The 288,358-nt window shown below is 35.1% G+C and overlaps 1 protein-coding gene and 1 long non-coding RNA gene across 4 annotated transcripts; one reads left to right on the top strand and one right to left on the bottom strand.

Moving 5' to 3' along the window:
* Positions 1-70,146: 70,146 nt before the first annotated feature.
* Positions 70,147-202,281, bottom strand: USP (UDP-sugar pyrophosphorylase). 3 transcript variants are annotated; one of them, XM_089828790.1, is made up of 19 exons: positions 201,971-202,281; positions 200,974-201,224; positions 195,277-195,462; positions 194,740-194,844; positions 194,217-194,333; positions 193,538-193,678; positions 193,147-193,246; positions 185,534-185,661; positions 185,364-185,435; positions 185,065-185,129; positions 184,729-184,789; positions 184,508-184,625; positions 155,393-155,517; positions 131,538-131,614; positions 125,004-125,109; positions 105,369-105,428; positions 103,805-103,885; positions 70,728-70,967; positions 70,147-70,565 (listed from the first exon to the last, which is right to left on the bottom strand). In XM_089828790.1, exons 3-19 carry the CDS (start codon positions 195,397-195,399, stop codon positions 70,386-70,388), a joined length of 1,899 nt encoding a protein of 632 aa, XP_089684916.1. In that variant the 5' UTR covers positions 195,400-195,462; positions 200,974-201,224; positions 201,971-202,281; the 3' UTR covers positions 70,147-70,385. The 3 variants fall into 3 exon arrangements, with proteins under 3 accessions (XP_089684916.1, XP_089684915.1, XP_089684914.1); XM_089828789.1 differs by having other exon boundaries at positions 195,277-195,452; XM_089828788.1 differs by having other exon boundaries at positions 195,277-195,469; positions 201,971-202,236.
* Positions 202,282-202,598: 317 nt separating this feature from the next.
* Positions 202,599-223,304, top strand: LOC149554749 (uncharacterized). Its single transcript, XR_016364414.1, has 3 exons — positions 202,599-202,832; positions 222,995-223,081; positions 223,169-223,304. It is a non-coding gene; the product is annotated as an uncharacterized LOC149554749 (long non-coding RNA).
* The last annotated feature ends 65,054 nt before the right edge of the window (positions 223,305-288,358 follow it).

The following is a 288,358-nucleotide window of genomic DNA, read 5'->3' as shown; positions in this document are numbered from 1 at the left end:
GTATTTATGTATGTATGTATGTATGTATGGGGTATATGCACTAAGTTGTGGTGCCAAAAAGGTGACAAGGAGTTTTTTTTTTCCTATTTTAAATAGCGCGTACGCGCTATAGCGCACACGCGCTATGGCTTGGGCAACCCAAGCCATAGTTTGTGCACACTATAGTGCGTACATGCTATAGCACGTACATGCTATTTTTTTTTTAAAAGTATATATAATGGGCTGCAGACCCGTAGCCCATCATTTTCATCAGTATTTTCTTCTACTCCTACAGCGAGCAGCACGTACGCGAGTTGAAGACTTAACATTTTTACCACTATTTGCCAAAATGCCTCCTCATCAACAAAATCCAAGACCACAAGCACACCCACGATGACGTTGTAAGTGATATAAACCTAACTTTGCATTGTTTGATATATTTTTCATATTGTTTTGTAAATTTTTTATATTGTTTTTTAGGGTTTTTACAAATTTCATTTAGATTTGTTTATTTATTTGGATTTCAATTGATTTTTTATCAGGAAATGTTCATAATCAACCAAAAAATCCACAACAACATCAAAACCCTCAAGAACCTCAAAACCAAAACCCTCCTCAAGAAGAACAACAAATTCCACAACTCGAACCAATTGTAAGACCTCCACCAGGCACACAAGAAAATATAATAAATGAAATAGTGAGAGGCAAAATTGAATTAGAAAGACTCATTCCTCGGTTGAAATAATCCAGACAAACCAATCCAATGAGGGCTCAATTGGCATCATCCCTCGAATCCATTAACACCCAGATAGCCTCATTAGTGGTCAGTTAGATATTTGGCGGGTTAAGAGGGATGAACAAAAAAGATTTTATGCGAATAAATTGTCATATGAAGATGTTTAAAAAAAAGAAATACCAAAAGGTAGTATATGTGCATTATTTAGAAAACCCGATGAGCAAAATACTGTTAGAGATGGTACTAAACGATTCCCCATCCATTGGTGCATACACGATGCTATTAGAAATAATTTTTTGGATAGATGGTAGATGGTTTTTTATGCCCCTCCTTGCAACAATCACAAGGTCCCCATGTATTTTTTGAAGAAATTATATTGTGAGTTTGTCCTTGGGGAGATCCCCAATTATTTTGATATATTAGACTCCTAGGGTAGAGGTGGGGGGTCATCATTTGAGAGGTTGGGAGCACGTCGTGACCCTAATGCAGTCAGGGCACCTATGGTCAAGCCATAGCGCGAGCATGTGACTATTCCTTCAATTGTGAAGGAAAATGTAGAGGCCAACACTCGAGGGACCATTAATGCTTTGACGCAGACCCTCATCCATTCCACGAGCCTATTAGTTGAGGGGGAGCCTTTTGTGCATCATGGTCACATATACACATCATGCAGATCCCTATGCACATTTGGCACTCATGCTGGAGATGGTGCAGATGATGGGCTTGTCAACTATCAGTTCCTAAATGACACATTTTGCATTGACACACAGGTAAATTACAATTATAATTTACTACTTTGATCATATTTCATATGGATAGTGAATGATTAATTAATTAGCATCTATTGACATTGTTCAAAATTCAAGGTCAGAGTGTTTTTGGGCCTAGCAGCGATCCTCCAGGCCCATTTTTTGTCCCTTCCATTAGTCCTGAGGTATGTATTGATTTAATCATTTTTATTAATACATATATTTATTATGTAATCATAGTAAGGATTGACAAAAAAAAATTATGCATGTGCATTAGTTCTCCACGGGACCCTCAACATTTACCACACACTCGGAGCATAGAGATCATGCAAGCTTCATACAGGTACAGTTGTTTCATGTTAATGTAATTCATTTGATTATATTTATTTTATGTTTCATGTTAGATGTAACATGTATTGTATGACATGCAGCTCATGATGTCATACACACCTCCTCATCTGCGATAGTCTATTGATAGTGGAGTGGCTGCAACTATGGCTAGCTCACAGCCACTGATAGAGGTATGAAAGAATTTTCTTCATTTTAGTTGTTGTTTATAATAGTTAATCTCAATATTTCTAATGTTAACCTTTTTTTATATATTACTATAGCTTTTATGGTTTTTACACAAGCAGTATGTATGTTAGGCCTACTGATACTCTTTTAATTATGGATCGAAACCTTGTTTTTGTTTTATTAAGTGGTAAGGGGGAGTTTTTTTTTAATGGTTATCTGCTAATAGTAGGTGAGTTTGTTGTTAAAGGGTCAGCCCCCTAGTTTTGGCTACTTTTAATTCAAAAACTAGGAGTGAAGGTAGAAGTGGCAGTGAAAGAATTAGATAAAGAAGAACTAGGAGCACATATTGAAGTTAGAAGTAAGAAGAAGTAGGAAAATCAAATAAAGGTATGAGGACTAAGAGTAGGAGATAATGAAATTAAAAGTAAAGATAGGAATAGAAGATTAGTTGTATTCCAAGTTGATTGCAACTAGGAGTAGGACCTACAAGATGGAAGTTATATGTTTTCTATAAATAATAGTCAAGTTTAAAGATATAATTGGTGATTAGATATACTCACCTTGGTCTAGTAGAGTCATAAGTACAGGAGAATTTGTATTTTAAATTAATATTATTCATAGGCCAAAGTCAAATGTTGAACTTGATAATAGAACTAGGTATATCCTTATGATTCAAAGAAACTATAGTTTTTGGAATCAACACCATCAACTCTCCTTCACTATTTCTTTGGGATGAATGGAACTAGCATAACAAAATTCTACATTCTCTCATTCTCCTCCTCCTCCTCCTCTCATACAAAATAAACTTGGATAAGATAACTTACTAGACTTTTGGATTCATGGCCCTTCTCTCTTCTTTTCATACTCTTATAGCTATGCTAGTGGGATAAATCATTGAGTATTTTCTTATCTTTTATTTTTTCTCTTTCTTTTCTCAAGTGACCACTTGAACTTTTTCTATAGCTTTTACAACACGATGCTTGAGATTGAGACATTTTCTTGAGTGAGGTCTCTTCAACTAGTTGACTTGGAATCTTAGTAAGATTTAGGATTTTGTTGTTCTTTTATGTATCCTTGCAAATGAATGTAATAGTTAATATTCTTGGTTTGGGAGCTTTTGTCCTTCAGCTTGGTGATATTTAATCTCCTTGTAGTTTTCCCAAAATCTTTACCTCTTTCTCTTTTTTTCTTCTACTTTATTGTGTGCATGAGGTGGACACATGCTTCCCATAAAGTGGGGACTACATGTATCATTTGAAAAAGTAAGAGCACTTATATGGTATTATTTTTAGCCCCATTTTAATATACATTATGGGTTCCTACATTGATTTCACACTCTCCTTTAAACACTCATTGGACCTTCAAATTATTATTTAAGTCCTATAATTGATTCATTTTCTTTAGAAACTCAAGGTTACCCTTAGCTATAAGTGTGCTTCTCTATTTCAACTTCAATAAAATAATTCCTTTCATTTATTGGACCTTATTTTACCATTCATGACATGTATTTTCTCTCTAAACCCAAAAATAAGTTGTTAGATCAAATTTCACATGCTCTAAATATCTTGGACCCACAATCAAAACTTGGGTTGGAATTGGTGGGTATAAGATGACTTTGGTGATATTTACTTGGGTACAATATTTTTGTTGGTTATATGTGTATTTATAAGTGATTATATTTATTGAATTGTTGTAGGGTCTTGTCATGCCTGACCGTCCACAAGCATTTGAGGTGAACTTACAGAGTGACTATTTTTTGGTGGTAAGAAAATAATTGATTTTGTGTGTACATATATTTGATTTCAACGTATAATAAATATTGATTCATATCTAGTTTCTTTGTATCGGTTGGAGCTGGAGAAGAGCCTCAACAAGAGGCTGAGTGAGCATGTTAGGAGGGCCCCATCATCTCCACTATCTCCCTCCACATGATGAAAAAGGACATCGAGAGACTTGTTTCCTTCCCCTTGTGGGAAGGAAAAGATGTAGTTGATCTAGACATGTATATATATAGGCATCAGTGGACATATTCGATACACATTTGATGTATATGACATTCTATATTTGATGTATGACATTTATTCGATGTATGACATTATTTGACTTATGACATTATTGGTTAATATATGATATGTTTTTTCATGTTTGTTCATGTATGACATTAAATTAGATATGTTCGTGTATGACATTAAATTAGATATGTGCATGTATGAAATTAAATTCAATACCTAATCTATTCAAAAATTTGATAGAATATTGATTAACAATAAACTTTGTCATTGTTTAAGCATAAGTTAAGCATTTGCAATATGTCATCGTCATATAATTTATGATCTTGTTCATGTTTAAAGTTTTCCTTCTCTATCATTTGTTTATCAAGTTTAATTCAATACCTAATTAGTTTGAATTTTTGATACAATATTGATTGGCAATAGACTTTATTAGGAAATATTCGTGGACCTCCTGGCAATTGGTCACCTAAATGAGAACCTTGAGATTTATTAGGAACTCCATTAAAGAAATCAATAGTTTGAAATTACTCTATCCAAAAAAATAGTGGTCTAAAAATATTAGAGAGATAGACTTAATATTTACCAAGTGGCCATCCAATGCCAAGTGTTGTGGATGTATCTCCATTCAAAGTTCAATCACATGTTAAATAATAGACATTTTAGGAGTAAGAATAAGTTATCTAACCTTATTAACATTCTTTTGTATGAGTTCCAAGTAAGGTATCAAGAGTGCTTGAAATTCAAGACTTTGTCTTCTCATCTTTTCCATGTCTTTACTTAAATCAACCTGGATTAACTAAGATACCTCAATTAACTTAAAAACACTATTCTTTAAATCCTCATCAATATTTTTCAAATTTCTTTAAAATATAATGTGTCAAATGTAGTACATCACATAACTATTGGAGTAGGTGGATTATCTCCTCAAGAATATTTTCTAGCTCGGTTGTAATACCACCAAGTTCAACTTGTTGAGTAGTAATGGACTCATTTAGTTTCTCCATAATCTTCTTCTCTATTCTTTTCTCTTCTAATTGTATCAAATTTTCATTAACATCAACATCAGGTGCATTTACTTATTTTACAAGTAAACTTAATTGATCAATCATTGGAGGTTTGTCATTGGCTGGTGCATCTAGAACAATTTGTAATAAGATGTCCTTCACATCTTATAATACTTGTTTGTACTTCACTTCCTATATTTATCTTTTGCATCTTTCCCCTTCACAATTCTCCATAATTTATCATAGCATCAGAATCCAATTTTGTATGATCATAGATTGAAAGTATGATAGCTTCATCTAATATTACCTTATCTCTTCTACTCTTTTTCATATTTTTCTTGTCTTGTAATGTGATTGATCTTGTACTTGGTGATATAATTGGTTGCACTAAAGCCATCTCCTCCTTAGATTTCTTATTTTTCTCATCAATTAAAGGTTTTTCTTACTTTACCCACTTTTTGTTGTGCAAATATTAGGCTGTTTAGCTAGTGTCCCTATAACAACATTTGAAACAACAATTTTGTTTAGTTTTGGCTATGTGTATACAATAGTGTTCATTATTATTTAAGGGAATAGTGATAGTTACTAATCCATGTAACCCCAATAATGTTTCCTTTTATTCATTATAGTCCTATAATAGTTGATAATTTCTATAAGGATTTAACTAATTCTAACTTGATTGTGCATAAGGTACCTATTAGTAAGTCATATTTTGCGAATAAGGACTCTAAGAAGAATTTTGATCCTTTGCAAAGCTATTCTCCACATCAAACTCCCATGCCTAATTCAATTCAAGTGTCTACTTGTAAGAGACAACAAAGAAAACCTAATGTTTAAAAGATTAAGGAGAAAATTGACCTTAGTATTCAAGCTACTCTGGAAAAAAATTTGATAGATAGCAAAAGGAAACGGAGTGCAAAAGGCACTCCTTAGAAGAATGAGGGACCTTTCGTGAAGTGTCAAACAAAAGATGTGCTCTCTAATCTAACTTGATGTGGGTGGTGCTGATGTAATTTTGCTTCAAAAAACAAAATTGTCTCAATAATCATATTCTTCTATAATCGCAAAGTTAACTAAGTGGAACTCATTTCATGTTCATGTTGCAGGTGCTTCGGGTGGTTCATGTATTCTTTGGAACCATAAATCTTGCACTGCTATATATTTAGTCTTTTCCTAACTAGTGGCAAGTAGTTATTACTAATTTTGGTATGTCATTCACAGTGCTCAATATATATGGCCCTACTTCTACATGTGATGATAAGATAGAACTTTTGGATTCCTATTCTTAGGTTATTTCCAACATTCAAGATGATAAATTTATTGTGACTGGGGATTTCAATGGCATTCTATCTCAGGATGAGAAAATTGAAGGTATATTCCCCCTCTTCATAAAATGATAAATTTTCTAATTTTGTGAATAATAACACCCTCATTGATATTCCTCCTTCTAAAGGGGCATTTACATGGACCAATAAGGGACAAGAATTTCACCAAATTACTAGAGACTTGATAGGTTTCTTATTTCTCATGATTGATTCCTTTCAAATATTAATATTAATTTAGAAATCCTCACTTTGGTTGCTTCAGATCATTTTTCCATTTCTCTATGTATTGAATCTAAGGGGAGTCCCAGTGGTAGTAAACCATTTTTTAAGTTTAAGGATATGTGGTTTAGGCACTTGGATTTCTTGTCACTACTCAACCAATGTTGCCCGCCCCTTTTTTCAAGGAATCTAGAATGTATCAGCTTCACATGAAGCTTAGATAGGGTTTACCCAGCTACCTAGAGCTAACAAAGTAGACAGTTCGATCCCACGATGAAAGCTGAGAGAGATTTGGCAGTTGGTAACTTTGTACTAGCCAACACTATAAGTTTTAGCATCACCTGAGATGGCATTGTAAAATGAAAATGGAATGTGATCTCCAAAAAGTGAGAGAGGTTATTGTAGGTCTCTACAACATGGTCCTATAGGAACTAGAATTACATCCATATCTCACATGAGCTCCGAGATATGCCCCGTCAAATATCGCAGCCCTATGGTATTTAGTGACCCTTGGGGACATTTTGGTTCGGCGTGCCCGAGAATGTTCAAGCGCTGAAGGGGATAGGACAAGGTTGAGTATAAGGTTTACCTGGCCACTCAGAGCTAACAAAATAGAGAGTTTGATCCCACGACGAAAGGTGAGAGAGATTTCACAGTTGGCAACTTTGTACTAGCCAACACTGCAAGTTTTAGCATCACCCGAGATGGCATTGTAAAATGAAAATGAAATGTGATCTCCAAAAAGAAAGAGAGGTTATTGTAGGTCTCTGCACCATGGTCCTGTAGGAACTAGAATCACATCCATACCTCACACGAGCTCTAAGATAAGCCCTGTCAAAGATCGCAGCCCTATGGGATTTAGTGAGCCTTGGGGACATTTTGGTTCGGCATGCCCGAGAATGTTCGAGCACTAAAGGGGATAGGATGAGGTTGAGGATAGGGTTTACCTAGCCACTTGGAGCTAACGGAATAAATAGTTTGATCCCACGATGAAAGGTGATAGAGATTTGGCAGTTGGCAACTTTGTACTAGCCAACATTGCAAGTTTCAGCATCACCCGAGATGGCATTGTAAAATGAAAATAGAATGTGATCTCCAAAAAGTGAGAGAATTTATTGTAGGTCTCTACAACATGGTCCTGTAGGAACTAGAATCGCATCCATACCTCACACGAGCTCTGAGATATGCCCCGTCAAAGATCGCAGCCCTATGGGATTTAGTGACCCTTGGGGACATTTTGGTTTGGCATGCCCGAGAATGTTTGAGCACTGAAGGGGGTAGGATGAGGTTGAGGATAGGGTTTACCCGACCACCCCAAGCTAACAGAGTAGATAGTTTGATCCCACGACGAAAGGTGAGACAGATTTGGCAGTTGGCAACTTTGTACTAGCCAACACTGCAAGTTTCAGTATCACTCAAGATGGCATTGTAAAATGAAAACAGAATGTGATCTCCAAAAAGTGAGAGAGGTTATTCTAGGTCTCTACAACATGGTCCTATAGGAACTAGAATCGCATCCATACCTTGCATGAGCTCCAAGATATGCCCCGTCAAAGATTGTAGCCCTCTAGCATTTAGTGACCCTTGGAGACATTCTGATTTAGCGTGCCCGAGAACGTTTGAGTGCTGAAGCAAATAGGGCAAGGTTGAGGATAGGGTTTACCTAGCCACTTGAAGCTAACAGAGTAGGCAATTCAATCCCACGATGAAAGGTGAGAGAGATTTGGCAGTTGGCAACTTTGTACTAGCCAACACTACAAGTTTTAGCATCACCCGAGATGGCGTTGTAAAATGAAAATGGAATGTGATCTCCAAAAAGTGAGAGAGGTTATTCTAGGTCTCTACAACACGGTCCTGTAGGAACTAGAATCACATCCATACCTTGCACGAGCTCCAAGATATGCCTCATCAAAGATCGCAGCCCTCTAGCATTTAGTGACCCTTGGGGACATTTTGGTTCAGCGTGCCCGAGAACGTTTGAGCACTGAAGCAGATAGGATGAGGTTGAGGATATGGTTTACCTATCCACTTAGAGCTAACAAAGCAGACAGGTCAATCCCACGACCTTTTTTCCACTAAGTTGCAAATTTGAGCAACTTTTAAAACTTTCAACAATGCAACTTTGCACAAAAAGTGCAATTTTTACATTTTTCACTTGATTCCAATTCTATGACTTAGAAAAGGTTCGATAACAGTAAAACCTCAAAGGAATATAGGAATATAGATAGTTTTATGGTTATTTCCTAAAAGTTGCTAAATTGTTGCAAAAGTTGCTAATGCAACTTTGCAATTTTTGCATTGACAACATTTGGGTGAATTATGCATTTTGGCTTGGAGGGTATGGAAACTAAAAGGTGTTGATGGGAACATTCTAGATAGGGTAGAAAAAACCTATTAAAGCCTAAAAACATCTTAGAGTTGACTGTTTGTAGGATTTTCCCATCAAGAACTAGAAGGGTCACTTGGCACATTGTTACAAATTTGTTCATTTTGGGTTGTTACTTGGCTCCATCACCCTATCCTCTACATCAGGATTGATCCTAGGTTAGGGGTGGATATAAAAGACCTATAAAGGTATTAAATAATTTAATAAGGCTATCGAAGCCTCTAAAAGATGTAAAAGGCACTAAAAGTGTAATATTTTGTAATATAAGCCAAAATGGGCTTAATCAAGTCATGTAAAGGATCCAAAGGGAGGTTTCATTTGGTTTTGAGAGTCTAAATGAGTTTAAAACCTCATTCCCATGTGTGGGAGACAAGTTTGGGTAGTCGAAATTGATTTCTCCAAAGGTGGATTTAGTGTTTTCTCTAAACAAGAGTTTCATTTTACATTGGAAGTCATCTAATATAACCAAAGTGAAGGTGTTTGAACCATTTTGGGCTTCTAGAGATGTTGCAAAGTAATATTTCTAGAAATCCCTAGGGTAACGGGGCTAGAAAGGAGGGTATGCAAACTCGCCTAGGGCTAGACTTCTATGCTCCTTTCTAACACTTATTTGCTGATTTCATTGCCTAGCCAGGTATGCAAACTCGCCTAGGGACTCTTGGGAAAAAAAAAACCTCTGCAAAACAAGACCAAAATACATATTTACATTTTTTATAAAATCTATTACTTGATTCCAAAAGGCCATCATTGTTCCACCATTGGAATTCAAGTTATAGAGGTTTCTTTGCTGATTGCTTTGTACAGACCAGCGAACTGGCAACTTTAAAAAGATTTTTCAAACTAGTAAAGAAACTGATCAAAAAAACTCCTAATATTTACCAAAGCATCTAAATTCCATACACTATTAAACCACATGAAAATAGCAACCCTATAAATCCATTAAAGGTGTGGATGAAGGGTGAAATCATAAAATTGTCATCAAAATGCTTAGTTTGCTCTTCATTCCAATGCCAAAATTTGTACAAAAGCATGTGCCAACCCTCAAAATGACTTGGATTGGTATTAAATACCTCTTACCCACATGAATCAATAGATCTCATAGGTTTCCAACTGATTCTTGAAGCCCTTATAAAGTTTTAGCACTTTTTGTTAATGTTGTCAAGCAACTTTGCAAACTTGCAAAGTTGCCAAGTGCAACTTTTGCACTATTGTGCATTTAATGGCTCCATGACCTCAAACATGGTTAAATGTGGTAGAAAGAAGGATGATAAGGTTTTTGAAGATATTTCAATGTGGTAGAATAAAGAAAATAACTGATTTCCATATCTATCATGGCAAGATAGATAGTGAAGAGGTTTTGTGGTTGATAGATTCCCAAGAGAACTATTATAATTATGGAGATATAAGTGAAGTAAAATAAGGTAAAGCTATACAAAACATAGCTAAGAGGGACAACATTGACATGGTGGAGTAGTGTGATGGAAAAGAGGTTTTGTAAGGGTGGAACAAACATGACCAAATGGTGAAGGATGTGCCTCTTCCATCAAATAATACAATCCAAAAATAGAGGATAAGGAATAACTTCAAAGAAAAGGAGATGGGTTTGATGACCTACATAGAGTAATTTCACAAGTTGAGCATAAGAGGTGGATTAGAGCATAAAGATGAAAATGTTGCAAGGTATCTTAATGGGCTCATATAAAACTTGCAAAATGGGATTACCTTGATTTTTCCTAAGACGCTTAGAGATAGTTTCCAATTGGCTATAAGTGCATAAGATATGGTCAATAGGAAGAAAGAGAGACAAGAAGGTGGTAGAGGAAATGCAAACAGAGGAAGGGGAAGAAAAACCAATAATATGGGAAGAAATGATAGTTTAGTTTCATATGAAATGGTGAACAATTTATATTTGGAATGGTCACCACACAATAGGCCGTATAGAGCATCACATGTAAGTAGTGATTATTTTCTTAAAAGATAGATGACTATGAGTATCACATGTATAGAGCATCTCCATTAAAATATGTTTGCTGGTGTAAACCTGTGAGGAATAGTTGGTCCCAATTCAATTGTGTGTCAATATTAGGAATGTGACCAATTAATGTGACAACCTCATCATATGTCACCATAGTCGAAGTATTGACAGCCCATAGGAACTCAACCTTTGAACATCCCATCTGTAAATGACCTCATAAAGAAAGTTCAATAAACTCGCATGAAATAGTGAAACAAAAGTTGCATACTTGTGAAGATGATCAGATTGTAGGTGATCAATATGTCTCAAATCTATATTCATTTCTTTTACTATGCATATAAATGGTTTGTTATATAAAAGACTTATATCCACCAGATAAATAATCATTTTCTTACTATGTTATCCTTATCCTTGGCTAATCTCTGGTAGACCATTTCTTAACCATCCTCCTTCGATCTATAGGTCACTGTATTAATCTAGTTCATCTTGTCTCTAGCTCGAATTAATAAGAATTGGCAATCTCAAGGATTGTCAAAAGAGGAATGGGTCCAAGTGTAAAATAGGATTTAGAAGTGAGTTTAATTAAAATATAATAAATAGTGTATTAAAAAAAGGAGAATGGTATGTTCTTCGCAATCTACTCCCTTATACATTCTATCAATGTTTCACATTGAACCTGATAGAGAACATCACAATACATAACTAGCAACATAGAACATACCTCCTAGCCACCTCAAGAACATAAAATTTCAAAAACCAAATTGCACAAGTTTAAATTCAAAGCCTCAAAGGTCAAGAGCACAACAAATAAAAAATAAATAAATAAATACAAACAAAACCCACATTTGATGGAATCGCAGAAAATCTGGTGGCTAGATAATTACAAGCTAATTCAAGCTAATCCTTCATCACCATTAAGGTTGAAAATAACATACCCAATTGAAAACCAATTTACATATACAAAGTGACTAACATTACTCACAAAGAGGGAGTAGAAGCTACACACTACCTTGCGTCCAAGGTGCGCTAAAGAACATAACCAAACTCTTGGAGATCATATAATCCTAAGTTTACATAATTTGGTAGTAACACGTTTCATTAACTTATGAAACATTTACCAAGTTCCATGATTTTTCTTTCCAAAAATGACATGCTAGATACGCTTTCCAACAATATAATTAAGATCCATCACACACTGCAAGTTTTAGCATCACCCGAGATGGCATTGTAGAATGAAAAAAAAATGTGATCTCCAAAAAGTGAGAGAGGTTATTGTAGGTCTCTACAACATAGTCCTATAGGAATTGGAATCTCATCCATATTTCGCACGAGCTCTGAGATATGCCCCATCAAAGATTGCAGCCCTGTGGCATTTAGTGACCCTTAGGGACATTCTAGTACAGCATGCCTGAGAATGTTCGAGCACTAAAGGGGACAAGACAAGGTTGGGGATAGGGTTTACCCGGCCACCCAAAGCTAATGGAGCAGATAGTTTGATCCCACGATAAAAGATAAGAGAGATTTGGCAATTGGCAACTTTGTACTGGCCAACACTGCAAGTTTCAACATCACCTAAGATGGCATTGTAGAATGAAAATGGAATGTGATCTCCAAAAAGTGAGAGAGGTTATTGTAGTTCTTTGCAACATAGTCCTATAGGAATTGGAATCTCATCCATATCTCACACGAGCTTCAAGATATGCCCTATCAAAGATTGTAGCCCTATGGCATTTAGTGACCCTTTGGGACATTTTGGTTTAGCGTGCCTGAGAACGTTCGAGCACTAAAGGGGACAAGACGAGTTTGGGGATAGGGTTTACCTGGCCACCTAGAGCTAATGGAGTGGACAATTTGATCCCACGATGAAAGATGAAAGAGATTTGGCAGTTGGCAACTTTGTACTAGCCAACACTGCAAGTTTCAGCATCACTTGAGATGGCATTGTAGAATGAAAACAGAATGCGATCTCCAAAAAGTGAGCGAGGTTATTGTAGGTCTCTGCAACATGGTCCTATAAGAACTAGAACCTCGTCCATATCTCGCATGAGCTCCGATATATGCCATGTCAAAGATATTTGAACTCACAGTGTTTAATGAGAATATAGTTGAGGGTTGCTTTACTTTTCTATGTTAAGTTTGGCTTTCAATTTTGGAGGAATGAATCAACCTTGATGATAGAGGTAAATGCTGAATAATATTTATTTAATCACATTGTTTGAAAAAACTTTAATGACCTTTAAATAAAATTGAAAGAAATGGAATTGATCTCCCTTACTCATGTAGATGAATAAAATTAGAATTTAAAAAAGAGAGGGACATCCACCATAAAACCATGCAATCATGCACTTCTTGATGGGAGTATCATAAGTTCATTGTTAGATGGATATGCCAAATGTGGAAGAATTAAAAGGAAAATATGTTGATTGATTGAATATAAAACCAAACATGTGGAATATTTAAAAATATATCATGTGGCTATTAATAAAATCAAACTAATAGAATCAAACTCTACAAACATGGGTATTCAAACTATGAACAAAAAAAACATCATTATTGAGGTTTAGCATGTTGGGCAAGATAGGGTCTTATTGAAGCTAACAAGAAGCATCATTATATATAGTGTTTTATAGGCATAAAATTAAAGTGGCATAAAACTATTCACATGTAAAAACATCTAGAACATGTGATAAAATCATACATTCAAACCATTCATGTAGCCATAGTCACAAATTTCAACAAAGAATTCAACCAACATAAAGGTGCTAAACTTTGTAAGCTATGGATAACTATTGATTTTTAAATATAAAAACATTTGTATGGGTCTAAGGTAATATACATTATGAAATTTCTTGATTTTCCAAAATATTATATCTTAAAATTCACAATCATCAAATCTTAGCATCCAATCAACTAATCCAATAATACAAGCATCAAACCAATGTGATAACAAAAAATCAAAGTTGATTCCATAAGGTCTAACAATATCATATAATTCATTTATCAATAATTTGAAACATCATAAGCATATGTCTAATAATTTCATACATGAAATATATGTAAAAAATGACATACATAGAAAAAAGTATACAAAACATATGCCCAATAATGCCATATAGGTGTAAAATGTACATCATTAGATATATACTCTTTCCAACTAGGGGAACAAAATAAATCCCTAATTGTCTTTAATTGCCAACAAGTGGGAGATGGTGTATATAACGAGGTCTTCCTAACATGCTCACTAGTCCATTAGTCTAGAATCTTTTGCAACTTGACATGTTACTATCAAAATTATATGTGAATAAATAACTATTTTATATTATATATATATATATATATATATATATATATATATATATATATATATATATATATATATATATATATTTACACATAAAACTTAATATTTTCTTACAGCTAGCTGATAATTCCTCTGTATATACACCTCAGGGATACACTGATGGTCAGGAGTAATAAGACCCTACAAAAACCATCAAAGTTATCACTCGATTGTGCCTATGAATTTTATATTTAATTTCAGTACTAATGAAATTTTAATGTAAACTCTTTCATACCTTAGTCATTGGCTTAGAACTAGTGAGTGCAATAAGGACTCGTTGATCAATACAATGATGAAGATGTAAAGGAATCTCTGATGTCAATAGCTGAAAATGATAATACATGAGACTCAAATGTAGTTATGAAGAATACACATTTTATTTTGTCTCCATATCAAATAAAATATTTAGGTACCTCTGTGAATGTAGTATGACATCCTTCATTTTATTACTTATTATTTATTACACATGTATGTAAATCTGTTAAGCATCAAATTCAATAACTTTGTGTGCAAAATAATGTACTATATGTTAGAGTAATAAATTCATTTTATTATTAATTAAATTGTATTGATATAGTTTACTTATAATTCCTTTCGATTTATAACTAATTGAAATTATTTCCCCAATTTTCCATCTAGTAACTAGGAAATTGGATTTGTTGTCTCTTTCTCTTAAAGAACTAGATCTACTAGTTCCTTTGGTCTAGAAGTCTTCCATTGAGATTGGGGTTTTGAAAGGTTCAAGGGTTGAGGAACTTTTTATAGAATATCTTGAAGAAGGAGAGGTCATGTATAATGGTTTTGAGGAAGGCTAGAGTTCCATCCAGATGGTGTTGCAAAATGGCCAAGCAGAGGAGGTAGAAGAATAAATAGAATAAATGCATGAGAAGGAGGGTCATGAGGGCAATAGAAAATTTGGGGAGGGAAGCAATTAGGAGAATGGGTCAAATATGCTTCTCAACTAGAAGGAGAGTATTGCATTGGACACTGTTACTAGTTCGCCTCATAGCAAGATCACCAATATTGGTGATGACCTTGTTAAGAAGATCGTGCTACCAATCAAAATTTTACCTACAAGACTTCATCCCTTGGTAGTGGTAATGGTGGTAATTTTGGTTGAATGTGTTTGAAATAGAAAAAGAAATGAAGGGTGTTTTGCATGAAACTATTCACTCATCATAGGTTGTATGGATTCAAACCCACAACCAAGCTTTTATACCATTACACAAATTACAAATTATAAGACTATGCCTTTCATGATAGTCACATTTTCATATTGGCAAATGAAGAATGACTTTTGGAACAAACATAATAAATACTTCCAAATACAAATGAAGCCAATGTATTGTATTATAAGCTCGAATGGTAAAGACCAAGCCCAAACATTTATTAAGGTGTAGCATTTATAATTGTCAGGTTCATGTGAAGAAGTCATCGTTCATATTCTCATTGTTGTGTAATTTGATGATAAGAAGAATACAATGATATAGAGGTTGATAGAGACTTAAAAATTTACAAAATACAATCAATGAGAATTTTACATTGAGGGGGAAGTAATAATCAATGTTTCATTCTCATTGTTTGATAGACTCTTATATAAAGAGGGAGTAGACAAATGATATGGTTTAGTCTTCTTCCGAAAATCTTAGTCATATTGGTTCAGAAGGATTCATGATACAACTACTATACTTAGCGTGACCAATTGATGCTAAAAACCTTAGTATTGATGCCATAAACCTTAGTATTGACATAATTTAACCTCTACAATTCCAAGCATAAGATGATTAGCATACAATGGTACTTGAACAAAGAACGCTAATAACTATTGAGGATGTGAATTGATAATACCATTTCGTAGATGATTTTGGCATCTCGCCCTTTATCACTTGTGTGTCAACTTTATTAGCCCTCTTCTTTGGTGACCTACAAATGAAGAATTAGCACAGTAAAAAATCTAAGATAAGATTAAAAAAATGGGTCCTATTAAAGAATCTAATATAAATTCAAATAATGTATCTAGATTCTAAACAAATCAAAACTAAATCTCATCACTTACACATCATAGTTCAATATGGTCCACCTTAGTCATGTGATAGTCTTGGGGAAGAGGTTGTAACATTGTATTTGGATCCAATTGATCACTTTTTCTCTCTCTCTCCCAATTAAATCTAATGAGCCAACTGGATCTGCTCGACATTTTAATGTCTCAAGTATTGCCTCATGGTTTGACTCATGAACTTTCCAAAGAATCTTATTATGTGGTTTTCCACCATATTTTATCAAGTGGACATTTGATGTGACAACAAGGTTTGAATAATGAAGAATCTTCTTCTTTGTTTGTCAATCCTCAAATAACCACAAGTTAGGATTCTTCATAGGATATCGTCTAAGCCATGTGCCTGTTACAATCACCTCACCGACATGGTACTCTAAACCTTCACCATCTATAACTGAGTGATCCAATTTTTGTTTGGCTTCAACACAACGACACAAACAATAATCCATCCCTTCTTCATTGTCTTTAGGTGCAATAACAGCAAAAACATGGCTTGTAGTGACAAATGTACAAAATGCGGTCAATAATTAAAAAAATACTTGGGTAAAAGTTATAAAGTTACATATTGAAATTACAAAGATATATATATATATATATATTACTAGGTTGCACTAGATCTGACAAGTGGTCAAAGTCAATAGATGAATCCATCTCTACCATTTCCAGTGCTTGTGGGGGATGATAGGTGTCAATTAGGTCCAAAACCCGTATATCCCATTTTTCCACCCATTCAGTTGACTCATAGTCATCCCAATTTTCCTCTGCACATGATGGACAATAGCATGCCATTTTAATGTGTGGATACTCCATGAACCTGCATCAGAGCTTCTAAAAGAGTGTAACTCACTAGATCTTGTTAGTGTGCAACAATCTTGATATGGTGCAATGTTAGTATTATCTATCAACCAAAAAAATATACTAACTGTAGACTCACCTTCCTTACCTGGACCCATTGTAGTGTTACACCATTGGATGATGGATTTTGCATCTATCAATATTGCTCCATATTTGTACTTTAGTTCTTCACAAGCCAAGGCTCTTTTAATGCATGCACCTACACCATTGTGCTCTCACTTACCATGACCAGCCTCTGTGAAATTCCACATATATTGAACACTACACAACCTGTGCATCCTGCTCAACCAATAGAACATCCGTGCATTCTTGAATTGAGATGCACAATTGTCTGACCAAATAATGTGTTGATGATATGATATGCCCCTATTAGCCAAATCTCCATAAAATATTTGAAAACAACCATGTACAAACTCCGTAGAATGTGATCGATCATCGCTGATGTAAAAATGGTACTCCCTCAAAATATTCTTTTCATCCTCTATACTTGTAAGTGAATGCATGAATGTTATGTGAACAAATATGGAAACCTGTTGAGATGTATAATACTTTGCTTGCCCCTCATTTTTTGGTTGTAGTGTGTAGTTCTCTGCAAAATCTAGAACTGAAACAATGGTATCCAATGAAAATGTATCCTTGCACAACTTGAATTGCAAATCCAACCATCGAGCTCTGTGGGTATGCCTTGCATACTCGTAAATAATCTTTTCATGAAAAATCTTCATGAACTCATACACTGGAATCTTTTCAATAACTAGATCACATCTTTTACCATGTTTCCCATCTTTTAGAGCATATGTCACTATCTTGAATTTTCCATAATCTACTATTTCATTTCCAATTGCATGTGTACTATCCATATGTTGACAAGTTGATAAAAGTTGCAAAGAACCACAAAATAAGCACGTACCATCTAATCATGATGTCTTGTAAAATTGTTGGCCATTCCCTATTTCACATAAAATGTTGGATATGAATTCCCTTGAAGATCTTGTTGGCTCTTTTATGTCACAATCTTGCAAAACAAATTGAGAATGCAAAACTACGCATATGTGCCTAAAAACATCAAAATGGTTAGAAAATTCAATATGTATCTTACAACAACAAGTTGTGCGTGTGTGATTTATTTTCACATAAAAAGTTTTACCCATCTCAAAAAATCTTTGACTTATTAAAATTTGAGGATACATACCAATAAATTTTGCAAAAAAATGTGTCTAAGTTGAGTCCAAAAAATGTTTCACATGTGGCTCGCAATTTCGGCTACCAATCCTCCTTCTTACAACATCTCTTTGATTAGGAGAAACATGTGTGTTATTTTTCCAAAAAAATTTGATCAATGATTTCAAAGCTTCACTAATTTCTTTATCCTTTCACGGTAGTCTACTACTAAATGTCCATAACTCATTTTTTGTTGGATCTTCTAATCTCTCATGCCTTAGCATGGCTCTCCTTAAGGTACCTCTACCAATTTTTAATGTTTTGCTTGTCTTTCTCATGAGTCAAGCTTTCTTCATTTGGCTACTTACTATTGTCGATGTGAGTACTCGTTTTGTGATATTACTATCTTTGGTGCGTGATTTAGAACCCACTTTGTCATAAGCACTCATTAGATTCTTTACAATATTTCTTTCATTTGAATCATCCATCGTTCTTAGCCCAAGGATCTTCATGATAGGCCTAAATTTCAAATTCCTCATCATTTCAACAAATAATTGGCATTGACCTGTAATATTTAATTCTTCAAAAAATAATCTCCACATATAATTAAGTTTTCTTTGACAAGTACGCTTGCTAATCTTGTCAGGCATTGATTTCAAAATGTTAGTATCAATATCAATCAAATATTTTGGTTTTCTAAAATGAATTCTAGAAGTTGTTCTAATCTCTTCAATTCTCTCAACATTTTCAACATCAATGTAAGGTTGAGTGTATTCCATACCTTAAACCGAAGATGATGTGCCTTGGCAATAAGATGTAAAAGATGGAATATCACCTACTTGATGTGTTGATGTTGTGCTTTCAACATGACATGATGGAGTGTGTATATCGTCGAATCTATAAATCAGTGTCTCTTCAACATGAGAGGATGATATGACTTCAACATTGGAAGATGGTGTAGTGGATGATATGAATCCAACATTCGAAGATGGTGTAGTGGACAATATGACTCCAATATTGGAGGATGGTGTAGCTTCACAATTCAATTTTCTTCTTGAGCGTAACAATCTCATTCGTTCTCTTTGTCTTTCTAATTCTTCCTCCTAGTTTCTTTGTACTGGTGGTTCTTGATCCTCTTTGAAAGTCAATTCTTCATCATTGCTTTGCAATTTTCTTTGTTCACGTAGTAATTTCATTTTATCTCTTTTAATTGTCAAATCTTTCTTCCTATCTACATTTGTTTGAATCTTTTGGTTTCTTCCTTGGCATGATGATGGTATCTACATGTCAAATTATTCAAACATCTGAATTACTTAAAATGTGTAAATTACAAATTATTCAATTACATATAAAAATTATAATTATTTGAATGAATACACAATATATATCAAACGACTTGTCAAATTTCTAACCATTTTGAAATAACATTTCATTCAAACATACAATTTTCAATGAATTCACTATATATTACATAACATATCAAATTATAATCAAATTTGTATCTATATATCGACAAACAATATTTAAAATGGATTGCACTAACCTTTTCTATTAAAGGAATATTCAAAAATTCTTCAAATCACGTATCCAATGATTGAATTTGGTGTTTGCTAGCTTCCAAAAGTGTTGAAATAGTGTTTTCTATGTTGAAACCTATGTTTTCTGTCAGAATAATAGAGAGCAAACAGACCAAAAGTTAAAAATGGATGAAATGGGACCCAAGGTTGGTTTTTTACCATTTTTTGGTGATTTGAGATAGTGCGTATGCACTATAGCACATACGCACTATCTCAAAAGACATCACTCCCCATCCTCCCTACTCTCTCTCCCATCCCCTCCCTCTCTCCCAACCTTTACTCTCTCTCACTCTCCCTCTCCCACCACCTACTCTCTCTACCTCTCTCACCCCCTCTCCTCTCCCATCCCTAGCTCTTTAGATCTCTCACACACACTCTTATCCCCCCTATCTCTCTCCCTCTCCCTCTCCTACCAGCTAATTTCTCTCCCCCATCCCCTACTGTCTCTCTCTTCTCTCCCATCCCCTACTTTGTCTCTCTTACACACATTCCCATTCCCCCTCTCTCTCCCTCTCCCACCACCTACTTTCTCTCCCCATCATCGTACTCTCTCTACCACCCCTTACTCTCTCACACACTCACACTACTACTACCTACTATCTCTCTCTCTCAAGTTCTCTCTCTCCCTCTCTACTCTCTCTCTCTCCCATCTTGTACAAGCTCTCTCTGCCTCTCCCACTCTCTCTCCCATTGCCTAATTTCTCTCCCCCATCCCCTACTCTCTCTCTTGTCTCCCATCCCCTACTCTCTCACACTCTCACACTCTCCCCCATCCCCTACTCTCTCTCTCCTCTCCCATCCCCTACTCTCTCACACTCTCACTCTCTCCCATCCCCTACTCTATCTCTCTTACACATACACCCCCATCCCCCCTCTCTCTTTCCCTCTCCCACCACCTACTTTCTCTCCCCCATTGTTGTACTCTCTCTCTGCCACCCCCTACTCTCACACTCTCACACTCTCTCCAGTCCCCTGCTCTATCTCTCTTACATACACACTCCCATCCCCCCTCTCTCTTTTCCTCTCCCACTACCTACTTTCTCTTCACTATCCTTGTACTCTCTCTCTGCCACCCCCCTACTTTCACACTTTCACACTCTCTCCCATCCCCTACTCTCTCACTTTCATAGATACACACACTCTTATCCCCCCACTCTTCTTCTTCTCTCCCATCCCCCCTATTTTTCTCCCTCTCCCTCTCCCTCTCCCACTCCCTCTCCTACCGCTTACTATCTATCTCTCTCAAGTTCTCTTTCTTCCTCTCTACTCTCTCTCTCGCTCTCTCTCTCTCTCTCTCTCTCTCTCTCTCTCTCTCTCTCTCTCTCTCACTCTCTCTCCCATCCCCTACTACTTTCTCTCAAAATCTCACACTCTCTCCCATCCTTTACTCTATCTCTCTTATAAATAAATACACATTCCCATTCCCCCCCCCCCCCCTCTCTCTCTCTCAATCCTTGTCCCACTGCCTACTCTCTCCCGTCCCCTACTCTATCTCTCTTAAATGCTTCCATTCCACCTCTCTCTCCCTCCCACTCCCTCTCCCATCACCTACTCTCTCTCTCTCTCTCTCTCTCTCTCTCTCTCTCTCCCATCCCTCTACCATTGCCTACTCTCTCTATCTCTCTCTCCCCTCTCTCATTCTTGACTCTCTCTCTTTCACACACACACACCCATCCCCCCTCTCTCCTCTTCCATCCCCTACTTTTTCTCTCACTTGCTCTCCCTCTCCCACTGCCTACTCTCTCTCACACTCTCACTCTCTCCCTCTCCACTCTCTCTCTCTCTGCTACCCTCTAGTCTCTCTTAAATTTTCACACTCTCTCCTATCCCCTACTATCTCTCTCTCTCTCTCTCTCTCTCTCTCTCTCTCTCTCTCTCTCTCTCTCTCTCTCTCTCTCTCTCTCTCTCTCTCTCTCTCACACATTTCTATTCCCCCCTCTCCCACTCCCTCTCCCATTGCCTACTCTCTCTTCCATCCCCTACTCTCTCTTGAGCTACTTTGTCTTCCCCCTCTCCCATTCCATAATCTCTCTCTTTCACACACATGCACTCCCATCCTCCTCTCTCTCAAGTTCTTCCTCTCGCACTTCATCTCCCATCGCCTACTCTCTCTCTCCCCCATCCCCTACTCTTAATCTCTCTCTCCCAACCTGTACTCTCTCTCTCACTTCCTTTCAAAACACATCACTCCCCATCCTCCCTACTCTCTATCCTCCCTACTCTCTCTCCCATCCCCTCCCTCTCTCTCTTCCTACTCTCTCCCATACTTTACTCTCTCTCACTCTCCCTCTCCCACCACCTACTCTCTCTACCTCTCTCACCCCCTCTCCTCTCCCATCCCCGGCTCTTTAGATCTCTCTCACACACTCTTATCCCCCCTATCTCTCTCCCTCTCCCTCTCCTACCACCTAATTTCTCTCCCCCATCCCCTACTCTCTCCCTTCTCTCCCATCCCCTACTTTGTCTCTCTTACACACATTCCCATTCCCCCTCCCTCTCCCTCTCTCACCGCCTACTTTCTCTCCCCCATCATTGTACTCTCTCTACCACCCCCTACTCTCTCTCACACTCACATTACTACTACCTACTATCTCTCTCTCCCTCTCTACTATCTCTCTCTCTCTCTCTCTCCCATCTTGTACAAGCTATCTCTGCCTCTCCCACTCTCTCTCCCACCGCCTACTTTCTCTCTCCCATCCCCTTTTCTCTCTCTCATATCCCATCCCCTATTCTCTCACACTCTCACACTCTCCCCCATCCCCTACTCTCTCTCCTCTCCCATCCCCTACTCTATCTCTCTTACAGATACACCCCCATACCCCCTCTCTCTTTCCCTCTCCCACTACCTACTTTCTCTCCCCCATCATCGTACTCTCTCTCTCTGTGCCACCCCCTACTCTCACACTCTCTCCCATCCCCTGCTCTGTCTCTCTTACACACACACTCCCATCCCCCCTCTCTCTTTTCCTCTCCCACCACCTACTTTCTCTCCCCCATCATTGTACTCTCTCTACCACCCCCTACTTTCACACTTTCATAGTCTCTCCCATCCCCTACTCTCTCATTTTCATAGATACACACACTCTTATCCCTACAACTCTTCTTCTTCTCTCCCATCCCCTACTCTCTACATCTATCACACACACTCCCATCCCCCCTATTTCTCTCCCTCTCCTACTACCTACTATCTATCTCTCTCAAGTTCTCTCTCTTCCTCTCTCTCTCTCTCTCTCTCTCTCTCTCTCTCTCTCTCTCTCTCTCTCTCTCTCTCTCTCTCTCTCTCTCTCTCTCTCTCCCCATCCCTTACTCTCACTCTCTCTCCCATCCCCTACTACTTTCTCTCAAACTCTCACACTCTCTCCCATCCTTTACTCTATCTCTCTTATAAATAAATACACATTCCCATTCCCCCCCTCTCTCTCTCTTGCAGTCCTTGTCCCACTGCCTACTCTCTCCCATCCCCTACTCTATCTCTCTTAAATGCTTCCATTCCACCTCTCTCTCCCTCCCACTCCCTCTCCCACTGCCTACTCTCTCTCTCTCTCTCTCTCTCTCTCTCTCTCTCTCTCTCTCTCTCTCTCTCTCTCTCTCTCTCTCTCACACACACACACACACACACACTCTCTCTCTCTCTCTCTCTCCCTCTCTCTCCCATCCCTCTACCATTTCCTACTCTCTCTATCTCTATCTCCCCTCTCTCATTCTTGACTCTCTCTCTTTCACACACACACACCCATCCCCCCTCTCCTCTTCCATCCCCTACTTTTTCTCTCACTTGCTCTCCCTCTCCCACTGCCTACTCTCTCTCTCACTCTCACTCTCTCCCTCTCCACTCTCTCTCTCTCTCTCTGCTACCCTCTAGTCTCTCTTAAATTTTCACACTCTCTCCTATCCCCTACTCTCTCTCTCTCTCTCTCTCTCACACACACACACACACACATTTCTATTCCCCCCTCTCTCCCCCTCTCCCACTCCCTCTCCCACTCCCTCTCCCATCGCCTACTCTCTCTTCCATCCCCTACTCTCTCTTGAGCTACTTTGTCTTCCCCCTCTCCCATTCCATACTCTCTCTCTTTCACACACATGCACTCCCATCCTCCTCTCTCTCAAGTTCTTCTTCTCCCACTCCGTCTCCCATCGCCTACTCTCTCTCTCCCCCATCCCCTACTCTTAATCTCTCTCTCCCAACCTGTACTCTCTCTCACACTTCCTCTCTCTCCCATCCCCTACTTTAAATCTCTTTCCCCCATCCTACACTCTCTCTTTTCCACCCCTACTCTCTCTCACACTTCCTCTCTTTACCACCCCTACTCTCTCTCTCATCCTATACTCTCTTTTCCACCCCTACTCTTTCTCACTTTCTCTCTCCCATCCTGTACTCTCTCCCCTCTCCTATCCCCTACTTTCTCTCTATCTCTTTCATGCACACACATAGCCATTACCCTATCCCCCCCACATGTAGTTCTCTTTTGCAACTTAGATCTTAATAGTGCATGTGCACTATAGTGCGTGTGCACCATAGCACGCGCGCTATCTAGAACTAAGGTTTAAATAGCGTGTGCGCACTATAGGGCACATGTGCTACTTAAACCTTAATTAAACCCAAGACTAAGGCTTGGTTTTGCCTTGGAGATCCAACCCAAAGGTTTGGATTTGATGAACAGGCCTAAGACGTGTTTTCCAGCAAACATACAAAAAATAATTATTTTTTCTTTTGTGCTCCCCTTCAAGATTTCTCATGGTTGGGTATCGATAAGATCAGGTTACATAGCATTATAGGTCTCTGTGTTAGCTAGCTAACCATATAATTTATTTTTAATTTGAACTATTTCAAGCCTTTCATCTATAATTTATTTTGAATGCATGTTCATTTTTTGTCAAAAACCACCACATACTAATTGGGCTATAGATTTTAGCTCGTTCATCAAATTTTGTAATAACTTAATTTTTTAGAAACTAGACTCCATTATACACACTTTGAAAAAAAAAAATTGATTTTAGATTAGTTCTCAATTATTTCTAGGGGGAGCACACAGATATTTCACGTTTTTGGGATGTGTCTAGTTAAAAAATTTATTTTAAAAAAAAATACACATTATAAAATTACCTTAAAAATCTGGGATAAACTACATAGTGTTAAGTAACTTTTGACTAGAGCAATTAAAGAATTTCAAAAAAAAAGTTAAAATTTTAGGGGGGGCACACTTTGTACTGTGTTATGTTTTTTTGGAATAAACAGTACCACTTTTTGTGGCCCCCTTTTTTGAGGACCTAAAACTAAACCATTTTGAAAAAAAATTAGTGGTTTAGAAACTAGATTCAAAGGACTACAACTTTTGTTTTTGTCATATCTAAAAATTTTGAGCGTAACTATCTTCAAATTCTTGTTGAAGTTCAAAATTTGCAGATTTCAGGAAAAAGGTGTCCACTTATACCCCCCTTTTGGCACCACAATTTTGTGCACTTACCCTATGCATTCATGCATGTATGTATATATGTATGTGCCCTTATGATTGCTGCATTTCATATATTAAAAAATTCTCCCTAAGAAATAATAGTTCAAGTGAAATAAACACATGAAAAATGAGAGAGAAAAAGAGGAATCTACTTACCAATAGGTGTTTCCATTGCATCTATGGCCATGCTACCTATTGAGTGAGTTTTATTATTTTTTTATTGTGCCAAGGTCTCTCTATTTATATACATATATAGATACATACATATACACATATATACAGATACATATGTATGTATGTATATACATACATACATACATATATAGAGATCACAAGGGCACGACAACAAGATTCAAAGATCACATGGGCATGATATTTAGTTAGTTTCAATCAAAACTATCATCAAAAGTAGTTTCAATCGAAACTAGATGATTGCTTTCTATCAAAAGTTTTGGGCAAAAAATATGCCTTTCGCGATTTTGGAGGAATTTCTTTCTCCAAAAAAGTGTAACCCACTATTGTGGGTTCACCCAATATTGGATTCATTTTATGCAAGAGGTAATGAGGACATTCCTGGATGTACTTGTGTGATGAATTTCTTGTGAGAAATGAAGATGGACTTCCCTTGAGAGTAGCAAGTGGCAATGAGAACATTTTAGGTACTTTAAAGATTAATCATTTCACAAATATTTTAGATGTTAATGGGGAATTTAGATGTTTGGGGGGGGATGAGCTTCCACCTTCACGTGCTTGGCCCTAATTAGTAGATAATATTAAACTATTCTTGAAACCAAGTGAAGTTCAACAATAATTTATGATTTATGACAACTAATTGTGTGAATCTCTTGGTTTAGGCAATGTAGAAGAATAGCATAGTTCAATATGCAATGTCAATTCATGTGCATACGACATTAGGTAGAGCTGAAAAATACAACAATTTTTCATTTTCATTAGAGGTCTTTAATTAGGTATTTTAAGTTATAGACCATCACAAACATTGTTGATGATGATGATCTATAATTATGAAAACTTAATAGACCTATTAAATAAATGTAATCATGTTGTGTTTTATCAGCTCTGCCTATTGTCCATGCATTTGAACACAACTACACGTGAATTATCAATTCAAAGTGGTAGAATCTTATTTTATATGTGATGGAAAAATGATATGCACCAAAAGATGGGAAAATGATGTCACTTTTGTAGGTCTAGAACCTTTTTTTACTTTAAATATTGATCCTTTCTTAAATATTTTAGATGTTAATGGGGCATTTAGATGTTAGGAGGTTGGGGCCAAATGAGCTTCCACCTTCACATGGTTGGCCCTGATTAGTAAAGAATATTAAACTATTCAAAACCAAGTGAAATTCAATATTAACCTATGATTGCATCATAGCTATTTAATGTTTGCTGCCAATTTTTTTTATTAATATAGCACAACATTGCAATTGCGACGACTGGTCATTGATCCCACCGCATTATTGCCACATGCCCATCCCAATTGTGATGGATAGTTCTAATAGCTTGTCATGGGGCCCATAGCATTTATTTTGCATAGACATCACAATTGTGATGGTGTCTTTAACAGATTTTTGTCACAATTGTTACATGAAAATGAACAGTTTGCCAAAATGATAGCCCAATTTACAACACCTGTGGCCATCGCAATTGTGATGGTAACCCTTTTCATTGTAACCTACAACAACAAAAGTCTGATGCCTATATGACGAGATCTAATTTTGACTGATATTAGTTGAGTGATAGGTTTCCATTGTGAGTGTGATGGTTTGTTATTGCAATTTAGGCCCAAATGTAGTAATGTGTTTCACAATAATGTCCCAAGTAATATTAAGTAATAATTGAAGAAATTAGCTACTTAATTTTATTATAACTTATTTATATAGATATCATCAAGAAAATAAACTAGAAGTTATCAAGAAGAATTCCTCCTTAGCTAAGAGGGAGTATTGATGCTATTGTAGCTATGTCATATTCTTTTAAGCCAACATAGATAATATAAAGGTTATGATAATATAATTATTAAATTAACTATAACTATATAATATGAGATTGAAAGTATAATTTTCATATTAATAATAATTATATTATATAATAATATAATAATGATATTATGTAATGATTAATATATTATGTTATAGAATTATAATTATACCTAATGAAAGGTGGTGTCCCTTGGTAATGGGATACCACTATCATACACATAGGAGGGTCATGTTAGAAATAATTAGAATAACTAAGAGGCGGGTCAATTAGTTACTCAAGGTCCATAAGTATCATTTGAACAATTAAACATAAAACACTTGTTCTTCTTTTTATCCTATTATTGCTTGGTCTCTATTATATTGATAAAATTATTGTCCCAAACATAGCATACTTTGTTGAATATAAACTATAAAACATATAAAACATTCAACACATGTTTAACACTAGCATTTTACATGGAAATCCAATTTGGGAAACCACCAACAACATGTCACCAATTTTTCACTCTTTCAAACTAAGCTCAATTAGGAGCCAACCCTATTAAAGGTTCACAATATACACTATTAAATGTGACCCAGTTAGAGGATTTAATCATCCTATTAGGAGTGGCCTTGTAAGAGGAATTTGATCATTTCATTTAGAAGGTTACCTTGTTAAAGTATTTACATAGACTGTTAAGTCCTTCAAATTATTGTTAGGCCAACCTACGTCAAAAGGATTTCAATACAAACTATTTACAATGATTAGAAAGAAAATAATAAGGTTTTGATTTGTATGATTACAACTCACTTTGCAAGTTTAGATCACTATTTAATTCATGTGTTCACTCAATGATAAGCTCTCCACTATCATCTTTGTTCTTGATTAAATTGGCAACCCTTCAAGAAATCAATATTCTCCTTCCAGAAAAACTCAAGCCATCTACTCAAATTTTACTTATCAATATTAATAGCATATGCACAAGTAATCTCCTTTAGCTTCACATTTACACTTGTGCATCTTTGATTAACCTTCTTATTTTGTATGTGCCTCCCACTCACCTCTTCTCCTCTTGTTTGATTTTGGTTATGTATCTCTTTAAATAGAAAATTTTTGCATTTTCATTTTCCATAATCACTATAGATCTTAAGGTTTATGATCAAGTTCAACACAATTCATTATATCTTTCCACCTTCTTGATCATCCTCTAGAAACTTCTCTGGAATTTGTCTATTAGGTCTTTACCTAATCGTCACCTTTAATTTAATAATCCAACTCATCAATATTATCTTCAACATGGTTTACATCTCCCAAGGAATCAATTGAGTAGGCTAGGAATTTCAATTTCCTCAAATTCATTCTCATCACTATTACTCAAAAATCACTACATTCTGACACTTAGTCATCACTTAAGCACACAGTCATTGTAAAACTTCTAGCTTGACATCAACTATCTTGCTTGGTCGACACTGATTCCCAGTCAACACTAGATTTTCTTGGCACATAGTGTGGCTCGGTTAACACTAGCATTAGTGAATATTCCTTAACCTTTTACTTTATTGCTCAACTTAGTTTAACTTTCTTGATATAAATAATCACTATATATTATCAAAGTCTAACTAATTAAATATCCATTCTAACTTCCTTTTCATAACTCAACCTTTCCTCTGGGTGTTATTTTTATCAGCAATTTCTCAAATCCTCTTCATCAATCAAATAGATATGATATTTAGATTCGATAGAAATATGTCTTATCAGTAGATTTGACATCAATGTCAAAATAAAAATTCTTCCAATTGTAAGTTTCCAACAATCTCCCTCTTTGGCATTGATGGCAACATCTCAATAATATCTTAATGTTTCAATATATCTAACTTGGTTACCATACAATCCAAAATATTTCACTCTGATTCTCATTACTATTCTCTCACTCTAAAATAATAGATCTCCTTCTTGGATATGTCTCTCCTTCTGTTTATAGATCTTCTGCTTTGACAACTATATATCTCTTCTTCTATGTATATTCTCCCTCTTTGGTATATCTCTTCCTCTTTGACAACAATGTCAAAGACACTTAGCTCTGTGAGCTTCAAATACATATGTATTATGTAGATTTTGCATGTCTAGCTCATTTGTCATTTTTCCATGACTGATATGTTATCTTGTACTTGACTATGTACCTTAGGCATTTCTCAAAGTACAGTTGTGTTGCATCAATGTGTAAATTATTTTGATTAGCACATTTAATGCAATGCACCTCATCTCCTTAAGTAGCTTTGTTTACAGGAATCACCCTTAGTTTACCTCTAAGTATTCATAAGCATCTTTAGGTAAGGGTTTAGTGAACATGTCAACAATTTGTTCTTTGGTGTGCACATATTCTAACTTCACTTCTTTATCTTAAACTAGTTCCCTCAAGTAGTGATACTTGATAGAAATATGCTTTTCCTTAGTGTACATCACTAGATTCTTTAAAATGTTAATAGCACTTTTGTTATCACAATAGTTAACTACTAGATCTATGATTTTTTTTTCATAACTTTTAGTAATTTCTTTATCAACACGATTGAATAGTTCACTACAACTACTACATACTCAACTTTAGTTGTTGGTTGGGAAATACAATTATTTTTCTTTCTTTTCCATGAAACCAATCTCTTTCGTAGAAAGAATGCAACTCCTCTAGTGTTTTTTCTATCATCAATATTTACTGCCCAATTTAAGTTAGTGAATACGTTCAGTTCAAATTTATCACTTCTCTTGTAGTGGAATCCTTAGTCTTTTGTACCTTTCAAAAATCTCATTATCCTTTTCATAGCCATCATGTGAATCTACTTAGGACCTATTGAAAATCTAGCAACTACACCAACTACTAATTCAATAGTAGGTCCGATGTGAACAACATATTACAATTTTCCAATTATGGATCTATATAATATCTGGTTCACACTAGCAGATTCATCATTCTTAGATAGCTTATGTCATGTAGACATAGGTGTGCTCAGTAGTCTTGAATATTCCATTCTAAAATTATTTAGTATCTCTTTGATCTATTTGGATTTTTTAATAAACATACCAAACTTCATTTGACATACTTGTAATCCAAAAAAGAATTTGATTTCACAAAACATAGACATTTCAAATTCCTAATACATTTCATCAGCAAATGATTCACATAATGCTTCTCTTCCTCCAAATATAATGTCATCAACAAATATTTCAGATATCAACACTTCATTGTTATTACCATTCTTAAAATATAGATTATTTTTATCATTTGTCCTTTCAAACTCAATCTTCACCAAATAATTATGCAATCTTTCATAGCATGCTCTTGGGGTTGGTTTCAATGCATAAATGGATTTGTTTAGTTTACATACCATATTCTTCTTTTCTAGATCTAAAAATCCTTCAAGTTGTTCAATGTATACTTATTCCTAAAGTATACCATTCAAAAAATGCATATTTAACATCCATTTGATATATCTTGAAATCCTTGTAGGCTAAATATGCAAGCAGAGTTCTGAATCCTTCAAGTCTTACCATAGGAGAAAAAGTTTATCCATAATCAACTCCTTCTTCATGAGCATATCCTTTGCATACCAGTCTTTCTTTATTTCTTATTACTTCACCATTTTCATTGAGTTTTTTTTCTAAAAACTCTCTTTGTTCCAATGACAATTTTTCTTTAGGTCTTGGTACTAGAGTCCAAGTATAGTTCTTCTCAATCTATTCAATTTCCTTGTTCATTGCATGAATCCAATCTTCATTGTCTAAAGCATCTTTATTGTTTTGGGATTGAATTCACAAAGTAAGCATGTGTCATCTTTGAGTCTTTTTCTTCTCATAACACTTGATTCAACATCACCAATTATTTATTTCAGTTTATGATGTCTTCTTAAAAACTTTGATAGCACATGTGGTTTCCTTTTCTATTCTTCTACAGGTTCATCTTGGAAAATAATCTCAAGATCATTTTCTCTTTCTTGTTAAAGTTTTGGTTTATGTTCTGCATGCTTGGCATTCTTTATCTAATGATTGGCATTGTCTATCTATGACTTGGCATCTTAAGTGTGTTGCTCATCAATTTATTGCACTCTATTATTTCCTGTCTATTAGGAAATTGTAGCTTGATTAGCTTGTTCATTTGAAGTTCTGGGAGCACCATCATCCATATAGATTAATGTAGTATAGCCTTCAGGTTCTTCTTTTCAGGTAGTTTCACTTCTTTCTACAAACTCATCAATTTTCACATTTGCACTTTCCACAACTTTGTTAGTATTAGATTTCAAATACTTGTAAGATTTACTCTTGGTGGAATATCCTAAGAGTATACCTTCATCATTCTTTCCATCAAGTTTTCCATTCCTGATATCTTTAAGTATATAGCATCTACTTCCAAATATTTTTAAATATTTTGCATTAGGATCATATCCATACCATAATTCAAAAGGTGTAGCATTTGTACATTTCGTGACTTGTACTTTATCCAAGGTGTAGATAGTAGTACTAACAGCTTCTCTCCAATACTTCTTCAAGACACTCTTTTTGTATTTCATTAAAATAACTAAGAGGGGGGTGAATTAGTAATCCAAATTCAAAATGTACAAATAAAACTTTCCAATGCTTAGTAGACCCATATCCATAAAACCTTGTCATGCATGCATCCATTAGATCATATAATACTTAAACTATGTAGGTTATTGTCCTAGGTCAAAACAACTTTGCAAAAATGTAAACATGAAACATCATAAAAACATTCACACAATTTGACACAAGGATTTTACATGGAAACCTAATTTGGAAAAAAACACCAGTAACATGCTACTAATTCTCACTCTTCTGAAGCAAAGCCCCATGAAAGGCCAACCCTATTAAAGGTTAAAATACACACTGTTAAATGTGACTTGGTTCAAGGATTTCAATCACCCTATTAGGAGTGAGCCATGTTAGAGGAATATAGACCATTCCATTAGAATGTCACCCAAATAAAGGATTTACAAATGACTATTAGGTCAACCTTAATCCAAAGGATTTACCCTAGAGACTGATACAATAGTTAGAAAAAAATAGTAAGGCTTGATCTAATAAAAAATTACAACTCACTTGTAGATTATAGATATTTGTTTTTGTCCTCCATCCTATTTTACATCTATACACTTCAACTCTTATATCTTGTTCACCCTTCAAGTATTCATACTCCTAAGCCTTCTTTCTTTGCATGCCAACTATAGTCATCTCTATTCGGTCACTAAATGAAGCAATACACTAGACTCCGTGTCTTCATTAGGTTCTTGCACATGACAACCTTTTCTTATAACTAGCTATCTCTATAAATAGAGAATTTAGAATTTTTTTTCTTAACCACAATCATATATTTTAGGGCTAGGTAAGATACAATGAATCTACCCACTTTTCCATTTGATTACTCTAGAAACTTCTACAATCTTCCTTGTATTCGCCTCAAAATATTTTACCTTGAATTGTATGCCACAATCTCATCATAGTTATCCTCCATATGCTTCACATAATTTACGAAAACAAAATAGTCAGCTTAGATTCATCAAATCTTTGATTTAACATTGTTTATTGTTACTTGACATCTATATTGTTTTGTCACTCGGCCAACACTAGTTCACATGGAAAACACTAAATTTTATAGATGCTTGGCACTAACTAAACTTTACTCAGCATATATTCAAAATCACTTGACCTTTACTATTTTCCACCTTTGCTCGGCACCTCTTAATTTTCACTCAGCTTTTACTAATTTCTTCTCAGCTTGCATTGACTACTTAGCAAAGCTTGGCTGACACTTTTTTAATTGGTCTTCTTCTAGTCTTAACTTGAGTAATCTTTCATTTTAGACTTAATATAATATAGTATCAATGTCTTACTCTGTCCTAGTGCTTCTTTTTCATACCAAATAACTCAATCTTTCTCTAGGTTCTATTGATATCTCCTCCTTTCAAATCCTCTTCATCAATCAACTAAATGATAGCTTTCAGACCAAAAAGAAATTCTCTCACCAGAAAGTAGTATTTTTGACATCATTAACAAAATAATGATTTTTTCATTATAGATTCTTCACTTCAAAACAATCTTATATCAAAACTCTTTTCCATCATCAATGTTCTTGCATAGTCCATTATTGATATGTTTCTCCTTTCAACTATCCCATTCTGAGGAGGGATCCTTGATGTTGACATCTATCTTTTAATTCTTCTATCATTGTAGAATGTATTGAAATCATTTGAAATTAACTTACCACCTCTGTTAGATCTCAAGAACTTTAGACTCTTTCCTATTTATTTTTCAACTCTAACTAAATACCACTTGAATAACTAAAAAGCATCAGATTTAGCTTTAAGGAACACCACAGTCATCATTCCAAAGTAATCATCAATAAATAGAATGAAAAAATTAACTCCACAATTGCTTTGAACATCAATAGGTCAATGTAGGTTAGTATGAACCAATTCTAAAATATCACTAGAAGTATATGTTTTTCTCTTAAAACTAGACATGGTCATTTTTCCCAATTGACATTGTTTACACATAGTATTTTTAGGCTTCTTCAGTCTAGGAAACCCTATTACTTTCTTCTTCTTACTTATATTCACCAAATTTTCAAAGTTCACGTGACATAGCCTCTTGTGTCACAAACCAAACATATTCTTATTGTGCAAACAAACATAACTCATTAGATAGATCTAGATAGAAAAAGTTACCACTTGTTTGATCACCACTTTCAATCATCTTATCATCACCATCATGTATCTTGGTCTTTCCATTATGGAATTCAACTCTGTAACCTAATTTGTTAAGTTTTGAAATACTCAATAGATTATAATTAAGTCCTTCGACCTAGTAGACATTGTCACATTTTATCTTGTTAGTCAGGTGAATAGTACCTTTACCTTTTACAATACATGGAATATCATTACCAAATTTGACACACTCACCTTTGTATGGACCAATATCCTCAAATTTATCTTTATCACCAGTCATATGATTCGAACATCCACTATCAATTATCCATCTGTCACTTTTGTTTACATAAGAGATCAATGTAGTTTTCTCATCTTCATTACAATCTTCTTTCATAGAAACATAAACAACTTCATCATCATTACTTTTAGATTCATTGTTAGTTTCTTGTTAAATAATATAAATATATTTTTTACCTTTTTCATCCTTATTTCTCTTGTACTCTTGGTCATCTCTTCCTCCTTTGTACTTTATTTCCTTTCTTTCATCCTTATCCTCTCTATCAGGATACCTAGCAACAATATGACCAACCTTGTTGCATGAAAAATAGATAATATGTATTTTACCTTTGTATTTACCTTTTCCTCTTCCAAATAATTTTGTAAAGCTTCAAGTTCATCAATCTCATCATCAGAATTGTCATTGACACTCTTCACATGTTTTCCTTTTCTTCTGCCAAGAACCAATTATGACTTAAAAGAAGATTCAATAGTAGTAGGTGTATAGTTATCAAAGTTAGACATCTCAAAAGAAATTAGTCTACCAATTACACCTTCCAAGGTCAAAGTGTTACCTAGTTTACATCTCATTTCTTGAATTGCAAACACTCTAATGGCATATATAGGGAGTTGAGTCCTTAATACCTTTCATATCATAGTTTTATCTTTGATTTCTCCATTTGCACCATGAATAGGATAGCCAACTTCTTTAACTCTTTTCCATTATTACACTATATTCTCACATTCCATCATTCTCGTGCCATCAAATTACCTCTCAGGCTCTTTGTTTTGGCTCTCAATACATTGTCATGACCTCCATATATAGTTTTCAATTTGTCTTACATCTTCTTTGCACTATCACAAACTTTTAAGTCATCAAACTTGACATATCTTAGGGTTGAGGAAATTTTCACCATTGCTTGATTATGTTCTAACTTCTACTTCATTTATTCAGCTATCAAAGGAGTAGTTTTTACCTTGACAAACTCATTGTCCACAAAGTTGATAGTGGCAATCACTATTACTGGATATATGCAACCTCATCAAGGCTTTCCATTCAAGAAATTTTTCCTTGCTCAACTTTACTACATCTTTTTTGTGAGTCATGATCGTTGGCTTTAATTACCTTCAAACTTTTCTCTATAAGCACTAAGCTCTAATACCAATTGTTAGAAATGTTTAGAATAAATGAGAGGGAGTGAATCAGTTATTCAAGGTCCATAAGTACCATTTGAACAATTAAACATAAAATACTTGTTGTTATGCTTATCCTATTTTTTCTTGGTCTCTATTGTACTGATAAAATTATTGTCTCAAACATAACATACTTTTCTAAATATAAACTATAAAATATACAACAAATGTTTAACACTATGATTTTACATGGAAATCCAATTTGGAAAAAGCCACAAGCAACATGTCACCAATTTTTTACTCTTTTGAAGTGACCTATGTTAGGAGCCAAACCTATTAAAAGTTTACAATACACATTCTTAAAAATAACCTAGTTAGAGGACGTAATCACCCTATTAGGAGTGGGCTTGTCAAAGGACTTTTATCATTTCATTTAGAATGTAACCTTGTTAAAGGAGTTACATAGATGATTAAGTCCTTCAAATGACTATTAAATCAATGTCTTTTAAAAGAATTTCAATACAAACTATTTACAATGATTAGAAAGAAAATAGTAGGGTTTTGATTTTCATGATTACAACTTACTTTACAAGTTCACATCATTGTTTGATTCATGTGTTGATTCCCTAATAAGATCTCCACTATCATCTTTATTCTTGATTTGCTTGGCAACTCTTTAAGAAATCAATCTACTCCTTCCAAAAAAACTTAAGCCATCTTCTTAGATTTTAGTTATCAATATCATAAGCATATTCACAAAGAATTTTCTTTAGCTTTGCATTCACACTTGTGTGTCTCTAATCAACCTTCTTCTGTATGTGCCTCACACTCACCTTTTATGCTCTTTTTTGAGTTTGGCTTTGTATCTCTTTAAAAAGATAATTGTTTCTTTGTCATTTTCCACTATCACCATAGATCTTAGTGTTTATGATCATGCTCAACACGATTCATTGTATCTATCTACCTTCTTGATCATCCTCTTAAAAATTCTCTAGAATCTATCTATTAGGTCTTTACTTAATCCTTGCCTTGAATTTAATGATCCAACTCACCAATCTTATCTTCAACACAATTTACATCTATCAAGAAGTCAACTTAGTTGGCTAGGAATTATGATTTCCTCCAAATTCATTCTCAACATTGTTACTCGGTAATCACTTAAGCACTCGATACTATAAAACTTTTGCCTCAATATCAACTCTCTTTCTTGGTTGATATTGATTCTTGGTCAACACTAGATTTTCTTAGCACATATCGTGGCTCGGTTGACACTTGCATCAATCAAAATTTCTTAACCATTAACTTTATTGCTTGACTTAGCTTAACTTTGTTGATATAAACAATCACAATGTATTATCAAAGTCTAACTAATCAAATGTCCATTGTAGCTTCCTTTTCATAACTCAAACTTTTGTCTAAGTACTATTTTTATGAGCAATTTCTCAAATCCTCTTCATCAATTAAATAGATATGACATTTAGATTAGATAGAAACATGTCTTATCAATAGATTTGACATCAATGAAAAGACAACAATTGTTCCAATTATAAGTTTCCAACAATCTCCATCTTTGGCATTGATGGCAACATCTCAATAATCTCTTAATATCTCAATATATCTAACATGGTTACCATACAATCCAAAATATTTCACTTTGATTCTTGTTACTATTTTCTCCCTCTGAAATAATAGATCTCCTTCTTGCATATATCTCTCCTTTTGTGTATAGTCTCCTCTTTGGTATATCTCTCCAACTTTAACAACAATGCCAAAGACACTTAGCTTTCTGAGCTTCAAATACATCTGTATTATGTAGATTTTGCATGGCTGGCTCATTTTTGTCATTTTTCCATGATTGATTTGTTTTGTTGTACTTGACTATCTACCTTAGGCATTTCCAAAAGTCTCTTTGTGTTGCATCAATGTGTAAGTTATTATGATAGGACATTTGATGAAATACACCTTGTCTCCTTAAGTAGATTTGTTTAGGGGAATCACCCCTAGTTTACCTCTAAGATATTCATAAGCATCTATGTGTAGGGCTTTAGTGAACATGTCAGCAATTTTTTCATTGGTGTGCACATATCCTAATTTCACTTCTTCATCTTGAACTAGTGTCCTTAAGTAGTGATACTTGATATCAATATGTTGTGTCTTAGTGTTCATCACTAGATTATTTGAAATGTTAATAGTACTTGTGTTATTAAAATAGGTAACTACTAGATCTATAATTTCTTCTTTCATACCTTTCAATAATTTCCTTATCCACAATGTTTGAACAATTCACTTCAACTGCCACATACTCATCTTTAGCTGTTGATTGGGAAATATAGTTATGTTTTTTGCTTGTCCATGACACCAATCTCTTTGCAATATCAGGTTTGATGTGAATAACATATAGCAATTTTCCAATAATGGATCTATATAATGTCTAGTTCACATCAACAAAAAATAAGAAATGCCTAGGTATGTATTATAATCATCACAAACACATAAGAAATCTATTCAAACCAAATATATGTGTAATACATACCTAGAAATTTGGTGCTTAATTTCTAACTTGTACAAGAGAAAAGTTTTTCCATAATCAACTCCTTGTTCAGAATATCCTTTGCATACCAATCTTGATTTATTTCTTGTTACTTCACCATTTTCATTGAGTTTTTTCTAAAAACCCACTTTGTTCAAAATGACATTTTTGTCCTTAAGTCTTAATACTAGAATCCACAAAGTATTGTTCTTCTCAATTTATTCAATTTCCTCATTCATTTCTTGAATCCAATCTACATTCTCTAAAGCATATTTTACTATTTTGGGCTCAAATTCACAAAGTAAGCATGGGTCATCTTTGAGTCTTTTTTCTTTTCATAACACTTGATTCAACACAACCAATGATTTATTCAAGTTTGTGATGTCTTCTTACAAACTTTTCTAGCACAAGTGGTTTCCTTCTTTTTTCTTCTACAGGTTCATCTTCGAAAATAATCTTAAGCTCATTTTCTCTTTCTTGTTCAAGTTTTGGCTCATGTTTTGCATGTTCAACATTTTCTATCTAATGATTGACATTGTCTGTCTGTAACTCGACATCTTCAATTTTTTGTTGGCACCTGTTGGCCAAAGGTGTCCTCCTTTCAAGGATTAAATTTAAAATATTCAAACCCACCCAATAGTCACAAGATTCAATTTCATGTTATAGTCTTGAGGCCATGATAGAATGATATGGTCCCAATCTTATGATAACCCATGTATCAAAGGATCATCAAGCAAATCAATTAGTGATAAGATGCTACTAGGCTCTTATTGGTCAAGTGGTCAGGTTGTCATGGCATTCAAAATAGTCAAGGGATCATAAGACAAAGAAGGGTCTTTCCTAATGTTACAATAGTAGATGACCATGAGATCATAGGTGCCACAAGGATGTGTTGTGATGCCATGACGGTCAACGATTGCAGGATCATAGGGTTGACTTCCTAGGTTGTCAAGGCTACGAAGGGGAAAGGTTGGTCGTATGATCCTAGAGTCATAAGGATGCAAGCACAAGCAAGGATGCCTCCCAAGGTCATGACAAAAGATAGTTAAACCATTATCATAGGATCATAGGGGTTATTACCATGACTACCGATATCACAATGGACTACGATTGTAAGATCATAAAGGTCAAAAAAATTGTAGCTGTGACATTGCAAAGGGAGAATAATGGTATCACAACCTTACACCAATAGTGTTATCATGTTGTCTTTATATCAAGAGATCATATGTCTTGTTGTTGTCAAAGGATCATAAAGAGAATGAAGGATGGGCTTGATGCTACAAGTTATAGGTGATCGTAAGCTCATAGAAGTCAATGTTATGAACAAAAGGTGACATAAAGGGTTTTGACCATAATTGACACTCATAGGATCAAGAGTTTCAATGTTGACCAAAAATATTTAGGGAGTTTTCACTTTCCAAGCTGGAAAAAGAGGAGTTCTTGACCAATCAGGTAGTAGGAAAGGTATCGAGGGATAGTTTAATATGGTTGACTTGTGCTTTTCTATCTAATTTAGCAAGTCGATGATAGAGGAAGTAGCTCCCTAATGATAGATCTGATCTTTTTGATCTCTTGCAACCACTTTCATCATTATCCAAGCCTGATAAATGCAAAAGAACACTCCATCACCACCTGTTGATCCATATACTCAATCAGAATATTAATGGTCATCATTCCTATTATCTCAATGATTTTTTGGTGGATAAGTGATTTTCTTGTGTTTGGATTTGTGCTATGATTAGATTTTTTCTAGTTTTTGTAGTAATTATTCTTTGCAAATTTAAATATAGTTGTTGAGTTTTATCTTAGGGTGGAAGCTATCTAAGTTATGCTTACACTATAAAAGCTGATTTTACAATCTTTCTTAGGGTCAGATCTTATCTATTTCTCTAGTATTGCCCTGGCATACTACTGTAAATTCCCTCTTTTGCCTCTGAATTATATGATATCCTACCTTATCTCTTTCAACCACTGATGTACTATGCAAGCTTTGTCTACTTCTCTTCAATGTACTGTGGATATCTATAACCTACATTTCTATATCTCTTTTGACCTATTAATGATAAGAAGTGAAGCTCTTTTTCCTTATGTCACTCATTTGGTTGTCTGATCTATATATGGCTAATGGATTAAAGAAAGTCTAAATCCATATATCTTTGGATTGTTATGATAATTGTACTATGCATATATGGATAGAGATTGGTCTGAACACCCTATTTTGGTGCATCACCCCCTTAGAATAGATTAGGTAGTTACTTTCATGTTTCCCTTCTCCCTTTTCTTTTCAAATATAGTTTAAGTGCATCTTGATAGTAGAGGAAGTCGGCCTTCTCTAGAGACTAAACCTCATAGTTCAAGTCCCACAGCTTGGAGGTTGTTTCCATGTTTTAAAGGTTGTCCTTAGGTAAAAACTTTGGACCAGGCTACAAACTTTTGTGACAAAAAATTTGGCATGCCCAATGGAACTCTCATATTAAACATTTTAAGTTCACTTGCATCAAAGAAAGACTTCACGTTCCAATACCAGGAGCTTTCCTTTTCTAATCCTAGAAGAAAGGCTAGGATATCTCTATCACCAATTAGGAGTGCAATAGTAACACATACCCCTGTGAGATCCATCTCCACTCCTCCTATTGTTAGATCTTAGCCTAGAATACCATATGCTCATATCAATAGATCACTTTCTTACATGGCTAGAGCTCATGCTTTCACCACCTTTAATGGTGGAAGTCCCCTCCTATTAGCCCTAACTCATGACATACCAATATCAGCTCTTAAAAATATACCTAAGTTTACTAGTGAAACCTCCATTTCTTCTATCAAGCAGATTCAAGAGGTGTCTAATGTCTACAATATTCATGGCATCACCAAAGATGATGTAGCAATCAAGCTTGTAGCCTCATCCTTAAAAGGGAAAGTGCTATAATGGTATAGAAGTTTGCCTTATAACTCTATTGCTGATTGGGATGGGTTAGGAGCAGCCCTATGCAAACATTTTGAGGACAAAAGTGATCACCTGTCACTTTTAGAATAGCTAACAACTATCAAGATGGCACCCCACGAATGTATGACTGATTTTAATTATAGATTTCAGAAGACATGGGAAAGAATATCTACTGCAGTGAAGCCCTTCCCTGGTAATGCATTCTAGTATTATCTCAAAGCCTTCAATAGTGATATTTCTACCACTCTACAATCTATGGGAGGGGACACTCTACCAAATTCTTATGAGGTTTCCATAAGAGAAGAAAATATATTGATACAAGGAGGGAAGTTAGCTCCAAGACCCACAATGCCTTTCTTCCCTAACATGCCCAGTCATCAGCCTAATGTAGCCCTATTAATACTTCCTCTACAAGTCAACCTCTTGTTGTAATTCTAATATCCTCCACATCCTCTAATGAAGTTGATAGGATTGAGGCTATGATGCAAATACTAATGTAGATTGTGGATAGGAGGATGCAGGATCAAGAAAAGAAGATGGAGGAAAACAGTGCAGTAGTGCAAAAAATGGGTAATGAGTTGGTGACTATGAAGAGGTAGTAAGCTCAAAATAATAGACCTCTCCAACTCTAGAGTAGGTCCCCAAACCAGAGTTGTGTCTCTTACAATTAGAATAGACATATTGATAGTTCCCATGCTACAAATACCAACATAAATGGGGGTTACAATCAGAATAGACCTATCGATAACCACCCCCCCCCCCCCCCCCCCAATGCTACAAATACCAACCTAAATAGGTCTTTAGTCCCTCGGAACAATCTTGCCCAAGATCAAGATTTGTCCTTTCTTGTAACTACTCCTATGGATATTGCATGTGTCAAAAGGTAGAATCTTACTTGGCATTAACTATACGAAAGAGAGCAATTGCCCATCAGCACAATGCTAATCAACCTACTGATACATTTTAGCGAGATGGTTGTTCTTTCATGGACCATTTGGTGGAAGAGAATTGTAATGTAAACCATGATTCCTATGCTTACAATACTAGGAGCAAGAGAAGAGTTGTTGAAGATATTACTCCTCCTCCTGATCAGTCTTAAATAGTTGTCTAGAAACACAGTGCTAGTCAACCTGTTAATGCTCCTTGGCAGAAAAGACAAAATGATAGTAGAGGAGATGTGAATGACCCTCAAGTTGTTCCATCTCAACCTTCTACATCTAGGGTCTCTACTAAGGAATCTAATGCATCTTTTAGTGTGGTAGATCAAATGAGGAAAACCAATGTAAACATTTCTATGTGGGGTGTTGTGGCTACCATACCATCACAGGAGAGGTTGTTGCAGCAAGAGTTGGAAAGCATTTAACTCAAAGATCAGCTACCTAGAGAGGAGAGTGTGACAAGTTTGGTACAACCATGAAAAGAAGGAGAAACAAGTAAGAAAACTAGACCTCCTCCATTTTATGTTTCTCTAAATATAGGAGATAAGCTAGTCCACAACTGCATGATTGATTCAGGGGCTAGTAGTTCAGTAATGCCCAAATGTATTGTTGATATCCTAGGAATGAAATGTGAGCCCATTATTAAGGATGTATTGCAGCTAGATGGTAGCACTATCAAGATAATGGGAATCCTTAGGAATATTAAAATTGCCCTACATGCATTCCTTAGTTGTACTATAATCCAACATATATCGATTGTTCAGGTCAAACCCCACTTTTTCTATTTGTCTTTGTAGGGATTTTACTACCCAAATTACATAACCTCTGATTGGTCATACATGTTTTTTAGAACAAGGTATGGAACCAAAGCTTTAATTAGAGTAGAACCATTAGCCCTACATAATACCAAGCCTACACTCCTAATCTCACCAATATGAACTACACCATCCTAGAGATAGATGAGAATGGCACAACAAATGAGCCTACCACTTCTCTAGCAGAGATACCTAATTTCCTCGTAGATGAATGGGCTAATGCATACTAGTTTGATCCTATGTTAGAAACCTTCAAAATAGTCCTTGGCTCTTATTGTATGTTAGAAAAGGATACTCTTATTCCAAACCTAATAAAAATCAAAGAAGATATTAGTGGGACATAGAGCATGTACTTTGATGGATCTATGAATAGAAATGGATCAGGGGTTGGTGTGTTGTTGGTTTCTCCTGCACTAGAAATATACTACTTCTCTTTCAGGCTTTAATTCAATTGTACCAATAATTTTTTTGAGTATGAGGCATTAATTAAAGGTCTCCTACTTGCTCAAAAAAGAGGAATTTAAATCTTAAGTGTATCTGGAGATAGCAAGCTAGTGGTTAGTCAAGTGAGGAATCAAAATATCACCAAGAATGGTTTTCTAAAGTATTATAAACATAGAGTATGGGATTTTCTTGAAAACTTCAATGCATTTAATATTCAAAGCATCCCTAAGAGAGAGAATAGACATGTTGATAGACTTGCAGTAGTGGGTGTGACTTATGATGTCCCAAAGAGTCTTGAAGACAAGAAGAGATAGAAGATTAAAGTGGTGGTTAGACCTATTGTCCCTGATAATAATATCAATTGACAGGTCTTTGAATCTGAAGCACAAATTGTGAGTTTCTTGCAAAATGAGGCAAAATTCTCAAAAATAAATTAGTCAAGATTGCATGACCAATATGGTGATCAAATCATCAACCTTAGCTCTAATAAGTTTCCTAAGGGTCTCATTACCTTAGAGATTATCTTCAATCCTAATGACCAAGTGAGGGATAAAGGCATGAACCTTGTTACAAACAAAGATGATCATATGCCAGTTGTTGTTGCTAATGGAAGGACACTAAACATGGGGAAGGTATGTTCTAAAACCAAACAAGAAAATTTTTTTCATCTATGTCAAGAACTTAATGATGTATTTTCTTGGACATATGGTGACTTAAAGGCTTTTGACCCCAAACTATTTCAACATACCATAGATTTAGTTGATAATGTCAAACCTATTAGGAAAAAGTAAAAGCTAGTAAATCTCAAGATTGAGCCATTAATGAGAAAAGAGCTATCCAAATTGATTGAGGCCAATATCATTTTCCCTATTAAGCATTCCTCTTGGGTGGCAAACCTTATCCCTATTAGGAAGAAGAGTGGAGAAATTAGACTATGTGTAGATTTTAGGGATCTTAACTAAGCCTCGCTTAAGGATCATCACCAGTTTCCTTCCATGGAATAGATATCATCTAAGATTAGTGATTTAGAGAGATTCTCTTTCTTGGATTGATTATTAGGTTATAACCAAGTGTTAGTTAAAGAGGTTGACAAATATAAGACTTCTTTCACCACCAAGTGGGGTACCTATGCCTATAGTAAAATGCCTTTTGGAATAACAAATGTAGGTGTCACATTCCAAAAGGTGATGGAGATGGCCTTCAAAAACATGATTGAAAGGTTTATATTGGTCTACCTTGATGATATCTCTATGTATTCAAAGAATGTAGCAGATCATTTTAGTCATCTCAAACAAGTATTTATAAGATGTAGAGAGTATGGAGTTTCTTTGAATCTAAGAAAGTGTGTCTTAGCCACTAATCAAGGGAAATTATTAAGACACACTATATCTAAGGATGGTCTAGCCATTGATCTAGAAAGAATAAAGGCAATACTTGCTCTTTCCCTTCCTAGTCACAAGAAAGTTCTGCAAAGTTTTCTTGGTAGAATAAATTTTGTGAGGAGATTTATTCCTAATTTAGCTACCATGCTGAAACCTCTTACAACTATTCTTAAAAATAATATATTCTTTGTGTGACCAAGTATGGGAAATCAAGTTTTGAAGGGACCAAAGTAGCCATAGCCTCAACCCCTACTCTCATCAATCTGAATTTTGATAAGGATTTCATTCTTTACACCTTAGGAGGTGAGTCAAGTATTCATGCTATTTTGACTCAATTAAATGATAAGAATTAAGAACAACCTATTTCTTTCTTTACTGAATAACTAAAGGAATATGAAGATAAATATAGTTATGTAGAGAAGCAGGCCCTTGCAGTCATAAGAGCTTCGAAGAAATTTAGGCACCTTCTATCTCACAACAAGATGCATTTGCTAGTGCCCCATGCCAGTATAAAAGATTTACTTTTAAACAAGGATATTAGTGAGAAAATATCAAATTGGATCACTAAGGTGATGGAGTGTGATGTGGACATTCATATTGCAAAGTTGGTAAGAGGAAAAGGATTGTGCAAACAAATGATTTCATCTCAAGAATCAAATGAGGAAGTTGCTATAGTATTGATAGAATAGCAAGAGGCAAGAGATGACAATGCAAGGTGTTGGATAGATGACATGATGACCTTCTTATCAAAAAATAGATATCCTCAAGGATTGGATAGGGTAAAAAGAAGATAGTTTAGATTGCATTCCATTCCTTATAACATAGTCAATGGTATTCTATTTAGGAAAGACTTCAATGGAGCTTTGTTAAGATGTATTTTTATCGATCAAGCAGAGAGAATGATTAAGGAGCTTCCTAATGGTGGCCACTTCTTAGCAAGAACCATTGTAGCCAAGATCATGAGACCCAATTACTACTGGACATCCTTGTTCCATGATTTCTGTAGACATGTAAGGAAGTGTGAAAAGAGTGCCTTCTTCTCAGGTAAACAGAGACTTGCAGCCCTTCCACTTCATCCCATATAAGTCAATCAGCCCATTGCTTAATAGGGATTATATTTCATAGGTCCTATTAATCCACCTTCTAGCTCTAGTCATAGATGGATTTTGGCTACAATAGATTACATTACAAGGTGGACAAAGGTAGTAGCCTTGAAAGATTCTACAGAAGATTTAGTAGTGGAATTCCTTAATGGAATTGTTACCATATTTGGTGTTCCTTCCACCATAATATCAAATAATGTTAAGTCATTTATAGGAGCTTAGACATGTGCATGGTTAGTAGTAGATCATAGTATATAATTGAGCACATGTTCTAATTACTACCCTTAAGGTAATGGTTTGGTTGAGTCCTCCAACAAAAATTTGATTATAATCATTAAGAGGACTATTGAAGATAATCAAATGTGTTGGTAGTAGAAATTGAAGAAAGCCCTATGGGCTAACTGAATAACACCTAAAAGGTCTATTGGGAACTCTCCTTTTTATGTTGGTATATGGTAGAGAAGTAAGGCTTCCTATCTCATTAGAGTTTCATGCTCTTTAGTTGGCTCATTAGTTGGAACTAATTGAAAATGATGTTATGTCTATAAGAATGGAAGAACTTATGGAGCTAGAAGAGAAGAGACATCAAGCAATACAGACCTTGGAAGCACATTAACAACGAGTGAAAAAAATCTTTGATAAGAAAGCTAAGGCCAAAAATTTCAACGAAGGTGATCTTGTTCTCAAATGGGATGCAGACATAGAAAAAATAGGGATACACTCAAAATTTGATGCCTTATGGAGTGGTCCCTATGTGATTATCAGTTGTAAACAAGCCAATGCTTTCTAGTTAAGTAGACCTGACAATGAAATTCTGCGTATTCCAATAAATAGAATATATCTTAAACCATTTTTCTAAGAAAAGATGATGTTTCTTATACATAGTTAGATTAGTTGCTTTCTATTTGTTCCTGTTTTCCTTCCTATTTTCCAAGAAGTGTCGAGTATATATTTTTTGCAGAGAGTTTTGGTTCCAAGTTTTGTAGGGTTGTAGAGGTAGAAGGACATGTTTTATGGCTCAAAATGCCACAAAAGTGATGTATTTTATGAGTTTTCATGGTTTCAAAGACTCCATAGCCTAATGGATCTTTTAATGGTCACTGGTCATATGCCAAGCAAGCTTGTGTCCTCATCGAGTCATCATAAATGTTGGCCAAAGGTGCCCTCCTACCAAGGATTGAATTAAAAATATTTAAACCCACCCAACAGTCACAAGATTCAATTTCATGTTATAGTCTTGAAGCCATGATAGAATGATATGGTCTCAATCTTATGATAACCCATGTATCGGAGGATCGTCAGGCAAATCAAGTAGCGATAAGATGCTACGAGGCTCCTATTGGTTGAGTGGTCAGGTTGTCATGAAATCATAAATAGTTAAGGGATCATAAGCCAAAGAATGGTCTTGCCTGATGCTATGACAGTAGATGACTAAGAGATCATAGGTGTCGCAAGGATGCATTTCAACACCATGAGGGTCAACAATCATAGGATCGCATGGTTGAATTCCTAGGTTTTCAAGGCTATGAAGGGGAAAGGTTGGTTGTATGAACTTAGAGTCATAAGGTCACAAGCACAAGCAAGGATGCCTCCTAAGGTCATGACAAAAGATAGTTAAACCGTGATCGTAGGATCATAGGGGTTATTGTCATGGTTGTCAATATCACAATGGATTGTGATCATAAGATTGTGATGGTTAAAACAATCATAGTCATGACATCGCAAAGGGAGAATAATGGTACCACAACCTTATGCCAGAAGTGTTATCATGTCATTGTTATGTCAACTAGAGATTGTAGGTCTTGTTGTTGTCAAAGGATCATAAAGAGAATGAAGGATGGACTCAATGGTATGAGTTATAGGCTATCATAAGATCATAGAAGTCAAGGTTATGAACAAAAGGTGACATGAAGGGTTTTGACCATAGTTAACACTCGTAGGATCATGAGTTTCAGTGTTGACCAAAAATATATTGGGATTTTTCACTTACAAGGTTGGAAAAAGAGGATTTCTCGACCAATCAAGTAGTGGGAAAGGTACAAAGTGATAGATGAATATGGTTAACCTGTGCTTTTCTATCTGATTTAGCAATTTGATGACAAAGGAAGTAGCTCCTTGATGATAGATCTAATCTTTTTGATCTCTTGCAACCACTTTCATCATTCCCTGGGCCTAACAAATGCAATAGAACACTCCATCACTACCTATTGATCCATCTACTCAGTCAAAAGATTAATGGTCATTGTTCCTATCCTCTTAGTGATTATTTGGTAGATAAGTGATCTTCTCACATTTGGATTTACACTGTGATTAGATCTTTTCCAGTTTCTACAGAAATTATTCTTTGCAAATTTGAATGTAGTTGTTGAGTTTTAGCTTAGGGTGGAAGCTATCTAAGTTATGCTTACACTATAAAAGTTGATTTTGTAATCTTTCTTAGGTTCAAATCTTCTCTGTTTCTTTGGTATTGCCCTAGCATACTACTGTAAATTCCCTTTTTTGCCTCTAAATTATATGACATCATGCCTTATCTCCTTCATTCACTAATGTACTATGCAAGCTTTGTCTACCTCTCCTTGATGTACTATGGATATCTATAACCTACCTTTATGTATCTCTTTTGACCTATGAATGATAAGAAGTGAAGATCTTTTTCCTTGTGTCACTCATTTGGTTGTTTGATCTGTATATGGCTAATGGATTAAAGCAAGTCTAAATTTGTATAACTTTGGATTGTTATGATAATTGTACTATGCATGTATGGGTAGATATTGATCTGAACACCCTATTTTGGTGCATCACCTTCTTAGAATAGATTAGGTAGTTACTTTCAGGTTTTCTTTCTCCCTTTTCTCTTCAAGTGTAGTTTAAGTGTATCCTAATAGCAGAGGAAGTCAGCCTTCTCTGGAGACTCAACCTCACAGTTCAAGTCCTATAGTTTGGAGGTTGTTTCCATGTTTCACAAGGTTGTCCTTAGGTACAAAATTTGGACCAGGGTGTAAACTTTTGTGACAAAAAAACCCATGCTTTGTTGCTCCACAATCTATTTCACTACATCATTTCCTGTCTGTTGGGAAACTGAAGCTTGATTATCTTATTCATTTGGAGTTTTGGGAGCACCATCATCCATATAGATCAATGTATTTTATTCTTCACATTCTTCTTTGCAAGCAGTGTCACTTCTTTCTATGAACTCATCAATTTTCACATTTGCATTTTCCAAAACTCGGTTAGTGTTAGAGTTCAAACACTTGTAAGCTTTACTCTTGGTGGAATATTCTAAGAATATACATTTATCACTCTTTGCATCAAGTTTCCGATTCCTATTATCATTAAGTATGTAGCATCTACTTCCAAATATTTTGAAACATTTCACATTAGAAGCATATCCTTGCCATAGTTCAAAAGGTGTAGCATTTGTACCTTCCTTGACTTGTACTTTATTCAAGGTATAGACAATAGTACTAACAACTTCTCTCCAATACTTCTTCGAGACACTCTTCTCCATCATCAATGTTCTTGCACAATCCATTATTAATATGTTTCTCCTTTCACCTATCCCAATCTAAGGAGGGGTCCTTGATGCTAACATCTATTTTTTAATTCCTCTATCATTGCCGAATGTATTGAACTCATTTGAAATGAATTCATTGCCTCTGTTGGATCTCAAGAACTTCAAACTCTTCCCTGTTTCTTTTTCAACTCTTGCTAAATACCACTTGAATAATTGAAAATGATCACGATTAGCTTTAAGGAGCATCACAGTTAGCATCCAAGACTAATCATCAACAAATAGAATGAAATGATTATCTCCATAATAGCTTCCACATAGGTTAGTATGAACCAATTTCAAAATATCACTAGAAGTATTTTTTTCTCTTAAAACTAGACTTGGTCATTTTTTCCAATTGACATTGTGTACACATAGCATTGTTAGGCTTCTTCAGTTTAGGCAACCCTCTTGCTTTCTTCATCTTACTTATATTCAACAAAGTGTTAAATTTCACATGACATAGCCTCTTTTTGTGCAAACAAACATGTCTCATTAGATAGATCTAGATAGAACAAGTTACTTCTTGTTTTATCACTACTTCCAGTCACCTTACGATTAGCATCATGTATCTTATCCTTTTCATTATGGAATTCAACTTTGTAACCTGATTTGATCAGTTGTGAAACACTTAACAAATTATAATTAAGTCCTTCAACCCAGTAGATGTTATCACATTTTATCTTGTCAATCAAGTGAATAGTACATTTACCTTCTATAATACATGGAATATCATTACCAAATTTGACACATCCACCTCTGTATGGACCAATATCCTCATATTTATCATTATCACCATTTATATGATTTGAGCATCCACCATCAATTATTCATCTATCACTTTTTCTTACATAAGAGACCGATGTTGTTTTATCATCTTCATCATAATCTTCTTTCATAGCAACATAAACAACTAAATCATCATTACTTTCATATTCATTGTTAGTTTCTTCTTCAACAATATGACAAGATTTGTTACCTTTTTCATCCTTGTTTCTCTTGTACTCTTTGTCATCTCTTCTTCCTTTGTACTTTATTTCCTTTCTTTCATCCTTATCCTCTCTGCCAAGAAACCTAAAATCAATATACCCAACCTTTTTGGATGGAAAATAGATAATAGGTAGTTTACTGTGAGGCCTCACCCAATCTGTCATAGTACCAATGAGATAATTGTATTACGGTGATTTTCAATCCCATGTATTGATACACTTCTAAGACTGTAGGGTTATGTTATCTGCATTTTGATGATCCGCAATTACTTCTACATATTATGACATAATTGATGCATTTAATGATTCTATTCATGTTTTAAGCTATTGACATTTCTTTAATAGAAATTGAATGGTAGAAATGCTTGTAATGTAAGAATGTAATGTCTAAGTGGAAATTAGAGTTAAAAAATAAATAAATTTTGTTATGCATTGAAACCTAACCCGCATACCTAGGGATTCAATAGTCGTGAAATTTAGTATCTTGTTGCAATGATAAAAAAATAAAAAAATAAAAAGAGACTATGAAGTTATTTAGAATATTAAAGTGACCATGTTATGTTGATAAGTAAAGTTTGATGTTATAGTATTTTGAGCATTTTACATGGAAATTATAAGAAAAAGTAATTTAATTAAAAGAATGAGGTATGGAACTCAAATGTCGAAATGTGATATGTAAGTTTTGATATTTTAATATTTTGAAGGTTATATTTGAAATAATTGAGAAAGGGAAAGTTAATTTGAGATGATGAAATATATGCAAGTCTAATGTTGAATGAGATAATGTTTATTTCACTTATGTACTTATTATTTACATGATTTTCTTGGACTACTGATGCTTGAGTTTAGTGTGCAGGAATTTGACCATGGGTTTGAAGGGGAATTAAGGCTCAAACTACTACAAATATGACAAAGCCAAGGTTGAATCAGTGGAAAAGATTCAAACCTCATTGTAATGTGTTTTATTTTGTATATGTAAATTTATATGTGTGTAATAGCTTAGTTCATGCATTATTGGAGTTGAGTCACTTTTAATGTAATGTGTTGTTTTGTGTGTGTCATTTGACACTTGTGTTGTCCATGTAGAGATGCCATGTCATTCAAGGTTTGGCAAGAAGTAACCTAACCTAAACCTAACCCTAATGTTGTACCCAAGTTAACCTCACATAGAGAAAAATGCCATGAGGAGTCTCAATCAAAGGAAATTCGAATTTGGACTTGGATAGGGTTTTTAGGGGTCATTAGGTGGTCCCCAAGTGTCTTTTAGGTGAAAATAAGTTACCCATATGATAGTACATCATGTCAAGGACCTATTTTTGATCATGTGAGTTCCTAGATAGCCTAGGGAGCCCCTTTACCCATGCATTCTTCCATCAATTCAAATTTGGAGTTGTCATATCCATGTTCCCACTTAGTCAAAAATAGAAAATTTGGAGGAGACAAGTTTGTAAGAAGTAGTGGCTTAGTGTTTTTGCTAAAATAAGTTATTGAGAAGGCTTTATTAGAGGGTCTTGACCAAACTAGTGGGGTGTCTACCCACTCTCTAATTTTAGAGACTGTTAGGTTTTGGAGGGATATTAAGGGAGCTCTACTACAACTATCCTTACCATAGCTTGGACCAAGGTTGGTGTCTCAAAACTTGATTCTTTCTCATTTCTTGCTTTTAGCATGGTTAAACAAATTTGAAAGTGTGAGAGTTCATTAATAGAGTATGCATTTGCATTGTAAATCTTGTGATATGGATTTTTGGGTATTGTGTGAAAGTGTGGTGTTCTTGTTGCATTATGAGCATTGATTATGTATTGTGACAATGTGAGAATGTGTGATGTTCTTGTAAATTTCTTGGTTCACCTTCTTGTTTTTGTTTTTTTTGGAATGGAAAGAGAATGTGTTTTGTGCTTTTGGAGATCCTTTCTTGGTTTTGTTTTGTTGTTCTTCATTTGTTTTGTTGTTGTTCTTGTTTGAATGTGAGTGTTGATTGTGATTATGGGTGTGAAGGCTTCACTCACCCTTGGGAGGGCAGAGAAGCCTTGGGTGAAGGGCATAAGTTGGGCTTGAAATTTACCTTTGTATTTATCTTTTTCTCTTCCAAATCATTTTGCAATAAGGGCTTCAAGTTCATCAATCTCATCACTAGAACTATTAATGTCATTCTTCACATATTTTCCTTTACTTTTGCTAAGAACCAATTGTGACTTAAAGGTAGATTCAATAGTATTAGGTGTGTAGTTATCAAAGTTAGACATCTCAAAAGTAGTTAGTCTACCAATTACATCTTCCAAGGTCAACATGTTACCTAGTGTCCATATCAGTTCTTGAATTGCAAGCACTCTAATGGAAAAGATAGGGAGTAGAGTCCTTAATACCTTTCTTATCACAGTTTCATCTTTGATTTCTCCATCTTCATCATGAATGGCATTGAAAACTTCTTTGACTCTTGTGTAGTATTGCACTATATTCTCACCTTCCGTCATTCTCATGTCATCAAATTTACCTCTCAGGATCTTTAATTTGGCTATGAAAACATTGACATCGCCTCCATAAATAGTTTTCAATTTGTCCCACATTTTCTTTGCACTATCACAATCTTTTAAGTCATCAAACTTAGCATAGATTAGGGTTGATACAATCACCCACATTGTTTGATTGTATTCTTACTTCTACTTTAGTTGTTCAGCTATCAGAGGAGTAGTTTTTACCTTCACATACTCATTATCCATAAAGTTGATAGCGACATCATTGATACTATATATATGCAACCTTGTCAAGGTTTCCCATTTAGGAAATTTTTCCATGTTCATCTTTGGTACATCTCTTTTGTCAGTCATAATATTTGGCTTTAAGTACCTTCAAAATTTTCTCTGTAAGCACTGAGCTCTTACACCAATTGTTAGAAATCTTTAGAATAATTGAGAGGGGGGTGAATCAGTTACTCAAGGTCATAAGTACCATTTGAACAATTAAACATAAAACACTTGTTGTTTATCTTATCTTGCTTTTTCTCGGTCTCTACCATACTGATAAAATTACTGTCTCAAACATTACATACTTTTCTAAATATAAACTAGAAAATATATAAAACATTCAAAAAAATGTTTGAAAATAGGATTTTACATGGAAACCCAATTTGGGAAAAACCACCAGCAACATGTCACCAATTTTTCACTCTTCTGAAGTGAGATCTTTTAGAAGCCAAATCAATTAAAGGTATATAATATATAGATGATTTAATCACCCTGTTAGGAGTGGGCTTGTCAGAGGACTTTGATCATTCCATTTAAAATATCACATTGTTAAAGGACTTACATAGATTGTTAATTCCTTTAGATGACTATTAGGTCAACCTCTGTTAAAAGGATTTCAATAAAAACTATTTACAATGATTAGAAAGAAAACAATAGGGTTAAAATCTGTATTCTTACAACTTACTTTGCAAGTTCAGATCACTGCTCAGTTCATTTTTTGATTGTCTAATAAGCTCTCCATTATGATCTGTGTTCTTGATTCACTTAGCAACCCTTCAAGAAATCAATCTTCTTCTTCCAACAAAACTTAAGCCATCTTCTTAGATTTCACTTATCAATATCAACATAATATGCACAAGCGGTCTCCTTTAGCTTCACATTCACACTTGTGCATCTCTAATCAACCTTATTCATTACATGCCTCACACTCACCTCTTCTCCTCTTGTTTGAGTTCAGCTTTGTATCTTGTTAAATAGGTAATTATTTCTTTGTCATTTTCCATGATCACCATAGATCTTAGGGTTACAATCAAGTTCAATATAATTCATTATATCTATCCACCTTGATCATCCTTTAGAAACTTCTCTGGAATCTGTCTATTTTTCTTTACCTAGTCCTCACCTTCAATTTAATGATCCAACTCATCAATCTTATCTTCAACATGGTTTACATCTCCCAATAAACCTACTGAGTTGGCTGGGAATTACAATTTTCTCAAATTCATTATAAACATTATTACTCAGTAATCAATAAGTTGTGACACTCAATCATCACTTAAGCACTCGGTTGTTCCAAAATATCTGGCTCGACATCAACTGTCTTGTTTGGTCAATATTGATGCTTAGTTAACACTAGATTTTATCTACACATACTATGGCTCAATTGACACTAGCATCACTTGGAATTCTTTAAACCTTTTACTTTATTGCTCGACTTATCTTAACTTTCTTGATGTAAACAATCACTATGTATTATCAAAGTCTAACTAATCAAATGTTCATTATAGCTTCCTCTTCATAACTCAACCTTTCTTCTAAGTGCTATTGTTATGAGAAATTTCTCAAATCCTCTTCATTAATCAAATAGATATGACACTTAGATTAGATAGCAATATGTCTCATTAGGAGATTTGACATCAATCACAAAACAACAATTGTTCCAATTGTAAGTTTACAACAATCTCCCTCTTTGGTATTGTTGGAAAATCTCAATAATAGATTAATATCTCAATGTATCTAACTTGGTTACCATACTATCCAAAAATTTCACTCTGATTCTCTTTACTATTTTCTCCTTCTAAAATAATAGATCTCCTTCTTGGATATATCTCTCCTATTTATAGATATTCTTCTCTAGTTATTGTATATCTTTCCTTCTATGTATATTATGTCTCTTATATCTCTCCCTATTTGACAACAATGACAAAGACACTTAGCTTTATAAGCTTCAAATACATATGTATTATGTAGATTTTGCATGTCTAGCTCATTTTTGTCATTTGTCCATGACTGATCTATTATGTTGTTCTTGACTATCTACCTTAGGCATTTCCCAAAGTAGAGTTGTGTTACATCAATGTGTAAGTTATTCCAATTAGCACATTTGATGCAATGCACCTTTTCTCCTAAAGTATCTTTTTTAAGGGGAATCACCCCTATTTTACCTCTAAGATATTCACAAGCATCTTTGGGTAAGGCTTTAGTGAATATGTTAGCAATTTGTTCTTTGGTGTGCACATAAACTTCACTTCTTTGTCTTGAACTAGTTCCCTTAAGTAGTGATACTTGATAGCAATATGTTGTGTCTTAGTGTGCATCATTGGATTCTTTGAAATGATAATAGCACTTGTGTTATCACAATAGATAACTACTGGATATGTAATTTCTTCTTTCATACCTTCAATAATTACTTTATTCACATAATGTTTTAATAGTTCATTGCAACTACCACATACTTGGTTTTAGCTATTGATTGGGAAATACAATTTTGTTTCTTGCTTGTCCATGACACCAATCTCTTTCCTAGAAAGAATGCACCTCCACTAGTGTTTTTTCTGTCATCAATATTTTCTGCCCAATCTAAGTCAATGAATGCCTTCAGTTCAAATTTATCACTTCTCCTATAGTACATTCCATAGTCTTTTGTACCTTTCAAACATTACATTATCCTTTTCACAATGATCATGTGAATCTCCTTAGGATTTCCTAAAAATTTAATAACTATCCCAAGTGCTAATGCAATATCAAGTCTACAATGAACAACATATTACAATTTTTCAATTATGGATCTGTATAATATTTGGTTCATATTAGCATATTCATCATTCTTAGATAGCTTATCCCCTGTAGACATAGGTGTTCTCACTGGTCTAAAATCTTCCATTCCAAAAGTCTTTTCTATCTCTTTGATGTACTTGGATTGTGTAATGAAAATACCAAACTTCATTTGACATACTTCTAATCCAACAATGAATTTAATTTCAGCAAACATAGACATTTAAAATGCCTTCTTCATTTCATCAGAAAATGATTTTCATAATGCTTCTCTTCTTCCAAATATAATACCATCAACAAATATTTCAAATAGCTTTTACCATTCTTCAAATATTGATGCAGGAGCATCATAAGCTTGTTGGAAATCCTGTAGGGTGGTGTGCTTTGACCTTGGAGTTAAAGGATTCAGTCAAAGAAAGAAGTGTAACTTGATCATTATTTGGTATAGTTTTGGTCGAGGAGCTCAATCATTGTAAAGGGCTCGGTCATTGAAGGAGTTTGGCAGATACCAATCATCGGCATTCACTATGCTCGACATGTACTAGGAACTCAACAATACTTGTGGTTTGAATGATTCTTAGTTTGGTTTCTCTAACACTCAATTTGGTCTTGGTTCCTATAGGTGTCGATTTGTCAATGAGCCAAGTTTTGACATTTAATTTATGTATGGGTATTTAATTTTTGTTGTAGTAGATATATTTAATGTTAAGATTTAATTTAATTTGTAATAAACTAGGCCAACTTGTGGCTTAATTAGGTATAAGTAGGGGGTCTTGTGAAATCTTTAGGCATTCATCATTTATTTAGAGGAGTGAATCAGATGGTCATCCAACTTGGAGAAGAGGATGAAGTGTAGGAGCGAGTTTTGAAAAGGCTAGTAGTTGTGGCTTGGAAAACTAGGAGATTGCTTGGTGGGCTTGCAAGCACAAGTTGAGATTTCCTTGGAGGTTTCTACCAGGGTGTGGATTTGGACTAACTCAAATTAGTGTTTGGATTTGATTTTGAGGGATCTTGCAAAACTGTTATTGTAATTGTTGTTTTATTTGGCCCTAACCAAGAAGGCCTTATAGCCCAACACATTACATGTAAACAATTCTTTTATGAATAAAGAGTTGTGATTTGGTATCAGATCTTGCATTTTTTTTGTGTTTCTATTGTGTGGTTGTTTTCTAGAGGCTAAGACATCTCTAGGGATTCTCCTTCCTTGCACTCTGTCAGATGGTATCAAAATGAAGGTGTTCCTGAGTGTGTAGACAAATCATCAAATTTGAGGTAGTTTGCACCAAGACTTGGGTGAAGGCTTGAAGACAAGGTTGATCTAGTGGAGTTGATTGATCTTTTGGATTGGTGGATCTATTTCTTTGGGTTTGCAAAAATCTTGGGAGATGCCTCCAAGAAGGTTGGGTCCTAGGGAAATTTATAATCATAGTGATAGTGTAGAAGAGAGGATCTTAGAGAAGGTTAAAACAGATTTTAGATCTGAAATGGATTAGGTTAAAGCCAATTTTAAATATGAGATAGCATTGATTTGAGATATGTGTTTGTGGAAAGAAATGTCTCGATATGTATTACACATATATTTGATTTGAATAGACTTCTTATTGTTAAGTTTTATGGATCTCTAATAGATAGAACAATTACAATGAAATGGAACTCTTACTTGTACTATAGAAGAGCAGAGTATGTCTTCAAATAATGATGATCTCTTACTGATCTAGTTTAGTATCTCATGTTTTTGATTCGCTAAGAATATCAATTGTATGTTGAATGTGATCTGAATGTTGTATGCTATTGCAGGTTAGATTTAAGTAAGATATACTAAAAATAATAACAACTTGTATTACTTGCAGATCATTGGATCTTGTGATGTCATGGATTGATTACATTCCTCGGCGATCTCTCTTTAAGTATGTAGATGGAGAGTCATGCCTCTTTGGTGGCATGACTAACTACCCATTAGTTAAGACAAACTAAATATAATTAATGAGCCTGATAAAATATTCATTAATATGCCGATACAAATAGTGATTTCCTTACTACTTTAATATGTTGGCAATCATACTATCAATAGCTAATGGGTTGCAAACATATATTGATCCAAACACACACACACGTGTGTGTGTGTGTGTGTGTGTGTGTGTGTGTTTAATAAGTAACAATTTGTCTGAAAACATAAACACTAATTAGTATATCAAATAATCATCATTTACTTCTACTGATGCTACAAAATTAACACTCCCTCTTTAGCAAGGGAGAAGTAAAACACCTTTAGAATTTTAGTATAGAATACCTGATCGCTTTATTCGATCTTCACATAATGAACAGCTATAAATTAGATAATAAAAATCACTGAGTTATGAACACTTATCATAATGTATATTATAATTTCTAATTGTCTAAAACAATATCTAGAGTAACCACAATGAAAATGTTACCTATGATCTTTAATTGCTTGAAGCAATGTCTAGAGATGTCCATAGTAATAACATAAGATTTCATGATCTCTAATTGCCTGAAGCAATGTCTAGAGATGTCCATGAAAATTTGTTACTCATGATCTCTAATTACTTGAGGCAATGTCTAGAGATGTCCATGATAATAACATGAGTTTGTTATCTATGATCTCATATTGCCCGAAGCAATGTCTAGAGATGTCCATGATAAAAAGCCTATTATTTACAATATCGTCACCTTGTAAATAATTACCTTCTGAATAAATATGTCCATTAAAGATCGTCACCTTTCATTACATATGATGCTACTAACAAACAATAGAATCATAAACTCACATGAATTTAAGATTTAATTTAATATTCAATATTACAAATTAATCATAACAAGTTTTTCTCTAAAGTATTTCAACTTCACTTTAGTAAGAGGCTTGGTAAAGATATCAGTTGCTTGCTCAATATACTCTAATTGGATGATTCCTCAATTCACCATATCTCGAATATAATGAAAAGTAATTTCAATATGTTTGGAGTGATTGTGGAATACCAGATTGGTTGAAAGTTTGATGCAACTTTGATTATCACAATGAATCATAGTGGGCTTCAAAGGTCTTTTAAACAAATCTGCTAACAACTTCTGTAGCCATACCGCTTCTCTAGCACCCAAGGAGGATGCGATGTATTATGCTTCAATGGAACTTAATGCCACTAAAGTTTGTTTTCTGTTGGACCAAGAAACCATGCTAGATCCTAGACTCAAGCAATATCCAGAAGTACTTTTATGTTCAATAGGACTGCCTACCCAATTAGAATTTGAATATCCATGAAGTTCAATGTTGACTTTATCATATTTGATTCCCATTCCAATATTACCCTTTAAGTATCTCAAAATGTATTTAGCTACATGTAGATGAATCTTCTTTGGTGCACACATGAACTAACTCAAGGTGTGAGTAGTATAGTATATGTCAGGATGAGTATTAACCAAATACATTAAAGATCCAATAATCTGCCTGTAGTGAGTAGAATTTGTAGGTTCTAATTTGATCATATCATTTTTCAACTTGTGTAGATTTACTTCCATAGGAGTATCTTCCACTTTACATTCCAAATTTTGTTAAGATGTCAACTGTATATTTTCCTTGATTCAGAATAATGCAGTTATCCTGTTGCCAGACTTCTAATCCAAGAAAGTAGTGAAGTAGACCTAAGTCTTTCATTTCAAACTCTGTTGTGAGCTCTTGGTTGCATTTCTTTATGAGATGTTCCTCACCTATTATCAACAAATCATCAATATATAACACAAGGATAATCATATCATCACCATCTATTTTGAAATATCAGTTGGGATCAGCTTCATTTTATGAATATCCTAACTTCAGTAGATAGTTTTCTATCATTTCATACCAAGCTCTGGGAGCCTATTTAAGACCATAAAGTGATTTCTTTAACTTACAAACATGATTTTTGCTGTCATGAGTACTAAATCCTTTTGGTTTCTCGATATAGACTTCTTCTTCAATCTTGTCATTAAGGAATGTTGTTTTGAAATTCATTTGATGTAGCTTCCATCTCTTGGATGCTACAATAGCCAAGATGGTTCTGACTAAAGTATATCTAGCAAATGGAGAAAATGTTTCTTCATAATCGATGCCTTCTTTCTGTGAGAATCCTCGAGCTACAAACTTGGCTTTGTATTTTTCAATGTTGCCATCAGATGCATATTTAATTTTAAATAGCCATTTGGAAGAAACAACTTATTTATTCTTAGTTCTTGGTACAACATCCCATACATCATTTTTTAATATAGAGTTATATTCTTCAATCATTGCTTCTTTCCAAGAATGATTTGAAAGTGTTTCTTTAACACTAGAAGGTTTTGTTTTTATAAGTTCAATTAACAATGCAACATAACACGATTGATTTCTTGTTCTTTTGCTCTCTTGCATTACCTCATTAGGTTCAACATGATTTTCTTTTATCATTTTCCTAGCCCAAAGTGGCCTCTTTTTATTATTGATATTTTCATAAACTTCATGATTAGACATAGTGGAAGAGGAAGGTTCATAATCATTCTCCCTCTCAATTTCTATTCATTGATTTTCATCTTCTTTAAGAATAGACTCAGTAACATATTCATCATTGTTTCTAGAAATTTTAAAGGCAGTATCTTCTTCAAATTTCACATCTTTCCTAATCTCAATTGTTCTTTGACCTAGAATAAAGATCTTGTATCCTTCTTTTGTTTCTCTATATCTAATAAATATTCCCTTCTTCCCAAAAGGTTCTAGTTTTGTTCTCTTCTTTTTAGGTATGTGAATATAAACTAGACATCCAAATATTCTTAAATGACTTAGATCAAGTTTAATGCCAGTGAATACTTCTTCTAGACTGGTGTTCTCTAAAACTGAGTGTGGACATCTATTTTAAATGTAGACTGGAGTGTTAGATGCTTCGACCCAAAAGGAAGTATGAGGGTTTTTATTGTGCATCATTGCTCTAGCTAATTCAACAATTGATATATTTTTACGTTCCACAATTCCATTATGTTGAGGATTATAAGGTACAGAAAACTCTCTCTTAATCCCAATAGCAATGTAGAAATTATTAAAAATGTCAGAGATATATTCACCTCCATTGTCTGATATTATAGTTTTTTATTTTATATCCAAGTTCTTCTAAAGTAATCATCAATAAAAATTATATAGAAGAAGCATCCATTAAGAGAAGGTACAAACATAGGACCACAAAGATCAGTGTGGATCAGTTCAAAGATGGATTTATATTTGTGAACACTTTTAGGAAATGATTGTTTAGAATTTTTACCTAAAGCACATCCTTCGCAAATACTTAAATGATCAGTTTTTAGGCTAGGTAAACCTTTTACAATTTTTCCTATGGATGATAATGCCCGGTAGTGAAGGTGACCTAGCCTCCTAAGCCAAATTTCAATGAAATTTGAAGTTTCATGACTAAGAACTAGGTTTAAGTTTTGATTATTACAAAGTTTATAAAGACTTCCATCTCTAAATCCTATGGAAATGGCTTTCTTAATATTAGAGGTCTTGGGCCAAGATAGAACTTTGTCATCTTGCAATGTGATTCTGAAACCTTGATTAGCAAGACCAGAAATAGATACTAGATTTACCTTTATTCTTGGTACATATAAAACATTTTTGAGTTGTGTAATTCCTGAGTTTAGTTGAATTGAATAGGAACCAATTCCTTTAATAGGATGAGTAAAGTTATCTCCAATGGTAACTTCTTCTTAGGCTTGTTCAAAGAAGGTTTCAAATTTGTCTTTAAAACCAATGATGTGTCAAGATGCTCTACTGTCAATGATCCAAGTATTGTTCTTAGAGTTTAATTCACTTGAAAGGGCTAAGTAAAAAGCATAGTTTTCTCTTTCTTCTTTCTCTTCACCCTCTTCTTTGATTTCTACTAAGGCTACTTGAATTCTTTTTAGGACAGAATTTGTGGGGGCGGCCAATTTTGTCATATTTAAAACATCTAACTTTAGACCAATCACGTTGCTTGTAAGATTTGCTAGATTCATTTTTGTTATATTTGAATTTTCTCTTCTTATTTGTTTTTACATGAAGTGTTTGGATTTCTCCCTCTTGATTTGTGCTTAGTCCTCTTGAGACTAATCTAGATTCTTCTTGAGTGCATTCATTTTTTAATATATCAAATTTTGGAAGTTCGGGTCAAGAGTTTAATCCTCGAATAAATGTTTCCCATAATAGTGGAAGACCTCTCAGTGCTATCATGCTAAGTTCTTTGTCATCAACTCAACTATCCATTGTTGCAAGTTGATCTTTTAGTTCAAAAATTCTTTTTAAAAATGAGGTGATAGATTCTCCATTTTTCATCTTTATGTATAGTAGATCTTGTTTTGAGTTAATAGTCTACTAGTATTGTTGATTTTGAATGCATCTCGAATTGTGGAGAACATTTCAAATGCAGTCTTGAGACTAGATATGGATGGTAGGATATGATCTTTTACTTTCTCTGGCCCATTTTCAGGTATAGTCATGTTTGATTCAATATATTCTTCTAATTCTATTTCCCTTAATATTATCATTACTCTAATCTTCCATGAAGAGAAATTAGATGCACCCTCAAGCCTATCTTCTAGTCTCACATGATTCACCATTTTAATGATTTAAAGTTTCAGCCCCTTTTTCTTAAAAATCTGAGATTTTATTTTTGCATAATGGTTTTTCTTATCAGAATGGCTCTGATACTATGTTAAGTTTTATGGATCTCTGATAGATAAAACAATTACAATAAAATGGAACTCTTACTTGTACTATAGAAGAGCAAAGTATGTCTTCAAACAATGATGATCTCTTACTAATTTGGTTCAGTATCTCCCTTTTATGATTCGCTGAGAATGTCAACTGTCTATTAAATGTGATCTGAATGTTGTAAGCTACTGTAGGTTAGATTTAAGTAAGATATACTAGAAATAATAACAAAGTATTACTTGCAGATCGTTGGATCCTGTGATGCCATGGATTGATTACATTACTCAACAATTTGCTCTCTTTAAGTATGTAGACAGAGAGTCATGACCCCTATAGAGTCATGATTGTACGTGGTCAAAGGCCATGTAGAGTCATGCCTCTTCAGTGGCATGACTAACTGCCCATTAGTTAAGACAAACCAAAATGAGCCCAATTTCAATACAAGTAATGAGCACGATAACATATTCATTAATATGTCGATACAAATAGCAATTGTCTTATTGCTTTAATATGTAGTTGATCATATTGCCGATAGCCAATGTGTTGCAAACATATATTAATCCAAACACACACACACACACACACGTGTGTGTGTGTGTGTGTGTGTGTGTGTGTGTGTGTGTGTGTGTGTGTTTAATAAGTAACAATGACAATTTGTCTGAAAACATAAATGTTGATTAGTTTATCAAATAATCATCATTTACTTCTACTAATGCTAAAACATTAACACTTATGCATTTGTGATGATTTCCAAATTTTAATATATATACGTACGTACATACACACACACACACACACACACACACACACACACACACACACACACACACACACACACACACACACACACACATATACATATACATATACATATATACATATACATAAACATGTGTTTGTGTGTGTATAATTCATTGAATCGTATCTTACTCTCAATTGCATCCCTGCTAACTTGTATCATTGTTGAACATTGTCGTTACCAATAAGACAAATATCTCTTTGATATTTTTGTGATATTTGAAGACAATGTGGCTACTTCTCTTCAATGGTATGGTTGACATGGTTGATTACTGGTTGCAACCCCTCATCATAAAAAATACAATATATTGATATAGTTTGATATAAATTATATCATTGTCTTTTCTGTATATTTGTTCATTATACTGTGACGTCTAGGATGTCTTTTCTTATAACCTTCCTATGTTACGCTAGTGCTTATAATTAACACTGATTCAATACAACTGCTATATAGGCTAAATATTTCAACCAGCCCATACATAATTGTTTTATATCTACTGCATTTTATGTAGGGTAATCACCATTCAAATACTCAAAGTTGTTCACTATGTCATGGTCAACTATTGGTCTCATATAAAAATCTTTCCACCTATAGATGACACTTATTTCCAACAATTGTAAGGAAATACACACACATACATATACATACGCACACGTATATCTGTGTATATATGTGTATATGTATATCTGTGTATATATATGTGTGTGTATATATGTATATATATGTGTGTATATGTGTACATTCTTACACATACATATATAAACATACACATATATATGTGTGTGCATGTGTGTGTGTTCTATTGGATGTCGATAAAAGATTGTTGAAAGTTGTTTTTATTTTACATTATCTAGTCTCGTCAATTTATGAATGACAACATAAGTGTGTTGAACTCATTGACTATATGGAGCCCAAAGCATGCTGCTATATTTGGATTTTAATTTTTTGGTGAGATCGGTATGTTTGTAACATGATGAATTACATGCAATGTTCTTTTACCACATTTAATGGGACACATATGTACTACAAAATCTTCAATTGTCTACTAAGTTGTAAAGTGATACGTAAACTCTTTTCAAATTATTTTCAATATTCTTCTGCTAAAACGTTTTACTGATTTAGTGATTTAAGCAAACAATAATGGACCGAACAGCCTCTTAAGCCAACACTGGTCGACCCAATAGATGAAAATTTTGTAGTATATTGTATAACTTAAAAATATGATTTTCCTTCAAACTCAACAAAATTAGACAAAAATTAATATACATTATCTTTCCCTCTCTCCCATATTGTGTGTATTCACTACTTGTTGAACCCATAATAGAACACTAGTCTACCTAGAGTTATCTTAAGATTGCATGGATGGTCCATCAAATAACTAATTAAGCCGATAAGCTTCACTCCTTTTGAATCATTCACTGGAATGTTCGAATTTTTCGACCGTCTTACGTCGGGTTACGTCGGGCAACAAGAAAAATGGGCCGGAAAATTTGTGGAAGTTTTCCCCGAGTTGTTTGTTATGTGTGGTCTCCAATCTGACAATCTCCTTCTACGGATCTGCAGCATTTGGCATGACAATAGTCTCCTAGGCCCAAGCAGCACTGTTGAAGCATATTTAGCAGTGGAAAATTGCGCTGATTGAAACTAAAGCAACATTGTTCATCTTAATCCTCCTCTCTCATCAATTCATTAATGGGAAATTATAGTAAAAAGGTCGATTCCAAGGCACCCACTGCTATTCCTTTCAAGCTTATGAACACGAAATAAGGCTTGGTATTGAGAACGAATACTATCATTGATAGAAATATGAAATGAATAGTGGGTGTCTTTTGATCTTGTCACTGCATTATTATTCCTGTCTACTGATTGCTAGAAGATGAATATGGAAATACATACAAATTTGCTTGGGAAGACCAGATGGCTATTGTGAGGAGTATTAAGACTGTACATACCTGCAACAGAATTGATACGCAATGTCAATCGAACCTCCAGCCTTTCTTAGTTAACTCCAATCGTTTCCTATGATGGGCAAGTCAATATATACACACATAGAGAAAGAATGCATTCAATCCGTCAATTCTAACACAAGTACTGACTAATCTCTATTTATGCAATTCTCCTCACAGTATATGTTGAAACCGACCAATTACATGATTATCTCTGTAGTTCTCATCCAACAGAGAGGTTGGCAGTTCGAACTCTGCAAATAACATCTCGATGAAAATATACATCGTACTTGCATCATGCATTTGAAAAAACACTATCCTAAACCACCATTCCTGCTAACCATATTTATCTACCAAAGTGAAAAGCTAACCATATTTATCTTCCAAAGTCAACAGAAAACACTGTAAACTATCTTGATAATTTTTCAAAAAGTAATGCTATTCATCTTTTCTTATAAAGATTAGTAGAAATTATTTTTATTAGCTTGAAGGCAACTGATAAATATTCTATCTTCAATGGTGACTAGGAAATCATATGATAAAAACACAGTTCCATTAGAGTAGTATCAACTCTCTAATTTATAGATGCAATGTCAATTACTAACACTATTGTTACATTCTTAAGATATTTAGTTCAGAAACATTTTAATTTTGTCCACCTGAGGTGATGAGAAAAACATTCACAAATTTGTCCCTTTTTTTGTCTCTTTTTTTTATTTAATGCTCTAAGATGGTTCACAAATTTGTCCATTTTCCATTTATGCTCTAAAATGGTCTATAGCTCGCCTTTATGTTCTTACATAACACTTCCTTACAAGATATTATAATTCTTTTATGTGATGATTTATAGGTTTCTCTATATGGTAGATGTCATTTTTGTAGGATTTGAGCAAAAATACATAACAAATTCATGAAGCCCAAAAAAACTTACATGCAAAAAACCTGTCATGGAGAAGAAAAAGAGAAGAAGAGGAAAGGGTTTGATCTGTAAAGCTCAGACGAAGAAAAAAATTATTCAACGGATTCAATAATTTACAAAGAGATCAATCCTTATAAAGGAGATTGAAACCCAAAAAAGGGTAACCTAAAGCTTAAAAAAGCTAGGTTGCACATTATAATTAAAAAAATATTAATTATATGCACCTACTAGATAGCTTAAGAAAACTAGAGTAATAGGAAACTTATTTAATTAAATTAAAGTGATTTAATTAATAAGTGAAAACAACTAATTACTCGAACACCCCCCCTTAAGCGAAGCTCGGGAGGTAAGCTAACCTAGCACAGTTATGAAAGCAAAAAAATGGGTCCCAGCAACAAGGCCTGATCAGGTACCCAATACAAGAAAATCTCTATGAAATGGAGAAATAGAGAAAACCACATCGGAAAAACCCTACTCCAAAAAGAGATAGCAAAAAATGTTCCAGAAGATAGGAAAAAAGAGAGATCATGAAGAGAACCACTAAAGCATGAAAAGCCATAAAACTCTGTCAAAAAGTGTTGATCTGTAGAACCTCCACGGAAATAGAAGGTACGAACCGAGCGTGTCTATATAGTAGATGATCCATCTCACTGAAATGCATATATAACCCCCCCTTAATGCAAATAAGGTGAGGGGACAGACAACTGAAAAGGTGAGCCAAAAATCTCCTACAACACAAGAACCAAACACATCAAGAGTGAGGTACAGACACCTATAAAGGCACGTGTCACTGACACTGCATGAGGCAAAAGAGAAAGAGGGCACAAAATGGCAAACAACTATCCCCCCCCATGGCACTTTATAAAATAGTGTGAGTACAACGAATCACAATGATGAAAAGGATCCTGAAACGCAAAAGTGGCACTTTATCTCAATACGTTTGCATAAAGATGCTTACAATGAATATCAACAATGATCATAAAAAGTATAAGACTGATACCACAGAAGGTACAACCCAAAACAAAACATCTGAAGCAACAAAATTGATCCTTGGACCTAAAACAACTAGGATATCCACCAGAATGCAAAAATGTATAAGACTGAATAAAAAGTTCCTGGAGTAGAATCTAGAACAACAACCAGAATTACTAAAAAGAGTGCAGAAATAGCTTTCCAACGATATAAAGAAATCCAAAATCGGAGATCGGATGCTCAAGATACGCCTCCCGCAGTGCAAAATAGAACATTTGACTTTGACTGTCAAAACAGGGAACCAAACTGCATCAAAACCCAAAAACACCTATACCAGCATCTCCGTCTCGGAACCAACTTTCTGACACATTTTTCGAATCGAAAAAATACATCTATATGCTCAAGTTACGGAGAAAAAACCAACAAGCCCTCTGAAATGCATGAAAATTTATTTTTTTTAAATAAAAAACAAATTAAAAAACCTCCACCGCCAGTGGAGTGGTGGCCTGGCGGTGGGAGGGTGGTGGGCCGCCGCGGGGTAGCGCTGCAGCGGTGGCCGCCGATAGAGCCGCTAGCGGACTGTTAGCGATTTCTGCCAGCGGTGACCGCTACGGTTAACGGCTAGTGGTTCTACTACGGTTAATTAATTGCCACTAGCAAAAACAAACCGCCTACGCAATTTTTTGCATTTTTTAATTTTTTTCCGTGCAGAGGCCATACGGCCCTGTACGACAAAAAAATTGCCTCCCAGATCAACGTTGTCGAAATCGAACAAATTTTATATGGAAATGGGAGTTTTGACATCTTCTGAATCCATCCGTAAGGTCTATTTGGCCTCAACCTACTCCGAAAATTAGTGACCCCCCTGTTTTCTCAGAAAAAATTCAAAAAAACACTAGATCTGATCCGCCAAACCCTTGTTCTCCCTTTTTCTTAAAACATCGAACAAGCTACAACAGATCTGGCTCTGATACCATGTAGAATTTGAGCAAAAATGCATAACAAATCCATGAAGCCCAAAAAAACTTGCATGCAAAAAACCTGTCATGGAGAAGAAAAACACAAGAAGAGGCAAGAGTTTGATCTGAAAAGCTTAGACAAAGAAAAATATTATGCAACAGATTCAATAATTTACAAAAAGATCAATCCTTATAAAAGAGATCGAAACCCAAAAAAGAGTAACCTAAAGCCTAAAAAAGCTAGGTTGCACATTATAATTAATAAAATATTAATTATATGCACCTACTAGATAACTTAAGCAAACTAGAGTAATAGGCAACTTATTTAATTAAATCAAAGTGATTTAATTAATAAGTAAAAACAACTAATTACTCTAACAATTTTTATCATGTCCATTTTTTATTTAATGCTCTAAAATGGTGTATAGCTTGCCTTTATGCTCTTACATAACACTTCCTTGCAAGATAATATAATTCTTTTATGTGATGATTTATAGGTTTCTCTATGGTAGATGTCATTTTTATCAGCCTATAATGGTTTTTTCTTTTATATTATAAATAGTTATTTGTTTTTGCTCCTATGGTTTGATGAATTAGACATCGGACCTAATAGTCCCAAATTAATCAAATAATAGGTAGATCAACTGAGTGTTTTAGGCAAATGCCTCTAAATGAAATTTCAATAGTATGTGTTCTACTTAGCTCTTATATAAATTTTATTTGCATTTTATTTTCATAATTGAAAAATTGTTTCGAAAAGGACTTGCCTTTATGCTCTTACATAACACTTCTTTGCAAGATATAATTCTTTTATGTGATGATTTATAGGTTTCTCTATGGTAGATGTGACTTTTGTCAACCTATAATGGTTTTTTCCTTTATATGATAAATAGCTATTTATTTTTGCTTCTATGGTTTGATGGGATAGACATCGGGCCTAATAGTTCCAAATTAATCAAATAATAGGTAGATCGGCTTGGTGTTTTGGGAAAGCATCTCAAAATGAAATTTCAATAGTATTTGTGTTCTACTTGGCTTTTATATAAATTTTATTTGCATTTTATTTTCATAAGTGAAAAATAGAAAAATAGTTTTGAAAAGGAAGATTTGATTAAGTGAAAATATCTAATTTAGTTAATTATGATAACTAATAGTAGATTGTAATAAAAACTTATATGAAATTACTTAATTCTAAGAGTATGTAATTAATCAACAAAGTAAATATTAGGTTTACAAAGTAAATATTAGGTTTACGGGAAGTAGAATTTAGAGTATTTTTTGTCTAGTATTAAGTTGCTCAAATTAAATTTAAACGACATCTCATTTTTTTACGTTGGCCTATTATGTCTAGCAAATTATACAATATTCTCATAGGGGAAGTAGAATGGATAACATAGGGCACCACCAATTGTATGTCAAATAAAAATGAATAAAGAAAAAGAAATTATTAACTAATTATAAATAGGAAGAAAAAAAATGAAATACTTAAAAACAATATTAATAAAGATATTTTGATGATTTCATTATAAAATAAAATTATTATTTTTAAAGATTTTTTTAAGGAATATTATCTTACCAATATTTTACTATACACATAACATTTTTGATTATACATTCTATATCAACAATAAGATCTTACATATAAAACTATCGACACGCTCCTTGCACCCTCCAAAGGTGCAAATGCTAGTTTTTATGTACCTACCCCATAATGAATTTGTGATAGCGAAACTTAGAGAGACATTATAATATCACATTTCAAATTACAAAGCTGCTGTGGACAAATTGGCATATTCATTTTCTTAGCGTTTCAACTCAAGAGATCGCCTAAATGTAACCAAGAGTTGTATGCACTCCTACAAACAAATCTACAAAACGAAACTTCAAGACCCTAAATCATTAGCTATTTTTTGTTGAACATAGTTCAACCAATCTTGACGGGCTGCTCACCCTACTCGATTTAAGCACTCCTTTGGCTGTTGAAGATCTAAAAGGATTATATTTAACTTAAACGCCTTACCAGTTCTGCCACAGCCACTTAAAATTTGATTGTTTCAGATCTTCTCTCTATTAGCTAATATTTTGACCTTACTTTGGATAGGGTGCTGTTCTAATTTAATGATGAAATGTTCGTATATAGTCCAACATGTAAAAATAAACTAGCAGGAGTCAGAGGAAACGAAAATTAAGACCACCAATGACATCAATATTGTATTCTTTGAAGCAATACTCAGATAGGCGAATATCATTCTCATTTACCGTGGATTTTAATTCAAGGATATCACTGAACACATTCCGTGGCTTGGGATGTCGACAGACTTAATGCAGACCAAAAATGGGAGTGAACATTTGAAAATGAGAACCAGTTTGTATAATAAATTGACTGGAAGAATACACTTTTCTGATATGATAAGCGTCTCCAATTCAGTTAATATTGCTAAAATCAACACAATATTTTCCAGATTGATCATACTTCAAGATTGTCTGGTCAATCTTTTTGATAGCAAAGCCTCTGATCCGAATTTCCTCTGGCAACGAATCATCTTTGTAGTTAACAGGTACAAGTATCCATCCATCATTCTTCACACGAGCTGACAGCTTGACCTGAAACAGAATACATACTTAAATTAGGTGTTCTGTGACGATCTTCTGTATTTGACATGGCGAAATTAACATTGCCTGAAAAAACATCTGATAATTTACTATTTTTTAGTATTTAAGAGGATGATAAAATGATATGACAAAATGATCAAGTAACATGCTTACCTCAGAATTGTCAACACTATATACTAGCAGCGCTCCATCAAGGAGGAGGCTTTCAATGTAGATATTATCACCATTTATAACAAAGGTTGATTTCTGCGAAATTTGACTATTGCCAGACAGTTTCTGCTTCACTTCTGAAAAAGTCGTAGCCCACCTTGGACTCCATACAATCCGTGGCCACACTTCAACTTCTTGCCCATTGAAAACTCTAATCTCAGGGTCTTCTACTTTAACACCTGCCTGAAATTCATATATGCCAAGTCCAAATGTTAAATAAGATAGCATCCTCCATTTAAACAACCTTTGAGACAAAAACTGTTCATTCAGTTTAAGAGTCTGGTCAACCACTTCCATATATTTTTATTGAGAATTATTTATGATGAAATTATTGTCATTGATGTCAACGATCTTCAGGAAGATCAAAACATTAAAATGAATTATTACCATTAAATCAGAGTTACATAAGCCAGATGAAATAAATTAACACCTAAAGCTTTCAAAGTTCAAATTAAAGATTTAAACTCATTAAAGAAATGGAGAGTTCATTACCTATATGGTGCAGGGGCACAAAGTAATAATCAGGCACATTAAATAGTTTTGAATTCTAATTTAAAAATTGTGTAAATTTGAAAGTTTTCAATAAAAGTCCATTTTCTATGTGGTGGCAATGCCATAGTGACATCCCATATAAGCCAACCAGACATTAGCCACTTAGGACTAGGCTTTAGTTTTTTTATGCTTTGAGCGTTTTAATTTGAGTCTTATTTTCCAAAAGTGTGTCTACAAACAAAATCTAAAAGTTTCTAATTAATTATTAGGTAGGGAAAATATATCAAAATAACACGAGCAATCTTTAGAAACAGCTGGTATTCGAATGTGACTATAGGAAGGAATTTGATGGGCTCTTCGGAGTTACAAAACAATGATTCTTCAAAAAAAAAACTATGATTCTTCAAAAAAAAAGGTATTCTTCTTGGAAACAGTTGGAGAAGAGAATAGATCTAAGTTTTCTTGGTCTTTTCTGCAACTTCTTGAGTTTTCAGTATTCATACAACATTTCTTGGTGGTTTTTGTGTAGGGTTTTGCGTACATGTTTTATGTTATGCATTGAATTTCATTTGAGATTCATTTGAGTTCCAAATCTCTGTAGCTTAGATATATTTTCATATCATCTTTAGCAAGTTGGAACTCTCAGTTGTTGTGAGAATGGTCTTCATGAAGGATTTTTGAAGATCCTCCAATGGTCTCTGTCGGCCAATGGAAGATCATTAATAATTTTATGTTTTCTTATAGTGATGTATTATTTGTCTTGTTGCAGGAGAACCAAACGGACATGCAAAATTAATTGGGTGACATCTCCATGTGTCTAACCATTTTTATTTAACAATTTTCTGCATTTCATGAAATGTAGTTCCATTAATATCAATTTGAAATGGAATGGTTATGGCGTGTGTGACAAATTTGATGAATCAGCAAATCTATAAATGATACGTTGCAGATTTGTTTCTCAAAGAAATAGTTAGAATACATGGGTTACCTTTGAGCATTATTTCTGATAGAGATGTCAAGTTCGTAGGCCACTTTTGGAGAACTTTATGGAGGAAACTCAGTACGAATTTATCTTTTTCATCTGCATACTATCCTCAAACATGGTCAAACAGAGGTTGTCATTAGGTCCCTTGGCAACTTGTTGAGATGTCTTACAAAGCAACATGGAGAGAAGTGGGACAGCATACTAGCACAAGCTGAGTTTTCTTACAATGACAGTTAATAGGAGCACAAGAAAGTCTCCATTTCAGATTGTATATAGTATACATCCCAAGGGAGTTCTTGAATTTGGAGAGCTTCCGATTTCAGCCCCAATTAGTGCTGATGGAGAGAGTTCTGCTGAAGCTATCAAAGTGGTACAAGACCAAGTCAAGAAGCTGCTAGGGAAAGCAAATCAGAAATACAAACAACTTGCTGATCAGAAAAGAAGAGAGTTACAATTCAAGGTTGGTGATTTAGTGTGGGCTTAATTGAGAAAGGAAAGATTACCTCAGTCCAAACACACCAAGCTATTACCAAAGAAGGTAGGACCTTCCCAAGTATTGGCTAAGTATAGGCAGAATGCATACAAGATAAAACTACCTTCAGATTTTGGTATCTCTCCAATTTTTCACGCATGTGATCTTACTCCTTAAAAAGGAGCAACAACCTTAGATCAGTCCTTGCAGAAAAAACTAGCAAGAGACTTCTATGACTTGCCCAAACCAAAATTACCTCAAATTAAGCACATCTTGGATACCAAAATAAAAAACGAGCAGACTGTATACCAGTATTTGATCAAGTGGAAAGATAAGCCAACATCAGAGGACATTTGGATGGATGAAAAACAGATTAAGAAGTATGGTGCTTCATTCGAGCTCATCTCAAGTGGACTTGAGATCATACCAATTGGGGAGTATGGTGCAGGAGCACAAAGTAATTATCAAGCAGATTAAATAGTTTTAAATTTTAAGTTTAAATTTGTGTGTGAGAGTTTCAAAGTTTTCAATAGAAGTCCATTTTCTAAGTGATGGCACTACAATGGTGACATCCCATATAAGCCAACCAGACATTAGCCACTTAGGACTTGGGCTTTATTTTTTTTATGATTTGCATGTTATAATTTGAGTTTTATTTTCCCAAAGTGTGTGTGCGAAAAAAATCTAAAAGTTTCTAATTAATTATAAGGTAGGGAAAAGATGTCAAAATAACATGAGCAATCTTTAGAAACAACTGGTATTCGAATGTAACTGCAGGAAGGAATTTGATGGCTTCTTGGAAGTTACAGAACTATGATTATTCAAAAAACAAGAAGGGATTCATCTTGGGAACAATTGAAGAAGAGAATAGATCTATGTTTTCTTGGTTTTTTCTGCAACTTCTTGAGTTTTCAGTATTCATATAGCATTTCTTGGTTGTTTTTGTGTAGGGTTTTGCATGCATGTTTTCTATTATGCTTTGAATTTCATTTGAGATTCATTGAGTTCCAAATCTTTGTAGCTTAGATTCATTTTTATTTCACCTTTAGCAGTCCAGAACTCTCAGTTGTTGTGAGAGTGGTCTTCATGGAGGGTTTTTGAAGATCCTCCCATGGTCTCTGTCGGCCATTGGAGGATCTTTAATAATTTTAAGTTTTCTTCTAGTACTGTATTATTTCTTTTGTTGCAGGAGAACCAAATGGACATGCAGAATTAAACGGGTGACATCTCTATATGTCTACCCATTTTTATTTAACAATTTTCTACATTTCATGATATGTGGTGCCATTAATAACAATTTGGAATGGAATGGTTATGGTGTGTGAGAAATTTGATGCCCTAGCTGATTCAACTTGAGCTTTCTGTGTATGGCACATTTCTTGCCAAGTAAATATACAAATGATGCCTCTCATATTGCAGATTTGTTTCTCAAAGAAATAGTTGGAATACATGAATTACCTTTGAGCATTGTTTCTGATAGAGATGTCAAGTTCGCAGGCTACTTTTGGAGAACTTTATGGAGCAAACTCGATCCAAATTTATCTTTTTCGTCTACATACCGTCCTCAAACAGATGATCAAACAGACATTGTCGATAGGTCCCTTGGCAACTTGTGAAGATATCTTACAAAGAAACATGGAGAGAAGTGGGACAGCATACTAGCACAAGCTAATTTTTCGTACAATGACACAGTTAATAGGCACACAAGAAAGTCTCCATTTCAGATTGTATATGGTATTAATCCCAGGGGAGTTCTTGAACTTAGAGAACTTCCGAATTCAGCCCCAATTTAGTGCTGATGGAGAGAGTTTTGCTGAAGCTATCAAAGAAGTACAGGACCAAGTCAAAAAGCAGCTAGAGAAAGCAAATCAGAAATACAAACAACTTGCTGATCAGAAAAGAAGAGAGTTACAATTCAAGGTTGGTGATTTAGTATGGCTTTACTTGAGAAAGGAAAGATTACCTCAGTCCAAACACACCAAACTTATAAGAAAGAAGGTAGGGCCTTGCCATGTATTGGCTAAGTATGGGCAGAATGCATACAAGATATAACTACCTTCAAATTTTGGTATCTCTCCAGTTTTTGACGTATGTGATCTTACTCCTTACAAATCGACAGCAACCTCCATTCAGTCCTTACAGGAAAAATAAGTAGCCACAGACTTGCATGACTTGCCCAAACCAAAATGACCTCAAATTGAGTGCATCTTGGATACCAAAATAAAAAAGATGGCGAGACAATATACCCAGTATTTGATCAAATGGAAAGATAAGCCAGCATCAGAGGCATTTGTAAAGATGAAAATCAGTAAAGAAGCATGGTGCTTCATTGGAGCAGCTCATCTCAAGTGGAGTTGAGATCAAAACTATTAGAGAGTATGGTGCAGTAGCACATAGTAATTATTAGGCTGATGTTAGTTAGCATTTTGACCCCCAACTTTAAACTTGAAAACCCCATCCTCTTGATGGCCTTTTCCTTGTTTCTCTTGAATTCTCCTCTAGTTTATATTGAAAATGCTTTGTAAAATTATATCTTTGAGAGACCCAGGTTTAGACTAAAGCTCGGATCAGCTCACCAGTTTTGTAACAGTCGTGAACTAGTATGAACTGGTTCCGAACTACTTTGTACCATTTGAACTGGTTTAGAAGTTCAAAAGTTCAATCTGTATTTCAAACAGGTTCACATGGTTCGAGGTTCAGATTTTGAGTTCATGTTCAGAGTTCAAGGTTTGGCACAGTTCTGCAATTTGAATTCAGAGATTCAAAATGCAGATTCATATGTAGATTCATTGTTTCAGAAGAATGCAGATTTGGGTGGTATGTAGCTCAAAAAGATGAAACAAGTTTTGGTTCAGAATCCGAGTTCATCGAGGGGCCTACCAAGAGCTCAACTTTAATGTTCAAAATGGTATAGCTCAAAGTTGAAGATTCATGAAATCAGGGCCCCAAACATGGGTGACCTATGTTTTAGATCGATCACAAAAACATATCCAAAATAAGAGACCCATTATGTTTTTATAATGGAAAGCATTCTTGGGACTAACATCTTTTACAAATATTAATTGTCTCAGATATCATTCTTCTCTAAATATCGAAGGATATGATATATTTCTATGTTCCACGGAGTTTCCGGGACGGGGACGTTTTAGGGGACGGGGACGTGTTTCCGGTACGGGTACGGGTCGAAGCCAAAATTTAGGGGACGGCGATTAAAAACATAGTGGATTTTTTTTAATATAGAGACAAAATTCAAATATGTATATCATAACATTGATAAACCATTCACCATAGACATTTTAGAAGATAAATACATGGAATATTATCAAATGGCAAATACTAAGCGCTTCCATTATAACAATATCACATACATATATAGCAAAAATTAAAATGCCTGAAGGCTTCAAGTATCATGCTGAAATCAGAATGAAATAAAGAAAAGTCCAACTAAAATAGTTAGTAAATAGTAAATACCGAACGCAGTCTTGCCTCACTAAACACAATCTTTGCTCATTGCTGCTACTGCTCTTATGTTTTCTTCCTTCCTCTTAGCAAGTATGTTAAATCGAAAAATGAGTAGAAGAGTTAGTGTTTTAATGGACCAAATATGGGTTGCATATTGTTATTGTGTCTTTAAGATGACTAGGGGCCACACGAACAACAAAAATTAGGAAAAAATATTTTTTTGGGGATGCTTTGCCTTTACCAGATTGACTGGAAAAAAGGGGACGGCCAGCAGTTTCGGGGACGGATAGGGGACGGCAAAACTGTCCCCGATACTGCTGGCCGTCCCCAAGTTTCCTGCCCAAAAAAATTGGCCGTTTCGGGGACGTTTCTGAATTTTTCAAAAAAGGGACGTCACAGGGTACGGCCAAAATCCGTACCCGCGTCCCCGTTTCGTACCCGGTACGGGTACTAGGGTACAGAGGCAGGGGACGCGTCCCCGTGGAGCATAGATATATTTCAAAGAGGGGGACCCGAGTGAAATGGTTGATAGGTGGTCAGAATTCCCCTTGCTCAATGGAGGTACAAATCACATATACAAATGATTAGAAAAAATCCCGACAACAGTGGATCCCTGTTTGAATGAATTCCATGAAACACTTTGATTGTGCAGCTATGAAATCCCATGGTCATTATAATGAAATCATTGAATCCCTCAATAAGAAATATTGAGCCTCGTGTGACACTTAGTGTACCTATATTTCACAACATTGAAGCATTTCTAAATCTCCAATTGCAAAAACAATGATTGATGACCTAAAGCATTGTCTCCTAACAAAGTGAATAGAGTTTGCAGCAACAAAAGAATAGTAATGATGGATGTGGCTAATGAGCTTAGGCTCACAGTTTGATGACCTTTTAGTTCAATTTGAGATGACAGTTTCATCAGATCCATTGCTAATAGCGCACGAATATCACTAATTACATTTGAAACACTTGTTGGAATCAAGTGGCACGGATATGGGAATCGCAGGTTGAAGTGGTTTTCATAATAATGGTGAAGCATGGGAGCCACCGCCGGTATGGTGAGGATATTGATAAGTCTTCACCTCCAAATCGAATGCATGAAACTCAACACCATCCTATGTTTAAGCCCACAAACGTTAATAGGAACCCATGTTGGTTCACAAACTAAATGAATTCAGATATACAGACATATTGCGTTTCGGAAATCTCCAATCCACAAGTTTTGGCGACGCCCTCATTGCCGAAAGGCACTCTTTCTTAGTTGGAACCTCAAAACCCATTAACACAAGAGGCGCCCCTACACTCAAACAAATCGAGTCTTTTTATACTTGGGATGCATTTGCAAACTGCTTGATGGACTGTAGGTGCCTGCATTGTGATTGGGAGTCGAAGTTGAAGAGGATTTGCATCCTCAAAGCCATTGCCCACCGTATAAGACTAACCCGTGACATATTCAGTATGGGATTGAGACTTCAATACGAGTGTCAAGTATTACCCGAGAATGAGTGGTTCCTCCTATTTCCTCGACCATGGTGAACATGTAAATGCATGCCAACTATTCGGCAAAATCTCAACATGTTCATGACAGATAAAAGCTTGTGTCAGAGAAAGCATGTAATCAATTTGTCAGAATGTCTCCAAAAGAGAGCCCAAGTATACTTGATAATTGTTGATGTATGCAGTTGATGTGTTTGATGTTTGTCAGAATGCCACGTCAGTAATGCTAGGTAACTCCAAGTCAGATCATGTTCATACTTAATTACCACACGCCATTAAAAATGGAGTTTATTGAATTGCGCACATATGGAGTCTATGCTTTGTTCCACGCCCAGGCTTGAACATATACATTCATAGTATGATAGATGTGTCAAGGCCACAATATAGAAAGTGACTGTTAATCATTTTTTGAATGCTTTCTTTTCATATATATTGCACATTCCTAAACAAAGATGATGGTGTTCAAGTGTGATGCAAAGAATACATGTAGACAAGAGGACAATGAAGATTGAACAAAGATTGGTCGGGTTTAGCCACATTCAAATGGTAATACAGAAAATGAAGATGCATACTAATCGTTTGATGGAATGCAGCTGGATAAAAGTTGCACTGTTGTCAAAGAAGGAACCCGAGTCATCACACAAATAAAACATCTGAAGATGCCACCTGTCAACATATATGTATTATAGAGATCTCGCATTCACAATTTTATAAACAATTAATAAAGTTTATAATGTTGGAAAAGTATGGGCAAGGAGATATTTCAGTTTCTCATTCCTTAACATCGGTTGCCATAACCGTTTAACGGTTTTGAAATCTTATATGATGTGCAGAAGCTAATGAAAGGGGGATTCTTCTTTTTCTGAATGAAGCAAACGGTGTGATGCACATGAGGGGAATGTAGAATGTATAGGATTGGCAGTTTTTGATGGAGATCATACTGTTAACTTTAATTTAGTTTTAGTTTCTATGCAAATGTTTTCACTTTCCAATATTATACAGGAGCAGGATTGTTTTTGGATGAAAAAGATCTTTTACATATATATATATATACATACATACATACATACATACATACATACATACGAAGATTGTATGCTTGGGATTATTTTCTGTCAGTTTAGGATTGAATTGACATTGAATTTTTGGGTCAATTTCTGATGTTGGATGCTTGTATTATGCATATATTAGATAATCTACCTATCTCATAGCTCTTTTGAATGGTGATCGATAGGAAAGCTGTGAATTCCCTTTGTTTACCAAACAGTTGATTTACTTTGTTGTAATTTATTTGATTGTCCCCCTATCTAAGAATAGTGAGGGAAGCCTTCACTTTCTAGTTAAAAGCATCTTTTAATTTCATTCATTGTATATTCAATTGGGGAGCTGTACCTTGCAAAATTCAAAGGACGCTTGCATAATTCCATTGCAACGCAATCCAACTGTTGGTTCTATTTTGTCTTCAGGTTTGGGGCGTATTTGAGTCATCTTGCAAGCTTTTTGTGTGAAGACGAATCTGTTTACCAACAGCTGATTAAATAGTTTTAAATTTTAAGTTTAAATTTGTGTGTGAATGAGTTTCAAACTTTTCAATAAAAGTCCATTTTCTATGTGGTGGCAATGCTATGGTGATATCCCATATAAGCCAACCAGACATTAGCCACTTAGGACTTAGGAATTAGTTATTTTTATACTTTGAGTGTTTTAATTTAAATTTTATTTTCCCAAAGTGTGTATGAAAATATCTAAAAGTTTCTAATTAATTATTAGGTAGGGAAAAGATGCCAAAACAACATGAGCAATATTTAGAAACATTTGGTATTCAAATGTAATTGTAGGCAGGAATTTGATGGCTTCTTGGAAGTTACAGAACTATGATTCTTCAAAAAAAAAACAAAGGGATTTGAATATCTTTGAAATAGTTGGAGAAGACAATAGATCTAAATTTTCTTGGTTTTTTCTACAGCTTCTAGAATTTTTGCTATTCATACAACATTTCTTGGTTGTTTTTATGTAGGGTTTTGTGTGCATGTTTTCTATTATGCTTTGAATTTCATTTGAGATTCATTGAGTTCCAAGTCTCTATAGCTTAGATTCTTTTTCATTTCCTCTTTAGCAGGCCAGAACTCTCGGTTGTTGTGAGAGTGGTCTTCATGAAGGGTTTCTGAAGATCCTCCAATGGTCTTTGTTGGCCATTGGGGGATCATTAATAATTTTATGTTTTCTTCTAATGTTGTATTATTTCTTTTGTTGCAAGAGAGCCAAATGGACATGGAGAATTAATTGAGTGACATCTCTATGTGTCTACCCATTTTTATTTAACATTTTTTTGCATTGCATGATATGTGGTTCCATTAATATCAGTTTGGAATGGAATGGTTATGGTGTCTAAAAAATTTGATGCCCTTGTTTGTTAAACTGTGAATTTTCTGAGTGTATTTTGACAGAAAATGGGGTGTTATTATGGGAGTCATATCTCAAAAGAAATCAGTCATAGAAGGATAAGACTATGAATGGACAAGAGCCCTGAACTATCCCTATGAACTCATGGAGGAGTGTCGCTAATGCAAGAAACGACAAAATCTGATAGATTTAACAAATCTGGAATGACCACTGATAGAACTAGCCATCCTTTCCAAACCCTTTACTCTAACACCCCCCCTTAGGATGAGCAACAATGCAGAAAAAAGAAAGAAAACTACAATGCTTAAAGAAAACTTGGGTCCCATCCACAAGGCCTAATGAAGTACCCAATCACAACCGAATCTCTACAAAACAAAGAAACAAAGAAAATCACGTGGGAAAAACCCTACTCCAAAAAGAGATAGAAGAAGCACGATGGGTTCCGGCTACTAGGCCATGTTAGGTACCCATGTACAAATGAAATGCAATCTCTCTGAAAACGGAGAATGAGGGAAAATCTCATGGGAAAAACCCTCCCCCAAAAAAGAGAGATGAAAAAACAAGATGCATGGATGGATGGAGTAATTAAGACCCCCGCCCCCCCCCCCCCCCCCAATTACAACATACATCATGTATATACAATAGAGAAGTATGAGAAGGACAAAACCCCATAAGAGGAAAATGTCCCCTCCATAAGAGAGACGAAGAAGAAAGTAGACAAGGTAGTCCCCCCCCCCAAAATGTAGAATGACAATCAATGATAGCTGCTCCAATATAAATGTAGAAGCTGATCCATGATTGCTGAATAATGTTCCTCCCTTTAGGAAGAAACAATATCATAGGTACATATGAGATGCTTCCCCAATGTGTAAAAAAAATCCTGAAGATGAATGGTGTCTCTGAAAACTGCACAACTGTCCTTGCGTTGATACTAATGGTCACTCCTTCCAACACTGCTAAAAAGAACAAGTTCAGATCTAGCAAGGATGGATGTAGAACATAACCAAAAGAACCAACTGTCTCCTCGAATGATCAAGAGACCTACTGCAACTACTGTACATAAGGATCCACAATCATATCAACCTTGTAAGACTGATCATGTAGAGAATGGACAAGAGGGTCAAAGTGTTCCCTTGCAACAATTGAAGAAGGATCTTCTTCATCAAAGAGAAGATGTATATCATCAATGATGTTTCCCGAATCTTCTATGTAGGACTCCACAAAAAAACCTGAAATGTCTATTATGTAGTCATCCCCTAATTCTAGAACTGGAAGACAAGGTGTACCCAACTATATTGAATTACATGGACCTATCACTATAGCAATGTATGCATGTGGAATTTGCTAATGCTTTGGCATTGTTCTTTGTCTGTCAAAAGGATCCCCCACATTTGAACCTATTGAATCACTATCACTGTTGTCACTATCAGTTTCCACAATGTATGAAGTATGGAGAGCATTAGAGGATAAGCTACATGAACTTTTCTCAAAGTGAACATTCCTCTCTATGAATATCTCATGAGTCTCAGGATCCATAAGTCTATATGCCTTAACACTTTCTGCATATCCAATGAAAGTGCAAGGCCTTGGTAGTGGTGCCTTGTATTCCCTTGAAGACATGTGTGCCCATGCTAGACAACCAAAAATTCTTAAGTGTTTCACAACTGGTTCTCTTCTGCACCATGCCTCAAAAGGAGTCATTCCATCTAACACATTATGAGGAGACCTATTAAGGATGTAATTGGCACTAGTTATAGTTTCAACTTAGCTTGAATCATGCAACTTTCCATTGACTTAAGAGTTCTAATCCTCATTGTTGCAACATTTGTCTTTTGTGCACTAAATGCTATAGGATTCTGAAGATCAATACCCTAAAGTTCACAAAAGTCTCTAAGTCTTGAGTTCACATATCTACTTTCATTATCCATACGAAGAACCTTGATGGCTTTACTTGATTGCTTCTCAACATAACTCTTGAAGGCTAGAAACTTATCAAACACTTCATTCTTATGATCAAAAAGTAGACCCATGTGTAGCGTGAAAAGTCATCAATGAAAGTGAGGAGATAGCAACCCTTGCTAACTGATATCACTAAAAAAGGGCCTGCTAGAACTGTATGAACCAACTCAAGAACAACTGATGCTCTCCAAGACTTCCCTTTCTGAAACTTCTCTTCTAGATGCATATCCATTGAACAAGTTAACATTCACCCTTAGAAAAGTTGATTGTAAGTAAACCTTTGACCACATTTTTTGAGCTAAGTTGATGAAGATAGCGAAAGGCAAGATGTCCATACTGCTCATGCCATAATTTACTTTGTGATTGTGAATGTGTCAACAAGGCATGTGAAGGAGACTTAGGCACAAGTGGGAGAAAGAATAAAGCCTTGTTTCATGAATAACTTTACCCACTGCAACCAATGAATCATCCTTAATATTTCGCTCCATTATTGAACCAGGAAGGAACTCAACTTTATTGCCACCTCCATAGTAAGTGATTTGGGAAATTGAAAGGAGATTAGTGCTAAGGTTAGGAACATAAAGAACATCTTTGAACTCTCCATTTTCCATCTCAACTTGTCCTTTCCCTTCAACTTCCACTTGTGTATCATTCCCTACAAAGATGTGAGGTACCTTAGACTGCTTCAATGAAGAAAAGTATCCTTTTGAAGAACCCACATGATGTGAGGCACCCGAGTCAAGAATCCATTCCCCTAAAGAACTTGAACTTGCCATAAATACTTGTCTTTTTCCCTGTGAAATGGATGGATTTGAATCCTTGGAAGCATTTGGCAAATTGATTTTATTCTTCCTAAGTAAGTTTTTCAACTCATCTATTCTCTCAGTCATGCAATGATGCTCATCATGATTTGGTTTCTTGCAATATGCACAAAGTAGTTTATCCTTGTTGTTTCCCTTCTTGTTGGAAGAAGAATTGCCTTGTTGTGAGGAGGAAGATTGTTGTGTGTCTGATTGTGATTTTGGCTTCCACTGCTTTTTCTTACTGTTGATAAAACATTTTCCGCCTTGATTTGATTGGTTCTCATTACTAGCCACCAATGTCGTAGACTTGGATGACTTGAGAATTCTCATATCTATCAACTTGGATTGTTCCAATATCAACATTTCTACAAATGCATCAAATGAAGGCTTAGTGAAGGCACTTCCCATGGTCAACCTGTGAGTATTGTAACTCGAAACAAAAGATGCATACTCTGAAGGTAGCCTCTTCAAGATGTGATGAATCAATCTATCATCCTTCATGTGATTACCACATCCTTAAGTAGTGCTCTCAATTCATTGGCTTTGTTGACATAGTCTTGAATTGTGTCAATATTCTTAGGATCCAATAGAAGTAGATCATCCTCAATTTGGAATCTCTTTTCCTCATCCACCTTACCATACAAACCTTCAAGTTTCTCCCAAGCACCCTTGGTATCCTTAAAGTTGGAAATGTGAAAGAAGAGATCTCTATGAACACAACTGCTAATAATTCCTAAAACTTGGTTGTCTTTAACTTGCCAATCAATTTGTGCAATGGCATTAGTGGGTTTTACAATTGTACCATATAGATTTAAACCTTTTTCCATTAGTCTACTCCATACAATATCTTTCCATGGAGTATAATTGTGTGAAGATAAAAGTGGAGTTTTAGGTGAACCCATGATGCAAAGAATTAAAGAAAGCAAAAGAGAGAAAGAGAGACACAAGAACACAAAACACACCCCCCTTATTCACTCAATCAAAGAACCCTCCCGAAAATGATGTTTTTGGCACTTTATATGTAGTGCGCTTACAATAGGCCACTTGTCAAAAAGGACAATAGTGGACTTTTGATTTTTCTATTTACAACCTCCTTCTAGAGTTCAAATCTGGTACTTAGCAATGTAGCTCAGATGTACAACAATTTTGAAGTTTTATTAAAGTAATACAATGCAAAAAAGGACCTATTTCTGAAAGTCGTATTTTGGTCCACACAAGCTTATAATCTAATTGCAAATCTGAAAAGTAGACAAAAAATTAAGTACTTTCAAAAAAAATAGAACCTGAAAATGTGTCGAGATGAGCCCGAACTAAGCCTTTGAAGTTGCAAAAATTGGGATTTGCGATTTGTAGAAAAATTTAAAAACAGAGATCTCAAACATCCTACACCGATGTGTAGATCATGAAATTCTACACCAAAACAAAAAAAATTACTCGGAAAAAGGAGTCCGTATGAGGGAGATATCTCTGTTTGAAAATCACCTCTGCAATTATTTTTCCTAAATCGCCTCCATCGCACCTCCTAAAATCAATTGACTCTAGATTTCACCTCAGATGTCTGTTTGATGAAACAAAAGTCGATTTGGGGGCTTTTTGACCTTTTGAATATGATGCCAATATTTGATTTGCACCAGCAAGCTCCAATCTTGTCCTGCAAAAAAAACTCTCCTTCTGGCCTAAAAGGTCAATTTTTCGTAGAATTTTGAAAATAAAATGCAAATCCAAAAAGAAAAAATGCAGAGACACAAAAATATTCAGATCTGAAAAATTAATTGCATAGATCTAAGGAGATCATACTAATTTCGTAAATTGGGCCTTTAGGTTCCGGTTTGCAAAAAAAAATTCTCTCAAATTTGACTATGGCCTAGGGTAGGCAAATTTAGAGTCAAAATTCACTGAATCGATGCTCTAGACGCAATGGTGAGGTCTACTTTGGCTCCAGACACTCTCAATAGCTACAGATACTCTGGACCTAAATCGTGGCCCTCTGAGACATGAAGCAAAAATGGTCGCCAATGGCTATATGAAGAAAAGCTCCCTCAACTCTAATACTATGTAAGAATTTGTTTTAGGGCAAAATCACACCAAGAGCAAGAAGCTCAAGCACTAACACAATATGGACCAATAAAGTATGATCAGAATAACAATATGAAATTGATTTGATGTACATACACACTAAGAGTGCCTAAATATAAAGGCCTCTAGAATGACTAAGAGTTAGCAAAGTGATAAGCCTCACAACTAAGCACATGTCCACCAAGAGTGGATTATTCTCCATTGAGCACAGAAGTTAGTGCGATGATGAGAGGATAAGCTTACATCGGTGTGTCACGTAAAAAAATGTTGTAGACACCATGTGCTTATTTAGAGTGCGAACAACTATGTTGTCTACATGACAACTCAATTGAATATGCAAACTCCTGTGTTGTAGACACCATGTGCTAAATTAGAATTGCTAACTTTTGTGTTGTCAACAAGACAACTAATATGAGTATGCATACTCCTAGGTGTCTAATCTGATAAATAATAAAATAATGCATTAACCTAAGTGAACTTAAGTAAAGTGTAATAATAATTAATTATTTACACTAACATGTTAGTGTAAATAATTAATTATTATTACACTTTACTTAAGTTCATGTTAGTGTAAATAATTAATTATTATTACACTTTACTTAAGTTCACTTAGGTTAATGCATTATTTTATTATTTATCAAATTAGACACCTAAGAGTATGTGTATTCATATATTTTGGCTACAACATAGGAGTTTGCATAATCAACTGAGTTGTCATTTAGACAACATAGTTGTTCATACTCTAATTAAGCACATGGTGTCTACAACATCTTTTTACATGACACATCTATGTAAGTTTATCCTCTCATCATCGCACTAACTTCTGTGCTCAATGGAGGATAATCCACTCTTAATGGACATGTGCTTAGTTGTGAGGCTTATCACTTTGTTAACTCCTAGTTAGTCTAGAGGCCTTTATATACAAGCACTCCTAATGTGTATACACATTAATTCAAATTCATATTTTTTTTCTGATCATACTTTATTGGTCCATATTGTGCTAGTGTTTGAGCTTCTTGATCTTGGGTGATTTTTTCCTAAGGCAAATTCTTACATGGTATCAGAGCTGAGGGAGCTTCTCTTCACATAGCCATTGAAGACCATTTTTACTTCGCCTTTCGGAGGACCCTGATTCGGATTCGAAAAATCTGCAGTCATTGGAAACATCTAGAGCCAAAGCGAACCTCACCATTGCGTTTGGAGCATCAATTTGGTGAATTTTGACTATAAATTTGCCTACTTTAGGCCATAGTCAAATCTAAGGCAAAAAAATTTTGCAAACTGAAACCCGAAGGTCTGATCTGCGAAATTAGTATGCTCTCTTTAGATCTGTGCAATTAATTTTTCAAATCTGAATAATTTTGTCTTTGCATTTTTGCTTTTCGGATTTGCATTTTATTTCCAAAATTTTGCGAAAAAATTGGCCTTTTAGGCCAATAGAAGAGATCTTTTTTGCAAAACAAGATTGGAGTTTGCTGGTGCAAATCAGATATTGGTATCATATTTAGAAGGTCAAAAAAACCCAAATCGACTTTTGTTTCATCAACATCGGGCATCTGAGGTGAAATCTAGAGTCAATTAATTTTTGGAGGTGCGACAGCAGAAATTCAGGAAAAATAATTGCAGAGGTGATTTTCAAACAGCGATATCTCCCTCATACGGACTCCTTTTTCGAGCAATTTTTTTTGTTTTGGGGTAGAATTTCATGATCTACACATTGGTTCAGAATGTTTGAGATCTCTATTCTTGAATTCTTTTGCAAATCACAAATCCCAATTTTTGCAAATTCAAAGGCTTAGTTCGGACTCATCTAGACACATATTCAGGTTCCGGCTTTTTTTGTAGGTACATTTTTTTTGTCTACTTTCTAGATCTGCAATCAGATTATAGGCTTGTGTGGAAAAAAATATCACTTTCAGAAATACGTCCTTTTTTGCATTGTATTGCTTTGATTAAACTTCAAAATTGTTGAATATATGAGCTACATTGCTAAGTACCAAATTTAAACTCCAAAAGCAGGTTGTAAACAGCCGAATCAGAAGCCCACTTTTGTTCATTTTGACAAGTGGCCTATTGCAAGCGCACTACATATAAAGTGCCAAAAGCGTCATTTTTGGGGTGGTGTTTTGATTGAGTGAATAGGGGGGGTGTGTCTTGTGTTCTTATGTCTCTCTTTCTCTCTTGTGCTCTTTTAGTTTTTTGCATCATGGGTTCACCTAAAACTCCACTTTTAATTTCACACAATTATACTACATGGAAAGATATTGTATTAAGTAGACTAATGGAAAAAGTTTTAAATCTATATGTTGATGGTACAATTGTAAAACCCACTGGTGCTGCTGCACAAGTTGATTTGCAAGTTAAAGACAACCAGGCTTTAGGAATTATTAGGAGTTGTGATCATAAAGGTCTCTTCTTCCACATTTCCAGCTTTAAGGATGATCTACTTCTATTGGATCCTAAGATATTTGACACAATTCAAGACTATGTCAACAAAGCCAATGAATTAAGAGCACTACTTAAGGATTGTGGTAATCCCATGAAGGATGATAGATTGATTCATCACATCTTGAAGAGGCTACCTTCAAAGTATGCATCTTTTGTTTTGAGTTACAACACTCACAGGTTGACCATAGGAAGTGCCTTCACTAAGTCTTCATTTCATGCATTTACAGAAATGTTGATGTTGGAACAATCCAAGTTGATAAATATGGGAATTCTCAAGTCATCCAAGTCTACAGCATTGGTGGCTAGTAATGAGAACCAAACAAATCAAGGCAGAAAAAATTTTACCAACAACAAGAAAAAGCAGTAGAAGCCAAAATCATAATCAGAGACACAACAATCTTCCTCCTCACAACAAGGCAATTCTTCTTCCAACAAGAAGGGAAACAACAACAAGAAGGATAAACTATTTTGTGCATATTGCAAGAAACCAAATCATGATGAGCATCATTGCATGACTAAGAGAATAGATGAGTTGGAAAACTTACTTAAGCAGAACAAAATCAATGTGCCAAATGCTTCCAAGGATTCAAATCCATCCACTTCAAAGGGAAAAGGGCAAGCACTTATGGAAAGTTCAAGTTCTTCAGAGAAATGGATTATTAACTCAAGTGCCTCACATCGTATGAGTTCTTCAAAAGGACACTTTTCTTCATTGAAGCAGTCTAAGGTACCTCACGTCTTTGTAAGGAATGATACACAAGTGGAAGTTGAAAGGAAACGACAAGTTGAGATGGAAAATGGAGAGTTCAAAGATGTTCTCTATGTTCCTAACGTTAGCACTATTCTCCTTTCAATTCACCAAATCACTCACTATGGAGGTGGCAATAAAGTTGAGTTCCTTCTTAATTCAGTAATGATACGAAATCTTAAGGATGATTCATTGGTTGCAGTGGGTAAAGTTAATCATGAAACAAGGTTTTATTCTTTCTCCCACTTTGTGCCTAAGTCTCCTTCACATGCCTTGTTGACACATTCACAATCACAAAGTAAATTATGGCATGAGCAGTATGGACATCTTGCCTTTCGCTATCTTCATCAACTTAGCTCAAAAAATGTGGTCAAAGGTTTACTTACAATCAACTTTTCTAAGGGTGAATGTTAACTTGTTCAATGGATATGCATCTAGAAGAGAAGTTTCAGAAAGGGAAGTCTTGGAGAGCATCAGTTGTTCTTGAGTTGGTTCATACAGTTCTAGCAGGCCCTTTTTTAGTGATATCAGTTAGCAAGGGTTGCTATCTCCTCACTTTCATTGATGACTTTTCACGCTACACATGGATCTACTTTTTTATCATAAGAATGAAGTGTTTGATAAGTTTCTAGCCTTCAAGAGTTATGTTGAGAAGCAATCAAGTAAAGCCATCAAGGTTCTTCGTATGGATAATGAAAGTAGATATGTTTAACACTTTAGAGCTTTTGGTTGTCCAGCATGGGTACACATATCTTCGAGGGAATGCAAGGCACCACCACCAAGGCCTTGTACTTTCATTGGATATGAAGACAGTGTTAAAGCATATAGACTTATGGATCTTGAGACTCCTGAGATATTCATAGAGAGGAATGTTCACTTTGAGGAAAGTTCACCTAGCTTATCCTCTAATCCTCTCCATACTTCATATATTATAGAAACTGATAATGACAACAATGATAGTGATTCAGTAGGTTCATTCGTTGGGGATCCTATTGGCAGATGCAAGACGAGGTCACAACATCAAAAAATTCCACATGCATACATTGCTACAGTGATAGGTCCATGTAATTTAGTACAGTTAGGTACACCTTGTCTTCCGGTTCCAGCATCAAGGGATGAATACATCACAGATTTTTCAGGCTTGTTTGTTGAGTCCTACATAACAGATCTAGGAGATATTATTGATGATATACATCTTCTCTTTGATGAAGAAGATCCTTGTTCAATTGTTGCGAGGGAACACTCTGACCCTCTTTGTCCATTCTCTACATGATCAATCTTACAAGGTTGATATGATTGAGGATCTTTATGTACAGCAGTTACAGGAGGTCTCTTTATCATTTGAGGAAACAGTTGGTTCTTTGGGATATGTTCTACATCCATCCTTGCTAGATCTGAACTTGTTCTTTTCAGCAGAGTTGTTCAATACAATAATTAGTTGTGCTTCTAGAAAATTAAATTAATTAAATATAAAGTCACCTTTAGATTTATTTATTTGTTGACATTAATTTAATTTATTTCTCTTTATTTCTCAACTTAGCAATCGGAGAATGAAAAGCTAAGAACTCCATTGAGAGTCAAAAAGATGGGGAACATTACATGAATGCTATAACATGTAGTACCCCGAATGTACCTCAAGATATGTTTGGAAACTTGCCAATGACTCTCATGTGGATCATGTGAGAATCTAGAGATAAGTCCAACCACAAAGGAAATATCAGGACATGTGTGTCAAGTACAACAAACTACCCCAGCTGTTAGTGTAAAGTGGAATCCACTGTAGGAGTAGTGCAAGTGGTAGATAAAACAACACCTAACTAAAAAGGTGTGGGAGCAGGCTTGCAATCAAGCATGCTCAATCTCTGAAGCATATCAAGAGCATACTTCTGCTAGAGTATGGCTATCCCATCCGAAGACTGAACAACCTGTAGGCCCAAAAAATAATGTAGAAGTCCAAGGTCTATCATCTCAATTTGATCTCTCGAAGCTCACTACACACTCTTAATCATGGAGAATGAGGTACTTGTAATGATGAGATTATCGACATAAAGCACAAGTATCACTAAGTCAATCCCATGACATTGAATGTATACTCTAGGATTGGAATGACACCGAGTGAACTGTAAAGCAAGCAAGAAGGAATCCATCTTCTCATACCAAGCCCAAGGGGCTTGTTTGAGACCATATAAAGACCTCTGAATCCTACATACCAAAGAAAAGTCTTGCACAAAACTCCATGCAAAAAGGCACTCTTCACGTCCATCTAAAAATATATCCATCCCTGAGAAGTTGTAAGAGAGAGTACAAGGTGAATAGAATTCATCTTGGCAACAGGAGAAAAGATCTTGAAGTAATCAATACCCTCAACCTATGAAAAACCCTTCACAACAAGATATGCCTTGTACTTATCAATAGAACCATCTGCAACATACTAGGTATGATACATCCACCAGCACCAAACCAACTTTCTTCCTTTCCGAAGAGGACAAAGATCCCATGTGTGGTTCTTCATCATAGAAGAGTACTCCTCATCCATAACCCTATTCCACTCTAGGTGTCCTATCGTCTGTGAAAAAATATGTGGATCATCTGAAATGGCATGACTCAATAGTCCAGTACCAGAGGTTTGAGCATGAGTGCGACGAGAATCTAAAGGATCACCTACCATAGGTCCTGCTACACCAATAGTATCACAAGCCCACTTGGGAACTTGCTGAACAACTGGTGGAGGTGGTGAAGGGGGATCAACATCAAAGATTTTCCTCAAAGGATACATAATCCTATGGAGCAGAAGAGGAAGTACTAGGTAGTAAGTGAGAAGCAGGTGATGGATGCTCCATTTGAGGATAACGCTCATCAAACTGGACATCTCACCGAAACAAGACATCTCTAGAATCAGGATCAAACAACATGTACACCTTCACATCCTCATAGTAGCCAACAAAGATGAGTGGTTGGCTCTTCCTCTCCATGGCTTTGCGCTGAGCATCAGGAATAAATGCCCAAGTGTCACTACCAAAAATGCGGAATGCAGAAGCATTGAGCTTGACATGAGTCCAAGCCTCCTCAAGAGTCAGATGTTGCAATTCCTTGTAAGGCATCCGATTTTGAATATAGTTGGCACAATTGATAGCCTCAACCCAAAATGAAGAACTCATAGCTTGAGACTGTATCATACAATTGGCCATCTCCCGTAATGTCCTATTCTATCTCTCCACAACCCCATTCTATTGAGGGGTATGGGGAATTGTGAATTGATGTTGTAAACCATGCTCAATGCAAAATCTTTGAAAGACTAATTCACATATTCCCTGCCATTGTCAGTGCGTATACGCCTGACAGAAAGACCAGACTACTTCTCCACAAATGTCTTAACGATTTGAAATGAATCAAAAACATTAGAGTTGTACTTCAAAAAGTACACCCATGTGCGTCTAAAGAACTCATCTATGAAGTAAGCACATATCGAGCACCTAAAAAGGATGGAGTGGAGAATGACATAAAATCACTGTGTATCAACTCCAATGGAGCCTTAGCATGTGTGGATCTAAATGTCATGAACGGATCTCTATGATGTTTGCCAAGTGCAAAACCTTGACAAACACCGTCAGTAGAAGAGATTTAAGGTAGCCCAATCGCTAGCTCCTGTGTACTCATCTGTTGTAGATATTTGTAGTTGACATGGCCAGAACGCTCACACCAAAGCTTGCTCATTGTGTCTGCATGAGCAATAAGAGAAACACCTGTAGAATCAAAGCTCTCAAAGCCATCAAACTGGTATAAGTGAGACTAAAGATCAACACTCCCAATAGCAACAACCAAGTCAGGATCATGGAGGTCTCGAATAACCACATCATGTGGTGAGAACTCAACTGTCTTACCAGAGCCAGAATGACAAATCTATAAGACAAATAGGAGGTTCGTAGAAATGGCTAGAACGAAGAGAACATCCTATAGTAAACATCCCGCGAAAGAGATAAAGCCTGAACCTAAAACTAAAAGTTGTGCAGAGTCACCAACTACAATCTGTATAGTAACACTCTAAGCAAGTGAGTTAACCAAATCAGGTGAGTGTGTCATATGGTGGGAAGCACCTGAATCAAGAATCCAAGAAGCTGATGAAGACAATGCTTGTACAAAAAGAGTGTGTCCTTTCCCTGAAGGAGGTGGTGGCTTCAGAGAAGCAATACTATGATGTTGCATGGCTTCCTTAAAAGCCTCAAGACATTTCCAACACCTAGAAATTGAATGTCCTTTCTTGCCACAAAAACTAAGGAAATCCTCTAAACTTCTTAGTCTTGGAGGAAGACTCACTAGACTTAGAAGATTTACCCTTCGGAGTCAATTTCCAAGCATCTGATTTACGAGTAGGCTTGGAGGAACTCTCACTGCCTGTTGAATCTAGCTTGGGCTTCGGTTTTGGCTTCGGCTTCCCTATAGATGTTTGAGCAACCAATGCCTAGATCTTTGATCCTATGGGAGTATCCAACAATGTAAGCTTGGACCACTCTCTAATAAATTGACCACAGAAAACCTCAAAAGTGGGCATGGTGAATCTAGGACCCAAAGCATCCATAGTGGAATGGAAGGTAGAAGAGAAAAGCTGAAAGTTTTCTTGAAGCTTTAACAGAATCAAATAGATGCACTCCTTATCTGTCTTCACTTTCCCACACCCATGTAACAAAGTTCTCTGTTGTTTGAACCTCATCAGAAGGTCCTCAATAGAGGGAAAAGCATCTAGTACAAGTGAAGTAAGCTCTACCTCAATTTCAAGTGCTCTGAACTTCTTGATGGTACCAAACAAGTCCTTGAACTTGTCCCACATTTATTGAATGGTGCACTCATCAAGATGAAACTGTAAGCTGTCTGAAACACTCAAAGAAATCAGACCCATGGCTTCGACCATCTTATTCATGTGCTACAAAGTCTGATATTGACTCTGGAAAATTGGCTGCACTATCTAAACAAGACCACAAACCCTTTGATCGAAGAAGTCGTTGCATAGCAGATGTCCATGTGTGATAGTTATGTGGGTTTAGAAGAACTAGACAAGAAGCGGTCTTGGGCATTGTTTTAAGAAAGTGTTTGAATTTTTCTGATATACTGATATTGTAACAAAAAATAATTGAAAAAACAACCCCCACAATGCAAAAAACCAAACCCTAGCTGCTAGAAGGAATGCGTATACAAGAAAAGAGCAAAAAAAATTTCAATTCAGTATCACAAATCCCTAGAAAAAATACTAGTGAGATAACAGAAAACCTAGAAAGTGCTCGAGAAGAGCTTTCTGATGCTTTTTTCAAATCGGAAAACGGAGCTAAAACGAGCAAGTTATGCCCCCAGAAGGTAGAAAGCATCATCTGACTTTGAGCGAAAAAAACAAGTACTAAATTGGAAAAAAATTCAAAAAATACTTTCACCATCATGTGTGTATCGGAATCAGCTTTCCAATGATATTTCATTTTCCAAAAAACGATACTATATGCTCAAGTTAGAGCCAAAATACTAACAAGGCCTCTAGAAGTGCAAAAAAAAATTTGAAACCCCCCAAAGAAATTGAAGGGGCTTAAAATTTTAGCCCCCAACCCCCAACATGACCGCAGGCTAGCCAGAACGGAGCTTTTCGGTGGCCCATGGGCAAAGCGGAGCTTGGGCTTAGTGGTGGTGGCGCAACTTGACAAAGGTCGAGCTGAGGTGGTTGGAGAGCAGTGGAGCCATTGGTGAACCGCCGACGATGTATGGTTAAATCACAAGTGGTGTAAACAGAACCCCGCACAATTAGTTAACAATAGCAGTGGGTGTTTAACCGCCGCACGGTTTCAATAACCACGACAGTTATAAAACCATTTTTTAAATTTATTTTCATTTTTAAAATCGTAATCGCCTTCTTGGATTGTGTGCCAAGGCCTTACAGCCCTGGTATGCAAAAAAAAAATTGCCTCACAAGTCAACATTGTCCAAATTTGACGAATTTTATATGAAAATAAGGGTTTTCACGTCCTCTAAATCCAACCATGAGGTCTGTTTGGCCTCAAAGTGCTCCGAAATTTAGAGACCCCCTCGCAAAAAAAAAACTTGAAAATAGCCAAATATGTTCTACCAAACCCTCATTCCTCTTTTTCTCCAAATAAGAACAAGCTATAGCAAATCCGGCTTTGATACCATGAAGGATTTGAGCAATACAAATCCACAAAATCCGAAGAACACATGCATGCAAGAACCTATCGCAAAAAAAAAAAGACAAAGAGAAGGCAAGGGTTTGGCTCTGAAAATATGGAAGAATATATTATCAGATTGAAAGAATTAATAAAATTTACAATTGATCAATCCTTATAGAAGGAGATCGTAAAACCTAAAATGGAAACCCTAAGAGGTAAATGACATTTAATAATTACTATTTAATTATTAAATGGAAATGCATGTGTATACAGTGAAATCTTAAGAAGGGAGTAAAGGCAATTTAATAAATTAAATTAAATTAAATTAACCCTTTACTCTAACAAACCCCTTTGCATTAGTTTCCCATGGACTATAGTTAATTTCATTAGGGATGTTAATCATCAGTTTAGAGCCACCTTATACAATAATTTTATTGCAACCTATTTGTTTAGCAATCTCGAGACTTTTTCATGCTATCATTGCCTTAGCATAATTATTAGATCTGATCCCTAGAAATTTTGTTGTGCAAACTACTTTACCTCTAAAGTATCTAAGAATCACTCGAGACACAAGGACCCATCAAAGTTACATTTAATCTAGTCCTGAGGAGAGGGGCACCATTGAGTGTTCAATTTTTTCTATTCTTTTCCTATTCTAATCAATAACCATCAACTTCAAATTGAGGGCCCACTTTTGTTTGATCCTAACTTTCAGAAGTGAGGGCATATTCTTGAAGTTTCCAAAGGAAGCAGAGTTTATATTTTCAGCAGCTTGTTGTTTAAACTATCAAAGACTTCTCTTGAAGATTTAGGCAAATCCTGAAAGAATATGGTTTGTTTCTTTCCAAATCCCCAAGCAACCATAGGAGGGATCTACTTCCAAAGTTCTATCACCTCGTGCTTGAATGGGCAAATAGACTAGACAAATATAAAGGAGGACAACAATTCTTGAGCCACCCTAATAAAGAAGAGAAAACATTGGCCCAAATCTCAGAAAAATAAGTGCAATGTAAGAAAAGGTGATCAATGTTTCCGCTTTCATTATAGTACAAATTACACCTATTAGAGAATCGAAATCCCTTTTTTGAAATCCATTTTTAGACAAATTATCAAGTAAATAAGTTGACTTAACTGAGAAAATGCCAGATGAGGAGGGTCTCCACACAAATTTGTCCTCTAAAATAGGATTTAACACTGAGCAATCCCCCTAGAAAAAGAAAAGCTTAGCCAATCTAATATCCCACTCTGGAAGCCACCTAGTGCTCCTAAGGAAATTGTTAACAATTTTGTCCTTTATATTAACCCAAGAAGGAGGACCCCTATTCCAATCAATGTAATTTTTTACTTTCTCACATAGAACAGAGATACACAACTTTTCCATATTGCAGAGGTTAGAAAGTGGCTTATCTCCTTCACAAACCTCATTCTGAAAGAGAGTGTTGTTGTCATTTCCAACAATATTACCCTCTCCCTTTCTCATCAACTTTCTGCAGCTCAAAAGTATTATTCCAAAAAATAGACACATTTGGAAGCCCATGATTGAATAAGAAGCTATGGGGTCATTCCCTCTTAAGTACTTAGCTTTCAGAATACTGATCCAGGTCTTGGATCCCTGAAGGAGCTGTCATCCGATTTTAGCAAGCCAGGATAAATTGAAATTCTTTAGCTCCCTAATTCCAAGCCCACCACCAAACTTAGGAAGGCAAACTTTCTCTTAGCTAACTAGGGATATCATTTCTTTCTCTTCAGCTCTTGTCCAAAGAATTTCCTATATCTAGTTGACTACCGAAGTACGCATTTTGAACAAGGATAGGCAATACATCGAAATATTTTGAAGTGACGCTTTAAGGAGATGGATTTTTCTAGCTGGACTCAACAACTTCCCCCACCAACCTGCCAACTTTTGGAATCTTTCAATTATTCCATGCCAAAAGGTATTATTAGGGGGATTTGAAGATTTGGGGGAAACTAACATAGGTACCAGGGAGGGACTCCATCTAACTTCGATAATATCCACAACTTTTGTCAATAAGCTAGGGTCAGTATTGCAGAAATTTATTTATTTTTTTGAATAGCTGATGAACTAACCTGAAGTTCCTACATAGTCATCTAGGATCTTCTTCTAATACTTCACTTTTATTATTTTGAAACAAAACCAAAGAAAATGGGGTCATCAAAAAACTGTTGATGAGAACCAGCTTGGAGGGTAGAACCAGCAGTAACAACTTTAATTAACCCGTGCTTACAAAATTTAGCCACCTTCCTACCAAGAGCTTCCACAATGAGAATAAAGAAAGGGGACAAAGGATCCCTTTGCCTCAAAACTCTTCCACAAGAGAAGTTTTGTTTTGGAGATCCATTTGCTGGAACTGAAACCAAAGGAGTAGCATAACAAGCTTCAAATATTCTCAAAAATCCTCCTTTGAGACTAAATTTTCTATGTATCTCAAACAAGAGACTCCAAGAAACCCTGTCATAAGCCTTTGAACTATTAATTTTGAGCGTTATACCAACCTTTTTACTAGGGTGCATAGAGTGTATTATTTCATGGGTAGTGGTCACAACATCCATTATATGTCTTCCCTGAACAAATCCTTTTTAAGTTGGAGAAACCAATTTGTCCAAAACTATTTTGAGTTTGAAGACCATCAGCTTAGAGGAATTTTGTAAATAGCATTACGGAGGCTAATAGAATGAAAATCACTCATAGAGCTGGAACCTCTCTTCTTGGGAATCAAAGCAATTAAAATAGCATTTAATTGATTTAAAATTTTACATGATATGAAGAAGTCTCTAGGCATGTTAAAGATGTCCATAGCAATAATATCTCAATGATCCTAGAAGAAGAGGAGAGAAATGCCATCTCGGCCAAGAGATTTAAAAGGACCAAAGGAGAACACTGCCTTTTTAACTTCCTCTAAGGTAGTCGATTTCAGCATATTTATCAAATCCTCTTCAGTAATAAGGCTAGGAACAACCTCCCGTTCCTTGTCAATTCTTTCTTTATCCCTTTGAATATTTTGATTAAGGTTTGAAAAATAGGAGACAACTTATGCAATACCTTCTTCCTGTTCCATAACTAAGTCATCTTTTGTTACCAACTTCCTTACCATACTCAGTGACCTGTGTGTCATTGCAGTTTGATGAAAGAATTTAGTGTTTTTATGCCTCTCTATCAACCATTAAACTCTTGACTTTTGCTTCTAGAAGACCTCCTCTTTAATTATTTTGAACCCTTGAGGTGTTATCTCTCTCTCCCTATCATTGGTATTATCATCCCCCCTACCCCCTTCCATTTAAGATTAAAGGTCTTTTAATTCCAAGGCAAGAGATTTTTTTTTCCAAAAACATCTTTCCAAAAGAGACCCTATTCTAGCCCTTTACTCTCTCTTTGACAATTTTTACTTTTTGGCTAACAACAAACATAGGGATCTCGTGGAAGGGCGTATTCCACCAGTCAGCAATAAGCATCCTGAAATCCATGTAAAAAGACCAGATTATCTAAAAGCTGAAGGGTAAGGACCTCCTATTCCATAACATAGGTATTATCATCCCACCTACGCCCTTCCATTAATGATTGAATGTCCTTTGATTCCAAGGCGAGAGATTTCTTTTCCTGAAATATGTTTCCAATAGAGACCTTGTTCCAACCTCGTACTCTCTCTATGACAGTTTTCAGCTTTTTAGTAACAACAAACATAGGGTTTCCATGGATGGGTGTGTTCCACCAATCGACAATAGACATTTTGAAATCCGAGTGAAAAGACCACATTATCTCACATCTAAAGGGGAAGGTACCCCTCCTATTTCCCATTTCCAAATTCAGAAGCACTGCATTGTGGGCTGGACTTCTTGGTAAAGCATTTAGTGAGAGATGAGGAAGAATATTCTAGTTCTTATCTTACTCCAAGTGAATTTAGCCAAGAAGAAGTTGACTAGATTAACCATACTTTATGAGTAGTCATCTTGTCCACCAAGTTTTCTGGAGGGGTAAAGAGGGAAGTTCAAATCCTCCCCAATAATCTAGTGTTCTGGGGGCTGACTCAAAATAATACCAACAAGCTCGGTCCAGAAGTAAAGTCTTCCCAAACAAGAGTTTGGAGTGTAGATATTGATGAGGTTCCACTTTTTAAACAAAGAGATCTCCATTTATGACACAATACTATTCATACTTCTAGACATCAAAAAGCCATTCAGCTTCTTGGGATTCCAAAGGATAGCTAGTCCTTCACAATCCCCATCTGTATCAAAGGTCATAAAATTACAAGAGACCTAACATTTCTAACAAAGTTTACAAAAAATTCAGCCTTCATCTTGGTTTCTTGAATCAGCAGAATATCTACGTTTCTCTCTATAATATATTATTTAATGAGATGTTGTTTCATAGGACTATCTAAACCACTAATATTTCCAGGTAGAATCTTCATATTTACGACATAACGGATGGGCAAGGCCCCTAGTGAATGATTCATTTATTTTTGTTCTTAACCCTAGAAGCATTATCCAAGGTTATTTTCTTTCTATTTGCAAAATATCTAGTAACTTCTTTAATCCTGGAGTCCTTTCGAGTTGGTCCTCCCACTTTGTCTCAAATCCCACATCTGATTTTTTCGACTTTGTTTTCCTTTCACTTGGAGCCAATCAAAGCCAATAGCATCATCTTTACTAGGAGAGTCAAAGCCTAGCAAGGCCAAAGAATCCTTCAAGATTTGGTTGTCATCTAACCTATCTACTATCTTCAAGATTCTCTTTTGTACCATTGGGGATTGGAGGAGTTCCCCTTCTTTCATATCTCTAAGAAAGCAATGGGACCATTGGAAGGATCATTTCAAAATGAAGCTAGAGACATTGTTGATCAAGCCATAGTGAGATGTGTATATGCAAATGGATTATGATTTAATGTTGTTCGCTCACCATATTTGCAATACATGTTGAGAGCAATTAATGAAGTTCCAAAAGGGTTCAAGGGCTCTAGTTATGAGAAGGTAAGCACTACTTTACTTGATGATGAGGTGCCCCATGTACAAATTGCCATGCCCATCAAGGATTTATGGACCAAAACAAGTGTCACAATAGTATCGTATGGATGGAAAGATACTAGGAACTATTCTTTGATGAATCTTATTGCAGTGTCTACAAGAGGTGCAAGTTCTTAAGAGTTGTGGATTGTGAAGGTCAGGTAAAGGATGGTCCTTTCATTGCAAACATTCTCATCCAAGCCATTGTGCAAGTTGGCCCTCGTAATGTTGTTCAAGTAGCAACCGACAATGCAAAGAATTGTAGGGCTGTCGACTTATTGGTTGAGGAGTGGTACGAACAAAGTTTTTGGACACCTTGTGACATGCACTCACTCAACCTAATGCTGCAAAAAAATGGCACTAAGGTTGAGTGGATTAAGAAAATGTATGAAGAGGCACAAGATATCCAAATATTTGTCACAAACCACCATATGACACAAGCCATATTTAGACAATTCTTGAAATTGGAGCTCTTGAAGGTAAGTTCAATTGTTTAAAATTTAAACATATTTAGAAATTTAGTTGCATTAGTTTAGTAAACTTTTTATGTTTTTAAATTTAAATAGATTACTTATTTTAAATTTGCCTACACACACATATAGATAGATACCTACATATATAATAGATAGATATCTAGATTATCTAGAATTGTGTCAATTCACCAAGGAAATTATACTTGAAAAGCATTTGGCAAAGTTTCTTTGCCTTTACCACTCCCCAAGTCAAGGTGAAAGCAAGAAACATTGTTTGCATATCAACATTAACATTGTGCTTTGTTGATGCATTAGTTTAATGAAGAGAAATATTTCATTAAAAATATCTATCTATACTTGTGCAAATATTTCATATATTTATATATAGTGATATTATTGTTAGATAATATATTAAATGAAATATATATATATATATATAAACTCAACTAAATCATATGAAATATTACACAAGAGAGATTGATTTAAATTATCAACAAAGTTGATCAGCTGCTTGAGCGGATGTTTAATGATTAATCACATCTTGGTCGATGGTGATTGTTTTAGTTTATTAAGCAGACACCATGAATCACGTGCCTAAAGGGACGTGACTCCACAATGGAATCACTACCCATCAGGAACGTAACTCCCACCTATCATACTTAATGTGTGTTTATTCTGCGATTCAAATCAACATCGAACACAAATATAATCATGTCTCCTACTTGATGAAATCAAAAGTTGACTGCATACATTAATCATTGCCAACAGTATTGTATTGAAATATAACAATATATTATTCAAGCCTATTTATTATTCCTACAAAGGTGTAAGACACTTATTTTAAGTGATTGTTCTTATCAACTTTGATTGCAAAGAAATATATTGAATGAATTGCATTCTCCAAAGTCTAATATTTCAGTATTGGTCATCACTGCCTCCACATCGGTTCGGTCAAATATACTACAATCGGAGCTTATACATCATGTTCAACCTTATATAAAGGACAAAGTGGGTGGGCTCATAATTCCATGGTTTAAGGATTTAATCACAATCAATATATGCATTAATTGCATATATATGTATATATATAATATTAAAGGATTTAAGAACCCTATTATAAATTCAATGAAGTAAATTAAATAAATCTGATCACTGAGTTTAACATGCTTGTGATATGAATAGAGAAATTCTCTACCCAATACCTCCTCCACTATATGCAAAATCAGAGGGTGTTTAATTGAGAGCACCTTGTTGAGATGTTTGTTTGAGACATCTACAAAAAGGAAACCATTGTTTTAATGGATTCCACAACAATTAGGGTGTCCATTTTCTCTTGTCGTATTTGCAACCCGTTATTCTACTACAATGACTCATCCTTGGTCAATCCTAAGTATAACTAGCCATGAACCACCTATCTTCGTACTTAGCACTAAATTCCATATTGGTTTACACACTTCTTTTATAGCAATTTAACAAGTTATTCGGCTATTGTATCCATCAATCCTTTTCACGATGACATCAATTATCTTGGGTTTCACATTTCTTCTAGTATGTTATCAAATTAAAGCCTCTTTCTCCATATGTCCCTATCTTGGATTTCAGTCATATAAACATTATGGCTCCTTTTTGTTGTGACCTCATTCCCTTGTGCATTACAATGTGTCGATTGTTTGTATGATCAGCTTCATTTTTCAACTATGTCCTTGGCTTTACTTGTGCATAGTGATAAAACATTCCCACTTTTTTCCATTGTTTTTGCCTTGCGATATGCCTACCTGTTTCCTTCTCTGAATATGTGGGAGATTTGAAATCTTTGAGCTTTTGTATTAACTCCCTTATCAATTTGAGCCACTATGCTAGCTTTTTGCTTTGAGTCATCTTCTTTCTTATTGCATTAATGATGTTTAGTGAATCTCCTAAATGTATCTTCCTAGCACTAATGTTGAAACCCATTTGTAACCTAGCCAAAAACCCTGAATTCAACATTATTATTTATTGTTTCACTTATGAATTCTATTTTCTTTGCTATTGTGTTCCCCTACTAATTTCTAGCAATGCATCCAATTCCACTTGATCAAGGGTTGTCTTTGGAGGCCCTGTCAAAATTTATTTCGACCCATTTTGTTTCAAGTGGAGTCCACATAGTATTTTTTCCTACTTTGGTCATTTCCCTTTTCAGTCCGTCATCCTTGGGATATTGATTCTGTTGAAGGCCTTATGCATTGGGTCATCCCAACTATAAAGGTATGGTTTTCCTTTATCTTTGTTATGTCTACATTGCTTACTAGTTCTATCACTCCTATGGATATTCATTTTCCTCGGCCTATCTTTTCCTTTCGAATTCGTTTTTGTTTCACAATCCAAGTCTATACCCATGCCTTTGACAAAATGTTGCTATTACATATGAGTTTCCTTGGTCATTTCCGTTTTTCCACCACTGCTTCTTTGATCTTATAGCCTACACTAACATTTTAGCTTCTTGTGTTTAAGCCATACCATCTGACAATGTCCTCCCCTTTTGTAGGAAAAACTCATCTTTCTTTCAGATTTTTTATTAATGTGTTTATTTGATCTTTCGATGCATTAATTCCAACAAGGGGACTCCATTCCCATGTATTTGTGTCACTCTCATCGATTTTTCTTCCAAAGTTAGATACTTTCACTCCCCATATTCTAAGTATTTCCTCTCTGATATCTTACAGGCTTGGTGTGTCGCCTAATGTTTTCTCCCCTCCCCAAGAATCTATCTAAAAGGCCTCTTTATTTTCATTCCTTTTTTTGCATGTGATGTGGTGGGAAATGATGTCTTTGCACTCTAAAATTTAGATCCAAATGGATGGTACTTTGGGTGGGTTGGCCATTGTTATGATCCATGTGTCTTCATTACCACCTAGGTACTCCTAGTGAAGTATCGAGACCATATTTTGGTACCCATTTAAGTATATATTCCATACTAGCTGCAGCCTCATGGTCAAGTTCATTATGTTTGACTACATTAGTCCAGTAACCCTAGCCTCCTTGGGGAAGAAGGTATTATCCCATGTAATCAACAAAAAAAAAAATTGTCCCTCATTCGACTCCAAAAGAAACATCTCATTTTTGGGTTTACATAGTCTTATTTTGATTTGGGGAGTTTCATACAAGTCATGTGAAGTATATGAGGGTTCTCGAAAGGATTGCTTTGATCATCATCAACTTTCCTGCAGAGCTGAGCCATCTCCCTTTCTAGGATTTCATTTTATTTTTACATCTGTTTATTAGGTTTTCTCAATAGCTTTCTTTGTCCATTCCTACAAAAAGTGGTACTCAAAAAATCCAAGGGAGGGTTGCAATCCTAATGGTGGAAAAAACACTCTACTAGATGAAAATCAGAGATAGAGGGTTTAGAACACCCCAGACGCCGCCTATCCTAATGGTGGAAAAAACACTCTACTAGATGAAAATCAGAGATAGAAGGTTTAGAACACCCTAGATGCTGCCTTTGAAGAAGATGTGCAGAAAAAGATGGGTCAAAAATGTCCAAAAAAGTCGCTAGACGGATTTTAGAAAACATCCCTGCAAACAAATTTTTGAACACACCCAGGAAAAGGATGTTGAATATCTTGACTCTAAAATTTCATGAAAAAATTAAAGATTTTCAAAACCTATTTCCAAAAAATAACTCAGAAAATTTCAATAATGAAATTATTATTTTTAATAGCTCTGATACCATATCATGGTGAAAGAATGAATGTTTAATTAAACAGAGATCATAAATGATCTATATATATAACTATACACAAGAATGTTTCTATACAAACAAAGAGAGAAATAGAAACATTTGAAGAGAGAAAGAGAAAGTTTCAAAATTGAACAGAGAGGAGAATATGTAAACGTAGAAGTGGAGTGGCCATTAGAAATAGAAGTAAGTCTATGGAAGAGAGAGAAACAACAATAGAGCGATTTAAGATATATAGCAGTTCCTTTTATAAGCAATTTTTCCTTTCCTAAAAACAAAGTTTTCTGCAGTCCCACGCATACCTTCCTAAGCATTTTGCAATGTGCTCTATAAATGGCCATCTCTCCACTTGTCCCACTATGATAAGGATTACCCTTTGGTACCTGCCTCAGAAACCATATAAATTCAGTATTACAATTTATCAGAAGATTCCATATATGAAACATACAATATTAACAGTTTTACAAATATATGAATTATATTCAGTATTACAATTTATCAGAAGATTCCATATATGAAACATACAATATTTAACAGTTTTACAAATATATAAATTATATTCAGTCTTAACCCCATGCAAATATCATCCTAATATTCTCAAGCATGTTTCAAAGGATTGAGGTGGAAAATTGGACAAAAGTACACAGATGAATATTAATCATTGTTGATTGGGCCCACTACGCTATATCAGAAGCACAAAAATTTTCAAATTAGTAAAAATACTAGTATTATTTGAGTCTTCAGCTTCGAGAAAGACATAATTAAGATGTCCACAAGTGTTTGACGGAGAAATAAATGCAACTGGTGTCTAGAAGTGATCAGCACATGCAAGTGGAAATCTTCAAGTGCGTATTGTTACAAAAGAGTATTAGGGAAATGTTAACCCTAGGATCTATAAAAATTAGCATACTGAAAAACAACATACACTAAAACAATCAAACATAACTAGCTGGATGGATTAGTGGTAAATCAGGAGGAAGTAAACACAAACTATATTATCAAAGTAGAAATGCAAAGAGAAACGCAAAGTAATAATACCATAAGGAAAAAGGACCAGATGAACATAAAAGCTAGAGTCAAAGGCTGGAAACCAACACGGTAATACCCTACCTTCTGTATATATTGCATGCATGTCATAAGGTATTTTACTATTTTGAGAGATGCAATCCAAAGTGCATAAATAGACCTGGAAGGCAGAAGTGGATCCTGGAACTGGCCATCACATCACCACTGTGTTCACAGTTAAATATTTCAGAGTTCAACATAAAACTCTGAAATTAGACCCCGTTTATAGAAAATAGATCTAACATTCCCGAGTAGATTCTTAAATATTTCTCATATTAAGACTAGGGAAGTCTATGCTTGTGTACTGAATTGTCTCCATTATATACTCCTGTCCAACTCATTTCCTTTCCCTTGTATGACTTTGACTTCATCCATTTGATCCATTTGCTACACACAACTACAGCCTGCAAGGCACCTCCCTATTTACCATATTCTTAAACATGTAACTAGCAGCACATGTTTCCCTAACTTGAAAGTTGAACAAAACCCCTTTTTGCAAGAAATATTATCAATAGAAAAGACATGGTGATTGTGGATAACCAATTGTGTATTACTGGAAACAAAATTCAATTCTACAATACAAAGGCATCAAATTCTTGGGTGCACTATATGGGAATTCAAAAGTAGATGCCAGCTGGAGAATGTCTAAACATTCCAGGCTATGTATCTGCTGGAAGATTTTTACAATAGTGCAGGCAGTCATCTCAGAACAAATAAGATGATTTCAACATGTGATTGAGGTAGTAAGAAATACAGGAAAAATTTTCACAAGTCTCAAGAAAATTTTAAAAAAATATTAACCTTAGCAGCATCTTCTGGATTGTTTTTCACTGGTGCGTAAGCAAGCCATGTGTCCATCACCTGCATATGCAAAAATTAAACATTTAAAATGCTTTTAGGCGTATAAAATTGTGTACAGTGAAAAAATCAAATGTTAAAAGAAAAAATTCTAAAATTAGAGATATATTTTAAATTCAATATATCTAGATCTTATACAAATATGGTACAGGACACAACATATTCAACTAAGAAATTATTCCTTTTATTAGATATACTCGGTTTCTTAATAAAATATAGAAAATTCTAAGAGCTTATTTAGCTTATGTCAAGGTCATGAAAGAATTGATAGTCTGGCAGTTTCTCAAATAGACTTTCCTATGGATCCCTCCAAAGGTGGTGCCTCATTTATGAGAGGCCAAATATTAGAAACATAATAAACTACAAAATATTAGAAAGCTTGAAAGTCTTACAAATATGTTACCAAAAATGAGAATTGGAAGTTGCAATGGGAAGGGTGACATTCCAAGAAATGGAATATTTAGAGGTTGTGTATAAGCAATGAATATTATATACAATGTACATATAACTTTTCAAAAAAAATCTTTTATTTTATAAATGTATTTCACAAATCAACATTCATACAAATAATAATTTGTAAAACCAAAAACATAAAAAGAAAATATAATGCTACAAGAGGACGTGTCCCACTATTTTTGGCATGTGTCCCCTATTTTTGGCCTCTAGGAAACATCTCAGAAATTTGTCCCTTGTCGCCCACCTATCCGCATCCCTAAAATTGGGTAGAGCATCCCTAGTCTTTAAAAACCCATGGAACATCGAAAAACAATATATTAAAATGTAAGCAAGTTTTTAGAACTCATAAAAACAAAATTGTATGTTTTACCTTTTGTAATGAAATAGCTTCCACAAAATGAATATAATAGAAAACATGTTGAGAATACTTGATAATCAAATGCCACTTCAAGGGAGCATACCTAATCCACATCAAGAAGGATGCATGTTGATGCTTGTCTTATGCCCCACCAAACAATAGAACAAAATACCAAAATATATTATCCCCTCTTGAACAAAGTATCATGTATGCTAAGATTGCTAGAAGATTGTACTATGACTCCAAAGTTCCTTCAATATCAAGTCTTGACTGTGGATAAGCTTAGTGGTTGATGTGATTTGTTGATGATCACAAGGAGCCTTACATGTTTATTCAGATTCATTTCAAGTCATACTGGATGTGGGAGCTATCTTAAGGTTTTGCAATGAAAACTCTGTTGAGGCTATGGGCACCTAACTGGCAAGGAGGCAATATGCAAGATGCTTTTGAAGTCAAGAGGAACCTATAACTTGTCATAACTAATCCTAGGGTTTTTGAGTGATCTTGTTGAGCTGGAATGAACTCATTTACACACACTTAGGCTATTACAAAGTAAAAGTGTTTAGATCAAATATATTATTCATCTCCCCTTTTGAGCTTGTTTTCTCTCTTTCTAATAACATAAGATTGAGTAACCAGAGATTCTAAGTTCAGATTAAGTTTTTATCCTTGAAATGTTTATAACATTTCTCCCGTGGAGTCGCCAGATGTTGTGACTTAATTGTCACCCTCACCCATTTCTATGGGACCCCACCTTGATACAGCCATATAACCCATGAAGAGGAAAACAAAGAAACATTTTCCTTATGCAACCACCATAGATTCTTGAAATCATGCAAAGCAAAAAATCAGTACAGTTGTTAGAAGCACCACCAATTAGAGCGAAGCACAAGTCAACCCACCTCAAGATATAGTCAACCAATATAATCCATGACCAGATTAAAACTATGCTCTCCACATCTCTTGGAGCACAAAAATAACTTATTGGAGGAATGTGTCCAAAGGATGGTAATCCTTGGCTTGTCCATATTTGCGCTCTCCATAGTTTGCAGAACGAACTTCCAACCCCACTGCGGATTTTGTCCACCAATGCCAATTCCGTGACACCCTAGAATCTACACTCTCCATGGTTTGTGGAGCACATTTGCACCTATGTGAGGGAAAACTTCCAAAATAAAAATTAAAAAATCCTCTGCCCACTCCAAAGCAGTCTCACCATGAAAGATGGGGCACATTTTCACCTTCATCGCGGAATTTATCCAAGGGAAGGAAAGTTTGTAGTGTTTTCAATATTGCACTCTCAAAAGTCAATGGAGTGCATTTCTTCTATGGTGGCAAATTTCATTCACTGAGGAAATAATCCATGACTCCATCACAACCACAGTGTCTGCACTTCTTGGAGTAGGATTTTAAGCCCATTATGGATTTTTTCTGGCACGAGGGAAATATTTCACATGCCTAAAATTTTGTTTTTCTTCCATGCCTAAAGGATAATCATGGACCTCTACTTCAAATCCCCACCAAGTCTCCTTTACTGGGTTCAATTTTGTTTACCTTGTTGTGGAATGTTTCTCATGGATGAATTCCATGCCTCTTGCCAAGGCGCATTCATTGCAAGTTGTGGAATGCACTTTCCTCCGGTTACAGATTTTTAAATTTTGTTTTCTATCCAAAGGAAGGGCCAAATGAATAAAATTCATGACTCAACCAAATATCATCTTCCATCATTCACGGAGCCCACTTTTGCTTATGCTACAAATTTTGTGCCCCAATGACAAATTCCTTAACACCTAAAAATTCCTCCCAAACTATTAGATGCTAAAGGATGAGAAAAGTTTTGGAAATTTTGAAAATCCATGAAAACTTGGAAAACATTAAAATCCAAGACATCTTGAAAATTCCGACAGGTGAGAAATTTGGAATCCAAATGAGAAAAGTTTTGGAAATTTTGAAAATCCGTGAAAACTTGGAAAACATGAAAATCCAAGACATCCTGAAAATTCCGACGGGCAAGAAATTTGGAATCCAAATGAGAAAAGTGTTGGAAAAAGTTAAAATTCAGAAATTTGGGAAAATTGAAAAATTCTCAAGGATGAAAATCCAAATTCATGTGAAAAATCCCAAAAGTGTGAAGCCTAATTTTTTTTTTAATTTAGAAAAAATACCAATTTTGAAAATTTTGAAAAGAAATCAATTCAAATCAGAAAAAGCTAAAGGCTGGAAAACTTTTCATGAATGTAAAATTTGGATTTAAAAAGGCGATTTTCTTTCAAGGAGATTTTTTGGATTTACATAAAGAATTAAATATTAATTTTCATTAATATTTAATTTAATTATTTTTCAAAAATAATCCAAAAAATAAAGAACTGGAAGAAATTGAAAGAAAATTCGATTTTTTGGATTAAAACATGGAAATTAATTAAATATTAATTTTTTAATTGATATTTAATTAATTAATTTCAAAAAAAATCAAAATGGAATAAATGAAGATTTGGCTTCATCCTGGAGCTAAAAACATTAAAATGGCAACTTTATGAAAAGCGAGGAAAAAGCAACAAGTGGCACAAAAAATGAAAACCTTGGTGGTTAGGTAAAGCAACTGCCTAATTTTAGCATCCAACTTTAATGGCATCTTTTTCAGAGAGAACTTATAAAAGAAACCATGTCATTCTTTCTCTCACACCTAGAAAGTTGAAGAGTGAATTGAGAAAAGGGAGCAAAATCTTGAGAGGTTGGAAGGAAGATTTTTGGAGAAATTTGTGAGATCATTGAGGAATTTTCTTAGAATTCATGCCAAAGGATTTTGAATTTTATCAAAAAAGAAAAAATTTCAGTGAGTTCTAGAAAATTGCATGTTTCTTGAGAAAATCTAGGAAAGTGAATTCTGAGGAGAAGAATTTGGAAATCTTAATGAAGTTCCAAAATCTATATCTTCTGGACAAATTGTATCAACTTTTTCTGCTTTTTTTCCATATTCTTACGTATGGGCATTTTCTATTTTGTAGGAAGGAGGAATGGCAAAACCCAGTGGAACTGGAGAAATGCACGGACAATTGATAAAAAATGAAAGGAGAGGATTCTACCCCGAATCCAAAATCATGTCAAAGTGGGCGGAAATTGGGGATACTGGCCTTGGCAGCCTTGATTTGAAAGAGTTTAATTAGAGAATGTTTGGATACAACGACCATCATCCAAGGCAACTAGCTACAAGAATTGTGAGAAGTGGAATTGTTGCTACAGTTGGTTTCTCTCCTTCCGTACAGCATCTAGAGTTGATCGTGGAATGCACCAAACACTACAGTCCTAGGGACAGAACCATCAGAGATTCTGAATGAAATATTCTGGCAAAGTTTTCTCCGATATCCATTTCTGAAGCGTTTGGGATTCCTTCTCACCCAAGAATGGTCACGAAAACACAGAAGCAAACACTTAGAATCTACACCTCTAGAGTCCATTTCTGTGAAGAAATAATCAATAAAAGATGATTGAAAAAGAATAGATCACATCATTCCAAGATTCCTAAGGAAATAGTATGGCTCGACTTGCAAGGGGAGTATAGTGACATGATCACGATGTTGAGTCGCATATTTGGCATGCCTCATTCTTATAGATTTGAATCTTGGATGTGGTATTTTGTTGAGCAGGTGACAAAGGAAGGTGACAAAATAGATTGGGCTAGGCTCATAAGTGACAATCTAAATGAGCAGTTGATGAATCTAGAACATACAAGGAAATTTTATATGAGCTCTTATTTCATCTACATGCTAGCAAGGAGGATGAATTATGATGGACTACGATGCAAAGAACCGTTTGGAAGCGGAACCCAACAACTCAAAGTTCATGAATGCTACCTGCTATTGCATTTATATTCAACGGATGATTACGTAAGGGCTAATGATACCTTTGCCATGTGCATAGTGAGAACACTACAAAAGAGGCTACATATGAGATTGTTAGTTGGTGCGATGAAGTTGGTCAAAGATTACGGCCCCTGGTTCATTCGTTGACCAAGTTGTTCGAGTCTGGTTCCAATTTGGGCCAACCTTGCTAGTTAATTTGTATTTTGCGTTTAATATTTGTTGATAACCGACTTGTGGCTTGTTCTAGCATTTAATAGGAGAGTTTATTTTGGTTATATGCAATAGGCCGACTTGTGGCCGTGCATGTATTTAAAGAGGTCTTTGGTAGAGTCTTAGAGAGAGATTGGAGGAACGTAGAAGCATAACAAAAGCAGAAGCAAGCTAAGACGTGAAGTTTGATTTTGATTGTAATGTGGTCATAACCCAGAAGACCTTACAGCTGAGCATGTTTTTGATTATCTGACTGAATATATGAAGGCATTTTGTTCCTCTATCCCCTGAGTTATTTGTATTTGTGTTGTGTTTTTCGTTGTGTCTACTCTGCGCAGGCGGTTTGAATAGTTGAGTGTGCCTTTGGCCCTGGTTATCTCATCACACCCTGCGTCAGGTGGTATCAAAGCAAAGGTTCATCCTTGTGGAGATTGGACATGTAGAACCCTAAGTTGAACTTGGGTTGTAGGTTTGCAGATCTACGAATTTGGGTTATAGGGTTGTAGATCTACGAATTTGACCTATAACTTGCAGAGGGTTACGATCTTGCAAGAACCTGATTGTAAAGATGGTTTGAGGTAGAGGAAATGTTGATAATGCCATATTGGATACACTGAGACAAATTGCAACCAGATTATGTAATGTCCCCTCTTTAGTTCGACATGACATTGATCATGGATTTTGCCTATTCCAGACTCTCGTAGGCAAATGGTGTGGAGAGAGAGTCAATTCTGCGGATCAAATGGTCATATCTTGCTCTTGAAGAAGTGTTAAGAGGTTATATTTTATTATTATGTGTTATTGGGGCCTACATGTTATAATTTTAAGTTGAGTTGCACTTTTTATTTTATAAAATTACTTTATTATAAAAAGTGCATTATAATGAGATTTTATAAAGGATGTTTCTAGAAGTTCTAGAAAAAGTGCATTATAATGAGATTTTATAAAGGATGTTTCTAGAAGTTCTAGCAACTTCTTAGAAAAGTGAATAAATAGAGGGCTGGGCCTCTCATTTTGGACATGCTTGGATTTGAGATTTCTTCTACTTCTTCCATTGTGGAGCAAATTTGTAGTCTCTTGGGTCTGCAAATTATTATTTGATCTTTGGGAACAAATCACTCCCTTGGATTGGCGACTTTGAGGGTGTGAAATATCACCTGAATTGTTGCATTTGAGGAGTTGGTAATTCAGCCATCTCATTTGAACTTCATTGAGATTCAGTTATAAGGGTTTACTTTGGTTGGAATAAGGGTTTCAGTTGTGCCCTAGCATTTGTGGATTGATTAACAGGGTTTGAAGACACAGTTGTGCATTATTTTCAGACTGCCAGTCCAGGGTTTGGACCCACGTTTTTGCTCATAACTCCTAATTGGCTTGACGGATGAATTTCATATTTTAGGGGGTTATTCAGCAACCCTAGGTGCCCAGATTTATTGCTTTTGGAGTGACAAAAAACGCTGCAGTATTTTTATCTAGCAGCCGTACCCGGCCGTACCTGTACAGCCCTGTCAGTTGGGCAGCAGCAACAATTTTGTGAGTCGGTTTGGGGCAGATTGTGAGGTCTTCATGTGGCATTAATTCAGCATTCATATCCGGCAAAATTGGAGCTATTTCAGGTGCACAAACTGAAGTTTTGATTGCCAAAATATTGCATGTTATGGATTAGAACAGTCAGCACTGTCATTGCATAAATAGTTATTTCCAGTCATTAATAACTGTTGTAAAAGTTTCGTCATTTGCATTCCAAATCTGAACTGAGTTATTGTTCATGTCATAACATTGCATTGTCAAGAGCTTGATGTATTAGAAGTGCATAGTTGTGACAGTCTCTCATTGTAATCAGTTCTATTTGCTGTCATAAAATCAGAATTGCATTGGACTTCATATTTGAGTTTCATATTGTCATCTATCTCTTAGATTGGTAGTGTTATAATCTGGAAATTGTTGTTCATACAATATTGGCATCATATATTGAGGTTTCGTTGTACAACAATTAGTAATATTGCAGCCTTATTCGGTTACATGCCAACTGTTTGACAAAATTCCTAAGTCCAGTTTGAGGGTTTCAGTGGCCTTTATAGTAAGGGTCATTACAGATTAGATGTTGTAGAGAAAGCCCAAAGAAGAGCAGTGCATCTTGATGATGTGAGTGATGATGAAGCAGCAACACCAAACCCTAATTCAGATGCTGAAGAAGATCAAGATGAGGCAAGGTTATTGAGAGTGTTGTCTGGGGCACATTCAAAGCCCATTGTTAAAGTTGTTCCTTATGATGGGAAATTGGATACCAATGTTGTGTTGGATTGGATCTTTGAAATGGAGAAGTTCTTTGAGTATGAAAACACTCCTGATAATAGGATGGTGAAGATTGTAGTTACAAGGTTGAAAAGACATGCCTCACTATGGTGGGAGCATTTGCAAACTGATAGAGAAAGGAGAGGAAAGGAGAAGATTAGGACTTGGGCAAAGATGGTGAACAAGGTAAAGAACAAGTTCCTTCCTGCTACTTACTAAGTTAGTTTGTTGAGAAAGATGCGAAGTTTGAGGCAAAGAGACATGATTGAGAAAGAGTATACTAAGGAATTCTATAGATTGGACAGCAGATCTGGACATGTGGATGATGATGTTGAGAAAAATTGCAAGGTACATAAATGGATTGAGATCTAGAATTCTAGATAAGTTTTGTGAAATTGGAAAGTGTGGAGGAAGCATATCAATATGCCTTGAAAGCTGAGGAGATCTTCACAAAGAAGTATCAACAAAGACAAAGAGGTAGAGGTGGTAGATTCTAGAGAGGCAAAGGAATATCTTATGGAGAAGGTGGCAGATATGACAATTATGTGCAAGATAAGGGCAAAACTGAATGGAAGAATGATGATAAAGGAAATACCGAGTGGAAAGGTGGTGATTCTTACAGAGGAGGTACTAGTTCTTGCCGAGCAAGAGGTAAGTCTTATTTTAGAGGTGGTTTTCGTGGTAATTGTTTTAGATGTGATAAAGAGGGACATAGAGCTTTTGAATGTAGATCTTCTAAAGGTGGGCAAGGTAACAAAAATGTTGTGGTTCAAGGAGACATCGAGGGTTCACCGACTGGACCTGAGGCATGAGAAAATCTGATCGTAAGAAGAACCTTATGTAATAAGGGAAGTGATGAAGAACCTATCCTAAGGAGAAGTCTTTTCAAGACCAGATGTAAGATAGCTGGAAAATACTGCAAGCTGATCATTGATAGTGGAAATTCTACAAATTTGGCATCAGAAGAATAGGTTAAAAAGTTGCAGATGCAGAGGTTGGAGCATCCTAGACCTTATCATGTTTCATGGATCAAAAATGAGCATAAGATATTGGTAAGTGAGCAATGCATTGTGAAGTTCAAGATTGGACATTACTTTGATGAAGTTCTGTGTTATATTATGCCTATGGATTGTTGTCATATTTTGTTGCATAGACCTTGGCAATATGATAGATATGCTATACATAATGGAAGATTGAATCAATATATTCTTTGGGTGAATGGGAAAGAGCAAATATTGCTACCATTGATTGAAAATCCAAATGAGGTTAAATGTACTACTATGAGAAATTTGCACGGTTAATGAAAAGTAATTTGAAAAGGAAATGAAGAAGAATCAAGTTTGTTTTGCTATAATCCCTAGGAGACCGAGTTGTGCCAATAGTAGTTGAGCATCAGAAAACAGTGTTAGACAGTGGAGACCGAGTAACAACAAAAACTGGTAGTATTGATCGAGTGCCGGTAGAGATTACAAAATTGCTGACAGAGTATAAAGATATTGTTGTAGAGGATATGCCTAATCATTTACCTCCAATGAGAAGAATAAGTCATTGTATGGATCTGATTCCTAAAGCTAGTTTGCCAAATAAAGCACCATATAGATTGACACCTATTGAAAATGAAGAACTTAACAAACAAGTGCATGAATTGTTGCAGAAAGTTTTGATCAGAGTAAGTTTGAGTCCATGTGTTGTACCTATTTTATTAGCACCTAAGAAGAATGGAGAATGGAGAATGTGTACTGATTCCAGAGCTTTTAACAAGATCACAATGAAATATAGGTTTCCTATGCCGAGGATGGATGACATAATGGATTGTTTGAGTGGAGCAAAGTATTTTATCAATATTCATTTGAAGAGTGACTATCATCAGATCAAAATTAGTAACGGTGATGAATGGAAGACTGCTTTTAAGACAAACGATGGTTTGTATGAGTGGTTGGTTGTTACATCCCAATTTTTGACCTAATTTAAAATATAACCATTGAGGTTCACATGAAGTCAGTTGACAGTTAATTTGGTTATAATCCTATGAAATGGTAAGATGGTTAGTCGTTATAAATTCAAATTTACGATAACAAGCTAGTTGATCATTTGTCACCAATTTATGGAATTGAGAAGATGGTTAACCATTATGATTAATTATGATTAAATAATTTATTATGATAATATAATTTAACTAAGGAGAACTTCCTTGCAGGAAACACATCGAAGGGGTGGAAGCATTGTCAAAAAAGAATTAAGCACAGAAGCATCACCATCACTCGGTAGATGGGTAGAGAACCTAGCGACTTGAAACAAGATACATCTGTGGGACCCACATGAGCTATTTAAATAAATAAATTGAGAAACATAAAATAATTAAGTTAACATATAATTCATACCTTTAGAGATTGTTTATTAATTTTTATCTTATCATTATAATAAACACTTACATACGAACACAAATATTAAAAAAAATGGCACCAATAAATTATAATAATATAATCTAATGATGTCACCTCACCAATAGACTTATGTGAACGTATATAAGAACGTATAATAATAATAAAATAAAGTTTATAACTCTTCAACTCCTTAATTCTTTTCCCTCTTTATTTCTCTTCTTTTCAAATCGAATTAATGTTTGAATTCGAATGGACATCTTGAGAAACCGATGGAAGCCGAGGAGTCATGGCTCGCCTTTAAATGAAGCCATGAACCGACTAAGGAAAATCATTCTTTCCTCACTTTTCAATTATCTGATCCATTTCATATTAAGCTGAGCTTAGATGTTCTCAGCGAAACATTTCCCAGTCTTTGTTTTCTCAATCCCGAATTCCTTATTTCATCTTTATTTTACCAGCGACTGAAGTTTGAGATCTAGTATCAATTAGCGGGTGGGCTAGTAGCCAGCAAGAGTTCCGGTCAGGGCAAGAGGAGCCACATCTTAATCACAGGTCACAAATTTTAAACAATCACATGTCATATTTTACCTTTTCTTTTCTAAGTTTTAAATCCGACTGTAGTTGGCTGCTCATTCCAAGGTCGAAAGAGATACAGTAAAAGCATTTGTAATTTCATAGTTCAATTTCCACTGAATATAATGTCTATTGACAGTCGGAATAAAATGATAGGCTGAGATTAAAACAAATATGCTTTCAAGAGTATAACTCCCTTCTAAAATGATTTACTTGCTTTACAGTCCCAATTTATTCCTTCTTCCATGAATATAAGACTGACTACAATCGGCTTTTACAATGCTACGTATATGAACTGTAAACATGTGTAATCGATTTATGCTTTCCTTACTGGAGTAAAGGTCTGACTACAACCACTCATATATTAATAGGACTGTGAATGAAACATTTCATGTAATTGAATATCATAAGTCTACCTTCATTAGGTAGTAAACCGAATGCATCCACCATATTTATACCTTGTTCATGGTCATATTTAAACCCTTATTCCTACATACAAATAAATATAAAATGCTTCTTGTTGAGAATATGTTTGTTTGAATATGTCTTGTTCTTCAAAAATGAAATAAGTTTTATATCTTATCCTTTGTAAGATACGACTTTTCAAATTAAAAGTCATGTCCCATATCAGTATTCTCTAAGTTATATCGGCACCTCTTCAGTCATATTGTTTTAATAAATTTAATTTACTTTAGATTAGTGATGATTTGAATAAGGTATTCATCAGTTTGTAATTCCATATATCTTTGCGGGCCTTTTATTATAACTTCCTTATTTGTCCTTGAAGCAGTGTGTCAAGCTGCTCTCAATGCCATATACTCTATTAATTATGTAGTGGCATGCACAAGTATAGTTTGTTGCATTGTCCTCATGGCTTCATGTATTAAATCCTTGCTTGATATTATAAATTATTACACTTTTGTGTTATCTCTAGCAAGGCTCCATTCATGAGTCTACTTCATTCATCCAATGACTCCTCTGTCCCCAACGCACACAGACATCAAGACGAGACTTATTACACTCGGTGTCAATGTCTTCCACAAGCAATGCAAATTTCTATCCGAGTGTATGGGTTAGCTATCCACCATTAACTTAAAGATTCCAGTTGCTCTTTTTGTCTCTCATCGAATTTATCTTTCTAATAAATTACACCTGTGTTCCTCATAGGTAGCTTTGATATGGAAATGAATCAGCAGCAGTGACAGTAATATAATTTCAATCCTTATTTCATATGATGTCACCTTTATTCATTGTGACTCAGAGCATAAGTATTTTGCTGATGATGATACTAATATCTGACCACCGTCACCATACTATGTATTCTTGGAAGAACTAAAAAATATGTGGACCCATGTCAGATGATATTCCTGTTAAACATTAGCACAACTACTATATATGAATTTATGATGTTGAGGGTTGGCTATGACTTCGTCTTTATTCATTGATGCTTGCTTACTTGTCTATACTTACGGCTTGATTACTTTGAAGACTGGCAGAGCTCCTCACAAGTGGGATAGTCGTCAACCTTCAAAGTTGTGCAATAAAGAAATTGCATCATCAACGAGTGTTTTCAGATGAACTGCAGACTTAATGTGATGATTGAATGAGCATTGATTATGAATTATCTTCAGCGGCAATATTTGTATGAGATCATAATATACACCACAAAGCCTTGACATGGTAAAGTTATATTGTCATTCCTCAATAGACGACAAATATAATTTATTTTCCTTCATCTATGATAGGTAACCTATCTGACTGAGAAGGAGAGTTATTTTTAGATTTAGAAAAGCTTTCTGAAGATTGATCCTGTTGTATATGTGATTTGATTTCCTTGGTGTCTAGGCCATTAGCAAAATAGAACTCAATTTCATCTCTGTTATATGAATTTTTTTATTTACATCTTCTTGAACTGTTGTCACCTCATGTGGTGCCAGTAAGCTTTGCTAAAATACATTTCTTAGCATCTTTCCTGCCTCTCAAGTTCTCCTGATCATGACTTTTTATGTTTCAAACCATATTGTTTGAATATGAGTAGTAGGGAAAATCTGAAGATGTTCTTTTTGCCATGGTGCCTAGAACTCTAAAATTTGCCAAAATTTTAGAGTTCCATCAAATTGGTCACCCAAGATCACACCATGGTTCATTCCTATGTAGAGAGTTCATTGAGCATCTCATTACCTGGTTTGACCATAAGGACACAGAACTCTACTATAGGGAGTTGGCGTATCTTAGACAAACTGGACATGCAGAGGTGTATGTTAATAAATTCCAGCGTATTGCAGTTATGGTACCTGATATGCCTCAAAGGCATAGCATGATGTTATTTATTGAGGGACTACAGGATAGGCTTAAGGGATTGGTACATGCTTTCAAGTCGGCCACTCTTAAGGACGCCACTGATGTGACATTGGGATTGGACACCACCGCTACTTCTTATCAAATATATAAGAAACAATTCAAGGATTCTCGGCCTCCACAAAAGGCCAACACTTCCTAGGGTAGAGGTGGACCATCACCTCGACCTCCTAGGATGGACCAGGAGACTAGGAATGATTTGAGAAGGAGAAAGCTATGCTTCTTCTGTAAGGAGCCATGGGAGCCCAAACACTGTTGCCTTGGTAAAGGCAAAGTTCATTTGATTGAGGTGACATCTGAGATGAGAGATGAGGAGATTCTTGACACTATTACTAAGGATACTCCAAAGGAGATTGAGCAGGAGCATCCGCAATTGGAGTTCGAAACTTGTAAGCCCTTGGCATCAGTTAAAGTGACTATGGCCAGCGGGTTATGAGCTTGGTAGAAATAGGTGCCATGCACAATTTTATTGATCAAAAATTAGCAGATAGGCATGGCTTGTAGTATGAGGTGTTTTCTGGTTTTGGGGTGAAAGTTGTAGATGGCAGAGTATTGGATAGTACTAGAAGGATTCCTGAGCTTAGCATTCAGATGGGAGATTATACCTTGACAGATGATTTCTAAATACTTCCATTGGAGGATTATGATGTGGTTTTGGACATCCATTGGTTGTAGGGTATTGGACGACACATTATTGACCACCGTCATATGCAATTAGAGTTCCTTTCTGGACGGAAGAAGACTATCTTGAGGGCAGCATCAGCTGGTGGACCTAGGGAGGTGTCTTCTCGCAAGACGGAGACTATCATAAGACATGATGACATGATTTGCGCTCCACATTGTTATGTGATGCCCAAGACACCTACACCTCAGGATGGCAAGACATTTCATGTTGATATACAATCAGTGATGGATCGACATAGTCGAGTGTTTCGTGATATACCCCTGGGTGTACCTCCTAATAGAGGAAGTAAGCATGGGATAGAGATGGAGGATGGAGCTAAGCTAGTAATCACCACTCCATATCATCATCCTAGAGCATACAAGGATGAGATTGAGAAGACCATTCATGAGTTGTTAGACATGGGGTTCATTCACCCTAGCTCTAGTCCTTTTGCTTCTTCTGTGGTACTAGTTAAGAAGAAGGACGAGACTCTGTGAACGTGTATAGATTATAGGGCCTTGAACAAGAAGATGATCAAAAATAGATATTCCATCCACACATTGATGAGTTGTTGGATGAGCTTCATGGAGCTATCTACTTCTCTAAGATTGATCTTTTCATTCAGGCTATCATCAAATACGTGTGCGGGATGAGGACGTACATAAGAGTGCATTCTGTTGTCGCTATGGGCATTATCAGTTCTTGGTGATGCCTTTTGGTCTCACAAATGTACCAACCACTTTCCAGTCCTATATGAACCATATCTTCAACAAGCTGTTGATGAAATCAGCTCTAGTGTTGTCCGATGATATCTTGATTTATAGTTGTACTTGGGAGGATCATCTCAGACACCTAGAGGGGGTACTTAGCATCATGGAGAGCCAGTTTCTATTTGCTAAGCTGTCCAAATGTGAGTTTGGACTTAGTGAAATTTTATATTTGGGCCATGTGACAATTTAAGCAATTCGAAATTTGCCCTATTCTAGGAACATTACTGAGTTATGTGGATTCCTTGGTTTATGTGCATATTATTGAAGGTTCATGAGGGGATTCTCTCAGTTAGCAACACTCTTGACAGATCTCACGAAGAAGGGAGCCTTCAAATGGACAGAGCAAGCACAGGGAGTTTGACAAACTCAAGGAGGTTATGAGCACATGTCCGGTTTTAGCACTCCCTAATTTCTCGCAGCCTTTTGTACTTGAGTTTGATGCTTCATGTAAGGATATAGGGGTTGTTATAATGCAAAATAGACATCCCATTGCCTACGAGAGTAGGAAGCTACGTAATAATGAGAGGTTGTATTCGACTTATGATAGGAAATGTTGGCTATTATTCATGCATCATTCATGCTATTATTTGTGGTAAGAACTGACCACAATAGTCTAAAATATTTCCTTGATCAAAAAGAGCTCAATGATCGTCAATGAAAGTGGGTAAGCAAGATTCAAGCCTATGATTTTGACAGAATTTATTAAGGGGAAGAAGAATACTATTGTTGATGCACTTTTTAGGAAACAATCACTTGCTGCCCTATGTTCATTGAGTGAGATTTCAGCAGATTGGAAGGCTCAACTTTTAGTTGACTATTCCAAAAATCAGCATGCTTGTGAGATCATGGATGGATTGGTACAAGATAATAAATATAGTGTAATTGACGATGTCATCTACTACAAAAGTAGAGTCTAACTTGTTCCTGAATCACAATTAAAGGGGCAGATTTTGCATGCCCTCTATGATACTCCTAAAGCAGGGTACCTCGGTTATGGTAAGACATATAGGGCAGTACAGGTGAGAATCTCTTGGAAGGGTCTCAAGGATGATGTCTTACACCATGTTCATGACTGCATGACTTGCCAATAGAACAAGACAAAGCATACTTTCCCTGCTGGTTTGTTGTAGCCCTTGCCTACACTGGAACAGAAGTGGATGGGACTTTCTATGGACTTCATTATAGGTCTTCCTCGAGTGCAAGGGGAGGATTGTATTTACGTTGTGATAGACAAGTTGACTAAATATGCCCACTTCTTTCCGATTGCAGTTGATTTCACAACATCCTAGGTTGATAAGCTATTCTTTAGGAAGGTGTTCAGACTCTATATTCTCCCCAAGACCATAGTGAGTGACAAGGACAGCAGATTCTTGAGATCCTTTTGGCAGGAACTTTTTAGGTTCGCGGGCACAGAGTTGACACCTAGTACCAGCTACCACCCTCAAACAAATGAGCAGCCGGAGATAGTCAAGTGGATTGAAGGGTATCAGCACAACTATGTGTCGAGGCAGCAGAAGGCATGGGTTCGTTGGTTGTATCTAAGCAAGTATTGTTATAATACAATGCACCATATGTCCATTGATATGTCTCCTTTCAAAGCTCTTTATGGCTACGATGCATCATCTTCTGTTGATCTGGCTTTGAGTGATAGCAAAGTTCCTTTGGCACAGGATTGGTTATAGGAGAACCAATTTATCATGAGTTCTCGCAGGGAGAACCTACAACATGCTCAAAATCAGTAGAAGATATACGTTGATCGGCATAGGACCGAGAGGGTATTTGAGGTGGATGACATGGTTTTCCGATGCTTACAACCCTACCGACAAAGAACCCTTAAGGGGGGGGAGCTGAGAAGCTCAAGCCTCATATTTACGGACATTATAGAGTGCTCAGGCGAGTTGGAAAGGTTGCTTATGAGGTTGAGTTACTACCTGATAGTAGGATTCCTAATGTGTTCCACGTATAATGCCTGAAGAAGGCACTGGGCAGCATATTATAGCATCACCCAATAGACCTCCCTTGGATGAGGAATGTACGTTGACTTTGGTTCTTGAGGAGATTCTTGAGATGAGGGAACAATGGTTGAGAAGCAGGGTGAGTCAGGAGTATCTGGTATGGTGGAGAGATCAACCCATAGAGGATACCACTTGGGAGGGTGAATCCATTTTGCAACACCCAGCATTGCAATAGCTTGTAGGCAAGCATTTTCGAGAAATGAGGATTGTCGTGTCCCCTCTTTAGTCTAACTAGCAAAGTTATGTGAGTTAGCCTATCATGGGGGTCTCATAGGCTAGCAGTTGTGGATAGAAACTCATACAAGATATTCAGTGATCGGGCTTGACTTTACAGGCAGTTGTGTGCGCCTTCTTGATTTTAGGGAGTATCCCTACATTTTAGGAAGATGTGGCAATTTTCAAATGTGAGGTTCCACGGGACCATTCCATGGTTTCAACTCAAGATGACAAGGTGTGTTCCCTAGTTTCTAGCAGCACCCTTAGATTATAGGGAAGGGACTGCCAGTTGACACATCTCGTTCGGTATCAATCATAAACAGGTGACATGTTCAGTTTCACGTTTATTTGGTTCGTTTGAGCTTTCAGAGGCAAAATGGGGAGTATTTTAATATATTTAAATATTTCCTAAGTTAGCATTTAAATCATTTATAATAAGGCTATGTATATAGCCATTTCGGAGAAATAAGGGGAATATGACTTCGTTTGGTCAGATGTGCCCTTGTGTTATAGCTCGTTGGAAAGGTCTTGAATTATTATAAACTATTTTCACTATCCAGACACTTTTTGGCACTTTGAGTTATGACATTTTAATAAAGTAATGTTATTCCTATAGTTTGCACGCCTTTATTTGGGAAAATGTTATTTTATTATAAAGTGCAAAGTGTAATTCTCATTTAGGGTTCAATTTGCACTTGGGAGGAGATATAAGGAGATGAAGACCTAATTGTCGAGTATCTTTTGACATTTGAAACTTGTGAAATTGGAATTGCTCTAGTCGAGTAATTCAGAGGCTTGGAACGAAAACCCTATGTTTGGAGTGTTGGGACACAAACCTCAACAAGGATTTGGTGATTCAGTATTTGAGTTGGAAGGTACTATTCGGTATGGCAAGGATCGACATTCTTCATAGCACCATTTATCAGAAGAAAACATCACATTCAACTAGGCGGCCAGCCTATTCCAGCTTGGGCGTTTCTTCCAGAGGCAGCTCGGGCTTGTATTGCGGGCATCATTCCTTATTAGCAGCCATGTTTTGCAGTTTGGAGATTGTGCAGGGGTTTGTGACAGCAAGCTCTCCATCTTTGTGATTGTAAAACCCTGTTATAGCTGGCGTCAGGTTCATTGTAGACAGCAGCAAATCCATTTGATATATTTATTTCTTTGACTGCAAAAACCTAAATATTGTGCTTGGTACAATTTGAATCATTTCTAGGTTGTTAAGTGTTTTCAATATATGAATGATGCTCATTATTCTTAGTTCAAAGTTACTTGTTATTTGTCATTTACTTGCATCTATATCTTCAAACACACCTAAAAACTTGAAAACGAGAAAAAAACCAAAAAGAAATCAAAATTCTAAAAAGTCTATTCAGAGGTACAAAATTCTGGTCCAAGTCTCAAATTTTGAAACAAACATCAATTTCCAAGGTCTCTGGGATTGGGGATCTTTCAGATGCATATTATACAGTCTAGCAAAAAATACTAATTTCAAATGCACTTTCCATTTCTCAAAATTGCATGTTCATATTGTACACACCCTTTGCCGTAATTCTGGTTTGTCAAATGGAGTTGAGCAATATACTCTAAGTCTGTAAATGCTCCCCTAGTTGCTGCCAGTTTAATTTTCTGTCCTATTCTGCAACAATTGATTTTGATGCCAAAAATTCTAACTATATAGGGTTATTCTTTGGGCCTTAAAAAACCTCAGTTTGGTAGGGGAAAGAAATCTTACAAGGAAATCATCAAGAAAAAAAAATGAAAAACAGATTAACTATTGTTACATACAAGGAGTTCACTCTTCCTACCTGGGCCTACCAATGACCTTTTTAAATCATCAGAAGCAATTTGTGAATGATGCAACTTTTATGGATGAAGACACAAGAACAAACATTGTGCAGGCTTTTGAATATTCAAGAAGAGCCCTTATTAATGGCATTTAAGGAGAAAAGGCTGCTAAAATAAGTGACCACTAACCTTTTCAGGGCCCAACCTTCACTATAGTTCTAAGAAGACATCTCTTTACGGTGTCATCCTAGTTCTGACAATGATGGACCCAAGGAAATCAACTACTTGGCTAAAGAGAACAAAATTTACCCCATATGATTGGTAGGTGGAGTGTTCATTCAATTAGAAGCAACATCTTAGTAATTCATGTGAACATGTAGCCATTTAAACTTGGAGTCATCATTACTTTGGTAAACATGCTGATAGTGCAGAAAGCAGAGGCTAAAGAATAAATAATGTAGAGCAGGAAGAAATAATGACATTTATGGAAGGCGAAAGATTCTGACAATGGCCTGCATAATGGGCCAAGGCTAAAGGAGATACTTGAGAATGAAATTAGAAGAAAAGAACCCTATGAGAAGATCTATGAATAACCCAAATTCTATCCCTAAACTACATTAGAGGACAAGAGCTGCCAAGAAGTAAAGATCTATAAACAGAATGCTAGATTTTGATACTGTTTTGCCTGAATTTTTCATACTTCCCGAGCAGTGAGTATTTATGATAGGGAGAGGCACTTGTAGCAAATATATAAGGATCCAAAATAAGCAGAAACAGGCATGCTGACAGCCACATTTTGGCTATAGGCTTATCAATTTTCTCTTGAGACGGCAAGAGGCGGGAGTAGCTTTGCGACATAGTGGTATCTAAGGCCCATGTAATTTGGGTTGGCAAGTTCTGTGCAGTGAGATATAATGTACTTCAATAGCCACTTTTCTATTTGCTGAACAGCCAAACATGAAACTAATTGTTATATAGATTTGTAGTTAGGTAGTGCTCATTTCAGTAGCTAGATTGCATGATAATATAGGAATATAAGTCCTATTGCATCTTAGTAAATTGAATTGTTATATGTTCAAAAAACTTAACTTGATATAGTATTAAGAACTTGAATACTTCTAGTATCATTTGTCACTGCATTTTCCAAGTAAAATTATTATTTTTTAGGAAATTGCAGTTTCTATATACTTCTATATAAAGGTTAAAATGATAAAGATTCTTTTTAGGTCACTGCCAAAGCAGGACAACAATTCAGTGTATCAGAACTCCCTAATTCAAGAGTTACAGAAGGGAATTGTTTCTTCACATATATCTCAAGGTTAGGGATCCTTTTTCTCTATTTACAGTATCACTAAAGGTTCCATATATACAAAAATTATTTACATCTGAACATTAACTAAAATATTTTTTCTTCTTGCTTTCTACCCGATTGAACACATTATATAATTCAACCAATCTAATCCCCTCTTTTCCAAGCCTAGCAAAAGAAAATACAATGATCTAAAGTGAAATGAAACAATAAATAAATAAGGTTCATGTCATCGATCATGGAGACAAAATAATGTTTGCAACAAATATGTATGAAAATAAAATAAAAACCACATATTCAAAATGCAAACTAACAAACTCACAGTGAAGCCAACTCGAGCAGAAGGAGATAAAGTTCTTGGATAGTCTTGCATCATACACTCTAACCGAGTTGACGACTTAAATGATGTCTTACTAGAATCTTTGTACCTGAAATAAGATTTGCAGAATCTTTAGACTTCTATATTAGTGAAATATAAAGTACAATGTTGTCCATTAATTACGCTTGTTTATTTATTTATGTAACTTTAATATCAATCATCTAACTCATTTCCAGATAGATTAGTATTATGCTCCATCTATTACCAACGCGTTTTCGTCCTAACTATAAAAACTAGAATAAACCACAAGGGGCATCCAGGATAACAATGCTAAGGATATGTTTCAAAGACATTCTTCAACAAATTCATGGCTACTCGAGTTTTTCACAGACCCATCCAACCCTACAGACATAAAGAAATAACAGCGAAGGAAAACAAAAAATATTTCCTTATTGGGTTTTTATCAAAGGTGGATAGTGGATCTAGTTTTTTCCAAAACTTTTTCAACATTTTTCCTTGGTACTCTTGTGAACACACTGTAAAGAGGTTTGCAAGTTTGCAGGTTTAATAAAGAGATAAGTTATCTAAGGATACTTTATATCTGCCTTTAGGCAACTAAGAAAATTTGATTCGTGAACAAGGGTATTTCCATCAATTTCACTTCTCAAACAGATAAGCTACCTCCCTCACACTGATATATAATAGAAAGCACACAACCTTGTGAAAATATCTCCTAATGCTCAAATCTCTAAAATAAACTTCCTCTTCAAGGCATGTCAATATTTGCTGTCTGTTACGAAAGATAGTGCAGAGGAGTATAGATGCTCATGCAATTGATGTGAGGACATCAATCAAGAGCCTTATGAATATTGAAGGGGCCATTTTTCATAATAGAGGTCATCGAAGTTAAGGGTGTAAATAGATGATCAACTTGTGAAAATATCTCCTAATGCTCAAATGTCTAAAATAAACTGCCTCTTCAAGGCATGTCAATATTTGCTGTCTGTTATGAAAGATAGTGCAGAGGAGTATAGATGCCCATGCAATTGATGTGAGGACATCAATCAAGAGCCTTATGAATATTAAAGGGGCCATTTTTCATAATAGAGGTCATCGAAGTTAAGGGTGTAAATAGATGATCAAAATGAACAATCATTTGGCTCTCCAAAGAAAGCAAAGGAAGGCATAGGAGCAAAGAAAATAAGAACAGATTGAAGACCTGGTGTTTGTGCAGCTACATAACAAATCATTACAAAGCCTCCATTTATGAAAGATGCATGCATGATAGAAAAACAGGCTATGCAGTATTGGAAGGGAGAAATGTTCACTGGTAGCAGGAATCTCCACAAATAAGATGCAATGTACTATTAAAAGTGTAGGATCTACCACTAAATCAAGAGCCTATTTAAAAGACACATGTGGCTGATCCAATGAACATCAATTACTGCATAGTAGATCTATGTATTGAGCATATGTTTGATGACATGGAAAGAGAAGAAAGGCAGTGAAAGTTGATCATGGGCCTCCTGCTTATACACAAGCCCAAATTACCATAACATGTGTATTTTAATGTTTAACGCCTTAGAGCATATTGTTGAGATTGACTATGTTGGGTGGATATTTTGCAACCGACAGTTTTGGGTAAAAATCTAGTCGCAAAATAGGATGACCAGCCACAGCGTGTGAGACAGAGTCTCTCCTACTTTAAAGGGAAGGCTCTCCCTTTTCACCGTTCCTTGTATCAACTCAAGGTAAGCAAGAAGTCGAGAGATCTCATAAACAGGGTGTTACTAATATCCTTTCTTCTTAACTTTCAAGAAAGGATCCACTTACTCGTAAAACGAATAATGGGCAAGGTAAATCTCTAACTACACTTCTATCAAGTGCTGGAAACAGTGATACCAATAAATCTTCACTAACTCAAAGGCTAGCTAAAAATGTACCGGTTTAGCTCTAAGTCCGGTCATACTTCTATATGAAAAAACTTTACAATTAGGGCACAAAGACTCCTAAAAGCAAGAATATTACTATTTTATGAATTAAGAAGAAAATATAAGCTACAAACAAAGCTTTTAGCTATACACTTTCACAATTGCTCCTAGTCAAAGCTCTGGCTTCAATTGTTTCTTAACTCTTTTCTATTTAATTCACTAGAACAATTACCAATAACACAAGACAATATGAATCAAAGATAACTTGGGTAAATCATAGACAAAGCTTACAATTCACTCAAATTACAATCTCACTTAATCAAAGTTAAGTCTCGAATGCTCCTTTGTATTCACTTTCTCTCAAAATAGTGCTTACACAAACAAAGTTATGCTGGCACAATTTCTCCAGAGTTCTCTTGCATAAAGATAATGATAATTTTACAATGAGGGGGGCACTCTTTTATATAGGCAAAGAAGTTGAGAAAAAGGTGGAGGAAAAAGTGGGAGCAACTCAACCAACTTTGACCAAGTCTAACTGCAGAAACTAAAGGGTTACATGCAACCGCACGTGCAACTCGCATTACATTTTTTCAAGTACATGTAACTCACATTACATGTAATTACACATCTTCATGTAATACATCCTCTCCAACTACAAACATGAAAGAAGACAGAAAAGAAGGAAACAATTCTATGGATTGTTTTGAAGGGCCTTGTACTTGATGATGCTATCCCGGATGATAACAAGATTGGGTGTTTTTATACTTTGTACCGCTACATTCACTTTGATAACCATGGTGTTGCATCTTTTGATAACCTCTAACTGTGATGAATTGTCCGTTGTCATGTGGAAACTTGATGTGATCCAACTTTTCTCGCTCAAGTTGTCATGACTTCTCCTTTGTAGATCAACACAAACTGAAGTCTTTGACACTTTGAAAACCTTCTTGACGATGTCTAAATGCACACTCGAAACAACTTTCCATCATCACCTTTAACTTCTTTTCTTTTTTTTTTTAAGTAAAGTGCTTGGTGCATGGGAATGCGTGCAAATGAAGATTGCTAGTTTTCAAAAAGTGACTTGTGCTTTCAAGATGTCATTGCACGGAAAATGGATTATATGAAAATGCAACATGTAACAAGGGATAAAAGATGAGATGGAAAGCATGGAAAGATGCGAAAACATGGGAAAGCATGTATTTGCTCATGGAGGTGCGAATGCATATAGAGAGGCAAAAATGAACTTTATAGATGCCTTTGAGGGAAAGTAAGGTCAAAGTACATGGGAAAACATACACATGACATCTTTTTGACTTTTCAAAAAGTGACTTTTAATCAAAATTGGACCTTTTGAGATGCAACTACACGTAAGACATTTCATGTAATCGTGTCGTGCGAATGGAAGTGAAAGGTGAGATGGGTGAAAATGGAAGTGAAAAATAGGATTACATGCATATGTGGATGGTGAATGAGATGAAAAACATGTAATCGCATTTGTCGGATGAGATGTGAAGTGTTGTGGCATGGAAAATGGAAGTGGAATGTCATGATGCTTTCACATGAAATGGAAAGTGGAGTGAAGTGAAACATGCTCAAGTTCTTGGGAAAGAACTTGCAATTTCTTCCAAAATGGAGAAAAAACCGAAATGCAAACAAGCAAGACACAAAAACAAGCACATGCCTTTGGCAAAAGACTCAAACATGTCAAGATGCAATGCACTTCAACATGTAATTTCGAATTTGGAGTTTGGGGAAATTCCAAAAGTGCGAAAATGAGAGTTTTCATCATTTTTAAAGGCAAAATGCACTTTTCATGGCATATATATGGACAAATGGCAATCATCAAGTAATAATATGCATGGAAATAGCAAGATAAGCATGAATTGATGAGCAAGTTAGAAAGAGTCCACTTACATGAAGATTAAGTGCCAAAAATGAAGGAGAAAGAGCCAAAATAGCAAGTTTTATAGACTTATGACCAATTCTCCCTTAAATCCGGATTTTCAAACAACCTTTTGACTTTTTCCGTACATGCATGTAATAGACATTCAATGGTCGAATTTGACATGAAAGTGCCAAATAAATGGTCTCCAAAGACAATATCATGTATTTAAAACTCAAAAACAATCCCTCTTGATCAAAGGTATGGGCTAGAAATGCATTTTTTTGAGTTTTTTGAACAAAAACATGACTTTTTTATGCAAAAATCTAGGTCATTTTTGCAAAAAAGTGGCCAAAAAATGCATGTTTTTGAGTCATTTTTGACTTGTGAATGCAAAAAGACTTTCCCCAAATGGATATACATGGATCCAAATGCAAAAAAGTTACTTTAAAACACATAAAAGTGGATTAAAACTCCAATTTTCCAGGCATTTTAAGCAAAAACGTGATTCATAAAAGACTTGAAATGAATTTGTTTTTAGCTTCTAAAGTTGAAAATGTGCATCACAATGCAATGTGAACAACTAATAAGGCCAAAACAACTTGTCTCCAAGCAAAAACGTTTTCAAAATTTGAAGATTTATGGAGTTTTTTGCAAAAACGTGCTTAGCTTGAGAGATCCAAAAATGTTTTTTGGCTCATTAAATTCATTTTTTATGGAAGCAAAATGATCACTAATCCAAAACGCCTTGAATGCAAGAGATTTCATTCAAATCCATGGAAAAAATCTTGAGTTATAGCCAAAATCGGATTCTTTGGGAGCAAGAACACATTTTCTTCTCAAAATAGGCCATTTTCATGACCATTACATATTTTAAAACATGTATTCATGCAAAATCGGACCTTTTGGAGTCTATTGCATTTTTTAAAATGTCTTTATGCATAATCTCGCTTTTTGAAGTGCATTGCATATTTTAAAATGTGTTGATAGGCAAAACCGGACCTTTTGGGGTCACTTACATGTTTTAAAACATGACTCACCTTTTTGATGCATAAGCACAAAAACTCTACTTTTCGTGTCATTGGATCAAAAAGGTCCACTTTTACAAGCTTTTAATGTAATAGCATGAAAAGTATCTTCAAAGTGAGTTTTTATATGGAATAACATGAAAAGTTTCCACTTTTCATAGTTTTTTACATGCATTTGCACATAAGAAGTCCACTTTGAGGCATTTAAGTTATGTATTTCACTTAATTTTATAAAAATGTCATCAATATGGGTCAAAAATAACATTTATGCATCATATTAATCAATATAATACTAAACATTATATTAAAGTGACATTTATATAAGTATTTGATTTAAAAATCAAAAATTTAAAAAGTAACTATATAGTTCTATAATCACTTTAAGTGAAAAATTAAAAAGCAACTCAACTTAAAATTATAACATAAAGTGCACTAGTCACTTTAAGTTATAAATTTAAATGAAAAGTAACTTCAAAACATAACAAAAAGTGAGTAAATGTTATATTTTTGAAAAAATGAATGTCAAAATGAAAATATAACATCATTTTTTTAATTCATGCTATTGCACCTAAAATGTCCACTTTTGAGGCACTAAAACGGGCAGAACTTTTGATTGACAACTCTGATTGACCTCTAGGTTAGCCCGAATCGAAGGGGAAATCGAAAGGCATGACATGAGCAAAACTAAAAGACTAAAAACAAGCAAACACAAACTCAAAAGCAAAGAACGGATTGTGAAGACTTCAAAAATCAAGCAAAGGCTGCTCGACAGAAAACAAAACAAAAAAGACTTGATGAAGGCCTTCAGTAAAAGGATTCATTATATCAATTGATACTGATTGGTTGATTAATACTAACCAATTAAATAACAAACTAAACTCAGAGAAAAGCGAAACTAAGCTTGAAAAAGTTTCGTATTGTTACCTACATTTTATGGTGACAAAATGCAAGACAACAGACTGAAATGTTTTGAAGGGTTATTATTGCAACTTACAAAATTCTGGGTTATTTGCTTGCAACTGCTAATTGTCACAGCATTCACTGGCATACTGATGACAAAAGCTTATTGCTTCTAATATAATTTGTACATCCATGAAACAAAAATGGAAAAATTTTAATAATTTGATTCTGTGTGGCATAGAATCACAATACCCAATTTACATTCATATCATAAGCATTTTTCAAACACCTATAAATCTTCATAAATTCTAACAGTATTTCTGGAATCTTAAGAAGGGTTTGAATCCCCCACAAAATGCTAGGTAAGTTCCAAGTATAAGTAATAATCAAGATTTTAATCCAAAGACAGTGAATTTCATATATTCCATGCTCAGCAGTGTGCTCCACTATTAAAGGATAATCCTACCATTCTATACCCCATCGAACATAATGATGTTTATAGACTCTAGACTTTTTCTTGCATTGTTACAGTTTTACTTAATAAGCATCAGGCAGGTACCATAAATGCAATCTACTACCATATTTTGGCTTGTCCCATAGGAAACACACAGTGAGTAGCCAGTCCAAAGCACTAACTCGGCCATTTCTCTAAAACAAAACAAAAAATCATTAAGAAGAAACAAAAAATGTTCCTCACATCTATCAAATAAACAAGCAAAAAACGTTCTTCACATCCATCAAATAACATAAAACCTTGTGAAAATCACAATGTTGAAGAACAGATTGAGAACATTACTTTGGGTTCACAAATTCTGTAATAGCTCCTTTTGTTTTGGATAGCTCTTCTATATATGGCCCAAGCTTTAGTATTAGCTGCATTAGAGAAATTACACCATCCAAAAAATGAGAAATGGATGCTAACTTCTAAGCTTTCAGATAAGCAATAGAAAGCTTAAAACATCCTTCCAATCATAACAAAGTACGCATTTGTCAGAAAAAACATTATATATTTCAGAAAATTAAAAGTTGGATCTTGATGTCCTTTAAATAAACATGATTTGATTGCATAAGTAACAATTACATACACATTTGTCTAGATGGATGTTAGACACCACACTTAAGAGGTTCTATGAATGAATGCTATCAAGATTCAGAAAACAACTATTATTTTTAAGAGATGTTTACCTCAAGCACAGTGATCATCATTCAGATCAAGTAAGAAAACTAGGGGGAATGATGGGCACTAAAGCTGAAACTAGGCCAAAACTGACATAGCCTTTTTTCTATCATATCTATAACATGTGAAAATTCAAGCAAACAAGACTCCTTATATATATATTAAATTGCTGGAGCCAACTTTACACAACAATCAAAATGCCTGAAATAACAACAAAAGATTAATCTGTATTTTTTTTATTTTAATATATATGCTGAAAGAAACATTGCTGACAAAAAATATAATACATCCTTTTGAAATTAATAAAAAGAGCCAGAAAAAACCTGAAAAAAATGCAAATTTAACATTTTCAGTTTTCTGTTCAGTTCTTTACCCAGAAAATACACTTAACATTTTCAGTTTTCTGTTCAGTTCTTTACCCAGAAAATACAAGTTGCATGGAATATAATAAGAAAATATAAGCAGACAAATGAGACAAAAATCAAAGCACGTCAACTTAAAATTCTTAACCTTGCATTTAGCTTATAGATCACATCAATCCCATTTTAAATTAAGTTTAATTGATTTCTAAAATACAGTCAAGGAGGAACCTACCTCATTCTACCGCAAAGTGTTTTCAGAGAATGAGACTCAGAAGACATCATTTAAGATACGGACAGAATTCCATCCACTGGATATATGTATGTAAAAAGATACATGTAACAATGTGGGAATATATAGGGAAATATATATGGATGTATATAGAGGGATATGAAAGGACATATCTGCAACATAAAAGGGATAAATATATATGATGTAAATGGAGATAAGAGGATGAAATGAATATACTTGACTCATATTAATAATAAGAATATATCAGAATTCTATATGTGATGTATTACATTACATGCTTTTATGTTCAGTTAACTAATTAGTACTCCATCCAGATCAAATCTTTGCTCCCTTTGTATAACTGAGTCTGAGGTATAAGTACACAACAGAGAAAGTACTTGGGTTTTAAAACTTCAGTCCATGCTCCCCATTTTTCTTGCTAACATTGGTTATGTTGCTAGGATACTGGTTAGGTTGTATAATGGGCAACAGGGATACACTCAAATCTTTAAAGTTTAAACTAAATATGAAAAAGCAAGGACAGAAATTTTCTGACAATCTGTGGTGCTGTCTCTTAGGTATTTTCCTTGTGAGATGGAATTAGGTAACAAGAGGACGGCGGATAATGGAAAAGGCAGGAATTCCAAAAAGAATACTTGAAAAGAAATTGCTGATAAAAGAAGTTACCAATTAAGTACTATGCAAAAAGATAAATGAGTAATGCTATTGCAAATCAAAAACACCCATGGCCAAAGGAGATCAGAAGAATTCACAAGAGTTTAGAAAAAAATGAATCAACAAAATTAGCATACATGGCAAGCCCAAATGGAGAAGAAAGGAAACAGGCAACATGTTGAAAGAAAGGAAAGGTGCCACCAAAAAAAAGGAAAATGCAGAGAAGATAAGGATAGAGCAAGCCAATGAGGGTGTTGCTGAGCATTTAAACATAGAAGAAGAATGTACGACCCCAATAAAACCAAATTCAAGGTGGAAAAAGTCAAGACAAGTGTTAACCAATTTGGAGAAGAACCTACACGATTACAAAAGATCTAAATTGTTGTTAATAGGAGATTGTAGAAGCAGCTCTCCAAAATTCCAAATGTCAGCAGATCTGTCAAACCCAACAGTTAAGTTGGATGATAAATTTCTAGAATTTCTCAAAGTTCTAAAAAAGGGTCTTGTCCTTCCGAGAAAATACTTGGAGAGATTAGTTAATAGAAGCAAAAAGAAACTGACAAAAGAAGAAATATAAATCGAAAAGAAGAGCAGATATAATTTAGAAGAAGAAATATGCTCATTGACCAATGAAATGTTATGGAGAGTGGCAACCCTCAGACCAAGACTCGTCCCCCGTGAGGTAGATAAGATAAGATAAGATAAATTTAGTAATGTCCAACAAAAGACCACCCAAGGGTCTATGGGACTGAAAAGCATACAAGAAGAGAGAGACAGCAAGCTACAAGAGCACCAACGGTGTCTAGGAAAGAGCAAACAAGAAATAAAACACGCTAGGAGCAAACAAGAAGAAATAAGATAAATTTATTAATGTCCAACAAAAGACCACCCAAGAGTCTATGGGACTGGAAAGCGTACAAGAAGAGAGAGACAACCAGCTACAAGAGCACCAACGGTGTCTAGGAAAGAGCAAGGAGCAAACAACAAGGAAAGGACTAAGGGTCCTTTCTCGGCTGAAAGAAATCAATCATCGAAGGGTATGGACTAATGTGTGAACAAGGGCCCCTAGCCACCGTCGAGAGTTGTTGTGGGGGTGTCACTAACAAATATAACCATTGCGAGGCCTCACAGATCTAAAGTGATTGGTGGTGAAGGTACAAGATGGCTGCTTCGTCCCACAAGTCAGAGACGAGGGAGAGAAGAAAGTGGTGATGAGTTGAACCAGGGCCTCTCTCTGGGGGAATAAGGGCTGCAAAGTGTGGTCACAAAATTGCAATCTCTCTAAGATATAGTGCTAGGTACCTCTAGTCCGTGTAGCTGAAAGAGGCTGCAAGGGAACTGCACTTGCTGAATAAGCAATAGAATCTCCCTCGAATCTCATAGTCTATGGGGCAATAAAAACTGAAATGGATCTCTGTCTCAACTGTGTTGTTTCTCTAAGATCGTTTTCTGCAAATGTATTATAATGGCCATTGTTATTGATGATTTTCAAATGCAGATTTGGATTTCATATGAATATGAGAAGAGGAAACATGTCTCTTCAAGAGACATGTCCCTATAGTTAATCATCTTTAGTTAACTCACCTTTATGCATATATGTAATATTAATATATTAACCATATACTATTATATTATATTATTATATAATAATATATAATGTATAATATATATTATATTGCATATATAATATATATTATTCTTATCAATAATATAAGACATAAAACAATGTTCATATAAATCATGAATACAAATACTCAATGTAATGAGTATATCACTTTGACTGATGCTATACTTCAACACTCCCTCTTAGCAAGGGAGAAGTGATAAAAACATTTTATGAGATATCAGTATCAAGGATATCTATACACAACATATTATCTGACTTTAACACTCTGAAATAGTGACTTGTCAAATAATTATAATCACAATGTTATGAACACTATCATAACATTTATTATGATCTCTAATTATCCAAAACAATATCTAGAGTAATCATAATGCTTTCATTATCAATGACTTCCGGTGTATCCAAAACAAAAAACTGTCATAATAATAGGCATATCATTTGCAAGATCGTCATCTTACAAAGATTACCTTCTGTCTGTTCGTTATCATGGTGTCTGGCAAAACTCCAGCCCAAAGAACCATGATAACAAGTCTACCATTTATAAGATCATCATCTTATAATGGTTACCTTCTGTTTATATGTGTCAATGAAAGATCGTCATCTTATAATGGTTACCTTCTATTTATATATGTCAATGAAAGATCATCACCTTTCACTACATTTCATATGTGAAATAGTAACCACCATGAACCCAGTCATAGGGTGGTACAAAAGATTCACCTCATATTTCTCTCTCATAAAGGAGAGCGCATTATAAAGCATTTCTCTAAGAACTTCTCATGGAGAAGATATCATCCACAAAGGATTGTATCTCAAAATTTCTCCCTCTGAAAATCGATCCTAGGAAGTCAAGTCCTCTAGTTACTTCCTCAAAAACTCTCATGATATACGTAAGAGTAGGCCTACCGACATCATGCAGTCACCCACATGTATTTCTTGACTCCCTTTGAGTATAAATCTTCTAAGCTCCTGCATTGCCTTTAAAGAAGTGTCATACTCCCTCTTAATGTAGAAGAATCTCATAATCTCAAACATCATAGATGAGAGCCTTATTTAATCCATCTTGATCATCAAAGTCTTTGGAGTTACTATCATTAGGTTGAGTCTGCCCAATATTTGGTAGCATGTGTAAAGTACCAACTTTGTTTTTTTGTTTGAACATCCTCAGACATAAAGGAAAAGATCACGGCAGATAACATTTATAGTATGTATAGAATTACAAATAAGAGAGAGACTACAAATTAGATAAATGCAAAAGATAAGAATACCTATCTGCACATGAAGGTCATGGAATATCTCCTTTTCTAAAGATGCTTCAAGTGAGAATGAAACATTGCCTATTACACCACCCCCCCCCCCCCAATGTAAAATTCCCACTCTTATATCATTGAACACTTTTACATCACATCAAATTTGACAACTTCTTTCTAAGTCCCAACTTGCTCTTTTCATCCATTGAAGCTCCAAACATTCATTAAGCTTAATAGTAGAAACTAACACAAACCCGTCCACAATACACCAATATCTTGATTGAGTATGATTGTGCCACATAAATGACTCTACAACTCATATGTCAAATTTCATTTATCAAAGAGAGACTCGTAGCTGGTTTAATTAAAGTCACAACTTGCTTATGATATTCACATAGTTGCATGAATTACAGTCGTCTTGACTATTATAATTTATCGATCACTGAAGATACCATCACGACATTGGTTTACTCCCTCTGAATCAATATGATCGATATCACAGACGGTTGACAAAACCATATTCTCTATATGCTCCCTCTGACAGATGTGTCAAAATCCCTCTAAATCTCAATCTCCATCTTCCTGTAGTAACATTCTCAAAGGAAAAGATCAAGGCACATAGCTCGAAATAAGAGAATACTCAAGGATAATAAATAATTCTACAAAATTATATAAAATCATCCCAATACAATATAGATAAATGTGTACACTCTGAACATTAAGCATATCTTCCATTCATACACACACACACACACACTATGATCTATATTTTAACATACCAGTAAAAATATTGATTAGGATGTTAGTAAATTTATCTCATATCTATTACTAACAACATAAATTATTATAACTCTTTATTTTATATTTTCAATAATAAAATCAAGATAACATAATACTTAATTTTTATTCATAACAAATTGTTTAGGAAATATATTTTACTTTATATACATATATAATGACCATATATTTTCAGTTATACTATCTCATATAATATAACTACGAAATAATTATTAATAATGACAAATTAACGTACCACTCTTAATGCCCTATAAGAATAATAATAATATGAAGGAACTTAATATAAGTTATGTACTTACTTCAAAGGGATCGGTATCTTTTCCACCCTCGAATCCTTGTGCCCTACATAAGTCAAATTATTAACAAGTACACAAATACACTTTGTACCTCTCGAATGCCAGCCTTCAGTGATAAGTATCTTCCCATCATGATTACCCATTATCATTATCGGTAAGTGGTGATTTATCCATCACTCTCCTATCTTGTTCACATTAATTCATCAATTTCCAATTAAGGGAATCATGGTTCCTATTCTCAACCCCAATACTGAAATTTAAGTGTCTCCTTTATTGCCTGTAATTCGTATAGAGCACTGCTCGTATTCTTTCCTAGTATTGCAATAGTAATTCATGGGCAGGGTGATGGAACCCAGGATTTTGTTATTCTATTCATATGAACAAATGTTGTGGAGAGGTTTCTTTCTTTTATTTTGATGAGGAAGTGATATGTAGAAGAAGCACGCTATGATATTTGGTCACCCACTTAAATAGGCATTACTTAATACAGTTTGCAGCAGGGGCACCTATGTTTTTAGTCTGAGAGGTTTTAAGTATATTGCTCATATATTTTTTCAAGGGAAATATTCAGTTTGTACCAGACATGGAAAGGATAGATACAAGATAAAGAGGGAGGACACTGCAATCTAGAATGTGCACTTCTATCAGTTGACAAAGAAAGAACACTTACAGATTGTGTGATCAGCCACACCAGGATTTGACAGAGCTCCTCCTTGCAGCATGACGAATATGGTCAACTTCTTGATACTTTGGGGCTAATATCACACTGAGGTTCAATTTCCTTGAAATACCTGCAGAAAGAATAATCATGAAAAGGCTTCTTCTCAGCTTTCAAATCTGTTGTTGCAAAGGCTGGGTCAAATCTGGATCACCTTGAAAGGATGTAAACACACTCTAAAATGAAATAAGTCTCATCCAAGAGCCTGTAGAAGTTATAAATCATCAATCAATTAATACACTGGATTATTCATGATTAAGAGAGTATGCTGATGATGGGATTGACTAGATTTTAAGTGTTCAGAGGGATAGGCTGGCAGGGCCTTGTATTGTTGATAAAGTTCGTCTTGGAAGAATATATGGCATGTGTAGAGTTCTCTATGGCCAGAGGAAGCATGCTGTTTTGAGCATATTCACATATTATTTTTGTCTTTGATAGCAATGGATGGAAATATATTAGAGGCTGTGTTCATTTCAATCTGGAGTGTGGTATGCCATTCTGGGTAAATCCGATTTGGAAATTCAGCATTTGATGAGATTACTTCCATGTAGTCATTAACCAATAGTAACTTTAGAAACATTTCTGAGGACTTCTTACAAATTTTTTAGAGCCTGGGTAGGAAGGTGGAGCAAATGGTGAGATTCAAATCATAGATTTTTCAGTAGATGATAAAGTGAAGATAACCAGCAAAGTTTGAGAACGTCTGAGTTAAGTTGCATAAGAAATGCCTGTACAAGTCATAAAGATTAGGCATTATAGTCTTTGCTTTTAATATTTTATGTGGGAGATGGATATTGCATCTGCTTATCCAAGAAGATCACCAATAGATTATCGGGCAGTAAGCAGAGAGTCATTCATTATAGCTTGAATTTTATTTCAGATGAAAAAACTATTGGAAGCATGTATTTTTCAAGAAACATTCTATCAATTTTTTTGATCTTTTGGCATATTCTCATTTCGCAACTAAGGGTGAAGTTGAGTTCAGAAGTGTTCTCTACATCCCTGACTCGAGTGAGCTTCTTCTTTATGTCTCAAGAGAGATCCTTCAAGAAAGCCCTTGCTATTTTTGGGAAGTCGTCAACAGCAGATTTACACGAGTTTGATGATGGAGTGCGATGGGAAAGATAAATTGTGTGGGTCAAACTTCCAATAAGGAGTACACCATATGTTGACGGCAGAGACTTAAAATCGGAGAGGGGCGCCAAAATGTGTTTTCAGAACCGCACAATGATTATAAATGGTGAATGACTGCAAGGTCACAAACTTAAGTATTGGCAGCATCAGATATATCTGCAATAGAAACCCACCCGAATCTGAAAACATATGGTTGAGGGGAGATCTTCATCGAATACTGAGGAAATTTGATTAATATTTTGCATGCTTACTGATGTGTTGTTTGCTTGCAGGTCTGTGCATTGTGTAGCAGCAGGCTTTCATGGAAGCGTCTTTACTGTTCACCATATTTCCATGATGAAATTATCAGATTTTTGAATAAGAACTTGGGAGAAAAGTGGATATATCAGAAATAAACTCGTGGTTTCCGACTGGGTCAGCAGCGTGCACGCGAATGAAAAAGGAGGCCATTTAGCGTATGAAGTTTCACGCTGGAAATAAGAGATTTCACAAGACTGTACATGTTTGAAAAACCCGCGGGACAGGAACTTAGAGCCTGAGGTTTTATTAAATATTCCCATTTATGCAAGATTTGTGCAACGAGATCGCAGGCAGAAGTCTTTACACGCGGAAGAGCAGATAAACACTGTCGGGAATAAGAGAAGAAGCATTGTGAGTCGCGAATGGAAGGATGGAGTCTTTTGCATTCGATTTTGTATAACCAAGAATGCATCACCGATAACTAGAATGCTCAAACGATGTACATTTAGGATGCAAGTCTCTGCCCGCTGAAGAAACATTAAAAGAGTGATTAAGCTAGCGGATATTTTCAGCTTACTTAAAGTTATATTAAAGTTTTTTTAACAATGGGTTAGTTTTTATTATGAAAGGGTGCGGTGTTTGGAAGAACAACCGACACCCCTTACTTGTTTATAAATATGTGTAATGTAAAAGCAAAAGGGAGAAGATTTTTATCATTTTAGGTGACATTGAGACTACTGCATTTCCAAATCTGTAATACTTCCTATCATACTGTTGATATCTTTTTGTTTGGAAGAGGAGTTGGAGATTTGAACAAAGCAAGAGGGGAGTTCGATTTTTCAGTATTGTTTCTAGAAATTGTATGGATTCAGTTGTGTTGAATTAAGCATCAAGATTTTGAGTGCCTTCATCATGGTTTGTCCAACAATAAATCAGTAAGAAATTTTTATTTGTCTTAGAGTTGAATTATACATAACTCGTCCTTTATAGTTGAGTTGTTTATTTGTTTGTAATTTATTGATTTGATAAGTATATTAAGTTGTTCGCTACTATTCGGATTTGATCAATACAAATAGTATAGAATATCATATTGTTCTCATTATTTGTATCTATTATGCCCATGTGACGGTTAAATTATAATAGACAATCTGAATGTGTTAAGTTGTGACAATTAGTAGCGTCAAATTAACTAAGTTACTAATAAATATCTTATCAACAATATTGTAAAGTTGTATGTAAGGAATGTATTTTCGACTCTATCGCCCAAATAGAATTCAGCACTGATCATAAAATTGCTCATAAGTTTGAACCCAATGCTGGCATTTTTCTAGTCTTTTTCTTTTGGCAATCTAATTTTATTTAATAATTTGTCTACTTCTATTTCAGTAACATATAACATCTTAAATAAAGTAATTGGAGTTTGAAGATAAATAATCCAGCACATTTCCTTGATACTTGCCAATTGAGGAATTTGTTTTCTTTAATCCACTATAATACATCTTGCATCCGAGTTTTGGATTTGGGTAAACAGGCCTTGGTCAAGCGAAACCTAAAGCGCAAAGGATTTGATCCTGTCATGTTGGCCAAAATCAATTAGATACCCAGCATCGAGCAGGCAAGGCTCGTAGGTTTCTAACATGTGATTTTGATAACCAACACAAGGGACAACATAATACGTATCTTGTAGTAAGGAAACAACTTGCATATCGTGTAATCTAAATATGGTGAAGAAAATTTGCGGAAAATTGAACACCAGTGCAAGAATTTCCCTAGCCAAAGCTATTTGTCTCCAAGGAGATGATAAATGCTCCTTCACAAGCTTTGCGTCATTCTCATCTCCTTTGCTTCATCCTTTCCATCGTTGATCAAGTCTATCACTGCCTAACCGAGATCTTGTTCACAAAAAGCATGGTTTGCACAAAAAGTAAGTTGAGCCACTCGATCGAACTTCCATCACAAGTTCCAAAACCAAATCATTGACTCCAAGCATTGAGCTCGAGAAGAATTCATTTATCGAGTCGGATCCCTCATGGTGGTTGAGTTCTTAGAATTCAACTCTGACTTCATCACCACGTCATGGACATTGGCTACTCTCTGAATTTTGAGTCCAAGCTCTTTGCACCTTCCCTTGAGTGGAACAAAAGGTTCCACTAATAATATCTGCCCTTCTCGATTTGTGATTTCTCCTTAAGCCATTTATCCATCATGGTGGTGCCTGACATTTTTCTAACAGTTATTGGACGATGGCACTTTACGTTTGCACTCCCCATTCTATTCTTAATTGTTTGGTCTTTGTTTTAAAATAACCACACATGTTTTGATCCGTCCAACTTCTATAGGATATGCTTCTATATACGTCTATCTTAATTGAGCATATAATATTTGATATTTGATCATATCAAGATATGTAGGTTTCATGTTTGTTGTATATACTTGCTATTCTTAGACAAGCATGTATACAATCATTTTCCATCTCTCATCTATCCTATATTCATCTCACTCCTATCTACTCTTGTCTTTTTCTTTTTCACGTTTGCAGCCTACTCTGATACCATGTTTTTCTACGATAGTTTTCTACAAATGTATAATCATAGCCATTGTTATTGACGATTTCCAAATGCAGATTTGGATCTCATATAAATATGAGAAGAGGAGACATGTCTCTTCAAAAGACATGTCCCTATAGTTAATCATCTTTAGTTAACTCATCTTTAAGCATATATGTAATATTAATATATTAACCATATATTATTATAATATATTATCATATAATAATATATAATGTAAGATATATAATATATTATATTACATATATAATATTATATATATATATATATATATATATATATATATATATATATATATATATATATATATATATATATAATTCTTATCAATAATATAAGACATAAAACAATGTTCATAATCATGAATACAAATACTCAATGTAATGAATATATTACTTCGACTGATGCTATACTTCAACAAACCGCAGCCAAGGTACACAGATGACAAGTTTAGTCCTCTAACAATGTGATGATGTCTACATCTGAAGCCAGTGGGAGCCAACATTGAAGGACTCAAGGGAGATGTGTAAGGCATGGCACCAAGGCCGAGACAAGTAGCTAGGGCGTACAATAATATCGTCCTGAATATGAAGGAAGACCTCAATATAAAAGGCCATCTTCAGACGTAACCCCTCAGTAGAGTTACTCCATGTCGTAGAGATGTACATTCAATAAATGTCAAGTCTAATATGCCCATTCAACTCCTATTGTGAGGAGAGGAGGTGAGCGGGAGCATCAAACAAGAACTCGAAAGGGAGGGAGGTGGTCAACATCGATCCCAATCGAGCTCAGCCAGGAAGCAGCCTATGCAAACCAGCAACAAGCACAAGAGGAAAAATCTAAATTTGCAACAGTGACTGAGGAACAATAAGCCAAGTATGAGTATCAATGCATGTTGCCCACGAAGTCCACAAAGCCACAAAGACAATGAATAACTAAATCAGATCAAGAATGGCAACCAACCTGAAGGGATGAGCCCTGAACTCGGCTAGAATAATGTTGTGAGGGGTGAACCGATGACCTCTGATAATACGTCGAAGTAGCATAGTTTGGACATGCTCAGTGGAGGCCCAATCTGAGTCAAGAAGAGAGGCCCCCCAAACCACATAACCATAAAGAACCATCAGTCTAACCAAAGAGTCCAAGAGGGACAGCTTGGATGAAGTGTCCTAGAAGTGATGCTTGAAGAACTGTCTCTCAAGCATAGCAAGGAGCCCATCCCCTTACTGACTCTAGGTTGGATGGTAGGCCTCAAACTAAATCGGGGTCCAAAGAACTTGACCTCGAGGTACACATAGGATGAGCTAATCTCAATCTCTCGACCCTGGAAGTAGCAGATGTGCAGTCTTCAAACAGTTGAAGACCATAACCTGAGTCTTGCTCAGGTTCAAGGAAAGTTGTTGAAGGTCACAAAAGAAAGCAAAGCGACTCTCAAGAGAAGAGGCCAAAAGTATCACATCATTGGAAAACAAGAGAATGGAAATCAAGAATTGATGTAAGAAATAACCATCAACAAGGAGCGAGGAGTCTCTAAGGAAGGTCTCAAGCTCATCAATATAAATGCCAAATAAGGTGGGGGAAAGAGGGAAGCCCTGTTTCATCCCAATAGTGCTCTGAATAGGAGCTCACCAGTTATGCTCTCGTATAATCTCATAATAATTGTCAATAAGATCTTTGAAATCACGATATCAAAAGCCTTATGAAAGTCCACGAAACAACAGTACACTTTCGTAGAGTAGTGACCAGCCTAACCTCAAAATGTGGTCCATGGTTTGGTAATCCGCTCTTAAACCAGCCTGACCTCTGGCTTTGCAAACTCTCCTGTCAAGCTCACTAAAAAAAATTATGCTTAGTAGGACTTGTAATGAAAAATAATTATTGTAAATTATTAAATAAACCATTGATTTTCCTATGACTTTTAAGAATTTCATTGAATAGAGCATCTCTTTGTCTGGTTTTTTCTTGTAAAATCTGTAATTGGGAAAAATCTCTAAATGAAATATTTTGACCCCGATTGTATATCAGCAAATCCTCCACCACAACACTGATCAGCCCCTGTCCCGCCACCATCATCCAATTGAGGCCCTTTGTCCATCTGCCCCCACATCCCTCCATTAGGAAACTTCATAGAACTATGAATATAATTTTATACAATGTTATCCAACTACATGATATTATGCTTGCATTTGAAGATGCAAAAAATTATAAATATATTTATGAAGTTGTAAATAATTACCATACAGTTCCATCCTAAAACTTTGAACTCTAATATTAATTAAGTGTTAGCATCATAACAGCTTCACACATTTCCTCGTACTCATAAATGATGAATGTCAATTGCCCACATTTTTCAGGCCCTCTTCAATATAAATATGAACCTCATTTACCTCCATGAAGGAAACTTGCATCTTCATTTTAATTAAAATACCTAGAATATATAGAAATAACCCCTAATAGGAACAAATTTAATGCATAGTGACCAAGATATGAAGGTCATGAAAACAACCTACAGAGGTGGGAACCACGTCATCATTTGGAAATGGAAAACAAGTATTACAACAAAGACACAACTTTAAACATTTAAATATGTCAAAAGATGTGGATAGCATAATGGAGTCCTTGTACCTTATCTTGATTTTTCTACCAATTAAATTTATGTTGTCTACCTAAGAGACAATAATGCTTACAATTGAAGAGTCCAAGGATGTGTGCCTTTATTTTTTATTGTTTAATATCATCTCACTTTATCAATTCCCAAGTACCCTAGAATAAGAAGATCAAAGTTACCAACATTTCTATTATTGGAAACTCGCAAGTAACATAAAATTTAAAACCTTCCCACAACATTATATGTGTGAGCTTGAAATTATCATATTTGATATTGAATTATAACTCTTCTAATCTTTGATAATGATATGGCTAATGAGTCCACCCTTGCATCTGAAACTATCTAGTTGTAGACACCAAAAATTGACCACTTGTGAGTTTCAATTAATTATTATTTTTTCTTCTATTAATAAAATGGTTCTTCAATCGTTCAATTAATTATTTTATTTCTTCCAAAACTTCATCTTTTGATCACTTAACCATTCCCCTTATGTTAATCAAATAATTAATATTATTTAATTAACTAATCTTTATTGGTTAATTAAGTTCAATTTCTTAAGTCCTATAGTTTAAATAATTACCATTAATTATTTAAATTAACTAATTAATTCCTATCAAGTAAATTCATTTCATTGTAATTTCAAGTTAATTTCATCATTCTCAAATTTTGAAATTTTAAATTCAATTTAAATCTAAAATCTTCAAAAAAAACTAAAAAATCATATTTATGAGATAATCAAAAATTCTAACATCTCTTGAAAATCAAAAATTATTTCAAAATGCAAAAATCAATTATTTTCTCAAAATCGCATTTTGGAAACTAATAGCTTCTCAAAATCAAAAATCATTTCTTTTCTCAAAATTGCATTTTGGAAACTAATATCTTTTGAAAATAAAATCTCTACAAATCTTATCTCATCTTTTATTTCCTAAATGAGCTCTCTAGTTTTGAGTTTGAGTTGGAAATAAATTTTCATTTTGAGAAGATGACCCAAAGTCTTCTAGTCTCTACTTATCTAATCCGTATATCCTGTTTTTATCAAACCAAACTTGATCATCCATTGATTTCTAAAGAGCTAATAAACCCCTTCAAACCCAAATGAAGAACCCTAAATTTTGTTTTAGATTCATTTAAGTAGGTTTTTCTCAAGAAATCAAGTATAATATCTTAGTTTTTGCGAATCTTTGGGTCGAAGTGTTGTCGAGTCCAACACTGGGCACCACATGAATCCACTTTCATAGTGTAGAGAAGCAACAAGAGAAGAGGATAATATACTTGGAACGGTTCGGTTTAGTTTCATTCTTATATTTTAATTACAACGCTTTCATTTTGTTGTTGTTTTGTAGAGACTTTTGTTAGTGGTTTCTTCAATTGATTTCATTGCTACTAATCTCTCTTTAGTCTTGCAAATTATTTCTCCTACGTTTGGTGTACCTAAACTGTCATAAGAACAATCTTTGTAATTTCCATCAAATGAACCAACTAGTAATGAGACCTCCCATGGGCTATCCATAATAGATTTCCAAGTTAATCCCCTTCCAGATACAATTCCCTTCTACAACTGAGCAATCCTAGATCCATTGCCTCCATATGCTCTATCCTGAGACAAACCTACTCCAGAGAGTCTCATTCAAAGTCCTCCTTCATACCAAAACATCGACCCCTTCCAAGAATGCATACTTATCCAAATTCATACCCTATGTCAAGAGGGTGATGCAAAGCATGAAAAAATGAGTCCAAACAAAATCAAAATCAAGATCCCAAGAATGATCAATCTCATACAACTATTGACCAAAAACTCATCTTTCTAGTGTATCATAAAGATTTCACTATCCTTGTCCATCCTATCCATGGTGATCCTCTTCCATATCAAGCGCAAAATGTCCTTCCAAGACTCATTGACCATCTTATTCTTAAGCAAGATCATATCACCCCTTCCATTACTCCTTAAACAATGGAATCCAATGATCCCCTTCAAAGTCAAGATCAAAGTATCCCTTCACCTCATGTCCATCACAAGATCCCTATCATCCCTCCAAATCCTCCCCATTAACCTACCATTCCTTCATCTCCATGCTCTAATTCTCCACCTTCTCCACAAGATCTCATCCTACCAAATGATCTTGTTATTGCTCCTATTCTATTGCAAGATCCTACAATCCTTTCTAGTCCCCTGCATGATCCACTTCCATCTAGTTTGGTCCACTCCATGATCCAATTGTCCTCCAAAAGATCCCATCACCCCTGCAAAAGCTAATAACGATCCCCCTACATATAAAATTGGTTCATCCAGTTTCATTTGGGCAAGCATATTTTATTATCCTATTATACCTTACATACCTCCTCTACCTCAAAATATACTTGCATCTTGCTATCAAAGTAACAAGTATCATATTGGAACCTCGTTATGTTATAAAGAACCCTAAAAATCATGGCCTTGGCTACATGTCTCACACTACCACTTATAGATCCGACATTCCTCCATCTAATCCCAAGCATATATTAAAAACTTCAAACCTTCCATCCATCTTAAGTTCTTATATCCCTCCATCACCTATACATATAACTTCTCTATCACCATCCACCTATCCTACCCAAATCAAGATCAACAAAGGCACACATCCTTGAAAAAATTTCCACCACAGGTCTATTTGAACCCTCCATATCATTCCTCGCCACCCATAAACCCCAATACCTTGAGAAGCGACTTGGATGTCAAGCATAAAATTTGAAAGTCCAAAAATCCATGCCCAATCTAACTAGCATGTAGATACAAAGAAACAACAATATCCAAAAGGCCACAGGCCATCAAACTATTTGTCTTCAATTTTGGCTTCACAAAATTGGGGCTATCCTACAGATTTTCTTATGGATTTGTAGGTGCACCCTCTTAGTTTTGATGTATTGATGAAGTATCATAAAGACAATTTGTTATCCCTGAGTTATACTATGTGTTGCTCTATCGATGTGTTCTTTTGAAGGTTTCCATCTAGTTGAATCCCAAATTGTTTGCTAGTAAGAGTTTTTCTTCTCTGACTCCAAACACTCAATTTTTGGCAAACTTTTGTGTTTATTTTATTGTAAATAATTTTTTGTCTTATTTTTGCCTTAGAAGAATAGCCCTTGGAATTCCACTCATTTCAAGCTAACTTAGGTCGAAATCAAAGTTGCCTAGCTCAAGTTATAAAGGAAAAAGTGGGGTTTTTTAGGACAATTGCATAATATCGATTTAAAAACCTCATAAAAGTGGGCATTTTATTGGTAAAAGCATAATATAAAATTATATTTAATATTTAAAGTGAATTTTGTGATCCATTGTCAAATTTCAACTCATTCTAAGTTGATTTGACCATAGCTTTTAATGTTTTACGAAATTAGCCTATTTCAAGTCTATTTTTCATGTTACTTTATTGAGAACTATAGTTAAATATTAAATTTAATTACATAAGACATCGTAAATGCATTTAAGTGGTGTTTTTATTATTCATTGCATATATCAACATGCAAATTACTATATGAAAATCCACTACCGAATAAATTATAAGTCTCAACATCATTAAAGTGCACTTTTCTCGTGCAATAACACATTTTAATGAGTGTAATGGGTTTTTAATATTTTTTTGCATATTTAATGCTTATTACATCAATTCAAGTGGAGATTTTGAACCCATTTACACATGTTGTTCCACACAAGTTCTTTTAAAATGTTTCTTTGCCTTTAAGTGGAGTTTTTCTAATCTATTACATATGCATTTTTGCAATTGCCACATAAATGAAATTTTTAAATCAATTTGCATGTTTTATAACATGTAAATGCATGTCTAAAGTGAGTTTCACTTAACTTAGGCATAAGTGGCGATTTTGAACCCAATTGCATGTGTATGTGATAAAGGAAAACCTATTTCCACAAAGCTTAATCAAAAGTGGCAATTTTGGGCCCCATTACAAGTGTTTTAAAATATATTTTTGAATCTTAAAAGTGAGCCAAGGCAAAGTGGCAAATTTTAACCCACTTGCATATCATCCTAACATGTAAATTGCTCTTAAAAACATGTTTTTAATGACTTAAATCCTCACTGAAGCCAAAGTAGTGATTTTGGGCTCAATTACATGTAAATGCCTCCCAAAAGTGCATTTTGCACGAAGTTATTAACCAAAAGCTCATGGTGGTGATTTTTCCAGCCATTGCATATGTTTTTAAAACATGTAAATACAACCAAAAAGTACATTTTACTTCAAAATATGATACTTTTTTATCAAACGCCTCAAACTAGTGATCTTTAAGCCCAAAAACATGTTTTAGGCTCTCAAAACTTTACTTTTTTAGTGTTTTTCTCCAAAAACAGATTTTGCAGCCTTCAAATGCTCATATCCTGAGCATTTCTTAGTCATTTTTGATGATCTATATGTTGTTTTATCACCCAAAGAATACATTGAGCTACTCAAAAAGGGAGTTTTTTTAGTGTTTTATTCATTTCTCAACCCATCTAGGGCATTTTTTACTCGAAAACGCCTTAGTTTTAAGCAAATTGCACCATTAAAACAGCAAGTTTTGGATCAAGGTAAGTTTCAAAGTGTTTCCTATCCTTCCTATCTTACATTCAAGTCTTTTAAATCACTTGATGTGCTTTGGACACCATTTTCCAAATTTTTTGCATGTTGCACATTGCTTGGTCAAAACAGTTGCTAAAATGATGCCATTTTTTGCTATAACTTTCTATACTTGGTGCGCTATGAATTTTGACTCATTGCGTACAAGGATTGAGTCAAGATTCAAAGTCTATTTAACATTTCATCTTGCAATCTTTCTAAATCTAAGAAATCTCTATGATTGCATGTTCAGATTTTTCACAAGTTTTTAAAAAAGACCTTCTCTTGCCTCTTGATAAAAGGGTATGATTCCTTGTTTTTTTTTAAGGTTTTTGTTGTATATATTTGTTATGTTGTGTATGCAAGTCTCATCATTTCCATTTTTAGATTTGCATTTGTTTTGTATATATCAAGTTGCTTCTTCTATTCTTCTATCTACTTCTCTAAGTTGCATATGCAAAGTCTCACTTATTTGCATATGCAATCGGGGGTAAAATCTCGTTGTAAAGAAAATAAGGCTCTTTATTCCCCCTAGTGTGAATGCAAGTATAAATCCTACCATCATGCATTTCATAAACCTCCATATGGCTTCCCTATGGTTGAAAGTATTTCAAACATACTTCGCAGATAAAAATCATGAATTGCATTTATATAAGCATGTTATGCCTCTCATATGTTACCCAATTGATACTCGTTCATCCTTCATTTGCATAACTTAAAGCTTTCTGTTAGCATGTGCTTATGACCACTAAAAATCCATTTTTGGGTGTTTCCACCATATAAGCACATATATTGAGCTTAAACGCATTTACCCATTCACTGTCCCAAAAGTTTCCAGTCGTATTACATATGCGATGCTCCCAAAACAACTCATTTCTAAGTTTTTCCCTCATTTAAAAAGCTGGTTTTATGCATGCAAAGAAGAAAGGACAAGAAACAAGCATGATCACATGATAGAGCCTACAAGGAGGTGAAAGAATGATTACAAGCATAGAGTGCTTTCAAGCTAAAAAAAGGGTCAGTGAGCACTCAACGAAATAATCAAGGATGCATATTCATATCCCAACTCAAGATGCTTCCACCAAATCTGAGCACAACAATCGTAAAATATTAGGCATCTTGTAGCAGCATGAAGACCAATAAAGTTTGATTTAGTAGAATTTGTGTCTTATAAGGCACCTAGAATATTTTCATCATGTATTTGTAATTTGTAAATGGCATATTAAATGTGATGGAAAAACAGGATGTAATTGCATGTGATGGTATCACATGCAATGTTATAACATGTAATCAAGTTGCAATCACATTAGACATGCAACTTTGAATAAGTCAAATTAGTTAGTTAGGGGTTTGTTTGAGAATAAGTCAAGGTGATTCAGAATTCCCTTTTTTCCTCTACCTTTGTGTCTCCTATTTTCCTATATAAAGGAGGGAGCTCATTGTAAATAATCATCTTTTGGAAAGGCAAGAAAATTCTGCTAATTTGTATCGTGCACTCTAAGACTTTGTGCTTGGATATAATTCAGATTACTTTCAATAAAAAGGCAACTTGCTTTCAAACTTTGTGGTGTTTCAAGGTGTTATGTGATGACATATTTTGGATATTGATTGTGAGTTTTGAAGCTTTAATCAAGAGGAATTTGAATTTAATCATGCAAGCTTTGAGTTGCCTATTGCATTCAGAGCCAATTTGAATGTTTGAAGACATTGTGCTACAAGAGGACAAATTATAATAGTTAGTAGTGGTTGGAATTACTTAGAGCTGAAGACTTTGGGCTTCAGTTGTAAGTGTTTTTATTAAATTTGAGAGTATATAGTAAGAGACTTTGTGCCTTACTGTTTATTCTACTTAAATCCTTTTTTGAGACAAATGCAAGAGACTTTGGGTTCCTGTTTCTGTTTCACAAAATATAAAAAGTAAATCACTGCCCCTAGTGTTGTCCTTACGTCAATTCCAAGGTCACCGGTATTATCATAGCAATAAGGCACTTTTTGTTAAGTTGGTCAGTTTTATTTGTATGCAAATCATTCTTAAAAAAAGAGGAATTGAGCAAAAGAACAATCTTTTTTGTAATTTCAATTAAATTCCTGTTGAAGCCACCTACAGTAAGAAGGGAGCCTCCCCTATTGCTGAGAGGAGAGAGAAGTCTCTTGAAATGTTGCCTAAAGTCACAATTTTGTAAGTCATTATCAATGATGTACAAAAAATTTAGCCAACATGATCAAAAAGAAATATCAAACACAATGTGGATTCCTAAATCCCTCGTTAAAGCAATGTGTTCTAAAGAATCACAAAGTAAAGAAAAGTCAAGAACTATGTGGATTCCCAAGTCTCTCATAAAAGACTTTCATACTAATGAAAAATCAAAATTGCCATTCAAGCTTCCCAATGCTTCCTCAAATAATATATTCAAACTCCTCTCATCCACTTCGAAACATGTTTTGAGTCCCTATATCACAAAATCAAATTTCATATTCTCTTCATCAAAATCTAAAGCTTCCAAATCTACTTTTGCTCAATTACTTGACCACCCTTCAAGGTGTGTGCCAATGTTGACCTTGTCATGCTTTTCATATAATCCCTACATGTCTTCCAATAACCCTTCTGTTATTTGACTCCTATGTTCTATCCTTCCATACCCCTTATCTAATCCTTTGCATAAAATTTTATCCCACTTCATCCAACCATCCATTTGGTGTCCCTTTGTCATTACCCAACCAACGTCTTTGAGCATACCACCAAAAGCTAAGGTCCATCATTTCATATCTTTCAAGAGCACTATCCAAGGGAAAGGATGCTTGAGTCCTTCATCCATGTCATGTCATACATCCATTATATTCCTATAAAGTCAAAAAAGGGGGAATAAGAATAAATTGAAATAATTTATCTAATAGTTTGAGCTTGGCAAACAAGCACTTTAAGCAAGTATCATAATGAAAACCTAGCAAATAGGCATCATGTGTAAGTTGTGACCTTGAATTCCATACGTGTGATTAGGTTTCATATGTATTTTCCTATCGAATCATATCCCTTTCGTTTCCTCCATTATCCTATGACCCTCATATCACTTATCAATATCCATATTTCCTTTTTCCCTTCTTTCACTTTGACAAGGCTAGGGATCTCTCTAGAAGCGTCACATGTCCTATCTACTTCATGTTTTCCACGTCCCTTTGGTATTTCCTTTATCTTGTCCACATCCCTTTGGTCCATATTGTCTATCTTATCTTACCCCACATCCATATTTCTTCCCCTTGTCCACTCTTGATCTTGCTTTCCCTATTCATGTCCAATCATTATCATATCTAAATCCCTCTCTTGACCTTAATAGAAAATAAGGACATAAAATTCCAAATATGTTTTCAACATCCTCTTGACATGTTCATTCATGTAACCCACATGCATGTCAATGGATCATATCATTACCCTGTCTTATCATGCCCAAGCCTAAGCTTGGAAAAACCATATTATCTTAATGTCTAGATCGTCCTTGGCATCCAAACAACTTCAAGACATATTACACAACCTTTGGCCTTCATCCATCTATCCGTCCATCCATGAATCCGTAATTTTCTTTCCTTTCTAGACACTAGGGGCAATTCAATACATCTTGCACAAGCATATAGTAATGACCTTGAAATATTCCATAAAAAGAGCATAAAGTCATGAAAAAATGATCAAAAAAATCTTATAGATCCCAAAATAATCCTAAATTTTGAAAAAATGTAAAAGATTCATCTAAGGCGACCATATTTGGAGTGCCTATGATAAGAACCTTCATACACCTAACAAGTATGTGATATGCAGCACATACCTCAACTCAAGAACTCTTGGATGGACCAAAAACATCATAAAATGTCCTGAAGAAACCAATCAAAACATATTAAAACCCTCGTAATCAAATTATCTTTGTCACGACAAGAAGAAAGTGATGACAAATATCAAACTCATATCAAAACAATGAACTTCATAAATCGGCAATGTACTCGTACGATCTGCTTTATCAATAATCCAATCAATCAATTGATTGTCTTATACAGTGATGGATACTCTCAAAACCAGACAAATCAGTCATTATACAGGTAGTCATTTCTGAAACCAAACACATCCACATCCAAATCAAACAACATCAGTCCAATCAACGATTAGTATGGTTGTTAACAAAGTTAGTTATTTCAATCTATCTTCAATTTATCTTTCGCAATTGTGTTTCTATGCTTCTCAAGGATACCATGAAGTGGTGAGAGTGGTCTATGAGGATTCATAGGGCAAGCATAGGAAAAATTTTAAGTTATTAGCTTAGTATTATTTTTATTAATGTTAATCCTATGTTAATGTCAAAAACAAAACTGAAAAGTGAAAACTAGAAAGTAAAACTTAAACATTAGTGTCCTATTTGTTAGGAAGTTATAATATATTAGTTAAATTGTTAGGAGGTTAGTATAACTTACTATTATAAAATTATTAGGAAGTTAATATAAGTGAAAACTTCCTATTATTTTGGTCATTCCCCTGAAGTCCCCTAAAGATATTCCAGTTCCTTAATTTTCGCAGACATAATGCCTATTAATTATTGTATTTTGCTCTTTTCTGGAGCATATTGGAAAATGCAAGTTTTACTGTCATCTTATTGCACAGATTATTTTCTTCTATGTTTGCAGAGATCAATGAATTTTTAACTGCAAATTTTAATCTTCAAATACTGGTTAGATTGCCTCTTTCCATATCAGTTTGCATCAGAGCATTCTCTGAACCTTGGGTTTGAGTTTACAATTCAAAATCTAGATTGTTTAAGAAAAAGAAAAAAAATCAGTCTAGAAGCTCTCACCAAAAAGGAACATATTTGTGAAGATTGTGCACTCATTTGAAAAGAATTTTCATTCAGAAGCAATTAGAGGTGATTGCTTGCAAAAGTAAGCACTATTTTTTTCAATATTTTGCACATTTTCTTTGGAAATCCGTGTTGTTCTTTTATTCACATCTTTTTATATAGAAAAAAAATTGTGAATGGCTTACAAGGATAGAAGCTTCTTCTAGAGAGCTTTCCAGAACATTTTATGGCTCTTAATTTCGTTATGTTTTGAGAAAGTTATGGCCATTTAAAATCATTTCTTAGAAAAAATAAAGAATTGATAATCTTTATTTAATAAAATTTATGCAAAGTGCTCCCAAATGTTTAGAACAAAAAATATATTGTGTAGCTCAAGTTTGTTGGGAGAGTACCAGTTTTTAGGTTGTTATTCACTTAGAATATTCATTTTAAAATTTGTCACTTTGTGTATAATCGCATTACAAACCACCTTTAAAATTGGTTTCATTCCAACTCTCATAAGGTCCCTCAATTCAATTATGTTTCTTCAAGTTTGATATAGAGTTGGTCCAAAGTGTTTGTTTATGTTTATTATTGGGAGGTGTAAAGCACTTCACTGGCTCTAACTCACATAATAAGGCTGCCAATTTGGCCAAGCGAGTTGTTGAACTTACAAACCACCTTTAAAATTGGTTTCATTCCAACTCTCATAAGGTCCCTCAATTCAATTATGTTTCTTCAAGTTTGATATAGAGTTGGTCCAAAGTGTTTGTTTATGTTTATTATTGGGAGGTGTAAAGCACTTCACTGGCTCTAACTCAAATAATATGGCTGCCAATTTGGCCAAGCAAGTTGGTGTATAAATGCATTAACTGATAAAGTCAATGATATCACAATACAACAGCAACGATATATGATGGATCAAGTGATCAAGATGTTCTCTACACATGGATTGTTCATACGGAAACATGGTATGCTACTAATCACAAATAAATACGATCTAAAACATTTGAAAGAATGGTACCATGAAATGAATAGCTAAAGATGTTGATACTTGCTAACAATGCATCAAAATCAGTATTTCCATATTAACAGATGTTAGCGGTTATGATAACAAGATTTATCCATCTTTCTTTGGCGGAATGAGTATTTGACTGCCCCAAAATTAATTTGGAAAACAAGAAGTAACCATCATAATCTATCAACATTTTCCATATCAGTTGCAATATAAAAAAGAATAAAATCATAATTTTTGACATCAATAAACTAGTATCAAAAAACATTTATCAAGCAATAATTTAAAACCAGATTGTAATAAATCTAGAAATCTATCAATTATTGTCAATTGATAATGTGGTCTGCATCACTAATAACATTGATCAGTTAGATGCTGGCAAGTTGAAAACCCTAGGCTCTCACTACATCCTAAGAACCATGCATTCACATAATGCTAAAGATTAAAAAACAATTATTTTGCTGCATAATGGAAAATGCTAGATAAAATACAATGTAATTTGTATATGAAAAGGCTGCATATCAATAGAATGAAAGCAGATTTTCAAGTCTTACCTGATTGATATTTCCAGGGAAAGGTGAGTATCCTGTGTCATCATTAGCATCACCATCTACATGTCCAGTGGCTCGAAGCAAAGGATCTAATTGATTGTACTCCACATTTATCACCATTCTCCTACCTGATAGACATTATTTAGATCGCAAAATCAATTTCACAAAGCAATAATCGAGCAAAGGTCTACAAATAAATTCTCATTTAGCTCACTTGAGATTTTAGAGCAACGATGAATATGACATTATGGATAAATATATATTATATATTCATCTAGAAAGTATATCGATTGCCAATCATTTCTCAAATCTAAAACATCAAAATGTTCCTTCCACAAGAGTGTTTTTGACAAAAATATGTAATGTCTGCAATAAACAAATGACTAGATGTTCAAAAGATCAGAGTTATTAAAAATATCTGGGTTTTGGCATGGAAAAAATAACTGAACTAAAAACATTTAATAAAGGTATTGGCCAATTAACTAAGTCATGAGACGAGAAACATTATGAATATCTAAGAAAGACAACTCTATCCACTAAGCATATCCAATCTTACAAAGACATTAGGAAGCCATTAAATTTCGGGGCTTGAATGAGGACTGCTTACAAGCATGAAGCATGACGAAAACCCAGCTATCCAATAGAAATTGACACTTTTCTACTCTAAGTTTCAAACAATTGTGGTATCTATAAATGTAAAAGCTGGTGCATGGCCCATAGTATCCATTTGGCATTAACTCTCGGTCACCTTATAGGGGAAACATGGAAAATCTTAATATCCAAAGAGTGAGGAAAGTGAAAAGGCTATGTAAAAGGAAGAAAACAATGTAGAAAGAAAATTGGAACTGTAAAAGAACAAGCATAATTCTATGAAAGCAGCTGAGGCACCCATCCCCTAGATTGTGAGAGCTTTGTAGTCAAGGTTGGTTTGTACATCCAAGAGATCAATAGTTGAAATAAAAATCTACTTACATGGCCCAGCCTAGCTTGCGGTAGAACAGATGCACTATTAAGTCAACAGCTCAAGGCTACTCTTGAATGATAGCAAAGGGGAAGAAGGAAAAACAATAAACAAATGGTATGGGAGAAATCTCTACATGAAGGTGTTGATCTAAAACTATGGAATATCTATTTAAGGGTCAAGGCCAAGAGGATTACTAGTGCTTCTAAACCTAATTTGTTTGGATGAAAATGACTAATGCAAAGTGGTTCATATCACTGCAGATTGAGGCAAGTGAGAATTATATTGGTCAGGATTGTAGCCAAATGTAGGAAATATCTTAGAATTGTAACATATTGTTGGACACAACGGATGCTGATGAAAGTAAAGGGAGTTTGCAAAGTGTATGTGAAAGAGTTAGATCAGTTGTTATATTGTCATTGATGTCAAGCTATTTGACAATACTGTTTCATGTAAGTTGCAATCATCTGAAGGATGTGATGTTGGATAACGAAGTGGAAGACAAAGTATGAAGATGAGAATGAAGAAGTGATGTTGAGTATGTGAACCTAATTGGGCAACTGAAGAATCGGTCTATGAGAGTATAATGTCGGTTTGATTGTTTAACATGATTTCATGAAGTGTTAATATCATGTATAAATAAGTTACTTTGGTCGGTAAGAGAAGGAATGATGTTGGCAAGTGAAACGAGAAGATACACCAAGCTAAATATAGTGGTTAGTAAATGAAGAAGAAAGGTGAAATAAGTAAGGACAGTATTCACCGAGCAAGACAAGTATTAACCGAGCAAAGCTAGTATTAACTGGGGACAGTATTAACAAAGTATGGAGAAGGTTGGCAAAAGATGAACACCGTTTCGTAAATGAAGATCAGTTTGAAAAAGATTGATAAAGGGATGACATAAAGTGAAGATCGAGACTATTCTAGATTATACCAAGATGAGGACGAAGTTTGTTAGCAAGATCAACAACTGGAATAATTCCAGAACAATCTGATGATGAAGATTTGAGAAGTGTTTAAAGATCCAAGAAAAAATTAAAGTTCCAAGGAGGAGATACATTTGGCAAGATCTGAAATATGGTGCAGATTCAATGAACCTGAGATCATGTGGATGAGAGGATTTCATGGGGACCCTAATTCATGAGATAAAGCAGCAAAAAATCTTTCTATTTAAGGAAGAGACAAGGATGGAAATGCTGCTGGTCCAGAGAAGAGAAAAGCAGAAGCAAAGTTGTTAAAGGAGATCCTACCAAGAAAATCAAAGGTGCTAGTTGGAAGTGTGTAGAAGAGTTGATGTCAGGGCCAGTCAGTTAGCAGAGATACTGAGCAGAATGGAGATCTGAACAAGCAAAGTGAGTTGCATTTTTATCAGATCATTTGACTGTTACTCTCACGATTGTAACAAAAAATCTCTTAACCAAGTGGACTAAACAGCCTTTTTATTTGTAAATCCTTATTGTAAGGCGACATTCCATTGAATGTTTGTAAGTCCTTACACAGGCCAATTATTGAAGGATGATAAGGTCTAGATGATATTTGGTGAAAATCCCCTAACAAGATCACACCTTGTAGTGTGTTTGTAACCTTTAACAAGATTGGCTCTTGATAAGTAGGAGATAATTTCCATAGCAAGTCAAATTGTGATATTGCTATCAGGATTTAACTGTGTGATTTTGAGTCAAACTCATTGACCCATGTTTCATGAGTAGTGATTCAACATGAATCCATCTCTCATGAAAATAAATGGAACACTTAGCACTCATTGGATCTAGGTGATGTTCACAGGGGTGGAGCAGCGGGACTTCCTGGGAGGTCACCCATCCCAGTACTACTCCAACCTGAGCATGCTTAACTACGGAGTTTCCTCCATGGTTGAACCCAAAACTTGGAACCCCATTTGCAAAACCTTCACCAAGTGTTGTGCCTTATGAACCATTCATTAGAAAGCCCCTTAAGCTCATCAATTGATAAGTAGGAGATAATTTCCAAAACAAGTCAAATTGTGATATTGCTATTAGGATTTAACTGTGTGATTTTGAGTCAAACTCATTAACCCATGTTTCATGAGTAGCGATTCAACATGAATCCATCTCTCATGAGAATAAATGGAACACTTAGCACTCATTGGATCTAGGTGATGCTCATAGGGGTGAAGCACCGAGACTTCCCAAGAGGTCAACCATCCCAGTGCTACTCCAGCCTGAGCACGCTTAACTACTGAGTGTCCTCCACAGTTAAACCGATAGCTTGCAACCCCATTTGCAAAACCTTCACCAAGTGTTGTGCCTTATGAACCATTCATTAGAAAGCTCCTTAAGCTCATCAATTGATAAGTAGGAGATAATTTCCACAGCAAGTCAAATTGTGATATTGCTATCAAGATTTAACTATGTGATTTTGAGTCAAACTCATTGATGCATGTTTCATGAGTAGTGATTCAACATAAGGTAGGCTCTTAACTGAGCTCACTTCAGAATAGTGAAAATATTTAAAGTGACTAGTCCCAAGTGGTTTTTTCCCTGATCGGGTTTCCACGTTTAAAATCATGGTTTCAAAGTGTTTATAGATGTTTTGCATGTTATTTGTTTTTACATGTTGAAACTATTACCATTGTTGTAAGTCAGTTAATGTTGTTGATATTCAGCACTGCAAGTGAAATCTATTTGTTGCATAAGAAAGATTAAGTTTTCTATGATTACCGAGTTGGTTTACCAAGTATAAGTTGTTATAAGTGTGGTGAATTGCTTGAAAGTGCCTAAGGATAATTGATCCCGCCCCTCTCCTCCAGTTATCTAACACATACCATGGGCCTCATGAACCCTGATACACTTACAAACTACATAGGTCAGCACCATGTGACGTGTTTATGAATGGGTTACATGATACAATTAGACTCTTAAAATATGGAACCTCAAGCATAAGTGCCCCAATAGACTCCTGGTCTCATTTATAACAAAGATATGTGTGATTGGTCTTTCATCATGCCACATTCATCTTCCTTCATCACTCCACTTCTTTTTCCATCCATTTTTGATGATATGAGATGAGTGAGTTGATCCTCAATTTAATCCCTTCTTTTTTTTGGCCATGTAGGCTAGGAAATCAGCATCAAACGTACTACATGAAACCATCAACCAACCACAAAAAGCCATATTCATGTCAAATAGAATCTAATCTAACCAATAAAGGCATTAAAATGAAATGCTAAACATAACGAACAAATTCAAAATACAATGATGACAATAGTACAAGGCAAATTGAAGAATTATGGTTCGAAAGAAATGAGGGCTTTGATCACAACTCGTAGATTTTTCAGATTCATTAGATGAATCAAATGACATGAGAGGATAGGTTAAGTGAGGATAAATGGGAAAGTTGCACTTGGAAGTGGAGGAAATATAACTTAGTAAAAGTTACGGGGTAAGAGAATTAGCAAGTGGCAGTTAGAAGTGGAGAGGAAATAGGAAGGAGATGAGTTTAGAAGTCGGGAGATTTCGGAATGCAGATTAGATAAGTAGAGACAATTAAAAAATATGATTTATTAATTACTCCATGTATCAATTAATTAGTCGATTAAATAAAATAAATTTATTTAATGGAGAAGGTGATAGAAGAGAATAAATAAATTAATATATTTACTTATTCAAGAAGAAATGTTAGGATGGGGAACCCAAATAATTGTATAATTACTTGACCCTAGGAATAGTTTTAGACAAACTAATGCCAAGAGAGAATAATTAAATAATTAACAATATTATTCAATTAGACAGGTGAAAAGAGTGACCTAGGTCAAATTGATAGGAGGTGATCAAAACAGAATATCTAAGCACTTATCAATTAAATAATTAAAATTATTTAGTTATGAAAAGGACACAATGTCAACAAATGATAAAAGATCAAATGACTGACAAAAAGTGTAGCCCCAAGTGGTTACTGATTTTTAGTGTCTATAAGCTACACACAAAGGAATTTAGTCATAACCCACCTGAAACTAGGGCAAAATAAATAATAATTGCAACTTGGCAACTTTGTAAGTGCAAGACCGGCCCAGATAAGTACTCAACACTGGAAGGACCAACCAGATTAAGGGTTGAGCAAGGATTAATTAGTGACCAAATAAGGGAGGCTGACAACTTATCATAGAACATTATTGTATTTCTCAAAGTAGGCACCACTATAACTTTAAATCCTGAATCCCTTACAAAGTCGTCTCAACATTCAATGATCACACAGAGACATTATGTCAAACAGTTGAAAGGAAACTATATTTATGTGTATTTCAACAAGAATTTTCACAATGCATAGAATTAGTATTCACTAGATAACAAAAGGAATAATATTCCCTACTGTTATGTCTCAGATATTATTTCAGCAAGGACATACTTTCAAACCATTGTACAAGAACATCAATCTATAGTCAGATCTGATAAGGAATCGTATATAACATTTATAATGCTCAAATCAGGAATAAAAATGACTTATTACCTCAATCTGCTAGTAAGAACTTTGTTGTAGGTTATTTCCATTCATTAACATTGATTATAACTGCTATAGTTGCAAACCCTTATAACCCAAGAAGAATGACATTAGTAGCTGCTGTAACTTCTAGGATATGCCTATAGCAGTGACTGCAGTCTTCAATGTGCTTAAAATTGCCCAAGCATGGTGTCATCATTGGAACCCCAGAAATATAATGTAACACCCCTTTATGGGATTGCCCTAAATCTTGTCTTTCAGTCTGATGTTACAATTTAGAAAGATTTGACTTTCTGCTGATTCCCACGTTGGATGCTGACTGCCACTCTTTGGATGAATGTTTATGCGCACTGGATCAAATTATATGTTTGATTTTGGAATGATTCCTTGATTGCTTTAAACGATTTTTCCTTTATGCATTACTTATGAAAGGGTCACCACCTTTCATAGAATTGAGTCGCTGATTCTCATTATTGCTCTTCAAGATAAAATATTATTCACCAAATTGATCTCCCCGGATATCATCCTCAAATGAAACATTCTCCCCTGTATATCCACCAATGTGGGTTAGAGTTGCACCTATTCATCATGACTTCCCTTTGCAAAGATCACGACCTTCTACTATTACCACCATTCGGATGTGTCACAAACCCTTGATAATTTATGCCCTTTGAAAAAGTCACAACCCTTCATAATTGTCCCTCTTTGAAAGAGTCACGAACCTTTACAAATGACCACCTTTTCTAATAGTCACGACCATTTATAAATTTGCCCGCCCTTATCACTTTTCTAATTATCACTTCCTTATTTTCTTCTCATTTCCTTTTTCTCTTCTTTTAATTCTTCCTTGCTGCACACCTTCCCTTTTCTCTTCCTTCCTCTCCCCTTTCAAATGACAAGTTATTTTCTCCAATTCTATATCTCATGTTTTAAGGAATTACAACTTTTCATTTTACGCCTTGTTGTGAAGTTTTCACACCATCGCCCCAAAACTTTGGGAACCCCCTTTTTTTGATCGCCTTGGCAATAAATAATTTTTGAAGTTGTCCAAAAATTTCTGGTCTTAGAAAATTTTACTTCTTGGACGCCTTCGAGTCAAGAGGGAGAAGATTATATTGATTTTTCACCCAGTTTTAAGCTTGATTTTCTAGAACAACTAATTTTATCCTAAGGCCGAACAAGTTTCAAAGAACAACGCTTGGCAAGATAAAATTGTAAATTTTGTACTTATACGATTTTTTTTTGAAAAATTGGATATAATTGTATAAACTTAAGTAATTTTCAAAAAATGAAATTTTTGTTAGATTTGGGTTTTTTGGAAAATCTTGAATTTTTTCGATGAAAAAAAAATAAATTTTGTGATGGTGAAATCAAATTGCAAAATTGATTTTGGATTCTAGAGAAATGATTTATTTCTATTAAAAAATTAAAATTGCATAGCAAAATCGATTTAGATTAAATTGCAAAAATTAGCATTAAATGGATTAAATCTGCCTTGAAGCTTTTAAAATATTTAAAGAAATTAGTAATTTAAAATTGAAAAATCAATTTTGGCTAGCCAAAATCCGATTTTTAATATATATTAATTACTAAATCCTCATTAAATGGAAACATTTAGCATCTCCAAGGCTTTATTTACTTTATCTTTGCAATCTTGGTCTAACCAGCAATTTTTAGCTTATCACTTAATCCGGGCCAGAATTGTGCATTAATTAATTTTTTTTTTCCCTCCTAGATGCAAGTCGGCCAGCTAGAGAAGGCAAGTGAATTGGGTATAAGAGAGATCTCCTTTCCCTTACCTCCTCATTCATTCCATCCTCCTCTTCCATGCTTGGGCAAATTTTGAGGAAGGCAACGATTTTTCTTAAGGCGATTTTTTCCAGATTTTGGCATTCTTACAAAGGTGGATTTTCATTGTTGGCAATGTGATTTTTTTCTACGAAGGCTGCATTTCTACCCTAGGCAACTTCTTGTGGCAAATCAGAATTTCTTGCCCAAATCCGAATTTTGTGGGAGCTGAAATTTGTGAAAGACAAAATTCTGATTTTCAAGAGGGGCTGCGATTTTCTCCTAGAGATTGGATGATTTTGTTGGTGAAGAAAACAAGTGATAAAGTCTGTTTTTTTGGCACATGCATGGGAAATTTCAAGATGACAGAATTCTGATTTCTTCAGTTAGGGCATCAATATTGGCAAGGGGCTTGAATTTCATAGGTCTGATCCAAAATTCAAAAGAAGACCTGACCATTGGTAAAGGTAAATTCAATTCATTTAGAGTTGAGAGTGGTCCTTAAACGGATTTCGCTCTTTTGTTCTTGTCTAGTTTTGTTTCCTTGGTTCTTCTTGCATTCATCATCCACCACTTCATCATCCCATCATAGGTTGAAGATTGGAGATTGATAAGTGTAGAATCCATGATAGGACATTGGAAGAGGCAGAAATAAGCTAGACCACCCTAGGAATGAAGTTGGGAGATATAAGTGTAGTCCATCCTAAAGCACAAAGAGGCAGAAATAAGTGTTAGTCCCATCCTAAGTTGAAGATTGGAGATTGATAAGTGTAGTAATAGGACTTGATGAAGCAAAAATAAGTGTAGAATTCATCGATAGAAGGAAGGTTGGAGATCAATAAGGGTGGTCCATATTACTTATTAGAACGAAGGGGCAGAAATAAGTGTTTAGAATGGTAGATGTTAGTGCAAGTAAGAACCCTAAGGGAACAAATACTAAGAAAAACAAAGAGGATATGATGCCCAAAACAACTTTCTTCTCAAAAATGAGCCAAATAACTGATACCAATGTCAGTATAGTAAATATGATACAGATAAAGGACAGACTAAAGGAAGGACAATCCCCCATGGTAAAGAAGATATACAAAAGTGGAATTGTACATGCAGCAGCTTTTCCTCCTACCTTGCCTTGTCCAAAATTGGTTACAGAGTGCGTATTCAGGTTTGATCTAATTAGTAAATCCATCATCTTTGATGAAGGGAAAAGGGTGTTGGCCAACATTAGCAGATAGGCGATCGAAGAAGCATTTAACATTCTCCAGTACAAGAGCATGACAGTGGTGATGACGGATCAGGCAGCCAAATCATTTCAGTATAACCAAGAAGCTTATTTCACATATCTAAAACAGGATTGGCTACACGAGGGAAAGAGAGGAGTCACCAGATCATCGAGGCTCACCATAGCAGACTTCAAATCAGAATATGGAGATCTCATTGTGCTTCTCAACCAGATCATGGGCCTAGCTCAAGGTATGCAATTCGAAAACTAGATGTACTTCTTTATTGATGAAATTGAAAAAGAAAAAATAAGATTTGATTGCGCTAGGATCATAAGCGAGAATCTAGAGTTGCAACTTAGAACCATACAAAACCAATGGGATCCTATCTATTTTACCTAATTGCTAGATTGTATAAAAGTTCAGGACTTAAGGCCTTAGAAGAAGTTGGCAATGGGCCAGGGCAATATTTGGTGCATGAATTCTATTCGCAGCTTCATTTGCACAACAACAAAGATTACAAAATGTTTTGTGACGCCTTTGCCATGAAGACAGTAAGGGTATTACAAGGGACACCTGCTAAGAGACTTTCATTGGAAGCAGAAGCAAAGATAAAGAAGTATGGGAGTTGGTTCATCCAATTTCCACAATTTACATACATTAGAGTAGCAGGAAGTACAATTTGTCCCTAGAGGCTTCCAAGATACCCAACCGACAAGGTAGTTTTGATGGAATTGGCTAGGCAACTTGAGCATTATGATAGAACAATGAGAAACGAAGGTAAGCCAGGGATTACCTTCTCATTCAAAATTGGCAATGATAGCTGCCCCAATTGTGTCGTCTTTGCAACTGCGGAGAAGGAATTGGAATGGTATCATCTAGGATGGTACAGAGTCTTATCAAGGTATCTCATGGAAATGCATTTAAACATGTTCCCACTATAGAGGACTTTTGGGCCAATGCCAAGGATGACTTTCATGTGAGAAAGCTAGCTTTCTCAAGATTGTCGGTGAACATGATGAGAGATATCAAATGGAGAGGCCTTGATATTCCCGATCAACTGGAAGATGATGGAAATGTATTGAGAGAAGATTATGATACAATAGAAGGAACAAAGTTGAATCCACTAGATTGGGATGATCATCAGGATCCTTCCTTGGAGGCAATTACAAGAGCAGCTGATTTGCATACCTAGTCATGGTACAATGAAAAGTTAAGGAAGCTGCAAAGTCAAAGGATTCCCCTTACTTATAAGAAGATGAAGCCAAAAGAAGGTCCAGTGGAATCAATCGAACAGAAGGGTAAAGGAAGCAGCCGGCAACAAGAAACAGTTAGGAGCAAGAAGAGAGCTTTGGAGGATGAAAAAAGAAAAGAACATCAGGAACCTCCAACAAAGAGACAACACGTAGCACCGTCAAGGGAAAGTATAATTGAGGCTAGAGGCCAAGAAGATAACACAAGTGAACAAAGGACCGCGGTAGAGGTGAGCTCTGATTCAGAGTCAAGTGGTTACAGTAATAGCACCGAGTACTCTCCTCTCTCAGAAAATCAACGTGGAGATGACATGGCAGTTACTAGTGAAGAAGGAGGTGGGCCGATTGATATTGAGACAATAAGTCAGGCACCCAAGGCCGTTGGTGATGCTTTGTTAGTCAAACCAAATCCAGATTTGGGGAGATGCACCGCACCACTGTGGTTAAGGCAAATTCTTATGCCAAGAGGCAAGGTAGTAACTGCCCGAACAGTTGAAGACATCCAAGGACTAATAGAAAAGGGTGATAATGAGAACCAAAAAAAAATGGCAAAAACAGTGGCAAAGGTAATCAGGAGCAATAGTGATGGTCACCGAAAGGTTCAAATTGCTATACCAACAGTCAACAAGGCATTGTTTGAGATTGTGGCCCAAGAATATGAGATAGTGGAGCATAATTTGGAAAGAAACACAGATGACATGGAATGTGAAGAGATCCAAGAGGGTATAGCTTCAATCAGAGAAAGGTTGAGGAAGGCAAATGAAAGGATCATAAAGTTGGAGGCCTAGAACAAATATTGGAGAGATTGCCAACCTATCCAACAGTTGCACCAAGCAGCCCTTCCTCAAGACAGTGGGAGCAACCTAGAAGAGATATCAACTCAGCCACATGAAGTTAGGGATTGGATCCATGATACAATCCATGATGGGTGAAATTTCTTGCCTTCCTTTGTCTCGACATTCCGATCATTAGTGACCATTAGAAACAAGTTCAGAGTATTTGAAGAGGAGTGGAAGGATTTCCTTCCGGTCAAGGATTTAGCTATTCCCAAGCTACAGGAATTCATTGGGCTCCCGGAGACATATTTGGAAAGAGTCAGGTTGGTTGATGAAAGAGGATTGAGTACAATTGAGTCTTGGTTTGTTGCCTTGACTACTAGATTGAGAACACTCGAGGAGATACAGAATGCAGTTGCACAGCACAGCTCAAGCGTCGACACTTCCATTTCAACCATGATGAGCAACGTTGAGGTGGCACTTGATTTTGAAGACATCAGAGAAGAGGACATTGATGAGACAAGACTTGGATCAAGATTGGATGAGTTAGGAAAGGTTGCTATCAATAAGAAACATTTGGGCACCCTTTCCTCCCTCAATGCCTTTATTGGATATGCAAAAAAGTATGAGAAGGACCATGAGAAGACACTACAAGCAACAAGCAGCATGATGAAATCCGCTAAGCTCAAGATAAAGCATACACCTTGCCCTCCCTTGGAGAAAGTCAACGAAAGGCTAGGTAGGTTCATTGCCTTAGCTAAAAAAATGAAAGAAAAGGGGAGATTTATATTAGAAGATCATTTGATGTAAGCCCAAGTGGTAATTTCTCTTTCTTCTAGGGTAGGACAAGTGTCTAACTCTGATTGGCCACTATTTTGGTGCCTTCTCATTGGTTGCTATTTTTCCACTTTTTTCATTGGTCCATTGGCGAGGTGGCATCTTCTCATTGGCCGATGGGGTGGCAACCCTAATTAAGGTTTCTAGGATTCAATCTAGATCATCGATTTTGCCTCTTTATCTCTACCGTTGATTGTACATTTTGACCTCTATATAAGGCCATTTGCTCTCATTTGTAATGGTCGGAGAAAATTGTTGCATAAGATAATGCCAAAATTGCCTCTCTTTATCATTGTTGTGACTTGCATGGTGATTAAGAACATTTGGTATTGTTGCATGGTTTCTACTTCCACTAGTTAGAATAAGATTACCTTTAAAGTTGCTAAAATAGATTTCATTTCAAATTGCTAAGTAAGATTAAGAGTAGATGGATAGTTGCATGGTAGCATTAGTGGATGTTTGATAGGGATCAATAATTAGGCCACTAGCATCCTAGCGGCTTGTTGGGAAGCCTTGTGTGGTAAACTAGTTCATTTTCCTTTGAATCATTGCATCTATGGAGGTGGAGCCACTGGTTAACTTTCATTAGATTCGATCCCCATCCATTTGCTAATCTTTCCATTCATAGGAGTAGGAGTAGAATAGCAAGTAGTTAGGAGTTGGAGTTTTGAAGAGGAAAGTTAGAAAGGCATAAGTCATAAGAACATTCACCCTCCATCACCATCACCTTCTCCATCAACATCATCTGGCATTCACCCTCCATCACCATCACCATCATTCCACGAAAAACCAAGTTATCTTCGAATAAATAACATAAGCCCACCTACATGATTACTAGCAAATCACATCAATAACTGAGTTAGTATCCATAGGTGTAAGGAACATCGGAGTTATTCTCATGTCTTCATGAGTATTAACTTTTCAACAAAGGAATTGAGGATTTGATATCCCATATCAAGTGTTCAATTGCTATATGTTATGTAGTGGTACAAAATTAACATCAACACGCCTTTTGAACCTTCATTAACTTATCTAAATTACGTTACATTTTAATTTTATTCTTGTATCTTTTTAATTTGTATTTTATTTTTTATTCTTCTGTATTTTTATTTTATTACTATTATTATTTATTTTTAAATCCTATTTCAAAAAGGGGACATCATAAACTGCCCCTCCCAAATTTGCTTGTCCTCAAGCAATGATTGAATGAACATGGAATCCAATCCATAATCCACCTTCAATTGTGAAACTCTAATGTTATAGATATAGACCTAGTTGTAGGGCGGAATCCTCTAACCCATTTTGCAAAAGGCCCATTCAACCCTACGAAACCTCTCCTACAATTTCTACAAGAGTTGATAAAGATAAGAAAAAATATTTCAGGGGTAGTAGGGGATGGGAGTGTCATTAGTACCACAAAAAATTTAATGGCAGCTATACTAGAGTCCATTGCCACCTGTTGTGGATAGGTGGTCAAGGGGTAAAAGCTTACAAGAAAATAACAAAAGCCCAAAAATGTAAGGCAACTAGATTGCATAATGAGGGGGAGGCAACTAGATTGCTGATTTATTTAATTTGCATGCATGAGAGGTGGCTAAATTGTCCATTGCTAAATTTCTTTATGCTCATGTCATACTATTTCATGTCTCACATTCATCATATTATAAACAAATGTGTAAAGATATCTATGTTTTTGGTCACTCATTTGTTCCACCCTAGAGAAATTAAAATTGTGCACCACCCTTCTTGTTAAAGAGTACTCCAAAGCAAGTATTTTGATGGAGGATGTGCATTGTGAGGCATTACATGGTTGAAGGATAGATGCTCCTTCATCATTGATGGGTACAACAATATCATGTTGAATATTAACCCAGAATTCAGATAAACAGCAATAGTGAATAACTAGAAAAGATGCAAGAGACACGCATAAATATCCTAGGAAAACCCAAGCCACGCATAGCAAAAGATCATTTTATTGATAATGAAATTCAAGTGTGGAATGTCTTTCACTTGAAGCGATATATGTATAACATAAAGAGAGACTCTTCATATTCTAACTAAAGGTCTCTTTAATTTCCCAAAACATAATTATTTATTTTCAAATACAACTCTTTGTATTTCCATGCCTCAATGCATGTTGAATGACACATGTCTATATATTTATTATTACAATTTAATCATAAGTGTTCTCTTCAGCTATAGGTGATCATATCGATAATAACATCCATATTTCTAGAGATAAAGATCTCTATCTCAGCTACAATCTCCAACACTCCCTCTAAGCCAGAGGGGGGTCTTTAGCTGAACAATCACACAAGGCTGAACTAAAATGTCAATGATAAAATCCAATCACATAGATCCTATAAAATTCATGGAATCACTCAACATGAAAACCCTACAAGATACACAACCAGCTTTATCATGATGTTGTCGTGGAATCTCTCAAAATGACACCTAGAGAACAATTTACTCATTGTTAATAATCATGGAATCGCTCAAGATGAAAAACTTGCAAGAAACACAATCAACTTCCATCACGGACTCACTCAACATGATGCTGTCATGGAATCTGTCAACATGACAAACCTTCAAAAATCATAATCACCTTTCATCGCGGACTCACTCAATGCAAAGCTATCATGGATTCTCTCAACATGACAAGTTAATAAGGTTTACAACCAACATTTTATCACGGACTCTTTCAACGTGATACAATCATGGACTCTCTCAACATGACTTCCAACTCCCATCACAAAATCTCTCGATATGATGACAACATGGACTCTCTCTACATGATGTTCACTATGAATCTCTCATAAGTGAAACAGTTATTAGATTGTCCTTATAACTTCACTAATTTCCAAAGAAAGACATAATCAACAAGGAAAATCACAGCTGAGATGATTTATTTCTAACAAGAGTCTTAATTAATACCACAACATTAGAAACATCTATAAGAAAGGAAGGGATACTATAGTGATTCCCTCTCAACCAAGAACATCTCCCTCTAAATATTATTGTTGTTACATCATGCAACCAATAGAGATTTGAATTAAAATCAACTTATCATATAGATCAATCAACAACTGTTGTGACCAATGCAATAAGATCAGGATAGTATCCTTCCTCTGAAGTTGAATCTCTCCTTTTGACTGCAAAGCAATCTCGTCTTATTGTTTCATTCTCATTCTACAAATTAGAATATATTTGTTCATATATATATCAATTGATCCCTTCATTGATTGTCTACGGTCCAAAAAATGCATAATTATGTCCTCCAACGCACAGACAGCAATCATATTTTGACGTCTGCCCTATACCAAAAATAACGATCTCCATCTTATCCCTGCTACTCTAACAACCATCAACTCCATGTGAGTGTTCAAATTTTATTTCCTTGAGCATTGCCATCCTTTGCCGCTTTTAATTCCAATTCTGATATGTCGTAACTTTCTGGTAACCAAGGCTCTTCTACAGAAGTTGAAACAAGCAATCTATTGTGATTCCAATATCCATTGATGTATAAGGAATAAAGTAATTATCAGCAAGAACACATCCACAAGACATCGCATCTTCATCCTAACTTGATTGAGAAAAATCTCCCCCAAATTCAAACACATCCTCCATTGATGTCATCGAACTTTTAGTAGTCAAAGAGAGTAGTTGGATTAGTAATAAGTATCATTACTCTGCTTTGAAAGAATATGAAAGTATCATCATAAAGAAAGACACAACACGATTATAAAAGAAATGCATAATATGAACGATAAAGGAACTTTTCCTGTTAGCAGATGAATTAGAAATAAACAATAAGGAACCTTTGCCCGTTATGCCCAAAGAACATATTCTTCAATCTTTTATACACCCTAATATTAACAAGTGTAATTTAACAAAAAACTTATTTGTCTAATGCATTATCATTCCTTTAACGCACTGAAGATATCTACCAACATTTCACCCAAATGTCGGTATTGTCCTTGTCACCTGAATCACAATCTACCATTCTTGTCGTCCTCCAATTCTTGTGCTTATTTAGTGCATCTCCCTTCCTTTATGTTTCTACTCTAGATTGGAATTAATTTGCTTGCATCCAAATGAACCTCCTCGTAATTTATAGTGTATCAAATAGAGGCAACTTGCTACTTGATATGACAAAGCTTTTGACAACTGTGGATTTCACTTTCCCCGCCTATGTATCTTGATCTTTTGCTCTACTTGAAATGTCTGATGAATTAATAGACTCGATCCAATCAACCAAATCCAAAGAGAAGACTAATTACTTACGAAATGAGAAATCTCGAGAGGGATATGAGGCGACATCAGTTATCAACACCCCTTCCTTTCCAATACATATTATTATCATTGAAGATAGACATAACCCAATGTTTCACCGTCTATGTATTAAATCATGATGTTAGGTTGGCTTTGTTACGTCCCAACTTTTGGCTCAATTTAAAATTGTTCATATAGCCGTTGAGGTTTCATGTAGAGTCAGTTGATAGGTAAAATTAGTTACGATTCATGTGAAGATGACATGTTAGTTAACCATTATGATGTTATTATATCATTATCTTGAAAATTTGGAAAATGATTATTTATTATGAATTCATGGGAGTGATATGGTGGTTAGCCATTGTGTTGGTTTGTGAATAATAATTTGTTCTAGAAATCATGATTTTATTGAGGAATATAATACAATTGTAGAGAATTTCCTTTCCTTGCAGGAGCATGTCGAAGAGAGGAAAGCATTGCCAGAAAGGAATTGGGCACAAGGCGGCACTACCATCACTGGGCAAATCGGTACGAGTTGAGAACCACTATGGCTAAGGGAAAATGGCTAGACAAGCAAGAGTGTATATTGGACGACCATGAGCTACCCAATCGGTTCTTAAAGCGAGAAAAACATTAAACTCTTAATAATATAAAATTGTTACCTTTTTATAATTGAGACCAAAGTGGTCATCAAAATGTAACTATATATATTGACACCATGATATTTTTAACATCTATAATTGCACCTACTTGTATATATATGTCTCTGTGTGCGCGCACGCGCGCAATCAATATATTGATAAAAAGGAATCATATGATTTAAAATTACACACACATATACATATGTATATGTGTACGTACAACTATAGGCAATACCAAATAGCATGATGGCAAGATATATATTTGTTATATAAATCTTGAGAAATATAATCTTTTAAGTCTTTATTTTGGCTCTATGATGATGAGTAAAGGCCACCTTTTATATCAGCCTTTATTCTTTTTTAAATTTTTTAATGATTTGAGTTCTTGTAACCTATGATGGCCTTGCTCAACACTCCCTCTTTGTACCCGATGGAGCATGCGGAAGATATTATTTCACATCCTGCGGCTAAGGAGAAAAATCTCTCGGTGATTCCATTTTTTCTTGGCATATGATTTCTCTGAGCTAGGCAGCAAGTGATCTTCCTTATTTACGACTCCTTTCAGAGACTTATCATCATTCTTGTTTCATATCATGATAGCACAACTGTAGTATCAGTCATGACATTGTCAGCAGTAGCAAAAGCTCTTTCATGTGTTGAAGTTGTGTTGTCAGGATCTTAACATCATTTTTCAGGTCATGAATCATTACTCAAGTTTCCTTCCATATTCATTTATGCTATGTCTTTTTCGAAATGTTTTGAAAGATGATTTTTCCATTACAGAAATGAATGAATGCTATGGTAATTTATATCCACGATCATGAATGAGCATACAAGCTGTAACCAAGGCTCAAAAGTGTATTGAATCTTGAAAACATTAAAATTGTTTCTATCTTATTTTGGCTCCTTTTATCCGTGCATATCAAGTGCTAATACGAACCCACAAATTCAGGCTCGAAATTAACTCCATTGTTATTATTGAGCAAACACTTGTAAAATGCCTAATCATGTATGATTTACATAGAGATGGTTCCTTTATTAATTTTTCGAGGCATATATCTGACTTATACAGAGGTATTATAACATATACCAATTGAGATAGAATCAAATTGTTGTTGATAAATTATGATTGATAAAACTGAATGCATATACTAGACAATCTCCCAAGATGCACCCAAGACCAGTAGAGTCAAACATAAATGGGTGAGGAGGAGAGGTATCCCTGCAAGAACAATTAAATGTCAGTAACGAAAGGAAAAGAATAATCAAAACTGCATATACCAAGTCAGCTCATGGTAGTCCAATGTTTAGATCTTGATGCCTAGTCGAGCAGAGGGATTAATACTCTAGTACTAGGATGCTCGGTGGCTGGACAAGGTGTTCCATGTCTAATTTTGGGTAGGGAGTGTCTTTCTCGGATAAGATTGTGTGGGGTTATTTAAGGGTCCACGGTTGGGAGGTTAAGCCCCTAACAATGCTTCTCCTCTCCACCAGATGCCAAGACATGTATAAGACAGAGATAAGTTATGCATTCAATTATCTGCTAGTAACAGGTATTTTACTTTCTTGAATTTGAAATTACAAGTTGAAGATATGTTAGTTTGAGTAATTTCAAAAATCAATTCCTCTTAATGTATATTCAAATTAGTTGACTTTCCAAGTGAACATAAAAAGTATTTGTATGCATGAGATAGGCTTACAAGATGGTTGTTATATATGTCTTTCATTTATGTGAATAATGAAAATGAACGTATCTTTTAACTATATGTTATTGTCATAGTTAGCAATAGAAGAAAAAAGGATGATACATTGGTATTTGATGCCTAAGTAGTATTTGTAATTATGATACAATGGTATTTGATGCCCTCAATGGTATATGTCATTACAATACAATGGTATAACTATTTATGCCCTAAGTGGAATATGTGAACTAACCTAGGTTTTGCAGATGCTGCCCTAGGAGGATTCCGGTCTTGGAATTTAGGGGATGGAAAAAACTTGAATCCTCTATCTACGTTTATTGATGATGCCTTCAATTATTAGTTATGATATTTGAATAAAGCTAAGTATAACCGTTAATCTCTTTCGCATGAACATAACTGTTATAAGTGTTCTCACGAATGTGAAGTAGTATCTACATTTTCAATGGTATGCTAGTTGTTAGCTAAGACTGGAAAAGGGCATTATTACAAGCTCAAAAATTCCCTTCGAAACAAATAATTGGCACACAAAACTGATGCAAACTTCCAATAAGAGCAAATAAATGGTAGAAATAAAAGAAACAGTCCAAGATATAAATTTAATAGAACATTTTGACCATTAAATGAAACGGTGACCACAGAAAATTGACAAGGCTCGAATATGCCAAGGAGCAGATCCAACACAATGAGGTGAAACATGCGAGGACTCATCACTAATGGAAGAATATTTCCTTTGGAGTGGAACCTCAATCAATACTCCAGCACACGATACATCAACAACAAATTAACTAATGTCGTTGTCATTATTTTCCAAACTTCCAGACACGAGCATTGGCTTCCAAAACATTCAAGACACGAATGTTGTCCTGGATTCCAAAACATAAGGCCTCTAACACAGAACTGAAATAATATGCCTAGAGCATACACAAATCCAATAATCACAGCCCTACGAGAGGAAGAAACATAAAAAAACTTTGCACAAGACAAATTCTCAGAGGCAGATTCTCTCATTGTTGCTATTGACCTTGCTCTAATACCTTGTTTAACTTAACCCAAAAATCAGATAAACAGCAATAACAATAACCAAAAAAGATGCAAGAGACACACGGAGATATCTTGGGAAAACCCTTCACAAATGAAAGGAAAACCTAGCCAGACATTAAAAAAGATCATTTTATTGATAATGAAATTCAAGTGTACAATGCCTTTTGCTTGAAGTGATATATATAACATAAAGAGACTCTTCACATTTTAACTGAAGGTCTCTTTAATTTCCCAAAACATAATTCTGTATTTTCAAATACAACTCTTCCTATTTCCACACATATTTTTGTATTCAATATTACAATTTAATCATAAGTGTCCTCTTCAGCTGAAGATGACCATAACGATAATAATAAAGTCCATATTTGTAGAGATAAAGAAATCCATCACACCTCCAATCTCCAACATATCAAGCATTGGCCTCTCATCAATCTTATTGTCACTACCAATGCAGGCCCTTATTTTCTTAGAGCTTTGAGCTGTTCAAGGAAAAGGAAGGATGCAGCCTTCCAATTTCAGATTTTGAGAGATAATATAGAACAGGTTGAACCCCTTTTTGCACGCATGCAGTGAACAATACCTTGAAGGACATTGGAAAATTTGATTGGATGAAGGCTAGAGATGTGCTAATGTTTATTTGAAATCATCACACATATCATACACTAATTAGGACATTTTTGAATGAGGAATTCCTGAAGCCTATGAAGACTAGATATGTCAGCTACTTTATATTCTTGGAGAGGATGCTTGAGGTCCAAGAGGGTCTACAATTCATGGTGGTCAATACAGAGTGTGGTAGATGGCACGAGTCAAACACACCAAAGGGAAGAAGTGTGAAGCAAAGAATCCTTGATAAATAGTGATCCACAATAGGTAAAAAAATTGTTAATGTTGATTTTATTAAATATTTCTGATTTTTTTATTTTCTGATTTTATTATTTAAGAATTAAGATGTTTCTAACTTGTGACTTATTTGCACTTGCAGATACGTTTGCTCCTTCATTGATACTTGTCATTAGATATATTTACTCATGTCTTGACATTATAATTATTCTCAAAAGCTGATTATGGAGTTGGATTTCTATGTTTACTTTTTACTAGTTTAGTTATAGTATGTCTACTAATTACATTTTAATATTTTATGTCATTTCATGCTTGAAATTTGGAGCCTTTGGGCATATTTGTTATGTGTGCGCCACATATTGACAATGAAAGCATTTCAATTTTGTTAATTCGTGTATCAATTCACATATGAAATCTCAATTCAAGCCTAATGCTATGTTTAAGCTTCTAAAATGTCTATGATTAATGGTTTAACAATGTTACGGAACACAAATTTTAAATTTCTATATGTAAAAATATACATAATCCCCCTAATGTTTTAATACTTGGCCCCTACCATCGCTTAAAAATTGGCCCTAATCTCCATCCCCAAAATTTTGTGGAGTATATTTATTTATATAACAATATATAATGCATAAGTCTGATGATGAAGCTATTGAATACCAATCTTGCATGAAAGGTAGGTAAGCAAGGAGTTATAAGATGGCTATTGAAGTAAGCCACCCTAGGGGAGTCCATGTTGCCTGCCCCTATGGCCTAGAGGGATTTAACCAATCTTCTCTTTGCTTTAGATAGAACAGTCAAAAATCCTCCTTTACAACCTCCTCTTGAACACTATAATGATAACAACTGTCTACAATGGATGAGGAATAGATAAGGAAAGCACGTTAAAGAACCCCATTAAGTTGGCAACCTCAACGTATGTCCATGTTACTTGTCCACTAAGACCAAGAGAGTGAGTGTTTGCTCTTAAGCTGAGTGTGAGATTGCTTCACGTAGATCCATCATGCTTCTTCCTCCAAAACCTATTGTGTTTGTATAATAATGTAGACATTAAATGAATGCTATGTATTCTTGTCAAACATAATAGTTGGATATGTGTATGCATGTTGGTATATATTTCCTTGGTTGTGATAGCAAGATTCAAATCAAGGATCGCATTGTTTACGGATATATTTTACTCAATAAAGATGTAACCCTAACCCTAATTTGTTGCAATTGTGATTCTTGGGCGAATTATAAGGAAATTTTGGCATGGGACATTACACTTTCAATTCACTTCTATTGAGATGAACACAAGACCTTATAGTTGGCAACTATGTCTTCCAATTTATTTGTTACCCTTGTCATTTTGTGCTTTTCATTTTGCTCTCCTTTTTGGCTTTCTACACTTCTTCCTCTAGGTCTCTAATTTTTCCTACCACTTGATTCTTGTAGTACATTATATTTATAGAAAGAGGAAGGGAGGGTGGCCTTCATACCACAAGTCTACGAGGTCCTAGGCTTGATGTTGATGCAACAGTTTTCATAACTATTGATTATATCCATCTTGTAATATTACAAGATCTTTTTAACACCAAGAAACAATCACTATATTAGGCAACATTATGTTATTTATCTACAAATAAACAAGCAATGGGGACTGGGTGACTGTTAAAGCATGTAGCTTCGATCTAACAATAGTTGTGATCAGCATATATATACATATGTATATATGTACAACAATATGATGCACATATTGTTATGTGTGTGTGTGTGTGTGTCTATATATGTATTATTGCTGTATGTGAATCAATGCACAATTGAAACCGACGATCATATATATTTTTTTTTTCAAATAATTTAACGCATGATCAAAACTTATTCTGATTCCTTTGATTTTAGATCACTATCAATCTATATTTCATATCGGGTTGCAGTTCATAATGATTGGTAATACATTACTCGACTTGTGTTAAGTCTGTAACAAATCGGGCATGATTAGTTAACACTAAACCGGTGTGATAATGAATGTTCATGTCTCCATTCGGAGACATGACCATTCACCCTCACACCCTTCCACATGATATGTATACTTGATCCACCCTAATAAACAAGGCATCGAAATCAATTAATGCAAGCACATCAAAGGATCGAAAGACATTTCAAGTTCAAGAACATTATATTATCTATGTTATTTCTGTACTAACTTATACAGATTCTGGAGCAAATCTATCCTTTGTCAATAGTGTTCATACCTGCAATAAATGTTGTACATCAGTCAACCACAAATTTGAAATCTACTAAGAAACTTTACATGGTATCAGAGCCTTGTTAAGGAGAGATCTCATTAAGTTTAAGAGATCAGATTTCACATTAAATTGCAGTCTCTCATTTCTCTGTAAGATGAAAAACATGTTTAGATTCGAACACCACCTTACAAGTGTTGATAACTTTGAATACTGGAAAATTCGTATAATGATGTTATTAAAAGAAAACAAATTGGACTCTTTTAAAAGAGAAGAAAAAGAACCTAAAGATGATCCATAGAAAACTAAATGGATAGAAAATAATGAGAAAGTCATGAAGATAATCGTGGATGCAGTTCGAGATCACATAGTGTCTATTGTGGCAAAACATGCTCCAGTATTTTGCATGTTTAAAGCTCTTGAAAATGCATTCATAGTAAATAACACTGGCAGAATACTTTCTCTTAAAAGACAAATGAATAATATCAGCATCAATAAAGGAGAAACAATGAATGCCTTCTTCATGAGAATCACAGAATTGAGAGATCAATTATCTTCTATTAGTTATGAGATTGACAACCAAGAATTATCACTAATAGTGTTAGGAGGACTACCAAATTATTAGGAGTCTTTTGTACAAGGTATAAGTGTGAGATCTAAAATCCCAAAACTAGATGGATTGAGATCTGATTGTCTTCAAGAAGAGTTGAGATTAATGATTAAAGGAAAACAAAAAACCTTAGATGAAGACATTCAAGTTCTTAACACAAACTCTCATAAGAAGGGAAAAAAGAAGAACAAAAGGAAAAGAAACTTTCATGGAAAAGGACAGTCAAAACAGAAGAAAGACTTGTCCAAAATTCAATGTTTCAGATGTGATCAATATGGGCATTATGCACTAAATTGTCCTAATCAATCTAAACTTCAAGTGTCATTTACCAAAACTGATAAATCAAATGAAGATCATGAATCTGAGAAGTATGCCTTCTATTAAGCATTGTCTAGTCAAATATTAACCAGATCCAACACTTGGATAATTGACAGTAGATCTTCAAGACACATCACTGGATATCAGGATAACCTAGAAAGCATGCAAATAGAAACTGATGAAAAAGTTACAACTGGTGATGATTCTGCACATTCCGTAAAAGGAATTGGGACTTGCACCATCAAATTGAAATCCACAAATTCTATTCAGCTTTCTGGAGTTCTTTATGTACCAGCTATTAAAAGGAATTTACTATCTATACCTGCACTTGAAGATGATGGTTATAGAATTGCATTCATGGAAGGTAAGTTACTAGCATGGCTTGAATAAAGAGTACAACAAGGACTACTATATGAGCTTTGCACTAAGAAAAATCTTGCACTTGTTCATGAGACTTCAGATTCAAATGAAATATGGCATAGAAGATTTGGTCATGTCAACTTTCGTGCTCTAACATCTATGGAGAAGTTGGTAACTAGAATGCCCAAATTAAATCATATTCACAATGAATCCTGTAAAGGTTGTGCCTTAGGCAAAAACACAAAAAAAGTCATTTCCTCATAGTTTGAGCAAAACTAAAAATGTGTTAGAACAAGTGCACTTTGACCTATGTGGACCCATGTCTACACCATCCATAGGAGGGTTCTTGTACTATGTGATATTTGTTGATGATTTTTCAAGGAAGACATGGATATACTTAAGTGCAAAAAATTTGAAGAGATTCTTTCTAAATTTAAAGAATTCAAAACTATCACCGAAAACTCCTCGTAAAAGAAAATTAAAGTTCTGAGAATAGATAATGGGAAAGAATACACTTTTATATTAAAAAAAATCTGCAAACTTGTTGGGATTAAGAGGGAGTTCACAATTCCCTACAATCCTCGACAAAATGGAGTTGCTAAAAGGAAAAACAAAACTATTGTAGAAGCTGCTAGGGCTATGATTTATGATCAGAACTTGAGCATGTCATTTTGTGTTGAAGCATCTAATACAGCAATCTGTATTCAGAATAGATGTCCTCACTCATATTTGGACAACAAAACTCCTAAAGAAGCATTTTCAGGAATGAAACCTGACATTAGTCATTTAAGGATATTTGGATGTCTTGTGTATGTTCATGTACCTAAGGAGCAAAGGACAAAGTTAGAACCTACTAGAAGAAAAGGAATTCTTATTGGTTTTAGTGAAACATTAAAAGGATACAAATTCTACATATTTGGTTTTAGTGAAATAGTAAAAGGATACAGAATCTACATACCTAGACAGAAACAAATTGAACTCAGCAAAGATGTCATCTTTGAAGAAGATATTGCTTTCAAAAGAGACAAAACTTCAGATGAACTAGATTCAGATGACTTATTCTATTCTCGAGAAGAGACTCCTGCTCTTGAGATTCAGAGGGAGTACCCTGAAGAGACTTCAAATGAAACTGAGATCCTTCTTGAGACTCAAGAAGAGAGTCTTGATAAATCTAAAAGGCCACTTTAGGCAAGGAAAATTATACAGGAAGGAGATGAATTTGCAACACCTTTAGGGACTTTCAGAGAAAGCAAAAGACCTCCAAAATTAACATACAATGCATTCATGTGTGAGTCCAAACCATGAACCTTCAAATGTTTTAGAAACGCTTAAACATTAAGCTTGGAAAAATGCAATGGTGGAAGAATATCAATCGATACTAAAAAATGATGTTTGGGATATAGTTCCTAGACCTAAAGGAAAATCTATTGTTTCTTCCAAATGGCTCTTCAATGTTAAGTATGCTGCAAATGGAAGCATTGAAAAACATAAAGCTCGTTTTGTGGCTAGAGGTTTTCTCAAAAGGAAAGAATCGACTTTGAAGAAACTTTTGCACCAGTTGCTAGGTATACCTCAATTAGAGCTATAATAGCCATTGCAACAACTGAAGGTTGGAAAATCCATCAAATGGATGTAAAAACTACTTTTCTAAATGGAACAATTGAGGAAGAAGTATACTTGGAACAACCAGAAGGATTTGTGACTCGTGATGCTACCTCTTATGTATGTAAATTGAAGAGGGTTCTATATGGACTCAAACAAGCTCCCCAAGCCTAGTGTGAAAGGATTGATACAAGCTCCCCGAGCCTGGTGTGAAAGGATTGATAAATACCTTCTAAGCCTTGGATTCACCAAGAATGTTGTTGATCCAAATCTTTACTTTAAGGTAACTAAAGGTGATATGCTGAATCTAATTCTTTATGTTGATGACCTTCTGATTACAAGAGAAGAACATCTCATTAATCAGTGTAAGAAAGATTTGGCTTCTGAATTTGAAATGAAGGACTTCGGAATTCTTACTTCCTTGGTTTGAAAGTTCGTCAAAAGTGTGGAAATATCTTCCTGCATCAAAAGAAGTATATTGTTTATATTCTGAAAAGATTTGGAATGTGGAACTGTCGACCTATGTCAACACCTATGGAAACCAACTTATACAAGCTAAAGGAAGCAAGTGTTGAATCCAAACTAGTTGATCCCACTTTATATAGACAAATAATTGGCTCACTGATGTATCTTGTGAATACTCGACCGCATATCTACTATGTTGTGAATGCATTAAGTTAGTTCAAGTGTGACCCTCGTGAAATTCATCTTGTTGCTTGAAAGCATATATTAAGGTATCTCCAAGGCACTATTGGGTATGAACTTAAATATAAGAATACCAGCTTGAAGTTACATGCTTATACTGATTCTAATTGAGTCGGAAGTGTAAAAGACCGGAAGAACACATCAGGATCTTGTTTCAACTTAGGTTCAGCCATAATCTCTTGGATCTGCAGAAAGCAAGCTTCAGTTGCTCAAAGTTCTACTAAGGCAGAATATATTGCAGCAGCAATGGGAGCTAGAAGGCAGTGTGACTTCAAAAGTTGCTTTCTATCTTATTCTGTGAGCCTATGAAACCTTCCACTATTCACTGTGATAACCAAAGTTGTATCATGTTATCTGTGAATCCGGTATTTCATGATAGATCCAAGCATATAGAAATTCCTTACCACTGCATAAGAGACATGATGGAAAGAAGAGTTATTTGGTTGGAATTTATTAACACAGGTGATCAAACAGCTGACATTCTCACCAAGCCTCTTCCTAAAGTGAAGGTTGATCATTTCAAAAAGAAACTTGACATGGTTAAAATGTAAGTTTATGAGATTGAATCTCAACTTTGTAAATTTGTATTATTTTAATAAAGATGTTAAAAGTCTAAACTCTTTTGTCATATGTGTGACTCTATGACTTATGGGCCTACCCTATGTACACTATTAAAAGGTGACAATCTTTTATAATGAAATGTTGATTCTAATAATATAAGACGACGACTTTATAATTATTAGATTACTATCATGATGAATATCATGTGACTTGATATTCATGGAAAAATCATGATAGTTAAAAGAGCATGTTGATAGATATCATGTGACGTGATATCTATTGAAGATCAATATGTTCAAACTCATGGTGGATATTATGTGACATTATATCTATGGATATACCATGATCTTTTATGGTAGATATCATGAGACTTGATATCTATGTACACACCATAACTAGAAAGAATATCATGAGACTCTATATCTGTGTACACACCATAATTGGAAAAAATATCATGAGACTTGATATTTGTGTACACACCATAACTGGAAAGAATATCATGAGACTTGATTTTCTTAAATACGTCTAGACGATATCATTTTTCAAATAAGGAGAACTTATATATATGCACTTTGTCTTCCCTAGCTAAGAGGGAGTGTTAAAGCATGTAGCTTCGGTATGACAATAACTATGATCAGTATATATATACATATGTATATATGTACAACAGTATGATGCACAAATTGTTATATATATATATATATATATATATATATATATATATATATTATTGTTGTATGTCAATCAATGCACAGTTGAAACCAATGATCATATATATATATATATATATATATATATATATATATATATATATATATATATATATATATATATATATATATATATATATATATATATATATATATATATATTTTTTTTTTTTTTTTTTTTTTTTTTTTTTCTGAGATCATTTAAGGCATGATCGAAACTTATTCTGATTCTTTTGATTTTAGATCACTATCGATCTATACTTTATATCAGGCCGCAATTCATAATGATTGGTAATACATTATTAGACTTGTGTTAAGTCTGTAACAAATCGGGCATGATTAGTTAACACCGAACCGATGTGATGATGAATGTTCATGTCTCCATTCGGCCATTCGGAGACATGACCATTCACCCTCACACCCTTCAACTATGAGGTTCAATCAGCATTGTTCGGCCTCCATGCCTTCCCAGTTGGGCGTTCGTTTCACCATAGTAGACCCCGGTAAGAGGAATCATAGCAGACCCCGGTAAGAGGTATCATAGCAGGGGGGCTCACTGTCCTCCCATCCTAACGAGGCTGTTCACTCATCAGCCCTACTATTCTATAGGCAATTTAGGTAAGCTATTTGATCTCCACCCTTCCGCATGATATGTATACTTGATTCACCAGAATAAACAAGGCATTGAAATCAATTAATGCAAGCACATCAAAGGATCAAAGGACATTTCAAGTTCAAGAACATTATATTATCTCTATTATTTCTGTACTAACTTATACAGATTCTGGAGCAAATCTATCCTTTGTCAACAGTGTTCATACCTGCATAAAAGTTGTGCATCAGTCAGCCACGAATTTGAAATCTGGTAAGAAACTTTACAAAGGCAAAAAAGGTTGAAAGCTAATATTAAGGTCCTCTTTAATGCAAGATGTCTAGGTTGGATATGCATCAACATGGTGTCAAATCAAGGATTCACAAGGTTTCTTTAGCAGATTCCTTAGGAATCCTACTTGCAAGGCAAGAATCTCTTTTGACCACTGTCCTTCACAGATGTACTTGTGCCAAAATGTTTTGGATATAGCTTCAACTTGCCTACCATTATTTATTCATTGGGTCCCTTTCTTGGTGAGATCCAGCCATAGTTACATAGAATTTTGCAATGGGAGGGAGTGGATTTTATGGATGAGTAGACCAATGACCTTAATTTGCGGATGACAGGGATGGCAGCTGGTGGGAATTTGGGGTTAGTGCCTTGAGTAGGATTGAGGGGTAGCACTTCTCACAAGGGTCTATTAGAAACACCTCCAACAGAGTTAGGGAGCAGTTTCTTGAGCACATTTCCCAAGTTCAAATTCAATCCTTTGAAACCAGATTTGCCTTCATGGCACTTGCTATTTACATAATTTTATCACTTATGGTTTTCCCAACACCAAGTCCTCACTATTTTACAATTTCAAACAAAATGTTGTTCTTCAAATAGCTAACAGTGAAGCTGGATAATCCAACCAGTCTAAACAATGAGGGCTGTACATTTTTTATTACTTTATTTCATTGTTTAGGGTGTGGGTGGAGACCATTAGAATATTAGGGATGGGATTAGTGGCCAAAAATTTTATTAAAATAAAATGCTTCTTGTTCAAAACATTTCACTTTTATAAGTGCTAGATCTGGGAGATGAATGCATGTTTCTGAGATGTTCAAGAAGCGTGGTTGATCTTCTTGAGGGTCCTAGGTTCATCCCAGTATGATGTATCCCATCAATGTTCCTATTTAGAGGGAAGCCCCAAAAAATCCCATCTGAGATAGTGGAAGACATTTCTTGTCAGCCCACCATCTTGAGGATGTCCAGATCACAAATACCATTTTCCAGGGGGGGCATGTACCTATGGACGGATGAAGGTATTCAAAAAAACTTCAGATACAATTTGCCAAGTCACCATTGGCATCCTATGGAAGAGAAATGGCATTTATAATAGCATACCAAAGTCTAGCAATATTCAGACTCCACTAACATGAATAATTTTCCAAAAAGAAAGTATTTAATTTTTTTAACATATGAATCATAAATATGCTTTCCTCATTAAACTATTTAAATTTTAAAATGAAGGCTAAAATCATAAGTTCAATATATATATATATATATATATATAGAGAGAGAGAGAGAGAGAGAGAGACACACACACACACTACATGCAGTAGGTCTGGAATTAATTTACCATCACTATGAGTAAGTTGAGCAATGCCCCCAATTGCCTCTTTAGCTTTACGAGGAACTGCCAGTGAATTAACATCAAAATCCTTTATGGCACTGACACCTAGGGCTGCTGGTATTCCCTGTGAGCAAGAAATGCATAAATGTGAAAAGGCTTCATTCAAACAGATTAACTTTATCATCTTAAAATAAAAATGATGCCATATTATCTAACACATTCCCTACCTTAAACAGTAATCCATTTGTGTCTTGGAAAAACAAAACCCATTTCCGGCCTGCGCTTTGCCTGCAGAATTTCGAAACACACAAGAGTTAGGATGTGTATGCTAAGAAAGATAAAGGAGAAACATAATTTCTGGATAGTAAAATATGCATATAGCATTTTTTCTCACTGTAATTCCCCTTACCAAATATGATGAACTTCTATCACTAACAAAAATTATGTTACAAATTATAACTCATTATGAAGAAGTTATATATCCTCTTACAATTTTCTTTTGCTGAAATTTTGCAATTTGTATATGATGCATGGATCAATATCATACTATCTAGCAAACATACCATTGGTCCAGAAGCCCACTGGAATAAAGCATTGCATGTACATCTCCATGACCATGCGGTTTTGTCTACAAAAAGAAACAAAAACAATCTATTAATATAAAACTTGGTATAAATTAGTATAGTTCAAAGTCCAATTTCTACTTAGAAGTATATCCTTGTTTTTTATTCTTTGTGAAAAAACATAAGCTGTGCCTAACTTACAATTTTTGCTCCCAAAATGTACATATGAAAAAAATACTTCCTCAATAATTCATCCTGAAATGCCTTCTACTCTTGTGAGATTCAGAGAGACCACAGACCTGAATTTTGTATTTGTCTGAAGGATCCAGAGCCACTCGAGCATCATTGTCCTGTAAGCAGGCCACCTTCTCCTGTCAAAAAAAGAAGTTAAAACCAGTTTTTATTTAAAAGTTTGTGATGATCACAGTTCTGAGCATAAATTTGAGTATTATATGATGGCAAGAGAAACCTGCTTCAGAAGGTGGACTTGATCAGACTTCATCCCAAAATATGCATTTGATTCAAGAAGCTCTTGAGTTCGTCTATGAGTATCATCCGATGTCATTATGACGAAGGGAATTAGCAAATTGATGTTTCCTACAGAGAACAAAAAGTCAATTTACCATTTTATCTAGAAAAATTGTGGCTCAATTTATATCATTTACAATACAAAAATATCTAAAGTTTTTTCTAACATTTTACTCAAAAGAGCCATGGACAAGATTGTGACATGTATGACACATGAGTGTGCTAGGTCTATTTGAGATTGACTACTAGATCAACTTAGCATAATTTCCACGACACGCATTCGTTTGTGATTTTGTACAATATTAAATAAGAATAACCTGGAATAAAGAATATTTCCAGCCATAAAATTTATCAACAGAGTTATTATAAGACAAACTAAATAAAATTGCCAATTGGATGGAAACGATCTGGAAGATGACATAATATGCAACTGCAGATGACAGCAACTAAACTAAAAAAGAAAGCTTAATAGTGGGGGTACAATTCTCCTTAAAATATATATCTTACTAATAAAACTTATGAAAATCTAACAGCAGTTCTGTTGATGTCAGTTTTGTACCACTATAACATATAGCAATTGGATACTTGATATGGAATATCAAACACTCAATCCCTCTCTTGAAAAGTAAATACTCATGAAGGCATGAGAAAAACTCCAATGTTCCTTACACCTATGGATACTAACTCAGTTATATTAATGCGATTTACTAGTTAATCACGTAGGTGGCTTTACGTTGTTCATTCAAGGATAACTTAGACTTTTGGTATGATGATGATGATGTCTGGCTTGGTGAAGTATATGAGTGCCAAATGATATTGATGGTGATGATGATGGAGGGTGTATCTGCCAATGATGCTTCTCCTAACTTCCTTCTCGATTGAACTCCGACTACTAAACTACTTGTTGCTCTACTCCTACTCCTATGAATGGAAAGATTAGCAAATGGACGGGGATCAAATCTGATGAAAACTTACCAGCGGCTCTACCTCCATAGATGCAATGATTCAAGGAAAAAAGACCAAATTACCACGCAAGACTTCCTAACCAGTCGCTAGGATGTTAGTGGCCTAGTTTATAGATCCCTATCAAACATCTACTAATATCACCATACAACTATCCATCTACTCTTACTCTTACTTAACAACCTTCTTGGAATAAAATCTACTTTAACAACTTCAATGAAATCTAACTCTAACTATTGGAAGTACAAACCATGCAACAACACCAAGTGTTCTTAATCACCATGCAAGTCACAACAATGATAAAGAGAAGCAATTTTGGTATTATCTTAAGCAACAATTTTCTTCAACCCTTTACAAATGAGAGTAAATGGCTTTATATAGGGGCCAAAATTACAACCAACGGTAGAGATTAAGAGTCAAAATCAACAATCCACATTGAATCCCAAAAACCCTAATTAGGGTTGCCACCCCATTGGCCAATGAGAAGATGCCACCTCATCAATGGACCAATGAAAAAAAATGAAAAGTGGCAACCGATAGGAAGGCACCAAAATGGTAGTCAATCAGAATTAGACACCTATCCTACCCAAGAAGAAGGAGAATTTGCCATTTGGGCTTACATCAAATGATCTTCTAATATAATTCTACCCTTTTCTTTCATCTTTTTAGCCAAGGCAATGAACTTGGCTAGCCTTTCGTTGACTTCCTTCATGGGAGGGCAAAACGTGTGCTTTATTTTGAGCTCAGCTGAATTCATCATGTTGCTCGCTACTTGTAGTGTCTTCTCATGATCCTTCTCATATTCTTTCACATATCCGATAAAGGCATTGAGGGAAGCAAGGGTGCCCAAATGTTTCTTCTTGATGGCAACCTTCCCTAACTCATCCAATCTTGATCCAAATTCTGTCTCATTGACGTTCTCCTCTTTGATATCTTCAAAATCAAGTGCAGCCCCAACATTGCTCATCATGGTTGAAATGGAAGTGTCAACGCTTGGGTTGTGTTGTGCAATCTCATTCCATATCTCTTCAAGTATCCTCAATCTGATGGTCAAGGCAACAAACCAAGACTCCACCATACTCATTCCTCCTTCATCTGCCAACTTGGCTCTCTCCAAATATCTCTTCGGCAACCCAATAAATGCATGTAGCCTAGGAATGGAAAAATCCTTGACTAGAAGAAAATCCTTCCACTCCCCTTCAAATGCTCTAAATTTGTCTCTAATAGCCACCAATGACCCGAATGTTGAGATAAAGGAAGGCAAGAAATTTCGCCCATCTTGAATTATATCATGGATCCAATCCTTGACTTCGCGCAGCTAAGTCGATACCTCTTCTATATTGCTCTTGTTGTCTTGAGGAAGGGCTGCCTCATGCAACTATTGGATAGGCCGGCAATCTTTCCAATACTTGTTTTCGGCCTCCAACTTCACAATCCTCTCGTTTGCCTTCCTCAACCTTTCTTTAATTAGAACCATGCCTTCCTAAATCTCCTCGCATTCCATGTCATCCGTGACTCTTCCCAAGTTATGCTCTACTATCTCATACTCCTAAGCTACAATCTCATCCACTACCTTGCTAACCTTTGGTATAGCAATCTGAACTTTTCGGTAACCATCATTGTCACTCTTGATTACCCTTGCCATCGTTCTTGCAATTTGTTTTTGTTTCTCGCTATCATCCTTTTCCACTAACCCTTGGATATCTTCAACTATTCGGACAGTCACCACCTTGCCTCTTGGCATAAGCATTTGCCTTAACCATATCGGTGCAATGCATCTCCCCAAATATAGATTCGGTTCGACTAGCAAAGCATCACCAATAGCCCCAAGTGCCTGGCTTACTTCCTCAATATCAATTGGCCTATCCTCTTCTTCACTAGTGACTGTCACATCATCTCCATGTTGGTTCTCCGAGAGAGGAAAGTACTCAGTACTGTTGCTGTAACCACTTGATTCCAAATCAAAGCTCACCTCTACCGCGGCCCCTTGTCCACTTGCATTATCCTCTTGACCTCTAGCCTCAATTATGCTCTCCCTTGACGGTGTAGCATTTTGTTTCTTTGTTGGAGGCTCTTGATGTTCTTTACTTCTCTCAACCTCCAAACTTCTCTTCTTGATCTTAACTACTCTTTGTTGTTAACTACTACCTTCATCTTTCTGTCTGATTGACTCTGCTGGACCTTCCTGTGGTTTCATCTTCTCATAAGTAAGGCATACCTTTTGCCTTTGTAATTGCCTTAACTTCTCATTGTACCATGACTTGGTGTGTAGATCAACTGTCCTTGTAACTGCCTCTAAGGAAGGATCCTAATTATCATCCCAACCCACTAGACCCAATTTTTTTCCATCCACTGTATCATAATCTTCTCTTAGCACATTTTCGTCATCTTCCAATTGATCGGGAATATCAAGGCCTCTCCATCTGATTGCCCTCATCATGCCCACCGAGAAAGCTAGCTTCCTCACATGAAAGTCATCTTGTGCATTGGCCCAAAAATCTTCTATAGTAGGAATATGTTTGAATGTGTTTTAGCAAGATGCCTTAATAAAACCATTAGGATCGAATCCCTATCTTGCTCTATACCATCCTAGATGATACCATTCTAATTCTTTCTCTGCAGCTGCAAAAGCGACAGGATTGGGGCAAGTATCATTGCCTATTCCAAATGAGAAGGTAATCCATGTCTCACCTTTAAGTTTCACTATTTTGTCATAATGTTCAAGTTGCCTAGCCAACTCCATCAAAACTACCCTGTCGAGTGGGTACCTTGGAAGTCTCTTGGGACAAACTATACTTCCTGCTACTCTGATATATGTAAATTGCGGAAATTGGATGAACCAACTCCCATACTTTTTAACTTTTGCTTCCGCTTCCGATGAGAGCCTCTTAACAGGTGTTTGTTGTAATATCCTTACCATTTTCATGGCAAAGGCATCATAAAGCATCTTATAATCTTTGGTGTTGTGCAAATGAAGCTGTGGATAGTACTCATGGACCAAACATTGCCTCGGTCCATTGCCAATCACTCCTAAGGCCTTAAGTCCAGGATTTTCATATAGTCTCGCAATCAGATAAAAAACATAGGACCCCATATAGAATTGCTTTTGCTTTTGCACTGTCCTAAGTTGCAACTCTAAATTTTCACTTATAATTCTAGCCCAATCGAATTTTCTCTTTCCATTTTCAATTTCATCAATAAAATAATACATCCAATTCTCGAATTGCATACCTTGGGCCACGCCAATGATTCAGTTGAGAAGCACAATGAGATCACCATACTTCGGCTTGAAATCTGACTTGGTGAGCTTTGATGACTTGGTAACTCCCTTCTTGCCTTCATCTAACCAATTTTGCTTTAAATGAATGAAGTAAGCCTCCTAATTATCCTGAAATAACTTGGTCGCCTTATCCATCATTGCCACTGTCATGCTTTTATACAGAGGAATATTAAATACTTCTTCGACCACTTGTCCGCTGATGTTGGCTAACGCTCTCTTCCCTTTATTAAAAATGATGGAATTAATAACAATATCAAACCGGGATGCACATTCCATTACCAATTCCGGACAAGGCAAGGTAGGAGGGAAAGTCACCGTGTGTACAATTCCGCTCTTGTAGATCTTCTTTGCCATGGGTGATTGTCCTTCCTTCAATCTGTCCTTCAATTGTACCATGTTCACTGTACCGATATTGGTATCACTTATTTGCCTCGCTTTCGAAAAGAGGGTGGTCTTAGGCATCATGTCTTCCTTGTCTTTTTTGGTATTCGTTCCGTTTGGGTTCTTGCTTGCACTAACATCTACCATCCTAAACACTTATTTCTACCCCTTCATTCTAAATGATATGGACTACACTTATCAATCTCCAACCTTCTTTCTATCGATGGAATCTAACGTATTTCTACCTCTCCAAGTCCTATCTCTACACTTATCAATCTCTAAACTCCAACCTAAGGGCGGGACTACCACTTATTTCTACCTCTTCATTACCTTAGGATGGACTACACTTATATCTCCCAACTTCAATCCTACGGTGGTCTAGCTTATTTTTGCCTCTCCAAGTGTCCTATCATGAAATCCACACTTATATATCCTAACTTCAGCCTATTAATGGAATGATGAAATGGTGGATGATGAATGCAAGAAGAAAATAAGGAAAACGAACCAAAAAAAAAACAAGGAATAGAATCTGCCCTTAAAACCAATCTTCACCTCAAAAAATGAATAGAATTTTACCTTAAATCTGCCTTTACCAATAACCGAGCCCTCTTCAAATTTGGATCAGATCTCGGAAATTTCAAGCCTCCTTGCAAATAATGATGCCCTAGCAAAAATCAGAATTTCAACTTCCTTGAAATCGCCCATACTCACTAAAAACCAGACTTTGAATCACATTGTCCTTTCACCAAATAAAATCGCCATAGCTGAGGAAGAAAAATCGCAGCCAAAGATGGAGAAATCAGACTTCAAAAAAATCGCCCAATCTGGAAAAAATCAAATCTGCTTCAAAATCACCCAAGCAAAGAGAAAAAATGCCGCCAAGAAATGGAAAAATCTGTCCCAAAAAATTGCCCAAGCTTGAAATTTGCCTCCCTTTGAAGAAAATCGCACATTCAAGGAGGTGCAGGAAGAAGGAATGAGAAAATAAAAGGAGGGAAAGCCCCTTTTATACAACACTTTTTGTCTATCCAAGTAGGCCGACCTTACTAGAAGAAAAAACAAAATTAAATTAGCCCCTTAATTAATGGCCCAGATTTAAATGCAACATTAAAATTACTTAGCCCACAGTGAAATTGACCCATTTAATTGCCAGTTTTGATCAAAAATTGCAAAATAGAAACAAGGTAAGCCTAGGAGATGTCAAAATTTTCATTTAATTATGTTTTGGCAATTAAAATATCATTAAAATCGAATCTAGTAAACTAAAATCAATTTTCAATTTCAATTTACCAATTCTCCTTAACATTTCTAAAATCTTCTAGGCAAAATTTTAACCAAATTAATGAGATTTTGCAATTTAATCCAATTTCAATTTTGCAATATGAAATTTTAATTTTTTAACAAAATAAATCCTTTTCCTAGCAGTCAAAATCGATTTCCCAATTTCAATTTCACTATATATAAAAAATCTTTTTGACCAAAAAAATATCAAGATTCTCTGAAATGACTAAATCTAACAAATTCATTTTGAAAATGTTCAAGCTTATAAAATTATTTCAAATTTTCAAAAATCCATCTAAGTCCAAAATTTGCAAATCTATCCTGCCAAATATCGTTTTAACCATCAAAAAAATGTTGTTTTTGGAACTTGTTTGGCCTAAGGACAAAATTGCACACTCCAGAAAATCAAGATAGCACTGAGTGAAAAAACAAATCAAATCCCCTCCTGGCCCGAAGGCGTCCAAGGTGTAAAATTTTGAAATCGAAAACTCTTGGACAATTCCAAAAAATTTGCTAAGGCAACTGAAAAAAGGAGGTCCCCAAAAGTTTTGGGGCGATGGTGTGAAAATCTCACAAGAAGTTCATCGTATATTTATGTAATTGTATTTTTTAAAATTAAAACAGTTGCAAAACTGAACATCTAAGACTTGTAGCAATGCAAGAACATTGGAAGAGAAAAAATAACACGAAACGGTAGAGCCTGGAAACTATAGAATAGGCAGATCATAGTTCCAAGAATCACGGCGATTCATGCGATTCACGCGATTTGGCGATTCGATTCAAGCCAAACGATTTTTTGTGAATCGGTGAATCGAATCAGCGATAAAGGGTTTATGAAATAAGTTACTCACTAAATTTCAAGGGTTTTTTTAATTTTCCGATTCATAGCCGATTCGATTCCGATTCATGGCCGATTCACGATTTGATTCGGCCTTGCCGATTCCGATCCGATTCCGATTCTTGTTACTTTGAGGCAGATCAATGTTAAAACTTAAAAGCAATCCATAAGGATGTGTGATGCCACTAAAACTTAGAGCCTAACTTATTAAGTAATTTTGTGATGTTGTAAACCTGTTAAAAACTGTGATTTGATTCATACAACTGTTACGTTCAAAACTTATATCAATTTTTTCCATAGTTCCACAATGTTTACAGATGGAAGGATGCGGGGACTTAAGGCCTAAGTTTTGGGACAGCAGGGGGGCAGTGGCGGAACAATAGTGGAGGGTGGCACTGATATACAAATTGAGGTGAATTGAAACCTTCAAAGAAAAATCTGCAATATAAAAGCTCTATGAGTGCCTCGTGAAAGGCAAACTAAGTTTTCTGAAGTTAAATTTTGCCATTAGTATGTAATCGCATGTGCCATATAGCAAATGAACTAGTGGCATCCCCGATGCAGGTGGTAGGGGTGGTGGTTCTGTGGGTGAATGTTTCCCTAAATCCCCAAGTCTCGGTAACATCCCCCTATGGGAGACGCGGCTTTCTTGGAGGATGGAAGTCTCAAGTTATTTCTAATATTTTTCAGATGCCAATCACTTACCACAGGTGGTCCCATGGATACTAGAAAACTCAAAGGCCAGAATATATTAGTATTAAACTTAACTAAACTGACATCTTCAGAAATCAATGGAAAAAAGGGCTAGTACCTTTGTTTTTTTTGTATCTGGCTTCCTGTAGAGCCAGTATGCTCTCTATATAGAGTTGCAGGAAACAAGTTCCAGTAGTTGTTTCAGAGGGCAGTGCCAACTGTAGTACACCAACCATGTAGGAAAGGATTCTATAATGAGTGACAATTGATATATTCTTGTAATCAAAACATTTATAACTAGAAACAGAACACGGGTACTTTAGATGGCAATGAAAAAACTGTATAAATAATAGTTGACAGTGTCAGTATATAGTTTCAAATTGTATTTTCCCTTAGGATTCAAAATGAAAGGCTTCACAAATAAACATGTTATATTAATACAAGGTGTCTGACCAGATTGATTCAATGTGATTTACATGAAAATGACTCAGAATAGCATAAGGGATTACTTTGATTCCGCTGTAACCAAGGCGTTCACCTAGTCCACCTGCTACAAGCACAAATACTGCATAGCATGCTTCACTGACCCCAGATTCCTCAAATTTGACAAAGTCATCTTCACCATATGACAAAACCTCCCCAGCTGGTACCTGTTAACAATAATGTCAAATAGAACTTCTCGTCACAAAAGATGATATAAGCATGCAAATATAGGATTAAAATGAGGCATCAATTCGCAAATAAGAATAGCAAGACAGACGATGAAATTGTTTCAAGGGTATGTTAGCATGGAATTCTTTTCTCCCAATTAAGACGGTGCCAGGCAAATAAGTGGAAGAGAGCATTTTTGAATAAGAAAACGAACCCCTCAGAAGACTTTGACCATTCATAGTGGGTAATACTGTAATAGCATACTGGAATATTCAAGACAAAAAGATCTGTGCATTCCATTGTTATGCCCATGCACATTAGTATTTGTCCTACTGAAAGAATTCATTTGACTTGACAATTTAAATAACATTGTTTCTAATCCATGGAAAAATGTTCTGGTAATGACCTTTTGCATTTCTCTCAACAACTTTTACATATTTTACAGAAAAATTATCTATGAATGCAACATCTCTTCCGCTAAAAAAACAAGGGAAAGTTTTTACTAATTTTATTTCCAAGTAAACTATATTCACTTACACTAGGGGTAAATCCATCAAATGGATTTTTCCCAGCTTTTGAATCTGCCAAGAGTTGTCTGGCATTATGAATGTATGCACGCAATCCCCCCGGGTAACTAGCATCAAGCTTTTCAACCTGTCCAACATGTATGCATAAATTGTTTAGTTGAAATGACTTGAAAATTTCTCTAAATAGTACATAAAGGATTATAATTGTTTCTAGTTCCAGCCATTATCTAACTAAACACTAAATGTACGATTTATTTGAAAGAAAAAAACAGGAATAATCCTGTGTAAATTTAAAAAATAGAAGAAAAGATCAATGATATTGATGATAGTACCATCAAATGAACCAGCAGCATCTAATACAGAAAAAGAGGAAACAAAGAAGAAAAAACTGAGTGTGGAATCTGTAGTGACTCCATAATTTATAACGAATGTTATGAACTGTTAATAGAAGCAAAAAAAATGTAAATGCTAGTAAAGTAATGTGCTAAATAAAAAATTGTGGATTACAAGAAAATGCATATGATAATATGTACCTGGTCAAAGAAGCACTTTTTCTTTTCATCTTCTGAACCTGGTTCAGGCCAATGAGCAAAGAGATGTTCTTGTTGCTCTTCCATCAACATTTTTGCAAGCTTTATCTAGTAGACAAATTATGGCATAACATCGGTCTTAAAAAGAACAAACAAACTAACCCCTATATGACCAACCTTCCTACTCATAGTCCATTTAAAATACTCATTTGCAACCATTTCATGCTATACACACAAAATAAGTTAGCAATGGAAGAAAGAGTCCACAATTATGCATTTGCATTAATCTATTCATTTTTGTAATACATTGGATTCATGGAATACATCCCTAATTCATATATTTCATTATTTTCAAGAAATATTGAGTTTTCTATTTTTGTATAATCATAACTGCAATTTGCAGGGCATCCATTCACATTGAACCATTTACAAGTGTTCATAAAGCATTTTCGCTACAAATTCTAGCTGCTTCATAAACTATAATTTTGAACATCCATCAAGATATTTGTAGTCTAATTTGATTTTTGAAAAGTGGATCACCTGATTTGCAGACAACAGCCCCAAATTCTTTGTAAGAGGAGGTACAGCCCAACTCTGGGACTCGATCACATCTTCAATGTGTAAGGAGGAAATATGTTGAGTACTTTTCTCCACAGACGACATTCTCTCTACGCTCCAAACTCTAGATCAATATAAATTATGATAGAAAGAGACTCCTGCATGCAGCTGAAACCTGTGTATTGAATGGAGAAACAGAAAATCAGTTTCACCATTAAGTAGTTCTGATAGCACAAACTTGCATGCCCCTGATGATGATCAATGCATTCCTAAAGTTAAACCTGAGCCAAAACGTACCAAACATTACTAAACAGGGAAAACACTAAAGACAGTGATAATTTATTATAGCTACAAAGCAGTTGGCTACTCTTTTAATTTCTAGAAATAAGAAATTTAAATATTGTGGTAATAGAAAAAGCATTGAAATTTTGGAAAAGCCAGTTGGACTACACAGAAATGTCCTTAGACCCTCTTGTCCCGAGAATTGCATCTCGTGGAATGTAAGGGGTTGACATGTCCAAACCACAAAGTCATGGTGTGTGACTTTCAACAAAGATTTGCCCCTCTAGAAATTTTTCGTCTTCAAGAAAATAAGGTCATTGGCATTTTCCTTTTCAGTCATGTGTCATGTCATATGCCCAAATACTATTTGTTTCAGAAATGACCATGAGCAAGGTCAAGGTGACAAGGTAACATTCATTGATGCCAAATGGTAACTCCACTAGGTTGCTAACAGTTGTGACCTGACTAATAGAACCTTATTGGTCCTTTAAAATATTGATAACTGAGCTTTTGGCCTCGTCGATATCTATGCCTTGAATGATGCAGAAAAACAGCACTATACCTCTTGTCCCAAGAATCGCATCTCGTGGGATGTAAGGGGTTGACATGCCCAAACCACAAAGTCATGGTGTGTGACTTTCAATTTTCAACAAAGATTTGCCCCTCATTCTTCTTCTTCAAGGAAATAAGGTTGTTGGCTTTTTCCTTTTCAGACGGGTCATGTCATATGCCCAAATATTATTTGTTTCAGAAATGATCATGAGCAAGGTCAAAGTGACAAGCTAACATTCATTGATGCCAAATGGTAACTCCAAAAGGTTGCTAACACTTGTGACCTGGCTAATAGAGCCTTATGGGTCCTTTAAAATATCAATAACTGAGTTTTTAGCATTTTGATGTCCATGCCTTAAAATCTGTTTCACCATTAAGTAGTTCTGAGAGCACAAACTTGCAAGCCCCTGATGATGATAAATGCATTTCTAAAATTAAACCTGAGCCAAAATGTACCAGCTAAACATTACTAAACAAGGAAAACACTGAAGACAATGATAATTTATTAATTTATTATAGCTATAAAGCAGTTGGCTAATCTTTTAATTTCTTGAAATAAGAAATTTAAATATTGTGGTAATAGAAAAAGCATTGAAATTTTGGAAAAGCTGTTTGGACTACACAGAAATGTCCTTAGACCCTCTTGTCCCGAGAATTGCATCTCGTGGAATGTAAGGGGCTGACATGTCCAAACCACAAAGTCATGGTGTGTGACTTTCAACAAAGACTTGCCCCCCCAGAAATTCTTCGTTTTCAAGAAAATAAGGTTGTTGTCTTTTTTCTTTTCAGTCATGTGTCATGTCATATGCCCAAATACTATTTGTTTCAGAAATGATCATGAGCAAGGTCAAGGTGACAAGGTAACATTTATTGATACCAAATGGTAACTCCACTAAGTTGCTAACACTTGTGACCTGACTAATAGAGCCTTATGGGTCCTTTAAAATATTGATAACTGAGCCTTCGGCTTTGTCGATATCTATACCTTGAATGATGCAGAAAAACAGCACTAGACCCTCTTGTCCCGAGAATCGCATCTCGTGGAATGTAAGGGGTTGACATGCCCAAACCACAAAGTCACTGTGTGTGACTTTACAAGATTTGCCCCTCTAGAAATTCTTCATCTTCAAGAAAATAAGGTTGTTGCATTTTTCTTTTCAGTCATGTGTCATCATATGCCCAAATACTATTTATTTCAGAAATGATCATGAGCAAGGTCAAGGTGACAAGGTAACATTCATTGATGCCAAATGGTAACTCCACTAGGTTACTAACACTTGTGACCTGACTAATAGTGCCTTATGGGTCCTTTAAAATATTGATAACTGAAACAAAATGTACCAAACTAAACATTACTAAACAAGGAAAACACTAAAGATGGTGATAATTTATCATAGCTACAAAACAGTTGGTTAATCTTTTAATTTCTTGAAATAAGAAATTTAAATAGTGGTAATAGAAAAAGCATTGAAATTTTGGAAAAGCTGTTTGGACTACACATAAATGTCCTTAGACCCTGTTGTCCCAAGAATTGCATCTTGTGGAATGTAAGGGGTTGACATGTCCAAACCACAAAGTCATGGTGTGTGACTTTCAACAAAGGTTTGCCCCTCTAGAAATTCCTCGTCCTCAAGAAAATAAGGTCGTTGGCTTTTTTCTTTTCAGTCATGTGTCATGTCATATGCCCAAATACTATTTGTTTCATAAATGATCATGAGCAAGGTCAAGGTGACAAGGTAACATTCACTGATTCCAAATGGTAACTCCACTAGGTTGCTAACAGTTGTGACCAAACTAATAGAACCTTATGGGTCCTTTAAAATATTTATAACTGAGATTTTGGCTTGGTCGATATCTATGCCTTGAATGATGCAGGAAAACTATATTTTGGCAGTTGTGTGCAAATTATCTTCAGCAGCACAGGGGGGATTTCATAGCAAATCAATATGATTAAGGCAGCATCTAACAAACAAAAATGTTTATCTATGCTGCTACCCCCTTTCCCATATCGGGGATGGTACATAAATTGGGGATGGCATTTAGAAATACCTTATCCATCCTCAATCCACGCAAAATTACAGGAACATTCCCAAGGTGAAGGGAATGGCCAAGTGATTCTTAGAACTTCTAGGAGTCCTTTCATCGTATCAAGGACTTTTGGCCATCCACTATGGTCCAAGAAACTTTTGAAACACATTTTTTAATTTGAGAAAAAAGGATGTTGGACCCGCAGGGACACCCAAACCACATTAAACAATACCAAAACCTAATCTCAGCACAAAACAATTGTAAAGAAGAAAAATAAATCATTTTCATGTTTGAAAAGAAGAAAAGAAGTAAGAGAAGGGTCAGCTGATCAAATAGTGAACAGAAATTGAAAGATGAGGTTAGGGCATCAAATTTACTTGATTTAGACTCATTGACATACCATCTAATGATTATAGACCATAGTTCCTGGACTCTACAAGAATCTCAGAGTCCTGTCGAGTTCTGAGTCAAATCGCCCTAGCCGAGTCCTAGTGACCCATAGACTCTCCAGAAACTCAGCCTATAATTGGGTGGGCCTGTCGCTGAGTTGTCCATTACTATCTTACTTTTGGTTGCACCTTATCACTTCATAACTGATAAATTCAATTATTAATTATGTATACAAAACATTTGCTGCTCTACATACTTTATTTCCTATTGCTGTTTAAGTTACCATCATGCTGCAATATTATCGCTGTCTTTTTGAAGACCAAAGATGTTGTCATAAAATAACAATTTCTTTCACAAATACGATCCAGAATATTGTTCACATACTATAAATTAATTCATAGCATCATTCGAACCATTTTATTACTGTTCTATTCAACACGATTTTAAAGGTTTTATTCAAACTATTGCCGCTGTTTCAACAGACCTCAGAGTTGTGGCTTGAAGATAAATTGTGCCACCAATGGAAACCCTTGTTCAGGTATTAAGATGATAAGTTTTATTTTTGATGGTCCAATATTTACTGGAAATACGTAATCTCCAGCATACACCTGTATTTTTCAGTGCTGACATTTCTCAACTAAACTTTTCTATCATTGAATGCTGACGGTTTCTAGCATACATATGTAGATTATAAAATTTATACTGCACAGCACACAGATAGTTCAATTTCTTTAGACACAACTCATAGAATATCAGTAACATTTCAGAATCATTCAATATCACTGAATTTAAAAATGTTTATCTGTTTACAAGTGTCTATACATATAATGATATAGAAGATTATTTTCATTCTCATAAATTGGATATTGACATCATGTTGATTCCTTCTTCCTGCATTTGCAGCCTGGCTCTCATAGCATGTTGAGTGTAGAGGATCGCTGCAAATATATTAGCACTGCCTGTTCAGTATGTGTTTTTCAAAGGCAGCAATTTCTTGCATTTATCTTGTGGCTAAGACAAGAAGAGACATGTACCTTCATGGGATGTCTATTCATTGATTTATTGTTTTATGATTAGTACATAGTAAACAATTAATAATTTAATAATTATATCTATGTATGTATGCATCAATTGTCTAATTATTACTAATCAGAATTATTAACTAGTAATCATACCAATGTATCTCATGGTTAAATTAGTCCGACTGAAGCTACAACATTAACAGTAACCACACAAGGACTACAATGTTCATTCAATGGACATCAACTTTGCAAATGCAAATGATTTAGAAATTTGAGCTCTTCAACTACTACTAAAAAAATAAATTGCAAAAAGAAGTTTACAAGGATACTGAAAATTCAAAATAGAGGCGCAATAGAGAGAGAGAGAGAGAGAGAGAGAGAGAGGAATATCAAATAATGTATATGAAAACTGGCGAAAACTATGGTAGACAAGGGTGTTGGGTGTTGGAGCTCTATAGCACTCTAATGCTGAAGATAGTGACAAGAATGATCTCAAGAATATCTCATCTAAAATTAGGACACTACTATTGGGTGCCCAGGCCTTTTTTTTTACTTAAACTTTGGATGCTGAATACTGTCTAAATCTACACTATTCATATCCTCCCACTATCGTCAACTTCTAGATCTAAACTTGCACACATTGAAAGGGGAGAAAAATAGTTGTGTTGGCAAACCCCTTCTTCACTTTGCAATAGCAATGATGAGTGATAAAACGTGTGCGCCCTCAAAGAAGCAAAAGCAAACAAATAATGATAATACTGAAATGACAATGATTACCTTATATGAGAAGCCTTGCTTGGATTCCACACGCGATGTTGATGAGATCCTCAAAGTATTAATTCACAACAACATGATAACAACAATTAGTTATAAAATTACTTCAAATGTAGATGACAGCATACTTGAAAGTATCCTAAAACTTCTCAACTATATTGACTTTGATTTATCGGTCCTTAAGAGTGCTAGATTGCATAGAAAAATTCATTAGATTGCTTATAGTTAGAATAGATAGGCTTTCAAATGAATGAGTGAGCCACCATTATATGTCACTGACATCCTTTTAGTTAGCAAATACCCATTCTAGTCGATATAATTGCTGATACTTGTTTGACCCAAAAAAAAAAAAAAAAAAAAAATCTTTGACAGTGAAATAGGGTAATTTTCATTTTTTCTGCTTTTTTGTAGTTTTTTTTATGTTTTTGTGTTTTTAATTGGTTTTCTGTTGTTTTTTTTATGTTCCAAATAATGAATGCAACCATGTACTAAAAAGCTGGCCTATCTATTGAACGCTGGAAATACTTAAAAGAAAATAAAGAATGCTCTTGTTAAGGAGAAACAACAGCACATTTAATCCGTTTCTCAAATCTGAACCAATGACAAATTAGAATTATAGCAGAATTCGTACCAGGCTGAGTTTTTTGCAGAAATCAACTATCTGGGAATCTGGACTTTAATTGACTCTGATCTTCAAGCCGATTGCAAGCTCCGGGAATTCTCTGCAGTAGATGCCAGCTATAGAACCAGAGGGTGCGATCCAGTAGAGTTATTTGCACATTTATGACTCCCACCAACACAACCGATTTGCTATTCCTAGATGATTTCTAGCTTCTGTTGCAGACCGATCTGCAATTTCTGTTACCACCGTTCAGTGCTCAGCTGAAAAGCCAAAATTTGGAGGTGAGATCCCATAATCAATACCAAAAAGAACATACTAACTGATTGTCCAGCTTTAAATTTCCAGCATTTCTAAGTGCTCTATGTTGTTAATATTTTATGCACCATTAAAAAAACAAGAATGATTGCAGGCAAGCATTACCCAAGGGTGCAACTGGTCACTACTCACAGCTTAAGGCACAAAAAGTTTTAAAGATAGCTCCATGAGAGTGAGAGAGAGAGAGAGAGAGAGAGACATTATCCAGATCCATACTAATCACCAAACTCGTCCTAATCTCTAGTCGGAATTGGTTAAATTGCATGTATAGCTAGCAAAATAACCAAAACAAATCAACTGCGAATGCACCGAGAGAGTTCAATATATAAAATATAGACTAGCCAAAACAAAACATGGTTAATACCAAATATCGCAATTCAGATTTTTTAAATAAAAGCCCGCATTGTCGAAAATGTATTTGGTTCACAGATCACAGCTAAAGTCGCAGAATTCAAAACTTAGAAAAGGAGCTCCGTGCAAGCTAAGAAATGAGCATTTGTTAAATTTGTGAAATTCCATGCAAAACATCAAATCAATTAAAAAACGATGTGACAATAAATAGAATGAACCAAACATGCAGTCACCATAACTGATATAATAGAGATATGGAAATTAAAAATATTTAGATTAAATTTAATCAAATCCGAGTAATATGCAAAAGATTAATAAATAAGAATCGAATTCAAATTACCAAAGAAAGTCTGTCTTGATGGGTATCGATAATTTCAATCTTATTCGCCTCCTGCTTCCAGATCTGATGAAAAACTGATAAAACGATTATGTGCGCTCTGCGTCGTTTTGATGAACAGTCGAGATATTCTCTAGAACTGAAAGCATTTATTTGTGCTCTGCATCTGCTTGATGAACAGTCAGTATATTCTCCTGACTCCGAGCAATCACATGGCTTTTCTTTTTTTTTTCCGCTACGCTTTTTTAAATTGGAGCGCTCTCAATACTAGCAGTTCCCTCGTGTGCGGATGAACGTTTACACCAATCTTTGATGTGACACGTGTGAATATTAGAGAGCTATAATGACGTTCGTCATGAATATCATTATCATTATTAGTATTATTAGTTGTTAGTCGTAGTTGGAAAACTATGGGAACCGTGCAGTCCAATTAAAAACTAGTAAAACTTTGCGCAACCAATAGAATTAAAGAGTTTTTAAAGTTTCAACTCTTTTGTAAAGTTATATTCTTTCTTATATTTACTAAAATTAAAATGTACTATTTATTTAACAGCTTATTGGCTGCCGCGGAAAATAGCAATCTCCGACAAAAAATATTGAAATTTTTGAGGACACAAATATTATAATAATATTCAATAGAAAGAAGAAATTACAGCAATTGAAATAGAGAAGAGCCCTTTGTAAAGGAAATGGAAGCATTCAATTGGGCAAAGGAAATGGGAGTATTCAATTGGGCAACTTCAGAGGCACGTGGAGTCCATAAAACTGAAGATGAAAGGAATTGGGAAAAATCTGAAAGCAGGCTCCTGAAACCCATGGATTTTCAGGCAGCAAAACCTGATTTGCCTTCACCGTACGGGATTCAGTAAGTGCAAACTACTCTTAACTTGCTCACGTTTTCCCCAATTTGTCAGATGCCCACTTGGGCAACAATTAGCACAATTGTAAAGCAACCAGAACTAAAACATCACAAAAAATCATTATAGCCAACGAAAAAAATCCAAATTTCTCAAGTTACTAAGAAAAGTGCAGTGATGAAAAATAATGACTCTGAGCAGATGACTTTCTACTCCAGTTTCTTTCCGATTCAATACAATTGAACGCTCAACAAATCAAACATGGATTTACCGCATCGTCAGCCAAAACTAGTATAAAATTCTTGCTAATAGTTTACCATGTATGAAAATTTTGACTAGGAACATTTCCTCGGTAGAGAGAGAAATGCCTAAATATCTATCTGGGCAAGAACAATTTATTCCCTTGTTTCGTTGATTAACTTGCATAGAAAACTATCCATCTGCACTGTAATTGCCACTTGTAGGAATAAAATATTGAAATTAAATTGTAACAGTGACAGCACTAAGTTGCAGCACAAACACGCTCATTCCATGGCATTCATATATCTGACCCTGAGCCACACGCTATATAAAACTGTATATAACCAAAATAACATGTGTACCTTCCTCCCTGTGCCCGTTCTCTTCACTCCCTTCAATTGCAATTATTGTTTGTGATCCAATCTCTCAGCATCTTGTACAACAGTTTGCCAAAAAGTAGAATTAAATCATTTTGATTGACAAATCAGGAGATTCCGTTTGGCAAGAATATAATTGTAACCCTTAATTTCTCGCTGTAATCTCATTTCATAATTTCTCTATGTTGGTAAACAGATTTGTCACAGAAGAATTTGCCCAATGGAGTGTATGCGGCAAATCGTTCACAACAATTGGATAGGCCCTTGATATCCAGCCTTCCTCTGCGTTTTGAGGGGCAGCTCCCTCGTATGATATAATTTTTAACAGATTTTCAAATAAAGAATTCAAACTTTAAAGTTCCAGGAGAGAGTCATGGAAGACGAATGCACCACACGCCCTCACAACCCTCTGTGGTTAGCAAGATCGATAACGGTGGTGTCCAAGAACTACGCTTGAAAGCAACCAATGTTATTAAGCACATTCATTATCATCTGTAAACATTCGCATAGCACCATGAGAATGTCCACTACAACGTATAACAATTTGGATTTTAAAATAAGAAACCCAAAGTAGATCTCATTTCATTTCCTTGCACCAAGAAAAACAATAGAGATTTTTCAATTCAGAGATAAAAAGTGTACATACTTTCCAAAATTTATCCCTAGATCAAAATTTCAGCATAGTGTTTCCTTATTTTTCCAACCAAAAAGTCCCTTTACAAAGCCAAAAGGTGTCCTTATATAGACATAGAGGTTAACAACTACCTCTCTGAGGTTAATAACTACCTCCGAAATACGTGATTTGGGTGAGGTTAATTAACCTCAACAAAATTAACCCGAAAATAATCAAATCCTTAACCTATCAAAAAGAGATTTTAAAACACTAATCACAAAAAGATAATTTAAAAGCTTGAAACTTCAAAAGACTTGTGACTTTGGTGGTGTCTGCATGTTGCGCCCTTTACTGGAGTCACAATGCAAAGACAGCTTATGGGACAGTGAAGGGTTATCCTTGCCAGTCCTTCTGATACTTCATCATCTGATAAAATTGTTGAAGTAGAGGGAACATAATCACACAGCTTTGAAGGTGGTGAAGCAGATGTACAGGCACTGATCATTATAGTTATGGAAATTAGATAATTACCATTGAAATCTCCAATGGCCTACAATAGATTTGTCCTAATCTTAAGCATGCTTGTTACATCTGTTGGCAATTGTTGACCTATATCCATTGACAGGTTGCATCTTTTTCTAACACCCTTCCCATTTAGTAAGAAATTGACTTGAGGTGGAGTTACAAGACAAGCAGATGTCTCCAAATCATCAGTGCGAACTACAAACGATCGTATTTTCTCATGTGGGGTAGGTCTTTTGGCAATATGAAAGTCAGTTGCAAGAACTTTGTAGCCTTTCTTAACTTTGGGAGAAACTGTAATGCCCGCCAAGCTCAACCGTGGATAAAACCGAGGAATAATACTTGACATGATGCTCATAGCATTGTGTGCATCAGAAAGTCGTCTCCCCCATACTTGTGAAGTAACTTGTTAACTCCTTAGACATTGTCAGAAGTTCATCTATATCTGTAACACGAAACTAACCATTTCTACAAGCATTCTTGACAGATGGCATAAATCCCATTATTGCTGGCTGAAGTCGAGTGTCTTTTTCTCTTTCAAAAACCTATTTCACTAATTGAGGCAAATCATGTGCCATAGCTGGAACTTGATTATAGACAACTGTAGAATCGATTTCCCTCTGAATTAGTTTCTCCATGCTTGGATTGGAAAATTCATATAGCTTGCCAGTATTGGAGAAGATGAGGAGAGCCACCTCTGCACCGCATTTGGTATTATTGGCATTTCTTCAAACATTTGGTGTGCTACTACCACCGTCCCAAGTTTCTTATGATCTATCACATGTATTGCTTAATGAGCTAGATAATTTATCATTATCGCTGCACTCACTCCAGGTATCAGCACTGGTATCGCTGAGATCAAAATCATTTCCATCACTTTCTTCTCCTAGTGATACTCACTTCCTGCGGATACTTTTTTGTTCGGCCACAACATTGTTGGAAGTGGGTATTATGGGAGCGTCTGTGCTAACATATCCATGAGCTCTCCTCTGTGAAGGCTTCTCTCTGCACACAAACATCGAACCCCAATTGCAACAACTGTTTCACCAGATTCAGGCGATATAATCTAACTGCTAAATGCATAGCTGTATAGCCTCGGTTGTCCTTCTCTTTGATCAATTCCTTTGACGTCGTTGCTAAATCTCGTAGGAAATCTGGGTCTCCTACCAGCACTGCCAAATGTAAATATGTTCTCCCCTCCGCCGTGAAAGACTTGTGTTTTGCAAAGAATAAACGTGCTTCTTCCTCATAGTCTTAATCTCCTCGTAATCCAATGAGAAATTCCCAATACTGGCCTTGTCCATGGTATCTCCGTTGGTTATGCTCCAATCCACTGACACGTCGTTGGGTTCACAACATGAACTTCTTGCAGAGGGCGTCACGTCTTAGTCCATAAACTCGATGACCAACCACAAGTCACCCCTGTCAATACCTTCAACTTGACGCCTTTCTCATGTTCTCCTCCGCAATATCATTACAGCTGATTCTAGATTCAACTTTCTTGTTGCCACAGCAATAGTCGGCAGGCCATCGTTGCTCGGTAGATAAGCCAGTAACACCAGGAACTCCTATAAGAGCATCCTTCAAATCATCTAATTCAACTAGTTGCATGACTTCCAATACAAAATGCTTCTTTGACTTAGAATCTATTTCAGGTGCAAAGCGTAACCAAACTGAATAAAGCAGTGACATCATGAACACTAACTTGTGGAGAGTGGATATCATTCTACTCACAGTAGCCTGATATTCGGGTAAATGTTTCTTGTGCTTTCAAGAATCTAGAGATTCGTATATCTCCCTCAATACAACCTCCGGTCTTTCTTCCCGCAAGAACATCCATTAGTGTTATCTTTCCAGCTCTACTGACACCCATCAAAGTTGTTAAAACTCCTAGCCTGAAAATTCTTATCACATCTCTCAACCGTTGAAGCCTTTTCTCTGTCACCCCCTCTCATTTCATTTCCATAGGCATGTCAACAAAATACTGGATATCTTGGAAAGGTAATATCATTCCACGTTTTGCATCTATGGACTTGGCAGAATCAGAACCTTTATACTATCATCAAATGCCTGGGCTTGTTGGTAAATAGATTTCCAAAATCCATCAGCATGTTACTTTTCTTCTGTAACCTTCAATATGTCTTCTATCTGGGCACCCACATCGAAGAGGTTAAGAAAAATGTGTTTTTGGACATTATCATTAACCTATTAGAGAGGTTAAGAAAAACGTATTTTTGGGTGGTTAACATTAACCTTTTATTTGGAGGTTAAGAAAAACACGTTTTTGGTGGTTAACATTAACCTTTCAAGAAGTTAAAGGTTAAGAAATACGTGTTTAGGAAGCAATCATTAACCTTTTATATCTGGAGGCTCAGAAGTTGGATTTTAAAAATTTCAAATGCTGCGCGGAGCTGGGAACGAGCCGAAGACGTGGAGGCTTAAAGACTCAAAAATTTCACAAATGGAATGATCCATTTAAGGCTTAAAACCAGGCAAGTTTTAAAAATTAACAACGGCTTATAAAATTTAAAGAATTTTATAACCAGGCAACAGCTGGCTCTAACTGGGGACAAGGACTGACAAGGACGAAGCTCGAATCCAGAATAATGAAGTAGCGCCTTATCCATTGGGCTGTGAAATAGAGTCATTTGAGGGACCAAATTACAAAAGAGGGAACACAAAAACCAAAAACAGGACAACAAAAAGAAAACTAGGCACAACAAAACTCCTAATTAGACTATATACAAGGTAGCTTTCCCTACCTACAGTGACTCAAGGTATAATCATACAAATCCATTCACTGGCTGGGGAAAATAAATACCATGGTGTACCACCATATGACAATTCTTAAGCTTCCATGGGCTCAGATATAAGTCCGCTCCTTGAATTCTAATTATGAGATTCTTAGCCTGCTCAGCATCTCTAGATAAAGGGACGCATCCAAATAACCAGGCTTCATCAAAAATCTCGGGCTTCAAAATCAACTTTGCTTCTTGTTGTATGTCACTAATGACTTCATTTTCAAAGAGTTGAAGTATAAGATTCTCAAGTTCCTGAATGCATATTTGATCTTCTCCTCTACTTGGCAAGCCCTCAACCTGAAATTGTAATGATTGGTCATCATGAAGTCCTGAACTCATTTCCGACAATAGACACTCTTTCTTTTCTATTGGCATGATCATGGTTGAATCTTCTGTAAAATTATTCCAACTGGGATGCACATCGATGTTATATTGAATCTCCTCATGATCCATTTCTTCTTCCTTCTCTTCCAAAAGATCATCTTGAATTTTTAGTAACTTCTGAGTTACATGGGTACCATCTTCAACATTGCGGACCATAACTTCAATTTCCATCCCATTAATATCAACATTTTCCATCTGAAGGGCCTTCTGATGGTTAAGATGAGAAGATATCAAACCTCGTATTGGATTGCCTTCATACAATCTGTGGAGTGAAGTAACCTGCAGGGTTATAATAACCATTGAACCTTGTCTTTGAATACCAACTTGAGAATCATCAGTAGAAATGTCTTCGTCTACAAACAAAGGATTAAAGTAAACACTTTCGCCATAGAGGAAATTATCATCCAAAGCTTTTGAGCACAAACTCGGGATAAAAACATCATTAGAGTTTCCTTCCTCAGATTCCTCCATGAGATCACCTGCTGACTGATTACTTATTTTATCATGGTTATTCTCCTCATAGAATCTTTTTGACATAAGATCTCCTATTTGATGAGAAGGCTCAAAAAGAGGATTTCTTTGACCTTCAGATAATCCATAGGATTTCAAATCTACTTCCATTTGATCATAGGAACCTGTTGCCATATAGCTTTCATTTTCGATATGTTCTATGATATCTATCCCTTTTTGAATCATCATTTCTTTACCAAGACATTCTTCATGAAATGCAAAAGGTGGCATGCATGATAGAGAATGAAGGCTAAATAGTTTATCTTCTTCTCTCTGAAGCTGATTTTTAACGTTTCCATCAACCGATCGCTTAATCACAAGTTCATCAATATCCTCAAATGTAAAGGTCTCCATTTCCTCAAGGAAAGCAGATATTTGTAGAAGTTCATGACTGCTTTTATCTCCATCAATGGTAGTGGTTTTTGATTCTTCCATGACGTCTAAAGTATTGATATCATCAATAGATTCATCATCACGAATGGTCATTGAAGGATTATTTGGAAGATTTTCTCCACATAGGAAGTCATCATCTGAAGCATCCAAGCACCAAGTAGGAATAAAAGCAATATGAAATTCACTTTGAACCACATTTTCCTCATCTTCATTCATTTGTTGTGTATTTTCTCGAAGTTTTGATATTTCTCTTTCTTTTTCATTAGGATGGAGATGATTGAATAATTTCTCTTGGGTTTGAAAATGTTCACAATGATGCCTTGATACATTACTAGACTCTTTTACTTCTATAGGCACCATCTCTCGATCATCTCCTTGATTAAGCATTGAACCTTTGTCTTCTTTCATGCAAGCAGATTTAGATGAATCCTTTCTAACATTTGGATTAGGTGATGTTCTTTTATCAAGAAAATAATTCTTGCATGGGTCTTCTTTCTCAAGTTCTCGCAGCATCTGAAGTAAAGAAGGATGTACTTTGTCAGGATCCAGGCGTGCATTGCCGTAGAAACTTTTTAAGAATTCCACCTGATTGGGATCAATAGAAATATGATTTTGATGAGCAATAGGTGCAAGCATTGGGACACCTTTTTGACCACCACTATCCATCTTCGATTGACATGAATCACTTTCCTTATCAAGCTCTTCTTTATAATTACATGTAGAACTTGTTTCTAAGGACGATTTGGGCTTGTGAGAGAAAAATTGATAATCTTTACCATCTTCTTGTTCAATCTTTTGCAATGTTTGGAGCAAAGATGGATGAGTCTCGCCTGGATCTAGTTTCCGTCTACCATAGAAACTCTTCAAAAAGCTAGCTTGTGTAGGATCAATCTGATTTTGTTGAGATGCAGGTGCATGAGAGACATTTTTAATATTCCTCATTGCTGATTCAGATGAAGCACATTCTTCAACAAAGACTTCTTTATCTTTATATGTTGAATTTCTTTCCAAGAAGGATTCTTGATAATGAGAAAGAAACCCATATTCTTTTCTATTATCTTCTTTGATCTTCTGAAAAATTTGAAGTAAGTGGGGATGAACCATTTTAGGGTCTAACCTCCTACCGCCATAGAAATTCTTCAAGAATTCAACTTGCAGAGGTTCATCGGGAATCTGTTTCTTAGGATATAAAAAGTATTCATCATCACTATCGGTATCAGTGTCACTTTCCACTTTCCCTTTGTACCAAACCATGCTTTAAATTCAAACCTCAAATAGAGTCGCCAATATTCAATCTTCTAAATAGAGTCGCCAACCTTCATTCAAGGGAAGGTACCTTCATCAGCCAAGTTACTGATTGTTATTTACTTGAGTTTGGATGTGACCAAGATTTTGCTTGTTCCTTCTTGGAATGACTACTACTCTTTCAACAACGTTGTGACCAATACGAGCTCTTCACAAGATTTTCCCAAATTCTTCTTCTTCTTCGAGAACTTGATTCACCAGATGGTATTGTTGACCACTTCATCTACACCTCCAGGCTAGAGTGTTCAAGTCTGAGATGATATCCTCCTGGTTGTCTTGGAAGCCGAGGTTTGGTTGGAGAACTGGAAAAATATTCTCACATGGTAGCACCATTGTGCTTCATTACAGGCGGCTGTCAATCTTTCTCATTCAGTCTCCCCAGCAAAGTTGCCAAAAATCTGTTGGTAAACAGATTTGTCACAGAAGAATTTGCCCAATGGAGTGTATGCGGCAAATCGTTCACAACAGTTGGATAGGCCCTTGATATCCGGCCTTCCTCTGCGTTTTGAGGGGCAGCTCCCTCGTATGATATAATTTTTAATAGATTTTCAAATAAAGAATTCAAACTTTAAAGTTCCAGGAGAGAGTCATGGAAGACGAATGCACCACACACCCTCACAACCCTCTGTGGTTAGCAAGATCGATAACGGTGGTGTCCAAGAACTACGCTTGAAAGCAACCAATGTTATTAAGCACATTCATTATCATCTGTAAACATTCGCATAGCACCATGAGAATGTCCACTACAACGTATAACAATTTGGATTTTAAAATAAGAAACCCAAAGTAGATCTCATTTCATTTCCTTGCACCAAGAAAAACAATAGAGATTTTTCAATTCAGAGATAAAAAGTGTACATACTTTCCAAAATTTATCCCTAGATCAAAATTTCAGCATAGTGTTTCCTTATTTTTCCAACCAAAAAGTCCCTTTACAAAGCCAAAAGGTGTCCTTATATAGACATAGAGGTTAACAACTACCTCTCTGAGGTTAATAACTACCTCCGAAATACGTGATTTGGGTGAGGTTAATTAACCTCAACAAAATTAACCCGAAAATAATCAAATCCTTAACCTATCAAAAAGAGATTTTAAAACACTAATCACAAAAAGATAATTTAAAAGCTTGAAACTTCAAAAGACTTGTGACTTTGGTGGTGTTTGCATGTTGCGCCCTTTACTGGAGTCACAATGCAAAGACAGCTTATGGGACAGTGAAGGGTTATCCTTGCCAGTCCTTCTGATACTTCATCATCTGATAAAATTGTTGAAGTAGAGGGAACATAATCACACAGCTTTGAAGGTGGTGAAGCGGATGTACAGGCACTGATCATTATAGTTATGGAAATTAGATCATTACCATTGAAATCTCCAATGGCCTACAATAGATTTGTGCTAATCTTAAGCATGCTTGTTACATCTGTTGGCAATTGTTGACCTATATCTATTGACAGGTTGCATCTTTTTCTAACACCCTTCCCATTTAGTAAGAAATTGACTTGAGGTGGAGTTACAAGACAAGCAGATGTCTCCAAATCATCAGTGCGAACTACAAACGATCGTATTTTCTTATGTGGGGTAGGTCTTTTGGAAATATGAAAGTCAGTTGCAAGAACTTTGTAGCCTTTCTTAACTTTGGGAGAAACTGTAATGCCCGCCAAGCTCAACCGTGGATAAAATCGAGGAATAATACTTGACATGATGCTCATAGCATTGTGTGCATCAGAAAGTCGTCTCCCCCATACTTGTGAAGTAACTTGTTAACTCCTTAGACATTGTCAGAAGTTCATCTATATCTGTAACACGAAACTAACCATTTCTACAAGCATTCTTGATAGATGGCATAAATCCCATTATTGTTGGCTGAAGTCGAGTGTCTTCTTCTCTTTCAAAAACCTATTTCACTAATTGAGGCAAATCATGTGCCATAGCTGGAACTTGATTATAGACAACTATAGAATCAATTTCCCTCTGAATTAGTTTCTCCATGCTTGGATTGGAAAATTCATATAGCTTGCCAGTATTGGAGAAGATGAGGAGAGCCACCTCTGCATCGCATTTGGTATTATTGGCATTTCTTCAAACATTTGGTGTGCTACTACCACTGTCCCAAGTTTCTTATGATCTATCACATGTATTGCTTAATGAGCTAGATAATTTATCATTATCGCTGCACTCACTCTAGGTATCAGCACTGGTATCGTTGAGATCAAAATCATTTCCATCACTTTCTTCTCCTAGTGATACTCACTTCCTGCGGATACTTTTTTGTTCGGCCACAACATTGTTGGAAGTGGGTATTATGGGAGCGTATGTGCTAACATATCCATGAGCTCTCCTCTGTGAAGGCTTCTCTCTGCACACAAACATCGACCCCCAATTGCAACAACTGTTTCACCAGATTCAGGCGATATAATTTAACTGCTAAATGCATAGCTGTATTGCCTCGGTTGTCCTTCTCTTTGATCAATTCCTTTGACGTCGTTGCTAAATCTCGTAGGAAATCTGGGTCTCCTGCCAACATTGCCAAATGTAAATATGTTCTCCCCTCCGCCGTGAAAGACTTGTGTTTTGCAAAGAATAAACGTGCTTCTTCCTCATAGTCTTAATCTCCTCGTAATCCAATGAGAAATTCCCAATACTGGCCTTGTCCATGGTATCTCCGTTGGTTATGCTCCAATCCACTGACACGTCGCTGGGTTCACAACATGAACTTCTCGCAGAGGGCGTCACGTCTTAGTCCATAAACTCGATGACCAACCACAAGTCACCCCTATCAATACCTTCAACTTGACGCCTTTCTCATGTTCTCCTCCGCAATATCATTACAGCTGATTCTAGATTCAACTTTCTTGTTGCCACAGCAATAGTCGGCAGGCCATCGTTGCTCGGTAGATAAGCCAGTAACACCAGGAACTCCTATAAGAGCATCCTTCAAATCATCTAATTCAACTAGTTGCATGACTTCCAATACAAAATGCTTCTTTGACTTAGAATCTATTTCAGGTGCAAAGCGTAACCAAACTGAATAAAGCAGTGACATCATGAACACTAACTTGTGGAGAGTGGATATCATTCTACTCACAGTAGCCTGATATTCGGGTAAATGTTTCTTGTGCTTTCAAGAATCTAGAGATTCGTATATCTCCCTCAATACAACCTCTGGTCTTTCTTCCCGCAAGAACATCCATTAGTGTTATCTTTCCAGCTCTACTGACACCCATCAAAGCTGTTAAAACTCCTAGCCTGAAAATTCTTATCACATCTCTCAGCCATTGAAGCCTTTTCTCTGTCACCCCCTCTCATTTCATTTCCATAGGCATGTCAACAAAATACTGGATATCTTGGAAAGGTAATATCATTCCACGTTTTGCATCTATGGACTTGGCAGAATCAGAACCTTTATACTATCATCAAATGCCTGGGCTTGTTGGTAAACAGATTTCCAAAATCCATCAGCACGTTACTTTTCTTCTGTAACCTTCAATATGTCTTCTATCTGGGCACCCACATCAAAGAGGTTAAGAAAAACGTGTTTTTGGACATTATCATTAACCTATTAGAGAGGTTAAGAAAAACGTATTTTTGGGTGGTTAACATTAACCTTTTATTTGGAGGTTAAGAAAAACACGTTTTTGGTGGTTAACATTAACCTTTCAAGAAGTTAAAGGTTAAGAAATACGTGTTTAGGCAGCAATCATTAACCTTTTATATCTGGAGGCTCAGAAGTTGGATTTTAAAAATTTCAAATGCTGTGCGGAGCTGGGAACGAGCCGAAGACGTGGAGGCTTAAAGACTCACAAATTTCACAAATGGAATGATCCATTTAAGGCTTAAAACCAGGCAAGTTTTAAAAATTAACAACGGCTTATAAAATTTAAAGAATTTTATAACCGGGCAACACTCTAAAATGGCGCTTCTTCAATTTCAACCTCATCGACCCTTTAATCTACAAAATAGATGGTGCAATCTTTCACAACATGGACAAATGGAACCAAAAATTCACCCTTCAGTCGGGCGCCCCAAATGGAGGGACCCTGCCACAAGCGAGATCCTCGCACAGGTGTTAAAGAATGGGACAGTTGTCAGATTTTATAAATGAAACGTAGCACAACCATCTTAGGACTTTTGGTGATTGAAATTCATTTTCTTGTGTTTCAACTTTGGAAAATCTAAATTTTGAAATTCTTATGCAATCAGTCAAAATGCATTTTTTATTGTTGTTAAAACTTATGTACAATATAGATGCAAGATTTTTATTTTTATAAATTTTACAAAATATTTTTTAATAATTTGATTGGCTGAATCCATTTCAATATATTTTTATTAATGTTTAATATTTTTCAATAATTGGATTGGTTGAATCCAAATCAATAGATTTTTATACTTCTAATATTATATTTTTAAAATAATTCAGTTAAAAAATTTAAAACAATAATATTTCTTAAAGTGTTATATATTATATTATATTATATAACATTTTAAGAAATATTGATATTATAATTTTTTATAATAATAAGTATATTTACAAATAAAACTAGCTTATATATATATATATATATATATATATATATATATATATATATATATATATATATATATATATATATATATATATATATATATATATATATATATATATATAAAAGCAGAGAGTTATCCTTCTCAGGGTGCCTATAAAAATATATAAACTAGTAGCAATCACAACGAACAATTAATAAGCACAATTAATAATGTTAGTAGTTTACGTATATTATATTTGTTTATATATATATATATATATATATATTTTTTAAATATTATTTTCATTTATTAATTTTATTTAATTATTAGAATAAATAGTTTTAATTCTCAATAAATATTAAAATAAAATTTGGCACAATGCATTTGAATAATTAATGTTGAACAACTTAATAAAAATGCCAAATTTTTAAAGGGTCAATATGAATTTTATATTTTTATACATTTTATTATTAGTTTTGATGATTGTTCATAGATAATATGGCATCTAACATATCAATGAGAGCATAAATTTTATACATATCAATATCAGCATCAATTTTATAAATATTATTAGTGTTGATGATTATGCATATAAAATGTAAGATCATATATCGTAAGTGTACATTTAAACATGATATTTGACTCTCCAATAGAGGAATCCATTGCTCAAATAATATGTTGCAAAATTTTAAGCAAATATCAATATAAAAATATATAAAACCACTATAAGATATGATCAAATATAGAAGAAAAATAAATAAATTTAGCACTTATACTTAAATATAGACCAAATAAAATGAATAGAAATAAAATTAAGTTCACTAATTTTAAAAGTATGAGTCAAAATCAAATTAATATTTGAGGATAATTAGAATAAGTAAATTATATTCATTTATTTTTTGTTTGAAATTATATAATGAATCTTTTAATTTAATAGTTTAAATAAAGAACAATTATCCATAATATTGTCATCAAATATTAAGAGACATTGAGGCAAAAGTAAATATAATTTGTAAGCATAAACTGATATTACTGAATGAATCAGTACAATTATTACTTAAAACATCAGTACAATTAGTTAAGATATAATTATGCTTAATAGATTAGTACAATTAATTAACATATATAAAAATAAAATATCATAAAAAAAGATAGGGTTTCTCAAAATAGAATAAATTAAAATGAAGAAAGTTTTCTTTATCATTTATCATTGTATGATGGAGACATTTTTAAAACATGGAATATAGTAGGAAGTGTTACAAACAAAATACTAATGTGTTGAAAAAGACTTCTACAGACATAACATTTAAGAATAACATATCACATTAACTATCTTTAAGGTGTTTAAGTCTATTTTTTTCATCCTTGTGCTTGGAAATTTGTCTACCCTTTTTCATTTTCTCATAACGATCGTATGTGAAAGGAGGCATTATTCTCAAACACTGGAGAGATTTTACACATGAAACAACCACAAATGTCAATCCTGCTCTTTCTCTTGGTCTTATGTCAATTGTTGCTTTGGGAAGAGTCAATCCCTGAGATTTGTGAATAGTTAATGCCCATGCCAACCTCAATGGCAGTTGAAGTGTTCTACCCTTCTGTATTGGTGGTATTGGAATTATCTTTGGATTATGATCTTCGAATGGTAGTCCTGAATAACCATCAAACTCAACCATCACATATGTTGGAGGCTCAGGCGAAGTACTGCCTTGCTTGTAGCCAATTTTTCGAATGTATCCAAGAGCCCCATTTACAAGACTAGCCTCTATCCATAGATTTGAAGTTAGCATGACCCTTGAATCCTTATAGATTAACAACTCCATATCAAGCTCGTCATTTGAACAATCATCTATTGTATTCATAGTACCTGCTTTTGATGCAACACAACGTGCAACATGATGCTTTAATGAATGTAGCATTTTTTTATTATGAGCATGAACATTTTCACAAATGAACATCATTATCAAATTCAAAATTTGTTGCAGCATCTATGTTGATAGAGGTCCTTGACATTAGCAACCTCCAATCATCAATTTGTGGGTTTGCATCTCTTAGATTCGTCAAAAGTTGTCGAAATCTTTGTTGCTCAATATCTTCCCCATCTTGTCTGAATATCTTATCTAATGTGACAGCAGTCTTGAATTCTTGCCATAGCAACTTTGCGCACTTATTACTATCATATGATGCTTTATCATTGACAGGAGGCAATTGGCCCAAATCTCCCACCAATATTATAGATACACCTGAAATACAATTGAGGAAAATAATTATTTTTAAAACTATGTATTGATTCATGTATTTGATTGAAATACAATATATTTCACACGTGTTAGATGTTCATGATACAAAAATAGAATCTTTACCTCCAAAGCTTATATGTGTAGATTGTGGGAGTGTTTGGCGTAGTCGTGAATCTATATTTTCCAACACGTTTTGACTAATGAAGCTCATTTCATCAATCAAAATATATTTTATATGTAACATTTCTTCTTGAAAACTTGTGAGTCTTGCTCCTTCCAGCTGAGAAAAATCTCTTATTGGTATCCTCAATGTTGAATGAATTGTAGAAGCTCCTATATTGAATGTTGCAACTCTTGTCGGAGCAAGTAATAGAAGTGGAGAAGGGGAGGGCATTGCTGCATTTTGAAGAGATTGACTAATGGCACCAATTAGATATGATTTTCTTGTTCCTGTTATTTTTTGAATTATCATAAACAATGGTTCTGTATTTTGATTTCTGTGGTAGTGTGTCATGATTATGTTGACTGATTTTTTTTGTTTCTCACCAAGGGTCATGTAGTTTATACATTGAGGAATTTCATCATAGATATGGCATCCATGATTCTTCATGTTACTATGAAATTGATTTCTTTGGCAGTGGACTCTTCTCCTTGATAATCAATAGACATAATCAATAGACCAATTTGTTTGTCTATCAACGTCTCTTCTCCCCAACATGTCTATTTCTGAGCAATGTATATTTTGACCCTAGTGCAACCTAGATATAATCTCCCATTCATGTTTTGTAGTATTTCTATGAACATCTTGATTTTCTTCAGTTTCAGAATCATTTGGGTTTTCAACATTTTCTGCAGACATTGTACATTGAACATGCCAAGGGTTGTAATTGAATGTCTCCCAATTTTGTATTATAGAGGCATCATCATGACCAATATCCCATTCAATATCATGGAATGGCTTGTAGAGAAGTAACTCTGATAAACAAAACTCAATCCATTCACCTGACTCACATGAAGGGATAGATACAAACCTTGGAAATACTCTGACAATTGCAGCTTTTTCCCTAGGCTCCCATTTGTTGTCTCTTTTTCTCTTAGGATTATATATTCATGATCTAGCTGCATCAATTAATGTAACACCTTCCATACATAATGGCCTTTTTTTATAACCATCAATGAAAGATTTTGTTTGTTCTTCATTGTTCTCTTCATCATTTTCATTTTCATTATTTACAGTTACAGGTTTGAACATCTCAAGTGAGATATTTAGATTGACAAATCTTCTACTACACTCCACCAATGGAAGCTCTAATAACATATGGCAAGTTTCTTGAGCACCAATGTCTCTCTCTACTATTGTCTCAGTTAGAAGCCTCCTATATGCTTGTGCTGCTAAATCATCTGGATTTTCCATATTGGATAGACGCATCAACATTTGCTAGTATGCTTCTGAGCTTTTCTCTGCTTTTGTTGCATACTTGGCGATATATTTTATGACAACATGTTTTGAAAGCACAGGTTGCCAATCTATATTTGCTCTCCACAATTGTAGTATGTGGCGATTATGTGAATTGACTCTATCATCATTTCTCATTGGTTCAAATTTCTTTTCCTCAGTTTCCATGTCTTCATATAATTTTGATCCTCCTAGGTTTAATGGCCAGGGAGCATTATACCTACACTCCATGTAAGAAATATTATATTAAGCCCTGTCATTTTGTAGTAATTATTTATATATATTTAATTATTCATTGGGATGAAATAATTACCTGCAAACCATCTTTCCCTCTTTTTTTCGTAGGCATGCACCCTCCTTACAAATTGTGTGTCGCTCCACACAGTTTAATATTTCCTCATAGTCACGATCCAAATCCACCTCTGAAAGTTGTCTTGTGTTTTTGAGACATGGATGTTGTTGAAAATTGACCAATGCCTACAAATCAAGGTAAGAAAAAAAAGTACAGTAATTAATATTACATTACATTAATATATATAAATATTTATTAACATGTCTGTATATTTCGTTGATGAGGATCATTTCTAGGGTTCCATGCATGAACAATGGAGTGAAAATATCTTTCAGCACTTCTTTTTTCCTCCTCATTTGACTAGTCAATTTTATCCACATCAGGTGCTCCTTCGATCCATATGAATCCATGTATGTGCGGGGACCCCCTATGTTGCCATTCATATCTACACCAAAACTCCTTGACATTCATTCCCTTTTCTAGAATTTCTTTTCAAAACATTGCATTTCTTAAATGCATATAATGTGCGACTATGTGAGGATAGTCAATAATATTTTGTCTTCTCCAATTCTGAGCTTCTCATGGATCATTTGGCATTGTTCCTGGCATAAGTGCATGCAAATTAGGCCAATACATATCTGTTGCACTTAATGTGAAAAATATTGTAGGAGTACCAATTTGATGAAGCAAATTTGTCAATTTTGCACAAGATTTAGTCCAATATGACCATGTTCCCCTTAAAGATGTCCCAAACCACATCAATTTATTTGCCAGATTAGAGTGGGGTGTGTTTTCCATATGTTTTTGCAACTCATGGATGGTAATGGGCATGTCTTTAAAGCTTCTTTTCACAAACACTGATGATGAGTTTTGTGCATGATGTCTCATTATCATGTTCAACACAAAATATCTAAACTTGGGATGTTTTCCAAAACGATGATCTCTATAACGCATCAGATGTTTCACAAATTCATGAAGATAGACTTGCCACAATCGTGGCTCTAACCAATCATAGCTTCCATCAGGAAATAGTGTTGGAAATGCCATATCAAGTAATCCTAATGTGACATATTCATTAATGGGAGATACACCTATACTTGGCCAATCTATCAATGATGTTGGATGCACATCAAGGTTATTGACCCATGCACGAATAAGTTCCATTTCTTTTTGGGCATTAGGTGGTCTTGAAGCCATTGATGTTGTATGATCTATTATATTTCCTTCCTCTGACTCCATGACTAGACCAACAAAAACAATCTCATTTGCATCTGAGTCAAATTCCATATTGACTGTCTTTAATCTAGCAAAGATATTTTCATCTACATTTCTAGGTAGATCATTGAGAGCATTTTCATTAATTTTGACATCTGAATAAAATTTATCATGCTCTACTTTGTATTTGAGTGCTTTGTAGATACGATCCCTATTCATAGTAAAGTTATAGTTTGTTCCACTTTGATCTCTTCATTTAACAATAATAATTAGAAAATTGTCTATTGTGTGTGGCAATATATTGGAAACATGTTCTATATTTTGTGGGAAACTTATTGTATACCCTTTATATTTATATTGACCACCTGTTGCATGTGTAACTTGAAGTATGGGGCTGACACGTGCAATTAGCATTTGCTCAACTTGGGTCAAGTTCGCAAGCTCCTCAGGTTGTGGCCCTGGATCCATATTATTTAAAGCAGAAAATCTATTGTTTCCCTTTTCTTGTCTACATCTATTGCATACTGGACCTTCTGACGTACGGAACCCTTTCATTCGTAGATAGCTTTCCTAACAAATATAACACATATGTGGCATTCTCAAGCTATCTAGTTGTTGTCAAAAGTGCATTTGGAATGTATAGAAATTATCCTGAAGAAATTCAGTTGGGTTTTGTATGTTTTCTCTATTGCCTTGTCCACCTAAATTTATCCTGTTTTGGCTTGTAGGATGAGGTGCTTGAGGAACACACTCTATTGTTCTTGAATTTTCATTGTGGTGACGCATTTCCATAAATGCAGGTAATGCTTGATTGTACCTCTCACTTGATTCAAAATCAACTTCATGTCTCCCTTGTGTTTCAAAATGAGATACTTCATCGGATGTTCATTGATGAGTAATTCTATCTCTATTTTGGAATTACAATTCTTGTAATGGCAATTCCGCCCTTCTTCTAGCATAATTTAGTCATCGGACTTCATTGTTCCTTCTTCTTTCTTCTTCTCTTTCAGCTTGTGTCATTTGTCCTCGTCGTCGTCTACGATACTCTCTTTGGTATTCTCTCTGGTATGCTCTTCATTGCTCCATTTGGTATTGTCTTCTTTCTTGATCCGATTGGAAATTCATACTTGATATATTCAATTCTATGAAATAAATTTGTAAGCAAACATTAAAAAAAATAGTAGATCTAGTAAACTATTTTTTATACAATTGGTTTAAAATATCACATAAATTTAGTGGCATTGTGTTTCAGATAAGATAGATATTTATTAATTTCTAATTAATATTTGAACAATTGACACATACATATAGAAAGAACTTTTTGTGTGGGTAAGAGAAGAAGATCTACAAATATACTAAATACCAAATAGTCTTGTATGTATAGTACTAAATTTATTTAAGAGAAAGGAAAAATAACATACATTCATCAAAACTGATAAGTCGAACATACAAATATTTTTTTTTAAAATGATAATGTCAAATAATATGACTCCTAGATTTCATTATAGTGATGCAAAAACACGTGGAATTCATTAGTGAGGAAAAGGTTGTTTTCACCATCCATGTGTTCTTCATCATAGCGGATGTCTTTCATAAATTCAAAGAACCTAGATGATTTCTTCCATGTGTCATGAATTTCCTTTGTATGTTGTCCCATCTGTAACATTTGAGAATCTTGGACACCTCGAACATGAAAGCTCGCAGTATGAATTTCATCTGTAATTTTTTTACAAGACTCGGAAATGATTGTTCTCAATCTATCCAAATAATTTTGAACAATTTGATTTGATTGCACTGAGTCATCTGCAAGAAGTGGGCTTGTGATAGTGTTTTCAGAATTATTTTGTTGAGCATCCATAGGCAATTTTTTTCTATTATCTATAATGCAAGAATTAAAAATGGTCAATATCAAAATGACAAGAATTAAGCTATGCATATATAGCAATAAATTGGTATTTGAAAGAGAAGAATATTTCTTTGATTCTTTCCTATTGACATGTAATTTTATGCATTTAATTTCTTTAACAAAAAACTTATATTTTCTTGATATTATTTATATAATATTGTAATCTTTGATTTAAAAAAATTAATAGTAAAACCTAAATTTAAAATTTTCTTCCATGATTGAAGATAAAGGATGTTTTAATAAATGTACTATTTTTTATTAATTTAAATGCACTGAATAATGCAATATCTAGTAAAATTACAAATTTTCATTTTTGAATTTTAATAATGAAATTTTATTTTAATGAGATTTCCTCTTTTCCCTCTCCTCTTTTCCTTCTCCCCACTCTAACTATATCTTCCCCCCAATCTCCCCCCTCCCCCCTCTCTCTCAAATTATGCTCAAAGTATTTCTTTTTCTTTGACTCATATCTTCCCCATGTATGTTGTCTATTTCTACCTAATATCTTCCCCCTCTTCTCTCTGTCTAACTAAATTATATAATTAGTTTTAATACATCAATCCAATAGATTAGTATAATATATAGTATTTGCAAAGACAAGAATGAATGAACATATTATTATTTTAGCCTAGACATATTGAAACTCATTTCTCTTATTACTTAAAACAATATATATTTAAAAAGTTTAACATTTTTTCCTATCAAATGTCATAGTATAATTTTTTCCATAGTTCTTCTAAAATATAAATTCATTTTATTTTTTCAATGCAAATTATTTATAATAAGCATACAAATACTCAACTATGGAATCAACCACATCTAATGAAATAATTCTATATTTTTAAAATTATTTTACATGAATGAAATTACAAGAATAAAAAAGAATTATAATAGGATGGAAAGAAATCTAATATGACTTATAATATTATTTTTATTAAATAGAAACTAAACTATATTATAGAAAAAATTCAAAAAATAAAGAATATTTGAGATTGTAATAAGAAAAAATAAATTACTTTTGTTTAAAATATAAAATATATAAATTTTAATAAGTTTCTAAATTAAATTTGATTTGTTATAAGGTTTCTTGTTTCAATTTAGAACTTACTTAACTTTATCTTGTTTTAGATATAAAATATATAAATTTTAGTAAGTTTTTAAATTAAATTTGATTTGTTATAAGATTTCTTGTTTCAATTTAGAACTTACTAAACTTTATCAATTATTATTTTTAAAGTTATTCTAGTTATTCTAGCCAGTCCGGGCCTAGATGTGGAGAAATTCTATCACTTTCATTTCAAAAAATGCACAGCTTACATGTGAATAAACTACTACTTTTTTGTTGCCAAATCTGTGGAGGAGGAGATGTTATTTGCTCATACAGACATCAGTTGCTTCATTATTCTTTACCAGGATGATAATGGCAGTCTCCAGATTCAATCCAAGGAAGGGGAGTGGTAGAATGTGAAGCCAATCTCAAATTCGAGGGATTCCTTCAAGGTGAGAAATAAACGGACTTAAATTTCATATTTGCAGATCAAAATTGAAAATCAACATGAACAGTGAAAAAGATGTGATTGTGTTTAGGCATGGAGCAATGGCAGATACCATAGTGTAGAGCATCGGATGGTGTATAAAGGCTGGGTGGATCGATTTTCAGGGCCCTATTTTGTTCAATTTACAGGGGATAAAGAAATTTGGACACCAGATGAGTTTGTGGACGATGAAAACCCTCAACGCTAGAGATGTTTAATCTTTTCAGATTTTGAGAAGGATTACATGAATTGCATGAAGTTGAAAAAGGAAAATCTTCCAATGTTCTTTGAGCAATATGCACTCAACAACCCATGTTTTCTTCTTTGTTAGAGATGAATCGATTAGCCGACTATAATGTAGAAAATATCAGTTAGAAAAATAGAAAGAAATCTGCAATGTTTCTAATTGAGTAGAATTTCTATTCTAACAAATTTTAAGGAAATTAGGCAGATCTCAAAATAAGAAAAAACCACATAATAAAAGTTTTCAAAATGGAAGAAATCAAAATACATAAGAATACATACCTTTTTAGAATATTGATCAAAGTTGTTGCTCAATCCAATGTTCAATAGAAAACAAAATGAGCTCTTGCCATATATATAATGTCCATAGCTGATGGTTCAACTTCAAAACTTGAAAATGAAAAGCCAAATAATAGTAAGAAAAAGAAAAAGATCTGACATTTCAATCATCTTCCCTTAACGTAACCAATAATAAATAATAATAGTATATTAAGTTCTTAGTCATTTCAATTTAATTGGAATTTCAGCGGGAAGATTTGCATTTTCTGAACAAGAGAGAGTGGATAAATTTTAAAAATGCTACTCCATGTTCCAATGCAAGAGCACATCAACAGAGGCCTGTTGCCATGTGTATCATATGCATGCTCCAACTCTACCGTTTTAGCTCAGACTTGGCATAAATAGAAGAAAATTCGAAACGTCTACGTGACTGATTGTGAAGGAGGTATAATTGTTCAGTTACCTGTCAATTTTTTTTAAAATGCTAAATTGTTTACAACAAAATCTGCTCCCATTGTAGAAGCCTCTCGGCTTAACAAGATTAAATTAATTATGGTTTATAATTAAAAATTCATAATTATTTATATAATTATAATAGAAATTTATAAATTACTATAATTATCAAAACTATACCTATATAATAATTTGATTATTTTAAATATTCTATTCTTTATATATGTTTAGTTTTATTTTTATTTTTAGTCAACTTTCCATTTTTCTAATTGACAGATGATATAATTTTTTTTATCTATATGAATTATTATTTTTAATATATAATTTGTTATTTTTTTAATTATCTATATGAATTATTATTTGAAATATATATTGTTTTTTAAAAGCATTCTTAAAGCAATATTAAAAATTGAATTAGCTCTCTTTCTATTTACAAAAATGTATGATAGTTTTTTATAACAACCTCTTGTAAGTTTATTACAAATAAAGCTTTAAATGAATTATTTATAAATTTTACAATAAATATATGTAACATTTTGAGTCAAGACAAGATACATCTTACTAAAGAATATAAAGTTATAAACAAATGCTAATTATAATATTTAGTTAATTACTTTTATGCTATTTTATTTACAGTAGTTGAGAATGAGGTATTTGTACATGTATCTACTAGTATTAGATTTGAATATATAGTTGTATGGACAAGTGCCTCTGTGATCACAATGGTGAAATTGGCTAAATACAAAACTAGATTGTAAAATATATGAAAAGGATTTCTCATATATATGGGATTTAAAAAAACAATTGTAATGTTTTTTAGTTTGTTGTATATGCCTTAATTTTGGCCCATATCCCCTAATCATTTTTTTAGCAAGATAATATGTCTTGTAATAATTTTGTATCTAAAGAATTGAGTACCACTAATTAGTTATATGATTTCTTATAACATAGAAGAAATTACATCTTATCATTCTCTATGGTGGAGCCTAAGGGACAGCCACCCAAAGTTGTCAAATGCAACTATAAATTATTTTCCACTATTGCTACTTGATTATTTGAGTACTCTTTTTTTAGCTCAAAATCTAAATCAAACCCAAATAACTCAAGTGTTAAAAAGATTCCACAAGTGCAGTATAAAACTATTTGCTCAACAACCAAGAAAAGGAGAATATGATCTATAAGTGCATCTATACAATTATCAAATCTTTAATTTCTTTCAATCTAAACCATACATTTATTTTCCTCAATTGCAATGTTACATAAACATACATGTTTAATGTATATTACAGATTATTTACATAATTTTCCTATTCTTAATTTTCTTTTCTTCTATTCTCAATGTTTTCTCAATACAACCACTTATTTTCAAACATGCAACACCACTCAAATATATCGTTATTGTCAAGTACATCTTTACCTATGCACCACTTTGTGAATTATATTAATTTTGGATAGAATGTCACAATTCAATGTTCTATGCCTCAATTTTATAAACAATACTTCCTCACTCAACAAGACAATCCTCTATCATTTGAAAAGAGTATTGTTAAGAAGGAGATTGTTGAAGAAGACTATATGCTTTAATCATTGTTTTGTCATTGATGTCAAACCTGTTATTTGCTGATAAGACAATTTCTTATATGTTTCAAGAACTATCACTTAGTTAATTGATGAGGAGGATTTGATCAACAAGATGTAACAAAAGTACCTAGAGGAAAGGTTGAGTTATGATTACGTAATGAAGTACAAGGATCGGTTAAGAAAGTGATAATTTAATGTATTGATGATCTACTTGAGGTTACAAAATGACTAGCTACACTTAGAAAGTTCAGAAGAATAAGTTAAACAAAGTTCATCTACCAAGTTTGACCAAGTGGATAGTAGGTGTTGAGCAAAGTTAGTTCAATTTGAGCAAAAAGTCAGTTGGAGTTGCGTAAAAGAAAATTCTAGTGGATTTCAAAAAAGATAATAGATGCTGAGTAAATTTCAGTTGATGTTGAGCACCAGTAAAATCCATTTGATGGCAAGTGATTTTATAGTTGATGTTGAGTGATGCAGTATGTACTGAGCATCAGAAGATTGATAGTGTCAAGCTGGTGCATTATGACAAAGATCAAAGATTTGCCAAATAAAAGTTGACAAGTTTATTTCCTTGGAACTTGTGAATTAGGAGGAAGATAAGATTGATGAGATGGTGGTAGAGAATCTTATGTAAACTATTTTGGAGGCAAATTCAAATGGATTCTAAGAGAAGTTTCTAGTGAGGACAAGATATGGGGTAGATACATTGTATGCTACCTAATCCATCTAAAACCCTAATTTAGATGAGGGATAATAAGTGGGAAAATATTCTAATTTCTCACATATAGGAATGTCTAGTCATGAAGCAAAGAGAGTTAGAGAGTTTGGTGTGAGAACTTGAGAAGGAGAAGGAGAAAGGGGTTTTGCTTCATCAAGTCACCCAAGAGAAGAGTCTGCAATGGCGTACTAAGCAAGAAGGCTTAAGAAGATGAATGCTTGAAGGGTGAACAAGCTATTAGAGCTACAAAGAATGGAAGCCAAGCAGAATTGAGGACTGAAAAAAGATCTATAATCTGCAAGTGAAGTTGTAATTTGTATTAGCTCAAAGCTCTATTGTTACTTTCTAACAATTATATCAGTCTAGGGTAAATCCTTTGGAGTAAGGTTGGCTTAACAGTCATTGAAAAATCCTTTAACAGGGTGGCATTCCAAGTGAATGGCCTAAAGTCCTCTAACAAGGCTCACTTTTAACAAGGTGATTGAAATCCCTTAATCGGGTTGCATTTTACAGTGTGTATTGTAACCTTTAATAGGGTTGGCCTTTCATATGGCATCACTTCAGAAGAGTGAAAAAGGAGTAGCATGTTACTGGTGGTTTTTCCCAAATTGGGTTTCCATGTTAAATCATTGTGTCAAATGTGCTAATGAATGTGTTGTGTTTCATGCTTTATATTTATGCAAGATTAACTTGACAGTAACATATAAGTTTTAGTATATGCACAATGAATGCATGAATGGATATAAATGTTTTATAGGTTCACTAAATTGTGAGAAAAGTTTAATTTGTACATTTGGACCTTGAATAATTGATTCACCCCCCCTCATTTATTCTAAAAAAATTCCAACAATTGGTATTAGAGCCATCTGCTTAAGAGGATTAGTTTTAAGGTACTAGAAGCACAAAAATCAAGATGTCAAAAAGAGAAGTACCCAAGCTCAACAGAGATAACTTTCCTGCATGGCAAAGTTTGATGAAGCTACACCTTGAAGGACTTGAAGATCATGCACAATCTTCCATTACAATGGAGCATGTTGATCTAGTAGGAGCCCTAATTACTGAAGATATGAGGAAAAAAGAAAGAACACAATCAAGCAATGTTGGAGATTGCCTCTACCCTAAGATATACCATATTTGATGATATCAAAGGATGTGACAGTGCAAAGAAGATGTGGGATACCTTGGCCACCATTTATGGAGGAGACAAAAATGTTCAAAGAACCAAGTCAGAGAGTCTCAGAGGTAAGTTTGATGACATGAGAATGGAAGAAGGTAAGAATATTGCTTAATATGTCGCTAGGATAAAAGAAGTCGTTAGTGCAATGAGAGGTGCTACTGGTAAAATAGATGATGATAATGTGCTAAGTAAAGTCTTGATGAAATTACTGCCTATTTATGCCATTAGAGTTTCTACAATCCAAGAGTTAAGATGTATACTAGGAAATGATTTAACCCTTGAAGGTCTAGTAGGTAGACTCACTGCTTTTGAGCTATCTAATTTTGACAACTACAAACCAAGGAGCATTGAATTAGCTTCCAAAGAAAAATTGTTATTGAAGGATTTTGAGGAGATAAAGTAGAAAAAGAAGAAATGAAAGATAAAATATGCATCCAGTGACAACAACATAGATGAGGAAGACATTGAACAATTGGAAGCATTACTAGCAAGAAGGTTTCACAGAGGAAAAGGCAAGTATGAAGGTAAGCTACCCATCATTTGTTTCAATTGCAATGAAGTTGGTCATATTGCTGCAAGATGTACAAAGAAGAAGAACTATAGAGAAGGAAACAAGCACAAAAATAGAAGAGAAGATGATGGCAACAACTATAGAGACAAAGACATGAAGTCATGCTACATTGCTGATGAACATGATGATGAAGTCGTATATGTTACAATGAAGGACGAATCTGATGAGGATAAGGCAACTACACTTGTGACTTGTGTGCACAAGAATGATAAATGGATCATTGATAGTAGATTCTCACATCACATGATTGGAGACAAAAGTAAGTCTGTTACCTTAACTTGTTATGATGGAAATAGTGTAAGGTTTGGTAATGATGCACCATGTTTGATGAAAGGAAAAGGGTCTATCAAAATCACAAACAAGATTTCATGTGACAATACTTACTATGTTGAAGGACTGAATTATAACTTGTTAAGTGTGTCACAATTGAATAATTTGGGATGCAAAGTTGAGTTTGAAAATACAACTACCAAGATATATGACACAAATGAAAACTTGATTGGAAAAGGTGATCAAACTAGAAGTAATATGTTCTATCTGGATATAAAGGATGCTACTTGTCTTATTGCAAAATTTGATGATGTATGGCTTTGGTACAAGAGATTATGTCATGCTAATTTTGATAATCTAATTGGTATCAGTAACATGAAAAGAGTTAGAGGTTTTTCTAAGTTGAAGAAACCTGATAATATAGTATGCAAACAATGTCAACTAGACAAAATGACAAAGTCAAGCTTTAAAAGTAAAGCTTATACCTCTAAAAAAATACTAGAAATTGTTCATACTAACTTGTGTGGACCTATTGAAGTGCAAAGCTACAGAGGAGATAAGTACATAATGCTATTTGGTGATGATTACTCTAGGATGATGACAGTCATGTTTCTAAAATAGAAATCTGATACTTTTCAAATATTTAAGTGGTACTTGGCAAGAGTTGAAAAAGAAATAGGTAAAATTCTGAAATGCTTGAGATCAAATAGATGAGGAGAATTCACTTCAAATGAGTTTGAGATGTTCCATAATGACAGAGGAATCAAAAGACAGACATCTACACGTAGGACCCCTCTACAAAATGGAATTGTTGAAAGAAGAAATAGGTCTATAATGGACTGTTCCATTCAAACACTTATGATCGAGAAGAATGTTGCTCTAAAATACCTAAGAGAAGTTGTACACACTGCTATGTATACCTTGAACCATGTGCAAGTCAAGAAAGGTACTCACTCAACACCTTTTGAACTATGGTATGGATATCCACCTAATGTGAAAGACTTTAAGGTATTTGGAAGCAAATGTTATATTCTTAAAGATGTTAGGAGTGTAAAGTTTGATGCAAAAAGTGAAGAAGGTATATTCCTTGGTTACTCCACAAGAAGTAAAGCTTACAATTGTTTAAATACTAATGCTAACAAAATTGTGGAAAGTGCAAATGTGAATTTTGATGAATTTACAGAAGTATATGAGGTTGAACCTAAAAAAGAACTAGAATAATGCAAATCATTTGTATACTTCTATGAAGGAATGCCTGCTGAAGAAGATGTGACAAATCAAGTTGCAAATCAATAGCAAGTCTCAATAATTATCGAGTCACAACCTGTGAATGCAAACTTGCTTTCAGGAATTGAGCTACATTAAGATGCCGAGTTGTGGAATGAAGAAAATGCACATTCTGATTCTAAGATCAGTATACATGAAAGAGATGCTAAAATACTTGACAAAGATGTACACATTGACACTAAAGTTGAGAGACAAAATGTAGTTACAAGAATTGAACCAAGATTGTCCAAATATGTCAAAAAACATCATCCTGTAGATCAAATCATTGGAGACAAAGATGCAAGGCCAATGACAAGAAATAGATTAAGAAGTGAATCATGTTTGTTAAGCATGAAGGAACCTAAGATAGTAAATGATGCATTGGAATATGATGACTGGTATAAGGCTATGGAAGAAGAAATTCAGTAGATAGAGAAGAACAAAACATGGAGTCTAGTTCCTAGACCAGAAGACAAGAATGTTATTGACAGTAAATGGGTATTTAGAAACAAGCTAGATGAGAATGGTGAAGTGACAGGGAACAAAGCAAGACTAGTTTGCAAAGGATATGCATAAGAAGAAGGAATTGCCTATGGTGAGACATTTTCCCTTGTTGCAAGAACGGAAGGAGTGAAAATTCTACTTGCTTATGCTGCATACAAAGGTTTCAAAGTTTATCAGATGGATGTTAAATCTACATTCCTAAATGACATAATAGAAGAGGAAGTCTACATAGAACAACTAGAAGGATTTGTTGATAAAAATAATAAGAACATGTTATGTAGACTACATAAAGACTTATATGGATTGAAACAAGCACCAAGAGCATGGTATGAGAGACTTCATACTTATCTTGTGAAGATTGGATTTGAAAGGACTAATGATAAAAACAATTTGTACATGAAGATAGATAAGGAAAACGGTTTAATGTTATCTAAAATATTTGTTGATGATATCATATTTAGAGGACAAGATGCTTTGTGTAAGGACTTTGCAAATCAGATGAAGCAAGAATTTGAATTGTCAATGTTTGAAGAGATCAAATTCTTTGTGGGATTACAAATATATCAGATGAAATATGGTATGTATATATCACGTAGTTAAAATATGTCAAAGAGATATTGAAGACATTTGGACTAGAGGATTCCAAACTAGTAAGTACACCTATGGTGACAAGACTCAAGCTATCAAAGAATGATGATTCAGTTGAGGTGAATCAAACATTATATAGATCCATGATTGGAAAATTATAATATGTAGTACATAGTAGACCTAATATTGCATTAGCTATTGGGATAGTTGCAAGATTCTTTGAAAATCCCAAAGAGAGTCACTTGATGGTTGTAAAGAGAATAATGAGATACTTAAAAGGAATAGAAGAGTTTGGTTTATACTACAAGAAAAATGAAAAGTTTGAACTAAGAGCCTACACTAATGTTGATTGGGCTGGAAAGATTGATGACAGAAAGAGTACCAGTGGAGAAGCATTCTTCTTAGGTAAAAGACTAGTTACATGGACTAGCAAGAAGCAGAGTTGTACTTCCCAATCTAATGCTGAAGTAGAATATGTTGCTACTGTTATTAACTGCAGAAACATTGTATGGATTAAAGAACTACTTAAGGGAATGAAGGAAGAAATCATAGAACCAATGACTGTATCACCTATTTTAGTGTTGTAATATGAATACTAACTATTAAATGAAAGCATTAACAATACTAAGCAAGCTAACACTTAAGATAGGACTGAGGGTTATCACCACAAAAGGAAGCAAACCAAGAATGGTAGGCTCCTAATGGCATAACACATGATACGAAGGATTTGTCCCTGATTAAGATATGTATACTCACATGTACGCTCAAGTTTTAGATGGATGGATGGAGTGGATGAAGCAAGGTTTCAATAATGGATTCATGGAGGTATTTCAACATTATAATAGTAATTTGGTAGTTTTTAGGCTCTCAAAATAGCATTATAAGTTTTCTTCAAAAGTGGATTATGTTTGTGAAGGGAGAGGCTTCTATTTATAGGTCAAGGGTAGAGGATGGACGGTCAAGATGCAAGGATGGCAAGATGGTGAGGGAGGGCTAGGATGCACTCAAAGGGGAGCACATGGATTGTGCTTGTTTGAATCCAATTAGGAGGTGACACATGTCACAGTGATTGGATGTGAGAGGGTAGGATATGGGTTGGTGAAAGGAACAATAAGGGAGGTTGAGCCACAAATGGGGATGGGTGGGTCATAAATGGAGATGGTTGGGGGGAGAATGAGATTGTTGACTTTGGCTTGGGTCATACATGTTGGAAGGTGAGGGGAGAATGAGATTGTTGACTTTTGCTTAGGTCATAAATGTTGGAGGGTGAGGGGAGAATGAGATTGTTGACTTTGGATTGGGTTAACAAGTCTTAACCCATGTTTATGATTGTGCACATGATTAGAAGATGATTAGGCTTGGATTAGAGGGGGATTAGGGGGTAAGTGGCCTAGATTTGATGGGATGGGTTAGTTAGGTGGCTAAGTGAGGTTAGTATGTGTAAATGGGTTAGATTAGGGGTTAGGATAGGGTTTAGGGAGGATTTTAGGATTTTAGATATTTAATTAAATGATTTATTTAATAAAATGGGGATATAGAATGAAATTGAATAGATTTAAGGATTTATTCAATTTAATAGAGGAATAGGGATTTAATTGATAAATTGATTTTGGGTGATCTTTTAATTTTATCAATTGGACTATAATTAATTAAATTAACTAATTAACTAGGGGATGACAATAGATTAATTAAATATTAAATACTTAATTAATAATTCCTTAGGAGATGACTAAATAGGATTACTTAAGTGATGTAATTAGATTTAGGTGTCTACATTTTGCTCCTCTTTGAGATAGTGTTGGAACAATACTATTTCAAAGAAGTTTGAAGATAGAAAACATGAAGAAAACTTTGAAAGCAACATGATTGCCTCAGTCTTGAATAGAAGAGGAGAGAGTGGACTGTGTGATGCCCCCTCAAGAAGATGGCGGGGAGAGAAGGTGAGGCCTGATAGCTTCTTGAAAGGTACAAGAATCTAGGGCAAGTAGGAGGACTGAGAGGGCCTAAGAGAGGTGGGTCAAGGAAGCACATACTCTCACTATGGGAGAATGAGACAAAGGAAAACCTTGGGTGCAAGGATAACCAATGGGTAAGAACACTAGCTACAGGGAGAGGGGGGAGGGTGAGTGGTTTTCTAAATTGAACCCAGGGAAGTGATTTGGAAGATGGGAGATTTGGGGAGATTTATGATTCGAGAATTTATGATTGGTGATGACTAAGATTTTGATTGATGCAGTAGATATGATTATGATTGATGCAGGAGCTATGATTATGAGTGATGAAGGAGATAGGATTATGATTGATGAAGGAGCTATGATTATGATTGATGAAGGAGCTAAGATGATGATTGATGAAGGAGATATGATTATGATATGGATAAAATTGTTAGATCCTGATTATAAGATTGATTGGATGGGATGCTTGGATAGGATGGGATGTTTTGATAAGTTGGGAGTGTTAAGTATTCCATTGAAGCTTGAGCGTGTGGGTGTTCCAAAGGGGAGCACCACCATGTAGTTGAGCACTTATTTTGATATATGAATATTAGGAATATGCCAAGGTTACTAAGAACATCAAGGCCTTTTTACTAATATTACATAGGACTAATGCTAAAAAAAATGCAAGGATTGCCCCAGCATCACACATGAATCTCAAAAGAATCAAAGTGAAAATGATACCGGGTAACCCATAGGCAAACAATATTTCCCAAGTGCACCATGTAACCACAAGTGATCACATGTTTGGACTATGCAAGGGTCATATCTAACTGACTCACAAGCAGAAAAGAAAAAGAAAAAGACCTGATCAAAACCTTGCACTTGAATTGCCCCATTCATAGCACACCATGATATAAAAGATCATGGCGACCATGAGGAGGGAACAACCCAAATCACTTGGAAGAGATGCTTTAAGAACCAAACATGAAATCATAAAAAGAAAATAAATAGAAAGAAAATGTAAATCCATGAAAAAGTAACCTTTTTCCAAAGAGATCGATAGGACTGGATATTGAGGGACCAAGATCAGACGAGAGGAAGGATGCATCCTACAAGGATCTATCGATAATATCGAGGACTAGGATCAAATGGAAAATCAGAACTATTTAGGACAACATTTTGATGACAAGGGATCTGACATGAGGATTTCCTAAAGCACCTAAAAAGGCATTTTAGGGGTCTGAAAAAGGTGCTTGGGCCCAAAAGGCATTTTGAGGGCTGAAAAAGGTCAAAAATAGGGCCTTGAAAAAGATGTTTGGGCTTAAAAAGGTAGTTTAAGGGCCCGAAAAAGGTGCTTGGGCCTATAAAGGCATTTTGGGGGTCGAAAAGGCCAAAATAAGGCCTTTGAAAAAGGCATTTGGGCCTAAAAAGATGCTATAGTGGTCCAAAAAGGACACTTAGGCCTTGAAAAATCATTTAAGGCTTAAAAAGGTGCTAGAGTGGTCCAAAAAAGGACACTTGGGCCTTGGAAAAAAGCATTAAAGGCCTAAAAAGGCGCTAGAGGGGTCCAAAAAGGACACTTGGGCCTTGAAAAATCATTTAAGGCTTAAAAAGGTGCTAGAGTGGTCCAAAAAATAACACTTGGGCCTTGGAAAAAAGCATTAAAGGCCTAAAAAGGCACTAGAGGGGTCCAAAAAGGACATTTGTATCTTGAAAAAGGTATTTAAGGCCTAAAAAGGCACTAGAGTGGTCCAAAAAGGACACTTGGGCCTTGCAAAATCATTTAAGGCCTAAAAAGGCACTAGAGTGGTCCAAAAAGGACACTTGGGCCTTGGAAAAGAATGCTAAAGGCCTAAAAAGGTGCTAGAGTGGTCCAAAAAGGATGCTTGAGCCTTTAAAAAAAAAATTTAAGGCCTAAAAAGGCACTAGAGTGGTCCAAAAAGGACACTTGGGCCTTGAAAAAATCACTTAAGACCTAAAAAGGCACTAGAGTGGGGAGCCAAACTCTCACGCTTACACCTACTTATTCTGTGCCCCCAACTGTATGAGGATGAAAGAGTTTGATAGATATCTGGTCTTTCGAGATAGTATTGATATATTCGTTGAAGGTGGTTTAGACAAATCATAGCCACTGCAACTTAAATACGATGAAAAATCCTTCTTGATTCACATTAATAATGGCTACATGGAAGGAAGGCGACAATCGGCTTTGAGGTATCTCTTTTGCTATCCGAGTTGTGTTGGATTTTCCTTAGCCTAGAAGTATGTTTCAGGACATTACCACACTTCTTCTTAATATCAATTTTTTTAATATCAAAAATTGAGAGGAATTTTGGGGTGGTTTTTAATGTTTCAAGCTTTTATGGCCATATTTGGCATTTATGACCCCCTTTTGAATGCTTTGGAATTTTATTATTATTTTTTGATATTGTTTGGGCAATTTTTGAATTTGTTTAGGTATTTTTGGATGATTTTTGAATTTTTTTGGTAAGTTTGGGTGATTTTTGAATTTTTTTTGGTATTTTTGGGTAGTTTCTTTGTGTGCCACAAATAGGCAAGCTATTGCCTTGCTGATTCCCATTGTTGTGTTGGCTATCAACGTTGTCTTTCCCTCCATCCTTGTGGGTTTAATTTTTGGGGTGGTTTGTGCATAATCCTCTAGCGATCTAATGGAGGACATTGAAGAGCAAGGTTGGCTTCATTTTCTAGATGTATCGATGGTTGGTAGAGGAGTGATGGGGTTTGTTCTCCTTTTGTGGTGCAAGGAAACTAGCATGGGCCTTGCAAATGGTTAAAACTCCAAAAGTTTCTCTTCAAGAGGTCTATGTGAAAGGTTTGTAAATCTATTGGTTTCTCATTGTGTAGGGTCTGTGAAAGGTTTTTGTCTCATGTCAAGGCCTTTATTGTGGAAAGTAAGGTGTGTGTGAAAGGGTTGTGAGAGAAGGAAGCTCTTCTTTTTCTTTTTTTTTGTTTGGATGATTTATGAATGTTCTTGATATTTTTTCTAGCAATTTTTGAATTGGAACTAGGATGTGAGTGAGATAGTGATGCGAGATTTTGCTATAAGGCTTAAAAATATACAAGCATGAATAGGAAATGGGTGGATGACTAAGTAATATAGGATATAATATAGTAGTGGGTGTGGATATGATAGGAAAAAGCTTAGGATGAGGCAATAGCATTGATGCAATATGGTTATTGTTACATGGGTATGATACACAGAATTATTGGTTGCGTGACAAGGATGTGGTACATAGAATATGGTGGCTTGGTACAGGTATATGATATAAAGGCATGGTTTTAAGGATAAAATACACCTAATATGATACATGTGATAAGGTACAAGGATGGAATAGATATGCTAACCATGGTAGAATATGTGATCTAGGTAGGCTTTCCAAGCTGGTGTTATGAGTTGTTGGAGTGCGAGGAGGGAACTCTTGGAATATCTTGGAAAATGGGGAGATGGGCGATGACATGTAGAGGGGTGATACTGGATATGGAGATCATTGATTGATAATGAAAAGGCTATAGTACACCTGGCGCCTATTTGCTAGGTTTTCACCAGGGACCTATCCAAAGTGCTTGAATTGCCAAGTTTTCACCATTGGATGCTTTATTTTTCTTTGCCTATTTTTTATTTGCAAATTTTTCCCTTAGGCATAGAATTTCTTGAGGTGAATAATGTTGGTAGGATCATTCAGGACTTCACCTTCAAGGGTAGATAGTTGATAGGCTCTTGAGCCAAAAGATGTTGTGACCACATAAGGACCAAGCCATGTGGGCTCAAACTTGCCTTTCTTTTCTTTGTCAGCTTGAAATTTCATGTTCTCTTTGAAGAGCATGTCTCCTTCTTGAAATTGGCATGGATGGAATTTCTTGTTGAAGTTGCGCTTGAGGTGATTCTGGTAGACCATGAGGTGGTCATAGGCTTGTTGCCTTTTTTCATCAAGCAAATCTAGTTGGGTGAGTCTAGCCAGTCTGTAATCCTCATCTAATATCTGGCCTTACAAAGAAATGCACAAGGATGGAAGTTCAACCTCAATAGGTAATACTGCTTCAGCACCATAAACCAGGGAGTATGGGGTTGTGCCTGTAGATGTATAGAATGAGGTGCGATAGGCCCATAAGGTGGGGTTGATTTGTAAATACCAATCGCAACCGGAACCATTGACAACTTTCTTTAAGATTTTGAGTAGGGTTTTATTAGTTGCCTCTACTTGACCGTTACCTTGTGGGAAGTATGGGCTAGAAAAATGGTGATGGATATGAAGGGAAGTGCACAATTCCTCCATATTTAGGTTTTCAAAATTGCCTCCATGGTCAATGAAAATGGTAGTTGGGATGCCAAAATGACATATGATATGATATAGGATAAACTTGGACACTTGAACTCCCATGGTAGTAATAAGGGGCACTACTTCGACCCACTTAGTGAAATAGTCAGTGGTGGTGATTATCCAATTGTGCCCTTTGAAGAAAGTGGTGCAATAAGACCAACGAGATCAAACCCCTAGTAGGCAAAAGGCCATGGTGGTGCAATGGGTTGCAAGTCCTGTGCTGGAGCTTGGATTAAATTAACATGTTGTTGACAAGGTAAACATCATTTCACAAATTCACATGCATCATGTTCTAGAGTAGGCCAATAGTATGTAGCCCAAAGGATATGCTTTGCTAGCACCATCCCACTCGTGTGAGCACTACAAAGTCTAGTGTGTACCTCTTTGAGAGCCATCACAACCTCATTTTGATCTAAACATTGAGAGAGAGTATCATGATAACCATGACGATATAGGGTTTGGGCGATGATAGTGTACCGGGAAGCTGTGCATATAAGGTTTTGGCATTGGGTTCATGCGAGGTGAGGAGATATGATACCATTTAGTAGGTAAGCATGAATTTCATGGTACCATGGGGATTGGGGACCAACCAAGACATAGACTCATGTGTATTCATCATTCTCATAGGCAAGTTCATGCAACTGCTTGACCAAGAATTCTTATTGCATAGCTTCACGCAGTATTTCCAAGAGAGAACCAATAGTAGCCATGGCATCTGCTACTATATTTTGGAGTCTAGGTACCTATATGAACTAGAGTTGAGTAAAATTCTCCTTTAATTGATCAACCAAATCTTTGTAAGGTAGTAGCTTGTCATCCTTGGTCTGATATTCATTCAATGCTTGTTTGATGATAAGCTGAGAATCACCATAGACCTAAAGCGTTGTGATATTCCATTCAATGGCGATTTTGAGTCTTGCAACAAGGGCCTCATACTCTGCAATGTTATTGGTACACCAAAATTGTAGCTTGACAGATTTAGGAATATAATCACCTTGAGGTGTAACCAAGAGTATGCCTACGTCAGAGCCATGAGATGTATAGGAGCCATCAAAATATAGCTTCCAGAGTGATTTTTCTTCTATCAAATAGAGGTATTCATCTAGAATTCCATGATGAGTGGGTGATCTACAACTAAGAGTGCATTAGCCAAGTGATCTACAATAGCTTGGCCTTTGATGGCCTTTCTATCAACATATTGAATGTCAAACTTGCTGAGAAGCATAACCTATTTTGCCAAGCGTCCGGTGAGTACTGTGTGAAAGAGAATATATTTCAATGGATCAATCTTTGATATCAGTTGCATAGTATGACTCAACATGTAATGACGTAGCTTCTGGGTGGAAAACACTATTACTAAGCATGCCTTCTCCATTGGTGTGTAGTTAAGCTCATAGCCCACTAATGTTTGGTTGATGTAATAAATAGCTCGTTCCTTTCCTACATCATCAAGTTGTGCTAGAAGAGCACTTAATGCTATGGGAGTAGCTGTGATCTACAATATTAGTGAGTGCCCTGCAACTAGAGGAACCAAAATAGGTGGATTAGCTAAGTATTGCTTGATGAGCTCAAAATTGCGCTGGCAAGTTGAGTCCCATTAAAATTTTTGATCTTTCTTAAGTAGGTGAGTGAAAGGTTGACACTTATCAGCAAGTTGAGAAATGAACTACCAGACTAATTGGAGTTTTCCTTGCAAAGAACGAAGGTGCCTGAGTGTCTTAGGAGGATCCATATCCATGATGGCTTTGACCTTCTTAGGGTGAATCTCAATACCACGCTATGACACAATTAAGCCTAGGAGCTTTCCTGAGGTGACACCAAAGACACATTTCTTTGGATTTAGCATGAGATGATATTTTTCCAATCGATTAAACACTTCTTTGAGGTGAAATAAGTGATCAAGAGCATTGAGAGACTTTACTAAAATATAATCCACATAATCCTCAAGAACCTTATGGATTAGGTCATGGAAGATGATCGTCATGGTGCGTTGATAGGTTACCTCAGAATTCTTTAGCCCAAATGGCATCATATTGTAGTAGAATGTGCCCCAAGGTGTAGTAAATGTTGTCTTATGTTGATCTTCCTCTACTAAATGAATTTGATTATATCCAAAGAAACCATCCATTAATGACAAGAGTTCATGACCTGCAATGAGATCCACAATCATGTCAATATTTGGTAATGGAAAGTTATCCTTCAGACAAGCTTTATTAAGATCTCTAAAATCAATGCAGATTCTGATATTACTAGAAGGCTTGGTAATGGGTACCATGTTAGAAATCCATTCAGAATAATCTATTGGGCAAATGATTTTGGCCTCCAATAATTTTTCTAACTTTTCCTTAACCAGTAAAGTAACTTTTGGGTGCATCTTATGGAGCTTTTTCTTAACAAGCCTAGCCCCTGGATCCATTGCCAGATGGTGTACGACTAGTTTGGGGTCCAACCCTAGCATGTCCTAATATGAACATGCAAAGCAACCCACAATTTTGCAGAGAACCTCAATAAGAAGATTTGCTTGTTCAGGTGGTAGAGAGGCTGCAATGTATGTGATATAGTAGATCTCTGTCAAACTAATATTTATTGGTCGAGTTTCCTCTATCAAAATTGAAGAGATAGGATGCCTATGCTCTTGGGGGAAGGATGAAATCTCCATCTTCAGGCACCTCAGAGAGGTTTTCACCATCAGATACATCCTTTATTTTTATTTCATTTTTTGAGTTATCCAATGATGCTCCAGAGGAATTTTCACCAGAGGACATTTTTCCTTTGATTTTTTGCTTTTTTGTTTTTTTTTCTTTTTTTCTTTTTTTCTTTTTTTGTGATTGGAGATTTCCTCCTCCCCAAAGTAACCTGCAGAATCCAGCTTGTAGACATATGTCGATGGTGGTGGTGGCCGTTTATGTGGCATTTCTGCCCCCATGAATTTAAGGAGTGCATGCTTAGTAGAGAACTTGTCAACATGAATGACACTTGGTTGGTCCCAATCTATGAGTTTGGGGTGAGCGAGGGGGAGGTTTATGAGATTCAAGGATAATTGGTAGAGCAAAGAGGCTCCAAGGATTATTTTTTCAAGGAAAATATTATCATAAGCTTTCTTTTCAACTTCCTCAGGATGTCTTTAACCTCAATGAGAGTGTTTTGGATGTTCGTAAAGGCGTGGCCTTTCGTTGTAGTGCCCCTAGTTGCGGGGAGTCCATAGCCCAAGCCTTTGGTTTTCTTCCCTTGGTGTGCTTCTATAGGCTGTCTCATACCTGATTCCTAGTGGCCTAAACCACCTCCTTGATATTCCCATTGCTCTGTGGCCAAGTGATGTGACCAGGGATATTTCTATTTAAAGTGATCAATAAGTGCTTCACTTTTAGGAGGGGGCTCTTTGTATAGCCATGTGTTAATGTCTAGTGCATTCTCCTCTCCATCAAGAGTACTCTTGGTAATAAATGTGGTAGGGACCATTTGTTGGAGTCGATAGGTGGTTTTTGGTCTAGGCCCTTGATGTGTCGGGCGTCCTTGAGTATGGGGATCAAGTGGTAGAGTGCCGACAACAAAAGCATTTGTAAGACTATACTCACCACAACCTTGGTAGTTGATCTTAACCATGGAAAGAGTGGAGGATAAAATGGTGTCAAGATTGTGGCAGGTGCCAGAAGAACTGGCCATAGTGTGTCCAACTTTGATCCTAGGAAAATGATTGGTGTATGAAGCTTCAATCACATTGCAATAAGCAAAGGGTTTAGGATCTGCATGGATGGTTATCTCAATGCCATTATGCAAAAATTTGATACACTGATGATATGTGGATGGAACGTCCTTCATGGCATGAATCCATGGGCGACCAAGGAGGATGTTGTGTGGAAGGTTAAGATCAACTACATGGCAAAGTGTTTCTTGAGTGGCTGGGTCAAATCTTATAGGGAGCAAGATGGTTCCTTTAGTGGTGCGCTCCAAATTATCATAGGTCTTGATGGTGATTACTTCATTAATGATATCTACCTTAGTGTATCCTCCTTATTTGATGAACTTTAAAGTACATAGGTTTAAAGCCGATCCATTATCTATCATGACCCTTTTAACAAAAAAGTCAGAAACCATGATGGCTATGGAGAGTGGAAGGATATGATCTAGTTCAACTATTGGGATATTAGTGGTTTTGAAGGATAAGGCACATGAGGCTAAAAGATGGCCGGCCAAGTTGTGAAACTCGATGGCATTTATGTTAGAGGGGACGCGTGACTTGTGTAGAGTACTATTGAGGATCTCTTGATAAAGTGAGCTTGGTTGTAAGAGATCCAGAATGGAGATCTGGGTTGGTGTGTTTCCAAGGTGTTCCAAGATGTTATATTGTGGCCTTAATGAGGATAATTTTGATGGAGATGCTCTAGATGGAGGTGGTCTTGATGGTGTAGAAATAGGTGGGCCAACTATATTGAGTCTAATCTGGCGAGTAGCAATTGCACATTGGGTATCTGGGCCCTTAATGTTAATGACATTGATGGATGGCTCATTTTGTGATATGCAATCAATAAGGCTTCCATAGTCTAAATATGTCAAGGTATTGTTTTGAGACTTGTCTCAGTTATCTCCTTGTTTGCCTTAAGTATTGTTCGATTTGTTGACGGGAGGGTTTGTGGGTGCTTTTCCTAGGTTTGTGTTATGAGGAGGGAAAGAATTTTGATACATCATTAATCTTGCATTAGGTGAAGTTTGTGCCCCCACTATGATTTCTTTCTAATCAATTAGGTCTTGGATATAGTCCTTGAGTTGCATGCATTTGAGGGTGGTACCTCCTTTGACATGATAGAATTTGCAAAACTCATTATCTTTATACTAGGATGCCCTAGATTGGTTTGGTTCCAAGGGTTGTGTTGGTGGATGTCGACTAAGATTATCCTTAGCTATTTTTTCAAAGATTACACCAAGAGGTTCCCCCAATGGGGTGTATACACGAGGTTGTCTCTAAACATGGGGTTTAGCACCTACCAAAAGTGTGATAGCATTGGTTTGATTATGATGAGAAGGTATTTGTTGATTGTTCTGTATGGGTGGTGGGTGATACACAAGGGGTTGCTGTGGATAGGTTTGTTGCTGAAAAAACATGGCAAGAAGATTGGTAGCTGACCCAATGATATGAACTTGTTGTGTGTTGGTGGCACCATCTGTCACCGTGTTTTTGTTTTTGTTCCAGTATCGAGTTTTTTCATTGTTTGGTATTCGGTCCTAGGTGTTTTCCTTTTAAAGTCTAATAACACCATCCTTAATGAGGCCTTGTTCAAGTCCCATCCCCTTTTCTTTAATGTCTTTGTACGTCTGTAAATAGTTCATAACCATATGATGGGCGAGACTAGGGTGTGCATTGTTTATGAATAATTTGACAAGATGACACTCAGGGATTGTACAAGAAATCTTGGTTGTGAGTATTTGCCAATGTTGCAAGTATTCTACAAGGATTTCTCCCCCTTTTTGCTTAGTATGAACTAGGTCCACGATAGATAATTTAGTTTCAACAAGATGGGTGTATTGAGCCATAAAGGCTTCAGAAAGATCAACAAAAGTTTTAATAGTCCCTTGAGGGATATGACAGAACCATTCTAAGGCTGGGCCTCCTAAACTTTTGGGAAAGAGCCGCATGAGGAACACATCATTATAGGCTACCTCTTGACAATGCATATAGAATTCCTCAACATGTGTGACTGGATCACTTTTCCTCCTAAATTTGTCAAACTTGGGGATCTCAAAATGTTTAGGAAACAATATCATCATGATGGTTTTGTCAAACGGGTATGGGCAGTCATTCTCAAACTTGAAAGTTTTGGAGTCTGTCCCATCTTTGAGGGCTTTGAGAGCATTTTTCATCTCTTCCCATTTAGAGTTTATAGGTGGGGGAGCAGTGCCCCCAGTGTAGGATACATGCCAAGATCTAAAGGTTGATATGGAAAACCCTAGTTGCCAGATAGCGATGGTGGAAAAATAGGTTGCACAGCTGTTGGGATGGATGTTACAGGTTGTTGGAATGTGTTTTGGGTATATTGTTGCATCTGCTGAGAAGTTTGTTGGTGGGGAAGATAATTATGAGGCTGCAGCCCAATGAGATATCTTTGTGTGGGTGCTTGAGCATACTGCTCACGTGAAGACTGCGGCTGAAAGTGTGTTAAGGTGGGTAATGCCTATGCCATGCTTTGGGAATACACACCCTGTCCAATATATGCGGGTTGCACTCCTACTTGAGAGTATGACTGATTATGAATAGGCACAAGGTAATTAATCTATGGTAGAGTATTCATCATAAGGAATTGCAATGGAAGGGTGGTTTGGCTATTTCCCAAAGGTGGCATGGAAAAATAGTTAGTAAGGGGTGGTAGTGAATAACAATGTGAAGTGGTAGATGAAAGTTTCTGAGGGGTAGACATGGTTGCAGTGCTAGGGGGAATACTAGTGGTAGGTCCTTGTGCTATAGAAACATTCCAAGGTTCCAAAGGAAATGAAGCTAAAGAGCTTTGGCTAGCTACAAAGGGGTTGATAGTGATGTTGGGTGGAATGGAAGATGAGGTATTTGACCCTAGTGATGGCATTTGAGTAGTAAATAGACTAGGTGTGTTATGAGGTGGAAGTGAAAAGGTAGTGTTGATGGATGTAAACAGAGGATTTGGTAGTGTAGGGAAATGAGTGGTTGAAGTAGAGGTAGATGATACACATGAGGTTGGTTGGGATGTAGTATGTACTAAGGGTTGAGTGAGGATGGGATGGGTGTCTTGTGGAATAGGAGCAGGCACCTAGGTTGAGGGTATATTGGGGTTTGCAGGTTCTGTCTGACGTGGTTGATATCCAGAGAAAGGATTGGTAAGGACAGATGACTCTGTAATTAGTGGTTGCTAGCCAAACAGAGGGTGTGTAGGATCTAAAATTTTGATAGGTGGTGGATGCCCAAATTCAAAGGAACCAACACTATCCCTTAAGAAATTTTCCATGATGGTTTCCTTGTTTCGGTCTATGATGGCATTAACAATGGTGGCATGACCAAGTTGGTTCATGAAAGCATCAATGTCTATGGAGGAATCTATTTCTTCGGGGATTTGTGGTGGTGGATCTGGTGGCATCATGGAAACTACGGGGTATGGCTGAGCTCAAGATGTGTTATTACTATGACTAGGATCCATGTCCTTTTTCCTTGTATTCTTACCAAAATGAGTGGTGGGTGGCATGAAAGGATGACTTTCCTAATAATGAAAATGCAAAGAAGGATGATTCTAAGTGTATAGGATACTTTTAAGAATCTATATGATATGGTGCTACATGGAGGAGATTGTGTTTCCCTTAAGTGTGAACTTGAATATGTGGTAGTGATATCAAACCCTAAGGTAGCTTTGTGACCATTGGGAAGACAAATGGAATAAAGTGTGTAGCCCAACCTTTTTGCTTAAGGTGATGTGGGACACAAGCGACAATTTATCCTAAACAATGCTTAGTTTAAGGACAACTATGATGATAAGATGGATGGAGATTTCTTTAGGGAGACAAATCTTAATGAGGTGATGCAAAAAATGTTTCTAAGTGTGGAACAACTAATGGAGGATTCTAGGGTTTAGTGATGCTTGATTTGGAGGATTTCTAAAAACCTAATGTTTGATGACAAAAAGTGGAGGAGATGATTATACCAAATGTTTAGATGGGAAAAAGAATTAATAGAGAGACTAAACCTACAAGGAGACAAGTGCATAATTGTGTGTGGAAAAGGATGGACCTAATCAAAGTATTTAACATGAGAGTTATTGATAAGGCTATGGTTGACACCTCATTGGAGAGTTAGGTTCTAAATCTTGTAATCCCACTCGATTTGTAATGCAACGTCTGCTCCGTCTTTCTTAATTTGTTCTAGCTTGGCAATCCTTGGGTTGGGGGTATGTTTTTGATGTTCTACTTCTATCTCTATGTAAACTGGTATTTGTGAAAGTTTATCCTTTTTGAACTTAGCCTTAGGTTAGCCTAACATGAGATATTTCCAAGAGATTTTGATCACAACAGTGGGGTTTTGGAGGTAGTGACTATGCTAAGTATACCTTCTAGACCTTGGGTTGAAACATAAATCAATTGAGAAATAGAAAGTTTTTGATTCTTTCAGGATTAATTTGGCTAACTATCTTCTAGGCAAAGAAAATAGTGTGTCATTTTCAGTCAAGTAGATTGGTAGCAAAAAGGTATTTTGAAAAGAGCAACTTTTGGATCTTTTTAGAGTAAAAAGGGGTTTGTTGGTGACTAGACTTTTGTGGGGTATTTTCTAGGTAATAAGTGTAGGCAAAAGGTAAACTTAAAAGTACGGTGTTGTGAGTGGGCTTCCTAACAACCATTTCTTATATATGAAGGTGAGGTCTCCCAAAGATAAAATTTGTGATATTTTCGGTCAAGTAGGGTAAATGGAAAAGTATTTTGAAAAAAAGCAAGACTTTGGGCCAACAAAGGATTTATAAATTTAGGTTCTGCTTAGTGTTTTTTGTGTTTTTGAGGGAATAAGTAAATTATTTTGAGACAAATGGGCAAATTGGACCAGCAAGACAAGCACTTGTTGCAAATAAACTTGCTAACAACCGTTGTTTTGAGATGACAAAGGTGAAACTTTCTCTCTTCTGACATGGGGATAAATGAGCAAACAATTTCTCAAAAGACAAAGCAACTTTGAGAAATATGGATAGTTGATCTCTTTAGCAAAAGGATTTTTTAATTTATTTTTTGATAGTAACCATTGAATTGTGTATGTTCAATAGATGTTTTTCACAAGCCTTGAGCACAATTTAAGACAGTTCAAACACACACTTTATCCCTATAGTTAGAATTTGATTGTCATATGCTATTCAACGACCCACAACTTGATGTCTCCTAGTTCTAGTGCAATATTTCCCTCTAATCGAAGAGGTAAGTCCATACAAGAGTCATCGACAAAGGATACACATCAGAGAACCTTCAAGGCATGACAAATAGAAGTTCCCCTTTTGTGGGAACAATGACCCTTGGAGATGAAACCCAAGTGGCCTTATACCTCTACTAGGGGAGCACAATGGTGAGTAATCTTGAGGGATGTTGTTTCCCTTGTACCATGAATAACATATCATGAAAGAAAAGTGAGACACTTTAGACTAAGAGGGTTGTAAATGGGTCTGTGGAGTCTCTGCAATGATTGTTACTGGCTGTGATCCACTTAAGGATCTATTTTGGACATGCTGAAATCATGGGAAAGTTTTCCCACCTCAAGCTACCCCCAGAAACATGTCACCCGAACTAAAGAGATGGAGCGAGAAGGTTTACTCTTCCCCTCATTTATATACCAGCTAGACTATTTACCGGTTTTAGCTTCTCACTAAAGGGGACGCTCTTCCTAGAGGTGGATGAACTTGCTAGAAGCACTCCTAGGTTGTTGCAGATGATCTTGCTAACAACTTTCGGTACATGCATCACATATTTTAATGGTCTTATTTTGCATGAAAAGAGAGAAGTCTAAGATGCACTATAAGGCACAATCTCAATACACACAAGACACTTGATTCATTCTATTTGTGATGCTTTTAGATTCTCTATCATACAACTTGAAGAAACATGTGATTAGCATTCAGATGTTCATTCCAACTTGACAACGTCGCCAACAAAAGTAAAATTGAGTCAACAAAAGTACATTGTGTGCATGAAAGCTTTTTAAAAAGGAGGGAATAAGAACATTTTCACTTTAGAGCATTCAAGATTGAATGAAGTTCATTTTAAGCACCAAAGTTGAAGTGTGTTGATTTGAAATGTTCTTTAATACCTAAAATCAAATGTTCATCACATTCATTCTTTTTAACCTTTAGCATCCAAGATTGTTTTGATCATGCATTCTAATGAAAATGTTATATTTTAATCCATGGCATTCAAGATTTGATTTTAGCAACATGCATTCAAAGACAAGTGTTTAAACATTCAAGTTCACTTTCCAAGAGCATTAAACCATGTAAGGAGAACCTGGAAGAAACATGGTTAGTGGTTTCATAGATGCTCCAATCTACAAAGCTACAAAAGCTAATTTGATTAGTCACCAAAAATCCCAAAAATCAAAGCTTAACTATGGGAAAAACAAAATCAACTTTTTTTGTTCTTTTTCATAGGCGTAAAAATGCTTAGAAAAACCTCTACTCTATGGAACCACCAAAAGTTAAAATTTGATCTATACTTTTTATTTTTTATTTTTTAAAAATATTTTTTAAAATGGTAAAAATAAAAAATAAAAACATGGATGATAGTTAACAGGTGCAGATGCCAAAACTCAGAATTATAAAAAGGTGCAGGGATTACCAAATCACAGAGATGACAAAACAAATGCGGAGACACCAAAATTGCAGAGATGCCAAACTGCGAAAATAGTCAGAGATGACTAAACTGTAGAGATGCCAAAATTGTAGAAATAGTGAAAATAGTCAGAGACGCTAAACTGCGGAGATGCCAAAATTGCAAAAAGAATGGAAACAGTTGGAGACGAAGCTGCGTGCAAACAGAACGGATGAGCGCGATTTTTTTAAGAATTTTTTGTTTTGGCATTTCAGGATATGTTTTCTTCCTAAATGCATCCTTCAACCTGCACAAACGAGCAAAACACCTTGCAACACCCTCAAACAACAACAAATGTTAGATCGTTAGTTTGTAAAAAATAAAAATGGATTGAATATGGATGAATGAATGAACCATATTGGGGTACCACTGGGCGTGCCAAAATGTATCACGTATTTTAGTGTTTTAATATGAATACTAACTATTAAATGAGAGCATTAACAATACTAAGCAAGATAACACTTAAGATAGGACCGAGGGTTATCACTACAAAAGGAAGCAAACCAAGAATGGTAGGCTCCTAATGGCATAACACATGATACGAAGGATTTGTCCCTGATTAAGATATGTATGTTCAATGTACGCTCAAGTTTTAGATGGATGGATGGAGTGGATGAAGCAAGGTTTCAACAATGGATTCATGGAGGTATTTCAGCATTATAATAGTATTTTGGTAGTTTTTAGGCTCTCAAAATAGCATTATAAATTTGCTTCAAAGGTGGATTATGTTTGTGAAGGGAGAGGCTTCTATTTATAGGTCAAGGGGTAGAAGGATGGATGGTCAAGATGCAAGGATGGGAAGATGGTGAGGGAGGGCTAGGATGTACTCAAAGGGGAGCACATGGATTATGCTTGTTTGAAGCCAATTAGGAGGTGAAACATGTCATAGGGTGATTGGATGTGAGAGGGTAGGATATGGGTTGGTCATAGGAGTAATGAGGGAGGTTAAGCCACAAATGGGGATGGTTGGGTCATAAATGGAGATGGTTGGGGGGAGAATGAGATTGTTGACTTTGGCTTGGGTCATAAATGTTGGAGGGTGAGGGGAGAACGAGATTGTTGACTTTGTCTTGGGTCATAAATGTTGGAGGGTGAGGGGAGAATGAGATTGTTGACTTTGGCTTGGGTTAGCAAGTCTTAACCCATTTTTATGATTGTGCACATGATTAGAAGATGATTAGGCTTGGATTTGAGGGGGATTAGGAGGTAAGTGACTTAGATTTGATGGGATGGGTTAGTTAGGTGGCTAAGTGAGGTTAGTATGTGTGAATGGGTTAGATTAGGGGTTAGGATAGGGTTTAGGGAGGCTTTTAGGATTTTAGATATTTAATTAAATGATTTATTTAATAAAATGGGGATATAGAATTAAATTGAATAGATTTGAAGATTTATTCAATTTAATAGAGGATTAGGGATTTAATTGATAAATTGATTTTGGGTGATCTTTTAATTTTATCAATTGGACTATAGTTAATTAAATTAACTAATTAACTAGGGAATGACAATATATTAATTAAATATTAAATACTTAATTAATGATACCTTAGGAGATGACTAAATAAGATTACTTAAGTGATGTAATCAAATTTAGGTGTCTACAATGATACTTTATTGTGATAATACAGGTGCTATCAATATATCAAAGAATCTTGTGATGCATACAAAGACAATGCACATTGCAATCAAGTATCATTATGTAAGAGAATTGGTTCAAGATAAAGAGGTGAAGATGGAATATGTTAACACAAAGGAGAAAATTGTTGATATCTTCACAAAAGCATTACCTAAGGATGCTTATGAGTATCTAAGAGGTAAAATAGGGGTGATACCCCTACCAAAGGCTATGTAAGAGACAAAGAGAGTGCTCTGCATCAAACAAGCTAATACAAATTATTGTAGTGGATATTTAAGAACTGCCTAAATTAATCATATAACTGGAACTACAAATTAGTTACAAGCATGGTGACAGAGGGAGAAATTGAAGAACCTGCAAAAGCCTATATCTGCATATATTAAAGATGCCAAGTGTTATGTATATGTCTTTGACATTGTTGTCAAAGAGGGAGATAAAAGTAAATTAAACTGATCAAGTGCAAGAGGAATGATGAAGAAATTACATCATCTAAAGATCAAGAAACAAAGAGGGAGACATTGATCAGAGAATTAAAAGGATCATTATCAGAGGGAGATATTTTTCTGATCAATTCAGTATGAAAGCGAGCATAAGAAGGAACTCATAGGGAGTTATATTTTGTAACCTAGTCAGAAGATGGAAGTTTTTGATAGAGGGAAAAATTTCAATACAAGTTTTCTTTTTGGTATTGTCTTACTGTTTTAACCTAATTAGTTTGATTGAACAAGATGTTCATCATTTGATTAATCAATTTGGTGTACCATCAATGCCAAAGAGGGAGATTGTTGATATTTGATTGAAAAGATCATTTGAAAAGAGTATTGTTAAGAAGGATATTTTTGAAGAAGACTATGTATTTCAATCATTGTTTTGTCCTTGATGTCAAACTTGCTATTTGTTGATAAGATAATTGCTTATATGTTTCAAGAACTATCGCTTAGTTAATTGATGAGGAGGATTTGATCAACAAGATGTAACAAAAGTACCTAGAGGAAAGGTTGAGTTATGATTACGTAATGAAGTACAAGGATCGGTTAAGAAAGTGATAATTTAATGTATTGATGATCTACTTGAGGTTACAAAATGAATAGCTACACTTAGAAAGTTCAGAAGAATAAGTTAAACAAAGTTCATCTACCAAGCTTGACCAAGTGGATAGTAGGTGTCGAGCAAAGTTAGTTCAATTTGAGCAAAAGTCATTTGGAGCTAAGTAAAAGCAAATTATAGTGGATTTCAAAAAAGATAATAGATGCTGAGTAAATTTTAGTTGATGTTGAGCACCAGTAAAATCCATTTGATGGCGAGTGATTTTATAGTTGATGTTGAGTGATGTAGTATGTACTAAGCATCAAAAGATTGATAGTGTCAAGCTAGTGCATTATGACAAAGATCAAAGATTCGCCAAATAAAAGTTGACAAGTTTGTTTCTTTGGAACTTGTGAATCAGGAGGAAGATAAGATTGACGAGCTAGTGGCACAAAATCTTATGTAAATTATTTTGAAGGTGAATTCAAATGGATTCTATGAGAAGTTTCTAGTGAGGACAAGATATGGGGTAGATACATTGTATCCTACCTAATCCATCTCAAGCCCTAATTTATATGAGGAATAATGAGAAAGAAAATGTTCTAATTTCCTTTATATAGGAATGTCTGGTCATGAAGAAAAGAGATGTAGAAAGTTTGGTGTGAGAACTTGAGAAGGATAAGGAGAAAGGGGTTTTTCTTCATCAAGTGACCCAAAAGAAGAGTTTGCAATGGTGTACTAAGCAAGAAGGCTTAAGAAGATGAATACTTGAAGGGTGACCACACTATTAGAGTTGCAAAGAATGGAAGCCAAGCATAATTAAGGACTGAACAAAGATCTATAATTTGCAAATGAAGCTATAAGTTGTATCAGATCAAAGCTCTACTGTTACTTTCTAACACTTATATCAGTCTAGGGTAAATCATTTGAAGTAAGGTTGACTTAATAGTCATTGGAAAAGCCTTTACATGGTGGCATTCCAAGCGAATGGCCTAAAGTCCTCTAACAAGGTTCACTTTTAACAAGGTGATTGAAATCCCTTAACTAGGTCACATTTAGCAGTGTGTATTGTAACCTTTAACAGGGTTAGCCTTTCACAGGGCATCACTTTAGAAGAGTGAAAAAGAAGTAGCATGTTACTGGTTGTTTTTCCCAAATTGGGTTTCTACATTAAATCATTGTGTCCAATGTGCTAATGAATGTGTTGTGTTTCATGCTTTATATTTTTGCAAGATTGACTTGATAGTAACATATAAGTTTTAGTAGATGCACAATGATTGCATGAATGGGTATGAATGTTTTATGGGTTCGCTGAATTGTGAGAAAAGTTTAATTTGTACATCTGGACCTTGAATAAATAATTCACCCCCCTCAGTTATTCTAAAAGAATTCCAAAAATTTTCACTAAACATTCAACATATTTGATAACATCATTATAATATGGGTCATTCCTAATCTTTTATTGCAATGCATCCCTAACATGACTTCTGGTCACATAGAAATTTCCCTGTGCATGCAATCTTCTAATTATGATCACATCTAACTCTTGTATCCTTCATAGGAGCATCTTTGTAATGTCTCTTATGTCTTGTGCAAAGCTTATGGTGTGTTCACTATATTTATATTGCCCTTTGAAAGTGTGGGTTACTTGCAATATTGGGTTCACTCTAGAAATAAGTATTTCTTCCATCTAGGTCAACCTTCTCAACACATACAATTGTTCTCTTGGGTCCATATTGTTTTGTATTGAGAATTGATGTATAAATTTCTTGTTGAAGAACCTCTTGCAAGTAAAATTATATTTTGATGATTTTTTAACATCAGTAGATAACATTCCTTGCATACATCACATGTTTGTACATTGGACAATGCATCAATTGTTTATTGAAATATTTTCATTGCCATCATTAAGTTTTTGTTCCCATAAACGTCGCATGAAATTCATGTTGTTTTTTAGCACAATGAACTTGGCCTACATATTTTTTAGAATTTCTAATGCATTTTTTTACATTTATCTCTTCTCTATTATTGGCATGGTAAATTTCACTTGATCTTCAATCTCTTGAATTTTCAATTTCTATTCATTGTGGATTAGTCTAAGCTTTCTCTATTTTTTTGGCATGTCTATGAGTAGCTATCTATTTTTTATGTTATGCATAGTAAGCTTGACTTCTTTCTTGGGTTTATAGTCTTTGTTGGAGTTATTTTTCAGAATCAGTTAGCATGTTCCTAATGCACATGTTCCTAATGCACAGGCTCAAAAATTATTATTTGGAAATAGTAGGCCAAAAATTAGTCGTACTCAAAAGATTTAGCCTTTTGAAATGAGTGCAACATCAATGGATAATATTATAATGATTAGAATAACTTAGAGGGGCAGAGGGGGGGAGGGGGGGTGTTGAATCTATTATTCATGTTGGAAGTCTATTGAGAAAGCAAGATACTAAGAGGGGGGATGAATTCAGCTATAAAAAAAAATTGTCCTTTAAAACAATTATCAAACTAATATCTTTCACCATTAACCCTTATCTCAACAATATCATAAATCACATAAACACATAATGCTATATTAGATCTAATCTACTAATCACAACCATACACATGAAAGTAAATGATCAACACATAATACAAAGATTTGGTAACCCATAAATCCTCCAAGTTGAAGGTAACATTGGGGTGGGAATAAGACCCACAAATCTTCATCACCGTAGTAACAAAGTTTTCCTATTAGGGATAGAATTTGATCACTTTTGACAATCTTTAATATGAGGGGTCTTCCCTACTAAGGAATACAAGAATTATTCTATCTACCTTGATTAAAGGATTTAAAACTTACAAAAAGTAAGCATTGTGTTAAGAGATTTACATAGGCATGTTAGGACCACTCTGTTAAGAGAATTCCATTGATTCACTATGCTAAAAGATGTATCAGTACTTGATCCTTTAGTTAGCATTACAAGAAATAAACCTTATATGTTAAAAAGTTTACTAATTTTTTTTCTAAACTTTATACAACATCAAAGTAACAATGTGGAAGAAATATACACAAACACAATATTTACACATGTAATTACAATATAGATTTCATTACTTAAGGGTTCCTTCATGTTGAGTCATGTTTAAGATTTTTTTATTTATTGTTTAAGTTTTAAGTACAATGTCCATAATTGTAAAAATATAACATCTTAATCTCATAAGAAAATGTATAAATATAGTTAATACAATGAAATACATCCATATCATAGGGTATGTGAGAATAGATACAAGTACATCAAAATGCAAGATACATGATAACATACAAATACATCAACTGAATAAAAGTCTCCAAGATAGGGATAAGAATGATAAAGGTACAATCATAGCATTGACCTTCCAACATCTGTAAATCTGAGGGGGACCTAAATGGTAAGAAGTCGATGCCTCCCGACCACATGGTTACCTAGTCAGACTTCCAATCCCACTGTATATGAAAGATAATGAAAGATCTACATACAACTAATCAAACCTTAAAAAATTCCTAGGAAAGAAATCCTAATAGCCTAACCTACATCAAAGGTATCACAAACTACTCAAGAAGAAAATATAACCAAAGTTAAAGAACACTCATCCAATACCAACACCACATACTAAGTCAACATACATATACCAAGTATATGTCAAGTACCAAAATCATGAGATAAAGTCCACAAAAGATATCCACCTCATGTCAAAAGACACATGTCAAAAATATAATTACCATGAATCACCAATCACTGTTAATGAAAGAAAACACCAACAATAAGTACAACACCAATAACTACACCACTAGAGGCAAATACAAAATCTATAGGGAGACTTAGTCTACATACTAGGGAGTGTCATCACATGATCAAACTACTTGAGTTATCTTGGACTAGCCTCTCATTAGACCTTAGACCCTCAAGCATTGAGTTACCTGGACTAGTCACTCTAGACCCTGGACCCTGGACCCTCAACATGACACATGTAGAACTAGAATATACTCTCATGAAGATGAGGAAAACTAATCATACCTCTTACTAGGTAGCATCTCATTCCCATCCTTAGCCTGTACAAGCATTGAATGCATGGAAAAGGTACATCTCTAACTTATCTTTTAATGTATCTCAAGGAAAAGGGCTAGGCAAGATATTTTAATTACTATTTATTAGTTATTACACAACTTACAATAGGTTACCCCAGTATTGATCACTTTGGGTCTCATATCCCTATTGCAAGCCACTCCCAAAGACATGTATGTAGACAACCTCTCGTAAGCACATTAACCGCAATTTTATCCCATATCACAACACCCATAATGATAGAACTCAGTTCCTTAATAGGCAACCCAAAAATAATTTGGTTCTCAAAACCCAAGTCATCATAAATGCTCACCAAATAAATCTCATAAACATAGGCCTCAATTTTGAATCATAAAGTACATCCTGATATCTAGTCAAATAACCATAAAATAAATCTTGAAAGATGCCCTTGGTGTACATCCTAGTTTGGCCATCTAAATAGTTCACATAAAATCCATCACAAAATAAAATGTCACATTAAAATTTCCAAAACCCATCACAAAATAAATACCAGAAAACCTCAAATAAATGTACATCAAATAGTACAAGGTTCCATCGAATGATTTGAATTAGATTATTTTGAAAAGTTTTGTTTGATTATATAAAGGGTATATAAGTGTAGATAAATTATGTATGTTAACTATCTAATAAGTTTATAATTAATCATTATTATTTTTTAAATCAATAATATTTAACAATGATGATAAAACATTTTCAAAGTTCATAATAGTGAGTTTTATACTTTTTCTCTATGTAAATTAGCTATTAATTTAAATGTTATAATACTTACAACTTCTCTCCAATACTTTTGTGAAACATTCTTCTCCATCATTAGTGTTCTTGCATAGTCCATGATTAATCTATTCTTTATTTCAGCTGTACCATGCTATGGTCGATTCCTAGATGCACTCATTTGTCTCTTGATTCCTTTATCATTGCAAAATATGTTGAACTCATCTGATATGAATTCATGTCCTCTATCTGATCTCAAACACTTCAACCTCTTTCCTGTTTCCTTTTCAACCCTAGCCAAATACCACTTAACCATTTAAAATGCATTAGATTTTTCTTTAAGAAACATCATAGTCATCATTCTAGAAAAGTCATAGACAAATATAATGGAATTTTTGTCACCATAATAGCTTTGCACTCTAATAGGACCACATAAATCAGTATGAACCAATTCTAGAATATCAAAACAATAGGTCTTTCTCTTGAAACTAGACTTTTTCATTTTACCAATTTGACAATGTTTGCACATCATTTTTTAAAGTTTGCTCAAACTCTTTTCATCCTACTAATTCTTACCAAATTATCAAAGTTTACATGAAATAACCTCTTATGCCATAACCAAAAATCCTCAACTTGTGCAAATAAACATGTATCTTCAAATAGGTCTAGGTAGAACAAGATATCTATTGTTTGCTCTCAACATCCAATTAGTTCACCAGTAGGATCATAGATATTTTCCTTCTTGTTTTGGAATTCAACTTGGTATCCTATGTCATTCAACTATGTCACACTCAAAAAATTATACCTTACCCCATCAACCCAATATGCATTGTCACATATGATCTTATCATTTAGTATAATTGATCCTTTACCTTTCACATAACATGGTGCATCATTTCCAAACTTAACACTACTTCCATTATAATGTTCTAGCTTCTCAAACTTACTTGTATCACCAATCATATGATGTGAGAAACCACTATCAATTATCCATTTATCATTCTTACTTGCATGTAAAATTAATGCAGTTTTATCATCTTCATTAGAATAATCTTTCATAACAACATAAACAACTTCTTCATCATGATCATCATAATCATTATCAGAACCAACTTCTTTAGCAATGTAACAAAATTTCTTACTATTGTCTTTGTAATATTTGTTACCTTAGTTGTCTCTATTGTACCTCCTTCCTTGGTACTTGATGTCTTTCCTTTCATCCTTCTCATCTCCATCAGGACACCTTGTAGAAATATGACCAACTTTGTTACATATAAAACAAATTATAGGGAGTTTACCTCTGTATTTACCTTTTCCTTTTGGTATCCTTCTGGCCAATAATACTTCAAGTCCATCAAGGTCATCATTTGATTCATTGTCACTTTACACATGTTTACGCTTTTTTTTAGATCTATCAAGGGTTAGTTGAGCCTTAAAAGAAGATTCAACACTAGCAAAGGAATAGTGATCAAAATTTGATAATTCCAATGCAATGAGTCTACCAACTAGACTATCTAAGGTCAGATCATTATTGGGTTTACATATTAGTTCTTGAATTATAGATACTCTAATAGCATAGATGGGTAGTAAAGTTATCAATATGTTACTTACCATAGTCTCATCAGTTATGTCTTGTCCAACTCCTCTGATAGCATTCACCACCTCTTTGATTCAACCAAAATATTATGCAATAGTCTCACCTTCTTTCATTCTCATATCATCAAACTTTTCTCTCAAGCTTTCTGCCTTAGCCCTTAATACATTTTTTGTCTCCTCCGTAGATCTACACTAACTTATCCCACATTTGATTTGGAGTAGTTCAATCCTTTACATCAGCAAATTTAACATAACTTAGGGGTGTTTCTAGTTCAATCATTATTTAATTGTGCTCTTGCTTCTCTTTCATTTGTTCAAATAGTCATAGGTTTAGGCACCTCAATGTATTGATTATCCAGGTAGTATGATGTAGAATCCAATAATTGCTAAGTGCAATCTCATAAAGTTTTTTCATGCAGGGAAGTTATCCTTGTTCAACTTGGGTACCTCTCTCTTGTACATCTTGATCTTTAGCTATAATTCCTTTCAAACTTCCCTTACAAGCACTAATGCTCTGTTACCAATTGTTATAATGATTTGTATAAGTTAGAGCGGGAAGGGTGAATCAGTTATCATCAAGTCTAGATGTACCAATTCAACTTTTAAAAAGTTCAAATAATGTCATTAAATCACTGGGTCTATATAGCAATATATCAATAACTTAACATTCTTTAACTATCTATTCTATATATGTGTCAACTAGCACTAAAATAAACAACTATAAAAATAATATGCATAACATAACATTCACACAAGTAAATGAAATTGGGATTTAATGTGGAAACACAATTTGGGAAAAACCACCAAGTAAATGTGCTACCACTTTTTCACTCTTTTGAAGTGAGTTTGGCTAAGAGCCAAACCTACTAAAGGTTACAAAACACACTGTTAGCTATGATCATCTTAAAAGATTTAATGACCCTATTAGGAGCAGCCTTTTCAGATAACTTTGGATCATTCCATTAGAATTCTACCTTGATTAAATGATTTGCAAAATGACTAATAGGTCAACCTTTATTAAAATATTTTGATTGTGACAATGGTTAGAATGTGATGATAGGTTTGATTTGTAAAATACAACTCACTTTAGAAATTTAGATCTCCATTCAGCTTATTTGTTGGTTTATTGATTGGAATCCATTATTATCTCCATCACTAGTCTTCTTGGCAGCTCTTCAAGCAATCACACTTCACTAATCTCTTCACTTTTCCTCTACTACTCAGTTCTTCATAGGTTATCCTTAAGATCTCCAATCAACAATGAACCAACCTTAGAAAACATCTCTTATGCCTCCTTAAATAGGTAACTTTGATCCTTTTCCACTTAAAAATCGTTGTAGATCTTAGGGTTAGGACAAATTCATATAAACCTTCCATTATTTTGTTCTTCTTCTCCTTTCTAGAAACTTCTCATCAAATCATTGCCTTTGATCAGTTAACAGACTCTCATCATGAATTAAATATGCCAACTCATCAATCCTCATCATTCGTTCATTTTGACTAATCCAAAATTTCAACTATGTTAGTATCAATCTCAATTATTTCACAAACTGTAACATTTGTTATCACTCAGATATCACTAAGTTCTTTAGCTTGGTCATCGCTATCTAGCTTGACATACACTATTCTGCCTCACTCGATATTCATTATCTTTCACAATTGTTATTAACACTCATTCAATACTAACATTTCCTTCTCCAACTTGCTTGGCCATAGATATCACTCAACTTATACTCTTTATTTAGGTTCTTCTTAAGTTTCTTAATCTTTTGTTTTAGCTCCATTGACTGACCAACACTGGTACTCAGTCAAGCTTAGAGTTTTACTCAACTTCTTGTCATTTCACTCACACATCATTTCACTTGTCTTCTTTACTTCATGTAATAATTAAACAACACATTATCTTGTTGATGAATAACTTATCAAGCATTCAATGTAATTCCATGACTTAACTTCTCTTTCTCAATAACTATACTAAGTCACCTAGGTATCTCCTCTTTTCAAATCCTCTTCATCAATCAAATGATATAGTACTCTACACTATTTGTAAATGTCACTCCATAGGTTTGACAACAATGACAAGATAACAATTGTTGCAATTATATTTTCCAACAGAATAAATGTTCAATGTTTTCACATAGAAGATTTTATATATGTAAACAAATTTAAACATATCTAATATAAATCATTTGAAATGATTGTAGTCTAATAAAAAAATTATTTGAAACATTTCAAGCATTCTAAAAGACTAATTGTAAAATATAAAACATTTATACAAAATGTATAACTATGATTACTATTCAAAAATAGAAATTAAAACATATTTCCAAAGATGGACACAACATTTTTTTCAATTTCACTGATGATTCACGGTGATTCTATTAAATTTAGGATTGAAACAATATGTAGATTTTACAACAATTAAAGATAATATATAAAGATTTTGGTTCATCTATTACTTCATGCTAAAATTATGTATTAAAAAAATTGAGCATTTCTATAATATGATTGTATCACTTTGTTTGCAAATAGTTTTTAGCATGAATATTCCATCTAAGAATCATTTATCTACCCTTTCCACATTTACCATTACTAAGTTGACATAGGTTCTCAATTATTATGTTGCATTGCTAATAATTTGAAATAAATATCTTTGTTAAAGTGTACATATAACATGATTAACTCTAGTGTCAATTTGATAAACTTCCCAAAGACGGTTCTATTCCTTGGTGGTGCTTGAATTTAATCTAAGTTTTAGTCTAACAACTAGCATGCCCCTTATATTTTTGTTTTACCATCATAGTTGAGCACTCCATCCCTAGAAAAGGTTACCCATTCATTGGATTTCCCCATAGGTTGTCCATTGGGAATGGGCACATTATTCACATTTTATGGTCAAGATGATTATATTTGTCTCTCCTATAATATGTGCCCTCCTTGCCCAAAATCAGCCGGTACATTTTAGATGTAATAAAAATGCATTTGATCACAAAGCAAGGTTTAAGTAAGTTGTTTTGATGAATAATCAAAATCGATGGCTCAAAATGATGTTCATACAAAAAAATTGAGGTTAATCCACCATTCCAACAAAATAGGTTTTAAAAGGCCTTATGTTCATCATTGATTGAATTGGAAACAATCAATTGAGTTCATCACAAAAGCTTAGTGTGTTTTTCAAACAAAAAAAAGTTTCTTGTGGGTTTTGACAAATGTTGGAGTGCCCATAGTAAACATGGTTTTTGTTATGGAAAACATCAATAGATGATCAAATAATTTCTTCTTCAATTTGGGAGATCTACACTTGGAAAAACATTATTATGGTGCTAACTATTTCCCTCGTGTATGAGGAGGTTGCAGGTTTGTGGGCACCTATGGTGGCACTCCACCTCCACCAATACTATTTATTTTAGTCTACCCAAAACTAGTTGTTGTGTGATTAAAAATGAGTATCCACTACTATTCATAAATATGTGTAATTTGTATATCAATTGGGAAACTTTAGTGGGTTATTTCATATGACTTCATTTCAAACTATATGCTTTAAGTTTATTGGTATGTGACTTTTTCATATGAGGACTCATCATAAAGAATAAATGCATCCTTCTATGGTAATCCTGAACACAGACAACTACAAGTCTTGTCAAAATGGTTTCCTCACAAATCATGTTTAAAGGTAGAAACACAAGTTTAATCTAAATATGAATCTAGGCCTGCAATTTAATAATAAAAACCCAATGATTGTAATTTTTGAGTTTATCTCCTCTCGATAAGAAATTGTTATAACTAGTTTCTAAGATGAAAAGCTAAATTGTAAAAGTAGTTCAATTTCTATACATACATATAAGTACATTTTGATGATCAACACAAATTCTAGTTATGTGTTCTATTGCTAATGACGAATGTTTATGGTAGTTGGTTGTATCTTTATAGCTTGATGTTGGAGAGTCATTTTGAGGCGATGCCAAGTTTGAAAGGTGAACACTTGGCATTGCTCGGTTGGCACTAGTTGGAGCTATTGTATATGTAATATAAGAAATTTAATTCCTTTGAACTGTAATTAATATAGCTATTTATTGTGAGTTGCTGGAGATTGTTGAGAAGTTGACAACCCAACAAATGGAAATTTGTTAGTATCTCATTATTTTAACCAACTATTTTTCCAGGCTACATATTTTACCTCTTTCCTAGTGTGAAAGTGGAAGATTTCCATGATAGGCTATTTTCTAGCATAGGCCTTTCTCACATAAAATAGCCTATCGACTAAATAAAGAAATAGATTTACATTTAAATTGACCTGTTTATTAAAAAATATTTATTTTAAAAAGAAATAAAAGAAAATATGTATATTTTAAAAGTGTATTTATAATGTTACAATATGTATTTAAAGACATGTTTTGATGTTACTTAAGGGGTTCTATGAAAGAGGCTTGGAGAAGGAGAGGTCATATTTGTTTTTGGAGACTAACCCATGTCTCCAATAATTTATGCTTAAAGTTAAACAACTAGAGTGTTCCCATAAAATTTTTAAGTTTTAAGGAAAGAATAAACTTGAATCTTTTCCCACAATAATGGAGAAACAATGCTTAAAATCTTAACATAAGCTTTGAAAAAAAGGGGCAAAAAATAAGCAACCACTACTTATTGGAAAAATGACATGTCTTCATCCCCTTATGCCTCTTCTTTTAATTTAGCTAAATTTTCTATTCTAAATTTTATTTGCAACAAATACTATGCAAACTTTCATTAAGAAAAAATGCTTAAAAAATAAGCACCAAATTTTGTTTCTATGGGGCCATCAACTCCATAAATTAATGCTAAAAATATTGAGCAATAACTGCAGCTAAAATAAGCTTAGCAGTTTTATGTTGACTTGTCCTAAAAGATTATTTAGAATTGTTTCCTCCAAAATAAGAACCCCCACTTCTTAAGCTTTTGAATTTGAGCAAGTGAAAATATGGTGGGGCTTAAGTTAGCCCACGAGCTTAGGAAACAACGATATCACATGTCAACAATCAACTTATTTTTTTCTTACAAACAAAATGAAAGAAAACAAAGTTTTTACTTTTTCATTTTTATACTTTAAATTTAAGATCTTCCAACTTTCTTAAATATATGAATTGAAATTCATGAGACCATTTACCTTAAACTTCCTAGAAAATCTCAATGGTCATAATTCTATTTTTTAGGAAGCTCATCTTCATGGAATCCTAACCTGGACAGAGAGGCTTAAAGTCTTTTATTTTATTTTATTATTTTTATAGATCAATGACAAAAGCCTTTAAACATCATAAAGTACATAGATACATTTGGATAATCATCTGTTAGTCCCAAGTTACACTTTCCCCCTTCCTTATAGGTAATTCCTTGTCCTTCCTATTAGAAAGGCCAGAGTTGTTGGTGCACCAAATAATCAACCTATTGATGCTCGATACAACCAATAGTCTTATTGAACCATAAGAGGCAGTTAAGCAATGTCGCGAATCCTACAATATGGCCTATGAGATTTGAACCTGTGACCAAGCTCTTATACCAATTGTTAGAAAAGCTAGATTTGTTGTTGCACCAAAAGATTGACCTTTTAATGCTTGATACAACCAATAGTCTTATATAACCACAAGAGGTAGTTAATCCATGTCACAAATCTTGCAAGGGACACTAGCCTACTACCAACACTTCCCTTCTTCTTTTGCCTTTCGTTAGGATCTATTTATTATCTAAGCACTACATCTTGCAATTATATTATGGATAATGCTCTGAAAAGATATGAAACATTAATACATAAAGGGCATATACATAAAATGTAAAGTGATAAAGGCATTTTCTTATAAATAAAAAAAAAACATCTAAATCAACAGAAAATACATCTAATAGAGTGAAGTGGTTATTTCTCAATATATAATAATAATAATAAAATTATTTTTAAAACAACCAAACAAAAAACCTATGTTACCCCATTGGCAAAAAATGGGGGGAAAGAGGCTCCTTATTATTTTGAATGCCCATTGAGTCCAAACTAGACGATTCCATAACCTCTAAATTCACCCCCAACTCATTTTCCGATTCCATAACCTCTAAATTCACCCCCAACTCATTTTCCCAAGCTCCACCATCATCTTTAACTACGAATTTGTCTATCCAATCATGTTGTCTTGGGATGCAAGATATAGGTAGAAGGAAAAAGATAAAGAAAGACCTTTGAATCTTCCTTGGGATAATGATATGTTAACTATGGTAAAAAAATCCAAAAAATCTAAATCATCCTTGATTCATATGGAGTCCCTATATTGAAATTTTGACTACTTGTGTTTGAACTTATTCTCTGCCTATTTAGGCTAATTCATTTGATCTTTGATTTCCCTCCTAATATATATGATTGATTGCAATATTATAAAGGTATGGCATAGAGAGAGGGATCTAGATAAGATTGATTCTAGTCTACAATTAATGATGGATCATTTCCTTATAGCATTTATTATAATTGTAGAATCTCCTTCAATTTATACATTCTCACAACCAATAGTTTACATAGTTCTAATCTTTCAACTAAAACCATTATTTTTTCCCAATTATTAGTTTCTATTCCTATATATCTTGCTAACTTTGATATCTCCATGCTTTTTGAGTTATGGATACTACATCCAATGCTCTTCTCAGATACCCACTTGAACCTCCATCAAAATTTAGTTGTGAATGACACATCTATCAATTTCTATTTGAAGACTCCCTCCCTTTTCCTATAAAGTGGGTAATTTTAGACCTATCCACTTTCCTCTCATTTTATCATCCCAATGAGACATTATAAACTTCTTTTCATATTTATTCAAAACCCAATTGTTGGTAAGTTCAATGAAAGAAGTATCAATTTTAATTAGAAGTTATTCTACATTCATCATCTTATCCTAGGGTGGGTCCATAGTAATGGTTCCCACTTTTCATCACAAATAATTCAGATGAAAAGTGGGAAATCCAAATTTTAGAGGTTGAATTTGAAGCCAAATATTTGAATGAAGCCTCCCAAGGGCTTCAAGTGAAGCCATTGTTGGTCTCAGTTTGGTTTTGACATTTGAGTGTCAACACACTTAACCACTTTGTACATTGAAGCCGAGTACACTATGTATGCCGAGCCAAAATTTTGATAGGTGCTGAGTGACTTCAGGTATCAAGTGATATAGGTATTGAGTCATAGTTGATGCCAAGAAAGTTAGAATACTTCATGTGCTGAGTGAGCCAAAACTATATAGGTGTCAAGAAAGACAAAATGTTATAGGTGCCAAGAAAGCCAAGATCAAACATGTGCCAAGCATCAGTAATCCAATGTGTGCCGAGTAACACAGAATTAGCATATGAGTTTGTGCCTTCACAAAATTAGATGTAAATCATTTTTTGAGCTGACATAGAAGTATTTTGAAGGATAATAAGGATAAGAGTGAATCTTTTATATTTCCTATGCAATCAACATGCAACCAATAAGAAAAATGGAGAAGACATGCAACCAATGAGAAAAGTGCAAGAAATGAGTGAGAATTCAAGATTCAATATGGATCATAGATCCATACCTAACCCTAAGTCTATGAAGCCTTTATAAGAAGGTTTAGACCCCACGATTTTATGTTGCTAAAGAGAAGTCAAGGAAGTTGCTAAGTAAATAAGCAAAATTGCAGAACAGGGTAAACAACAGGGGCATCACAGACTTGGTGAATTGAGCAACAATTATACATCCAATTGATTAGAATAGTACAAGGGATATGAATAGATATTAGATCAAGAAAGGATCACATCAGAACGAGTAGATCAAGTGCCTAAAATTAGCAATTGAAGATTGTAAGCAATCAAGTCAAAGATTTCTAATACTCTCTAGCCATTGTATTAGATAGTGAAAATCCTATGATGATAGGTTAGCCTAATAGCTACTTTATAGATCCTTTGAAGAGGTGATTAAATCCTTTAATAACATGAAACTTCATGTAAAGTTTTTTAAATCCTTTAACCAAGTTAGTATTGACACAGTGTAAAGCCTTTAACATAGCAGGGCTTTCACAGGGCAGACCATCAGAAGTGGTCAAACAATTACTGTTGCAGTGATTTTGTGGGTATCATCCCCACCCCAATTTTACCTTCTTATTCTTGGAGGGTTTCTGGGTTACCAAATTTTGGTGTCATTTGATTACTTTCATGTGTTTACTTTATGTTTATTTGATATGTTTACATGCATGCAATTTACTTTCAGTTATTTGTTTTAAAGGATTTGAAAGGTTAAAGTGTGGTACTTCTGATTCACCCCCCCTCTCAGAAGTACTCTTCCCATTTGAATATTCCAACAATTGGTATCAGAGTAGGTTACTCACAAGGAGAAGCCTAACAACTTAGTGAAAAGATCTGACGATGGAAGTCTTAAAACTTGGAAAGATCATAGACAATCAGGTGATTGATGTGCATCTTGTCCTACACAAATTGGAGGAAGCCAAAGAAGAATTAAGAAAGTCCTTGAAAAGAAGGAACACTATAGCCATAGCTGAAAATGACACACACTACAAGGAGATTGACACCACACAAGTGTTTTTCAATGAAGATTTCAAGGAATTTGATGTAGCAATAGCTGAATTGATGGAGAAAAATAGAGCACAAGCTAAAGAGATTAGAATACTTAAGCTTGAACAAGAATCATGAGCCATAATGTTTTGTGAAGTGACTAAACAAAAGAAGAGAGCTATTCAAGACAAGGCCATGATAAAAGATGATAAGAGAAATCTTACCAATAGAATGGAGGAGAAGACAATTGAGTTTGAAAGAATCTCAAACATGTAGCTTGACACCTTAAGTCAGATGATGAATGAACATCATGAGCTGAATATAAAAGATATTGAGATCTCTACACCGAAGATACAAAATGATCAACTGCAAAATGAGCTAAAAAGAGAGAAGGAGATAGCAACAAGTTTCAACAAACCCAATGAGGCTATTAAGTACTTTGAGCAGCTACTAAAATCACCAAGGTCCAATAATGATACTTTAGGACTTGGTTACACTAGCACTGAACAACGAGAATCATCCAAGACTGTAGAAGAATTGAGTAACAAAGGTAAGAACACTAAACCTACTTGTCATTTCTGTGGTAAAAAGAGACATACCTCTAATGTATGTAGGAGCAAGGATGGCCATCAACATGATAAGCCTAAAAATGGAAGCTTTTGTCGCAAGTCCAAAAAATAAGGACATCAAGCACATGAATGTAGAACCAAAACCATGAGGACACCAAGATTTAATGGTCACTGCTACAACTGCAAAAAGTATGGGCATAGAGCCGTTGAGTGTAGATCAAAGCCTATGTGGACACCTAATTAGCCTACAAAGGGAAATAACCATAGTCATCACTACAATTGGGGCTATAACACCATGTATTGTTGTCACGACTATCAAGAATATGGACACATTCCTAAAAATTGCATAAGGACACATTTTAGAGGGAACTACAGTAGATGGTTGAGTAAAACCACATGTTTTAGTTGCTTGAAGACTGGTCATATCAATAAGAATTGCTGAATAAAGTCAAAGGCACCTAAGTCAGAAGTCAACAAAGGAAAAGAGAAAGTAGATATTAAACAAATTAGAGGGTGAATGAACAAGACTTGGAAGAAGAAAGATGAGTGCAAGACATCAAATGGAGGGATCACTTCACCCAAGAGGTCAAGTGATCATACCTCATCAAACTAAGCAAGAATAGGTATATGGAACTGATATACAAAGTTATATCATACATCAGTTCCAAGACGAAGAAGTACTACAAAGAAGAAATCAACATGAGCAAAGATGCCAAGTCAAAATTTAAAGTTTTTGCAAACACTACTAAACTATCCCCAGATGTCGAGTAAAAGCTCTAGATGTCAAGTTGCTAATAGTGATTGAGTTGATAGTTAATGCTGAGTGAAGTAGAAATTTAGTGGAAGCCAAGTGAATGAAACCCAATGGAAGCCTAGTCATGTTGAAATTTTCAAGTGTTGAGTTTATAGTTGTATGCACTAAGCATTTAATGCTAGGTTTAGAAAGGTATAATGTCAAATTTTGATCATTTTTATCCATTCAAACATAGAGTAAAGATGAGAAGAGTGCAGAAGTGATCATACAATAACCTTGAAGCCATTTGCATCGATTTCAATAGTGATTGAGCATAAATTTTGTTGATCTAAGGTATTATCAAGTGCCAAGCTAGGTAGTGTTGTAGTTTTTAATATATTAAAACCCTAGTTAGGTATAATGGCTTCTAATTCCAAGAATCCCAAGGGAAAGGAGAGTCATGAGGTCCAGCTAGTTAGTAATGAGGTAAAATAACCCAAGTTTAGACCCATTCCTGAGGTAGCCTACAGAAACGACCTTGTCGACGCGTTGTCCATAATTGCACCCAAGGTTGTCATGGTACAAGACATAAGGAAGTGTTACAACTATAAAATAGGAGCAATAGGAGACTTTGAAATATTTCAACCCTATTGTGTGAATTTTTTTTTTTGAAGGATGAATTTCAGATAGTTGAGAAGAAGGGTTTAACAAATTCCCTAGTTTACCTTACAGGTTTCAAAAAAAAATGGATACGAATTGTTATCAACAGAATTGAAAGTGGATGTTTGTGGTTAGAAATAGGACCAGTGAAGATTACCAAGAGGATAGTACATAGGGTTACAGGTTTCCCAACCCTAGATCGGCCCAAAACCCTGCACAGTGATTCCAAAGAAGTTATTGAAAGGAATATAGGGCTAAGTGGAATAAGAGGGGTATGACTATTGATACTGCAATAGATCCTCTTCTAGATTTGTAGTGAGAGTGATATCTCACAAATTCTACCAATTTAGTAGATTGAACAGTGTGCCATGTATAGTTGTTGATGTAGCTTACAAACTTGTGAAGAAAGATGATACACATGATCTAGTAGAACTAATGTTGTAGCAAATAAATGAGAACCTAGGAGCAATAAGGAGGTCAAAAGGTTCTCAATGCAAGTTTGGTTTAGTTCTTATGTGCATATTCTTTTATGTCATGGAAGAGTTTCCTTCTATTGGAAAGGTGAATTGGAACCCAAACAAAATTGCAATCACATAAATCAATGAGTTTATTAATCAGATGGGTGATAATTTTGAGGCCCAAATGACAAGTTATCTTTAGGATTTTAAGAAATCCATGAAGCAAAGGGTTATAATACGAGTTTCCCTAGTGGAAAAATATATAAGTGACATATGCGTTTTGGTTGACATTGACTATACCTATATCTAGGTAGCAATTCCAAGGGTAAGATGGCTAAGGCCATTAGAATATGAACTTGATGTGGATGAAGCCTTAGTAGCAATCACAACATTGCTTGCATAAGAGATTGATAAGGAGGCTCCTCATTCTAGTACATATGATGTTGTCAAATCCAAAGTTGAAACAAAATTGAAGACAACCTCTATAATTAAGAGGAAAGATAAATTTGTGAAGAAGATAAAGAAGAAATTTGGTGTAGAATTGAAGGAGAAGTAGGTGCTGAAGAAGAAGAAGAAGAAGAGCAAGGGCAATGCCCAATGGAGTTGACACAAGGCTTAGGAGAAGAAAAGGAGGAAGTTGTCGAGGAAGAAGAAGCCAAGGAAGCATGGACACAAGCCAAGCAAAAGAAGAGAAAGGCTAAAACTTAGCCTCTAACTTAGCCCAAACCCAAGAAGGTAACCAAGCCTACACAAGCCAAGCCAACACTAGCAACAAGAGCTAGCACAAGGGCATCTACACAAAAGGCCAAGGAACAAACAAAAGAGAAGAAAAAGGCCACTAAACAAACTGATGAAATTGCAAAGAAAAGAAGAAAGTATGTGGCACAGTTAGACACTGATGATGAGAGAGAATAGAGTCAAAGGATATCATCCAATTTAGAGTGATAAGTCATCCTCCCAAATCTGTTATAGAAAAAATTTGTGAAAATCTTAGGAATGTAGACTTGAATGATTTGAGAAGCCTTGATTTCAACAATTTAAGTAGAGAAGAGCAAAATAAAATAGAAGAATTTTTATATGCCATGATGGATGAATTCAAAAACACACCTATAGAGCTATACAATACCATGCCTAGGGAATTATATGAGATAATTGAAAACAAATGGCATTATTGTTTGAAAATGGAAAAGGAGATCAAAGAATCTACCTTAGCACAAGTGATGCCTAACTTGACAAGAGGTCAAATAACAAAGGCTAATAAGAAACATGGTCGCAAATTTGCACTAAAATATAGAGCCTTCAACATCCTACAAAATAAGATTGAAGATGTAGTAAATAAATCCACATAATTGTGGAAGACAATCTACAAGATAACTAATGACAAGGATGAAGAAGCAAATAAGGTAGAGGCTAGTGCCAAGGAGAAGATAAAGGAAAAGAAGGAGGAAGAGAAAGGAGAAGAAGAAAAGAAAGAGGAAGAGGATAAAGAAACAAGAAAAGAACAAGAAAAGAAAAGAGAAGAAGAAAAGGAAAATGAGGAGGATAAAGAAAAAGGAGAGTAGGAAACACAAAAGGGACAAGACATGGCAACAACAAGAGAAAGAGAGTGTGTAAGACACACAAATGCCACCTCCTAGCCCTCCTCATGTAACCATCACACCTACAGACATGGTAACTATTAAAGATGTTCCCAAAAAATTTTCTTCGAACATCAATCCCCTAAATGCAGAGGATCTCTTGAAGATCCTTCACCAATCCACTCTACAAGGAAAAATATGCACAAATCCTATATTGGTGAGTGTAGATGAGCTATGAAAGGTAGTAGTAGAACCAAAAAGAGACAAGGTAAAACCACATGAACCACCTTTCATCTATACAGCTACTAGCACTCAAATATTAATGTTTCCACCACCATCTCTAACAATTACAATAGCAACAGGGGACACCACATAGAATCCAAGTGGAAGAGAAGGGAAGTCTGATGAGAAGGAGGATACATCAAAGAAAAAGGAGTAGGCTACTATACAGACATTGGTAGAACTACCAAAAATAGGCACTCCTACAAAAACCCTTTAGAAGTCGAGCACTGAAGCCATACCTTTGAAAATCTCCATACTAGGCTTGAGTTCTACAAAGTTGACCAAGGTACTTCACTATGGAGACCTTGAGTTAGATGAAGATGTTGTAATATCTGCCTATGACTCAAAGACTATCACAATGGAGGACATTACTGAGATGTAAGATGCATTAAATAGGAGAAAGATACAAGAAATACTTATAAAAGAGTATAAATAAAAGAAAACACTACATGAGATTAAGGACATCTTTATGGATGCCTTCAGCTTGTAGTCACCAGATTAATCAAAACCCATAATAGAACAATTATTTGATATAATAGACTAGGTGACTAGTGAAGACTAGGACACAAATGTCAAACTTATGGAGTGGTCCGAGAGGAAAATTCTAGGAAAGGTAAATGAGAAAATATCTAGTGGTATAACACTTGAATAGGTAGAATTGGCAAAGAAAATTGAAAAGGTCAAAACTATACTTGAGAACATTTTCTCATTGCACAAAAAGCTGTGTGATTTTTCCAACTTCACACAAGAGACAGGCCAGAGGATAATGAGCTTGGAGAGAAATCTTAAGATTTCTAGCATGAAATTACCAAGAGATCCAGCTCAAAGTGAGAAGCATTTTTTCCAATCGCTTCACACTCAAAGAGAATTAGCTGCACTTACAAGTGAAGAGGCCAATATAAAGGCTAAGTTGGTGCAGATCCAGTCTTACATTACCCCACATCTGGAGGTACTCTACAAAGAGCACGTTTATGCTAAAACTGTCTTAAAGAAAGATCATAATATTTCTACATTAGATGGACTTGTACATCTTACTGCAAAGACTGCCATCCAACATAAGTCACTAGACGTTGCTTTGGAAAATTGGGATGCAACTTTGAAAATGATAATGGAGGTAAACAATACATTTTTGGCTAAATATGGTATTACTCCTTAGAACCCTTTGACATAAGTATCAAAAAGGGGGAGAAATAATGTTTTGGGGGAGATGATAAGTTAGATATATATAATATTTAGGGGGAGTAATAACAATAAGGAAGATATGATTAAGGGGGAGAATACTAAGTATTCTAGTAATTACATTCTTTCATTCTTTTGGAGAATAGAAGGGAAGATATTACAGATAGCCAAAAAGGGGGAGATAAGACTTATTGTGTAAATAGTATGGGGGAGAAGTAATGTTTTGGGGGAGATATGAATAAAAGATAGAAAAGACAGAAATTAGCACATAGATACATATTACAAAAATAGGGCAAAGATAAAGAGTATTAGATACACCAGCACATGAATTTTGGTTGCAAGAATGAAAATGGCACAATCAGTTCAGGTGGAGTTACAAGAATTTTAAGGTATTTTGAACAAATTTTGGATTTTTGTACATATGCAGAGTAGATTGGATAGGGTACTTATAACGTCAGAATAATAATGTTTAGTTAAGTGTTTTTGACACTCATGTCAAAGGGGGAGATTGTTGGTCTTAGTTTGGTTTTGACATTTGAGTGTCAACACACTTAACAACTTTCTACATTTAAGTCGAGTACAATATGTATGTTGAGCCATAGTATGTGCCGAGCCAGAATTCTAATAAGTGCCAAGTGACTACAGGTGCTGAGCATTATATAGGTGCCGAGTGATATATAGGTGCCTAGTCATAGTTGATGCTAAGAAAGTTAGAATGCTTCATGTGCTGAGTGAGCCAAAACTATATAGGTGCCAAGCAAGATAGAATGCTATTGGTGCCAAGCTAACTAGGATCAAACATGTGCCAAGCATCAGTAATCCAGTGTGTGCCAAGTAACATAGAATCAACATATAAGTTTGTGCCTTCACAAACTCAGATGGAAACCATTTTCTAAGATGACATAGAAGGATTTCGAAGGACAATAAGGATAAGAACAAATCTTTTATATTTCCTATGCAATTAGCATGTAACCAATGAGAAAAATGGAGAAGCATGCAACCAATGAGAAAAGTGCAAGAAATGAGCGGGAATTCAAGATTCAATATGGATCGTAGATCCATACCTAACCTTAGGTCTATGAAGTATTTATAAGAAGGCTTAGACCCCATGATTTTATGTTGCTGAAGAGAAGCCAAGGAAGTTGCTAAGAAGATAAGAAAAATTGGGCAAACACCAGGGGCATCACAGACTTAGTGAATTGAGCAACAATTATACATCTAGTTGATCAGAACAGTATAAAGGATATGAATAGATATCAGATCAAGAAAGGATCACATCAAAATGAGTAGGTCAAGTGCTTGCAATCAGTAATTGAAGATTGAAAGAAATTAGGTCAAAGATTTCTAATACTCTCTAGCCATTGTATTAGATAGTGAAAATCCTATGATGATAGGTTAGCCTAATAGCTACTTTTTAAATCCTTTGAAGAGGTGACTAAATCCTTTAACAGGGTGACGCTTCATGTAAAGTGTTTTAAATCCTTTAACCAGGTCACTATTGACATAGTGTAAAGACTTTAACAGGGTAGGCCTTTCACAGGGAAGACCATTAGAAGTGGTCAAACAATTATTGCTGCAATGATTTTGTGGTTATCATCCCCACGCCAATTTTACCTTCTTATTCTTGGAGGGTTTCTGGGTTACCAAATTTTGGTGTCATGTGTTTATTTTATGTTTATTTGATATGTTTACATGCATGTAGTTTAATTTTAGTTATTTTTTAAAAAAGATTTGAAAAGGTTAAAGTGTGGTACTTCTGATTCACCCCCACTCTCAAAAGTACTCTTCCCATTTGAATATTACAAAAACCATGTGGTGGGAGGCTTCACTTGAAGCCCCTACATCCATCCAGCTACTAGGTCTTCAAGTGAAGCCCCTTTTTTACCACTCGAGAATGCTTTATAAGTTCTACTTTACCATTTTTTGTCTCATTGTTACTATTGCAATTTGGTGGAAGGGTTTAGAGTGAACTTGTTGACATCTTGGTTGCATCATCATTTTGTTCTACCATTTTTTACCTCCTTTGATCATTCAACATACAAGGTATGCACTTTTTTTTTTTTTTTTTTTGTGTGTTTTTAATGAATATTTAATTATTTTTAATATATATTTACTTATTTTTAATGAATTTTTAGTTGTTTTTAATGAATATATAGTTATTTTTATGTGTATTTAGTTATTTTTTAGTATAGGTTTATTATTTTATGTTTGAGTTTACTGTTGGAAATATTCAAGACTATGTGAAGTTATTGAGAGGGGAGGGGTGAATCAGTAAGTTCTAAAACTTTAGCAATTTAAATTCTTAATCTAGTAAATCAATAAACACTTAATTCATCATATTTGACCTAATTGCATGCATGAGAAATTGAAAACATGAAAGCATCTACAACACTTGAACACAAAGATTTGGTGATCTAGAAACTTGCAAATAGAAAGCAAAATTGGGGTGGAGATGATACCCAGAAACTTTAGTACTACATCATAAAGTTGGCCTATTAAGGCTTACATTGATCACTTTTGATGATCTGCCTTGTTAGGAGCAAACAAGACTACTAGGTCCACCTTGTGAGAGGATTTACAAACATATAATGAAGTATGCACTTGGTAAAGAGATTTAGGAAAGATTGTTAGGTCTACCTTGTTAGAGGATTTTGACTGGTTCATCTATTAGGATGAAGCAATAGATCTTTGATTTGCAATTGAGTTTGTTGATAGAGATTACTTAGTGTACTGATCATCTTTTTGTGATAGATTTGTCACTGCTGCTCCTTGTACTGATATGGCCTTTAAATTTTTTTATTTGCTACATTCAGAATACATAAGCTTTCACATTCACATTCTTGCACTTTCTATTCTTACTTACATTTCTATACATTGGATATGATAAAATACATCACATATATATACCAATCCAATTAAAAAAATTACAAAGTCAACCATGACACAAGTTAACACAAATATTACAAAGTTGGCCCACATGAAGATACTCAAGTTTTGAAGATTGACTTGGTGAGGTTTTGATACTCGAGATCCACTGTCATTGCTTGGCATCATCATGCTCTTGGTAGATGTAGAAGCTTGGTCCATACTGATCACTTTCAAGTAGTCTTGAACTTGGTCTGCACTGGTGACTTGGTAGATATTGTGCAACTTGATAAACACTAAATCACTTAGCTACCATGAAGTAGCTTGATTAACACTAGCTTCACATCACCTAAACTACAAACTTGGTAGATACTGCAATGCTCGGTAAACATAGGCTTTGCATCACATGAACTGTGAACTTGGTAACCACTGATAAACTTGGTATACAATGAAATGCTCAGTTTGAACTACTGAACTTCACACTAATTGAATCTTCTTGGTAACCACTAATATTAGTCTAAAAGACTTGATAGCAATTGTAGAAGCTTAGTGGCTACTGAATTACATGGAAAATACTATAAACTATTCAATGAGCTCGATAGCTCTACAAAATATAAATAAATGTGTGTCACTAATAACCAACTTGATTGATATGTCAACAATCTCCCCCTTTGGCATTAGTGACACAAACACTTGTTAGCTCAAAATTGAATACCTTGTATTCATCACCATGTGATACTAGCTTGCTCTATTTTTGAGATTTTTCAAAATTGATCTTTGTAAGTATATACAGAGTATATCTTCACCATAACATATTTCTCCCCCATAGTATGTGATCTACTATGTAAATGTAACTTTTCTCTTATATATATATTTCCCCCTATAACTCTTCTCTTCTCATATCACATCTCTTCTCTGTAACTCTTCTCTTCTCAACCTTTTTGATAGTAATTCCAAAGATAATTCAACATATTTACATGGAGACACAAAAATGAGATAAAAATTTAGAGTGTACCTTGAGGGTAATTACCAAGGTTTTATCCTAGTTTTCTTGCAATACCTTGCATGTATGAATGAAAATTTGCACTTCTACTGATAATTTAATCATGTGGTCAGCAACAGAGAAGTTGTTATCATGAATCAGAGTCTTTGAATATACAATGTGTTTTTGCGTAGAATCCATGATTGGAAGGATCATATTTTGTATATCAACCAATGTTGAGAAGATCCTTGCTTCTTCTCTTAACAATTTAGCTTGCAAGTCTAAAAAAAATTTGATCTTCTTAAAATGTGCAAAGCTTGAACTAGGGTCAAGTTGTAGCTTGCTGAGTACTTGCTTTAAGATTAGTATCAATTTTGGATAATTTTTCCTTAACTTCCTTGGTATACTCAGTGACATCACATAGTTTTGCAAAAAGTGACGACACATTTGAATAGGACACCTCAAGATTGACCAAAATTGTTGAAAGATCAACTTGATGAATAGCTATTTGCTGAGCAATGTGCTCCAACACTTTATTATTGAATTTCTTTTTAGCCTTTTCAACCAATTTTTCTTGACCTATGGTGTCCTCATTGAAATTTTGGAGTGCCTCTCCAAGCTAAAACAAAATAGGTTGAGAAGAATCAACCTCAATTCCAATAGCCTTGGTCAAAATATTCTTGGCATCATCTATAATCTTATATTCTTTGTCTCTCTCCTCTCTCAATCTTTGCTACTTGGCCTTTTTCTGGGGGAGTTCACCAAATATGTGCATTTGGTCTGTAGAAAGATTGTAGATATCGCATTTGGGAATTTCTATTTCCTCATCCAAATTTATATCTTCTTCTATCTCCTTTCCTTTCAAAATTTTTGTACTCGGTTGAACCTTAGGTTCAACTATCCTTGCACTTATTGCCTCGGTACCCAGAATGGAAATAATAGTAGACATTCTTAGACTTGCAGTAAAAAATGATATAGCATTGACTAATGGAATACTTATAGAGATGCTAGAAGAATCCAAAATTAATGAAGTCAAAATTATAGAATCCAAAATTGAAGTAGACAAAATTGGATAGCTTACCATGGATGAAATCAAAATTGAAGAAGTCAAAATTGGAGAGGTGATGACTGAAGAACTTAACTTGGAAAATGAAGAGAGAGTTTGTAGCTTAGTTGATGAAGTGGAAGTCACTTCTATCAAAGATATGCTAAACTATTTTGGGGCAAAGAGTGATTGGACATTTGATGTATTTGAAGTAGTCACAACCAAACTTGCTAAAGCTATCTCCATACTTGATGTAGTCAAAGGTTTTCTCAGGGATTGAGGAAGTGAGGCAATGACTGCAACTGCTATCTTGATTGGGATAGTCTCCTCATCATCTTTCTTATCTTCCTCAGTAGCTTCTTCACCTTGATCTTCTTCATCTTCCTCATTATCAAAATGAGTCACTTCAATATTTTCCTCCTCATCTTTCTCTTTATCCTCTTGTTCATCAACATCCTTTACTTCAATTGGATATTCACTTGGTTTATGAAGATGATAAATGTTCTTCCAAGTGTTTGTAGCATTCTTAACTACATGCTCTATATCCTTAATCAAAACTAAACAAGTATTAAACCTTAGAGTCATTTTATCTTCATTTTTCTTTAAAGACTCTTTAACCTCAACATCTAATATGCTCGGTAGTAACTACCTCAGGGTTTGTGCATATATGTCTTTTACTCTTTGCATGCCAAAATTTCATCTTGGCTTATTTTCTCTAGCAATTCATTAGAGATTTGAGAGGTGATCTAGTCTGGTGAGTACTTCCATTTACCTATTTTTCTTAGAACCAGTTCTTTAACTTGTTTATGCTCTGCCTCTATCCTTGTCTCATATTTCAAAGATTTAAATTTTTTTATTCTAGCTCCTTCTTCCATTGCTTCAATTTTTCATGAAAGGTGGGAGGAGGTCTACTAAGTACAATGTCACTTCCTTTCTTTTGAGACCTCCTTATAAAGACTACAGTGGATGCCTTTGTAGGCTTGGTGATGATCACCTTTCCCTTTTTCTTCAAAGGTTCTTCTTCTTCTTCTTCTAATTCTTCTTCATCCTTTGCCTATTCTTCATCTTCACCTTTACCCTCAGTTAACATGAGAGGTGCACTAGATTTCAGTTTAGCTATCATCCTCTTCCCTTTATTAACCACCTAAGGGAGCTGTATTTCCAGCTCTATTCTTGCCTTAGCCTCTTTATAAGTACCAAAATAAGGGGCCTTGGGATAAATAAGTTCATTGACAATGGCTTCAATGATATCCTTGGTCTCATCAATGTTTACCTCATAACTAAGTGGCTTGACCCACACAACTCTTGGCTTAACTACCTAGATGTATACCTTGTCACAGTCCACCATGAAGCATACATCATCCTTGTAGTCCTCAACTAACTTCTTAGGTATCCTAAACCTATTGTTCATTTTATCTTTGAACACATCAAAGTAGTTGTCCATGATGCTGCCATAGTTTTCTCCCATTTCTGCAATATAGTCATTTATTTGGTATAGAATAGGCACATCTATTCTCTAGACTACAGTGCCTTTGGAAGGGAAGAAATTCTAAACATAAAAGAATAAATAGGTTAACAAAGAACCAAATTTTCACAGGTTGTTCTTGGAAGTTCTAATACTTTCCATATTCTTATTAAATTGCCTCAATAATAACTCAACAACGTCATAAGATGAGTTATTCTTCACTACTTTATATGCCAAATCCATAGCTTCACATGACACACTATTAATATGGCTTGAACTATATATCTTATGGGCTATAACATGAATATCAAACTTCAACTCTACATTTGTAACACTATTTTTTTTCATGCCTTTTTGATCCCACTCAGCTAGGGTTTTCTTTTCCAACTTTTCTTGACCTAGGGTTTTGGTTGTTTTGGCTTTGGCAAGCATGGGAAGGCAAGTGATTTGATGAATCATTTTCTTCATTATCAATATTGGATGCTCTAACCACAATTGTTATTATGCACCTGGCTAAGGATATTCCTAATCCATTTTATTTGAAACTCTCGGGGCATATGGGAAATGTGAGTTAATCCTTTTGCTTCCAAATGTTGATGCTCAGGGTTCCATCAACACATACCTAAGCTAGGGCATCATCCATCTCAAGAGTACCAATTTCTTGAATTGTACATTTAAAATGAGTTTGAATGTCATTAACAAGAAGTACCTTAGGAGGGATTTGAGATTAAGCTCCGTTGGGGTCTAGGGTTTTAGTAACCATGGGCATGAGCTTGAAGTCTAGTGTGTTCCATTCAACACCTCAAACCAACATGTTAGAAACTTTCTTCACCTTGCTATTGCTAGATTCCATTTTCACTCAGTAGCTTGAGAGAACTTTGAAAACTTTTGCAAGAAATTTTCTCAAGTCACTTGATCAAATAGAAAATAGCTCTTCACAATAGCACTCAAAAATTCATGATAAAAAAATGAATTTTCTTCCATGCTTTTTAAAAAAAATTTCACCATTAATACTTGGTACAGTGGTAGATGAGTTGACATAATGCTTAACAAACTGTCATCCACTACTCTATATTGATCACTTGGTGAGGTCTTCATGATTCGGTAACCATAAGTGCCTTTATTAGTCCTGACCTTGCTTGGTAGAGTCTATGAACTAACCTTACTTGGTTGAGAAGGTAACTTGGTAATAACTGATACAAATCTTGCTCAATGATCCCTTTGTATCTTGCATATAGATTTGGATCTTTGTTACCTTTCAACTGGAATTGATTCTGATGTCTTCTTTGATAGCCTGGTTCTAGTTCTCCCTTGAGAACTTAATTAGAAATGGTAGATTTACCCAATTCTTGAGTGACTTGACCATCATTACTCAGACTAGTATCCTTAATAGACTTAGGAATCCATTGTTATCTCATCTACTTTCAAATGTTATTAGCCTTTGCCTTCTTCTCATCTTCAATTTTTCTAGTATTCATACAATTCTTGGCAAGATGACCATTTTGTACAAATGAAACATCTTATAGTGGTATCTCTTTTCCTCATATGATGTTTAACACAATTCATACCAATGTGTCCAAATTCTCCATAGTAATGACATCTACACCAGGTATTACAATCCCAACCAAATATTGCTTTCACAATTTATTTTGTAGGATTCAATGTCTTTGTTTTGCATTCTAATGTGTTGTGTCCATGTTTCTTACATTTATGATAGTTGCCATCAAATTTTGATTTCTCTTTGCATTCATTAGCCTTATGACCATGCTGATTGCAATTGTAGCATTTTCCATTGAATTTTGCTTTTCCTTTACTCCAACATTTGTTTGATGTATGACCTATCTTACCACAGTGATTGCAAGTAGGTCTTTGATTCCTTTGAGCACCTTGTTTGGAGGATTCACCTTCTTCTTTGTATCCAATTCTTGCTTTTCCTTTTTGCCTATAGAGGTTTTACTCATTTAGTTGATCCATGTCTGCTTGAGATTTCTTCATTCTTTCATTGATTTACTTTTTAGTGTTTAAGTCATTTCTCAATCTTTTACTGATTTTTTTTTTCTAGATATCAACTCATTTTTTATTGTTTCATTGATTTGTCTTTCAAAATTTAGATCTGTAAGAATTTTCCTTAGAGAAAAATTCACCCAAGAACAAAGAACTTAAACACAAGCATAACTATAGACCAGAAAGAGTATGATCAGAATATCGATATGTATTCGATTGAATATAATGAAAGTACACTAGGAGTTCCTATTAGTCTCAAAATGGTTTTGGCATTTGAGTGCCAACACAACTTAACCACTTTCTACATTGAAGCCGAGTACACTATGTATGCCGAGCCATAGCTTATGCTGAGTTAGGAAATCCATCAGGTGCTGAACAACCTTCATGTGCTGAGTGACTTCAGGTGTTGAGGATGATATAAGTGCCAAGAAATATTTTGATGCTGAGTCATGGACGATGCCAAGAAAAATAGAAATGCAATAGGAGCTAAGTGAGCCAGTTTGTTATATGTGCCGAGCATTAGGAATCAATAAGTGCCGAGTAACACAGAATGCACATATGAGTTTTTAAATTCACTAATTTAGATGTAAACCATTTTCATGGCTGACATATGATGAATCTCAAAGGATTTAAGTGATAAGATCGAATCTTTTCTATTTCTTATGCAATCTACATGCAACCAATAATAAAAATGGAGAAGGCATGCAACCAATAATAGAAGTGCAAGGAATGAGTAGAAAATAGAGATTCAATATGGATCGTAGATCCATGTCTAACCCTAAGTCTTCAAATGTCTTTATATGAAAGACTAAATCTCATTGAATCATGTAGATGGATGGAGTGAATGGAAAACTCTAGTGGAGTTCAGAGTTCAGAGTAAAAGACTTAGAGGAAGAGAGCAATAGTAAAATATTCAGTTGATCAGAACTAAGCAAGGAATACGAATAGACATTAAATCAAAGAAAATAGATCAAGTGCTTGAATTCAACAATCAAGGATTGTAAGCTATCATGTTTATTATACCTAATACTCTCTAGTAATTGTATTAGAAAGGAAACCCTATGGTGATAGGTTAGTTTAACAACTATTTTGAAGATCCTTTAAATAGGTGATTAAATCCTTTAACAGGGTAACACTTCATGTAAAGTGTTTGGAAATCCTTTAACTAGGTCACTAATGATACAGTGTAAAGCCTTTAATAGGGCAGACCATCAGAAGTGGTCAAACATTATTGCTCCAGTGATTTTGTGGGTATCATCCCCACCCCAGTTTTAGCTTCTTCTTCCTGGAGGGGTTTTGGGTTACCAAAATCTCAAGTGTTATATGGTGATGCATATGTGTTTCTCATGATTGCTTAATGTTGATATGCATGCATGTTCATTTCAATAATATGTTATTAAAGGTTTAAAAATAGGTCAAAAGATAGTACTTTTGATTCACCCCCCCTCTTAGAAGTATTCTTTCCATTAAGAAATTCCAATAATTGGCATTAGAGCGGCAATGTTCTCACAAGGAGAAGTCTAACAGCTTGGAGAAAAAGATCTAAATATGAAAGTCTTCAAACTTGGGAAGATTATTGACAATCAAGTGATTAATGTGCAACTGGCTCTACACAAAGTAGAGGAAGCCAGGGAGGAACTAAGAAAATTATTGAAAAGAAGGAGGGATATAGCCATAGCTGAAAATGATATCAACTACAAAGAGATTTATACCACAAAACTATTTGCCAATGGAGACACTAAAGAGTTTGATGCAACAATAATAGAACTAATGGAGAAAAACAAAGTTCAAGTAGATGAGATAAGATATCTCAAGATGGAACATGAATCACAGGCCATAATGTTATGTGAAATCACCGACCAAAAGAGAATAACAGTTGAGGATAGAGTCATGATGGAAGATGATAAAAGAAATCTTGCAAATAGACTTGAAGAAAAATGTATTGAATTAACAAGGATCTCAAACATGCAGATGGATACACTTGCCCAAATGATGAACCTTCATCATGAACTTAATATGAAAGATAATGAGATCTCTACTTTGAGGATGCAGAATGAATAATTGCAAAATAAATTGAACAAAGAAAAATAAATAGCAAAAAATCTCAACAAGTCAAGTGAAGCCATCCATTACTTTGAATAGTTGATGAAATTCCCAAGATCAACCCATGATACATCAAGATTTGGATACAATAGCATTGAAGTAGAGGAATCATCAAAGAGTGTTGAACAAAGAAGTGACAAAGGTAAGGATTCTAAACCCACTTGTCATTATTGTAATAAAAAGGGGCATACTGCTAATGTTTGCAGGAGTAGAAGAATCAATCAACTAAACACACCCAAAAGCAAGAATTACTATCACAAGTGCAACATGCAAGGACATATGACACAAGATTGCAGATCCAAAGTCTCAAGAACACAAAGATTTGATGGACATTTTCATAATTGTAAGAAGTATGGACATAGAGCATTTGAATGCAAATCAAATCCTATGTGGACATCAAATCAACTAGCAAAAACAAAACGGAATGAAAGTCACTATCATTGGGATTATAACACCAGGTATAGCTATCATTATTGTCAATAATATGGACATATTCCTGAAAATTGTATAAGGACACACTTTAGAGGGAATTATAGTAGGTGGCTAAGTCAAACCACTTGTTTTAGCTACTTGAAAATTGGTCATATCAACAGAAACTGTCCTACAAGGTCCAAAGTGCCAAAAATTGAATCCAACAAAGAAAAAGAAAAGATTGATGTCAAGAAAATAAGAAGACAAATGAATAAGACTTGGAAGAAGAAAGATGAGTGCAACACATCAAGTGGAGGGATCACTTCACCCAATGGGTCAAGTGATCACACTTCATCAAACTAAGCATAAGAGAGATGTATGGGACTGATATACAAAGTTACATCATACATCAGTCCCAAGACAAAGAAGTACTGAAAAGAAGAAATAAGCATGAGACAAGATGCCAAGACAAAATTTTAAATGATGATGCCAAGTTGTCTTTGGATGATGAGTAAAATTCTAGTACATGTCGAGTTGCTAATAGTGATCGAGTTGATGGTTGATGCCGAGTTGAAAAATCCTTCAAAAGTCAGGTGTGCAGTTGAGCATTTAATGCGATGGAAATAGGGTATATTGTCACGATTTTAATCACTTTTCTTCATCACAAACTAGAAGAAAAGGAGAAGAAAAGAGAAAAGAGACTTCATAGCGAAGAATCTAGTGTTCCAAATAGATTTCAACCTCTTTCAACAATGATTAAGCATAAATCTCATTGATCAAAGGTATTTCATTCAAGTGCCGACCTACGTAGAGTTTGAAAACTTGTTTATATTTTAAACCCTAGTTTGGAAAAAAATGGCATCTAGGTCAAGAACCACTAAAGGGAAGGAAAGTCATGAAGTACAACTGGTCAGTAATGAAGTCAAACAACCTGAACTCAAGCCCATTCTAGAAGTTGCCTACAAAAATGACCCTGTCGGCGCATTATCCATTATTCCATCCAAAGTAGTTATGGTGCAGGATGTAAGGAAGTGTTATAAATGTAAAATTAGCGCCATAGGTGATCTTGAAAGTTTCCAAGCCTATGACAAATTGTGCAAGAATAAGATTTTGAAGGATGAATACAAGATAGTTGAGAGAAAGGGTTTGACCAATGCCCTAGTTTATCCTATTGTATTCAAAATTGAATGGATATGAATTATTTTAAGCAAAATCCATAATGGATGTTTATGGTTGGAAATAGGTCTAGTTAAGATTACAAAAGGGATAGTACATAGGGTTACAGGTTTCCCAACCCTAGATCAGACTAAGACCCTGCGCAGTGATCCCAAAGAGATCATTGAAAGAAATACAGGGGAAAAATGGAATAAGAGGGGTATGCCTATTGATACCATCATTGATCCTCTCCTAGATTTTTCTATGAGAATAATATCCCACAAATTCTATCAATCCAGTCGATTAAACAGTGTGCCATGCATAGCTATTGATGTAGCATACAAATTGGTAAAGAAAGATCACACATATGATTTTTTAGAGCTTATGTTGCAACAGATAAATGAAAACCTAGGAGTTATAAGGAGATCAAAAGGTGCTCAATGCAAATTTGGTTCAGTTCTTATGTGTATGTTCTTTTATGTTATGGAATAGTTTTCTTCTATAAGAAAGGTGAATTGGGACCCTAACAAAACAAAAATAACAAAAATCAATGAGTTCATTGATCAGATGGGTGATAACTTTGAAGCCCAAACGACAAGCTATTTTGAGGATTTCAAGAAATCCATGAAGTAAAGGGTAAGAATACTAGTTTCCTTAGTGGAAAAACATATCAATGACATATGTTTCCTAGTTGATATTGATTTCACCTATATCCAAGCAACAGTTCCAAGGGTGAGATGGCTAAGGCCATTTGGTTATGAACTAGATGTGGATGAAGCATCTACAACTATCATTGCTTTGCTTGCAAAGGAAATAGGCAAGTCTGCCAAATATTTTGGTACATATGATATGGTTAAATCCAAGATTGAAATAGAATTAAAGATTGCCTCTATAATTAAGAAGAAAGATAAAATGGTGAAGAAAATAAAGAAGAAATTTGGTAAAGGAGTTGAGGCAGTAGAAGAAGAAGATGAAGAAGAAGATGAAGAAGATAATGAGGATGAACAAGAACAAGGCCCAATGGAATTAATTCAAGGTCTAGGTGAAGATAAGGAGGAAGGTGCTGAGGAAGAAGAAGCCAAGGAAGCACCAACTCAAGCTGAGCCAAAGAAAAGAAAGGCAACAATATAGCCTCCAGCCCAGCCTAAACTAAATAAAATTGCCATGCCAACACCCCAAAAGCCAACAACCAGAGCTACAACACGGGCCTCCACACAAAAAGGTAATGAGAAAGCTACAAAGAAGAAAACAATCAAGATGACACAGGAAGAGCCAAGGAAAAGAAGAAAATATGTGGCTCAACCTGCTATTGATGAGGAAGATCAATCTAAAAAGGTAAGCCATTCTCCTAAGTCTTTAGTTGATACACTATGTGAAAAGATTGGAAATGGAGATTTAAGTAACATGAATAAAGTTGATTTCAATAAGTTCACTAAAGAGGAACAAAATAGAATAGAAGAATCAGTTTATGGAATGATGGCACAGTTCAAGTATACACCTCTTGAACTAGATGGACAATTGCCAAAGGGACTGTCTAAAATTGTAGAAGATAGATGACACTTTTGTTTGAAAATGGAGAAGGAGATGAGAGAATCAACCCTAGCAAGCATACTGCCTGATTTGACTAAGGAGCAAATAGCTAAAGCAATCAAAAGACATAACACTATGTTTACACCTAAGTACAGGGCATTCTTCATTCTCCAAAACACAATTGAAGAAATTGTACAAAGAACAACAAAATCATGGAAGAATTTGTACAAAAAGGTTGAAGATGTTCTTGAAGAAGAATACAAGGAAGAAGCTACTACTAAGCCAAAAGAGAGAAGAAAAAGGAGAGAAGAGAAGATAGAAGTAGAGAAAAAGATTCAAGAGGAGGAAGGAAAAGATGATGATAGGGGTACTGGTGAGCAACAAGAAGATAAAAGTGTGCAAGACACACAACTTCCACCTCCTAGTCCTCCTCACTCTACTACAACACCTATAGAATTCATAAAAATTAAGGATGTTGTTGACACCTCATGTTAGAACATTAACAATATTAACTACATAAGATCCAATTTTGGTCAATGTGGATGACTTACAAAAGTTAGTAGAAGACACAGTTAGAGATAAGGTGAAACCACAAGAACCACCTTCCATCATCTCTACAGCTACTAGTGGTCAACTTCAAATGCCAATAGAAGTTACATCAAGAATAGTTGACACTACAGTGCAGAAGCCAAGTGTAGAAGGAGACAAAAATATAGCACAAATAGGACAGAATGTTGCTTCTAATCCTACAACACAAACACAAGGTGCACCTCCTCACATTCTTACTATTTATCAAAGTAGCAGACAGGAGGAGAAGGAAGCAGAGAAAACCCCCAAAGAGCGAGAGGCTATACAAGCATTGATAAATTTGCCTACCTCAAGGACTCCTCCTAAATAGCCTAGAAATGTTGCAATGCCACTAAGATGTCAGCACTAGGATCAAGTACTACAAAAGTTGCAAGGGTGCTTCACTATGGAGACCCTAAATTAGATGATGAGATAGTCATACCAAGTTATGACTTAAAAACAATAACCATTGATCAAATCACTAAGGTGCAAGAAACATTGAATAGAAGAAAGAGGCAGGAGATACTCAGGAAGGAGTATAAACAAAAGCAAACATTACATGAGATTAAATACATCTTTATGGATGCCTTTAGTTTGCAGTCACCAGATGAGTCAATCTATATAATGGAACAATTGTCAGATATTGTTGACCAGGTGACAAATGTAGACCAAGAGACAAATGTAAAACTTATGGAATGGTCTGAAAGGAAATTCTAGGGGAAAGTAAATGAGAAAATATCTAGTCAAATTGCACTTTCCCAGGTTGAATTGGCAAAGGTAATAGACAAAGTGAAAAAGGTACTTGAGAATATATTCTCATTGTACAAAAAGTTTTGTTTTCATACTTCATATAGGAGACAAGCCAAAAAATAATGAGCATGGAGAGGAATTTGAATATTTCGAGCATGCAGCTACCAAAAGATCCAGCTCAAAGTGAGAAGCATTTTTCTCAAACGCTTCACACCCAAAGGGAAATAGCTGTATTAATAGTAGAAGAGGCCACCATCAAGGCCAAACTAATGCAGCTCCAATTTTCCATTACTCCACATTTGGAAATACTCCATTAAGAACAGGTCTATGCTGAAACTATTCTCAAGAAAGATCCTAATCTTTCTACATTAGATGGACTTGTTCACCTTGTTGTAGAGACTATCATCCAACATAAGTCATTAGAAATTGCTTTGAATGATTGGGATGTAGTTCTCAAGATGATTATGGATGTAAATAGTACATTTTTGGTGAAATATGGTCTTAACCCTTAGTGCTCTTTGACATTTGTGTAAAAAAGGGGAGATATATATAAATAATAAGTAAGGGGAGATATAAAGTTGTAAAGGGGGAGAAAATGATAAAAAAGGGAGATATAATGTTTTGGGGAGCTGTAAATAGAGAACAAATAAAGAGTATCAGTTATATCAGTATAAGAGACATATTCAACACATAATTTTGGTCACAAAAATAGAGAATAGATAATGGTTCAATTAAATCAGGGGGAGTTATAATAATTTTGAGGTATATATTGTAAGTTACAAAATTTTGATCAAGTTTTTTTAAAACCTCTATATATATACCGAGCAGATTAGTGAATGTACTCATAAGGTTAGATAAATAATGCTTAGTTAAGTGTTTTTGCCACTCATGTCAAGGGGGGAGATTTTTAGTCTCAGAATGGTTTTGACATTTGAGTGCCAACACAACTTAACCACTTTCTATATTGAAGCTGAGTACAATATGCATATCGAGCCATAGCTTGTGCTGAGTTAGGAAATCATTAGGTGCCAAGTGAAGATCAAGTGCCGAGTGACTTCAGGTGTCGAGTATGATATAAGTGTTGAGTAATATTTTGATGTTGAGTCATAGACGATGCCGAGCAAAATAGAAATGCAACAGGAGCTGAGTGAGCTAGTTTGTTATATGTGCCGAGCATCAGGAATTAGTTAGTGCCGAGTAACATAGAATGCACATATGAGTTTGTAACTTCACTAATTCAAATGTAAACCATTTTCATGGCTGACATATGATGAATCTTGAAGGATTTAAGTGATAATATCAAATCTTTTCTATTTCCTATGCAATCTACATGTAGCCAATAAGAAAAATGGAGAAGGCATGCAACCAATAATAAAAGTGCAAGGAATAAATAGAAAATAGAGATTCAATATGGATCGTAGACCCATGTCTAACCCTAAGTCTTCAAATGTATTTATAAGGAAGACTAAATCTCATTGAATCATGTAGATGGATGAAGGAGTGAATGGAAAACTCTAGTGGAGTTCAGAGTTCAGAGTAAAAGACTTAGAGGAAGAGAGCAACAGTAAAATATTTAGTTGATTAGAACTAAGCAAGGAATACAAATAGACATCAGATTAGAGAAAGCAAATCGAGTGCTTGAGTTTAGCAATCAAGGATTGTAAGCTATCAGGTTTATTATACCTAATACTCTCTAGCAATTGTATTAGAAAGGAAACCCTATGGTGATAGGTTAGTTTAACAACTATTTTGAAGATCCTTTAAATAGGTGATTAAATCCTTTAATAGGGTAACACTTCATGTAAAGTGTTTGTAAATCCTTTAACCAGGTCACTATTGATACAGTGTAAAGCCTTTAATAGGGTAGACCATCAGAAGTGGTCAAACATTATTATTGTAGTGATTTTGTGGGTATCATCCCCACCTCAGTTTTAGCTTCTTATTCTTGGAGGCTTTTTGGGTTACCAAAATCTCAAGTGTTATATGGTGATGCATATGTGTTTCTCATGATTTCTTAATGTTGATATACATGCATGTTCATTTCAATAATATGTTATTAAAGGTTTAAAAATAGGTCAAAAGCTAGTACTTCTAATTCACCCCCCCTCTCAAAAGCATTCTTTCCATTAAGACAATCCAATAGTGCCTATATATAAAGGCCTCTAAGATGCATATAGAATGCCTAGGAATCAACATCATGATAAGTCATATAACCATGCACATGTCCACTAGATATGGTTTATCCTCCATTAAGCATAGGAGTAAGTGCAATGATGAGAGGATAAGTCTACAAAGGTGTAGCACACAAAATAATGTTGTAGATACCATGTGCTAAATTAGGAGTGTGAATAACTATGTTGTCTACATGACAACTCAGTTAATGATGCAAACTCTAGTGTTGCAGATACCATGTGCTAAATTAGAGTTGTATACTTATGTATTGTCAACATGAAAACTCATAAAAGTACGCAAACTCCTAAGTGTCTCACAAAAATAAATAATAAAATAATGCATTAACCTAAGTAAACTTAAGTAAGTGTAAATAGTAAATATGTATTTACACCAACACTCCCCTTTAAGTGCAACTTAGGGGAATGCCCTTAAGCTTATGAAAACTAAGATGAAATGCATAATGGGTCCTGGCTACTAGGCCATGTTAGGTACCCATGTACATAATGAAATGCAATCTCTCAAAAAGTGGAGAAAGAGGGAAAACCTCATGGGAAAAATCCTCTCCAAAAAAGAGAGATGATAAACAAGATGCATGGATGGATGGAGTAATCAATACCCCCTTATTACAACATACATCAAGTATATACAATAGTGAAGAATGAGAAGAACAAAACCTAAGTTTTTCCAACACTTCATTCTTATGATGAAGGAAGTAGACCCATGTGAAGTGAGAAAATCCATTAACGAAACTAAGGATGTAGTGGCCTTGGCTGACTGATGTCACTGCAAAAGGACCTACTAATACCATGTGAACCAACTAAAGAAAAATTGGTGCTCTTGAAGACTTCCCTTTATCATACTTCTCC

The sequence above is a fragment of the Cupressus sempervirens genome, chromosome 5 (genome assembly GCF_028749045.1).
Source record: "Cupressus sempervirens isolate cs-2001-9-10 chromosome 5, ASM2874904v1, whole genome shotgun sequence".
Taxonomy (NCBI): Eukaryota; Viridiplantae; Streptophyta; class Pinopsida; order Cupressales; family Cupressaceae; genus Cupressus; species Cupressus sempervirens.
Note: the sequence above shows the minus strand (reverse complement) of the source record. Positions and strands in the feature narration are given on the sequence as shown.

Excerpts from the sequence above, each read along its gene's own strand:
- USP (XM_089828790.1), bottom strand. The coding sequence starts at position 195,399 with ATGTCGTCTGTGGAGAAAAGTACTCAACATATTTCCTCCTTACACATT. Across the intron at positions 193,679-194,216 it reads TTGATGGATTTACCCCTAGT|GTACCAGCTGGGGAGGTTTT; the intron begins GTAAGTGAATAT and ends TATTGTTAACAG. Across the intron at positions 103,886-105,368 it reads ATCCAGAAGATGCTGCTAAG|GTACCAAAGGGTAATCCTTA; the intron begins GTTAATATTTTT and ends TTTCTGAGGCAG.